The 288,358-nt window shown below is 46.7% G+C and overlaps 3 protein-coding genes across 11 annotated transcripts in view; 1 reads left to right on the forward strand and 2 right to left on the reverse strand.

The window, feature by feature from the left end:
• The first annotated feature begins 75,377 nt into the window (after positions 1-75,377).
• On the forward strand, positions 75,378-198,668 carry sacs (sacsin molecular chaperone). Its single transcript, XM_041199255.1, has 9 exons — positions 75,378-75,825; positions 88,396-88,546; positions 106,546-106,636; positions 107,119-107,204; positions 109,629-109,740; positions 118,165-118,311; positions 123,708-125,190; positions 132,054-132,145; positions 183,855-198,668. Exons 1-9 carry the CDS (start codon positions 75,803-75,805, stop codon positions 195,419-195,421), a joined length of 13,752 nt encoding a protein of 4,583 aa, XP_041055189.1. The 5' UTR covers positions 75,378-75,802; the 3' UTR covers positions 195,422-198,668.
• LOC121284121 (cytochrome c oxidase subunit 7C, mitochondrial-like) lies at positions 96,790-97,059 on the reverse strand. Its single transcript, XM_041199256.1, has one exon. The coding sequence runs from the start codon at positions 97,044-97,046 to the stop codon at positions 96,852-96,854; it is 195 nt and encodes a 64-aa protein (XP_041055190.1). The 5' UTR covers positions 97,047-97,059; the 3' UTR covers positions 96,790-96,851.
• Positions 198,669-235,573: 36,905 nt separating the features above from the next.
• Positions 235,574-288,358, reverse strand: part of sgcg (sarcoglycan, gamma) — a 1,081,295-nt gene continuing 1,028,510 nt past the window's right edge. For all 9 annotated transcript variants that reach the window (XM_041199459.1, XM_041199458.1, XM_041199454.1 and 6 more), the window contains one exon: positions 235,574-236,541. In XM_041199459.1, coding sequence (XP_041055393.1) covers positions 236,368-236,541 — 174 coding nt within the window. In that variant the 3' untranslated portion in view covers positions 235,574-236,367. The remainder of the gene's footprint in view (positions 236,542-288,358) is intronic.

The following is a 288,358-nucleotide window of genomic DNA, read 5'->3' on the forward strand; positions in this document are numbered from 1 at the left end:
TGTTGATAAGCATGACCCATATCAAGCTTCGTGTAGGTGGTTCCACCTGCCAGCTTAGCATACAGGTCTTCAATTTTTGGTATGGGGTATTCGTCTACTTAGTTACTTTATTAACTGTCAATTTGTAGTCTCCAGAAATTCGGACGCTTTGATCGGGTTTAAGTATGGGGACTATGTATGCTGCCCCTTCTGAGAACTACACAGGCTGTATAACACCCACTTTTTCTAGTCTGTCCAGTTCAGTATCAACCTTTTCTCGCGGTGTGTAAGTTACTGGTCTTGCCTTGATGAATTGGGGGGGGGTTGCATCTGGATCCACATGGGTTTTTGCCTGCAGCCCCTGAAACTTCCCAAGTTCATCCTTGAAGACTGTGGCGTACTTTCATAGTAGCTCTGGTAACCCACTTGCTCTTAACTGGAAAGTTTCAGCCCGTTCTAACTTCATCTCCTTTAGCCAGTTTCACCCCAGGAGGCTTGGCCTCTCACCTGCTAACACCATCAAGGGTAGCTTTACCGATTGGCTTCCATAATGGACAGTTATTCAACTTATGCCTTTGACTTGGATGTCTTCACCTATGTATGTTTTTAATTGGGCAGTTGTTTCTTCTAAATTTAATTGATGATCCCCATTATTCAGATATCTGTAATTACTGTAATGGAAATCCTGTGTCCACTTCCATTTTAACTGGTCTGCCATTCAGTTTTACTGTTACATAATTTGGTTCTGTTTTTCCAACCTTCAAATTTAAAAACAAATAAATACCTGAATTTTTTGCTTCAGGTTCTTCTACGTTGTAGATCTTACTGGGTTTTTCTCTTGTTTCAAAGTCTGCTTGACTCTTTCCTTGCACTGTCTCATTATGTGTCCACTTCTATGACAATAAAAACATTCTATTTTTTAAACTGCTAATCGTTTAAAGACTGCTTGCTTCCACCTCTATTGAAATTATTCCTTGTTTTCGCTGCTAAGTCATTTTTCCCCCATATTCCTGCTAACGGGGGCTGTTTCCCGCTTCTCAGCAGAGTCTTGTATTTTCGCGGCCTTTTTGGCTGGGGCTTCCCACCCGATGTGGAGAATGGCACCATTTGGTGCACCCCCTATGGCTTTTGAATCTCTTACTGTGCTTTCCATTGCCAGTGCAATCTTTCGCACCTTCTTGAAATTCAAATTTGTTTCGGATAACAATTGCTTCTGAATCGTGTCCTCATTCACACTGCACACTAAATGATCTCTAAGCGTGTCATTTAGGGAAGTACCAAACTCACAATGTTCCATTAATTGCTTCAAACTTGCCATATAGCATGCAACTGTCTCCCCCAGGGCTCTAATTCTTGAATTAAACATGAACCTTTGCATCATTACTCAGGGCTTTGGTTGATTAAGGCCCTTCATGAGGTCCACCAATTTTCAAAATTTTTCTGTGGCACTGGGTGCCATCAAACTTTGAGTTAAGCCATAGGTTTTATTCCCACATGTGCTTAACAGGATCACCCGCCTCTTCTTTTGCCTTATAATCTCGTTTGCTTGGAAAAAGAATGTGAGACATTGAATGTAGTGGGACCAATCGTCTGTCATTGGATCAAGAGGATCAATTCTTCGGAATTGCGGCATTCTGTGAGGGAATTGCTTCGATGATTTGAACAGAACTTCTACTTGCAGTTACTGTGCGAGGTATAGTGGCGAATTCATTTCCCTTGATTGCTTCTGTTTAACTTGTTTAATCCTCGTCACCAGTTTGTTGGATCCTGTGAATCCTCGTAGCATGCTTGTTGCGAGTGGTGGCCAAGTTGGTACTTTTGGTAGAGTTGATCAGCAGAAACTTCATAGGTGGAAACTCTTAGTTTATTTATAAAGGTACTCAGCAGCAACTAAACATGTGCTTACACTTCAAACTCTATGTCTACACTACTAACTACTGAGGTAGCCCATGCTACTCTTTTATTGGATATTAAGATCATGTGATCTTCCTTAATAACGTCCTTCTTAAAGGTATATTACACATCAGATAAACCATAATTACCACAGTTATTGAACTGGATTCAGGGCTATGCTGCAGCTAGGCTGTCACATCATGTGTTTACCATTACACGGCAGTCACCTGTATGTTTGCTTAAAGACAAAATTTTGATGTGCAAAATTGCTGATAAACAGATCTGTAATCTAGAAAATGCTTTCATTTACAAAATGCCACAGACAGGCTATATTAATGGTGCCTAACTCCTTTAAATGTAAGTAACGATTTCAGAATAGCCTTTTTCCATTGACATGATAGTGGTAATCTTCCCCACACGCTGCTTACGATACTCTGGGATAAACCCCATGAAGGCAATGTGGATGCCTCCATCTAGTGGATATATATAAATTTGTATTTAATGTTCATTTTATTTTTCAGAATACAGAAATAACTGCATAACTGAGTCATGTTCTTATTTTGTAGTTATTTTTAAAAAATGTGATTTTTCTCTTGTTCTCTTACTAACATTACCAGCTAGAGTCTCCAATTTGGAACTGAGGGTACAGTGCAGCTGGGCTGTAGCAACATGTCGAGCTCATCTTTTCATTGAAAGCTGTGATCCCTCCATCACAGCAGCTAACTTGAATAACTCCAGAGTTTTTCTTCCAGTACCATACCCAGGAGACCATTCCAGATATTGATGATTTCCTATGTGAAGAAGAACTTCTTGATATTAGTGGGCAACATGCCTTTGATTAGTTTGTAGTTTATCCAGCAGTTGTGGTCTAACATGAAGTAGTTCTCAGAATTAACCTTTCTTTTTCTACTTAGCATTTATAAACCTTCAAAATATACTTACTCATTCACTTCCTGTTGACATTGAAGTGTCAAATGTTTCTGATCTTACATCATAACTTTTAAGATCCTCACGGAGACCAAAATGCTAAAAGAAACGAACATACCAAACGACTGTAATGGTAGAAACTGATGGAGAATATTTCACTTTTTATAACTTTTACTTCACAATCAAATCAAAATCAACATAAATTAAACAAATTGTATTCCACAGAAACTGTAAATTACAATTTAAGTAGTCAGTACAACAACACTGGCACCACATTCAGCCACTAAGTCCTTCAAAACTCTGTTTTCCTCAGGTAGAGTTCCAGTTCCTATCTCCATGCAGCCAATCTCAACCAATCCAATCAACCCAACTAACCAAGTCCTGTGGGCATGGTCTTCACCAAAATAGCCAATTCTGGTTAATTGGTTCCTTCAAAATAACTGAGACAGTGATAGTAAATTTATTTTTCTTATCCCCACAGCTACATCCAGCCTTCAGTTTGCCTTCTTTTCAGCTGTCCCATACACATCCTCTCCTCAGCTACCCGTACGCTCTCCTGCTAAAATCTGATCTCTGAGGACTTTGTATTTTCCTTATGGTTTCAATCAGCTTCCATTTCCTTAACAACCTGAGGTCACATTCTGACTTCTCAGAAGTCTGGTGTCAAAGCCAGAAGCCAAAAGTCACAATGCTCTTTCCCAGAAACCTGAAATTTTAGATTCTCTTTCAGTTAGGGACTGTCTCAAAAAATGCAGGCGTTGAAACCAAAGTCAGTGCACTGACCAGAACATTCGACAAGGCAATTGTGTAGACTTGAATACACTTCTCCACTGGTCTTGTGTACAGCGGATTTCATCATAATCTCTGTCTTCTGACAATACAAAAAAATCAGAATGACTTTTGATAACACAACATTCTTATTTCTGTTATATATTAAATTCCATATTTACGGCACACATTTCCTTGATGAATCATTGCAAATATCTTTAGTATCTTACTCTGCATATGGTATCATGTTAGGCCTTTTCAATGTTAAAGGTACATAGAACTAGGAGTAGAATAGGCCATTCGGCCCTTCGAACCACCTACACCATTCAATTTGATCATGGCTGATCCTCTATCTCAATGCCATATTCCCGCTTTCTCTCCATACCCCTTCATGCCCCTAATATCCAAAAAAAATCAATTTCTTTCTTGAATATACTCAGTGACCCGGCCTCCACAGCCTTCTGAGGTAGAGAATTCCACAGGCTGACCACCCTCTGAATGAAGAAATCTTTCCTCGTCTCAGTGCTTAATGGCCTGCCCTGTATCCTGAGACTGTGGCCCCTGGTTCTAGACTTCCCAACCAGGGCAAACATCTTCTCTGCATCTAGTCTGTCTAGCCCTGTTAGAATTTTTTACATTTCAATCAGATCCCCTTTCATTCTTCTAAACTTTAGTGAATACAGGCCCAGTTGAACAAATCTCTCCTCATACGACAGCCCTACTATCCCTGGTATCAGCCTAGTGAAACTTTGCTGCAATCCCTCTATGGCAAGTATGCCCTTTGTTAGGGAGAGAGACCAAAACTGCACGCAATACTCCAGGTTTGTTCTCACCAAGGCATTGTATAACTGTAATAAGACATCCCTACTTATGAACTCAAATCCTCTTGCAATGAAGGCCAACATACTGTTTGCCTTTCTAAGTGCTTACTGCACCTGCCTGTTTAATTTCATTGACTGGTGTACAAGGACACCCAGATCCCTTTGTACATCCACATTTCCCAATATATCACCGTTTAAATAATACACTTCCTTTCTGTTTTTCACACCGAAGTGTATAACTGCGTAGTTATCCACATTATATTACACCTGCCATGTGTTTGCCCACACACTCAACTTGTCTAAATCGCCCTGAAGCCTCCTTGCATCCTCCTCATAAATCACAACCACACCTAGTTTTGTGTCATCAGCAAACTTGGAAATATTGCATTTGGTTTCCTCATCCAAGTTATTTATATATATCATGAATATATATATCATGAATAGCTGGGGCACAAGCACTGATCCCTGTGGTACACCACTAGAAAACCGCCATCTAGAAAAAGACCCATAAATTCCCACTCTCTTTCCGGTCTGTCAACCAATTCTCAATCCATGCCAGAATATTACCCCTGATCCCATGTGCTTTAATTTTGCCCACTAGCATCTTATGTGGGACTTTATCAAAAGCCTTCTTGAAATCCAAATACACAACATCCTCTGGTTCTCTCTTATCTATTCTACTAGTTACATCCTGAAAAAACTCCAGTAGATTAGTTAAGCATGATTTCCCTTTCATAAACCCATGCTGACTTTGTCTAATCCCGTAAATGCTTTCCAAATGTTCTGTTACCACTTCTTTTATAATAGACTCTAGCATTTTCCCCACTACTGATGTGAGGCTAACTGGTCTGTAATTCTCTGTTTTTTCTCTCCCTCCTTTTTCTAATTGTGGGGTTACATTTGCCACCCTCCAATCTGTAGGAACTGCTCCAGAGTCTATAGAACTTTGGAAGATGACCACCAGTGCATCCAATATTTCCAGGGCCACTCCCTTTAGTACTCTGGGATGTAGATTATCAGGCCCAGGGGATTTTTCAGCCTTTAACCCCAGTAATTTCTCTAGCACCATTTTTTTACTGGTACTGATTTTCTTCAATTCTTCCCTCTCACTGGACATTTGGTTCTCTAACATTTCTGGGAAGTTATTTGTGTCCCCTGTTGTGAAGACAGAACCAAAATGTTTAATTCTTTTGCCATCTCTTTATTCCCCATTATAATTTCCCCTGTTTCTGACTGTAAGGGACCAACATTTGTCTTTGCTAATCTTTTTTTCTCCACATGTTTATAGAAGATTTTACAGTCAGTTTTTATGTTCCTTGCAAGTTTACTCCATTTTCCCCTTCTTGATCAATCTTTTTGTCCACTTTTGCTGAATTCTAAACTGCTTCCAATCCTCAGGCTTGCTGCTTTTTCTGGGAATTTTAAATGTCTCCTCTTTGGATCTAATACTATACCTAATTTCTTTTGTAATCCATGGTTGAGCTACTTTTTCTTTTATTTTTGCGCCAGACCGGAATGAATAATTGTTGTAATTCATGCATACGTTCCTTAAATATTAGCCATTGCCTATCCATCACCAACTGTTTTAGTAAGATTCGGCAATCCATCATTAGCAACTTACGCCTCATACCCTTGTAGTTCCCTTTATTTAGATTCAACTTCTTCACTCTCCATCTGAGTGGACAACTGTATCATTTTATGGTTGCTCTTCCTCCAAGGGACCCCACACAACAAGATTGTTAATTAATTCTTTCTCATTGCACAATACCCAGTCTAGGGTAGCCTGCTCTCTATCTGGTTCCTCAAAGTATTTGTCTAAAAAACCATCACACACATACTCCAGGAAATCCTCCTCCACAGTATTATTGCTAGTTTGGTTTGTCCAATCTATATGTAGATGAAAGTCACCCATGATTACAGTTGTACTCTTATTGTATGTTTCTCTAAGTTCCTGTTTAATGCCTTCCCTTATATTTCCGCTACTGTTTGGGGGCCTATAGACAACCCACACCAATGTTTCCTGCTCTTTGGTGTTTCTTATCTCCACCCAAACAGATTGCACATCATGATTTTCTGAGCTAATATCCTTCTTCACTATTGCATTGATTTCCTCCTTTACTAACAGTGCTACCCTACCCCCTTTCCCTAAATATTGAATACCCCTTGACGTTCAGTTCCCATCCTTCGTCACCCTGCAGCCATGTCTCCGTAATTGCAACTATATCATAACTGTTTATATCTGTTTGCGCTGTTAATTCATCTACCTTATTGCGAATGCTTCATGCATTAAGATACAATGCCTTTAGACTTGTCTTTTTAACCTTGTTAGTCATCTTAGCTTTATTTTGCACTATGCCCCCATTTGTTTTTCATCCTTGTTTTTCTGCCTTCCACTTTTGCTTCTTACTTTTCTGTCTTTTGTTTCTACCCTTGTTTCCCCCTCCTCTGTCTCTCTACTCAGGCTCCTATCCCCCTCCCATTCTAGTTTAAACCCTTCCCAACAGCACTAGCAAACACCCTCCACTGGGGACATTGGTCCCGGTCCTGCCCAGATGCAACCCATCCTGTTTGTACTGGTCCCACTTTCCCCAGAACTGGTCCCAATGTCGCAGGAATCTGAATCCCTCCCCTCTACACCTTTTCTTTAGCCACATATTCATCCAATATACCCTGTTATTTCTACTCTTGCTAGCATATTGCACTGGTAGTAATCCTGAGATGACTACCTTTGAGGCCCTACTTTTTAATTTACATCCTAACTCCCTATATTCAGCTCGTAGGACCTCATCCCTTTTTTTACAAATGTCGTTGGTACCAATATGCACCACGACCATTGGCTATTTGCCCGCCCCCTTCAGAATGCTGGCAGCCTCTCAAAGACATCTTTGATTCTGGCACCAGGGAGGTAACATACCATCCTGGAGTCTCTTTTGCAGCCACAGAAATGCCTGTTTGTTCCTCTTACTATTGAATCCCCTATCACTATAGCCCTGTCACTCTTCTTCCTCCCCTCTTGTGCAGCAGAGCCACCTGTGGTGCCATGGACTTGGCTCCTGCTGCTTTCCCCTGAGAAGTCGTCTCCCCCAACAGTATCCAAAATGGTATATCTGTTAGAGAGGGGGATGGCCACAGGGCACTCCTGCACTACCTGCCTTCCTCTACTCTGCCTGGTGGTCACCCATCCCCTTTCTGCCTGTTCAGTCTTTACCTGCGGTGTGACCACCTCACTGAACGTGCTGTCCACGACAATCTCTGCACCACGGATGCTCCACAGTGAATCCACCCGCAGCTCCAGCTCCAAAATGCAGTTAGCCAGTAGCTGCAGTTGGACACACTTCCTGCACACATGGTCATCAGGGATACTGGAAGTGTCCATGACTTGCAACATAGCGCAGGAGGAGCATATCATGAGTGCAAGATCTGCTGCCATGAATTCCCTTCAGATTAAGCTCATTAGTTACTCCCTTTAAAGAATATTAACTACACTAGGAGCCTTTAGACACTCCAAACACTCCCACTACTGTCCAAAGTCCTCACCTTATTTTGCCTAAGCTAAGGGACTGCAGCAGTTTAATTAGTAGGAAAAGTAGAAGTAGAAGTACTCACTTGACCCTACTTACAATCAGCTGCCTCCCCTGCATCACATCACTTTTTGAATTGTGACATCACTTCAGACTCTACCGCCTGAAGGTCCTGCAAGCACACCTCTCCTCTCCGGTCTCGGCCTCTGTTTATCGTGCCCTTTTATGCCACTCTCGCTGGCCTCTCCTCTCCGGTCTAAAACTCACTTTCTTCCAACCCTAACAGCAACTTTTAGTTAATTGCTAAATTAAGGAAAGACTAGACTTTAGATAGAACACAGAGCATTTTATGGTAAGGTTGTATTCCCCATTAATTTCACAATCTGACCACCAGTTCTGGCTATTAATCTTCTTTTGATACTTTTAGATGTTTATTCAGATTGTGGAGGTCCCACTCACAACCACAACCATCTCCTTTCATGTGCTCTGTGCTTCAGCCTGTGATATGTGTGACTGAGACCATGGTAAATTATCCTTCATCGTCCTTCTCAACCTGTCTGCAGCCTTTGGTCAGGTTAACCACATGCCTCTCCTCTGTTGTTTAGCTAGGTGGGACTGCCCTAGATTGGTTCCATAACTATCCTGTCATAGCAGAGAATCAACTGCAATAGCTTCTTTTCCTGCTACTATACTGTCACCTCTGGAGACCCCAAGAGATATCATGGCCCCCTTCTATTTCCAATCTATAATCTGTCCCTCAGCAACATCATCCAAAAACGCAATGTCAGGTTCCACTTGTACGATACTCAGCTCTATCTCATTACTAACTGTCTCAACCCTTCACTTTCACTGATTTTTCACTTTGCCTGACTGACAACTACCAGCACTGGATGAGCAGCAAGTTCCTCCAACTAAATATTGAGAGGACCAAAACCATGGAGGGATTTGAAATCAAAGATGACAATTTTAAAATCAAGACATTGCCACACTGAAATCATTGTAGGCCAACAAACACAGGGGAAATGAATGGATGTGGTGTGGTGTGAATTAATGTATGGGCAATGGATTTTTGGATGACCTCAAGTTTTTTGAGGGGAATGGTGGGAGGCCATGAATAACAAAGGCGTTTCTCCCCCAACTCTGTAACCATCTCTAATTCTGTAACCCTCCACTATCTCTGTGCTCTTCCAATTCTGTCATTCCCAATTTTGATTACTTCAACATTCACAGCTATGCCTTCAGCTGACTAGGTCCTAAGCTTTGGAATTTTCACCATGAACCTCTCTTCCAATTTAGTTACCTTCCTCCTTTAAGATTTTCCTGAATACCTATATCACTTGCCTGTCCTAATGTCTCTACATATGGCTTGATGTCAAATTTTTTGTTAACCGCCACCCCCCCCCATGAAGCATGAAGCATGAAGTTTTAGTAAGTTAAAGTGACTATATAAATGGAAGTTGTTACTGTTGCTTGCTTCCTCCCTGTAAAAACCTCATTCCTCCTTTCTCTGGTATAAGCCGGCAGTAATTCCATAAAAGGCTCAGAGAAGTTAGATTTTTTGCCCTTGCCCTTGTCCGTCAATGGAATTATCTCCACCAGTCTGGATTGTGTTTTATCTTGTGCTCAAGGTCTAGATAGGGGTATTTAGGGTTTATCTGTTTCCCTAAGAAAGCTAACTTGACTGTAGTTCGTGAAAACCATTCTTGTTTATTTAGAGATCTATGTACATCTCAGTAATTGTATACGAGGTTGTACTTCTGCTTCCCTCAAGAACTGTTATTTAATCATGTGACATTACATCATTGTTACTTTTATATCTTGGATAAATGAATTTGTTGGCCAACCAAACTCTAACTGCGCGCCTTCTTACGTTCTCATCAATTGGTGCTTGCAATCAATAATGGGGAGAGACTGATGTAAGAATAATAGCCGAGGGTTTATCGATACATAGGGCAGAGCACCAGATCATAGGTGCTCACTCAGAAACCTCCAGAACTAGACTTACAATTCCCAGTTGCCCACACTGTACAGTGATTCATCAGTGCTGTCACATGATCTGTACACTTGGATTCTCTTAAAGGAACAGGTTACCTCTCTTTACCACATTCCTCCCCCTTTACTTATAAAGTACAGCTAACAAACTTAAAACACATTAACTATGTACACAATAACTGTTTATAGGTCAAGTCTCTCAGGAGGCCTTCTTTGATGGGTTGAGCATCGTAGCCCAACAACCTTGGCTGGTATTTCCGAGACCTTCCTTTCATGGGCAGTTGACAACTATGTCCCTTAGTGGATGATTTCACGATCTTCTGGGGTGCAGTCATGTTCACTCCTGGAGCCCTGCCCTCCAAGCTGAAACAGATAAAGGACAACAAGCACAAAGCAATACAGCGATGAGCTACATGATGTGTGAGGAGAAAGGGGTAAAGGAAAAAATGTTCTATTTGTTTTTCTTTCCGAGGACTATCAATAATTTCTCTTTTTTTTCCTGAGTGTCCTTTCTTGGTAGCACTGACCAATATCTCTGTTTTCTCTTTAATTTTGCTGTTGGCTGGACTATACTCAGGCGCGAGCTGAACACAAATAAGCTCAGTAGTTGGGTTTCTCGACAGCTCTTCTGAGAATTCTGGCTTTAAAACTTCAGGGGTTTTCTGCAGCTGCTGCATCAGCTCTTTCAGTTCTTTCCTATTCTCATTAATAGTTTCCTGGGGAATCGCATATCATTGCCGTTCTCAGCTAATTCATTCCTTAATTTGGGCAGAGACAGGATTAACTCTTCCTTTTCTTCTTCATATCTTTTTCATGGCACAAACTGGGAGCTGATTGAATGTTGTAGTGCACAAAAGTCCTTTAATACATTTTCCATTTCCTTTCGAAGGCTACTGACTTCAGCTTGAACTCTATCCCGGTGTAAAACTTCTAGGGCTTTTCCCGTTGGATCTTTGCATACTCATTTTTTCTTGCAACAACACTTATGGTTTTGAACTGGGGACTTAGCGAGCCCTCAAGATTTATCTCTCCCAGCCAGTTCCTTCCTAGGAGACTCGGTCCCCTGTCTGACATTACAAATAGGGGTAATTTTTCAGACTATTCCTCATACTGCGCCTTAACTTGATATACCACTTTAACATTTATTTCTTCACGCATGTATGTCCTCAGCTTTGTGTCTGAAACTTCTAACTTCAAAGGATGTGTTCCTTTACTCAGATATGTAAATGTATGCTCTCTAGTGATGGACATCGATGCTCCTATGTCAACTTCCATCTTAATGGGTTGTCTGTTAACTGTCATGACCACTTGGATTGGTTCAGTTCTACCCACTTTGAGGTTATATAATGAATGGATGCCTGTTATTTCTTCTGGCTCTTCCCTGAGGCATATTTCACGATTTTTCCTTCCACCTTTATAATGTTGTTTTAGCCTTTCTCTGCAGTGCCGGCTTATGTGGCCATACCAGTGGCAGAAAAAGCACTCAACTTGTTTGAGCTGTTGTTCGCTCACTGGAGGCCTGGATGTATTTCTCTCATTCTTTTTGTGGGTTTTCACTGCAGTACTGTTGTTTTTCAATGGTCTGGTGCTAGAGAGCATTTCCTGCCTTTCCATGGAGTCTGAAGCTTTCACGCCTTTTGCTGCCAGATTGTCCCGCTCGACCAGATGGATGGCGCCATTTTGTGTATCCTTTATAACTTCGTAATTTCTAACAGCGCTCTCCATCACGGTAGCGAATTCTAATGCCTTACTGAAGTCTAGACTAGGTTCAGCTAATAAACGCCTTTGGATAGTATGACCTCCAATCCCTCATATCAGCTGGTCTCTCAATATATCACTAGTAGACGTTCCGAATTCACAAAGGTCAGTTAATGCTTTTAAAATGGCCACATAGTCAGAGATTGTCTCCTCTGGAAGCCTGTTCTTTGAATTGAACTCGAAGCGCTGAATAGTAACTGAGGGCTTTGGTCTCAGGTGGCTCTGTATAGTTTTTATTAACTCATCAAAAGCCTTTGAATCTGGGGCGCTAGGTGACATAAGGCTGCGGATCAGCCTGTATGTTTTGCTCCCACATGAGGACAAAAGAATCACCCTCTTCTTCTCCTCCCCCATGATGTCATTAGCGGTAAAAAAGAACATTAGGTGTTCGACATAGTGAGACTAGTCATCTGCAACGGGGTCAAATGGATCGACATGTCCAAACTGCGGTATCGTGAACAACTGCAAGGGGACTGCACTTCCGATAGGTTTTCCATGTAATGATGAATTTAGGTGTTTGGATTTCCGTGGAGTTGCCCTCTCTCTGGGGTCTCTTTTAATTTTCTGCCCATAGCCATTTTTCATGTAATGAACCTTTTTAAATGTATTGCTGTTATAAGAGCAGTCACTTTTTTAAAACTCTGTCTCTGCAGTTGTCAGCTTTTCTCTGCTGGGTTTTGTGCTCTTTTTGGGTTTTAGCAGGATCCCTGCAATTGCAATTCTGCAGGGTTTTAAAAAAGTTTTAAACTGCAGCATTGTTTTCTGCCCCAATGCTGGCTCTCGCCTATTTGAAAAGGTGAGTACAGATGCTCGTTCCAATGCTTTGCTCACCCATCTTGAAATTTATATTCTTTTGTTCTTTATCCTCATCGCCACTTTTATGTCTTGGGCAAATGAATTCGTTGGCCAACCAAACTCCAGCTGCACACCCTCGTATGGTCTCATCAATTGCTGCTTCCAATCAATAATGGGGAGAGGCTGATGTAAGAATAAACAGTGAAGGTTTATTGAGACATAGGGCAGAGCACCAGATCAAACGTGCTCACTCAGAAACCTGCAGAAGTAGACTTACAGTTCCCAGTTGCCCACACTGTACAATGATTTGTCAATGCAGTCACATGATCAGTACACTTACATTCTCTTAGAGGGACAGGATACCTCACTTTACCATAGCTACATTAGCAGTTACTTCAGTATCAGGTGCTTCTGCCATTAATCCTTTACTCTACAGATAGAAGCAACTACAGCAATACTCAAGAAGCTCAACGCCATTTCAGAGCAGAGCAATTTGTTTAATTTGTGCTCCTGAATTCAATATTTACTCCCTTTATCATTGATACACTGTGGCTGCAGCATGATGATCTAAAGGATGCACTCTAGCTTTGGCAGTACCTCCCTCCCAGCAACCTCTACCACTAATAAGAACAAGAGAAGCAATGTTGTGGGAACACTATGACCTCCAAGTTCCTGACTTGGACATATACCATGATTTCTTCATCGTCACTACATCAAAGTTCTTAAACTTCCTACTTCACTGTATGGACAGCAGCAGAGCAAAAAGAAAGCGCAACACTATCTCCTTCTCAAGGACAACTGGAAACGGGCAATAAATGCCAGCCTTTCCAATAAATCCAATTATCCACTGAATCATCAACTTGAAGTGATTTGTGAAGCATTTCCTTTTGTTACAGCTGCATCAGCTAGAACACTTTATTATGTTGCCAAGCATGCGGTAACGTAATCAACATTTCTTAATATTTTCTGGGTTTAGCTTTAGTTTTCCCATTCTATTGAGGGAAAATTTGTCAACGATTAATACTCCTGGTCACCATACAGCACTCCATGTTGGAAATGCCTGTACAAGGATGTGTAAGAGGAGATTTCCCTAGTTAATGCTGAGGCACACCGGATTGCCTAGACACAACAACTGGAAGCAAATTAGAAGGGTCACCATGCACACATTGCTTGGGCTACTTAACACATTCAGCAGTTATTGTGTAATTGTATCAGCTCTCCATTCTCTAGTCCATCTCTGAAACAGTGTAGTCAAACAATACAACAGGAAACATTTTATCATTGGTTATGTTATTGTAAATTCTCTTTTTTAACATTGCTCTTTTCAGGTATAGTACTTCAGGGCCACAGAGAAACTTAATAAAATTTCTTTTTCATTTGATGAATTCTGATGTAACGTTCAGGGAATGTGTCTAAGTGACCCTATAGGATCCCATAGGATTACATCGCTCCATAAAAATGTAGAAGGAGCAGCTGCAGTGAAAGCATACACAACTGAATAGATTGGTACATAGCATTCACATGGGTATTTACAGATTATTCATTAATAACAACTGAGAGTTGCAGCATTATTCATATAAGTCTAAAATTAATGCTAGGTTTAACTATTAAATTTTCATTAAACTTGTATGCCACAGATAAGTTCAATGCTTTGCCTCTTTGTGGCCTATGCTAACACAGAGTTTGGTGTTTTATAGGTTATAGTATTTAGTGAAAAATGTTGATGAGAAACACAGTAATTCCAGAGGAACTGAAAAAAATCTTTATTCTTAAGCAGAATGATATTCTGTGCCAAATTGTCCATATGTATCAGTTCACAGGAAGTTGGACCATAGTTAGGGGAAGGAAGCTCCTGTTTGAAACAGGCAGGAGCTTCAACGTAATATGGAAATGACCAGACAACACCATTCTGATACCGCCTGTGTCTTTTTCTGCCTTGTTTGCTAGTTATACACAACTTTAACCTAATGTCCATTATGATTAGATGGTCAAGGTATTGAGGAATAAAGAAAGAAATTTTACAAAGCCATTTAGCTTGTGGAGCAGCTTTGAGTTCAGTCCTAATCTTTTTCCCATAATTCTTCTTGTTCTTCTCTTGAATAATTGTGCCTTTTTGTCTCCTGCATTCTTACAGCAACCTGTCGATGTTTTAAAAGGAATTAAGCCTCAATTGAAGTGCTGGCAAAAAGAAATGGCTGGCCAAAGGATGGCAGGTAGCTTTGGCTACAAGGGAAGTGCTCTGTGCCCTTCCACTGTCATCCACATGCTTACATTTCCAGAAACATATAATCAGATTTCACCTTGGCAGACAATTATTGCATGCAGAGGTTCCAACTCTAAAGGTAGGTTATGACAGTGAGCTTAATGATATAGAAGGATGGAAAGCTTGACTAACTGATTATTATTTCAGTACATCTTAATTTACAGAAAGAAGGTATGTCAAAATGCACATCAGCTAGAAAAGATTGATGGCCAAGATTCCACCAGCAATATTTGTAGGTATGGTTGTACTGGTGGAACACCTATAAAGTAGAGGAGTATCACAATAAAACTCATTTCTGAGCCAGAATAAGGTTACAGCACACTGTTTTTAGATTGAAAAGAAGAGTCAGGTTCCTGGACAGGTCAGGTTGCCCTTTGCAGTTAGGTCCTAACACACTCTCTAGAATAGTCATAGGCTGTTTTGTGGTTGACAGTATTGCATTGCAAAAAGGCTTGAAAAGAAATAACTCCAGGAGGATGAACAGGATAAGGCTGAAGCCAGGGAGGCAGAAGAGGTGAGACATGAGACTTCCAGCTCATTTAGTGCTTCCAACTTGGAGACATTTGCTATCAAACTACACGTCTTGGGATATTGAAATGAGACGTCAATGAATAACAAATTTAACTTTCTCTGGAGCAGCATCTCAGAAGACTTCGGGGAATATCAGGTACACTGTACCTCAGGAGTTTAGGATCCTCAGAAATTCCTTTAAATCTGTTCTCCTGCAAATCCTTGGTCATTGATTTCTTGACGCTGCTACCAATGGAATGGCAGGAAAGTTCTTGGAGGGTTTTCTCTCATTTATGAGAGCAGTGCAAAAGAACTATACCTCTTCAGGTACCTTAAGAAATGGCAGTAATTATCCAAGCACAAGACCAGGGATTCAATCCGCTACAGAGTCATCCCAGACTCAATGACCCTGATAAAATGGCCACCTTAGTCCAAAAAGGTCCATTGTAAAGGCAAATAAGTATCAATGACAAGTTGGCATCAAGGAAAATTACTTGAGTAAGCTGGCTCTCAACCTACAGCTGACTGTAATGATTTTCAAGCAGTGACTTGAGGTTTGCAATTTAAAGGACAGTATATCCTCCATTACACCCCTTACCATTATTCATGCTGTGGTTCACAGTTAATAGAAACTTGCCTTGGAGATATGCATCAAAAGGAAATTGGTTTCTGGGATGAGAGGGTTGGCCTATCAGAAGAGATTGAGTAAAATAAGCCTACATTCTCTAGTTTAGAAGAATGAGAAGTTGAAACATATAAAATCTGTAGACTTGACAGGCTGCTAGGCTGCTTCCCCTGGCTGGTAGTCCAGAACTAGGAGTTAGAATCTCAAGACCTGGATCAGCTGTTTATGTCTGAGATGAGGAGGAATTTCTTCACTCAGAGGGTTGTGTAACTTTGGAATTCTGTACCCCTGAGGTTGGTGGATGCTCAGTCTTCGAGTACTTTCAAGACTAAAATTGATAGATTTTTGGGCAGTAAGAGAATCAAGAGATATGGGAATAGAGTAGGAAAGTGGAGTTAAGATAGCAGATCCTCCGTGATCCTATTGAATGGCAGAGCAGGCTTGAGGAGTTGTATAGCCTGTTCCTGCTTCTATTTATTAATGTCACTGGGTTGATCAAAGGGCGAAAGCATCACAGCTGACCCCAGTCTTGTCCTCTCCTGGTCTGTCATTGCATACTTGCAGCAGACCTAGGTGAACAGTGGCTGACAGCAAGAATTGGGACTGTTATTTGTCTCCCTAGCCTAGATGAATCAAGCAAGTTGTGTCATGCCTGCCACTGTTTGAGCTGGAATCAGTTAACTCAGCACAGTCCAAGGATTGAATCTGTGACCTTACATAAATCTGTATGTTCAGCTGCTAACTCGAAAAAGTTGCGCTGAGTCATCAGGAGTTCCAATAAACTTTAATTGTTTAGCGATAATAACATTGGAAATATATGAAGAGAATTTAATGTCAATCATTCATTTTATGATGTATATGTTACTTGCCAATAAGTGGGCACAGTACAAACCACTTCTGGAACATATTTTATTGGTCGAGCTGCACATAGCTCTAACTGTACACTGATAGAATCAGAAAAGGCTTATTGAAAAGCTCTTCATCAATAAAATAACAATATTGAAACGTGGCAGGCAGGTTGCACATGACATTCATATTTCAGGCTCACTTTTCATTAAAAATGTATCATATGAATACAGATCACAATTGGAATTGTCTGCTGTTAAGCAGACAATTGTACTTGTTTTAGGGTGGCCACTGCAGGAGGCCAAGAATACCAGACGGCAGGCCCGGCCGCCCGGCAGCACTGCGGCAGGCCCGGCCGCCCGGCAGCACTGCGGCAGGCCCGGCCGCCCGGCAGCACTGCAGGACAAGGGGAAAGACACCATGGTACATGGAGATGACATCATCATGTATGGAGAAGATGCTGTCACGCACAGAGATAATATCGTTGTGTATGGAGATAACACCATCACGGGCTTTCCATTCCTAAACCCACAACTAAAAATGCACGTGAACCACCTGTTTTTGTGAGTATAATGGCTTATTTTCAAATGAGAAACATTGATGAGAACAGAAAACTGAATCACAGTGTATTTATGGCTACTCATTATCTTTTGGACTCATGTATTTTGCAAAATTACTTTAGGTGCATTCCTCTCTAAGTTATTCTTCCATTCTAATTCTTGTAGACTGGACATTTAAGCCCCAGTACCTGACAGTGGCCAGACTCTGGCTAAAAACCCGACTATCCGGGATAAAACCAAATGAATGGCCACCCTAACTTGTGTTTGACTGTCTAATATTGATGCGCTCAGCAGTTGTGGGGAAGCTGGAACCCTCCCTACATCCTCTACTGTATCTATCTAAAAAAATATTTGTGTACACAGTGTTGTTCTTTTGAATGATTACAGCATCAGTCTTGGGACCTGGAGGTTGCTACATGCCTTCTAAAAATCAAGAGATCAAATTGTATATCTTCCCTTGTATAATAACAACAACCAGAAGGAATGGAATCTTCTATGGATCGTTGCACTACTTTTTATATGTTGATACTTTGGATGGGTATCAAACACATCTGGAGGTATGACGAAAGAGACAGACCCAAGTCAAAGTTTTAACTGAAGGCCATAATAAAGGCAGATGATATTGCCGAATATCAGTATACAAAACGTGATGAATGCAACTGAAACCCCTCACTCCATTATTTTATTGCTAACATTAATCTAATAATATTAAATTGGTTAAAAATTCTGCTAGAATTTCAGATATTTCTAACAAACACGTTTTCATTGGTTTGCTAGTTTAGTTTTAGGGGCAAGGGATATCAGACAACCTCCAGAAGGTGAACTCACAGCAAATGGGTTAGGTGCAGTCTCACTTCAGGCCAGTGATAAGACAAATAATAGAAGTTGCAAATAATAAAAATTACCCAGTTAGCCTATTATATCATTGGGGAAGCTTTTAAAGTTATTCTTGACAATTTTAATGTTAGTTTGAAGCTGATGTATTTAGGGGCAGCATTTTCCCTCCCGTCAGGGGATGGTGTGGGAGCGGGCGTGTGCGGGCGGGTTCCCGATATGCGCTCCTGGTTGGCGGGCGGGCCAATTAAGGTCCGTCCGGCGTGACATGCGCCAGGAAGCGCTATGCGCTCCCTGTGCGGGCGGCGGAGAGGATTCCCTGAGCCAGGAGTGTGCTCTTTCATGCATACACGTGAAAGAGCATACAGATCTCCCTGAGGTATAGTGCTGCCTCTGGGGGAATCAGTGTTACTTTTAAGAAGATAATAAAGAATGAGAAAAATTTTATTGACATGCTGCTTCATGTGGCACTGTCACATGAGCAGGGACATGTCAATCACATTTATTAAAAATGTAACACAAATTTTACATCCCTCATGAAATCTCATCCCGCCTGTGGATGAGGTTTCATGTTTTTTCTGAAGGCCCCCTGGGGTCTTTGCGTGCCCGCCAACCTTAAGGTTGGACAGGCAGGTCCATTAATCATTTTAATTACTTTTTTAATGGTCTTAATAAGCCATTGACAGGTCAGAGCGCATGCAGCCGGGTTGGCTGCGTGCCCGCCAAACTGAGAATCTAAATGACGGGGGATGACACTGGGACACACACCCAACGTCACCCCACATCATTTTACGCGTCGGCGAGCAGGCCCCTCTCCATTCATAGGGGCTTGCAGTTTGTTACAGAAGCCCAGCAATCTGTCCTCCAATAGATAATTAGGATTGCTGAAGTGCCACTGAAGTGGCTTTATAGAACACAAACCTGCTGCCCACTCTCAATTGGCAGCATTTGCCCTCCCACCACTTGCTCTCTGCTAGTGCTCTTGCTGTTGCTTCTCAGCTAGCCAGGCGACACTGCTATCACCCATACCTAGATGGTGAAATCCAAAACTGGACCTTCTAGAATCAGAACTGCTAATGGTCAATTTCCAAGGCCATCTGCAGTTTCCCCACTGAAAGTCAGCAGCCTTCCGCCAGCCATGCTGCAGCCAATGGGGTAGCACTGTGTAGGAGCATTAGGCCAGGCAAATGCGCATGAAAAAAGGCGCTAAGGAAATGCACAATGTTGAATAGTTCAGTTTTGTATGTATTGTTTGAAAAAAGTAAAAACTCGCATTAATATAAGGCGGGATTTTCTGGTCTGACACCGGTAGGCACTGTCGCAGGAGAGCCGACTCTCCAAATTTTCCTGTCCCACCTGCTATGATGCCCGAAGGTGTCAGGATCGGAAAATCCTGCCCATAGTATCTTATGACCTCATGTCATCCCAAAGCACTTTACAGCCAATGAAGTACTTTTGAAGTGTAGTCACTGTTGCAATGTGGGAAAACACATCAGTGCCTAGCAAACTCCCACAAACAACAATGTGCTAATGACCAGATTATCTGTCTTTGTGATGTTGATTGAGGGATAAATGTTGGCCAAGATACTGGGGATAACTCCCTGCACTTCTTGAAAATAGTGCTACGGGATATTTTATGTGGGGAGACAGCATCTCATTTAATGGCTCATCCAAAAGGTGGCACCTCTGTCAGTGCAGTGCTCTCTCCACAATACACTGAAATGTCAACCTAGATTTTTGTGCTGAAGGAAGTGTTGTTGGATAAAGTTTTACAGAATGTTAATTGTTGGTGATTTTTATTTCAAGATTTTGGCCGACAAAGCTGTGATAATACATAGCAGGTGGAGTGAAAGGTGGAGAATTGTGGAGCAACAATAATCTGGGGTTGCCATCTCAAGGGAATTGGAGTCTGATTATCTGTTCACGGACAGTCCATCTGTAGAGTCCTGGATGCCTCCTCCCTTCCTCCTTCTCCCAAGGTGCCTTCTTAAGACACGGTGGCAAGGGCTGCATACTCATGATAGCAAGGTTGTGGAGTTCATAGCAGATCTCCATGAATTTGGAGACAGACTCCAATGGATACAGGAGGGCTCCTCTCAAGTGTGCCAGGCAGAGGACCCGTTATTTCAGAATGGCGATAGTTTATTCCACAACATGCCTGGTTGTTGTATGGCTCTCATAATAGGCCTGCTGTTCCCGCTTGGTCAGGTACTGGAGGGGAGTCACAAGACAGGTGTGGAGTCATATCTCTTATCACCCAGTAGCCAGCTTCTGGTTCCTTGTGATGGACCAAAAAAGGTGGGTATGACAGGACAGTGGACATTCACTAAGCGGAGCTTCTGGGAATGTAATGGTAGCCCTTGTGGCTCTGGTACATCTCCATGTCAACATGTGGGGCCTTCTTAGCCACGTGCATGCAGTCGATTATACCTTATACTACCCTATTAACCTGACAAATCCACATATTCTCTTCTCCTGTTTCTCTCTGGTCAGTGCAAAGATGATGACACCTCGTCTCCTTTTATACAAGACCTATCACCTCCTTGGTACAATGATGGACCTTGAACTGTGAAGTGTTGTTAATGTCGCCTCTCTGTTCACAAAGATTTACTAATGTAAAATTTAAGACCATGGTGACCTTGACGGTACTGGCAACACTGTCCTCATCGTGCTATATAGCTGCTGATTGGGTTGTAGGAGATGGCACAGTTCACCTGTCCAGAAGTGCCCCATAAATATTTTGTAGGTTTGGGTTCCATAGCACTGATACCAGAAAGACTATGAAGCTGAATTCATGGCCTTTAAATCTATATTGTTTGTGCATTTTCGCTCCTCTAATCTTCATTGTTTTCTCTGTTCTAGAGATTGTAGCAAACTTTATTAGCAGGGTTCAATTCATCTATTTCCTTAAAAACTTAAACACTTAACTAATATTTCCCCTGAGTTTTCTCTTTGCCAGAATTTGAAAAAAGTATTTTTTCTTAGGATATGGGAAACTCCAGCAAAGCTGTGTTTTGATTGCCCATTCCTAGAATCCATTCCTAGAAGCTTGTTGAACTGCTGCAGTCTTTGAGCCATGAAAATGTTCCAGGATACTGCCCCAGCAATATGAATGAATAATGATATACGTCCAATTCAGATTGATTTGTGATTTGAAGGGGAATTTGGAGATGATGATGTTCTCATGGAAATTCTTCTCTTATCTTTCTGGGTGATGGTTGTGGCAGTGCTGGGAAGTGCTGTTGAAGTAGACTTGGTGAGTTACGGTATGCATCCTATACCTAGTACATACTCCTCCACAGTGTATCAATGGTGTAGAAGATGAATACTGAGTCCAGCGTAAACTATCCCAAAGTCTTCAATCTCTCCTCAGCTTGGATGCCTTGTATAGTATGGCCGGAATCCTCTAGTCTAGGGCCTAAGTTCGATGGTGGGCATCGAAGTGGGAGTGATTTCCACTGGGGGGGAGGGTGGTGGGTCTGCTAACCATGCTCAGACTCGCACTGTTCAGCTCATTACATATGTATCCATGAGGAACTTACTGATTCTTATGGCAGGGCATGGGCAGGAATTCACTGTCCCTGCCATTATCTCATGAGGTCAAAACACCAGGCACCATATTTAAAGAACACTCAGACAGCCTGCACTTTCCCTTCTACCTTTGCCCAGCCACTGCTTAAATCCTCTCTGCCAACCTTGCACATCCTCCATGCAACTTGCACTGCCACCACCCGATCTCAAGCAGATGCTCCCCAAAGAGGACAATGCAACGGCAATTCACCGTTAATCATGGAAGAAGTCCACCTCGTCAGGTACATGTCACTTATGTGGAGTCGTAAAACTGAACATTGTAGTTTCTCGCTGGTGGAGAACTTAATATGGAGGGAGAAATTAATTCTGGTGAGGTGGCCTTTTAATGAGCATTCATGACTTGCTAATGTGTGCAGTAAGGCTTCCCAACATTGTTCATCGGGAAGCTCGACCTGCCCTTAACCTACCTTTTAAGTCTCAAGAACTTAGTTCCTAAACTTCATCCTGCCATCAGAAAACTGATTTTTGGCCTCATGCCAAATTAAGTTCCCCTGCCTGCCAAGCTTCTGGGTGCTGGTGGGACCAAAAGTTTCTACCCTACATGTCGGCAACTGTGGTGACCAGAACTGTACACAGTATTTCAAGTGTGGTTACATCAATGATTTATAATGCAACATGATTACCTCAGGATTTTGGCTCAAAATTGATATTGCAATACATCTCACAGTCTGATTTGCTGTACACATGGCCACTTAGCATTGTTGTGACAGTTTCAATTTATCTGAACCCCCAGATCTTTTGTTTTCTAAGCACATTATTTTCTTTCCATTTAAAGAATAGTCTTTCCTGGATTTTTTTGTTCTCCTCTGACGCACTTTGCAGTTCTCTTTACTGAATTTCAGTTGTCTTGCACCTACAACATCCACGAACATTGTATTATCTGCAGATTTAGCCACTACGTCTGTGACTCCTAGCTCCAGATCATTTATAATGAAGCAAAAGAGGTCCCAAAACAGACTCCCGTGGGACCCCACTGATAATATTTTCTGAGGCTGATGACAATCACACTACCCTCACTTTTCGGGTTCTAGCCATCAACCTATTGTGTAGCCATTGAAAAATATTATCGCTAATTCCTGCTTTATTTTCAGGAGCAACCTTTTCAGAGGAATTATAGCAAAGGCCTTAATTAAACTCAGGTATATTACATGCACTGTCTTATCCCTATCAAACTTCCTTTTGAAATTGCGAAAGACAATCAGTGACCTAGAGTGACAAATCCTCCCTTTCACTAGCCTATACTGACGGTCTGGGCAGAATTTTCCATTGGGGGAGGGAAGGGGGGAGAGCGGTCGCGGGCGCAGTTGGGCATGGACCTGATCGCTGCCTGTGATCAGATCCACTCTGCCATTTTATGCGGACAGGCCAATTAAGCATATTTGCCGACTCCCGTGGATAGCAGGAGTGTGCAGGCGGCGGCGGGCATGCACGGACTGGCGAGTCCAATGGCGACCCAGCAGTCTGTTTAAAGGAAAGCCTGGCAGCCTTTTGTAGGCTGCTGACAATGGCCAGTTCAAGGGCGCACCACAGGGGGTCAGCTGAGCAAGCCAGGCAGGAGGGAAGGGCAGAGGAGCAGGGCAGGCTGCAGGGTCTGCTACAGGAGCAGGGCAGGCTGCAGGGTAGGCCAGTAGGGGGCCAATGCGCCCCTCGTTTTTCAGGTGAATGCCTTGCTGCTCTCCTCGAGGAGGTGGCAGCACGGCGAGAGGTGTTGGTCACCCAGGATGGGAGGAGGAGGCCTCCCCCCACATGACGAAATGTGCTGGGAGGAGGTGGCAGAGGTGGTGAGCTCCTGCGAAGTGGTGCAGTGCACCTGGATCCAGTGCCGTAAGCGCTTCAATGATTTGTTGCGCTCTGAAAAGGTGAGTACCATGTTGGCATTGGGCATTTAACCCAGCAGGTATCCTTAGCCTTTGAGACTCCCCCACCAAGTGTTACTGTCGTGACTGCATTGAATTATGTAGGGCATTTTTCCTTTGCTGGGTGGGCAAGCAGATAGTGCCCATGCTTAAATCAGCCTGAGTGGGTCATGAGGAGATGAGTTCTCCCCGACACCATGTGTTGCTCTTAGTCGCACATGACTAAGTCTGAATTAGTCTGGGGGCAGACTGGTCTGGGGGCAGTCTGCAGGAGCTGAAGCTAGGCGCATACTCAGAACTCCAGCACATGTCCTATTCAGGGTGATGAGTTGGTGGGAGGGGAGCCTCAAGGTATCGTGGCAAGGAACCATCTGCAGCCCTCGACGCTGCATGTAGTTGTGCCTCCTTGCTAAGGGAGCAAAGACTGTGTGGTTCCTAAAGTGATGTACGCAGAATGTGTCAAGGTGGCAGCTGGGGAAGTTGGGAGCAGGCATACTATCTTTGTGTGAATGATCAGCAGTAGCGGGGAGAGGAGGCACTGGAGGCCTGATATGGCCCACTGTGGTTGGGGTGCGGTGTGCGTGTGCAGAGTCCATTTGCAATTTGCCGTAATGAATGGTGTTCTCTCTTTCTCAGGAGAAGAATGCTCATAATGCATCGGAGCGTGTGAGGACTGGAGGTGGCCAGGCTCAGCTCCTCATCTTCGCCGCTTCCAGCAGGAGGCCCTTGAGCTGGAGAGGCGGCATACACCCAGGTCTACTGGTGTTGGTGAGGCTGGGGTGGCATGGCCAGGTATTTGAAGCCAACAGTGAGATCCGCTATGTCTTCCCAACATCCATAGCACTGATGATTGTTAAATTTGTTATTGTTGCAACATTGCTCAATCATAGAGGTAGAGATGTGCAGCACAGAAAAAGGCCCTTCAGCCCATTGAGGATGCGCGGGTCAAATAAGTACCTAAGTACTCTAATCCCATTTCCAGCACTAGGTCCATAGCCTTGTATGCCATGGCATTGCAAGTACACATCCAAATACTTATTACATGTTATGAGGGTTTCTGCGTCTACCATCCTTTCAAGGCAGCAAGTTCCAGATTCCTACCACCCTCTGTGTGCAAAAATTGCTCTCACATCCCCTGTAAACCTCCTGCCCTTTACCTTAAATCTATGCCCCTGGTTATTGATCCCTCCACCAAGGGGATAAGTTCCTTTCTGTCTACCCTATCTTTGCCCCTCATAAGTTTATACACCTCACTCATGTCCCCTCTCAATTTCCTCTGCTCACAACTCTCCTCATAATCTCTCCTCACAACTGAAACACTCCAGGTCAGGCAACATCCTGGTAAACATCCTCTGCACTCTCTCCATTGCAATCACATCCCTCCCATAATGCGCATTTCAGAACTGCACGCAGAACTGTAGCTGTGGCCTAAACAGCGTTTTCTACAGTTTGAACATTACCTCCCCGCTCCTATATTCTATGCCTTGGCTAATAAAGGTAAGTATGCCATATGCCTTCTTAAACACTTTATGTACCTGTCCTGCTACCATAAGGGACTGGTGGACATGCACACCAAGGTTCCTCTGATCCTTGTTACTTCCCACGATCCTCCAATTCATCGTGTATTCCCGTGCCTTGTTTGTTCTGCCCAAGTGCATCACCTCACACTTATCCAATTAAATCCCATTTGGCACTCATCAGCCCATCTGACCAGCCCGTCTGTATCGTCCTGTAACGTAAGGCTATCCTCCTCACTATTTACCACCCCACCAATATTCGTGTCCATTGGTTCTGGAAGGTTGTGTGCATAATAAGCCGGGGGAAAGGGATGAAGTTTGTCACTGTGTGCACGCTAACTGATCCACTGTCCTTGTTGTTCATTTCAGCATCATCAGAGCACAGCCGGCAGGAGGAGCTGCAGATGCCCCCTCTCATACCTGAGGGCCCTCAAGTCTCACCAGCGTCACACTATTTCTGTGAGGCAGGCACCAGCACAGATACTAGTACCTTGGTGGGCATTGGAACATCAGCTAGTGTCCCGGGGCGCAGTGGAGAGGGCACTTCACATTCGCTGGAGGAGTTGGCAGAGACAGAGAGTGCCAATGGCGCCAGCAGTCAGAGGACTGCAGGAGACCAGGCACATACTCAATCGGTGCCTGATGATGTGCTCTGGAGTCATCCGTGACGTAGCAGCTGCAGGAAATGTGGCCTTGTGTGCGGGGACATCTGGTTGTGCTTCGCTTTGTGTCCGTGGTGGAGGAGTCCATGCGGAGCATCACTGATGCAATGAGGCTCATGGCTGAGTGTCATGCTTCCTCCATGGAGAGATTGGTGACTCTCATGGAGTGGCACCCCCAGGAGAACAATCAGGTCCTCCTAGGGTTGTGCCTGGACCTGCAAGCCCTCACAGCAGCATTGGCCACAGATGGTCAGTGCCAGTGTGGGAGATGGTCTGGGCATCAAGCTTCCCAGCTCGTTGCCCATCCATCCACAGTGAGCAGGGAGGTCTGAGGCAACTTCACATCAGCACAGCAGCTGCCTGTTGTATCTGCGGGCTCCTCTCACGGCACTCCGGATGAGGACACCAGCTCCTCCGCCCCTCTCCCAGTGACCGTATCATCTGGTGAGGCTGCGATGACTGAGGAGATGCCAGTTGTGGAACTGGCAGCTCCCTCCCAGGTGGGGCCAGTACAGGCTCCACGGGCCAGAGGACGACTGCCAAGGTCATCAAAGCCAACAGGACAGCAGAGTCAGCAGGCTGGCTTAGATGCCACTCCGAGCGGTGGGGCAGCACCAAGTCATGGCACCCACAAACGGAAACATAAGGCACATTAGGCACACCACGGGTTTCTCACTAGTGCTTTTGTGTTGGCCCGAGATTAGGCCCTTAGAATTTCTTTTTGCTTGCTTACAGTGTTGTTTTACAATTGGGAGAACACCTGATTTGAAAATTAAAATTCAGATGTGTGGCCATGGCTGAGGGTGGCTCGTTTGTTCTGCTTGTGCATGTTTAAGAAAACTGTCAACAGTGTTTGTTTGGACATTCAAATTTATGTACAAGGCCCTTAGTTCCTGATGATGACCTGGCAAATTTTGCACTTAGATGCCGAGTTTGGAAGCGCCAGGCAAGGTTGGTCCTGCGGATCCATTTGTGTTGTGCTAGCTGAAGGTTCATTGGATTAAAGCCTCCTGAGTGTCCCTGCCTTCTTGGTGTAGTCCTGGTCAGCGTTTACCCCCTCAGCATTTCCCTGTGTTTGCTCATCCTTAGAATCAGTGCTGGACTCATCGTGTGCAGCCGCAGTCACTGCATCAACGTTTTCATCGTCCACTGCGTCCCCCATTTCCAGTGCAAGATTGTGGAGAGCGCAGCATGTAACCACTATCACTGACACACAATCTGGGGGGTACTAGAGTGCACCCGCTGAGCGGTCCTTACATTGGAAGCGCATCTTGAGAAGACCGATGGCTCTCTCCACCATAGTCCTTGTGGAGGCGTGGCTCCTATTGTACCGCTGCTCAGCTTTTGTTCTTGGATGGCGGAGAGGCATCATGAGCCACCTTCTGAGGGGATAGCCCTTGTCACCCAGCAGCCATCCATCCAGCCGGGCTGGAGCACTGAAGAGCCCCGGCACCTGGGACTGTCTGAGGAGGTACGCTCGTGGGAGCTGCCTGGGTACCTTGCACAGACTTGTAGAATCAGCATCCTGTGATCACGCACTATCTGCACATTCATGGAGTGGAAGCCCTTCCTGTTGACGAAAGCACCGGGCTCACCTGCTGGCATCTTGATAGCCACATGTGTACAGTCTATTGCACCCTGGACTCGGGCTCGCTGTGTCTGGCTTGCCTGGTCCCAGTGGAAGCGGAGGAAGGAACAGAACGTCTGTGACCTGCTTGACTGAAGTGTGAACAGCTGATTGGGAGACACCTCAAAGATCAGCCACCGAGCCCTGGAAGGAGCCAAAGGCATAGCAGTTGAGGGCAGCTGTGACCTTCAAAGCCACTGGCATGGGGTGTCCACCCACACAGTTAGAGGAGATCTCAGAACCAATCATCTGACAGATATAGTTCACTGTCTCCCTTGACAGTCGGAGCCTCCTTTGGCTCTGTACCTCAGTCATATTGAGGTAACTGCTTCGCCGCCTGTATACCCTGGCAGTTGGATAGTGACGTCTTTTGCAGCCATTTCCACCTTGGACTACCTCTTGGCCCTGCACACTTTGTGTCTGCGCCTGTACTCCCAAAGGTGGTTCCCCTGGAGGCTGATTGTCCACTCCTGGCCTCCTCCTTCTAGCCCTCCCTTCCTCCTCAGAGGAGCTGCCTCCAGTGGACAAGTCAAATCCCATACCCAGGCTAAGGGGAGACTTCCTGAAAGGTACAGGCCCGGAAAAGATTCTTGACTGCAGAGTGCTGACCTGAAGGTTAAAAGTACACAGAAAGCTGCTGGAATTCGTTCTGAACTACTGTAGATCACACAGGCAAGTTTAAAATAATTTCTCCAATAAATACTCCACAAAGCAAATGGTCGACCCCACTGACCCCTCTTAGCCCGCCCATGGATGACATTCATAGAAAAGTCTCTTACCCACCTGCCCATGCGCCGACCCGGAGATCGCAAGGAAGCCTAAAATCACCATTGATTGAAGACTAAAGAGCTTTAACTGGCCCGTTAATTAATGGCGGGCGTGCATTGGACTTTGTTGCACGCCTGTCCAGCGAATTATCGTGATGGTGCGCGATGACGTTGGGACGCTCAACCGACATCATCGCGCGTCTATTTACACGCGGACATGTAGTGCCCCCCCCAACCCTGCATGTTAAACTGAAAATTATGTTATAATTTTATTTCTATCCAGATGTTCCATGTTTAATAAGGGTTTCTGTAACTTTACTCACAATAGAAATCAAACTGACTGGTCCTGTAGTTTCCTGGGTCACTTTTGCTATTTAAAACAAATGATAGCGATATCAGATTTCTCTAGTTTACAGGCAACCCTCCGTCTTTCTTTGATTTCTTCAAGATTTGGAGGAAACTTCCTATAGTTTCCTTCCTTATTTTCTTTAGAATTCTCGGATACATCATATCCAGCTCTGATGAATGCTCTTCTATTTAATTAACGTGGTAAGACATTTCGAGTTTTCTTCAAAGGCTGTGCAGATTAATTTGAAACAGATCTAATGGCCTGAATAATATGCTCTGAAAACGGGAGCGAAACATGCACGCGCCTGCGAATTACCGGGCATGAAGATGTCAGGTCACATTCCCAGTGTCATCACACCAGTCTGGGATAATACCAGGTGGCCCTGGAAATCAGGAGCCTGCTGGCGCTATGCAAATTGAAGGGAATAGGCTCGTTGCGCTAATTAAAAAGGCAACTGACTGCCATGGAACATGTAGAATGGAATAACACACTTCCAGAGTGGGAGTTACTCCACCCGTATTTCCTGTTTCTTTCATCAGGCAGGCTGCAGTGGTGGGCTGAGTGAGGGCAGAGTTAAATCTTGGCTGTTCAGTGTTCTTTGGCCATATGCTAGATGTATACTGACTTAAATTCATGATTTAAGAACCTGAGACCTCATGCAGAGAGGCTCATTTCTGCATTACGCTGCTAAAGAGGCCAGCGTGGCCCTTTAAATTGCGGGCTGTGACCTCGATCCAGGACATGGCCAACGAGCTCCAATGGCAGATATCCCGTCTCATTACAACAAAAACAGAAATTGCTGGAAAATCTCAGCAGGTCTAACAGCGTCTGCCGAGAGAAAAACAGAGTTAACGTTTCAAGTCCGTATGACTAAAAGAGGTGCTGATGGTGGCTTTAAGGTCAGAAAGCAGAATGTGGTAATAGCAGGACAAGGGTAAGTACTCTGGAAAGAACAACATAAGCAATGACAGATGGCCCTTGTGGGGGTGGGGTGGGAGGAGGGGACAGCGATAGGAAAAAAGATTGAAAATAGGATAAAAGGTGGGCATCAAACAATGAATAAAAATGAAAATAAGTAAAAATAAAAGTAAGTGGATAAAAAATAAAAATTAAAACGAATGTTGAAAAAAGGAGATAAAAAAGGGGTGAGGATGGAGGAGAGAGTTCATGGTCTGCAGTTGTTGAACTTAATGTTAAGCCTGGAAGGCTGCAAAGTGCTCAATCGGAAGATGAGGTGCTGTTCCTCCAGTGTGCGTTGAGCTTCACTGGAACATTGCAGCAGGCCAAGGACGGACATGTGGGTATGAGAGCAGGGTGGTGTGTTGAAATGGCAAGCGACAGGGAGGTCTGGTTCATGCTTGCGGACAGACCGAAGGTGTTCCACAAAGCGGTCACCCAATCTGCGTTTGGTCCCTCCAATGTATAGGAAACCGCATTGGGAGCAGTGAACGTGGTAGACCAAATTGAAGGAGGTGCAAGTGAAATACTGCTTCACCTGAAAGGAGTATTTGGGCCCTTGGATGGTGAGGAGGGAGGAGGTAAAGGGGCAGGTGTTACATCTTTTGCGATTGCATGGGAAGGTGCCGTGGGAGGGGGATGAGGTGCTGGGGGTGTTGGAGGAGTGGACCAGGGTGTCCCGGAGGGAACGGTCCCTACAGAATGCCGACAGGGTGAAGGGAAGATATGTTTGGTGGTGGCATCATGCTGGAGTTGGCAGAAATGGCGGAGGATGATCCTTTGAATGTGGAGGCTGCTGGGGTGAAAAGTGAGGACAAGAGGGTCCCTATCATGGTTCTGTGAGTGAGAGGAAGTTGTGAGGGCAGAGGCACGGGAGACGTCCTGCTATTATCGTACTCTGCTTTCTCAGCTTAATGCTACCATCAGCGTTCCCTTTAGCCACTACCACTACTATTAACATCCCTTTGTCCTTTTGTTTATGATATCTTTGGCAATCTCTCCTTTGCCTCCATCTATGGCTGGCCTTCTATCCAGCTTCACCTGCTCCACCACCGCCACATCCCCCCCCCCCACCCCCCACCCACCCCACCCCCATATGCAGTATAAATTTCATCACATTTTTACTTCTCTTTAGCTCTGAAGAAGAGTCAATTCAGATTCGAAACATTAACCCTATTTTTCTCTCCACAGATGCTGTTAGACCTGCTGAGTTTTTTCAGCATTTTCTGGTTTTGCTTCAGATTTCCAGCATTCGCAGTATTTTGCTTTTATTCCGTCCTACTGCTCTGATTGGGTGGGATACTCTCAGTTTGTGGCCCAGATCCCACACAGCACTCTTAATGGGCCTAATCGACGCTTCATCCTGTGTCTGTGGGCTCGGAAGTCTGAATGCCAGCTGCTTCCGGTGCGCCAAGCCAGCACGTTTTATTTAGCACAATATTGTTGTGAAGTTCCTAGTACTTGCAATAAAATATTTCTTTAAGAACTTTTCTGTAGGATATGAGAGTGAATTATAGCACTAAACCAATCAATTGGATGACATCATGAGTATTGACAACAGTGTTAAAGGGATTAGTCAATCTCGTCCAGACACCAAATCCTAAAATTGAATATCTATGTTAAATTTAATTAATTGTTTTATTTTACATAATATCAAACAAACTGAATTAAAAATTATATTTGATTCCTTACTATATCGTAGAGTTGGCCAGTCTTGTTCCTAGTAATGGAAGTTTTTCAATGTCCTTTAAAGCTGAAAATAGCATTTTAAATAGAACAGTAGATACTAGTCCTTTTATGAAACAGGTAATGGATTATGTGATAGGAGCTGTACTATAACCAAACTATTTTTACCAGTACATCAGTGAGATATTCAATCCTTTGCACCTGTCAGAAGAGGACGCTCAATTTAAAACTGTTGAATACAGAATTTTTTGTAATCATGAGAAGTCCCAGAGTGACTCATTTGGTGAATTCCACAGGCTGCATTGTTCGTCTTGTCTACAACAGAAGAGCATAATTTTTTCTTCTCCTGGTGGGTAAGTTTGACTTTTTGGGATAATGTAAAACAGATGATAATGAATTGGCAGCCCATTTTATACCAACACAGAATATTAACATTAGCCACCTTATCTCTCTAATCCTGAGAGTGTAATCATATGGCAAACAATTCCACAGATCGTGGCATCTCTCTTATAAGTTGTATTTGCTTTTTCAACTGAGGCCACAGGGTTCATCCTGCCCTATGTGATGTCTGTGATACTTTCCAAACAGGGGATATTAAACAGTGAGCAGTGGAATCTTGACTTTTTTTTATTCCCTACCCCCAACTCAAAATACAGAAAAAATTGCAGCAATCCTCACCATCCTAGCTGGTTTATTTTGCAACAAACAACAATTTATATTTATATAGCATCTTTAATGTAATCAAACATACCAAGGTGCTTCACAGGAACTTGGAAAACAAAATATGACACTGAACCATATTTATAGGAGAGATATTAGGTCAGATGACCAAAAGCTTGAATAAGGTGTGTTTTGAAGGAGGGAAGCATGGTAATGAGGCAGAGAGGTGTAGAGGGGGAATACCAGAGTTAAGGCCTGGGCAACTGAAGGCACGGAACAATGGTGCAGCAATTAAAATCGGGGATGCACGACAGGGCAGAATTAGTTGAGCGTAAATATCTTGGAAGATTCTGTAGTTGTAAGAGATTACAATGAGGCCATGGAGGGATTTGAAAACAAGGATGAGAATTTTAAGATTATGATGTGCTTGTCTAAGAGCCAGTGTAGGTCAGCAAGCACAGCTGGACCACATAAAGCACTGTCTGTACCTCTCTCCTCCACTAAAACTGTTCACTATTCCACAAGCATCCTGGAATGCAATAACACTGTTAAAGAAGGTCTTCTTAAATACCTCTCCCCTATCTCCTCTACCCTCACCTCTAATAATAAGTTTGAGGAATTTGTTGATTTCTTTCTCTCTAAGATAAAAACCATCCCATCAGCTGCCTCTCCTGCGTCCCTCCCTTCCACTTGCCTACGTGGCCAAACTTTCTCCAACAATCCCCTTGCCCTAGCCTGTACTCTCATCCTTTTCTCATTTCTCTCTTATTTTCCCTCATACCCTCTCTGAGCTCATCTTAGCCATGAGATCCACCTCCACCTGCTCAAACCTATTCCAACTAAACTGCTGACCACCCAGCATCTCGCCCATCCTGATCCCCATGTTAGCTGATATTGTTCATCGTTCTCTCTCTTCAGCTGCTGTCCTCTCTCCTTTCAATCTGCCGTGATCACTCCTCGCCTCAGAAAAATTCCTTGACCCCACCATCCTTGCACACTACCACCCAATTATGAATCTCTCTTTCCTCTCCAAGTTCCTTAAATGTGTTGTTGCCTCCAACTCTATGCCCATCTTTCAAGGAACTCCATGTTTGTATCCCTCCAATTGGGCTTCAGCCCCAGCCACAGTTTCAAAATGGTTCTTATCAAAGTCAAAAATTACATTCTATGTGACTATGCTGAAGGTAAACTATCTCCCCTCGTCCTTCTCAACCTCTCTGCAGTCTTTGACGTAGTTGACCACACCATCCTCTCAATGGGTCCAAATGGGTGGCACAGCTCTCGTCTGGTTCCATTCTTATCTATCTAATCATAGCTACCATTTGCACTAACTTCTCTTTCTGCTACCTCTGGTGCCCCTCAAAGATCATTCCTTGGCCCACTCATATTTTTTATCTGCTTGCTTCCCTTTGGTGACATCAGCCAAAAGTAGAGCATTAATTTTCACATGTGTGCTGACAACACCCAGCTAGGGTTGTTAATTGTGATTAAATGTAGTTCTGGAGGTTTGACTTGCCCTCATGCTCCAGCCATTAGTTTGCCATCCTTGTGACACACTGCCTTCCTATACCAACTGGAAAGCAAAAAGACTCATTACCCAATTGGACAATGGTTAATTGTCTGCCAAAACAGCCTTTTTGCCCATTTTCAATATTTTTATATCTGGTAAAGAGAAACGTTCACAGAGCATGATAAAAAAAACAAAAAACTTTTTAATGTCTTTATGATTTTTCCCTGCGTTGCACATAGCAGTGTCCTGGAGATTGATCTTCAATTCCTGGAGTCTCCAGGCCAGTCCTGGAGGGTTAGCAACCCTACGCCCAGCTCTACCACACCATCACCTCTCTTGACAGCTCCATTGTAGCTAAATTATTGAGCTGTTTAACAGACATCCAGTACTTGATGAGCAGACATTTCCACCAATTAAATATTGGGAAAGATGTGAAGGCTTTGAAGCTGGTATAGAAGAGATTTACTGGAAAATTTCCAGTGGTGAGGGATTATAGTTATGTCGATAGACTGGAAAATCTGAGTATTTTTTTCCTTAGAGTAGAGAAAGCTAAGAAGGATTTGATTAAGGTCTTTAGAATCATGAAGGATTTAGATAGAGTAAATAAAGAGAAACTGTTGATAATGAGAGCTCACAGATTTAAAGTGATTGGCAGAAGAACCAGAGGTGACATGAGGAAAAGCCTTTTTATTCAATGAGTGGTTAGGATTTGGTATATACAACTTGATAAAGTGGTGGAAATAGATTTAATAGCAGCTTTCAAAAGGGGAACTGGATAAATATTTGAAGGAGAAAGAAATTGCAGGGTTACGGGGAAAGAGCCAGGGAATGGAACTAAACAGATTTCTCTTTTAAAAAGCCATTGGTATTTGATGGGTTGAGTGGCCTCTTCCGTGCTGCACTATCCTATGGTTCAGAGGGAGTGACTTTCACTGCCAGGGTGGAACTGTCTTAAGTTGGGGAACTAACTTGAACGTCAGGGAGGAGGAAGAACAATTTCAAGATTACCTCCTTGCTGAAGTTGAAAGGTAAGGGCAAAGCTTCTGAAATGTGCTGAAATTACGATGGAGTCTTGAGGCCTGCCTCCTTGGGTAATAGTGGATCAGGTCAGGGTGCGTCTAATGCTGGCAAGTATGTCTCTGTGAATTTTTGTGGAACCCCCTTCAAAGGCCTGATTTTCCTAAGGGTATGAAGAATTTCTAGATGTTTGTTCATTCTACCAACATTGTGTGTTTGAACTTAGATTCAAACTTATTGCAATAGTAAGGGTTGAAAAATCAATAAGTACAACATTCAAAAAGTTTGTAACAATACCAAAAAAGCAAATATCTACCCAAATCCAAGTGTCATAAAGTTATAATATAATATTTTGGAAAAAAGTTTTCTTTTAAAATAGAGGCTTAGTCTGAGGGTGTGTCTTAATTAAATTAAAATCAGCTAGTCTGGGTGCTTTGATATGTACTAGTTTGAGATGTACACAGAGAGGTAGAGTGTATTTGCATTTTTTTGAATAGAACATTCAAGAAGTGGGGTGAAAACTTGATGCCTTTCTAGCAGCTACCAAGCCATATGTTTCTATTTCTAATAAAATTGGTACAATGAATGGGGTTTCATTGTTAAAAGGTAAAGTTCAGAGACTGGTGAGACAATGAGAATTTGAATTCAATCAGTGGTGGTAGGTATAACTTCAGTAGTTTTCGGGTGTGCAGAGTGGAGGTAATGTAAGATCAAAAGGCAGCTGCAAGCTGCTAGCACAACAGTGAAAAGAACATCATTTTGAGTTCGCTTGGTGTTTGGTTAAGTCTATGGGTTGCTGTTGCCTTAATGGAGATTAGTTTGCAAATTTGTAAAAAGTTATGATAGTAGTAATATGTAGCCATGTGTATATATTTTAACCTGTGTAAATTAATAAAATGTTTCAATTAGTTTAATGTAAAGCCTTGAGAACTGGTGGTCTGATTCCTGAATTTAGAGTCGCATCTCAAACATAACACTTAAAATTATAGGTTACATCAGTTGTTTAAAGTTTCTCCTCTAGCATTTTTAAATAACTCTGCTTTACCAACTGCAACCAACTAAACACAACTTTAAGAAACTGGCTGTAAAATAATAAAAATATTCTGAGACACTACAAATAAGTATATGCAACATGGATTCCAAATGACGCAGTGAGCAAAATCTTGGTGAGGACGTTTGTCGTCTCCCATATCAATGCTTGAACTTCATGTTTAAATCTCTCCAATAAAGTTTTTATTCCACCTCAGCACTGAAATAGCCTGAATCAAAATGACAAATGACATCCTCTGTGATTGTCACAATGGTGCGTTTTCCAACTTTGGCCACAAGCTCTGGAACCTTTCTAGTGATTCCATCCCCTCCTCAGCCACTGTGTCAGGTCAAACCTTAACATCCTTGTCAGCTCCAAACTGAGCTCCTAGTCCCACACCCTCTATGGCCTGTCTTCGCCCTGTCATTGCACATTTAACATAAGAACATAAGAAATTGGAGCAGGTGTAGACCAGACAGCCCCTTGAAACTGTTCCGTCATTCAATATGATCATTGTTGATCTCCTGCTTCAACTCCACTTTCCCACCTGCTCCCATTTCCCTTGAATCCCAAAGACTAAAAGATCTGCCTACCTCAGCCTTAAATATGCTCAACAATGGAGCCTCTAAGGTAGAGAATTCCAAAGATTCACAGCCTTTTGAGTGAAGAAATTTCCCCTTAGTCCTAAATTATTGACCCCTTATCCTGACACTGTGCCTCTTTGTTCTAGATTCCCCAACCAAGGGAAACAATTTCTCAGTGTCTACCCTGTCAAGCCCCTTCAGGATCAATGAGTTCACCTCTCACTCTTCTAAACTCCAGAGAATATAGGCTCAGTTTACTCAGCCTCTCATCATAGGACATCCCTCTCATCCCATGAACCAATCCTGTGAACCCTCACGTTAATGCCTCCATTGAAAGTATATTCTTCCTTAGATATGGAGACCAAAACTATACACAGTACTCGAGGAGTGGTCTCGTCAAAGCCCAATACAATTCTAGCAAGATTTTCTTACCGTTGTACTCCAATCTTCTTGCAACAAAGTTCAACATTGCATTTGCCTTCCTAATTTCTTGCTGTCTCCGTATGTTCACTTTCTGTGTTCCTTGTACGAGTAGACCCAAATCTCTATGAACATTATCATTTAGAAATTTCATTCCTTTTAAAAGTATTCTGCTTTCCTGTTCTTACCACTATAGTGAATAACCTCACACTTCTCCACATTGTACTCCACCTGCCATCTTGTCACCCATCCACTTAATGGCCAGAATTTTCCCGTCGGCGATTTGGGGGCGGGGCCCTCTTGCCGATGGGAAAATGACGCGGAATGACATCGGGAAGAACCCCTGACGTCATCCCAGTCCCTTTAAATTTTTAGGAAGGTGGGCGGACGGCAAAATCAGCTGTCCACCCGCCGACCTGGCAATGGCCAATTGAGGCCATTGACAGGCTAATTAAGATCATTAAAGACTTGCCCGTCCGACCTTAAGGTTGGCAGGCAGGCCAGGAGCCCCAGTGGGCTCCAGATAATACATGAAACCTCATCCACTGTTTTTAAAAAGTGTAGTAAAGTTTATGTCATTTTTATTAACATGTCCCATCTCGTGTGACATTGTTGCATGAGGGGGACATGTTAATAATATTTTTATTTTTCTATTTTTTAACTTTTGTGCACTGTCACTAATCTCCCTGAGATAGCACTTAGCCTCAGGGGGCAGTGCGCTCTTTCGCGAAAGAGTGCACTTTGACAGCTGGGGATTCTCTTCCCCCCACCGCACAGGAAGCGCATAGCCCCATTTCGGTGGCGGGGGTTGGCAAAATTCTGCCCAATGTGTCTATATTTCTTTGCAGCCTCTTTGTGTTCTCCTTACATTCCACCTAGCTTTGTATCATCAGTAAACTAAGATACATTATTTTTGGTCTCTTTGTCTAAGTCATTAATATAGATTGTAAATAGCTGAGGTCCCAGCAACACTTCTTGCAGCACTCCAATATTTACAGTCCGTTAACATGAAAATGCCCTATTTAAACCTGCCAAGCCTATGGCCATACATCCTAATATCTCTTTCTTTGGTTCTGTATTCAGTTTTGTCAGATTAATAAAGCGCTTTTGGATGTTTTACGACCGTGAAGGCTCCATGCAAAATGTGAGTTGCTTTTTAAAGGAAATTGAGGGGTTTGAAAGGGAATACCAGGAAGTAGGTCCCAAGCAACTTAAGACTGTTGCTAGTGGTAGGCCAAAAGGAGGGCTGAATGCACATGAAGCAGGTATCAGAGGAACAGAGAGCTTGGGGAGAGGAGACATGGGTTTGGAAGAGTAGTGACAGTAAGGATAAGACCAGGGTGGAATTTAAAGATGAAGATGAAGATTTCAAATCTGAAGCAGTGGAGGACTGGAAGCCAATAGAGCTGTGTGAGGACAGGGGGATAGGTGAGAGGGTGAGATTTATGAAAGGATGTAAACAGCAAGGTTTAGACAAGTTGGAATTTATAAAGGATGGAGGATGGGTGGCCAGTGATGAAAAATTGTAGCAGTTAAGTCTGAAGTTGGCAAAGAAAGTTATTAGTATTCCAGTGGCAGAGGGGTTGAGGTAGAGGCAGAGGCAAGTGAGACACAGTGGAGCCTGATGTGGTCAAGCTACATTGGACTAAACAAATTGTGCAGCAGATACATTGAAGCTTGAGCGAGTGAAGATGGGGATTGTACTGGTAGAATGATGGGAATTGCAGAGATTTTAGGGTGTTTTGTTGAGAATGAAGATAGTGAGAGAATGGTTAAGCAAGTCAGCAGATATGTGATGCTATGAGTTAGGGAATGAGTAATAGGTCAGCAGTCAGGCTGCAACTGGGAGAATTGGCATATTCTAAAAACCCTTCTAGAACCAGGGAACATGGTCTCAGAATAAGAGGTAGGCCATTTAGGACAGAAATGAGGAGGAATTTTTTCATTCAGAGGATGATGAATCTTTGAAATTCTCTACCCCGAGGGCTGTGGAAGATCAGTCATTGAATATATTCAAGACAGATATCAATAGATTTCTATATATTAAAGATATCAGGGGATATGGGGATCATGTGGGAAAATGGCATTGAGGTAGAAGGTCAGCCTTGAACTATCTGAATGGTGGAGCAGGCTCAAGGGGCCAAATGGCCTAACCCTGCTTTTATGTTCCTATGTTCCTTCAATGATGATGTATATTTCTGGAGTAGAGAAAACAAACCACAGGGTAGATGTATTGAGTTCAATGATTGCAGTGCTTTCTCACTGTTGGTCTTTATTGGACTATGTAAAATGGCAGCTTACAGAGCGAATGCCTCATGGCAGAGGTTACACGTCTACAGCCAGATAGGACATGTAGTACTGTTGCATTTCAAAACCCAAACATCCTTCTTTTCATAATGAACAAAAGACACATACATCCCCCTTTTTCATGTGTAATTGTGAGTTACCTAAGTTACCCACTATACAGCCACTGTTCTCATGCATTAACAACTATTGGTTCTACCAGTCAATCTCTGCACCTACATTGCATACATAGTCTTTAAATTGTTCAGGTCTCTTAATAATATGTGTGCCATTGGCTGTTTGTCTGGATGATGTTTCGTCTCTGGAGAGTGTCATTCCTGTGGCACTTGTTGCCACAGTCACTGTTGTTCCATTTCCATTGCTGGGGACATGTGGACCTCTGGGATTGATGGTAGTTCTGTACTCGGTGCAACTGGTGAGATCCCTTTACCCTGATTGGCCAATTGCTGTGAAGGAACAGCTGTGCCAGTTATGCCTATATGCCTGCAGTTGAGCTGGTATATTTTGTCATTTACCGCCACCATGTACAATCAAGGTAACAACTTCCCAAGTTTCAATGTGGGCTGACTCCTGTTGAGAGCCCTGACTGGCTCTCCAATGCTCTGCTCTAACAATGGTTTGGCAGCCTTGTCACAATGAAATTTGGCTTTCTGCCATTTCACCTCAATTTTTTCATTCATGCCTGTTACTGCTTCTGGTTTCAGTAGCATTTTTGCTATTGTAAGAGTAGTTTGGGTGCAACATGACATTAGCCTTTGGACTGGACTACTTTCCATGCCTTCAGTCGGTGTGTTTCTCCACTTGAGGATTGCCTTGTATGCATCTGTGTTAGATTTCTTGATGATTTGGTGATTTTCACTGCCACCTCAGTCTTTACATTTGACTGGGGATAGTATGGAGGTGATGTACAGTGTTGAATTTCCCAATCTTTTGTGAAGCGGCTGAATTATTCACTCGTGAACTGAGGGCCCTTGTCACTCATCACAATGTCTGGAATGCCGTAACGACTGAAATGTGTTTTCAGGTATTCTACTATTTTTCCTGTCATCGTTGAAGACCTGTCTCGCTGGCACCATCATTGCAAGCTGGCTTCATCATTGATGTCATAGTACTTCAGCACTGGTGTTGTCATCACTAGTTGTTTGATTTTAGTTAATGATACTTCTTGTTCTGTTCCCCAGTAACCTTGGAAGTGAGCTTGTGCAATGGTTCACACTTTGATGACAAATTAGGCAAAAACTTTGCTAAACAGTTTACAAATCCAACAAAACGTTGCACTACTTTCATATCTATTGGTTGCTGCATCGTTACAAGGAGCATCTCACCTTGTCAGGATCCAGATGAAGACCTTTTGCTGTCATGACCTATGTACTTGGCTTCAGGCATCTTTAATTGTAATTTGTTCTTGTTCAGCTTCAGCTTCACCTGGTGAGCTCTCTCTAGCAGTCATATTAAATTCTGATCATGGTCAGATGTGGCTTCTTCCATTGTGTCTCCACAGCCATAGATTAATAGACCATCCACTATGGCTTCCACCCCAGGAAGATCACTGACTATCCCATGCTGTCTACGTTGATACTCTTCTGGAGCAGTGGAAATGCCAAACGGCATGTGCAACCATCTCAAGAACAGTCTCCAGAATGTAGTTAGAAAGCTGTTGCTTTCATCCAGCTTCATTTGCCAGTAACCATCCTCTGCATCTAGGGGAATACAAATCTTTGCCTTGACAAGTTGCGGCAAAATTCTTCAATGGTTGGCATAGGATCATGAGATTTCTTCAACACTTTAGTTAGAACCTTTGGGCCCAAGCATGCTCACAGCTTTCCAGGTTGTTTCACTGCTACCATGCAGCTAACCCAGTCTGTAGCAGTTGTCACTTTCTTGATTACTCCTCTCTTTTCCAGCTCTTCAATATTGCCTTTTAAGCTTGACTTGAGGGCAACTAGGACTCTTCTTGGCCGATGCTGAATTGGTCTTACACTCTCATCTACTTCTAGATGATATTCTCCTGGTAGACTTCCTAACCCTGTAAAGACATCTTTATACTCCTCTAGGATCTATTCAGCAGTCAATGGTTTTGTGTGCTGTGACACATAAACCTTTGTTGGCATATTCAAGGTTATAAGTCCAAGCTTTAGACTTGCTTCAGCTGAGATGAGTGGCTGTTGCATACCATCTATGATCTGGAACTCCAGATCTTCATTCTTGCTATTGCATTGGGATCTCAGACTAATGTGTCCTCTCGGTATGAGTATTGCACCATCATATATCCTCAGCCTTACTTTTGAGGGCTTCATTTTTGGATCACCGTGTTGAGCCACTTCATACAGGTCTGTGATGGTCATAACATTGCATGATGCCACTGTGTCTATCTGACATTTCTCGGTCGCTTGATACTCTCCTGCTGTGGTCATCATTGTAACAGTCACAAACTACCACCCAGAGACTTGATGGAACCAACCTGTTATATGGTGTATGATGCTTCATCAGACTCTTCTGCTGATATCTCTCCAGTGGCCATCTGTATAGGCTTGTTTTGATTCTTTCTAACCAAACATTTGTGTGCAAAATGATTTGGCTTCTTGCAGTTAAAACACTGCTTTCCCCATGCTGGGCAATCCTTCTTTTCCTTTAACAAAAGCAAAAATAGCTGGAAAAACTCAGCAGGTCTGACAGCATCTGCAGAGAGGAACACGGTTAACATTTCGAGTCTGTTAATGCTTCTTTTCCTTTGTATGATGTTGCCCACAGTATTTGTATTCTATCCTTCATCCACGATTGTTCTGCTCTTTCGGCCTGGAATGTCTCTCAGCACGCAGTTTTTTGTTTTTATAATATATCCCAGGTCTGCTCTGTCATAATTGACCTCTAACTGGCATTTTACAAGCTCTGCATTTCTACACACGTCAATTGCTTCCCTGAGTGTAAGTTTCTCATCTTTCAATAGACTTGTACAATGAGCAATGAACAATTGTAATTTTAATTCACCATTATGGCCCACAGGTAGTGTGCACAGCTGTTAGATTGAAGCAGGTTGGAAGGGTCCAGTCATGAAATGACAGTCAACATGAATGTGGGGCAGTCTTGATGGACCAGGTGGTTTTATGCTTCCTGTCATTTTCAAATGTTGGTTAAAAGTCGTTGGCCTCAATTATCAGAGTCAATCGATTTCATTCTCCAGAAACTTCTGCGATGTTTTTGACAATCTTCACTGTAGAAGACACAAAGGTCACTGATCCTTTAAATCAGCTAGACGCCTGCGCAGTGCAGTATCCTGTATCAGTGACAGTACCGTATTGTTTGATGCTGCATTGAACGCGCACCGATGGGGCTGGAGCTGCGGCTGCGGCACTCTCGGCGGGCCTCACATCTACTGATTTCAGTTTTAAAAATCGCACCATGTCGTCCAGAACCGCCACAGCATCGTGTTTCCCCCCTCCAAACCTTAAGCTGTGCAGATCTGCACTGAAGCAGCACTCCATAATTACAGATTAGAGGAAGATATTTGCCGATATCACAGGGAGAGGCTGGGTAGTGTAAGTACTGTCTTTAAACGTAGCATTACTGAATTGATATTTGTTTTAGACGATGAGAGTTTGCCCTGGCACAATTTGTAAAATGAATCAGCACTAAGGTGCAAAAATGAATTTGGCAAGCCCGGTGCACCGCCGGCAAGTCCACAGAGACAGCAGCCCCAGTGAGGAAGCCTTCATTGTCTCCTTTTCCTGGGCTGCAGTCCCCGTGGCTCCATCGGCATGGTTACAAACTGGGTTATAGCTCATGAGCCTGCAGGCGGTATCTCAGCGGGGGCTTTCTCACCCTCCGATGACAGTTCTTGTTGCGTTAATGCGCAGCAGCAAACTGCAGTCATCTCGATCAAAGCCATGACATCAATGTGGTGCAATATGGTGTGGCATGGAAGTAAACACTATCTGTTGGACGGTGGACCAATTTAGACCATTTAGTTAGGAAATCCTGGTTATAAAGGTAACAGGTTCACATTCGCTTTTCGAATCGTAGTTCATTATTTTGTTTCCATTATTATAAAGAAACAATAAATAAAGCACGCCAACTTATCGTGAAGAGAGGGTTCGGTGTTGTCTGATGACTAAGTGTGAAACTCAAATTATTAAACTAATTAATTAAGCTACCCTTTACCAAGGACAAGTATTTTATTTAATAATTTAAACTGACAAAAAGCTAGACACAGTTTCCTTGTGGTAAACAATCTGAATGTTGTTAGTGTTTCTATTAAGTAGAATGAAGAAATTACAGTTGAAGACTAAAACTCCCTCCTGACTTTCCGAATGACTATTTATAATACACCTTTAAGGTACGGGAAATTGTTTACTATCACTGGCAATTAAAGTATCTTCGGAACAATGTTAACTGTAGCAAACATAAAACTGTAATGCTATCCACATAAATAATATAATGCTCAGCAAAATGAAATCCTGTGTTATTTAACAGCTGTTAGATTACTCTAAAGGGTTAACATTAAAGCCCCTTCCTGGACTAATTTTCCAGTCCGGAATTACAATACCTGGCAGTTGCTTCAAATACCAGGGGATTTGAATGTTGTTTGCTTGTAAACCTGAGCTCAAAATCTAATTAAAAGAAGCCACAAACACCCACTGTGTAGATCCTCTGGTGCAGGAAAATGATTCTGTGTACAGTTGGTCAGTAACTTTGAAAAAGAGCAGCAGGTAAATTATTCCATTTTCACATTTTGGGTTTAATAGTTATGATTTTGAGTAATTTTGGATTTCCAAAATATTTTATTAGAATGACTGTATGGAATATAGTTCAATGCTTTGCTTTGCATGCTCCTAGTTCCTGACTGAACAGCATAACAAGACCTGCTGCTGAGGTATAAATTGTAAGTTCCCCCAGTCAATTTTACAAAGCAAATAGGAACTGAAGAATGGAGGGGATTTTTCCAAGTGCATTTTCCCCTGAGGTGTTAACTTTCTGAAAACGCAGGTATTGGTAAATGTTAGCAAACCATGCCAATAGGGAAGCAATAGTTGGCTTGTTATCCAGTATTGCGCCTGGTTTGTGCCTTGGGGTAAACTCTTACAGAAATATTACTTATTAACTATGCTATTTGCACAGATGACATTAGAAATGAAAATTGAATTCAGAACTCACATCAAGGATTGAGAATAATCAAATGAAGGAAAGAGTGGATTTGGATGTATAGATACAGATAGTGCTTTGGGGGAATGCATCAACCTTCTCTTTATGAATTGACTTTCAACACCTGGAGACAACCTTGACATGCTTTCTGCTGGCAGCTCCCAATCTGACTTCTGCAGACCTAAAGTGCATCAGGTATGTAATTCCGGGACACCCTGGTCCACTTCTCCATCACCCCCTATTCCTCAACCCCCACCTATGGCACCTCCCCATGCCCACGCAAAAGATGCAACACCTGCCCCTTCACTTCCTCTCTCCTCACCGTCCAAGGGCCCAAACACTCCTTTCAAGTGAAGCAGCATTTCACTTGCATTTCCCCCAACTTATTCTATTGCATTTGTTGCTCCCAATGTGGTCTCCTCTACATTGGAGAGACCAAACGTAAACTGGGCGACCACTTTGCAGAACACCTGCGGTCTGTCCGCAAGAATGACCCAAACCTCCCTGTCGCTTGCCATTTTAACACTCCACCCTGCTCTTTTGCCCACATGTCTGTCCTTGGCTTGCTGCATTGTTCCAGTGAAGCCCAGCGCAAACTGGAGGAACAGCACCTCATTTTCCGACTAGGCACTTTACAGCCTTCCAGACTGAATATTGAATTCAACAACTTTAGATCTTGAACTCCCTCCTCTATCCCCATCCCCTTTCTGATTCTTCCCCCTTCCTTTTGTTTTTTCCAATAACTTATATAGATTTTTCTTTTCCCACCTATTTCCATTATTTTTAAATCTTTTATGCCCCACCAGTCTTTCCACCCCACCCCCACTAGAGCTGTACCTTGAGTGTCCTGCCATCCATTCTTAATTAGCACATTCGTTTAGATAATATCACTACCTTCAACACCTCTTTGTTCTTCCGTCTGTGACATTTTTTGATTATCTGCTCCTATCACTGCTTGCTTGTCCCTACAAACACACCACCCCCACCCCCCCACTTCTCTCCCACCCCCTCCCCCCACCACCTTAAACCAGCTTATATTTCACCCCTCTCCTTATATTCGCTCAGTTCTGTGGAAGGGTCACGAGGACTCAAAACATCAACTCTTTTCTTCTCCGCCGATGCTGGCAGACCTGCTGAGTTTTTCCAGGTAATTCTGTTTTTGTTACGTAATTACCTGTCTACTTCACATGTACAGGTGCCATTATACTTGCATAGTTGAACAAGTGAGGGGAATCTCTGCAATTACTCCAGCTTCAATTTGAATTTGTATACATAATTGCAGATAAATACTGTGCATTGATTGGAAACAGAAGTTCCTAGAAAATGTACAAAATTGTTGTTATGTCAAAACTGTTGTCAACTGGAATCAGAAGCAGCTGCATGAACAATTATTGTTAAGTCAGTGCCTATCATTGAGATGGCCATGCCTTGCACCTGGAGTGTAAATTTGTAAAGTATGTTAATCTTAATCTCTGCTGTCTTTGGTTCTCTCACAAGAAACTCTGTTCCCTAGCTACCAACTCCACCCTGAACCAAGCTGTTCACAACCTTGGTGTTGTATTTCACCCTGAGATAAGCTTCTGACCACATATCTGTGTTGTCACTAAGAATGCCTGACTCAGCTCTTCTGTAAATGAATCTCTCATTCATGCCTCTGTTATCTCTAGACTTGACCATTCCAATGCACTCCTGGCTGGTCTTCCATCTTTCACCCACCATCAGCTTGAGTTCATCAAAAAGTTTGCTACCCGTATCCTAACCCACACCAAGTCCTGTTCACTTATCACCACTGTCCTTGCTGGCCTACATTGGCTATCAGTCTGGTAACACCTTGATTTTAAAATCCTCATCCTTGTTTTCTTGGTGTGAGTATTCTTAGAAATCATTTAACAAACTTTTAAATGCCTCTTCGTTCTTGTCCTTCATCTCCTTTTCTGCTTGAAATGTGTTTCTATACATGACCTTCATTTCCACATGAAGACAGAACAATTTGTCATTCTCAAAAACTCATTCATTCATTTCCCACAAGATCACTCTAGATGAAAAAAAATCATTGGTCCATTTGATTCAATCCTTTCACAATATGAACCCGATTTTCCTTCTCTTACATCCAGCTGATTTCTAAATGGATCCAGAGTCCTGGATTGGGCACTCTTCTTAGCAACCTCTTCCAATAGCCTCTGTGCAAGAAACAGTTCCTTGTATCTGTTCACGTCTGTGTTTGTAAGATTTGCTGTGGCTCTGTTGATCACACTCCTTCCTCTGAGCTAGATGGTTGTGGGTTTAAGACCCACTCATGGGCTTCCACGCAAAAATCAAAGCTGCAGTGCTGTTCTGTTGGAAGTGACGTATTTTGGATGAGATGTTAAATACGCTAAGGTGGCTGCAAAAAAATTTCATAGCACAATTTCAAAGAAAAGAGGAGCTATCCCTGGTGTCCTGCTTAATATTTATCACTCAATCAACACCACACAAACAGATTATCTGATCATTATCACATTGCTTTTTGTGGATCAAATTTGCTGTTTTTCCCACATTACGCAATGACCAAACTTCAAAAGTAGTTCCTTGGCTGTAAATTGCTTTGGGCCATCTTGTGGTCATTGAAAGATGCTATACAAATGCAAGTTTTATTTTGTTTTTTTATATAATGCTTATGGCTTTGGTCTTGCTGTGTTGGTGTGTCCAAATGGCTCCTTAATATATGCCAACTGGGATCAAATTAATCAATTAAGACAAACAGACATCCTCAATTTTCACTGGTTGTTTAGTTTTCAGAGAAGTATGTGCTCTGTTTTAATTAATTAAGTACCATATTTGTCTGAACCCACACACATACCATGGGCACTAGAAGTGGAGTGCTGGCCATTTCTAGCAGTAGTTAAAGGAGTCTTTAGCTGCAGCAAAGAGAAAGCTGAAAGTAGGTCTGGTACTCACCTTTACTCTAATTGCTCATGTGTGTTGACCATTAAAACCTTTCAATATTTGATCTCTTTATTGCTGTAGGTGGTGCAGAAATTTTCACTGCCATTACAAACCTCTGCTCCCTTTAGATGCTGCTACTGCTCCCCTTTAAGGTGTTGCTGCCGGCAAATCAGGATCAGCTTCTTTGTTGAGCATCTGCCCTCCCAATCAGCAAGCTTCTAAGCAATACAATTAGAGCTGGCATCTCACCAATTCACCTCTAATGAGGCTTAACCACTAAAATTTACCCATTGCTTGAGGTGGCTTCATACCATTTAACTTTGTCCATTTACAGTCAGCAAGCATAGGCATTTTGGAACTTTTCTGAGAAAAATCATTTTAGGTGAAAACAATGAATGCGGTTTCCACAATGTTACCAAAGTCTCGGACCCCTGGCTCAGATATTCAAATTCCAGGTCTCGCCCCTCTTTTAATTCTATGAAGTCCCAGTACTTCCCCAATGCTGCTGAACCCCATGGCCCCTTGTCCCTTTCGCTCTTAAATGCCAGCTATCTATCTCTGGCCTTTACATCATGTGTACCTTTTTGCTGTGTATCATAGGCTTTATAAAAGATAAGAAATATGTTTAAAGGAGCATAAACCCAATAATAATACTCATAGTCACTGGTTTACAGTTTTAGCAGAAAAATTATCATGATTCCAGAGTTCAGTCTTAAAATACTAGCAAAAATATTAGAATAACACCATGAATCAGTGCCTCTGACAACATACTGTAGCTCCAAAAATATTATGTTTTTGCTGAATTTCTTGGATGCTATTTCAGCGCTGACATATTCAGTTATGAATTCTGCAGTGGTAGCCATTTCTGTCTGGAGCCAAAATCACAGAAGTTACATTCACAATGTATTAAGTTGGAATGATTTAATGGTGTATACTTGTTGCAGCATCTGCTGATACTGGTGGAATTGTCTTTCAATGGAGCCTGCAGCTTGGCAAAATATTCAAGAGAGATTGCTAGAATAACAAAAGAGCTTTTAAAGGATTTTTCATACCTTACACATAGATAGAGAAAGATTTGCCTCTGATGCGAAGGGACTATGAGACTACCATTAATGTTTCTGAGTACCTGCTTTTGGAATTGCATTGGAGGAGGAGCAGTACAGAATGAATGAAATGAAAGTGCAGCAGCATATTTTCTTAATCAGAGAGGAAATGTGGCTGTTGCTGACAAGGCTGGCTTTTATTGAACATTTCTTGTTGCCCTGGGAAGATGGTGATGGGACTAATTCTTGAACCACCACAGCACGTTTGGTTTGTAGCAGAATGATACAACTGAGTGACTTGCTAGGTCAGTTCAGTTGGGAGTTAAGAGTCAACCATGTTGGCGTGGGACTCCAAACCAGCTATTGACTGCAGTTTTCCTTCCCTGCAGGATATTAGTAAATCAGCTAGGTTCATACCACAATCCAACACTTCATGGTTACCTATGCTGATATTAGCTTTTTATTTGCAGATTTTTTTCACTGATTTCAAATTTTAAAACTGCCATGGTGTGATTTGAACTTGCATCTAGGTACATAGGAATAGGAACATAGAATGAATGAAGAAAAAATAAGTAACATCCTGATGTTCCTATTAGTTTTAACCTTTTAGTTTTTTTTAAACTTGCCTTAATAGTCAACAAATACAGGACAATTGCACATACAGCTCTGAAAACTAAACTGGCAGTGAAAATTGAGGAAGTCTGTTAGTGGCCATGGACACAGGCTGGGCAACACAGATGCATAGCAGCAATAAGGATAGGAGTGGATTTTAACTTAATGATGCCTACTGCTCAACTAGTTTATTGATTGGTTAATGTGCCTGATACTCTATGAACATATTAATTTACCGTTGCACACTTTGCTTAGTTTAATTTTGGCAATCATTCACTGGAATGGCCATAAATTGGGGCAGGGTCCAGATATACTACATGACAACCTGGCTGAGTTCCCAACTGTAGCGGTGGACCTTTGCTGCCCTGAAAAGGCATTGATGTAATCAAGGTGAGGATTCCCAAAGTTGGGCATTCCTGTACCCTGGATCTCTGCGGTATCCAATGTGGCATTGGCCTGATCTTGGCAGATGCCTTTTTCTGACAATTGGCAACAATTGTTTCATATTTTCAAGTGACTCCTTGGCACTAGTAACCCTTTCCTGGATGGGATGGGGTTTCACTTTTTCTCCCCCTCTCCATGCCAACAAACAATATTTCATTCCTCTTCAGTGTGCCCCAACCAGTCAACGGTCTACTTCTCATGGCCCTTTCGCTTGATCGTATGGTCTTGGGTTTAGGCATGTCCTGGCAATAATACTGCAACATACCCTCAGAGAATTTTATGTTTTGTATTTTCTATTAGTGCTAATTACTCAGGAACTGATTAATGTATTTGCATAAAATACATCCGGAACTTTTTTAATGCTATTGTTAACTTGATTATGTTAAAACAGTCAAAAATGCATTTGTGTTGCCCAGCCCATTAGCAGAAGAAATTAAACTGGTATTAAGCGGAGTTGGTGAATGTGAGCAATGGCAGGAGAAAGAGAAAGGGGGACAGAGAGAGTTGTTTTGTACAGACACTTGGATGTTCAAATGAAGGTATAAAATTCAAGGCCAAAATTTTTTTTAACCGTTATTTCCTTTGTTGTATTTATTTTCAGAGGCCGCTACACAGATTTTGGATCATATTATTTTTTCTATTTTAGCAATTGAGTGCGCTGTGGTATATTCTTTCATTCCATTATCAACAAGATTACTATGTTCTAATGGTGGAGGTTATTGACAGGATCTTTGAAGATTCATATACTCAATCCATGGCTATATTAGCAGTCAGAGCTGCACTTTAGCTGCATACATGTCTAATTAATTTATGTGTTTACCAATGACCTCAGGCAGAAGTGATGTATCAAATGCAGTGTATAGTGTAATTCTCCTGTAGGACTAGGCTACTCAGCATTACATCATTGCTACACACCACTGTCAACCATTTGCCATTTGTACCCTGAGTCTTTTTGCAAACATGAGCTTCTTCTTTTTCTCTGACATCTACAAAGTATAATTTTCTACATTTCAGTGGATTTAGCTCTTTTGAAAATAGGCTTTTACCTCAGGTCATGTGAGCTGTATTTTTGCTATTCAATATGGAACAGGAAGCGACAGGAAATTGATGGATTGCACTACAGAATGTATTCTGTTCATTCATGCATTTTCACAAAATGCAGCAGTTTGTTGTTTTACAATCCAGTTTCATTTTGCTAGAGTTTGTTAAGTCCACCTTCTGTCAAGACAGGAGAATGCATATTGCAGCACATAGAGTCTTTGGGTGGAATCCTCCCAGATTTGCACTGAATATGGTAGCAGGTGGGAAAGAGAACATTTTACCCGCTGGCCGCAATGGTAGCTTTTCATGCTGTATCGTCCCAATCCCATCTTATTATTCATGCATTCCCAGGAAACACGCCATTTAGATGGCAGGCGAGCTGTCATTCACCCGTTTGCCGTCATCTCACCACTTACTCATGCCGGGCTCCATATTTAAAGTGCAGCTGTGTGCACACCTCTCAGAGCTTCCAACCCAGGACTGCTGCACAGAAGACATGGCTCTGAAAGGCAAGAAGACTGCAGTCCCCCAATGCAGTGACACATCCCTTGAGTGCCTTTTGGATGTCGTGGAGTCCCATGTGATGTCCTCTATGTCCGTGAATCCTGCATGGGAGGTGGTGGTCAGCGCCAGTGCCTTGCTAAATAGGACAACCACTCATTGCCACAAGAGGATGAATGGTCTCATTTGTTCTGACAGGGTAAGTCACTCTTCTCATCACTCTCGACTCACATTCACAAACCCATCACACATCCCCAGGGAACTCACATCTCAAGGGACAACACCAATAACTCTCATACACACCCTCACACTCCATCAGGCTTATATTCTCTTGAGCTCGCGTCCTCATCCCATCTATGGCTCCACTCAGCACACAAACATTCATGCAGTGCCATGTGTCCTGCTCACACTTTCTCCAGCTGGCTCACAGCAGCAGGGAGAGGTCCCAGACTGGGGGTGGAGTGGTCCACATTAGGCCCTGCACTCACTTTGAGGAGTGTGCCATCGCACTTACAGATGAGGATGTGGACCGTGCTTGTGGCGTTGGTGAGGTCAGTGGCAAGCACCCTCGTGAGGATCCTGCACCACTAGATCCCTCTCTCAATGTTACTCTCTCTCTTGCTTTTGACTCTGCTGCCTTGCACTAATTATCTAGACTTGGGTTCACAGGGAGTTCTGTCAAGTGACCGATGCCCTCAGTCAGCCAGTCCCTCAGCTCCATCCACCTCCTCACCTCCAGCCAAGAGGATGCCTCCTCCATTGAGGAGCTGGAAATAAGCAGTGCTTACCCACACCTTCCACCAGCGCAGAGACACACACTTTGCTGGGACCTAGGTCTAGGCCAGGCTTGGGTTCACAATCTGCTGGTCACCGCACGTATCTGCAGCAGGAGGAGGCAGGTTCAGCTGAGCTCTCTGGCACATGGAAGACTGCTGGGGAAGAATCTGTGAGGTCCGAGTCAGATGATGAGCCCCTGGATTCAGTCTTCCAGCTCATCGTGGAGAGTCAGCAGAAGGAGTGGGAACTTCACGCAGAGCTGTTGGAAGACCTCAACAGAGTGGTACGCTGGTCAGAGGAGTAGTCCGCCTGCTCTCTGTTGAAGTGGTGCCCATATGTGTGCATATGGAGGTCTCCATGGGAAGAATGGCGAATGCCATGGGGATACTGGTCCAACAGAACACAGAGATGTGCGCAGACCTGCACTCCATCACGGTAGCCATGGGTGACATGCAGTGGAAACATGAGAGGGAAATGGGGCATGTCAATATGCCTCTAGATGCTCCTTCTCCTCAAGGAATCAAGCCGGGGCCCTTGGGCATCTGAAGGGAGGAGAAGCAGCTGGATACCGCTGGGTCATCCACTCAGGAATCTCAGAGGTGTCCTCCCCCTCCGAGTTCTCTTTGTCTGTGACCACCTCAACCTTGTCCTCTGTTGCCACAGAGGGAGCAGCTGGCCCACAGGAAGACAGCCAAAGCAAGCCGGGGTCCCCAAGACCTCAGCTCTCCGAGGACCCATGCCAAAGTCATCCAGAGGCAACAGGGACAACCACTGCACAGACTGTTGCCACCCCTGCTCACAGTTGTTGCATGGGTGAACAAATTTTGTCACTTTACAATCTGAAAATATATTCACTTTCACTGAATAATGTGTAATGGTATCTTTCAGCTTCATTTACAGGCTTCATAACCCTCCACCACTAGCAGTTCAGCTGCATGCAGCTAACCCACGAGTGATGCTGGAGGGAGAAATGTGTGTGGGACAGGACCTTTTGGAGCCTCATGCAAGCACTCTCCCAAGCGCACGATCCTTCCCCCATCACACTCACCTCAATGTCCTGAGCAGTTTCAATGCTGCCAGCTGGGTTTTGCTTTCAGTTGTCCATCTGAGCTGACCTGCATCTCCGCCCACCCACTGATCACACTCCCGTGCAGCATCTGTTCCTGCCCACGAGTCTACTTTCACTTTCGTATTTGCAAGCATGGCACGTTCTTCTTGAGATCCCCTGTCCTTCACCCTCCCCCAGTCACACATGTCCTTTCCCCCTTCACTGTCGACCCCCCTTCACCTTCTACCTCCCCACTGTCACCTACCAGCCACAATCCTTTTCTTCTGGGGATTTCCAGTTGAATGTACACGTTCCATACCTTCCCAAAAATCCCACACCCACTCACATTAGCCTCCCTGACCTCCTCCTTCCCACTCCCAGTCTCTGTGTCTGCCACTGTGTCCCCACCAACCACCCTTGCCTTCTCCTCTACCAATTCTGTCGCATCCTCACCCTCCCATCCCACCGACTCACTCTGCCCTCTGTCATCCTAGCCATTCCCTCCTACCACACCCACCCTCATTTCACTCCCCAGGAATCAGTCATCGACTTCACAGAGCCCTGCCCTGCATGTTCACCTGGACATCCCTCACTCTGGATGCCTTCCCCCTTGGGACTCCTCCCCCGCCCCTTACTCCTTCCTTCCTGACTCTTTCCTCCACCCTTACTTCTTTTGCCACCCTTACTCCTTCCCCTCTCCGGACTCCTTCCTTCCCTGGACTCCTTCCCCTCTTCGGTCTCCTACCTCCCCTCCAAACTCCTTCCCTTACACCTACCTCCCCAGTTGCTGTATACTCCCCCTTACCCCTTCACCTTCATACTCCCTACCCCCCTCCCAACCTCATCTCCATCCAGCAATTTTGTTCTGCCCCTCCCAAACTCACCCCCACTAACACCTTTGTTCCCCCCTCCCAACCTCACCCCACCTCAACCTTCATTCCCCTCACTCCCAGCCTCATCCTCCCGTTATCTCCCAGTCAAACCTAGACCTTACCCTCCCATCCCCCGATACATCTTCCTCTCCCACTCACAGCTGGACCTTCCTCTCTATCCCCTCGACGATCATCTATAACAGACCATGGCCAAGACACTGAAGTTCCAAAGCAGACCCTCAGCGGTGATTTTCCACCTTCCGTGACCTGCTTCATGGTGGACCCATCTCCATGAGAACCTGCCCAGCATGTGATGGATGTTCCTTCAGGGTCCTCTTGCTGTCGGGCTCCAGCATCTTCTGCTCTTCGGATGTCCACGATGTGAGCGAGGCCTTGCCAGTAAGTCCCAACTTTTGCACATCACACTTGTGAAGACATGTTCTGCACTGGCGTGTTTTCCCACCGACGTGGCTGGTAAATTTGATGTGGGAGGATGATTCCAGTGAGTTGGGATTATAATGATATTCAAACGTATTACAATGAAGTTCTGGACACCCGACAGCGGGAAATACGGCCCTCCACTGACAGGCGGAGCAGACTGTTGCAACCTGGTTTCGCGACATCATGAAACTAATTTTTGGCCCCCTGCCATATTGTCCACTCAGGGCTGCCATGACGCCTGACACCAATGGGCACTGAAAATTCCGCCCATAGAATCATTTATGGCACAGAAGGAGGCCATACGCCTCACTGGGTCCATGCCAGTAGGAGATTATGGTAGCCAGTATACACAATGAGGGGTAAATGATATGAATCCCTAATCTGATGTCGTCCAGCTAGATACTGGGCAATAAAGCTGCACTCCAGATCATAGGGTACACAACAGGAGTGAATGGTGTTGCAGAATTGTAGACAATGTCTAGTGTGTATAAAAGAACTGCCCTTGGCTTTGGTTATTATAACATTTTCTTCTTGATTATTTGATTACTCACAGCAACAGTATATGTTTTAATCGTCACTGGCAGTCTAGCTGCAGTCAGCTTACCTGTGTTCTTGCTGTTTTTCTGGTGCATTAAAACATGTAACCAGATCAGTAGACCATTTTTTATTTGAAATCAGTATTAAATATAATTCATTCCTTTTGTTTCCTATGATGAAGAGGAGCAGTGACTTGTGGAAATTGTATCAGGGTATCACATGCACATGCTGTCATTGTGATGAAAATGCTGAATTGGTCTTTTTTCTCGGTAAAGAACAAAGGGTTTACTAACCACGTTTTCAGGAAGACAATGCCACTTTCATAGCCTATTTTACTATTTAATATGGAACAAGGAAATTGTTGGATCATACTGTGAATTGTATTCTGTTCTTTCATGTGTTTTACACAAAATAAACCTGTTTGTCAGTTGACAGACCTGTCTTTTCTGATAGCTGAGAGGGTAAATTCATTGTTAATAATATTACCAAACCATACGTTTAGAATAATTCAGCTTCAATTCCACATCTGTGCTGAGTTAGCTGATTCTAAACTAAGATGGTATAAGGGGTACTTGAGCTGACCTCAGCGTCCCTGGTCAGAGAGAAGAAAGTTCAGCCAGATTTTCCATCCTTTATAACTATATGGTGACTGCTGTTGGAAAGTGGGCAAAAAGGACGGTAAATGCAGATCGCACTGAGATTGGTCTTGATGGCCTATGTTTGGATGTTGATTTTATTTTGCTGACGCTCACTCTACAGGATCATAAGTGAAGAGTTGTCACTCAAGTGAGGTACTAAAGGGCTGCAGGTGCCTGTGGAACCAGAAATCATGAAGAAACCATTACTGTAGGTGTCAGCTGTGGCTCAGTTGGTAGCACTTCTATCTGTAAGTCAGAAAGCTGTGGGTTCAAGTCCTACTCCAGTGATTTGAATGTGAAAAACGGCTGACGTTCCAATGCAGTAGTGAGGGAGTGCTTCATTGCTGGAGGTCCAGTCTGTTCTCTCAGATGGATGAAGAAAAATTGCATTATCTTGAAAAACAGCATAGGGGTTATCCTGGTGCCGAAGCCAATATTTATCCCTCAATCCATGCCAAAAATACAGATTATCTGGCCATAATCATGTTGCTTTTTGTGTGAGTTTGCTGTGTGCAAACCAGCTGCTGTGTTTCCAACAGCGCAACAGTGATTACACTTCAAAAAGTTGTTATAATAACCTTATAAACCTTATGATTGTATTTGGGCTGTAGCTTTTATTTTAGAATAAACGAGGGGGTTCATATGACTGGTTCTGGACTCTGCCTGAGAGTAAACCTGGGTGGTTTGATTCTTAGAGATCAAAGATAGGCTTAGATTGTTTTATTGCGAAGATGCAAGGTATTTATGCTTGGAGACAATGGCAGTAGTCTCTGAGTTTGCAATGAGTAAAGTCCCAGAAATAGGTTGAAGATATTGGGTTGTAAACATTCGCGCTGTAAATTATCCCTTTACTTCTAAGGTGAAAAGGAGTTGGGATCAAGAATAGCTAATTTGCATTCCTAGCTAGAAATAAGGTTAATGTATTTCATGCTGCCATGGGGAGAGAGCAAAGGAAGCCATTTTTGATAGCAGGGTACAGGCTTCTCTACAACTCAGTGAATATCACAGACAGCTGATCTATGTGGTCAGCATAGAGAAAAGGATGCTTTACTTTACGAGATGCCAGAGAGAGAAGGATGGTCTCTAGTTGAAGAGATGCATCCAGCAACCTTCTACAGATTCCAGGAGATTTGTTCCAGGGGGACAAAGAATCATAAAAATAGGCTTTATGCTGATGATGGATTTAAGAACCTCTCCAAAAATTAAGAAAGTGCATGGATGGAGACAGTCACTTGAAGTTGCTATTTGGTGAAACAGGGATACTGGAATCCATCAGAAGTTGGTAGCAATTGTGGATTGTTTGTTATAAGGACTATAATTTCATAGACAGTGTGATGTGTCATAAGTATTAAAGAGGAATGTTCCTCTATGTAGTTTAAAGTGTAAGTTGCCTGTAAAAAAGAAAAATGTTTAGCCAATAATACTTTCAGTTATTTGTTCCAGTAAAAGGTTCAAAACGTGAAATTTTGCAGTGTAATTCTTTCAGCTAGATACTGGAAGTTCAAATCTCTTTTTAAGTGTTATTGGTCTCTTTATTGGCTGTAAAGTGCTTTGGGATGTCCAATGGTTGTGAAAGGTACCATAGAATGCAATTTCTTTTTCTTTTAGGTGAGGGATATCATTACTGGAGCTAGAACTACTTCCACTTTTTGTGCTTCATGTCACCTAAGCACTTACAAGTCAGACAGAGCACATGTTAGCTAAAAAGTGAAGTTCACTTCACTCTGCTCACTCAACTCCAATCTCAATAGAATACCATACTAGTGTAATTATTGTCTTCCATTTCCAACTAAAGCTGAGCTCATAGCTGTTTGAACTAATAACTTATATTGAATAATGGGCATTTACATGGACTGATTGGTCTGATTGTTTCTGTGTTGTATATTCTATGCAAAACTTATGGTACCTCAGCACAGTGTTGAAACCACCCAAAATAATTTTCTTCCGGACTCTAACAGGGAGGAGAGTATTTCCACATTTAAATTTGAACCCCTTTTCCTTGGACAAAAGTCTACTATTCTAGCCCACTGCATCACTCACTTCACCAGTTCTAGCCAATGCAGACTTTAGGACTCCAGTGTTCAAAGGTTGGTTTTTCACGCATACGGTTATGCAGCAACCTCCGCATTATTTAACAATGATGTTCAGTGCCTTTGTTCAGATTTCTGAAGGAATGCCATTGTGCTTAACTTAAATTAACTGCAGAATAATGATGAGGTTGGCACATGACAATTACCACTGGGATTGTGTGAATAATAACCACAGTTGCATTATCTGTAGTTTATAGCCATGACATAACTTTGTTTTACAGAAAAAAAGTACACATGAGCCTGTTTTCAGGACTCATGTTTACTTATTCAAAAAAGAAATTGCAACATTATGTGGCTTTTCAAGTTGAGCTAACAAAATGTCAAATAGGAAATGTTGTGGGCCTGCCAGCTATATGAAATTAATCTTATATTGGAACACCCACATTCCCATCCCACTACAGTCTGACACAATTGATCTGTGCAATTTGGCTAAGTAACTAAGGTACCAAATGATATTCTAGAGGTGGAATTTCTTCAGACTTCTTCCCGCTCCACCATTGCAATTTCAGTGGAGGTGTGGCACAAACCCTGTTTGTTTGCATAAAAGGGGTTTCCACCATCCTTCTGGAGAAGTTACAGTGCAGGAGAAGCAGCGTCTCTGAGGAAACTCCCAACATCGATGGTGGTCCTTTTACCCTGATCTTCAGGTTCCACTCCAGCCAAGTCTGATGAGGTGGAAGTCTCAACTCTAAGCAAATCATGAAATATATTTAGGAAATCTCATTGATCTTAGTGGGGTGAAAATAGAACAAGTTCTAACAACAAACAAAGCAATGCTGGTCAGCCATATTACTGATTAGGCAGTGAAGTTGAAAATTACCCCATAGTCTTCTGATTTAGGGGCAAGTGTGCTGCCTATCACTGAGCCAATCTGCCACTTATTAGTAATTAAAAACTGTTATGTTTTTAGTATTTATTTTCAGGGAAGAAAAAAGTGAATGCACTTCCAATTATACAGCACCTATCGTCATCTCAGGAGACCCAAAGTGCTTCATGACTAATGAAGCACTTTTAAAATATGGTCACGGTTGAAAGTAGGGAAGCCTGGCAACCAGTTCTTACACAGCAAGTCCCCACAAATAGCAGTGAGTTCAGTGACTAGATAATCTTTTTTACTGATTTTTGGCTGAGGAATAAATGATGTCCAAGCTACTAGGAGAACTCTGGTCTTCTTTAAATTGTGCTGCGGGATCTGCCGATGAAGGCAGTTCTGTTGATTTAAAATCTCATCTGAATGTTCCAGCTTTCAAGATAGTGACATATTTATGAATATGGATAACAAATAAGTTCATCAAAAATAAACCTGAAGTTAGATATATATTGGGGTGTGAAAATGGTGTTATCTTAGAGGTTGTTTTGATACTAAGCAAATTCAGGTACTATAAAAATTATTGGCTTTGTGAAAATTCCTGTATACTCACATCAGATGGTCTATCTCCCTAATAGCACTGTGAGTATACCTACGTCACAAGGACTGCAGCAGTTTAAGAAGGTGGCTCGCCACCACCTTGTCAAGGGCAATTTGGATGGGCAATAAATGCTGGCGTTACCAGTGTTGCCCACATCCCTGGATGAATAAAAAAAAATCAGTGCATTGCAATTACTTAATAGCAATATATATGTTAAAGATATAACTTGATGTAAATCATGAAACTTGTGTTATTAATTCAATTTAATTAGAATTGATTGAAAATTTGGAATCAACATTCTGATTGCATCTGTCTGTACCTGTGGTTCCTATTTAAGCGCTGATCTAACCCTCTATTTTACATTGCTGCATTTTCTTAGCCTCCTAGAACACTGTTAATGAGAGCTAAGCAGAGGATGTTGGAAATATTTCATTTGTGCAGTAGATTTAAAATGTAGCCAATACAACAGCAAAATGCAAGAAACCTTCACTGTTTTTGGCACAATTCACAGCCAAGACTTTATACTTTGATTACAATGTCTGTAAACTCCAGATGAAATGAACATAACCAGCACATTTTTGTACCATTGTCCACTTAATTATTCATTCAATAAATCAATAAAAAATACAATACAAAACACCAAAGAAAAGATCTTTTATACTGGAGCAGCTAGATTTCTAAAGTGTGGTGATGTTTTTGGCAGCTGATAAATGTATTTGTGCGCTGGTTTTAAAAACAGAAAAGCAGGGATTATTTATCCCTAGGTCAGGATTATATATTTACATTTATGCATGACTGAGGAACACTGTACAATGGGATTGAATAGGAAGGCCCATTAATTCTGAGCTCCAGGGTGGCACATCTGTGTGGTGGGGGGGTGGGTGAGGGTGGCTGCGGTGGTGGTGGTTCCCCAAAATGTGCAGGAGCCACACCCCCACCCCCCATCCATCCCCGGCAGAAGTTCCCTGGTGAGGATTGCATGACAGTTGCCCAGGGTGTTCAAACTTCCTTTGGGCAATTGCCCTGTACTGGGAACCATCCAAAAATGAGATTTAAATTGCAAACTTCAGATGGTTCCGACTGTGTTACATCAACAGTTACCCAGAAAAAGCTAGAAGAATTAAAAACACTTCTATCTTCTGGGTAACTATTGTACTGACCCACCCTAACCCACCACGCAACTCCCCCCAGACCTTGACCCCCAATGGGCCTCTCCCCACCCCTCCAGTGCCAGCCCCCGACTAAAGCCCCCGAACCCCCACATGACACTTCCACCCCCTCTCACCTCCACCGGACTCCCCCACCCACCCTCTCTCCCCCCACTCCCAACCTCCACCCCAGGCCCGTCTCTCCAACCCCATTCCCCAGGCCCAACTCCTGACCTTCCCCCACCTGGGCCAAACTCTCGAACCCCCCACCCCTGGCCCAGTTCCAGAACCTCCCCCCTCCACAACGTCCCCACCCCCACCCTCCAACACCCACCCCCACCCGGGCCTTTCGGAAGATCGGGTGAGATAGGATTGCCTGGATTTCCAGGTAATTAATTTTGAGCTGAGTGGCAATCCAACTCATTTGTCACCCCATCCGAAGATACATCCCGAAATGTTTTCCTTAAGCCGTTGTGTGATTGCCTTGGGAAATGGTTCTATGTTAGAAACCACATATATATCTAAATTCTATCCTGATTATTTAAAAAAAATCATTGCTTTTGAAATATTTAACTTCTTTAAAATGTTAAGGTTTAAACGGATTTTTCATTTTCGTTGAATTTTCCATGTCTTTAATGTCTCTTTTTCTCTGCACTACTCTGACTAAGATGACAAGCAGTTGGCTAACTGTCCAGCCATTGCAGACCTGGTCAACTGCTTGTTGATTTTTCCTGCCTTCCAGTTGAAATTTTCAGAATTTTTATTCAGTACATCCCCTTACATTTCAGTTGAGACTAGAAAGTCATCCCAATCCTTGTACTACACAACACATTGAGCACCAGCTTTCAGCACAATCTTATTGCACATTTTCTGAATTTGGTAGTGCAACAAAATAGATCAAGTAGGTATGCTGTGTAAATTGTATTCAAGTAACTCATTTGATGTAATGTGGGAAAGTTCATAATTTTTTTACTGGATGAAGTTCAAGAGGTAAAATAATTTTAAATATTGATCACAGAAAATCAACAGAAAATAAAATGCAGTAAAAATTCAATTTACTGCCCCCTTAAGAGTATCCTCTTCTCTTCAACAGTTTCAAATGTTTTATACAAGTTTGCATGAATATTCAATGTACTGTAAATATAGCTGATTTCATGGTAAATATAATTTTGCAAATTTGCACTTTGTGAGTGCACAAGATATTGTTAGCATTAAAATTATTTGCTGGTTAGACAAATATATGCTTTGCACATCTTATGTTTTAATTTTAAAATTTCCACACAATGGAAGTACACTCTAGTGCCATAAAATAGAGAGCTGCAAGTTATAAATCATTTTGAAGTTTAATCGCAAGCTATTCTGCCAAGAGATCTCTTTGCAGTGTTTGTAGACGACCACCTTCTTAACTCACTTTCACAAGCCTCTCATTTCTCATCTCACAACATTTGTGAGGAACCTCATGGGACAGAATTTTCTGGCTGGCGGGAGGGCGGAGGGCGGAGCAGGAGCGGGCATGGGTGGGCATGGACCTGATCACTGCCCGTGATCGGGTCTGCGCCGCCATTTTACACGGGCGGGCAATTAAGGCCCGCCCAGTGTGAATTGTGGCTCCCAAGGACAGCGGGAGTGGGCGGGAGGCGGTGGGTCTGCAGTGACTGCTGGGCCCAATGGTGACGGGCGGCCTGTTTTAAAATAGTTGCTGCAGCCTTTCCAGGGCTGTGAATCATGGCCAGTGGAAGGACTTCCCAGAGCGCTGCTGGTGAGCAGGCCAGACAGGAGGGTGGGGCAGGGGGGCACTGTGCCCCATGTTTTTCTGATGATTGCCTTGCTGCCGTCTTCGAGGAGTTGGCAGCACGGCAGGAGGTCCTTGTTCCCCAGGATGGGAGGAGGAGGCCCCCCCCGACATGACCAAATGTGCCTGGGAGGAGGTGGTGGAGGTGGTGAGCTCCCGCAATGTGGTGCAGTGCACCTGGATCATGTCACAGGTGTTTCAATGACCTGTTGCGCTCAGGAAGGGTGAGCACCACATTGACATTGGTCACTTAACCCAGCAAGTAGGCTTTCCCCGCTGATGCGCCCCCCCCAACCTGTCAAGTCTGTGTGTAGTGACTGCATTGAATCATTGACAGCGTGTGTCCTTCGCTGGGTGGGCCAGCAGATGTTGCCCATACCGAGGTCACCCTAAGAGGGTGGTGAAGAGATGGGTTCTGCCACCCCAGCATGTGGTACATTGAGACCCACATTACTGTTTTGGGGACAACCTGGAGGAGCTGCACCTAGGCACAGTGCTGGAGCTCCAGGACATGTCCAAGTCAGGGTGATGACATGCTGGGAGGGGAGCTTCAAGGTGGTGTTGGCACCGATCGATCTGCTGCCCTCTACACTCCACATGCTTGCACCTCCTTGCTATGGAAGGATATACCGTGTGGTGCCCAGTGTGATGCAGGCAGCATTTGGCCAAGGGGGTAGGGTGGTGCAGGGGAGACAGGCTGAGCATCTTTGTGTGAGTGTTCGGCAGCAGCGAGATGAGGAGGCAATGGAGCCCTGCAATGCCCCACTCTGGTTGGCATGGGCCGTTCGCGAAGAGATCCAGGTACAATTAGCACTAATCAATGCTCTTCTCTCCTTTACAGGAGAAGAATGCATATAATTCCTCCGAGCGGGTGGGGACTGGCAGTGGGCCGGCACAGTTAGCAATTCTCAGCTGCTTCGAGCAGGAGGCCCTAGATTTGGAGAGGCGCCATGCACCCAGGTCCACTGGTGTCGGTGGGGCTGGGATGGCCACGGGCGGATATGTATGACCAGCAGTGAGGTTACCATTGTCCTCCCAACAGCCGTGGGAGTGCTGAATGCTCAGTGATTGAAGTTTGCAACATGGCTTGACCATTGCCTATGGAAGGAGGAGTGCATAATAATCCGGGGACAGGGATGCACATTGACATTGTCTCCATGTTAACTGATCCAATGCCCTTCTTCTTCCTTTCAGTGGAGCAGGGCCGGGAGGAGGAGCAGCAGAGGCCCTCTCTCACATCTGAGGGCCCTGAAGTCTCACCAGCATCACACCATCTCTGCCAGACAGGCACCAGCGCAAATACTAGCACCTCGGTGGGAATTAGAACATCGGCTAGTGTCCTGGGACACAGTAGAGAGGGCACTTCACGGTCGCTGGAGTTGCTGACAGAGACAGAGAATGCCCATGGTGCCAGCAGTCAGGTGACTGCAGGGGACCAGGCACATGCTCAGTCAGCTACTCAGCTACTAAAGATAATATCACCACCTTCAACACCTCTTTGTCCTTTTGTCTGTGACATCTTTTGCTTATCTCCACCTATCACTGGCCCTCTACCAAGCTCTAACCACCCCCCCCCCCCGCCCCCCACTTAAACCAGCTTATATTTCACCTAATTTCCATTTTTACTTAGTTCTGTTGAAGGGTCATTCGGACTCGAAACGTTAACTGTGCTCTTCTCCACAGATACTGCCAGACCTGCTGAGTTTTTCCAGGTAGTTTGGTTTTTGTTTTGGATTTCCAGCATCTGCAGTTTTTTGCTTTTATCTTAGTGCTCAGTCGGTGCCTGATGATGAGCCTCTGGAGTTGTCCGCGACGCAGCAAGCGCAGGAAATGCGGCCGGGTATGTGGGAGCATCCGGGGGAGAAACATGAGGCTATGCTTGGCTTAATGTCTGTGGTGGAGGAGTCCACGCGGAGTATCACTAAAGCAATAAGCCTCATGGCTGAGCACCGTGTCCTCCATGGAGAGAGTGGCAACTCTCGTGAAGAGGTTCCTCCAGGGGACCAATCAGGGCTTCCTGGAGATGCATTCGGAGCAGCATGCCTTCACATCAGCATTAACCTCAGCTGGTCAGTGCCAGTGTTGGAGATGGTCTGGGCACCAAGTTTCCCAGCTCAGTGCCATCCATACGTGGTGAGCAGGGGGATTCGAAGTGACCTTACGTCGGCACAGCAGCTGCCTGTCATCTCTGCGGGCTCCTCTAAGGGTGCTCCGGATGAGGGCGGCAGCTCCTCCGCCTCTCTGCCAGCAACCAGTGCATCCGGTGAGCCTGCGATGACTGGGGAGATGCCAGCTGTGGGACTGGCAGCTCCCTCCCAGGCGGGGCCAGCACAGGTTCCACAGGCCAGAGAACAACCGCCAAGGTCATCGAGGCCAACAGGACAGCAGTCAGCAGGCTGTCTCAGATTCCGCTTGCAGCAAGGGGTCAGCACCAAGACATAGCACCCGAAAACATAAACATAAGGCACCTTAGGCACACATTGTTTTATCACTGCTGCTTTTGTGTTGGCCCGCAATGAGGTCTTTATGAGTTGGTGTGATTTTTAACTTCTTTTTCATTTTTTTTCATTAAGTTTCTTTGGTCGCAGTATTAAATTCAGACATGTCACCATGGCTGAGGTTGCCTCTTTTGTTCTGCAAGTGGATGCTTTCCAATAATGTAATGAGTGTTTTGCTTTATTAACAAGGACCTTAGTTAACGTTCCTAACCAGGCAGATTTTGAACTTATATACAGCATACAGCCCAGGATTGTCCTGGAGGTCCATCTGTGGTGTGCTAGCTGAAGGTTTGTTGGATTAAAGCCTCCCGGGTATCCCTGCCTCCTTGGAGTATGCCCGGGTCAGCGTCTACCCCCTCAGAATTTCCCTGTGCGTGTTCATCCTCGAACTCACTGCTGGACTCATCGTGTGCAGCCGCAGCCGCTATGTCCACGTCTTCATCGTCCACAGCATCCCCCCTTTCCAACGCAAGATTGTGGAGAGCGCAGCATGCAACCACTATCAGCAACACATGATCTAGGGGATACTGGAGGGCGACCCCTGAGTGGTCCAGGCATCGGAAGCGCATCTTGAGAAGACCAATGGCTCTCTCCGCCACAGCCCTTGTGGAGGCGTGACTCCTATTGTACCGCTGCTCAGGTTCTGTTCTTGGATAGTGGAGAGACGTCATGAGCCACCTTCTGAGGGGATAGCCCTTGTTACCCAGCAGCTATCCATCCAGCCGGGCTGGAGCACTGAAGAGCGGGGCTGGGAGTGTCTGAGGATGTAGGCGTCATGGGAGCTGCCTGGGTACCTTGCACAGACTTGTAGAATCAGCATCCTGTGATCACACACTATCTGCACATTCATGGAGCGGAAGCCCTTCCTGTTGACAAAGGCATCGGGCTCACCTGCTGGTGCCTTGATGGCCACATGTGTGTAGTCTATTACACTCTGGATGTGGGGGAAGCCAGCAATGGCCGCGAAGCCTCTGGCTCGCTGTGTCTGGCTTGCCTGGTCCCAATGGAAGTGGATGAAGGTCAATGTATGACTGAACAGAGCATCTGTAACCTGCTTGACACAAGTGTGGACAGCTGATTGGGAGACACCTCAAAGATCACCCGCTGACCCCTGGATTGAGCCAGAGGCATAGAAGTTGAGGGCAGCGGTGACCTTTAGAGTCACTGTCATGGGATGTTCACCCACACAGTTAGGGGAAATCTCAGGCCCAATCATCTGACAGATATAGTTGACTGTCTCCCTTGAGAGATGGAGCCTCCTTTGATACTGCACCTCAGACATATTGAGGTAACTACTTTGTCACCTGTATACCCTGGCATCAGGGTAGTGGCATCTTCTGCGGCCCCTTCCACCTTGAACTACCTCTTGGTCCTGCACCCCTTGTGCCTGCGCCTGTCCTCCCAAAGGTGGCTCCCCTGGAGGCTGAATGTGCACTCCTGGCCTCCTCCCCCTTCTAACCCTCCCTTCCTCCTCTGAGAAGGTGCCTCCTGTGGAGAGTTCAGTTCACATTCCAGGCTAAGGGAAGGCTTCATGAAACCTGCAGGCCCAAAGAAGATTCCTCATTGCAGACTGTTGACCTGAAGGTTGTGAGTCCAGACCAAGCAGCTGGTATGCGTTTTGAAGTATTGCAGATCACACAGGCAAGTATCAGTAACTTTGAAACATCAATATTTGACAGAGCACAATCGCGACCCCACTGGGCCTTGTTATCCTGCCCGTGGTGAGGTTTATGCAAAGGTATCCTACCTGTCTGCCCATTGCGCCCGTGTGCCAACCTGACGATTGCACAGGGGCTGAAAAGTCGCAGTCGATTGGCGCCTCAAGGGCCTTAAGTTGCCCGTTGATTAATGGCGGGCATGCATCAGAGATCAACGCGCGTCCGCCCAATGAAATATCGCAATGACGTGCAGTGACATCGGGATGCTTGCAGGGCCCGCCCGCATTCAGCTGCCTCTGTTGCAAACATTCCCCTTCCCACGTCTGTTCTAGGGTGTTAAAAAACAGTTTGGTAGGTCTGAAGAAGTCTTCATAGTCATGCAGATGTTAACCGTAAGTCTTTATTGACTATTAGAACTATTTACAAATATATAGTAAAGGGTACAAGCTAGGAGCTGTTTCTGTGCTGTCTGGTACACAGGGCTCTGTCCAACACTAGACTGAACCCGTGAGGGGGGTCATGTGCTGTCTTAACATCACTGTGTGGGTGGTACTGTACTCAGTCCCACATTAACCCAATATGTGCCAGACCCTTATACAACACCCCTAAGTCTTTTTCCAATGCATTTTCAAGTGGTTATAGTTTACCTTTATATCTTACATTGTTTTGTCTATCGTACATTTACATTGTCATTACTATCACATCTACCCCCTTCAAGAATTCAAAGGCCCAGGCAGTCTGCAGGCTTTTTAACCCTTCAATATCTCGTTTGAACTACTGTCAGAGGAGCGGTAGGCTCTATTGCTGCTGGTTCTCTCAGTTGGTTTGGAGGTTGTTCTGGAATCTGGTTATGTATGAGAGGAGGTACTAGCTGATTTAGCGGTCTTAAAAGTGGGTGAATCTGCAGGCCCAGATGAGAAGTATCCCAGGATGTTGAGGAAGGCAATGGAAGAGATATTAGGGGCTCTGGCAATAATTTTCACATCCTCCCTGGCCACAGGTGAGATGCCAGAGCACTGGAGGACTGCTAACGTTGTCCCATTATTAAGAAAGGAAGGAAGGGGTAGGTCAGGAAATTTCAAGCCAGTCAGTCTAACTTCAGTGGTGGGGAAGTTATTAGATAGGATTCTGAGAGATAGAATATATCTGCACCTGGAGAGTCACGGATTAATCAGGGATAGTCAGCATGGATTTGTTAAGGGAAGGTCGTGTTTGACAAATTTGATTGAATTTTTTGAGGAGGGAACCAGGAGTGTAGATGAGGGTAATGCATTTGATGTTGATGATCTAGATGAAGGAACTGAGGCTAAGTTTGCAGATGATAAAAGATAGTTGGAGGGACAGGTAGTATTGAGGAGGCGGGGAGGCTGCAGAAGGATTTGGACAGGTTAGGAGAATGGGCAAAGAAGTGGCAGATGGAATACAATGTGGCGAAGTGTGAGGTCATGCACTTTGGTAGGAAGAATAGAGGCATGGACTATTTTCTAAATGGGGAGAGAATTCAGAAATCTGGAGTGCAAAGGGACTTGGGAGTCCTAGTCCAGGATTCTCTTAAGGTTAACTTGCAGGTTGAGTCGGTAGTTAGGAAGGCAAATGCAATGTTGGCATTTATTTTGAGAGGACTAGAATATAAAAGCAGGAATGTGCTGCTGAGGCTTTATAAGGCTCTGGTCAGACCACATTTAGAATATTGTGAGCAATTTTGGGCCCCGTATCTCAGGAAGGATGTGCTGGCCCTGGGAGAGGGTCCAGAGGAGGTTCACGAGAACGATCCCAGGAATGAAAGGCTTAACATATGAGGAACATTTGAGGACTCTGGGTCTATACTCGATGGAGTTTAGAAGGATGAGGGGGGATCTGATTGAAACTTACAGAATACTGAAAGGCCTGGATAGAGTGGACGTGGGGAAGATGTTTCCACTAGTAGGAGAGACTAGGACCCGAGGGCACAGCCTCAGAGTAAAGGGAAGACCTTATAGAACAGAGATGAGGAGAAACTTCTTTAGCCAGAGAGTGATGAATCTATGGAATTCATTGCCACAGAAGGCTGTGGAGGCCAGGTCATTGAGTGCATTTAAGACCGAGATAGATAGGTTCTTGATTGGTAAGGGGTTCAAAGGTTACGGGGAGAAGGCAGGAGAATGGGGTTGAGAAACTTATCAGCCATGATTGAATGGCAGAGCAGACTCGATGGGCCGAATGGCCTAATTTCTGCTCCTATGTCTTATGGTTTTATGGTCTACATGGACTTTAGCAAGGCTTCTGATTAGATCCCTCATGGCAGATTGGTCAAGAAAGTAAGAGCCCATGGGATCCAAGGCAAAGTGGCACATTGGATCCAAAATTGGCTGAGAGGCAGGAAGCAGAGGGTGATGGTAGAGGGATGTTTTTGTGACTGGAAGTCTGTTTCCAGTGGGGTTCCACAGGGCTCGATACTGGGCCCTTGCTGTTTGTGGTGTACATAAATGATGTGGACTTAAATGTAGGGATATGATTAAGAAGTCCGCTGATGACACGAAAATTTGTAGGGTAGTAAATAGTGAGGAGGATAGTTGTAACTGTAGGAGGATATCAATGGACTGGTCGGGTGGGCAGAGCAGCGGCAAATGGAATTCAACCCGGAAAAGTGTGAGGTAATGCACTTGGGGAGGGCTAACAAAGCAAGGGATTACACTATGAATGGTAGGATCCTGGAAAGTGCTGAAGATCAGAGGGACCTTGGTGTGCATATCCATAGATTCCTTAAAATAGCAGGGCAGGTAGATCAGTGGTTAAGAAGGCATATGGGATTCTTACCTTTATTAGCCAAGGCATAAAATACAAGAGCAGGGAGGTTATGCTGGAACTGTATAAAATACTGGTTAGGTCACACCTGGACTGCTGCGTGCGGTTCTGGTCACCACTTTATAGGAAGGATGTGATTGCACTGGAGAGGGTGCAGAGGAGATTTACCAGGATGCTGCTTGGGCTGTAAGGTCTGAGCTATGAGGAAAGATTGGATAGACTGGGGTTGTTTTCCGTGGAGCAATGAAGGTTGAGAGGTGACTTGATAGAGTGTATAAGATTATGAGGGGCATAGATAGGGTGGATAGGAAGGCACTTTTTCCATTAGTAGAGGGGTGAATAACCAGGGGGCATAGATTTAAGGGAAGAGGTAGAAGGCTAAGAGGGGAGTTGAGGAGAAATCTTTTCGCCCAGAGGATGGTGGGAGTCTGGAACTCACGTCCTGAAGGGGCGGTTGATTCAGAAACAATTATTTAGATATTTATTTGTGTTGCCATAACCTCCAGGGTTATGGGCTATCGCTGGAAAGTAGGATTAGTGTAATTAGATCTTTGTTTACCGGCCCAGACATTAAGGGCTGAATGGTCTCCTCCTGTGCTATAAACATCAATGAGTCTACTCTATGAGAGTTGAGAGTGATGAGAAGAGTGACTTACCCTGGGTGGCTGTCCTCTTTTGCAGGGCATTGACGCTGACCACCTCCCATGCTGGATTGGTGATCGTGCTGCCCCTCCTGCAGCCAGAGTGGAGGTTGAGGACATCACTGCGGACCTCCATGGCATCTAAAAGGCACTCAAGGGACGCATCACTAAACCATGGGACTGCAGTCTTTTTACCTTTTGGGGCCACCTTGTCATCTTTGCATCAGTCGTGGGCTGGAAGCACTAAGAGGTGTGCACGCGGCTGCACTTTAAATATGGTGCTTGGTGTGATAAGGCGGTGAAGTGATGGTGTGGTGGACGAATGAGAGCCCGCTTGCCATCGAAATGGCTTGTTTCCTGGGAATGCATGAATAGTGAGGCGGGATTGGGATGATACATCATGGGAAGCCGCTATTGTGGTGGGTAAAACACCATTTACCCCATCCACTACTGCACTTAGTGTAAATCTGGGATGATTCTGCCTGTGGTGTTCAATACCCTATCCCAATCAATCAGATAAGCGGTACTGATCTTCTGACACCATTTATCAGGTATCGAGGATTAACACCAATTCCGCTGACCTGAAAAAGTGGACCCCCTCCACAGTGAGTAGAACCCCCTCCATCTATCCCACCAAACAGATGCCTCACTTCCACTGAGGAATGCTGTTAGGATCCACTATTCCTCACCTCCAACATCTAGATGAAGAATGTGATGCCCAATTGTTGGAAATGAAGGTGTAGAAACTTGTTTGAACTAACATAAGATACTGCAGCACCTTTGGCAGGATGAGCAAATGGGAATGCTGCTGACCTCCTGAGCTTTTCCTGAATACCTGTCTGTCAACTCTACATTTTCAAAGAGCCCTGTACTGACTCGTATCTCCTCTTTGTACCCTGATGGATGATCACTCACTTCTCTTCCTCACTACGTTACCTCCATGCAGACTGATCACTTCTCAGAATGTATTTCCCAGGAACTTTTCAGCCTGTTGTATGTGATGGAATATTGCTAGCTGCATCTGAAACTCAGAAATGCAAATAGCTGAAGACAGATCTTGCTTGTGCAGGTATACTCGACACATGAAACAATCAGGACCTCTCACATTGTGCTGGTTGCAGGAATCATCCTAAACTAGACTGTTTTCAACAAGTTAGCAACTTAACTATGCTGACTCCTACTTTGGTTGAATTTCCCATTCAGTCTAAACACCATACTCATAATTTTCCTTGGTTTAAGTTTAAGTTTTCCACTAGTTACATCCCTTTAAAAAAGGGTGAGCTTCTGGGTCAGTTTTTTTCTACTCTGCAGCCCTGAAAATCAATGGTGGAACACTTCTCAGCATCCCATTATAGCGATGCCTCCATTGAGAACCTATTGCAAGCTCTTTTTGTGTACCAGTTATCTCCTATCTCTTACTTTGGCCTGGGTAGCAAGTTCTTCATTTGTATAGACAGATGCAAAGTACTCGTTCAACACCTCCACTTTTTCTCCAGCCTCCACATACAAGTCCCCTTTTTTGTTCCTAATCAGCTCTACTCTTTCTTCTACCACCCTTAAATTATTTATATGCTTAAAGAAGACCTTAGGATTCCCTTTTATGTTTGCTGCCAGCCTCTTTTCATGCTCTCTCCTTGCTTTTCTGGTTAGCTTCTTCACTTCCCCTCTGGTCCTTCTATATTCAGCCTGATTCTCCATTGTATTTTCTACCTGACATCTGTCGTAAGTGCACTTCTTCCTTTTCATCTTTACCTCCATCTCTCTTGTCATCCAGGGTGCTCTGGATTTATTTGTCCTATCTTTACCCTTCTTGGGAATATACCTTGACATTGCCTGAAATACTTTCTCTTTGAAAGTGACCCATTCAGCCATTGTCTTTTCTGCCAACATTTGATTCCAACTCACTTAACTCAGATGTATTCCCATCCCATCGGAGTTGGTTTTGCCCCAATTAATTATCCCTGCTCTGGATTGTTCTCTGTCCTTTTCCATGTTTAACCTAAACCTTACGATACAATGGTCACTGACCCCTAGAGGCGCTTTCACTGATATTTGATCCACTTGGGCCAACCCATTCCCCAGAACCAGGTCCAAAAGCACATGTCCTCTTGTTGGACCAGAAACATACTGCTGCAGAAAATGATCTTGAACACATTCCAAGAACTCTCACCCCTCTTGTCCTTTAGTACTCTCCTATCCCAGTCTATATTTGGATAATTGAAGTCCCCAATTATGATTACTCTATAATTCTTGCACCTCTCCGTAATTTCTTCGCAAATTTGATTCTCCATATCCCTTCCACTAGCTGGTGGTCTATATGCTACACCGATCAATGTTATTGCACCTTTCCCATTCCTTACCTCTAGCCAGAGAGATCCTAACCTTGACCCCTCTGGAAGTTCCTCTCTCTCCAGTCCTGTAATGCCATCTTTAACCAATATTGCCAACCCCCCCACCCTTTTCTTCCTTCTCTGTTTCTCCTAAACACCTTGTACCTAGAAATATTTAACGCCCTTTAAAGAATGACTCAAATTAAGATTCAAAAGACAGTGATAGTGTTCTGTCTCATTCTGTCACCCCTCAGGCTGTGGAGGGAGTGGGGGGGGGGGCGGTTTATGGAGTCCTCAGGGAGGGAAATGTGGCATATGGGGTGACTTAATTAGGCCGAGGCAGAGTTAGAATCAACAGCCTGTTTGTGGTGTGTTGTGCATTACTCCATTTACAACATTACATTTATTTGTTTCCATCTTGGTTCCTTAATCCAATGTTTATTTATTTGTTCATTTTGTAAAATATTTTATTTATTTGTTTTTTATCCTTTTTCCCCAATCCCCCCTCCCCTCCCAGGGCCATCTGTCACTTGTTTCTATACTGTGCTTTCACAGAGCATTGAACCTTGTTCTGCTATTAACACCTTCTGCTATTTCACCTTTATGCCACCTTCTTTACTCTTTACCACTACCATTAACATTCCCTTTGTCTTGTGTCTGTGATATTTTTGTCAATCTCTCTTTAGCTGTCACCTATCCCTGACCTTCTATCTTGCTCCGCCTGCTCCACTACCTCTTAAACAGTATAAAATCCATCATGTTCCTATTTCTCTAGCTCTGAAGAGGAGTCATATGTACTTGAAACGTTAACTCTGTTTCTCTCTCCACAGATGCTGCCAGACCTGCTGAGTTTTACCAGCATTTTCTGTTCTAATTTCAGATTTCCAGCATCCGCAGTTTTTTGCTTTTATCTTAGTGTTTGACCGGGAGGTTCTTTTATAACCCACCTGTACCTGCTGCATTGCCAGCTGATGGCTAGCTTCAGCAATGAAAAGCTTCCCCCACCACTGAATCGCATGTGTTTTCCATGCACACCCTGGGCACATAGAATTTTAATTATAACCATGTGAGAAATGGGAATAAGAGAGAGAATGTGAGTCGTGCACAGCTCTAGTTATGACCTCAGGGATGGCACGCTATTGACAAAATCATGGCCTCTGTTTCTCTATTTCTCCAACTTTGTTACACTGGTACGAATAATTATAACATTAGCACTTTCTATCGAGAAAACACAAGTTATAATTAGAGACTTTATGTTTATTTTCAAAATTCAAATTACTTGCTCTTTTTAACAAAATTAGAAGATACTGTGTATGGTATGTGTGTCAGTTAATATAGTTTCTGAAAATTTCAGTGTATTTATAAACCAAAAATCAACTAAAAAGGACTTTCCCTTTATGCAAAAGCAAAATACTGCAGATGCTGGAAATCCGAAACAAATACAAAAATAGCTGGAAAAACTCAGCAGGTCTGACAGCATCTGCGGAGAGAAACACATTCTGATGAAGAGTCATGCGGACTCGAAGCGTTAGCTGTGTTCCTCTCTGCAGATGCTATCTGACCTGCTGAGTTTTTCCAGCTATTTTTGTTTTTGTTTCCCTTTATGTAGTTCCTTAAACATCCTACTGGTAAGTCAGGAGCTTCACATACAATTCACTATTTTGAAACGCCACCATTGTTACATAACTTACATACGGCAGCCAATTTGTGCATAACAAAGTACCACAAAAACAATGACATTGATGACCAGTTAATTTATTTTTCTGGTATTTGTCAACAGATAAATATCGACTATAGCACCAAGAGACCTCCCCTACATCTTCGATGGTGCTGTCAGATCTTTTAAATCCTCCTGAAGAGATGAACAGGACTTTGGTTCAGGGTTTAATTCAAAATGAAATGATGTAGCACTCCCAACACTGCATTGCCAGCCTAGTGGGGCCTGAACCTGACTCTCTGAAATGTTTTGTAAGTCTAAAATATGGAACGCTTCACGAATTTGCGTGTCATGCTCTCTGACTCTAAGGCGAGAGAGCTATAATTTAATTGTATCAATTGAAGTTAAGTACATACAGATGAAGGGCATTGATTGGATGGTTACTTGAGCAGGCATAAAGAGACACTTAATGACACATGAGAAGAATGGAGTCAGGAGATACTTTTCCTTAAGTTTTTTGTCAATTAACTAGATCCTTTTAAAAGACTGAAAACATTCTGCTTTTAGTGGGCTTAAATCCTACTGCTGTAGCCTGAGAAACTGTGTACACTGCACATTTTCAAACTGTAGAATCAACCTTAAGCTAACAGGATTACCACTCTGGGCAAAAGTATTAATTTTAATGTCTGCTTTTGGAAGTGGCAGAGACCTACAAGTGAAAACTTTAATGGAGGTATTAAAATATACAAAACAATTGAACAGATAAATGTAGGTACAATATTATGAAATATATATTTGATTTCTAAATTCTGTTTAAAATCTTATTTTGGGCAGAAGAACTTTCAGTTCCTGAGGAAAAAGGTTTTTTCAAGCATTTTTGTTCATCAGCAAAATATGTTAAAGGCTTATGTAGATGAATAAAATATTGACATAGGCAATTTCAATGTTAAATTTTAATAAAAAATATATTGGGAACTGTGCCTCTATTAGGAAGAACTAGTTTCCTCACAGATGAGCAGCAGCTAAGCTTGACATTCAATAACCTGAAGACTTGATCAAATCACCTAGGTTGCCAAATCTCCAGGAGTTCCCAGCGTCTCCAGGAATTAAACTCCAGGACGTTGCTATGAGCAAACCAGAGAAAAAAAGTCATTGGGGCTTTAAAAAAAGTTCATTTAATTATTTTTTCTGCTTTAATGCCCTTGTTTACTAGTTATAAAAAATATTAGATATGGGGAGAAAAGACAATATCATAGCAAATTGCTGACAATACAAAGATAAATAGGAAAGCAAGTTGTGAGGAAGATACAAAGAGTCTGCAAAGGGATATCCCATAGGTTAAGTGAATGGGCAAAAATCTGGCAGATAGAGTATAATGTGGAAAGATGTGAGATTGTCCACTTTGGTAGGAAGAATAAAAAACAGAATATTATTTAAATGGAGAGAGACTACAGAATGCTGCTGTGCAGAGGGATCTGGGTGTCATTGTACATGAATCACAAAAGGTCAGCATGCAGGTACAGCAAGTAATTAGGAAGGCAAATAGAATGTTGGGCTTTATTGCAAGGGGATAGAGTATAAAAGTAAATAAGTCTTGCTACAATTGTACAGAACATTAGTGACAGCACACGCAGTTTAGTCACCTTACTTGAGGAGGGAGATACTTACGTTGGAAGCAGTTCAGAGAAGGCTCACTGGGCTGATTCCTGTAATGTATGGTTTGTGTTGTGAGGAAAGGTTGAGCAGGTTGGGCTTATACTCACTGGAGTTCAGAAGAATGAGAGGCAACCTTATTGAAACATATAAGATTCTGAGGGGGCTTGACAGGCTGGATGCTGAAAGGATGTTTCCTTTCATGGAGGAATCTAGAACTAGGGGACACAGTTTAAAAATAAGGCCTCTCCCACTTAAGATGGAGATGAGGAGGAACTTCTTATCTAAAAGGTCATTGGTGTTTTAAATTCTCTTTCTCAGCGAGCTGTGAAGGCTGGGTCATTGAATATATTCGACGCTAAGTTAGACAGATTTTTGATTGACAAGGGAGGTAAGAGTTATGGGGGTGGGTGTGTGGGGGAGTGGGGGATGCAGGTAGGAAAGTGTGTAGTTAAGACCACAGATCAGCCATGATCTTATTGAATGATGGATCAGGCTCAAGGGGCCGAATGCCCTACTCCTGCTCCTATTTCTTATATTCTGACTGTCAAGTATCCTTCAATTGGGTAATGAAGAGTCTATTCACTATTCAGCTGATGTGGGAAGGTGAGTAGTACAATGCTGGGATGGACATGTTGGGTGGCCAATGGCAGGAGTACGGCTGGAGGCAGGAGATCATGAGATGACCTCCTGGAATATGTCCAACAGGAGCTGGCAATCCTACAGGTGGCCCATGAACTTTCTCAGTTCTAGTGAAAAAAAAATCGTCTCAACTTCTCTTTCGATCATTCATTATCTTTCCACTTGTCAGCATTGAGGACAGTACTCCAAGAATTAATACAACGTTTCGCAGAAAATATTTCAATGTATATCACAACAATGGAATTTTGAATTATCACACAGTTAAAGATTCAGGGGAACTGTCAAACTGAAGAGGTGGGAGGAGGGAAATCGGGCCCATATTGCTTTTCAGACTACAGCTTCCAGCATGCAAAGTACAAGCTCTGAGTAATACTTTCCCCGGTGGAGTTGAATCGAAGCGATTTATAATTAGCAACACACTCAGATGAGATGTATCCATGACTGTAGCAGGAAGTGACTGACCCCTGACTCCTAATGATTTCATTTTTTATTTTCCTGTAGTGCGGGGCTTGAAGATTTCGGACGCAAAGAGACCCCACAGTAAAGTCCTTTTTTTAAAAAAAGAAAAATGAAGAACCCAGCAAGTTGAGTTGGAAGAGCGAAAGCAAACGGAGAAGTTCTTCTGATTTCACAAGAATTTGAAAAAGTGAAGCGCGGTCTGAAAGCGGAATGGTTCGCACGAACAACGTTTGGTTTGAACTGTGAAAAGGAAGGATCAGCGAAAAGTGCGGGACATAACGGTTCCTCTGGATGGCTGCAGAGACTGCCGGCTTTTTCCGGGCGGAGTTAGAGCGCATTGAATCCATGAGTCGCCTTGGCTCCTAGCAGCAGAGAGAGAGAGGAGAGGGCAGAGATGGAGAACCGGCTGGGAGTGAGGTAGGGACAAAGCACTGACACCCAGTGTGGCTCATGCAGGCAGCTCCTGGAGAACCCTCCTTTCAAACTGGAATTCTCATTCCAGTTTCAGAAAACAGAATCGTTTGCGTATGACCTCTGAATGAGGTTAGCGGGAATGTTAATCGAATGCCGCACTCATGGCATTTCCTTTTCTCCTGTCGGTCCAGATGGGCGACAGTGGAGCCTGATCCACCAGCCGCCCCTCTCCAGGTCTTGGAGGGGGTTGGCACATTGATTCTGCATATTAATCATGCCCAGACTTAATAGTGTGAATGCAAGCTAATGTCGCCAGCCTGTTTTTTTTTTTAAGAACTCATATCCATAGAGTAACTTGGCACTTACCTTATTTCAAATATAAAAATACAAAAATATTTTTGTTTTTAATGCTTTTTAAGGAGAGGAATATGATAACTGGTGAAATGAACTATTGAATGCTCCCTAGTCAGATATTGTGTTTTCCCCCAACCTCAACCTCAAGGAGAAGTTCCTCTTCTGCACTGGGGTGACATTAGCAATTCTCACCACAGCAACTTGTATTTATACCTCTAATGCAGTAAAACTTCCTAAGCTGCTACACAGAATTTGACATGAGGCCATGTAAGGCAATATTAGGACAGGCAGCCAAAAGTTTGATCAGAAAGATAGGTTTAAAAGGAGGAAAGAGGGAATTCCAGAGCTTGGGGCCGAGGTAGCTGACGGTATGGCCACCAGTGTTGGAGTAATTAAAATTAGGATGCTTATAAGAGGCCAGAATGAGATGAACGTAGATGCCCTGGAGGTTTGTTCTCTGCAGCCAAAAGCATCAGTCCTGAAGGCTGTATTGACTGCCTGGTGCTAGGGTTAGGAACATCTCAGGCTGGAGGGAAGGGATCCAGTTGTCATGGTCCAGGTGAGGGTGAATGGAATATAAAAATAGGGAAGTCTTGTAAAACTGTACAATGCACTAGTGAGACCACACCTAGAATACTGTGAACAATTCTGGTCCCCTTATTTAAGGAAAGATATACTGGCATTGGAGGCAGTCCAGAGAAGGTTCACTAGGTTGATCCAAGGTATGGAGGGATTTTCTTATTAGGAAAGGTTAAGTAGGTTGGACCTGTACTCATTAGAGTTTAGAAGAATGAGAGGTGACCTTATTGAAACATATAAGATTCTCAGGGTGCTTGACAGGGTAGATGCTGAGAGGTTGTTTCCCCTTGTGGGAGAGTCTAGGACCAGAGGGCATACTCTCAGAGTAAGGGGGCACCCATTTAAAACAGAGATGAAGAGGAATTTCTTCTTTCAGAGGGTAGTCAATCTGTGGAATTCTTTACCACTAAGTGCTGTAGAGGCTGGTTTGTTAAGTATATTCTAGGCTGAGATAGACAGATTTTAATCATTAAGGGAATCAAGGATTATGGGGAAAAGGCAGGAAAGTGGAATTGAAGAATTTCAGATCAGTCATGATGTCATTGAATGGAGCAGCAGACTCGATGGTCCGAATGGCCTACTTCTCCTACGTCTTATGGCCTTATGGTCTAAAGAGGCTCTGCTAAGGGAGTATGAGCAAATAGGGACTCAGTTAAAAAGCAGAATTACAAAGGTAAAAGCTCAAAGGTTGATGTAGGAGAAATGTGTTTCAATTCATTGGGCACTGGCAGCAGAACTGGGGAAAAAGGGAGCTGTACCACTGGAATGGCCCTCACCTGAACCATGCTGGGACCAGTGCACTAGGGAATCATATAACTAGGGCTGTACATAGGACTTTAAACTAAATAGTTGGAGGGTTCATGTTAGGGGAGATTTCAAAAGTTAAGGAGAAAGGACAAGACAATAATGTGGGGTAGCAAAGCAGGTAATGATAACCAAGGTGTGACTGGAAGGGACGGAGGATACAGACATAATTATGCACCAGCAAATAAGGTCAGAACAATGAATTGTGGCAAAAAGACAATTAAAGACTCTTTATCTGCACATGGCATTCATAACTAGATGGATGAATTGATAGCATTGAAATAAATGAGTATGATATGATAGACATTAAATTGATATGGTTGAAAAGTGACCACATCTGGGACCTGAATACTCAAGGGTATTTGACATTTCGGAAGGACAGGAAGAAAGGAAAAGGAGATGGGGTGGCTCAGTTAATAAAGGATAAGATCAGTTGAATAGTGAGGAATGATCTAGGTTTGGAGGATCAAAATGCAAATCAGTTTGGGTGGAGTTAAGAAGTAGAAGAGGAAAGAAGTCACTGGTGGGAGTAGTTTATGGGTCATCTGACAGTAACACTGTAGGATTGAATATAAATCAAGAAATAATGGGGGCTGGTAAGAAAGTTACTGCAATAAGCATGGGAGATTTTAATCTTCATATAGATTGGGCAAATCAAATTGAAAAAAACGTAGCCTGGAGGATGAGTTCATAGAGTGTACAGGTTACATCTGTACAGGAACAGGACCAACATCCTCACAGGGAGATTTGCTAATGTTGTTGGGGTGGATTTAAGCTAAATTGGCGGGATGCCAATTTAAATTGGGATCCCAAAAAGTAGTTCAGAGGGGAGAGAAAGTGAGATGGAATTAGAAGTTAAAACACTAATAAGTGAGTTGGAAGGCAGAGGAAACATAGGCTAGATAAGAAAGAAGTGAGTTTAGCAAGGTTAAATGGAATATGTTTTAATGCACGGAGCCTGACGAATAAGACGGACAAGCTGAGGGCACAGATAGATACATCAGAGTATGATATCATAGCTCTGAATGAAGCTTAGCTAAAAGAAGGACAGGAATGGCAGCTCAACATTCCTGGTTATAGGATATTCAGACAAAATAGAGAGAGGGATAGAAGAGGAGGGGGTATTGCAATATTGATCAAGGAATCAATTATAGCAGTGAGGAGGGATGATATCTTGGAAGGTTCATCAAATAAGGCCATATGGGTAGAAGCAAAATACACAAAAGGGGCAAACACACTGTTGTGTGTGTACTGTAGGCCCCCAAACAGTCAGGGAGAGGTGGAGGATCGAATATGTAATCAAATTTCAGAGAAATGTAAGGATATTAAGGCAGTAATAATAGGGGGATTTTAACTACCCAAATATTAACTGGGATAGTTTTAGTGTGCAAGGTAGGGAGGGAGCAAAATTCTTAAGTTGCATCCAGCAGAGCTTTTTTAGCCAGTACGTAGAAAGCCCAACAAGGGAGAGGGCAGTTCTGGACCTAATACTCAGAAATGAGCCCGGGTAGGTGGAAGGCGTTTCAGTAGGGGAGCATTTTGGAGATAGTGACCATAACTCAGATAGATTTAGGATAGTTATGGAAAAGGATAAGGTTGGGTCCAGAATAAAAATTCTAAACTGGGAAAGTCTAATTCTACGAAGATGAGATATGATTTGGCCCAAGTGGATCGGGAGCAGCTACTTGCAAATATAACTGTGTCAGATAAGTAGGAGGCATTCAAAAAGGAAATGGCGTGAGTACAGGGCAAATATGTTCCTGTAAAGACAAAGGGCGGGTGGGGGAAACCAAGCCCGGAGAACCCTGGATGTCAAGGGACATAAAGGTTACGATTAAGTAAAAATAGAGAAGCTTATGGCAGATACCAAGGGCTCAATACGGCAGAGTCCCAAGAGGAATATAAAAAGTGCAGAGGGGGACTTAAAAAGGAAATCAGGAAAGCTAAGAGAGTGCAGGAGAAAGCTCCGGTGCGTAGAATAAAGGAAAAGCCAAAGGATTTTTAAATATATATATATAGCAAGAGAATAACTAGGGAAAGAGTGGGGCCAATTAGGGACCTTAGAGGTAATGTGTGTGTGGACTTGGAAGACGAGGGTACAGCCCTCAATGAATACTTTTCATCGGTCTTCGCAATGGAAAAGAACGAGGCAGGTATAGACATCAGGGTGGAGGACTGTGAAATATTAGAGGAAATTAACATAGAAAGAGAGAGTAGGTACTAGTGGGTTTAACGGTCTTAAAAGTGGATAAATCCGCAGGCTCAGATGATATGTATCTCAGGCTGTTGAGGGAGGCAAGGGAAGAGATACCAGGGGCCCTAGCAGTAATTTTCAAATCCTTTCTGGCCACAGTTGAGGTACCAGAGGATGGAACGAGTGCTAACGTTGTCCCATTACTAAGAAAGGGAGGAAAGGATAGACCAGGAAATTACAGGTCAGTCAGTTTAACCTTGGTGGTGGGCAAGTTGCTAGAAAGAATTATGAGGGACAGAATATATTTGCATTTGGAGAGACACGGATTAATCAGGGACAGTCAGCATGGATTTGTTAAGAGAAGATTGTTTGACAAATTTGATTGAATTTTTTGAGGAGATAACCAGGAGGGTAATGCATTTGATGTGGTCTGCATGGACTTTAGTAAGGCTTTTGATAAGGTCCCTCTTGGCAGACAGGTTAAGAAGGTAAGAGCCCATGGGTTCCAAGGCAAAGTGGCACATTGGATCCAAAATTGGCTGAGAGTCAGGAAGCAGTGTGTGATGGTAGAGGGATGTTTTTGTGACTGGAAGTCTGTTTCCAATGTGGGTTCCGCAGGGCTCAGTGCTGGGACCCTTGCTGTTTGTGGTGTACAGAAATGATTTGGACTTAAATGTAGGGGGTATGATCAAGAGATTTGCGGATGACACGAAAATTGGTATGATGGTAAATAGTGAGGAGGATAGCCATAAACTGCAGGAGGATATCAATGGACTGGTCAGATGGGCAGAGCAGTGGCGAATGGAATTCAACCTGGAAAAGTGAGGTAATGCACTTGGGGAGGGCTAACAAGGCAAGGGATTACACGTGGTAGGATCCTGGAAAGTACTGAAGATCAGAGGGATCTTGGTGTGCATGTCCACAGATCCCTGAAGGTAGCAGATCAGGTAGATAAGGTGGTTAAGGAGGCATATGGGATACTTGCCTTTACTAGCTGAGGCATAGAATACAAGAGCAGGGAGGTTATGCTGGAACTGTATAAAATGCTGGTTAGGCCACAAGTGGAGTACGGTGTGCAGTTCTGGTCACGACATTATAAGAAGGATGTGATTGCACTGGAGAGGGTGCAGAGGAGATTTACCAGGCTGTTGCCTGGGTTGGAGGGTCTGAGCTATGAGGCAAGATTGGATAAGCTGGGGTTGTTTTCCTTGGAGCAGCGAAGGTTGCTGATAGAGGTGTATAAGATTATGAGGGGCATTGATCGGGTGGATAGGAAGGCATCTTTTCCACTAGCAGATGGGTCTATAACCAGGGGTCAGAGATTAAGGTAAGAGGTAGAAGGCTAAGAGGGGAGTTGAGGAGAATTTTTTTCACCCAGAGGATGGTGGTAGTTTGGAAATCACTGCCTGAAAGGGTGGTTGAGTCACAAACTCTCGTAACATTTAAGAAGTATTTAGATATTCATTTGTGTTGCCATAGCCTTCAGGGCTATGGGCCAAGCGCTGGAAAATGGGATTCATGTAGTCAGATCTTTGTTGAGCGGTGTGGACACGATGGGCCGAGTGGCCTCCTTCTGTACTGTAAACGTCTCTGAGTCTATGAGTGTGTTTGGGTCAGTTTCTTAGAGTAATACATTCTGGAACCAGCCATGGAACAGGCTATTTCCGACCTCGTAATGTGACAGGATTAATTAATAATCTCATTGTAAAGGATCCTCCAGGTAAGAGTGATTATAACATGATAGAATTTCACATTTAATTTGAGGGTGAGAAATTTGAGTCTTAAACTTAAATAAAGGCAAATACAAGGGCAGAAGATGGAGTTAGCTAAAGTGGGCTGGATAGATAGGTTAGAAGGTAAGACAGTAGGGAAGCAATGGCAGACATTTACAACTCTCAATGAAGAAAAATTCCATTGAGAGGGAATGACTATGAGAAGAATGCACCATCCGTGGTTTACTAAGGAAGTTAAGGAAGGTATCAAGTTGAAAGAAAAGGCAAACAATATTGCAAAGTTTGGTGGTAGGCCAGAATATTGGGAAAAATTTAGAAACCAGCAAAGGATGACTTAAAAATTATAAAGAGTGAGAAATTGAGAATGAGAGAATACCAGCAAGAAATATAAAAACACAGTAAAAGCTTCTGCAAGTATGTGAAAAGCAAGAAAATAGCTAAAGTAAGGGTTATTTCCTTGGAAGGTGAGACTGAGTTATAATTAAAAATGGGAAGCAAGGAAAGGGCAGAGACTTTGAACAAGTATTTTGTATCTGTTCTTCACAGTAGAAGGCACAGAAAGAATCCCAAGAATAGTTGAAAATCAAGAAGCAAAAGGGAGAGAGCAACTTAAAACAATTAGGATCACTAGAGAAAAAGTACAGGGAAAACTAATGGGACTAAAGGCTGACAAGTCCCCTGGATTTGATGGCCTGCATCCTAGGGTTTTAAAGTGGTTACAGAGATAGTGGATGCATTTGTTGTAATCTTCCAAAATTCCCTAGATTCTGAAAAGGTCCCAACGGATTCGAAAACTGCAAATATAACTCCACTATTCAAGCAAGGAGGGAGACAGAAAGAAGAAACTATAGGCCATTAGTCATTGAGAAAATGGTGACATCCATTATTGAGGAGGTGGTATCAGGACATCTAAAAAATCATAATACAATCAGGCAGAGTCAACATGGTTTTGTGAAAGGGAAATTGTGTTTTACAAATTTATTAGAGTTCTTTGTGGATGTAACAAGCAGGGTGGATAAAGAGGAACCAATAGATGTAGGATATTTGGATTTCCAAACGGGATTTTATCAGGTGCCATGTAAAAGGTTACTATGTAAGATAAGAGCTCATGGACTTGAGGGTGATAATCTAGCATGGAGAGAGGTTTGGCGAATAACAGGAAACAGAGTCGGGATTAATGGGTCATTTTCAGATTGGCAAACTGTAACTAGTGCAATGCTGCAGGGACCAGTGCTTGGGCCTCATCTATTTACGGTCGACTATTAACGACTTGGATGAAGAGACATACTGTATTGTAGCCAAATTTGGTAATGATTCAAAGATAGTTAAGAAAGCATGTTGTGAGGAGGATGCAAAGAGTCTGCAAAGGGATATAGTTAGGTTAAGTGCTTGGGCAAAAAATTGGCAGATGGATCATAATGTGGAAAAATGTGAGGTTGTACACTTTGGCAGGAAGAATGGAAAAGCAGAATATTATTTTAATGGAGAGAGATTGCAGAATGCTGCAGTGCAAAGGCATCTTGGTGTCCTTGTACATGAATGTAAGTCAGCAGGCAGGTACAGCAAGTAATTAAGAAGGCAAACGGAATGTTGGCCTTTACTGACCATCTGCAAATGATTATTGCAAATCTTGCTATAGCAGTTCAAGGCATTGTTGAAACTCCACCTGAAGTACCATGTACAGTTTTGGTCTCCTTACGTAAGGAGAGATGTACTTGCATTGGAAGCAATTCAGAGAAGGTTCACTAGGCTAATTCATGGGATTAGGGGTTTGTTTTATGAGGAACGGTTAAGCAGGTCGGACCTATATTCACTGGAATATAGAAGAATGAGAGGTGTTATTATTGAAACATATAAGATCTGAGGGAGTTTGATAGGGTTGTTTCCCCACATGGGGGAACGGGCGGGGCTTTAAATTTCTGCCGAGATTCAATTTCGTTTGGCTGCCTCTCCGAATCTTCCGTCCCACCCATGATGAATCCTGCTGCAGGTGGCACCGGAAAATCCTGACCTAGGACATGGGGGCACAGTTTAAAAATAAGAAGTCTCCCATTTAAGATGGAGGTGAGGAGGAATTTCTTCTATCAAAGGGTCATTAGACTTTGGAATTCTCTTCCAAAGGGAGCAGTGGGGTCTGGGTCATTGAAAATATTCAAGGCTGAGTTAGATTTTTGATTGACTGACAAGGGAGTTATGAGTTATGGGGGACAGGCAGGAAAGTGGAGTTAAGCCCACAATCAGATCAACTATGATCTTTCTGAATTGTGGAAAAGCCGCTCAAGCCGCTGAATGGCCTATTCTTGCTCCTATTTCTTATTTTCTTTTGACCTTGTGGGGCTGGTGGAGATTACATGGATGGGGACGAATGAGGCCATTTATGGTCTTGAAAACAAGGATGAAAATTTTAAAAATGAGGCGTTGCTCAACTGGAAGACAATGTTGGTCAGCGAGCACACGAATATTGGGTGAACAGGACAAGTCGTAAGTTAGGATGTGTGCAGCAGAGCTTTGGATGACGTCAGATTTGAACATGATAAAATGTAGGGAACCAGCCAGGAGTGTATTGGAATAGCCAACTCTGGAAGTAGCAAAGGCACGAATGAGGGTTTCAGCTGCAGATGAACTGAGGCAGGGACAGAATGAGGCAGTGTTTCAGAGATGGAAATAGGCGGTGTTAGTGATGGTGTCAGAAGTTCAACTCAGGGTCAGATATGACAGCAAAATTGCGAACTGTCTAGTTCAGTCTCAGGGAGACAGATGGAGTTGGTAGGTCCTTGTGACTCACTGAGGCTGACAATTTATTGGCTGAATTCTGAGTAAGTTTTTGATGAGTGAGAATTGAGTACTGAATTCTGGTAAGTTTTTGATGTGGACTGGAGTGTATTAGGAACTTAGCTCCATCTCTGTGCCATAATAAGCAAGTGGGATTGGGCTGGCAGTGAGGTTGGGCTGGCAGTGAGGTTAAAGTATTAAAATCTTGTATCCTGACCCAAAGACACCTCTAACTTGCCCATATCCAGTTTTAACAGAGACAGAAAGATGGGCAGGAGGCCAACCTGCTCCAATGAGGCGAACCGATACTTTAAATATTATAATGAGACTGTGAACCTCATTGTTATTCAAGATTTTAATACTTTAACCTCACTCCCAGCCCAAACCCATCTGGTTTTGAGGTTAAAATTCCCCTGATGTCTTTCCCCACAAGGATCTGCAAGGCTTTCCCTCGATACCACACCCAGATTTTAACATTGAGGAAGAGGAGTGATCACTTCTCCAATGCTTATTATGGTACAGGGATGGAGCTAAGTTTCTAATACACTCCAGTCCACGGGCCCTGACAGCGTCCCAGCTGTAGTGCTGTGGACCTGTGCTCCAGAATGAACCATGCCCCTGGCAATTCATCATGTATGTCACCCTGTCCACAAAAAGCAGGATAAATCCAATACTTCAGTTACCTCCCTATTAGCCTACCCCCAATAAAAAGCAAAGTGATCAACAATGCCATCAAGTAGCACTTAGTAATAACCCAGTTTGGGTTCCACCAGAAGAATTCAGCTCAACATCTCATTGCAGTCTTGTCAAACAGAAGTCAATTTCAAGGGATGAGGTGAATATTGTGATTGGCAATACTTGACTGAGTGTGGCACTAAGGAGCTCAAGTTAAACTGAAGTCAATGGGGATCAGGAGAAAAGCTCTCCAATGGTTGGAGTCATAGCTAGCACAAAAGAAGATGGTTGTGGTTGTTGGAGATCAATCATCTCAGCCCCAGAGTATTGCTGCGGGAGCTCCTCAGGGCAGTTTACCAGAGCCAACCACCTTCGGTTTCTTATCAGTGAGCTTTCTTCCATCATAAGGTCAGAAGTGGGGATGCTAATTCTTGATGACATATTGTGAAGCTCCATTTGCAATTTGTTAGGTAATGATGCACTCCATGCTCGCATGCAGCAAGACCTGGACAATGTCCAGGCTTCAGCTGATGGCAATTAACTTTTGTGTCACCCATGTACCAGGCAATGACCATCTTTAATGAGAGAGTGTAAACACTTCCCTTGATTATCCATGACGTTAGCATTACTGGGTTTCCTACCATCAATATCCTGGAGGTCACCATTGACCAGATACTGAGCTGGAACAGGCATATAAGTGTCCTGGATTTGAGAGCAGGTCACATGTTGGGTAGTTTGCAGCAGGTGGCTCACCTGGCTCCCCAAAGCCTCAGCATCACCTACAGGTGGGCTGCAAATTGTGAGTCACTTGCTCAAAAAAAGGAAACCAATTTTTAGTCCTTAGTATTTAAATAAAGAGCTGAGGATTTAATTGTCACTCATGTACTACCTTCCTTGATTATGCACATACTCATTCTATAAAGTCAGCTAGCAGCAGGCATAGACACAATTCCAAATCTAAAATGTTAATGATTTTGAGTTATTACACACCAAAGGGTTTGCAGCATTGATCTGAATTCTGTTGCTCTTCAGATGAGAGCTCTGCCCAGTGAAACTATTGTACTGCCAGTTACTGCTCAACATTCACAAATGATAAGCAGCAAGAGGAAATGATGCACCAGAACTGCTTAGCAAATTATCCAGTTTGATAACTCTAGCATAATGAATGGCTTATGAATTAAATATTTATGTTCAATTTCCATTATGGAATCAGTTTGTACTATTAAAGTGCTGAAAAGTATTAGTATTGTTCACATCTATTAAAAGAACATCTGTATGTGGTATCTGTATCCCCACACTCAGTGCCATGTGCCGCCATATGAACACACCACACTCATTATCTGTATGTGGTCTGCTGATCCATGGGATATGGTCATTTGCATGGTTGCTGTGGCACATTACTGGTTCAAGATGGTCTCAAGGTCTGTTGTATACAATGGACATTGATATAAAATCATTTAATGTTTTTGTTGTGCCAGCTTAGTGTGGTTGATAGCACTCATGCTGTCTGCTATTCTTCAAACTTGAAATGACTGAGCTAGATATTTCCAAATCCCCAAATGAATGCATCTGTTATACTATATTGCCTGTGCCATGTTGAGTGATAAACCAGAGCTTCAGATATTACTGCATATGCTTTTTTACCTGGTTTCAGTAAATGGTCACTGGATAGGTTAGGCATGTTCAGAATTCTGTAAATGCAGTGTAATATGCATGTGGCCAGCAGCTTGAGTAATGTGACAGTGTGTGACTCAGTTTTAAAAAAAGTAAATAGCCAGACCTGTGACTTAGTTTGAAGTGAAACTATGAGAAGTTCTGTAACTTGGCCTCCTTCAGTGCTGTAGCTATTCTATGATAAATGAAGGAATGAAGCAGGGGGAAAAAACTGGGTACAAAGCAAGAAAGTAAAACATGAGTAAATGAGAGACAAGAAAAGGGAGCAACTAAAAAGAATTTCCATGTATTTTTCAATAAATAGACAACAAATTATTTGGAAACTTGCTTTGCCTATTCAGCGATTTGAAAAAGAATCGCTTCCCTTTGATTCCAGATATTTCAAACTTCATGGGCTGGATTTTCGCCAAGTCAGGATGATTTGGGATCCCTTTAAGAAAGGCCAATGGATCCTGATTCCAGGATTTCTGACCCCATTCCTGGGCTTTCTGATTTTCAGGAGTGCCTTTAAAGGGTATGAGCTGGTTTGCGTCAAAAGCCCACACACGGCACTCCCGAACTGGCTGGCTCCATTGCGGAGATAAGCATGTCTTACACCTCCATAATTTTCATGGAATCTGGCAAGGCTTTTAAAGAGTCATTGTTCCTGGCACAACAGAGATGTTGTGAATCACAGTCTGCATGAGGGGACCCTTTGAAAGGTGAGTTCAAAAGGTCATCCTTACGCCTCCACATTCCCAGGTACGTCACCCCCACCCACTTGCTGCTATGGCCCCTCATGCCCCCTATGCCAAGTTATACCCCTCCACCCATCCTTCATATGCCAAACAATGCCCCTCCATCCAACCCTCCGTGCCAAGCTATGACACTTCCATGCTCATTGACCCACTATATGCTGTATAGAACCAATGAACCCAATAGTGACAATATGATGTGTAAAAAAAAAGTTATTCATTCATTACTTTCCACTATGTAAAACAAAACTTTTTTCTACAGCCCAATAAAAGTGTCAATCATCCAGATCCTTTAAAGTATTAATAAAAGAAACTGCAATCTCTTAAAACCTCTTAATCTTTTATAAATAAAGTTGTGAAGTTGACAGCTGAGATCAGACAGCTAGAGCAATCAATCAATGTTTTCGCCGGGACTCAGGTCTTTCAACGGAGTAATGGATTTCTGGACTCTCATCCATGTCTCAATATAGAAACACATATGCAAAAGCATTCATACAGTGTATAGTGGGTCAGTGGGCATGCAAGTGCCATAGCTTAGCATGGGGACATGAGGAGTCATATGGGGGTAGGTGGAGGGACATAGCTTGGGCATGTGGGACATGAGCTAGCATGGATGGGGCATAAGGAGTGTGTAGGGGGTGAGGAGGAAGGAGGGTTGGAGAGCCTTTCTGTTTTTGTTTTAACTGGGATGAGGTCCCACAGCACCAAGGTGGGCCTTTTAAATACCCAGCGCTTGGCATCCCCTGTGGCTGCCTCCAACCTCTTACTCGGGTCGGCTGGCCTGACCCCAGCACCCCCACCAGCAATGAAGATCCCGCCTTTGCAGGCATTTTCTTCCAAGGCAGCGGGCTGAGCCGGAAATTTTCCCATTCCCATTACCTGCCTCAATGACTAAAATCCAGGTCCATATGTGGGTAAAACATAAAAGAATGTCAATGTTTCATGTTTTCATGCCCCTAAACTTAACCTGTGATGCATCCAATTTGCAAAGCCACTTTTCTTTCACTGTATGTTGCATATACTGGAAGATTTTTTGTGTTTTTTTTGTTCAAAGGTTGTCAAAGGTAGCTGTTCTACATGAATACATTGGGAGAAGACTGTATGAGGTTATCCCTTCTACATCTGTTCAAGATATCAAGGAGTTAATCCATGTGGAAACAGATTTCCCTGTTTCGGAACAGCGGTTGCTGTACAATGGAAAAGAGGTAACATTGACTTTGAACTGGATGTGGTGGTTGTGACTTACTTTGTTCAATTATCTGTGAAGCCTTAAAGGAAAACTTAGCTCTTTCCTACACTGATTGGTAAAATGTGGCCATGCAGGGAGGAAATTTTCCACAAAAATATTTTGTTTTACAGTAAGGTCAATAGTAAAAGTATTCTCTGCTCATTTGATGAAACAGAGTGTGTCTGATATTTAGATTTTTTTTCACTGCCAGAGTGTTGTGCTATCTTTGCCTGTTCTGATTCACAATACGTTAAACATGATCAATCTCTTCTCCCTTTTTATGGCCCATCTTAGTGAACTGCCTTCACTTAGTAAAAACTCAGCAGGTCTGGCAGCACCGGTGGAGAAGAAAAGAGTTGACATTTCGAGTCCTCATGACCCTTCGACAGAACTTGAGTTCGAGTCCAAGAAAGAGTTGAAATATAAGCTGGTTTAAGGTGTGTGTGTGGGGGGCGGAGAGAGAGAGAGAGAGAGAGGTGGAGGGGGGGCGGGGTGTGGTTGTAGGGACAAACAAGCAGTGATAGAAACAGATCATCAAAAGATGTCAACGACAATAGTACAATAGAACACATAGGTGTTAAAGTTAAAGTTGGTGATATTATCTAAACGAATGTGCTAATTAAGAATGGATGGTAGGGCACTCAAGGTATAGCTCTAGTGGGGGTTTTTTTTTAATAATGGAAATAGGTGGGAAAAGGAAAATCTTTATAATTTATTGGAAAAAAAAGGAAGGGGGAAACAGAAAGGGGGTGGGGATGAGGGAGGGAGCTCACGACCTAAAGTTGTTGAATTCAATATTCAGTCCGGAAGGCTGTAAAGTCCCTAGTTGGAAGATGAGGTGTTGTTCCTCCAGTTTCCGTTGGGCTTCACTGGAACAATGCAGCAAGCCAAGGACAGACATGTGGGCAAGAGAGCAGGGTGGAGTGTTAAAATGGCAAGCGACAGGGAGGTTTGGGTCATTCTTGCGGACAGACTGCAGGTGTTCTGCAAAGCGGTCGCCCAGTTTACGTTTGGTCTCTCCAATGTAGAGGAGACCACATTGGGAGCAACGAATGCAGTAGACTAAGTTGGGGGAAATGCAAGTGAAATGCTGCTTCACTTGAAAGGAGTGTTTGGGCCCTTGGACAGTGAGGAGAGAGGAAGTGAAGGGGCAGGTGTTGCATCTTTTGCGTGGGCATGGGGTGGTGCCATAGGAGGGGGTTGAGGAGTAGGGGGTGATGGAGGAGTGGACCAGGGTGTCCCGGAGGGAGCGATCCCTACGGAATGCCGATAAGGGGGGGTGAAGGGAAGATGTGTTTGGTGGTGGCATCATGCTGGAGTTGGCGGAAATGGCGGAGGATGATCCTTTGAATGCGCAGGCTGGTGGGGTGATAAGTGAGGACAAGGGGGACCCTATCATGTTTCTGGGAGGGAGGAGAAGGCGTGAGGGCGGATGCGCGGGAGATGGGCCGGACACGGTTGAGGGCCCTGTCAAGGACCGTGGGTGGAAAACCTCGGTTAAGGAAGAAGGAGGACATGTCAGAGGAACTGTTTTTGAATGTAGCATCATCGGAACAGATGCGACGGAGGCGAAGGAACTGAGAGAATGGGATGGAGTCCTTACAGGAAGCGGGGTGTGAGGAGCTGTAGTCGAGAGAGCTGTGGGAGTCGGTGGGTTTGTAATGGATATTGGTGGACAGTCTATCACCAGAGATTGAGACAGAGAGGTCAAGGAAGGGAAGGGAAGTGTCAGAGATGGACCACGTGAAAATGATGGAGGGGTGGAGATTGGAAGCAAAATTAATAAATTTTTCCAAGTCCTGACGAGAGCATGAAGCGGCACCGAAGTAATCATCGATGTACCGGAGAAAGAGTTGTGGAAGGGGGCAGGAGTAGGACTGCAACAAGGAATGTTCCACATACCCCATAAAGAGACAGGCATAGCTGGGGCCCATGCGGGTACCCATAGCCACACCTTTTATTTGGAGGAAGTGAGAGGAGTTGAAGGAGAAATTGTTCAGCGTGAGAACGAGTTCAGCCAGACGGAGGAGAGTAGTGGTGGATGGGGATTGTTCGGGCCTCTGTTCGAGGAAGAAGCTAAGGGCCCTCAGACCATCCTGGTGGGGGATGGAGGTGTAGAGGGATTGGATGTCCATGGTGAAGAGGAAGCGGTTGGGGCCAGGGAACTGGAAATTGTTGATGTGACGTAAGGTGTCAGAGGAATCAGGGATGTAGGTGGGAAGGGACTGGACAAGGGGAGAGAGAAGGGAGTCAAGATAACGAGAAATGAGTTCTGTGGGGCAGGAGCAAGCTGAGACGATCGGTCTACCGGGGCAGTTCTGTTTGTGGATTTTGGGTAGGAGATAGAAGCGGGCCGTCCGAGGTTGGGCGACTATCAGGTTGGAAGCTGTGGGAGGGAGATCCCCAGAGGAGATGAGGTCAGTGACAGTCCTGGAAACAATGGCTTGATATTCAGTGGTGGGGTCATGGTCCAGGGAGAGGTAGGAGGAAGTGTCTGCGAGTTGACGCTCAGCTTCCGCGAGGTAGAGGTCAGTGCACCAGACAACAACAGCACCACCCTTGTCAGCGGATTTGATGACAATGTCAGGGTTGGACCTGAGAGAATGGAGTGCAGTAAGTTCAGAGAGAGACAGGTTAGAATGGGTGAGAGGAGCAGAGAAATTGAGACGACTAATGTCGCGCCGACAGTTCTCAATGAAAAGATCGAGAGAAGTTTCTTGTTGAGGTGTCGGATGAGCCGAAGGATAAAATGAAACTGGGGGCACGCGCAGCTTTCATTTTATCCTTCGGCTCATCCGACGCCTCAACAAGAAACTTTTTCTCTTTCTCTCAAGTGCTAAGGAACGCAAGCTCCAACAACTCATCGACACCAACACCCATCTAGGACCCTCCACCCCTGCCTGTCCCTCCGTCCCCACCCTTTCTTCCAATCCCAACCCCAGCCGTGTATTCACTATACCCCCTGACCTTCCCCTCTCCGATGCTGGACGTTCAGTGCTCAGCAAAGGAATTAGTTTCATACCCTTACGCCCTCACCTCAATGAATTTCGGGCTCGGCATGATACTGAACTCTTCTTCCGCCGTCTTCGTCTCCGGGCTCACTTCTTTGGGCAGGAGTCCTCTCCCAGTTCAACGGATCCTTTTACCCATCTCCAATATTCTCCCTCCACCTGGACCCCTCCCTCTGGATTCTTACCTTCTCTCGATCTTTTCATTGAGAACTGTCGGCGCGACATTAGTCGTCTCAATTTCTCTGCTCCTCTCACCCATTCTAACCTGTCTCTCTCTGAACTTACTGCACTCCATTCTCTCAGGTCCAACCCTGACATTGTCATCAAACCCGCTGACAAGGGTGGTGCTGTTGTTGTCTGGCGCACTGACCTCTACCTCGCGGAGGCTGAGCGTCAACTCGCAGACACTTCCTCCTACCTCTCCCTGGACCATGACCCCATCACTGAACATCAAGCCACTGTTTCCAGGACTGTCACTGACCTCATCTCCTCTGGGGTTCTCCCTCCCACAGCTTCCAACCTGATAGTCGCCCAACCTCGGACGGCCCGCTTCTATCTCCTACCCAAAATCCACAAACAGAACTGCCCCGGTAGACCGATCGTCTCAGCTTGCTCCTGCCCCACAGAACTCATTTCTCGTTATCTTGACTCCCTTCTCTCTCCCCTTGTCCAGTCCCTTCCCACCTACATCCGTGATTCCTCTGACACCTTACGTCACATCAACAATTTCCAGTTCCCTGGCCCCAACCGCTTCCTCTTCACCATGGACATCCAATCCCTCTACACCTCCATCCCCCACCAGGATGGTCTGAGGGCCCTTAGCTTCTTCCTCGAACAGAGGCCCGAACAATCCCCATCCACCACTACTCTCCTCCGTCTGGCTGAACTCGTTCTCACGCTGAACAATTTCTCCTTCAACTCCTCACACTTCCTCCAAATAAAAGGTGTGGCTATGGGTACCCGCATGGGCCCCAGCTATGCCTGTCTCTTTATGGGGTATGTGGAACATTCCTTGTTGCAGTCCTACTCCTGCCCCCTTCCACAACTCTTTCTCCGGTACATCGATGATTACTTCGGTGCCGCTTCATGCTCTCGTCAGGACTTGGAAAAATTTATTAATTTTGCTTCCAATCTCCACCCCTCCATCATTTTCACGTGGTCCATCTCTGACACTTCCCTTCCCTTCCTTGACCTCTCTGTCTCAATCTCTGGTGATAGACTGTCCACCAATATCCATTACAAACCCACCGACTCCCACAGCTCTCTCGACTACAGCTCCTCACACCCCGCTTCCTGTAAGGACTCCATCCCATTCTCTCAGTTCCTTCGCCTCCGTCGCATCTGTTCCGATGATGCTACATTCAAAAACAGTTCCTCTGACATGTCCTCCTTCTTCCTTAACCGAGGTTTTCCACCCACGGTCGTTGACAGGGCCCTCAACCGTGTCCGGCCCATCTCCCGCGCATCCGCCCTCACGCCTTCTCCTCCCTCCCAGAAACATGATAGGGTCCCCCTTGTCCTCACTTATCACCCCACCAGCCTGCGCATTCAAAGGATCATCCTCCGCCATTTCCGCCAACTCCAGCATGATGCCACCACCAAACACATCTTCCCTTCACCCCCCCTTATCGGCATTCCGTAGGGATCGCTCCCTCCGGGACACCCTGGTCCATTCCTCCATCACCCCCTACTCCTCAACCCCCTCCTATGGCACCACCCCATGCCCACGCAAAAGATGCAACACCTGCCCCTTCACTTCCTCTCTCCTCACTGTCCAAGGGCCCAAACACTCCTTTCAAGTGAAGCAGCATTTCACTTGCATTTCCCCCAACTTAGTCTACTGCATTCGTTGCTCCCAATGTGGTCTCCTCTACATTGGAGAGACCAAACGTAAACTGGGCGACCGCTTTGCAGAACACCTGCGGTCTGTCCTCAAGAATGACCCAAACCTCCCTGTCGCTTGCCATTTTAACACTCCACCCTGCTCTCTTGCCCACATGTCTGTCCTTGGCTTGCTGCATTGTTCCAGTGAAGCCCAACGGAAACTGGAGGAACAACACCTCATCTTCCGACTAGGGACTTTACAGCCTTCCGGACTGAATATTGAATTCAACAACTTTAGGTCGTGAGCTCCCTCCCCCATCCCCACCCCCTTTCTGTTTCCCCCTTCCTTTTTTTTCCAATAAATTATAAAGATTTTCCTTTTCCCACCTATTTCCATTATTAAAAAAAAACCCCACTAGAGCTATACCTTGAGTGCCCTACCATCCATTCTTAATTAGCACATTCGTTTAGATAATATCACCAACTTTAACTTTAACACCTATGTGTTCTATTGTACTATTGTCGTTGACATCTTTTGATGATCTGTTTCTATCACTGCTTGTTTGTCCCTACAACCACCCCCCTCCCCTCCACCTCTCTGTCTCTCTATCTCTCCGCCCCCCACACACACACCTTAAACCAGCTTATATTTCAACTCTTTCTTGGACTCGAACTCAAGTTCTGTCGAAGGGTCATGAGGACTCGAAACGTCAACTCTTTTCTTCTCCACCGATGCTGCCAGACCTGCTGAGTTTTTCCAGGTAATTCTGTTTTTGTTTTGGATTTCCAGCATCCGCAGTTTTTTTGTTTTTATGCCTTCACTTAGTTCCATTCCTGCCTGTCCAATGTCTTGAGCACACTTTTTCTAATCCTGCATGATCACCTTGGATGTTGATAAAAGTTTAATCTTTGGAAAGCTTCTGATCCTCAGTTAAAGGTTGTTCCTTGCTGACACCATCTGTAGGCATGAGGGCAGTTTTCATATGCTGCTGGCACCTCGCTCTCCCCTCCACATGAACTTTCTCCAACTCAACATTGGCAAGGCTAATCAATCTGTTTGGTTGCTGCGGGGAATTCTATAATGTGGTTTTGGATCCTATTCCCATCAGTAGTTGTTCATTCAGGTTGAACCTGATGGTGGGCAAACTTGGTGTTCTACTTAACTCTAAGCTGATTTTTTAGCAATATCCTATCCATCATCACACCTGTGTCTTTCTGCCTTGAAAACACTGTTTCCCACTGTTGCCTTACTACCTCTTGCTGCTGAAACCTAGTCTACACCTCCAGCCTCTCCAGGCTGAGATTCTGCAATGCTCTGCTTTGCAGTCTCATTGGACACCATTCCATGAAAGTCCAACTCCTCAAAACTCCACTGCCCACATCCTGTCTTACATTAAGGTTTGCTTCTCTTTCACTTTGTTCCGTGCAATTGTCTTTGCCTCCCCACCAATACTCTTGTTGTTGACAAATTCTCTATGCTGGAGACCCAGATCAGCCATAAACTAATACAATAGTAGAATAGGCTCAAGGCACTGTGTGGCCTTGTTCCTATGTATGACATATTTCTCCACATCTGTAGGAAAATAGTTAAGCATCCTTCAAAATAATAATTGGGAATGTCAATGCTTCAGAATCTGGATTAGTGCGTTCTGAAATCAGGAGCAGTAGTTTTCTCTGTTCTCATGGGCCAGCAACCACCTCCTTCCCCCATCACCCACCAACCTCACCAAAACATCTATTTGTATCCCACATTTATTGTTAGATATTTTAAAATGAGAAACCAAAATGAGGGCCGAGGCTCTTGGTGGGGGAGGCAGAAAGACTGAAAACAACAAGTAGATAAATAGAGGACTACTGCAGTGCTTCTCAAGGTGGTGGGGTGGCCTTCAGCTGCTGAGTAGTGGGTTGGTTGGTTAGAGGGGGACAGGGGTGGGTGGGTTGTGGCCTACACCTAATACCAGTGTATTATTTTTCTAACTGCAATGCAAGAATATGCTTTATATACAACACAGTCAAAATGTTTACTTTTGGAATTAAAGGATATATCTATCCTTTTTGCAATAATTTTTTTTGTAATTCTTGGCTGTAATTGGGAAGTCTAATCCAATATGCTTGATGCAATTGTTAGAACTCTGCAGTTATTTATTTGAAATCCAGCCTACCCACACAGATAGTTCTGAGTGAATCTTATCAACTGCACACTTTGTAAACCTAGTTTGACTGAAACACCTACCTTTTCACAGCTGTTTTTTGCAGCAGGAATAGGGCTGCAAAGGTCTGTCCGTTGCACAACACCCTCCAATAGAAAAAAGCGCGAGGTTTTAAAGGAACCTCACAGCTGTTAGCACTCTCTCCGAGCCCAAGGCAGCCATTGCTGCAATAATGAATGATCTGTTCCAGACTTGGAAGTTGAAGGTCTTCTAAATTTTTATGATGTCCAAATGAACAGACTACATGAAATGTTAATAATTTGTTCTTGGCAAATGTGTTTCACATAATTACTGAAAAGGTTAAGATAATAATTGAATGAAATTTTGCCAAATTCTGCCAATTTACAATGCTTATAATGGGATTTTGTCGTTTGCAGCATTACTTTTTCTTTTTAAGTTATGATATAAGTAAAGCACTGCAGCATTCAATTGAAGATTCATTTTACATATCTGCATGAGTTGTGGAACATAGAAGAGTAGCACATTGCAGCAGAGAAACAAGGCACTCAGTCCATCAGATCTGTGCCATTGTTTTTCTCTGGACGAACCACCTAATCTCTTTTTTTATTCATTCGGTAGATGTGTGTCATTGGCAAGGCCTTGGTGCCTTGTTTGTTGCCCATCCAAAATTGCCCTTGAGTAGTTGGCAGTGAGCCACTTTCTTGGACTACTGCGACCCGTGTGGTGTAGGTGCACCCACAGTGCAGTCAGTTAGGGCGTTCCAGGATTTGGATCCAGTAAGAATGAAGGAACAGCAATATATTTCCAATTCTGGATGCTGTGTGACTTGGAGGAGAAGTTGTAGGCCGTTATCTCCTTATTGGCCTGCTGCCCTTGTCTTTCTTTCTAGTTGTGATCACAGGTTGGGAAGGTGCTGTTGAAGAAGCTTTCACAGATTACTGTAGTGCACCTTGTACATGCTTCACACTGCAGATACGATGTGCAGCAGTGGAGGGAATGAATGTTTAAGATTGTGGGTGTTATGTCCCAGAAAGCCAGTTAGTGAAGGATAAAATTGGGACCAATATTTACGTACTTTTATAAGCATTTACTTATAGAGCCACACATTACAAGAATGTACCTCCTAACCCAATCCCCATAGTTTCAGTCTGTGTCTTTATACTTTTATTTACAAGAACATCTCACTGGAAATATTGACAGCAAAGACTCATGAGGATTTAAGCTGTTCAGGCGACATCACACTACAGTTGAGGTGGAGCTCCATTGAATAACAGTCTCATTTCTTGAGCATTTGATGCCAGACTAAAACAAATGGAGCAGAAAAGCCGGAGCCAAAGAATACTGCCATCATTGCCAATAGCTTCCACTTGTTCTCCACAGAAAATGGCAAGTTCTTTCCTGGGCCTTCCTCATAGTGTGATCTGCGGATCAGCGAGGTACTGAAGTTACGGACTGTGCGCGCCCACAACATGGCTCCCGATTACAGTGACTTGAACCTTTATATAGGGACTCAAGTCAATCCCCAGTTAATGCTCACCACTTGCATACAATTCACCACAATTAATATACAATTAACAATGGATGGGATGCCAATCAATCAGGTTATTTTGTCCTGAATTGTGTTGAGTTTTTTCAGTGTTCCTAAAACTGCACTCACCTGGGCAAGTGAGGAGTATTCATACTTTGGACTTGTGCCTTGTAAATGGTGGAGGGGCTTTGGGGAGTCAGCAGGCGAGTTACTCACTACCGAATACCCAACCTTTGACCTGCTCTTGTAGCTACAATATCTATGTGGCTGGTCCAGTTATCTTTCTGGTCAATTGTGATGTTCAGGTTGTTGATGGTGGGGAATTTGATGATGGCAATGCCACTGAATGTCAAGGGGAACTGGTGGGACTCTGTTATTGGTGGTGGTCATTGCCTGGCACTTGTGTGGTGCAAACATTACTTGACACTTAGCAGCTTCAAGTCTGAATACTGTCCAAGTCTTGCTGCATTTAGGCACAAGAGCTGAAGAGTTGTGAATGGAACTAAACGCTGTGCAATCATCAGTGAACAATACCACCCTGACCTTATAATGGAGGGAAGATTGTTGATACAGTAGCTGAAGATTATTTAGCCTAGGAAACTGCCCTGAGGAATTCCTGCAGTGATGTTCTGGGTCTAAAATGATTGACCTCCAACAACCACTACCATCTTCCTTCGTACTAAGTACAACTTCAGGGTGTGTAAAACTTCCTTCCTGACTCCCACTGATTTCAGTTTTAAGAGCTTCTTTATACCATACTCAGTCAAATGCTGCCTTGATATTAAGGGCAGTCACTCTCACCTCACCTCTGGAATTTGGCTCTTTTGCCAGTGTTTGGGATAAGGCTGTAATGAGGTTTGGAGTTGAATGATGCTGGTAGAACACAAAACCGAGCATCTTTGAGCAGATTATTGATGAGTATGTGCCACTTGAAAACATTGTCGATGACACCTTTCATCACTTTGCTGATGACTCAGGATAGATTGATGGGGTGATAATTGGGTGGAATGGATTTGCCCTGCTTTTTGTAGACAGGACATACCAGAGCATTTTCTACTTTGTTGGGTAGATGCCAGTGTTATACCTATACTGAAACAGTGGACATGGAATTTAATGGCCCCCAAGTGGCAAGTTTAAAGGTGGGGGGAGTGCATGATGGGAACCCGCTGCTTTCCTGTTCTCGACTGATTAAGTCCGGGATGGGAAAGCTTGTGGACGGCTCTTAAGTGGGCAATTAATCCCCCCCCGGTGGTATTTAACCAGTGGCGAGCGGGTGAATTGCCATGCGAAGGAATCAAAAAGCAAACCCTATCAGTGCCTGCGAGAGACTTGGCATTGGGAAGGGGGAGGGGGGTTGCGGTGGGCGCTGAAGGTCACTCCCCTTTCCTTTCTTCTGAACTCACTCCACCCCTAGCCTGTGACCACCCCCTAACCTGCAATCCCCATCTTCCCCTCACTCAATTGCGGTGTGTGCATTACTGGCAGCAGCCACCACTCCTAGTGGCGCTGATGGGCATTGACTGACCAGCAGCGCTCACCTGATAGCCACTTAATTCTGACAGGCCTCCCCCAACAAGGGCAATATGGGGCTTTTGCCAGTTCTCCAGCCGGAGAACTCTCCTGTTGCCAACATTAAATTTCACTCTCGGGGTGAAATTTTACGACAGCAGGATTTTACTTTCCTGCCGAAGCCAATGAGGTTTAGAATGTCTCACTGCATTTTACGGCCCCGTCCCCACTGAAACGGGACCGTAAAATTCTGCCCTAGGAGTCTGATCCTACTCTACTGTTAACTTGGCAAACATTTTCATTTACCTTTTTAAAGTAAATGCCTAATTATCCTACATTAATCCTGCATTACAATTTAGACTGCACTTCAAAAATACTTCATTGTATAAAACGCTTTGGGACTTCCTAAGGTTATTAAAGGTCATCCTTTTCTTTCTTTTAGTTTCCTTTGGAAATAATTTATAGATTCAGCTTCAAAAACATTTTGAGGGAGAGAATTCCACATTCTAACCACACTCTGTATAAAGGTTATTATTTTGCTTAAATCCTTTTGGGATTATTTTTAATTTGAGGCATCTTCTAGTCGACAAAAATGGTTTGTCTTTGTTTTACAAATTTTTGTTGATCTTGGAGACCTCTATTAAGTCAACATTTTATCTTCTCAGCTCCAGCGAAGAACTTCCCAAGTCTCTTTTCATAACTGCAATTTCTCATCCCTGGTACTACCCTGTTGAATCTACACTGCACCTATTTCACTGCTCTTCTAAACTTTATATAATAGATTGCGCCAAACTGAATGCAATACTCCCAACCATGACTAAATTAACATCAAATTCAATATTACCTCCTTGTTTTTGTACTATATGTCCCTAGGAACAAAACCATGAAGCTTTCATTTTCACATTTCTGGTCTTATGTAGTTTCCAGCACGTGCAAACACACCTTACTGTGAACCCGATTGACAACCCTAAATTGCTTGTCAGCGCAACTGAGGATTATTTAGCAAATGGATTGGACAACATTTGCTGAATAATCCTCAGTGGGCTAAGAATTATGCTGAAAACCAGTTTAGGATTGTAAACACATTGCACCTGTTTCAGCTAAACAAAATAAGCGACAGTCATTCACTGACTCATTCCTCAGGGCAATCAGGATCAAGCTACCTAGTTTAAATTTCAAACAATGCTTGGAAATTAACTGTCAGTCACTATCACTGGTGCATTCTCCATGGCAACACCTCTACCAATCAGACTTCACTTTACAACCAATCAGCACTCTCTTCTCATACACTATAAGTTGTTGTTTTCCCCTTATATAGATATTCTTGTGAAGTGTCCTGATGAGTACAAGACAAAAAGCTTTGACATGTCTCTGAGCGCTATACTTAGTTGTGCAAATTAGCTAGTCAAATGTGAGTTAAGGAAGGTAAGGTCAAATAGAGGGAAGGTAGGGTCAGAGCATCATGATTACTGAGCAGTGGGTGGTAGGGAGGCTGTTGGTTATTTGTGAGGAACACTAGTTTGCTCTTGATCTGCTGGGATCTATGGAAGTGGGAAGATATGAAGGAGTGAACCTACAACAATAAAGCTCATGTATTTTGATACTTCTTCAGCTCCAGGACATCCCATATATTATTTGGAATAGCAAATGCCCCACAGGTGTTTTGCATACACTTTTGGTGGGAGGAATTGGGTTGTGCCATAGGGCAGAATTTTCCGTCGGCGTGCCGGGGGCAGGACCCACACGCTGACGTGTAAAATGCGTGGTGACATTGGGCGTGCGTCCCAACATCCCCGCGCGCCATCGTGATATTTCGGTGGATGGGTGTGCGTTGCATGATGTCCGTAGCTCGATTGCCATTAATTTTTGGGCCACTTAAGGCCCTTGAGGCTCCAATTGACTTGGATTTTAAGGCGCTCGTGCGATCTTCGGCTCGTCGCATGGGTGCAATGGGCAGGCGGGCATCAGAAATTTGCATGAAGCTCATCCACAGGCGGGAGAAGAGGGCTCAGTGGGTTTGCGATTCCAGAGATTTAAAAGTTACGGCTCAGAAGTTAGTGAAACTTTCCTGTGTGAGGTGGAAAAGTTGCAAATGCATAGCAGCTGCTTGGCCTGCACTCATAACCTTCAGGTCAGCACTTTTCAGTGAGGATTTGTTTTGGGGCCTATAGATTTCAGGAAGCCTCCCTGAGTCTGGGAATTGGAGGTGATCTCTCCACAGGAGGCACCTCCTCTGAGGAGGAAGGGAGGGCTAGAAGCGGGAGGAGGCCAGGAATGCACATTCAGCCTGCAGGGGAGCCATCTTTGGGAGAACAGGTGCAGGCACAAGGGGTGCAGGGCCAAGAGGTAGCTCAAGGCGCAAGGGGCTGCAGAAAATGGCACTGCCCTGCTGCCAGGGTATACAGAGCGTGAAGCACCTACCTCAGTATGTCCGAGGTCCAGTGCCGAAGGAGGCTTCGTCTGTCCAGGGAGACAGTCAACTATATCTGTCAGATGACTGGTCCAGAGATCTCAGCTAACTGTGTGGGTGGACACCCCATGCCAGTGGCTCTAAAGGTCACAGCTGCTCTCAATTTCTATGCCTCTGGCTTTTTCCAAGGGTCTGTGGCTGATTTTTGCAGTGTCTCCCAATCGGCTATCCAGACCTCCATCAAGCAGGTTACAAATGCTCTGTTCAGGTGTGTCATGACCTTCATCCACTACCGCTGGGACGAGGCTAGCCAGACGGAGCGAGCCAGAGGTTTCGAGGCCATTGCTGGCTTCCCCTGCAGACTGCACACATGTGGCCATCAAGGCACCAGCAGGTGAGCCCGGTGCCTTTGTCAACAGGAAGGGCTTCCACTCCATTAACGTGCAGATAGTGTGTGATCACAGGATGCTGATTCTGCAAGTCTGTGCAAGGTACCCAGGCAGCTCCCACGATGCCTACATCCTCAGACACTCGCAGGTTCCAGGGCTCTTCAGTGCTCCAGCCCGGCTGGATGGATGGCTGCTGGGTGACAAGGGCTATTCCCTCAGAAGGTGGCTCATGACCCCTCTCTGCCATCCAAGAACAAAAGCTGAGCAGCGGTCTAATAGAAGTCACGCCTCCACAAGGGCTGTGGCAGAGAGAGCCATTGGCCTTCTCAAGATGTGCTTCAGATGCCTGGACCGTTCTGGGGGCGCACTCCAGTATCCCCCAGATCGAGTGTCATTGATAGTGGTTGCATGCTGCGCTCTCGACAATCTTGCACTGCAAAAGGCGGGGGAAGCTGTGATGAAGAAGATGTAGATAGAGTGGCTGCAGCTGAGCACAATGAGTCCAGCAGTGAGTCTGAGGATGAGCATGCACAGGGAAATGACGAGGGCGCACAGGCTGACCCGGGCATACTCCAGGGAGGCAGGGACACCCGGACGCTCTGATCCAAGGAATCTTTAACTAGCACAGCACATATGGATCTGCAACACAAGCCTGGCATGTATCCTCCATCCTCGAGACCTTAGTGCAAAATCTGCCTGGATAGGAGCATTGATGATGGGCCCAGTCAATAAATGTAAATGACACACAAATCACTCATCAAATCTTAGGAATCCATGTGCCTGTCCAAGAAAAAGAGGCACCCCCAGACATTTTAGACAACATAATTTAATGCTGTAGCAAAAGTCTCTTGACATAACAGAAATAAAACGGTGTTGCACTTCACACACAATCAGAAGGAACTCATAGGGGGACCAACTAAAAACCACCAGTGATGAACCCGGGGTGTGCCTAAGGTGCCTTCATTTTACGTTTGCGGGTGCTATGTCTTTCTGGTGCCCCCTCACTGGCACTGGCATCTGAGACAGCCTGCTCTCTCTGATGTCCTGTTGGCCTCGATGACCTTGGCGGACGTCCTCTGGCCCGTCCAGCCTGTGCTGGCCCCACCTTGGGAGGGAGCTGCCAGCTCCACAGCTGGCATCTCCCCAGTTGTTGCATCCTCATTGGGTGCCGCGGTCACTGGCAGAGGGGTGGAGGAGCTGCAGCCCTCATCCACAGCACCCTGAGAGGCGCCAGTAGAGAAGACAGGCAGCTGCTCTGCCGACGTGAGGTATGTTTGGCCCTCCCTGCTCACTGTAGATGGATGGGCACCGAGGCGAGATACCTGGTGCCCAAACCATTGCCCACTCGAGCACTGATCAGATGAAGTCAGTGCCCCTGTGAGGGATTACAGGTCCGAGTGCAGCCCCAGGAACCCCTGATCCTGACCCTGGAACTGCCTCTCCATGAGAGTCTCCACTCTCTCCGTGGAGGAAGCTTGGCGCTCAGCCATGAGGCTCAATGCATCGGCTATGGTCCGCACAGACTCCTCCACCACTGACACCAAGCCAAGCACAGCCTCATGTATCTCCACCAGATGGTCCCACACGCCCAGCCTCATCTCATCAGTTGGCTGCATCAGTGACAACTCCAGAGGCTCATCATCTGCCACAGACTGAGCATGTGCCTGGGCCCCTGCAGTCCTCCGAATGCTGGCGCCATTGGCACTCTCTGTCTCCGCCAGCTCCTCCAGCGACTGTGAAGTGCCCTCACCGCTGTGACCCGGGACACTAGCCGAAGATATGATGCCCACTGTGGTGCCAGTATCTGCGCTGCTGCCTGCCTGGCAGAGATGGTGTGAAGCTTCTAATGGTGCAACTTCATGCCCCTCAGGTGTCAGAGGGGGCCTTTGCTGCTCCTGCTCCCAGCTGTGCGCCAAAGCTGCCAAAAGGAAGAGTAAGGAAATTCGATCAGTTAGCCTGCGGGCAATGTCAATGTACATGCCTGTCCCCCGGATCATCATGCACTCATCATTCCAGATGCAATGGGCAAGCCATGTTGGTTATGTCACTCACTCAACAATTAGCACTGCCATGGATGTTGGGAGACCACTGGTGATGTGAGTGCTGGCCATATATACCAGCCCGTGGAAGCCCAGTCTCTCTGGCTCCTGTGGACCTGGGCACGTGGAGCCTCTCCAGCTCGAGGGCCTCCTGTTCAAAACAGCTAAGCAGCAAAATCAGGCCTGGCCCACCACCAGTCCTCAGCCATTTTGCATTGTTACGAGAATAATTCTTCTGGAAATGAAAAAATAGCATTGATAATTGATACTTGTACCGTCAATCGCCTGGCGGCTGACCCACCCCAAGCCCAGTTGCCCATTTCAGGGGTGCAGTGCATCCTTCCCCCGCTGCTGGCCACCAATCCCACAGATATGCCAGGTGTGTCCTTCCACCACCAACCCCCCCTTGGCTACATGCTGCCTTCATCACAGTTGGGAGCTGCTGTTGTGAGGAGGCACAGTGATGTGGAGCGCAGAGGGCAGCACATTCATCTGTGCCTCGCCACCTTGAACATCCCCTCCCATCATGTCATCACCCTGACTTTGACATTTCCTGGAGTTTGAGCAGTGCGCCTGGGTGCAGGTCCTCCAGGTTGCTCCCACCACAGTCATGTGGGTCTCAGTCCACCACATGCTGCGGGTGCAGAACCCATCTCATGACCACCCTCTCTGGCTGACCAATGCATAGGGAATATCTGCTGGGCCACCCAGCAAAGGGCATATGCCGTCAATGACTCATTGCGCTCAGACGTGTGTGGGGTGCCAACGGGGGAGAAGGTTACATGATAGGTGCAGTGAACGATACCAACATGCTACTCACCCTTCCCGTGCGCAGCAGGTCATTGAAGTGTTTGCGGCACAGGGTCCATGAGCGCCGCATCACGTCGTGGGAGCTCACGACCTCCGCAACCTCCTCCAGCGCACACTTCGTCAAGTGGGGCGGCCTCCTCCTCCTGTCCTCAGGGACAAGTACCTCCCACCGCGCTGCCACCTCCCCGAGGAGGGCAGCAAAGCACTTGTCTGAAAACCTGGGCGCACAGTGACCATCCGCCCTACCCTCCTGCATGGTTAGCCTTGATGTGCCTTGGCTCCGACCTCTGGCCATGTACAGTAGCCTTGGAGCGGTTGCAGCTTGGCCTTTAAACAGGCCGCCGGGTCGCCATTTGACCTGGTGGTGATTGCTGATCCGCCTCCCCCTGCCCACTCCCGCCATCCCCGGGAGTCGCCAAACGCACTGGGTGGGCCTTAGTTGGCCCGCCTGCGTAAAATGGCGGCGCAGCCCCGATCGCTGGCAGCGATCAGGTCTGCGACTGCTCCCGCACGGCCCGTCTGACTTGGGGAAAAGACTCTCCATAACAATGATGGGAATAGTGGTGGTTCCTTGTTAGATGGGAAACAAGCTTACAAGTAGCATAATGTCTGTCATAGTCTCACAGCTTTATTTTCTAAAAGTGTTGATCCTTGGTGTGACGCAAGCAAAGGGTATTGGCAACGCATTTTCCAAAGGGGCCATTGGCTTGTCTTCAGGGTTAGGAGTCCAGATGATTGATTTTCTCACTCTTTTCCCCACTTGAGCTATGGCACACTGAGTCCATTTACAGGACCATTTGACTGGTATCAGTTGTGTGAATGAAACATTTTGTATCAATAAACCGACAAAATCATAGCAGGACATAATATTTACTTTTTATTCCAGAGAATTTCTTGTGAATTATTTACTTAGCTGTTACCTAGTGTCAACTTTTATCACTGCGTCTGCACCAAACCTTCCAGATGAGCAATAGCATGATTACAATCTTATGCCTTAATCTCAACCTCAAAATAGCACACAATTGCATCAAGGTAATCATTTCTTCGCTCTACCTGTTCCAGAATCCGAGAAAATATATTTCAAATGCATGTTAATTTAAATTTAATTATATGCAGTTAAGGTTGAAATTATCCAAATATATTTCACATAAGGTTGTTGCATCTATCAGTCTGTAAAAAAAATTATGTGATAATAACCTACGTCACCTAATTCCCCCCAGTTAACAAACACTGAGATAATACTGATAATATCTGAAACCCTCTTGCAGCTCACCATAGGAGTTATAATACGAAGCTCATCATTTAGGGTTCTCTCATTTCCATGTCTTAGCCCATTTCTATGTGCTGCTAACTTTCTTCCTTCTCCATTTTACAACATATCCATTAGTTCTTCAAATTTTCCTCCCCCTTCTTGTATTCTCACCACTTTGATATCAAGAGCAATCTTACGATTTGCTAATCTGAGTACTAACTAGCTAGATTCTTTCCTGCTTCAACAGCAACAGCTTTCTTGGTTTCCTTCCCCCTTCAAGGTCATGATATTTGGCTCCTAAGCTTAGCATCACCTATACACTACTTTTTGACTTCCTTTACCCAATTTCTCTTTTCCACAATGATGGTGTCCCCCACTAAGGATTTTGGCAATTCATTTAGGTTTCTTAATTATTTTAAAGATGTACCAGACTGTAGCTTCTTCTAATGTGTAAAATAGCATCTAAATTTAGTGGGACAATAAGAATTCCTTAGCAGTCTTGAGCAGACTCAACTGCCAGCCTGGAGATTAGTTCAAATTCCAGATTTGGAGTAATTTAAGTACAGATTTTGAGTTCCATCTCATTGCTAACTTTTGTCTCTTTCATTCTCCAAGCCAAAGCTTTGCAACCACAAATCACCATCGATTTAGGTCCAGTCCTCTGGAAATTTGATTGCACTACTCACTTTTACATGGAAAGTCATTCTTTTTCAAATGCTTCCAAGTAGTGCTAGTTTAGTTAAAATCATTAAATTAAATAAGTAAATAAATAACATTAATAGTGATGCCCTTTAAGGGAAATCTAGTCTGCAATGTTTATATATCTTAATATAATGGACTTTCTATTTCTGCTTCAGTCTGTATTCATGTCAATTTGAATTGCTGCTGCAGTTGTATGCATCAGGAAATTTGATAGAATAATCATGATCAAGGTTCACACGAAAATTTAATTTGTCTGTACTTCTGCTTCTTAATTTTAATGTATTAATTCAAACATTGGATCACTGGCATTTTATCCTGTTCTCTCCATTAGTTGTATGACTCAGCGCAGATTGGGAGCTTGTTACAATCTGGAACCTCTGAGATTAACTTGACTCTGCAAGGAAGAGGACTTAAGGGAGGAGGTAATCAATTGATTTACAGTATGTGATTCTCATTAGTGTAAATAAGGCTGACTATGGTAATTTCATTTTAATGCAAGTATATCTGTTCTGTAACAGAATAACTGTGGTAAATTCACTGCTGCAGATCTGCGACAATTTTGAATCGATCTTGGGTGATCACAATGCAATGGCATTAAATCATCAAATCCTCTCACTATCCTGAAATGCCTGGATGGTTAAAACAAAAATTTTTATAGCAATTTTTGGCCTTGATATTTTTGGAATCAGTCCATGTTAACTGCTTTCCTATTCCTTTTCTGCTGATCAGGGAGAATTAAAATTCCACTCTTGTCACCACATGACTAACCATAACACTTTAAATATGCAGTAGTAAATCTTTTTTCAAAGTGAATGCATATATTTTAATACTGTGATAAGACCAAGCACTAACAAAATCTTGTTATGTAATTCAATGTGCTGAATCCTGCGTTTGCCTTTAACAGGCAAATTTGGACAAACAACACCACCACTTGTAGATTTCCTTAAGGATATTCTGAGGAGGTATCCAGAGGGAGGACAGATTCTTAAGGTGAGCATCTTTCTGACTTGTTCAGCCCAATTAAAATCGCAGTGTGATATTGCAAATGCTTTTGGATGCCATACTCAAATGAAACATTGGAAAGGGTTGAAAGAATAGCAACAAGAATGTAAGGAGCTTTGAGAGGTTGAGCTACCTGCTGTGCTGGTGAAGGGATGGGGAAGAGGACTGAGCAGAGAACTTAGATGCAATATTTATTTAAATCTTCAAATGGATTGGCAAATGGAGGACAATTTCTTTACTGCACCAGGAGAAAAGAATTAAAATCTGCTTTTAGGTGAATGTAATTTAAAGGGTAACTACTCTTTGGTTAGAAGGGTTTAAATAAATGAACTGGCGTCCGTTGGAGTGAATGCAGATGTTAAAAGTAGAGATTTACTGGAGAGTACAAGAATTTGGGTTAAAGAAAATAGTGATTAGAATGGGATGAATAGTGTTTACATTATTTCATTGCAGCATCCTCTGAATTGATTAGTGTACCAATGGGACATCTTGTGGAGTTGTTACAAAGTTGTGACAATTTCAAAGCCCACTGAGGTATCTTTGTTGGGTAACACACCCAAGATGCATTAAAATCTACTGTATTTAATATGTTCCTTCATAAGTAAGACATTGGGCTGGATTCTATGGCTTCACCATGGGGCGTGTTTCTCATGGGCGGGGCACGTAAAATATGACAGGTGGTTGCCAATCACCTTCCCACCCATCCCAACCCGTTGCCCATAAAATGATGGGTGAGCATGTGCTAAAATTGACAGCCTGCCTGCCGTTTGTAGAAAAATAGTTAACGGGCAATTGAGCTTGTTAAGCCAATTGACCTAAATATTACATTATCCGCGCCAAAGTAGGAGTGAGAAAGGGCGATTCAAATGGCGAGAATCAAGTGGACAGCCCGGAAATCTACTGGGGGGTAAAGCTCCCCGCAAACAGTTGGCCACCAAGGTGGCCCGCAAGAGCACCCCAGCCACCAGTGGCACTGCTATTGGCCTGGTACTGTGGCTCTGCAGGAGATCCGCCGCTACCAGAAAACCATTAAGCCGCTGATCCTCAAACTGCCCTTCCAGCGCCAGGTGCGGGAGATCGCTCAGGACTTCAAGACTGACCTGTGCTTCCAGAGCTTGGCAGTCATGGCCCTGCAGGAATCCAGTGAGGCTTACCTGGCGGGGCTCTTCGAGGACACCAACCTGTGCGCCACCCATGCCAAGCGGGTCACCATCATGGCCAAGGATATCCACCTGGCCTGGTGGATTGGGGGGGAGTTGGCCTGAGCTGAAAGCACCCAAAATACAGTTGGCATGGGCAGTCAGGTGGGGGTGCACAGGCTTTTTTCTAACCAAACTGTTTAAAAGGCAGGAAGGAAGGGAGGGGTACATCTTTCATGGGGTGCCCTTTATGCGTTTGCCCTAAGATGTTATATCCCCCTTGTCACTTTCCACCTGGCCACCAAAACACACCATTCTCCCTCAGGCACCCAACCCCTCCTCAACCATGAAACCTGGACTTACCTCTAAGTCTGGCTTGCAGTCCCTGTAGCGCCCACTACTGGATTCTGATGCTGCTGGGACTGCTGGAACTACCGGCCAATCTCGCGGGTGGGATTTTATCCCACTGAGGAAAAGAAGTCCCATTCTCACCTTTAAAGTCACCTATTTAATGGCATGTTATGGCAGCGAGGCAGCCTTGTTTAATATCAGTCTGTCTGGCACCAACATTTCTTCTGGAGCCATGAATGGTATGTCCCCGCCCTCTAAACCTGTAAAATTCAGTCCATTGATTCTTTGTTTTCACCAAATTCTGTGTCATGCTGGTTGTTGTCAGCATCTCTTTAGTTTTGATTTATAAAGTTACATGATATCAGCCTGAATCACAAGTTCTCATGTAGGTTCACACGAACTAGTTTCTTAATTTCACAGTCAATTTCTGAAAGGATTTGGAGCTGCCATTTGACCTGTATGCAGTCTTGAATTCAGTGAATGCCACATACCTAACCAGGTCCAATGGAATAAATTCAGAAAATACTGGAAATGCGTAGCACATTGCCATCTGAAAAGATATGCCAGTGTTTTGGTTGGAAACAGGGTTATGCAATAATATTTCTAACCTTTTTCCTCACTCTTTTGCTACACTTTTTCTTTTATATCTCTCTTTCTGCATGCTTGCAGTTTCTTTTGCCTTCTGCTCTTTTCTTTCCTCCCTCATCCTTCTCTTCTTTTTGCTCTTCATTCTTTACCTCCAACATTTTCCTCTGCTCTATCAGGCCTGATATAATGGGCAGTTTTGGTTCAGCAAAATGGCTGGTGATGTTAAAAATCCTATATTCTTTTAAGGTTCCCTAGAGCCATTACGGAGGTTTACAATAGCTTGGAAGTCCATTAAAATAACCAAGCACATTCTCACTTAATTCTGTGTTTGTAGGAATTGATACAAAATGCTGAAGATGCCGGAGCTACTGAGGTGAAGTTTTTATATGATGAGACAGAATATGGAACAAATTCACTTTGGTCAGAGATGCTGAAGGAATATCAAGGTAAGAGATCTCCATAACAACAGTGATGGCTCCAAATTACAATCAAGGCTTCTTGCTGTAGATCCTGTCTGTGATGACATTGGGAGAATTGTAGCCTTTATAGAACGGCAATCTCTTTAACGCTGTTTTAGGTTTTAATCAGTGTGTTTTGCATTTATCTTAGGTAGTCACTGCAGAAAGATTGAGGCCTGAATCACTAAACTATGTTGCTTGGATTGCTGCCAGGCGGGCACGATAAACACATTGTCCTCTCATACCAATTCTAACTGCTGAGTTCTGTGCTAACACTTCTAACTTAACGTACTTTACCACCTTTCAAAGTAAACAGTAGAATAACATTCTGCGAAATATTAACTTGAGGTTGCCATTCAAAGAAGTTACTCAAACTCAGATTACTGGAACCTGATTGTTTACACCCAAAGAATGCTGAAAAAAACAAGGGAAGAAATATTTCAGGAACATAGGAAAAGGAGATGGCCATTCAGTCCCTTGAGCCCGTTCTGCCATTCAATTAGATCATGGCCGATCTATACCTTAACTCCACTTACCATAGCTCCATGTCCATTGATACCCTTACTGAGGAAAAAATCTATCCATCTCAATCTTAGAAGTTCCAATTGTCTCAGCTGCCTTAGAGTTTCAGGGGAGATCATTCTAGATTCTTCTGTAATATTGTTTAACTTCCTGTGGAAAGAAAAATTACAGTGGGTTACAAATGTGATTTCCCTTTTCAAATAAAGACAGTATAGACTAGTTAGTCTCACTTCAATTGTTGTTGGAGGTTATCACATGGGAAGAAATGCATTTGGAAAACTCCTTAAATGACGAGACCAAAACTGTACACTGTACTCCAGGTGTCATTTTACCAATGCCTGTTACAATGCCTTGTAACAAGACTACTCTACTGTTACATCCTATCCCCCTTGCAATAAAGGCCAACATTCTGTTTGCCTTCCTAATTATTTACTGTACCTGCATACGAACTTTTTGTGATTCATGTATGAGGACACCTGTATAACAGCTACTCAAGGCCAATAAGCTTGGAGTTTTCGAGAGCTGGTCAAGAATGACCAATGTTAAAGAATTCCTTGACGAAATAACAGGATAGGTCAAGGAAATGCAATGGGGGTGGTTTACATGGATTTTTAATAATAATAATTTAATAATAATGTCGCAGAACACTTGTGATAAGGATAATTATACATATCATTAAGAGCAAGGTGACCACATCGATATAGAAATGGTTGGAGTATAGGAAAGCAAGTGTAGGAGTAAAAGGAGATTTCCTGGAACAGAAAATCTGAAACTTAGTGATTGAAGGAACAATATTGAAATGTGTCAGTGATACCAAATGGGAGTAATGGCAAATCGTGGCAATGATTGTGAAAGGAATTAAGAGCAGGAGTAGGTCATTCTGCCCCTTGAGCCTGTTCTGCCATTCAATAGGATCATGGCTGATCTGATTGTGGCATTAACTCCACTTTCCTGCCTGCCTTTACTCCCTTGTCGATCAAAAATCCATCTAACTCAGCCTTAAATATATTCAATGACCCAGCCTCCAGTGCTCTCTGGGTAGTGAATTCCAAACACTAACGACCCTTTGAGAGAAGGAATTCTTCCTCATCTCCATCTTACGTGGGATATCACATATTTTGAAACTGTGCCCCCTAGTTCTAGATCCCCCCACGAGAGAAATATCACCTTAACATCTACTGGTGCCCTGTCAAGTCCTCAAGAATTTTATTTGTTTCAATAAGACCACTTCTCATTCTTCTAAACTCCAATGAGTTTAAAGATAGGCCCAACCTGCTCATTTTTTCCCTTATAAGACAACACCTTCAATCTAGTGAGCTCCTCTGAACTGCCCCCAATGCAAGTATATTCCTCCTTAAATGTACTCCAGGTGTCAGCTTACCAATGCCTGTACAGTTGTAACAAGACTACTCTACTGTTACATTCTATCCCCCTTGCAATAAAGGCCAACATTCTGTTTGCCTTCCTAATTATTTACTGTACCTGCACTCAAACTTTTTGTGATATATGTATGAGAACACCTGCATAACAGCATTCTGCAGACTCTCTCCCTTTAACTAATATTCTACTTTTCTATCCTTATCGCCAAAAACATTTTCCCACATTATATGCGATCTGTCATTATTTTTGCCCACTCACTTAACCTATCTATATTCCTTTGCAGACAATTTATGTCCTCCTCACAACTTGCTTTCCTGCCTATCTTTGTATCATCAGCAAATTTGGCGACAATACAGTCTTTTTCTTCATACAAGTCACTAATATAGATTGTAAAATTTGTTGAGGCCACAGTGCTAATCCCTGTGGCACCCCACTAGTTATAGTTTGTTAACCTGAAAATAACCCATTTATCCCGACTCTCTGTTTCCTGTTAGTAAACCAATCCTCTATCCATGCTAATATATTACCCCCAATACCATGAGCTCTTATCTTATGTAGTAACCTTTTATGTGGAACCTTATTGAATGCCTTTTGGAAATCCAATTGCACTACATCTACTGGTTTTCCTTTATCCACCCTACTTGTTATATCCTCAAAGAAATCTAATAGATTTGTCAAATATGATATCCCTTTCATAAAACCATGTTGACTGTGCCTGATTGGATTTTTAAAAAAAATATTCATTCACGGCATGTAGGCTTCGCTGGTGGGGCCAGCATTTATTGGCCATCCCTAGTTACCCTTGAGAAGGTGATGGTGAGCTGCCTTCTTGAACCGCTGCAGTTCATGTGGTGTAGGCACACCCACAGTGCTGTTAGGAAGGAAGTTCCAGGATTTTGACCCAGCAAAAGTGAAGGAACGGTGATATATTTCCAAGTCAGGATGGTGAGTGATTTGGAGGGCAACTTCCAGGCGGTGATGTTCCCATCTATCTGCTGCCCTTGTCTTTCTAGATGGTAGTGGTCATGAGTTTGGAAGGTGCTGTTGAAGGAGCCTTGGTGAATTCCTGCAGTGCATCTTGTAGATGCTACACACTGCTGCTTCTGTGCGTCAGTGGTGGAGGGAATGAATGTTTGTAGATGTGGTGCCAATCAAGTGGGCTGCTTTGTCCTAGTTAGTGTCCAGCTTCATCAGCGTTGTGGGAACTGCACTCATCCAGGCAAGTGGAGGGTATTCCATCACACTCCTGATGTGCCTTGTAGATGGTGGACAGGCTTTGGGGAGTCAGGAGGTGAGTTATTGTCACATGATTCCTAGCCTCTTAGAACAATAGAAAAGTTACAGCACAGAAGGAGGCCATTCGGCCCATCTTGTTCATGCCAGCCCGAGGACACCCAGGTGCCCTTTCTAATCCCGCCTTCCTGCACCCAGCCCATAGCCCTGCAGCTTACAGCACTTAAGGTGCAGATCCAGGTACTTTTTAAAGGAATTTAGAGTTTCTGCCTCTACCACCAACTTGGGCAGTGAATTCCAGACACCTACTACCCTCTGCATAAAAAAAGTTCTTCCTCATGTCCCATCTACACCTTCTGCCACTTATCTTGAATCTTTGTCCCCTGGTTCTAGAATTCTCCAGAGAGGGAAACAATTTTATCCTGTCCACTCTATCTATTACCCTCATAATTTTGTACACTTCAATCAAGTCACCTCTCAGTCTTCTTTGTTTTAAGGAAAATAACTACAACCTATCCAATCTTTCCTCGTAGCTACACTTTTCTAACCCTGGCAACATTTTTGTTAACCTCCTCTGCACTCTCTGCAGAGCTATTACATCCTTTCTGTAATGTGGTGACCAGAACTGTACAAAATACTCCAGGTGTGGCCTCACCAGAGTTTTATACAATTCCAACATTATATCCTTACTTTTATATTCTATACCTCTGCCAATGAAGGAGAGCATTCCATATGCCTTCTTTACAATCTTGTCTACTTGAACTGCTGCCTTCAGGGACCTGTGTACTTGTACGCCAAGATCTCTCACTTCATCTACCCCTCTTAGCATATTCCCATTTACTGTGTACCCCTGTAACTGTTTGTCCTCCCTAAACTTATGACCTCACACTTCTCTATGTTAAAATCCATCTGCCACTTTACCGCCTACTCCACCAACCCATCTATATTGTTTTGGAGATTATGGCTATCCTCTAGACTATCCACTACTTGGCCAATCTTTGTGTCATCTGCAAATTTCCCAATTGTGTCCCCCACGTTCACGTCCAAATCGTTAATATATAACACAAACAGCAAGGGTCCCAACACCGAGCCCTGTGGAACACCACTTGAGACAACTTTCCATTCGCAAGGGCATCCATCGACCATTACCCTTTGTTTCCTGTTACAAATCCAACCATTTATCCAGTTTGCCACATTACCCTGAATCCCATGGGCTTTCACTTTCCTGACCAATCTGCCATGTAGCCACAGTATTCATATGGCTAGTCTAATTCAGTTTCTGGTCAATGGTAACCCCCAGGATGTTGATAGTGGGGGAATCAACGATGGTAATGCCATTGAACATCAAGGGGCGATGGTTGGGTTCTCTCTTGTAGGGAATGGTCATTGCCTGACACTTGTGAGGCGTGAATGTTACTTGCCACTTGTCAGCCCAAGCCTGGATATTGTCCAGGTCTTGCTGCATTTGGACGTGGACTGCTTCAGTGTCTGAGGAGTCGTGAATGGTGCTGAATATTGTGCAATCATCAGAGAACATCCCCACTTCTGACCTTATGATGGAAGGAAAGTCATTGATGAGGCAGCTGAAGTTGGTTGGGCTGCTACTTCTGTAACAATGGATTTCAGCAATTTCCCAGTGGCAGATGTTAGGCTAACTGGCCTTTGTTTCCTGCATTTTGTCTCTTTCATTTCTAGAACAAATTTGTTACATTTGTGGTTTTCCACTCTGCTGCAACCTTTCCAGAATCTAGGAAATTTTGGAAGATTACAACCAATGCATCCACTATCTCTGCAGCCACTTCTTTTTAGACCCTAGGGTGAAGGCCATCAGGCCCAGGGGACTTGTCAACCCTTATTCCCTAATACTTTTCCCCTAGTGATAATGATTGTTTTAAGTTCCTCCCTCTCTTTTGCCCCCTTTTTAAAAAATTCTTGGGATGCTTTTTCTGTCTTCTGCCATGAAGACCGATATAAAACACTTATTCAAAGTCTTTGCCATTTTCTTGTTTCCCATTACTAATTCCAGTTTCATCCTTTAAGGGATTAACTTTAACTACTCACTTTAACTACTCTATATCTTTTTTATACTTGTAAAAGCTCTTGCTGTTTGTTTTATATTTCTTCCTAATTTACTCTCATATTCTATTTTCTTCCTCATTTTGTTTCTGTCATCATTTGCTTGTTTCTAAAATTTTCCCAATCTTCTGGCCTACCATTAATCTTTGCAGTATTGTATGCCTTTTCTTTCAATTTGATACCACCCTTAACTTCCTTAGTTAGCTAAGGATGGAACATCCTTCTCGTGGAGTCTTTCTTTCTCAATGAAATATATTTTTGTTGGGAGTATGAAATACCTCCTTAAATGTCCGCCACTGCTTCTCTCTACCATCTTACCTTTTAACCTATTTTCCTGTTCTACTGTAGCCAACTCTGTCTCTATACCTTTGTAATTGCCTTTATTTAAGTTTAAGGCACTAATTTCTGACACGAGTTTCTCATCCTCGAACTGAATGTGAAATTCTATCATGTTATGATCACTCTTGCCTAAAAGATCCTTTACTATGAGATCATTAATGAATCCTGTGTCATTATACATTTTTCTTCTTGATTCTCTTCCTTACCTAGAGATATATGAGGCAGATGAAGCACATGCTTATGTCTGTTTCCAAAGCTAGATTTTCCTGGAATAGGTTGCCGTGGCCAGCAAGTCCTGGAATGAACTTGGAGCTTCTGTCTCAGAGGCAGGGGTGCTACCTACTGCACTACAAGACCTCTCTCATTACACATTACCCAGGTATAAAATAGCTTGTACCATGGTTGGTTCCAGATGTATTCTTCTAAGAAACTGTCCAGAATGCATTATGAACTCACCCTCAAGCCTACCTTTGCCAATTTGATTTGTCTAATATATTCTGAAGGTTAAAATCATGCATGATAGTTACAGTTTCTTTCTTTCAAACCCGCATTATTTCTCTGTCCTATAATGTAGCTACTGTTCGGTGGCCTGTAAACTACTTCCACAAGTGACTTCTTTCCTTTGCTATTTCTTATCTTTTTTGTCTTTTTAAATTCTTTATTCTTATGTTTCTTTCAAATTCCATTTTTCATTTCCCTCCCTCTCCCTTGCTGTCTGCTAAAGATTGCTGCACAGTAGTCCTCCTGTTACAAGAGCCAGCTTGCTGCCGTTTCCAACTCTCAGTGTCTTGGAGGATGCAACAGAATGGGCACATTAGTGACAGAGGCAGTTGAATGCATAAATGTGTGAAGTAATGTATTTTAGATGTAAGAATAAAGCAGGAAATACATCTTAAATGGTGAGTCTTTAAATAGAGTAAAGGAGAAGGTGAAGAAACATAACAAATGTATGGAAACACAGCACAATCTGCAGAAGAACTCTAGCGAAAATGAGTATTCATACCCTCAATACACAGAGTCCTCAATTTTTCAATTACTCTTGGGAGCAGCATTAGCAACTGAACATGGGTAGGAGTAGGACTGGATGGAGAATGGATGCCAATGGATGGGAACAATGGAGAAATGCACAGCAGTAAAAGGGGCAAACTGGTTGACAGTGGAAGGGGAGAAATAGATGACAATGAAATGTGAAATGGACAGTAACTGAAAGAGGGAAAATTATATTAATAGCCTGGATATTGCAGTAGTAATGATGGTGAAACTGCCAACATTCAATATCAATATTTTGTAAAACTGACAGCAACTTCTGACATCTGCACATGCACAGTTAATTGGGGAAATCTAGAGGTTGTTGTTGGTGATGCTCTATTCCTCCACTGATATGCTAATTAAGTCCTTATAGCCGCGTGTACCATGTACAAAATGCATTGCCATAACTTGCCAAGACTCCTTCAACACACCTTCTAAACCTGCAAATTCTATCACCTCAAAGGGCTAAGGACAGAAGATGCATGGGAACATTGTCGCCTGCAAGTTCTCCTCCAAGCCACACACCATCCTGACTTGTAAATATACCAATGTTCCTTCACTGTTGCTGGGTCAAAATCCTGGAATTCCCTCCTTTACAGCACTGTGGGTGTACCTACAGCACATGGACTGCAGCGGTTCAATAAGGCAGCTCACTACCATCTTCTCAAGGGCAATTAGGGACAGTCAGTAAATGTTAGCCTTGCCAATGATGCCCACTTCCCATGAATGAATGAAAAAAAATGATGAAATTCAATTAAAATCAATGATTTAACATGAACATCCAATTTTATGTCACTATTCCTGCTGTAAGAGCCCTTGAAATTTCAAGTTACGTTTTGTTGAACAATGTGTAGCTGGCTTTTTATTGATACATTGTGGCATTATTACTGCTGGACAATTTCTCTGACCCTGAAGGATTAATTTTATATTCATGGAATGTCAAATTTCTACATTCTGTGATAAAAATTTAATACATTTTTAAAATCATGGAACAAAGCTTGTTTGTGATGTTTTATCATCCACTGTGTCTCACATGTATATCTCAATCTTTATTTCGGTCTTTTAAAATTGTGAAAAGTGAATGATAAAAACTTTTTGTTTATTCCTGGTTTGCTGTCTGTGAAAATTCTTCTTGTGCCTGGCTGTTTACCCTACTTCATACCACTGTTCTTGAACACCAGAGATCCCCTATGGCTGGCACCAGAATGAAGTTAACATTGGGAAAGGAGAAATCCACACCACAGAGCTCACTACTCTTGGTGGGCAGCTTTCTTCAAGTCCAGCAGCGAGTGCCGTCACTTCATCACTGATCACAAAATCTTGTTTGGTAGCTTCCTTGAACTGAGTGTGAGTTTTATTTCAAATTGGATTTTTTTTTTGAAATTATAAATAGGACAGATACTTCCTCAACATATATTTTAAGTCAATGCTATATTCCTTTTAAAGTGCAAACCATTTTTTCTTGGAATGAAGGAACCAACCTTGCTGAGAAATTGTATTCTAAACACAATCTATTAGTTGATTTTTTAGTGGGTAGTTATCATGTGAAATGCAAGATCTGTTTTCTTGGATAATAGATCTATGATCACCAGGTACAAGACAGAAGGTGCCCAAGATAGGTGATTGATTAATCCTTGAAACAGGGAAACCACAAGTTGGTGTGTTTCATTACCAAAACAGTTTCAGTTCAATATATATTGAATTCAGTAATAGCAGGCAGAAATGTACCTTTTTGATGTATGTTGCATTCTGAGTATGCACAGTTTTCTCCTCCAAAGATACTGGAGTGTCTGGGTAAATTTTGATTAAATAAAACATTGATTATTTCTTCAGGACCAGCTTTGTACTCATACAACAATGCAGTATTCACCCCTGAGGATTGGCATGGAATTCAGGAAATAGCGAGAAGTAGGAAAAGAGATGATCCGCTGAAAGTTGGACGATTTGGTATTGGTTTCAATTCTGTCTATCATATAACAGGTAAGTGAATTGTCCTTGTGTTTTGCAGTGGACCTGCTCTGAATGGTGCTTTGTTTAGTTTCCAGCTCCTTGGTGCAAGGTTAAATTGGAATTTGTTCAGGATTTTCTTTTGTTTCATTTTTTGTGTGCAAGTTTTGCATCCAGCTTGTTGTCATTTTGAGCGTGTTAAAATAATTAACAAAGAGAAAAGAAGGCATTTATTTTATGATAATTTCTTTGGACCTGGAGCTGGAAATTTACAAGCATGTGCCAATCTGAGATCATTCCTCACCAACAGAAAGATTTGAGGTAATTGGCAAAAGAATGAAAGGTGACATGAGAAAAAACATCACTGCAGTAAAGTTTTATGATCTGGGATGCACTGTCTGAAAGTTTGGAAGAAGTAGTGTCAATATTTACTTCCAAAAGTGAATTGGATAAGCACTTGAAAAAGAAATTTGCAGGGCTATGGAGAAGGAGCAGGGAAGTAGTAAAAATTGCAAAGCTCTTCATATCCTGTCTGTTAACTTTTGCATTTATTAACCCATTCTTCAAAGGTTTTTCAATTTTTTTAACAGCAGTATTTGATATACTATTTTCACCATCTATCAGGCTGGCATAGCTTAGAATTCGTAGTTGGGCATTAATACAGATGCTTGTGTATGTGTATGATGCGTAACTAAAATTGGTTCTGAACTTGACATTTACAATTGACTTTCAAGTGGAGTTTTAGAAGGTTAGGAAACCCAGAATCCTTGAGTTCCATTGGCGTTCAATCTTGAACTGATTTCAAAGCTCTGAAAACTTAATTTGTGAAATTGCTTTTGTACTTTCAAACTCTTTAACCTGCTTTTACATTCATATAACGGGCTAAGACCTCAAGCAGATGAGTGAGATGATTTCTTTAGGCTTGCTTTACACAGCTAAATGTTTGCTTTTTCACATAAACAAAAATGCATTTTGGATAATCTTATTGAAGCTCAGCTGACATATGACCTTGACTCATTTCGGATGTTTTTGTTGCCTAACTACATACTCCTGAAGTAGGAATGTAGGAACAGAAGTAGGTCAATGAGCCCTTCTAGCCTGTTTCGCTATTCTGTTATATTATGGCAGATTTGCACCTCAGTTTCACTTACTTGACTTTTCTCCAAATGCTTTGATGGCCTCAACTAACAAAAAATCAATTCATCTCAGTCTTTCAGTTGACCCTACATCCACAGAGAAATTTCCTAAGCAGCATACCAATGTACCTGTCTGCATATCTAAACTATACAACTAAACTATACTATAACTAAACTAACTGCTAACTATAGCATTTCCCTACTTTTTACTTATAATTTTGATCTGACTGTAGGCTCTTGTCCCAGCTATCTTCACATGACCATGACATTCACCAGGTAGCCATCTTCTGGACTTCGCATTTTCATAATGTGCTTGTCTCATCCAGGTTTCCCTTTTTCCTAGTAAGTTTAAAGCCTACCGTCTCCAGCCCACTTTCCCTTTGTCTAATCATCTGCATCTCTCTGAGAATAATTCCCCTTCTTTTGTCACTTCCTTTTCAGCTTTGGCTCAAGCCATAAGCTATTCTTTACCAATACACCTTTCTTGTACAGGCATTCTACCAGGAAGATGGCAACAATACTGTCAGCTGCACAAAGCCTGTCTTATCTTAGTAGTTGACTGAAGCCATGGTTTTCAGTCCCTGCGCCAAACCCAGTTCTCTAGTTACTGACACCATCTCTCTCTCTCTGGCCACAGTCTGAGATTAAATCAGTCAGTTCATCTTTGACTCTGAGATGAGTCAATCTGACCACATATTCACACTATTATTAAGACAGCCTATTTCCACCTCAGTAACATTGCCTAAATTTGTCCCTGACTCAGCTCATCAGCTGCTGAAACCCTCATCCTTTTCTTTATTAGCTTTAGATTTGACTATTCCAGCACAATCTCGGCAGGTCTCTTATGTTCAATCCCCCATAAACTTGAGGCCATCCAAAATTCTGCTACCCATGTCTTAACTCACATCAAGTCTTATTCACCTATCACCCCTATGCTCGCTGACCCACACTGGCTTGCAGTCAAGCAACATCTTGATACTGAAACTCTCACCCTTGTTTACAAAAGCCTCATGGCCTTGCAGCTCCCTATCTCTGTAGCCTCCTTCAGCCCTACAACCCTCTAACATATCCGTACTCTGCTAATTCTGACCTCTTGAATATGCCTGATTTTATTTGCTCTAGCATTGGTGGCCGTGCTTTCGTTTGCTGAGGCCCCAAGCTCTGGAATTCCCTTCCTGAAGTTCTCAACCTCTCTGCCTCCTTTCAAACACTCCCTAAAACCTTCCTCTTTGACCAAGCTTTTGGTCATCTGACTTAATATCTTTTTATGTGGCTCAATGTCATATTTTGTTTTATAATGTTCCTGTGAAGTGCCTTGGGATGTTTCATCATGTTAAAGGCACTATATAAATATAAGTTGTTGTTGCCCTCAAAATGAGTCTCTAGATCTGGTTTTATATGACATCAGTTGTTTAGCTCATTTCTATCGTTATGTCAACTCAGTGAATTCTTGCAAAATTTCACTCAGTTTTAAAAATGCTCAGCGGCAAAATTCAAGTTTGGGTTCAGAAAAACTGACTGTGATTTCAAGACTCAGCTCTAATAAGACAAAAGCCTTCTCAATCCCTAGAGGCCCATTCACCTATTTAGCAGCCAACCATATCTCAAAACGTTGGCCTTCTGGTGGCACCCAGCTGCAGCATCAGGATGGAAATTAGGAAAACGAATCAAAGTATCCGTGGAAACATGATAATAAGAAGCAAATGGTCACATTTATAGTAAAATTATGTCTTAATTTGACTTGCTTGTATAAGCCCATGATATTTTGAGGTTTCAAAATATCTGGTAGAAATAAAATGTTATTCTTAGTGCTAGTGACTTTAGAGGCAAATGTTTATCCGTGGAATGATTGAAGTTGCCAAGAAAACTAGGGAGCTGTTGTGACAAAATGTTGCTAAGGGTGAGGCCTGGTGAAAACTGAAGGGGGCAGGATAGAAAAATTGGAGAGGGAGAGCTTAGCTACGTCCTTCCTACCATTCTAAATTCCAGCTGACAAGGACACCTGATCCAAGCTGATGCATCCCTCTTTAAATATGTAGCTTGGGTTCTGATGATGTGTGAGGGACTAAGACCTCACCCTATATATTTTTATAAACTGTATATAGGTTTCCTCATTAATATTTCTAAAATTTAAAAAAACGAACAAAGATCCTTAAAGTAGCTGAACCTATGGCTGTCTGTGACCTCTGAACAAAAGAAGCCATGTTGCAGTTTCAGGGAAACTCACACCTCATTATCTCTGAGGAACCACTAACGACTATCTGCGGACTGCACAGCCCAATTTCAAAGAGAGCTATACAAAGACCATCTGCATTTGATAGCCCTGGCTGACCAGAAGGAGACTGATGGTCTGTTAAGACAAAAGACCCGCAACCTTTCTTTCAATTCATAATGGCTGAGACATTTAGCAATCTGTGAAGCCCAGCCACATTCCAAACTATGGATACACATCCTTTGTTGGAGACCGGGTGGAGAGGTGGGGGTCGTGTGACATAGGCCCCTGGCTTGTTGAACATGTTAATATTGCCTAGCTGAGCTGAATAGCATAGTCTGCTGCTTTAACATCTGACTAGCAGGCCACACTGAGGGAGCTGTGGCCCAGGTTAGACATCTGACCCCATCTATCCTGATTCCGCTAGAAGATCTGTACCATCGCCTACAAAACTGATCCATCTCCGAGTGCCAGTTTCATTGTGTTAAGTCAACAGCACTGGCAAAGTGAATTATACTACATTGGTGTTCAGGCAGCTGACCTCCATGAAGGAATACATCATTGGACTTTGATTCTGGACTCTGAAACTCACGTGAACCAATGCTTATTTTCTCTATGGTCTCTGTACTGTAAAACCTCCTTTTCTCTATCCCTTTCTTTACTGTCTGAATGTGGAGGTGACGTTGCGACCCTCCTTTCACGTTTTGAATGTGTGCAATAAACTAACCCTTTAAGTTCTGTGATGAAAGTATGATAATTTTCATAATATTTTTCTGGTTTATTGTGAAGTAGGTTTATGGGGACAAGTTTGGTTGGGTCTGTCTGTGTGATTTAATTACATTTGGAGACTGCAAGCTTGAAATTATCAAAAGAAGCTAGGTGCTTGACATGCTAATGAGTAAATATGGGTGCTGGCTTAGCATGCAAGGTGTGAAGGGAATTTGCATTTTTAAATAAATAAAGGGATTGTTGGAGTTCAAAGGGATCTTAGTCTGTTGAAGAAGGCCATGTAAGATCTAACAGGAGTGTGTGAAATAGCCTTAATGAAGCCTCCAGCCATTTGTGCATAAGTCTGCTAAATTATGAAACTGAAGTTGGGAAAAAAGTCATTTATAATTCCACTATCAAGTGGGTATTGTGTTAACGTGCTGGTTCTGTCTTAAATCTAAAATCTATTTTGAACTGTTTCCTTAAAGGGGGTGCAACTGCAGGTCAGGTTAATTCGGAATGTTAGGAGTTATTATAGGAGTAAGTAATTGTAGTCTTATGTATGTACTTGAAATCTTTTATTTTGTTAATAAATATTTTAATTCTTAAAATATCTAAAGGTCTTGGTGGTCTTATTACTTCTGAATTCAATGCACACATCTCCAAATAAATACAAATTGCAAAACCATTGTGATAGTGTGGCCAAGTTTCCCTTGTGGATTTGGTCCACCTGGCACACATCATCTGCCACATCATAACAGTTCATCCTATCTTGAGTTTGCTGTGGAGTTATTAACAGAAAATCAGATCACACAAAAAAACCGAGGGGTTGGAGAAATACGCCGCTATTTATAAAGAGGGGAAAAATTAGTGCTGTTTAAGCTAACACTCCCTCCTGTCTGTAACACATGACTGTAGCTGATCTGCTTTCTTTACCTAAATCCTGAGCAGGACAGCAGATAGCACAGGTGGTTTCCCTGTCAAGCCAAGCCTGGCTGGGAGGTGGATTGAGGGCTTGAAGTGGCCTAGTAATGTAAGGCTTTTTTTCTCCTTCTCCATTGTAGTAGCAAGCAGAGATTCCTATGCTGCTCAGTAATATCCTTCATTGTGCATGAGGGTTGAAATGTGTTGCTGATCAGAGAAAATGCTGGAAATAACTCACGCAGTGTGGAGTAAGAAAGAGTGTTAATGTTTCAAGCCAGAACCTTATTTTTATCTGAGTTTAGATTTTCAGTTTATTTCAGATTTCCAGCTTCTATGATATTTTTATTTTATATGTGTACATTATTGGTTGACACTTATATACATAAATTTATTATTGTGTATAAATTTACTAAGATATCCTGAAGAGTATATTTTTTTTTTCCCCACAGATGCACCGTGCATATTTAGTGGGACTCAAATTGGAATATTAGATCCCCATCAATCACTCTTTGGATCCCATGAATCAGGTCAAAGTTGGAATCTAACAAGCGACCGCGAAGAGATTAGTGAGCACCCAGACCAATTTGCACCATATGTTGGCATCTTTGATAGCACCAAAGAAACCTTTAAAGATGGCTTTCTTCCTGGCACCATATTCAGGTTCCCTCTCCGTAAAAAACCATCCTACATAAGCAACAATCTGTATAATAAAGATAAAGTTCTTGAGTTGTTTGAGTCATTCAAAGCAGATGCGAGTTCTCTTTTACTTTTCCTGAAAAATGTGCAGAGTGTGACTTTGTACATCCGGGAATCCAATGGCACAGAGAGAATCCTCTTCAGAGTGACTGCCTCTGAGGGTAAAGAGCTGAAACATGAGAGGCCAAACTCCTTAAAGATCCTGAGGACTGCTGCAGATCGCTACTGCAATAATATTCCAAGCAACAATGTAACATGTGTGACTTACCATGTAAACATAGTGGCTGAAGATGTAACTTCAAAAGATATGGAAGAAATGTCTTGGCTCGTTTGCAACAGTGTGGGTGGCCGAGGGATGTGCAATGAACTGGACTGTTTGGCTGAAGACTTGAAGTACATTCCTAATATTGCCATTGCCATGCCTCTCCTGCGTAGCGAGGAGGTGAAAGGAGCTGTATCTGAGTTCGTAGGGCGAGCATTCTGCTTCCTTCCTTTACCTCCTGGTGAAGAAAGCAAGACTGGCCTGCCTGTGCACATCAGTGGTTTCTTTGGATTAACAGATAACAGAAGGAGTATTAAGTGGAGAGAAGTAGACCAGTGGAGAGACCCCGCTGCTCTATGGAATGAGCTCCTTATTAACAATGTAGTTCCGAAGACTTATGCCACACTGGTTCTAGAAGCTGTGAAACGAATGCAAGCTGAAAAAGATCAGGATTCTCCATTAACTCCTGAGGCCATTCACAAAGTATGGCCTGATGTAAGCAAGATCCGAGTGCACTGGAAACCAATTTTAGAGCCCCTCTTTAAGGAACTGATTCAGCATCCTGTAATCTATTCAATGAGTAACCGTTGGGTGAAAGTTGACTTGGTTTATTTCTGTGAAATGGACAATGGCAGAGACTGTACAGAAACAGTTCTCAACTTCCTCAATAAGACAGGAGTACAGATAGCTCGAGTGCCTGAAAATGTCTTTAATGCTGTACAGGCCTACAGCCCTGATGCAAAGAACCTAAAGAGAGTCAGTCCTGCACTGGTACGGCAGGTGATTAGAAAATTCAGGCATCGAGGCAGTCCAGAGGAAAAACTTCAGCTTCTGGAGTATGTGCTGACTGATCACAACTTTGGAGAATTGATTGGATTGGAACTGCTTCCACTACAGAATGGGAATTTCATATCTTTTGACTCCTCTGCAGCAGATAAGGATGCCATTTACATTACCACAGATGATCATCCCAGGTAACATTTCAGCTTCGTGTTGCTTGTTATAATGACATAAAGTGGCAGAATTGGGGATTATTGTTTACCAGCATCATTGAGATTAAGGTTTGTGGGGTGGGGGTGGGTGGGATACAGAATGGTCCGAGTTTTGTCAGTTTTGTCTTTATGTTGGGAGAGTTAACTATTTTACACACAGGTTGGAAGGGAACGGCTAAGAAAGTTTGACAAATGTTGCAGCAGGAATCTTTGATAATGTGCCAGAAGCACAGGATACTGAATTGTTAAAAGCCAGGTGGGGCTGCTGATAGGATAGAACTATCAATTTGTTGCAGATGAACAAATAATTGTGATGTTATTTAATAAGCACTGGAAAGACTGGCTATACCTAAGAGTGGATAAATTGCCTGGTCTGGCATTCCAGGTTGCTAAAGGAAGTGGAGGTGGAGATAATGGAAGGATTTGCCATAATCTTCCCATCTTCCCCAGATACAGGGAGGTGCCAGCAGATTGGAAGGTGGAAAGTTTTACACCTTTGTTCAAGAAAGGGGGTAAGGACATTCTTCGTAACTACAGTCCAGTCAATTCAACATCAGTGATGGGGAAAGTTTTAGAAAAAATAATCAGGGAAAACAAATTAACAGGTGTGTGGAAGGGTTTAAGTTTATTAAGAAGAGCCAGCATGGATTAATGAAAGCCAGATGGTAGTATAGTGGTTATGCCACTGACCTAGTAACCCTGTGCCTGGGCTAATGCTCTGGGGACACTGGTTCAAGTCCCACCATGGTAGCTCATGGAATTTAAATTCAATTAATAAATTAAATTAGTTAATGATTAAAAATTGAAAGCTAGTTTCAGTAATGGTGACCATGAAACTATCATTGAATGCTGTAAAATCCCATTTGGTTCACTAATGTCCTTTAGAGAAGGAAATTTGCTGTCCTTACCTGGTCTGGCCTACGTGTGACTCCAGACCCACATTGTGGTTGACTCTTAACTGCCCTCTGAAATGGCCAAGCAAGCCACACAGTTCAATTAGGGATAGGCAGCAAATGCTGGCCTTGTCAGTGATGTCTGCATCCCATGAAAGAATAAAATGTCATGTTTGCCTAATCTAATTAAATTTCCTGATCAAGTAATTGAGAAGGGAATGCAGTGGATGTTAAGAAAACATTTGACAAAGTAGCATATAAAAGGCCAGTTAACATAATTAAGTCTTGTGAATAAGGAGGACCAATGTCAGCTTGGATAAAAAATTAGCTTAAGGACAGAAAACCGATTGTTTTTCAGACTGTGGGGATGGTAGATAGTGGTACCATGAGTCAGTGCAAGGACCACTGCTTTTTTGACATTTATAAATGACATGAATATTAGAATATAGAGTAAAATATCAAAATTGCCAGTGATGCTCAACTTGGAAGTGTGGCAGTGAGGATGATACCAATTGGCTGTAACAGGGCACGGGCAGGCCAAGAGAACGGCAGACAAGTGGCAGATGGAATTTGATATCAAGATGTGTGAGTTGCTGCATTTTGGCAGAAGGGCTAAGGAAGGACAACATATACTTAATGATACAGTTCTAAAGAGTGTGCAAGGACATAGTGGCCTCGAGGTTCATGTGCATAGATCCTCGAAGTTGGTAGGTGTATTGAGAAGGTAGTTAGTAAACCATCTGAGATCCTGAGTTTCATAAATAGAGGTATTGTGTATAAAAGCAAGGAAGTTATGCTGAACCTTTATAAAGCTGTGGTTAGGTCACAGGTAGCTCAGTTCTGGTCACCACACTTCAGGAAGGCTGTGAGGGTACTTGAGAGGGTGTAGAGGAGATTTAGCAGAATGGTTCCAGGGTTGACGGAATTTAGCTACAAGACTAAGATGTAGAAGCTGGGGTTGTTCTTGGAGCAAAGCAAGTTATTTGGGAGATTCGATAGAGATGAACCAGATTAAGACAGGTTTAGATAAGGTAGAGAAACAAAAGGTGTCCCCTTAGCTGCTGGTACAAGATTTAAGGGTTTGGGCTAGAAATGCAGGACGATGTGAAGAAGAACTTTTTTACGCAGTGGCTGGTAATGACCTGGAGCTCGCTGCCTACAAGGGTGGTGGAAGTGGAGATGATCAATGATTTCAAAAGGAAATTGGATAGGCACTTGAGGGAAATAATCAGGGCAATGGGAATAGAGCAAGGGAACGGAACTAATTGGATTGCTGTACAGAGTGCTGGCATGGATGTGATGGGTCAAATGGCCTCCTTTTGTGCTATAATGACTCTGTGACTCTTGGTGCATTGCATTGTTCTTTAAAGGTGAATGCTGAAATGGTTGAGAGTGAGATACAATATAATAATGAATGAAGTATTTTTGTTAAATATGTCAGTTAGGCTAAAGGAAAGGTGTCAGGGCTGGATCACACACATCCTAGGATCCTAAGGTAGTAAATTATCTGGGCCCTAGTAATTATAATAGATTTCTATTGAATGTGGATATGAGCTAGAGGGTTGGTCTATGCAGTACCCATTTTTAGGTAACAAGGGCAACAGAGCTAATCTGGGTAATTAAAGGCCACTTAGCTTAATATCTGTGATAGGGAAAATTTTAGAATCTTTAAGCATGTCTAGATGAAGAGAAAACAGTTGGAAGTCTCCAGGGTTTATTTCAAAATGGATGATTGTACTTGAATTCTTTGGGAGAGTAACATACATGGTGGAATGATGAGGAGAATGCAGTGGATGTTGTTTACCTGGATTTAATAAACACCTTGATTCAGGGTTTTATTATTGAATAATAAGGGGTGTGGAATTAAGAGGAGGGTAGGGTAGAATACAGGATTAAAATCGGTTAGAAGTAAGAAAACAGAAAGTAGGACTTTTCAGTGTTGCTAGTAGTGGGCAGTCCCACAGGTTTTAGCTATGGGGCCACTTCAGTTCACTCTATATTATTAAATTAGATATAAGCCTAGAGGGAATGGTGTCAAAATACCAAATTATCCCAAAATAGGAGGAACAGTGGGCTGCATTTTAAGTGCCCCTGCTGGGTGTTTTATTCGGCTGGGGGGTGTGGGGGTGGTGGGTGGTGTTGGTTGTGGGCTGGTGGGTGTTTAAAATAGGGTGGATAGCCACCCCACCACCTTCTCGCTCACTCCCATAATATGGAGGTTGGATGGGCGCTGAAATTGACAGGCTGCCTGCCATATTTAAATAGATATATCAAGGTTCAATTGGACTTGTTAGCAAGCCAATTGACCCTGGTAATACGCGACCCATGCCATAAAACGATTGGCTTGGGCAGTTGGGCGGGAGTGGGCAGACTGATTTTTTAAAAAATTCAAGGGTGGGGAGGGCCTCTCCTTTGCAGATTGGAGATTGGGGGGCTGGTGTGGCCCCCCTAAAATAGAACTCTGACTTTCTTCCTTCTTGCTACCTGCCTGCTGCATTAAACACACCACCCCAAACCTCCCATCCCCTCCCTAACCTGCCCAAACCCTCCTTGCCCAAGACCCTGGGCTTACCTTGCTCCAAGCTTCATGGGTCTTCTTCCTGGTTGCAATCCTGGCAATTCCCACTAATGCGCTCTTGGCAATGTGGGACTGATGGAGCTGCCGGCCAATCCAGTTGGCTGGCAGTTCCTGAGGGTGGCACTTCCTCCCCAGTGAGGGAAGGGTGATTGGTTGGCAAGTGGACTCTGATTGGTAGCAGCTTTGCCATAGAGAATGCATCAGTTGATGGTGACTGACAGCTAAGAATGACGCTGATAACCAATTTAAGATTGTCGGTCAGGCTTGCAGTGTGGTGCATTTGTGTGTATTGGAACCTACAAATATTAATACACAGGGCCCTGTTCTTTTCAGACAGAAAGAACATGTACCTGCGTTGCGCCTGTTTCAGCTAAACAAAATAAGCTGGTTCATTCTCCAGGGTAATGTCTCAACTCGTACAAGCATATTTTTCTGTCAAAGCCTTCAGTGTCAAGCTGTCTGGTTTAAATTTTAAACAATGCTTGGTAGTTAACAGTCAGACACCATCAACTATATTCTGCACGGCAACACCTCTATCAATCACATTCTACTTGCCAACCAGTCAGCAGTCCCTTCTCATACAGTATAAATTTGTTGTTTCCCCTGAAATTGGTATTTTCTTGTGAATTGTCCTGATTCATCTTGTCCAAGGTGAAAAGCTGTGACAAAAACTGTCTTTTTTCAGCAATTCACAGGATATTAAAGGCAGTACTTCATAAGGCAGTGAAAAAACACAAATAGAGTTCTAGGTTTAAGCTTGAGTCATTGATAATAAAAGTCAAGAAATAATAATGAAGCTAAATGAAACTTCACAGGTCCTCAGTTAGAGGATTGGATGTGGCATTTGGGATCCATGATATAGGAAAGATGTTGAGGGTTTAGAGAGGGTTTAAAAAAAAGCTTCACTAGGATGTGGCCTAGTGTGAGGAATTATCAATATGAAGAAAGACTTGAACAATTGGGGTTATTATGGAGTGAAAAGATAAGTGTTTAAAATTATGAAAGGATAGGACAAAGTAAATAGAACAGACTGCTTCCAGCACTTGTAGAATCTAGAATGAGGGGCCATAGATACAAAATTAAATGCAAAAGATTTAGAAGAATGTGAAAGGGTAACTTCTTTAAGTGATGCCATGGAATACACTTCCAGGGTTAGTGGCTGGGGCAGAAACTATGTGAGTATTCAAGATTAGATTGGACTGGTGGATGATGAAGGTCATAATATGGATGAGACTTGGGTGTTAATATGTTTCAGATTGTTTGCTCGTATAAAGGGCAAATGTTGGCATGGACCGGTTGAGCCAGATAGTCTCTTACCATGTTGCAATTTCTGCATGTTTCTGTGTCTTTGTATGGAGGAACAGGATGATAGCATTCAGTGCTTTTGGTTCCCCCAACAAACTGTTTTTAGCATTTTTAATGGTAGATTTGCAGATATTACAAGGGCAAATAAATTTGGTTTGGAGTGATCAAGTTGCTGGATGCAATAAGCAGAAGAGCCATCAGAACTGGAGGTATGGTAGATCCAAGGTGGATCACCAAATCTGACAGAAAGGAAAGCATGAGGTGTGAAACCTTCGGTGCCAGCTTAGAGAGTAAAGCATTGTGGGTTACAGATGCATCACTCATAATAGCATCAATTTCAGCTGATGGGCATTTCACAAGAAGTGTATTGGTTGAATTGTCTTTTTTTTCTATTGATGCTGATAAGATAAATAATCCTAGTGACAACAGTGGTCCAGACAATAATAAAAGATAAAGGGCCAGATTTTCATCATGGAAGCATGAATTGGGAGTCGTGACTTTTCCCGATGTTGCAATCCTTCCTCCGTCACAGCAGTGCTGGCAGGTGGGATTTTCATCTCCTGGAGGGCGGGGTGGCCTGGAGTCACCTGGGCAGAGATGGAGGCAGACTGATGCCGAGGCAGCCAGATTAAAAGACCCATCTCTGTTCCCACAGTCATCAGCACCCCCTCACAACCACCTCACACTCTCAACCTCACTCCCACTACCATTCAACCCTTTTTACCCCTCTAACCCCCAAATCACTCACTCACTATTCAGAATTCATTAGGCCGATAATAACATTTTGAAGTAATTGAAAATCTCATAAATCTGTCAAGATAAAGAAACTCACATGCCCCAGGACAGCTATGTAAACAAACTGAATCAAACTACAGAATCCATTAGTGCCTTCTAATTCCCAACTCACCATAAAATCTGGTCCAAAATGTTCAAGGCTTGTTCTTGTGCAATAAATGAAAGACAGTGGCAAAGCTGATAGAAAAATGAATTTGTGTGATGCTAAGTTTACTGGCCTGGATTCTCAGGTTTGATCTTGTCCTGAGCTGATCTCCACAAAGGTATAAGTGGTGCTGAAGGTGGTCCAATTGGCTATGCATGAATTGTGCTCCTGCGCACTACCTAGCTGAAAATAAACCTGTATGGAGGTTAGCCAAACCTGTGATACCTTCTCCAAGGTTGAATGACCTGTAATCACTCTCATGCTCACATATCAAGAAGTACCACTCTATGAATATGGTATCAGGGGGGGCATTGGCACCATGGAGCTGTTTGTTTTTAAATCTGCTTAGATAAAGGTCTCTATTTTCCAAACACTCAAGATTAGAAATCTTATTTCTACCAGAGAAAGTTACGTTTTTCAGGGTAGGACCCACATAGATTGCTTGGGCTCTGTCCTAAACCTAAGTTAATCCTGTGGTACTGCACTTCTATTAGCTTTACACAATGACCACTAGGTTAACCAAGTCCTGTGAGTTGGTATTTTGTCCTATGTTTCTGTTTGGTCAGTATAGCCCTTCAAAGTACTTCACTTTGCTGGTGGAAAATTGTCACAAACAGAAGTTGTTGCTAAATTTTAGCAGAACCTAGACCTTTAAATGCAAATTTTATTCCAGCTGAGACCCATATCTATCACCTCTCTGAGTGTGTCTCTTTTTCTCTGTCCCTTCCCTCATTGAAATTATTTCTTCTGTTTGTACTGATACAAGAGTTTAGCCTTACTTCAGGTTCATCGAATGTGAGTAACAACATTCTGGCAAATGACAACAACACCAATGTTTTATGTTATGTTATTTCCTAAGAGCTGCTAGTGTTTCAGAACACCACTGGTAAGCAGAAATGAACCTTGAGGAATCCAGGTTATTGTTCAACCCCACAATAAAAGCTGGATTGTTTTCAGTCATTCTAACTTTATTTCTAACATTTGGGTGATCAAATAGTTCAGTGTTTCAATGAAATACATGGTCTGTTTAGCTGTGAAACAAGGACTTGATTATGGAGGTCAGTTGCTTATAAAGGGCAAGTGAGAAAAATTTGCTTAAAATGAATCTAAGCTTTGACTTTTCCAATAGGTCTCTTTTCCCAGGACTGGAGGGAAGATTTCTTGCTGAAAATCTGAAGCCAACTATCATGTCTGCCCTGAGGGAAGCTGCTGAAAGCCGAGGTAAAACACGTGATACATGACTCTAGGTTTTTGCAGTAATTATAAACAGGACTGCTTTGAAATCCATTCAATTGCTTGCAAGCATTCCATTTTGGGTTTCTTCAGCAGATTCTCCTATCAGGTTGTCATAATAATAGTCTGCATACCCCCAGGCAGGGAATTAATAAGATGACCTGGGACTCACTGCATTGCAAATGTGCAGTTCTGTCAAATGGAAATTTCTCCTTGCTTGGAATAAGCCTTACTTACAGGCTGAAGAGTTCATAAACTGTTTCTGTAAAGTCATCAGGTAGGGATGGATGCTGAAAATTCTCAGTCCTTTTGGGGAACTCCCACTCTAACTCTGGTGGGTGTAGACCAGAAGGGCTGGAATTTATGTCAGGACCAAATTATGTTTCCAGTCAAGCTATGTAAGGCAATTGGTATAAAAGTAGCCTGGGCTGGAGATAGTGCCAGTAGACATTCTCATGTTCTTGGTCGTTAGAGGGAAAAGAAGAGACCTTCCCCTATCCTTGCTAACTTTGGCAGTGTCAGCAGTAGATGCCCTGAGTGGGTGAATACTGGCACTTTTACCTGTCCTCCGTTGGCAGATTATTTGGCCTGGATACAATAGTTTATAAGCACTTCCTTCATAAAGTAATCCTGATATATTGTTACACAGATATTTTCTGTGTTTTACCACAGGCTCCGGGAACGCTGGGGTTTAGAATTCACTGAAATTTTAACTGCAGAACATTTTTTCATGACTGTATCTTTTTTTCTCTGTACAACTTGGTTGAAACATCTTTGTGTTGTGTCAGCCATCTAGGTTCACAGAGTGCGGGACAGGTACAGTGATAAATCTCTGCAGACACAACTGGCCTATCTTGGGGAGGGGACTGAAGCTCAGAGCTCAAGGTTTTTTTGTAGGGCCTGGAGGAGCAGTCCTGCTCTCCCTGGCCCACAAAAAGAATTTCAACCAATATATTTTACTTATTGGGTCTCTTTAGGTCTGGAGCTCTCTCATTTGGGTTTCCCTGAGCACGATCAGTGCTCTACATGAGTTGCACAGCCCAGGGTTAAACTGATGTCGGCTCTGCATGATGTCATCAGACCCTGACTTTTGAAAGTTAATAAGGTCTTTGCCTGTCTGTACTGAGGGCCTCCAAAGCTGCTCAGGACATGCTTGTTAAAATGGTATGGGGTGAAAGTCCACTGTGGATAAGGTGAATAGCATATCACCGATATTTTAACACCCCTCACAACCCTTTCTGGTCGGGTACTGAGGCCTAAAATCAGATCTTCTGTTTTATAACAAAAGCTAAAACTAAGATTGGGTAAAACCAAGATGTGAACCAGCTAGCCCAGCAACTTATGATTTTAAATGGGTTTCTTAGTAAATAAAATAAAAATAATTTGAATTATGTAAATGCCCACCTTCTGGGCTCCTGTGTGGAAAAGCTACCTGTGTACAGCAACACTTTATTTGTAACTCTGGCATCTAAATATGAAATTACCAATATCAGATTTGATCTCCAGTCCTTGTTGAGTTTGGTGATCTCAACTGGGACAACTACAATTGGCCTCAGTGCTCTGCAAAAGCCAGGGTTCCTAAATTCTAATTAGGATCCACTGATCTCTGCTGCATGTGTGTGTGTGTGTGTGTCTGTGCATGTGTGTGCATGTGAATGTGTATGCGTGCGCATGTACATGTGTGTGCTTATTTGGTGAATAAAGCTTTTGATTTGGCTGTGATCTTGCAAAAGTGAATAAACTGCTAGTGCTCATGCATGAGGCTTACACCGGAACAATGTGTTTTGGGCTGGTTAGTTCTAGCAGAAGTCAGTGGCCTAGAAAGTTGATGCTGTGTCTGTTTTACAGTTGTGAAATGGGTGGCAAAGGGTCTGAAGGTGGGTGGCTAGCATGTGCACATTCTGAGGTGGAACTGCATCAACCATCCAGCAAAAAAACATCCAAAGTCTGCATCTGAAACAGGCTTTACACCTTTTACATAGCCTCTTTCTCGATTGACCTCGCTAGTCTCCCTCCCTGAGTGAGAGAGTTGTCTGGGTGTGATTAGCAGGCCTAATGTGAATGAAGCCCAAGGCCTCCATCCTACCCATGTTTCAGTGCAGGGATTCTTCCTTGTGTTTAGCAGGAGAGAAAATATAAGCCTGGGGAACCAGCCACTCCCAATAGAGATTAATTAAATTTACAGGACAAGAAATCTGACTTTTGAAATATGCATCCTGGTAGTTGGTTGTGGATCCCCATTTATGGAGAAGTATGAGTAAGTTTCCAAGATCTGCAGGCATAGGAAGCCTTAGTAAAGTTAAAATCAGGACATAGAGAGGGAGGGAGGGGGATTAAAGGAAAATATACCCTCAGTAGATAGAATAAATTCTGCATTTCAGTAATGACTACACTTGAAAAGTATGTAATTGGTTGCAAACGACTTTTGGATAGGAGCATAGGAACAGGGGCCTGAATTTTTCATTTGTCAGGTGTGCACGATCGGTGGGCCCAGAAGTGGATGGGAAAAGGGCCTCTGGCTGCAAACAGCCTCCATCCGTGATTTCACGCTGGCTGGCCAATTAACGGCCAAGCAGCGTGAAATATGCACTGAGAAATGCTCAGTGCTGCTGGGGTGGGGGCGGGAAGAGGGTGGGTGCTGACCTAACTGAGGGTGCTAGTGAGTGCTTCTAGTGAGCTTCCTGAAGGCAGACAGCTGCCCCGGGGAGCTGCAGACCTCCACAGAATAATGGAAATGACAAATATGCTGCAAAATATGCCCATGCAGCACAATCAAGCACTGATAGCATACCTCATAAACAACCAGTCCCCAGATATCTCTTTTTATTTCATTCCCCCACGGAAATTTCATCCCGCCCTGCATTGAGGTTGGAGCAAAAATGAGAAGGCTGCCTGGGAGAACAGGCCATCCGCCAACTGTAAATGTGCACAGGAGACGTAAAATCACTGTTAATTGCATTGCTAATGGGATTAATTGCCGACGGGCTCGTTTCCGACTGCAGTGCATGGCCACCGAGCGGAATATCGTTCGAGTGTGCGATGACGTTGGGGCCCTCGCCAGATGTCATCTCACACTATTTCACGTCCATTCAGGTTGGGCATGCGCCTGCCGCGGGATGTAAAATTCTGGCCAGGGGTAGAGTATTCAGCCCCATGAGCCTATTGCACCATACAAGGAGATCACAGCCAATCTGCACCATAACTCCATCCACTTGCCATGGCTCTGCATCCCTTAATACTATTGGTGAGCAAAAATCTATTGATCTTTAAATTATTAATTGTTTTAGGATTTACTGCTTTCTGTAGGAGGGAGTTCCATTCATCTACCACCATTTTGCTTGAAGAAATGTTTCTTAACTTCTCTCCTGAATAGTCAGGCTCTGATTTTAAGGTTATCTTTCATTTCCCTAGGTTCCCCCATCAGCAGAAACAGTTTCTCTCTATTTACCCTATCAATTCCTTTCAAAATCCTAAAAGCCTCAATCAAATCATTCCTTAACTTTCTAAATTCCAGGAAATAGAAGCCTAGTTCATATAAACTCGCCTCATAATTAATCCTTGGATCCCTGATAATATCCTGATGAATCTGCATTGTACCCTTACCAAGGTCAATGTATCCTTACTAAGGGGCAATTCTGAGACTGTATGCAATATCCCAGATGTGATCTAAGCAGGCCTTTGTATAACTGTTTCAAAACATCCTCCCCTTTATATTCTACTGGTTAAAAAGGCTAATATTCCATTAATAAGAACAGAAAGTGCTGGAAAAACTCTGGGCCTGGCAGCAACTGTGGAGAGAGAAGCCGGGTTAATGCTTTGAGTCCAATATGTCTTCTTCGGAAGCAAAAACACTTTGGCTAGAATTTTCCAGCCCTGTTGGCGTTGGGCGTCATGGTGGGTGGGGGGGACGGGGACGGTATGGCGAGAAGGCCAAAAATCGGTTTCACACAGGCACGGAAACACAGTCGGATCATCCGATGGTGTCCACCATGGCGGAACGCGAATCCCACCGGAGGCCGGTGTGAACCCAATTTGCATCCCAGTAATGGAGCTCTGAAGCAGGGTCATACAGACTCGAAATGTTAACTCTGCTTCTCTCTCCACAGGTGCTGTCGGACCTGCTAAGTTTTTCCAGCATTTCCTGCTTTTAGGCCCTGCCCACTACTTTGGTTACTTCCTCGAAAAAAATCAGTTAATTTTGTCCGACGTGACCTACAAGTTCATTTTGGCTCTTTCTGAAAAGTCCTGAGATTGTGAAGGTTGTTATATAAATACCAGTCTTTCTTTCTTTTGGCTGAGGGCCATCAATTTGGCCTGTACCAATTTTGTTCTTTCAATTCTTAATTTTTATGGGCTTTCCTGTGTAAACATCCATTTACCCATATTAAGGAGTTTGCAGAAGAATTACGTCAGTCTGACCTTAGTAAACCCATTGGCCGGAATTTTATGTCACGGGTTTGGACGCTTGGCTGGCCCGAGTGAGAGCGAAATCACACGAGATAACGTTGGGTGGGCAACATGATCGCAACATCCTGCAATATTACGGTCGGCGGACGCGCGTGGCCGTTGGAGCTCCCCTCGCCGACAGTTAAAGTGGCAATAAAGCCAATTTAAAGACCAATTGATAGCAATTTTACATTGCCCATGTGATTTAGCGGTCAGCGCACGGGCAACACAGGCAGGCGGCCATCCCGTTTTTAATGATTTGTCATTCCAGGACGCGATAAAAGTGAACCAGAGGCTTGGTGGTGTGAATAGTTAGGAGGTTAGGTGAGAGTTTCTTGTTGGTTTTTCTGACAAATTTTCTTGGAGGCTTTTTGCCGAGTGCACCCTTCAGTGCACAAGACAGTGCCGTCTGCATTTCTGCAAATGGAGATTGTATACTCCACTGGTGGGACCTCCTCTGAAGAGGATGAGAGGGCCAGAGGGAGAGGAGGCCAGGTGTCTGCAGGCAGTGTTCCAGAGAATGACCTGTAGGAAGAGGGCCACAGGTGGTGCAGGGCCAGCAGGAAGTGCAAGGCGGAAGGATTTGCAGAATAGTACTATCCTGCATCCAGGCAGCGCTCCAGCTACCTCAACATGTCTGAGATCCAGTGCCAAAGGAGGCTTCGCCTCTCTAGGGAAACTGTTACCTCCATATGTCAGATGATTGGGCCGGAGATCACCTTGAACTGTGTGGGTGGGCACCCTATGCCAGTGGCTCTAAAGGTTACAGTAGCCCACAACTTCTTTGCCACTGATTCTTTGCAGGGGTCTGTGGAGGATCTATGTGGTGTGTCCTAATCTGCTACCCAGAGTTGCATCAAACTGATCACTGATGCTCTGTCCAAATGGGTCATGAACTTCATTCATTTCTGGACCAGTCAGGCTGAGCAAACCAGAGGCTTCGCAGCCATTGCTGGGTTCACTTGCATCCAGGGCGCCATAGACTGTACTCATGTGGCCAGTGGATGAGCCAGGTGCCTTTGTGAACAGAAAGGGGTTTCACTCCATGAACGTTCAGATAGTTTGCAATCATAAGGCACAGATTCTACAAGTCTGTGCAAGATACTTTGGTATCTCCCATGATGTTTACATCCTGTGACACTCCCAGGCGCCAAGGCTGTTTGTGGCTCCAGCTCGGTTGGATGGTTGGCTCCTGGGTGACAAAGGCTTTCCCTTGAAAAGTTGGCTCATGGCGCCACTCCGGCACCGAAGGACAGAAGCAGAGGAGAGGTACAATAGGAGTCATGCCTCCACAAGGGTGGTAATTGATCATTGGACTGCTGAAGATGAGATTCAGATGCCTGGACCGATCATGGGGAGCACTGCAATATCCTTCAGAGCACGTCGCTTATAGTTGTTGTCTGCTGCGCTCCACACAATCTGGCTCCGTCAAGGGGGGATCCATTGGAGTATGAAGAAGGGAGGCAGCTCCACAGATTACTCATGTGATGGTTCTGATGAGGAGCCGGGGGAGGGCCAGGGTGAGGATGTGGAGGCAGACTTGAGGAGCCTTCAGGGAGACAAGGAGACCAGGGAGGCCTTGATTCTCCGCACATTCAGCTAGGCATCCAAGGCATGGCTTGAAACTCAGGCCAAGGGTGGAGCCTCCTTACTAAACATTCCAGATCAGGCCATCCTCTGACCCCAGTGTCGAATCATAAACGCTGTAATAAAGTTAGCAGCCCTTCCTGTCTATCACAAGCCTCTGCTCTGCCCTGTACTTATGAAAACCATGAAGGACACTTAGGCCATGAAAACAAAATAAATATTTATCTCTTGTCAAGGGTTACACAAAAGGAACATAACTTTATCTCGTGTTAACAGTGACACAAAAATAACATCTTAAACTAATCTGATGAAATAATTTCACCTGTGGAAACCCCCTGTTGTGCTCACGGTGCCTTAAACTTACATTTGTGAATGCTGTGGCTGGGTACCCCCTCCTTGCAGGTAGTGGCATTAGAAGCAGCCTCCTTACTCCGCTACCCTGTCAGCCCTGATGACCATGGCGGTTATCCTCTGGCCAGAGGAGCCTGTGCAGATCTCACTTGGGAGGTTGCATACAAAGCCATGGCTGCCACTCCTCAGTTGTTGCGGCGTCACCACTTGCCATGGCAGAGAGGTGGAGGAGCTGCTTCAGTCATCTGGAGAACCCTGAGAGGAGGCTGCAGAGAAGAGAATCAGCTCGTCTGCCAGTGTGAGGTCAGTTTGAACCTCCCTGCTGACCACTGATGAGTTGGCCTGTCCATGACAGTCACCATTCTCTCATAGTAGGAGGATGTGCACTCGGAGCTCAGGGTCAACGCAGTGCTTACGCTCTGCATGGACTCATCCATGACAGAGACCATGGCATGTAGACCCTCAGGGATCTCCGCCAGATCTTTCTGTGCATCCCACTGGACATCCAGCATCTGTCGCCTGATTGACAACTCTAGAGGCTCATCATCTGCTTCAGACTCAGCATGGTACTGGTCTCCAGCAGTCCACGGAGTACTGGTGCCCTGGGCACTCTCTGCCTCCGCCAGAACCTCATGTAAGGGTGTAGTGCCTTCCCCAATGTGCACCACCATTGGAGCTAACGACCTAATGGCCACCGAGGTATATGTATCTGCACTGGTGCCTGGTTCTGAGAGAGGTTGTGATCATAGAATGGTTACAGCACAGATGGAGGCCATTTGGCCCATCATGTCTCTGCTCACTCTCTGAAGGAGCAGTTCACCTAATGCCACCAGCCCCCACCCCACAACCTTATCCCCATAACCCTGCACATTCCTTTTCAGATAATAATCCAATTCCCTCTTCAATGCCTTAATTGAATCTGTCTCTGTCACATTCTCAGGCAGTGTATTCCAGATCCTAACCACTCATTGTGTGTTAAAGCTTTTCCACATGTCGCCATTGCTTCTTTTGCCAATTAATTACCTTAAACTACTTATTTCCTTTTTAATTGCTGGTATGTTGAGGAGGTATCTTGTCCAATAATGTCAGATTTAAATATGCTGGCACTGGCGTTGGTACCTCTGGTTCTCGATTTTTCTCCCAATGGGAGCAGTTTCTCCTGATTTATTCTGTCTACACCCCTTATCATTTTAAATACCCTTGTCAAATCTCCTCTTAACCTTATTTTCTCTGATGGAGAACAGCCCCAGCTTCTCCAATCTATCTTTGTAACTGAAGTTCCTCATCCCTCGAACCATTTTCGTGAATCTTTTCTGCATTCTCTCTAATGCCTTCACAACCTTCCTAAAGTGTGGCTTCCAGAACTGGACACAATACTCCAGCTGAGGCTGAACCAGTGATTTATGCAAGTTTAATATAACATCCTTGTTTTTGTACTCTATGCCCCTATTAATAAAACTAGGGGACGGTATGCTTTATTAACTGCTCTCTCAACTTGTCCTGCCACCTTCAATGATTTATGCACGTATACACCCAGGTCCCTTTGCTCCTGCAACCCCTTTAGAATTGTGCCCCTTATTTTATATTGTCTCTCCATATTCTTCCTACCAAAATGAATTACTTCACTCTTCTCTTCAGTAAAATCCACCTGCCACTTGACCACCCATTCCACCAGCCTCTCTATGTTCTTTTGAAGTTCTACACTATCCTCCACACAATTCACAATGCTTCCAAAATGCTGTATCATCCGCAAATTTTGAAATTTTGTCCCATACACCAAAGTCCAGGTCATTAATATATATCAGGAAGAGCAAGTGTCCTAACACTGACCCCAGAAGAACTCCACTATAAACATTCCTCCAGTCCACAAAAAACCACTCCTCTCTGTTTCCTGTCAATCTGCCAATTTTGTATCCATGTTGCTATTATCCCTTTTATTCCATAAGCTCTAACTTTGCGCCCAAGTCTATTGTGCGGCCCTTTATCAAATGCCTCTTGGAAGTTCCAGGAATTGCACCTTTAAGTTCTTTAGTTGCAGCTATGGTAGCCCAAAAGACTTGAACATATGCTTAAATTATTGAGCCATTTCTTTCTCTAAAACAAATAATGTGGGGTTCCTCCATGTCAAAACAGCTACCTAACTCAGATCTGTCAAGTGTCACTAGATCAGACAATTGCTCACGTGGTTAATAACATGATGACAAATAAAAACATCTCTCCATATGTTAAGTTGCTTTGAAATCTGTGTTACTCCCATTTACCAGAAGTTTCATACCTAACCATGTTGACAGGCTGTTAACCATTCATATAGAACCTCTCTCTCTTTATAATTCAAGTATTTCATGAATCCTTGGATTAAACAATCATTGCAAAATTCTATGTTTTATCAAATATGAATTGAGGGTGGATCTGGCTGTGGGTCCTCCACTGGTGTTAAGGGGTCCTCGGGGTCCCTACAGCATCTTGAGGATGGCTCATCTGAGGGAGGAAAACAATATGTCATTCGTTTCAATCTCCACATAGTCAATGTGCATACAAAACGGGCTGTTGACACCGTAGACAAGTTCCTCACTCAGGCATTGTGATTGTAGAATCACTTGCTTACAACTTGTCATTGGAGATGAGACCACCCTATGATTTTTGCACTATCCACCAGTTGCGCACCTGTCCACTGGACTCTTACCATCCACCGAGACCCCGCCTCTCCATGACCAGTGGACCCAGCTCAATGCTGGCATTCCAGCTCCAGAGTGTCCTTTTCATACCTGGTCAGAATGAGGAGATTAGGAATCCCACCACCCGTTCATGACTGCTCACCGGCGTTATTGGTTCTCCTCTCCTGAAGGAGCAGAAGAGAATCCATTAGCCCATCCTCTACCTCCAGCCTGTCACACCCACCCCTGAGAACTGGATAGCAGTGCATGTCAGAGTATCACACTTCACCCTTCAGTGCACCCAGGGCAAGGGGGCAGACCTCGCAACCTTGGCTGGCAGTTTTCAGTGCCATTTAGCACATATACACTTGTACACCCCTGATTGCTACGATGAACAGCCAACCATTAACACTTTTCCATGCAGTTCCATGGCAACTCGGTACTCACCCTTGCTGAGTGCAGGGGATTGTTAAACCTTTTGTGGCACTGTACCCATGTGCGGTGAACCACGTCATGCCCATTCACCTGGGAGGCCATCTACGATCAGGCCTTCTTGGTGAGATGCAGTTGCCTCCTCCTGCCACCCCGTGGCATTAAAAACTGTCACCTGGCTCTGACTACCTGCAAAATAATGCCCAGGCATTCGTCAAAAAACCGCGGGGGGAGGGAGGGGAGGATGGCAGAGTGCCCACCGCCTTTGCCATCTCGTGTGGCATGGTGCAGATGCCATATTTTACTCTCAGGCTTCAAGTAACTTGCAGGACAGCTCCCCCCATTGACCCTGGCAGCCTTCAGGGAGCTGCCTCTGGCCCTTTTGAGTCCCCTGCCGGGTCCTCATTTGACCTGGTGCCCGACAAGCTCATACCCCTGCCTGGACCGAAGAGCCAACGGCAGGACTCATTTCATGCTGGGCAGGCCTTGATTGGCCAGCCAGCGTGAAATTGTGTTTCTGACCTGAAGTCGCCCAGAAGTAGGTTCCACATCCACTTACGGGCCCCCGCTGATTGCATGTGCCCGACAGGCACAAAATTCAGGCCATTCTTTCCAATGCACAAAAAAATTATCAACTGTGTGTGACTGATTTTTGTTTACAAATAGTAGCCACTAAATGGAAGGGACTTGAGGGGAGCTGAAAGAATCATATTGATGATAATAGGTGTCACACTTGTCTCAGTAGTAGAGTCAGAAGGCTGCCACTTCAGGCTGCATTGCAGAAACTTCAGCATATAATTTAGGGTGAAGAAGGAGCATGATTATTTCCACAATCCATGACTAAACCATGTTTTCATCTTGACTCCAGATTTAGCAAAATTGGGTATGATATTTGAGAAGTAAAAGCTGGGAAGGAAGAAGTAACTATAATCAGATGGGAGAAGAATAAAGATATGATTGTTGCAGGATTGTCAGTGTCATTTGCTTGCAAGTTTTCAGAGAACATCCTTGTAAAAATGCTTGAGTGTATCAGTACATGTTTGCTTTCAGTATTCAGTGGTACTTAGGAACAAGAGCTAAATTTTCACATGTAAATCTTGAAATGTATACCAACCACAAGTTAAGAAGCCAAAATTACAGCTGAATGTACAATGTGCTGTTATATCTAGGTATGGTCTCACCTTGCCCCAAATCCCAAGGTGGGAGTCATTTTCACGGGATAGATGCCTCTGTTATTTCTGGTGTTTCTGAACATCTGCCATGATGGATGTGAAAGGAATTTCAGCACAGCACTTTACTAATATAAACAGATATCAGGAGATTAAAAAAATAATTGGATAGATCTTTTTATGTAAGTCATTGGCATCACTTACAGAAAATTGACCTGCTACACAGTTGTGCCTGCTTCATTCATACAGGCTTACTTTGCATTGGATGCACTAGAAGCAGAACTGGCAGACTTTTTCTGTCATCCTGCTAGTTTTACACCTCTTGGTGATATTCAAAGTGGGATTGAGCGGGGGAAGGGGGAAGCACAAGAAAAATCTGTTCCCGTTTCTGGCAGAATTTGGCATCATGCAAAAAGAGGGACCAGATTCTAACTGCCTGTCCCTTTTATGGTGCAGCTGCCTTCTCTTCCTCCAGGCCCAGAAATTTCGAGCCCTGTCTGTTTTAGGCCAGGGTAGAAACTCTCAACGGACGATTGATTAATTTGGATGGGAGCACAGTTTAAAACCCGAGCTACTCAGTTCTTTGTAGTATAATGTCTGACAGCACATACTAGCCTTAGTGAGTTGGTGTTTTAACATGCATTTGGCAACACTTCTGGGAAAACATTAATCTCTGTGCTAATGCAATAAACATGCCAACGGGAATCCTGCATATTCACTTAATGATTTAAGTGCATTTGTTTTTGCTATGGATCCTGTGCTCAATGATATTCAAAACAGAAAATCATGTTCAAACAAAATCTAATTTTCACTGATACGAAACAGAGGTTGCTGGTGGTGCAGCGTTTACCAACAAAGTCATTATCTGGCTTTAGAGATGTATTTCTCCTGTATGGATTTTAAAGTCCATTTATCCATATGGGTTAAATTGCAGATCCATTCCAGTGACAGAATGGTCTCCCTCAGTCTAATTACTGTGAAACCTTAGCCTAATTATTTTGCTGGTATTGCGTCATATTTTTTGGTTTTTATGCTAACATTTTGAGGGGGCAAGATCCACTTTCTGGAGTCTTAGGGCGGAATTGTCCGGGCGGGGCAAATATGAGAAGATCGCAAAAATCGGTTTCACATTGTTGTAAAACCAGTTTGTGATCGTCTGCTCCACCCGCATTTCCTGCTGCCACATATCAGGAAACTAATTTCAATATGTTAGCATTTTGTTATAAGCCCTGCTCACTGGAATTACCCCCTAATGCTGGATCATCCGGGCATGTTGGCTTGAATGTACACCGACATGTTTCACAATTGTACATCAGCAACGTGCATCTGGTGAGCTGCACTTCGCTCGGGACTTTGAGGTTTGTTTGCCCACCTTGCTTCAGGCAGCACTCGTGGTCATCAGCGCCAGGCTTCACAGGCAGCACCACATCACTTTTAGTGGGGCTCACTGGCAGGTCTCTACCTGCCAGACCAGCCATAAGGTGGGGGTGGCTTTTCAATGGCTGCAGAGCTAGGGCTTGCTTGGGGAAGGGGGAGAAGTAGCCTCAGGCAAAGGAAGAGGCTGTAGGGAGAGGGCTGTACTGGGGAAGGAGGGTAACCCAAGATGTGTGTGGGGGCACAAATTGATCTGTTCAAGTGGCCTTAAGATGGCTGAGGAGGCAGTCTCCAGAGGAGATGAAGCCAGATGGAGATGTGAGGGTGTGTGTGAGAGAGTGGGTGGTGATGTCCCTTGAGCTGGCAGTGAGTGAGCTGCCAGTGAATGTGTGATGGACTTAAGTCTGTGAGTTTGGAGTGATGAGATGGTTGCCATACCCTGGCAGCATGGATGAGATCATTCATCCTCTATCTGCATTGGTTATCCAACCTCTTCTGTGCAGCATTGTCACTGATCACCACTGCCATCGCCTACCGAGCCGGAATGGTAATGTTGCTGTCCTTCCTGTGGCCAGAGTCGGGGGTAGAGGACATTACAGCGGCCTCCACGGTGTCCAAAAAGCGCTCAAAGGGCTGCAGTCTTCTTCCCTTTCGGGGCCATGTCTTCTTTGCTGCAGTCCTGGGCTGGTAGCACTGAGTGCAGCTGAACTTTAACTATGGCGCCCAGCGTGATGAAGCAGTGACAAGATGGCATGATGGGCGAATGAGAGCCCGCCCATCATGGAAACGGTGTATTTCCTGGGAATGCATAAGTAATGCGGCGGGTTTGGTACGATACGGTGTGAAAACCCGCCATCGGGGGCAGCAAGTAAAACATTGTTTTACTGGCCCACTATCGCACTTAATGTAAATCTGGGGTGATTCCACCCTCTGTTGCACTGACCAATTATGAGTTGTTTGCCGTTGTTTGTTTCTCTCTGCCAATGGAGTTATTGCTGTTAAAGCAGACATTGGACAAAGATGCAAAAGACATTAGCAGGTTTTTGAGGATAAAACATTTCTGTGATTGTTTTCCCTTTCAAAAGAAAATAAAGACTTTATTAAGCAGCATCATCTGTAGCAGAAATAATTCAAAAATTAATTGACTTCTGCAACCTGACATTTGCTTCAACAAATCATATGAATTCCACTCAGCTTACTAAAAGTCCTAGGGCTGCAATTTACATGCCCCGACTGGGTCATGTTTTTGTTGGGGGAGGGCACGTAAAATAGGGTGGGTGCCCACCCCACCACCTTCCTGCCCACCCTCAACCTCACCCTCATAATATGGGGGGGGGAGCGGTGGGTGGACACGGAAATCAGCAGCCCACCCACCATATTTAAATCGATAATCAAGGGTCAGTTGGACTTGTTACCAAGCCAGTTGACCCAGATAATATGCTGCCCATGCCGTAAAACAATTGGTATGGGTAGTTGGGCGGGTGAGGGCAGCCCAATTTAAAACAAAATAAATTTCAAAGGGCGGGAAGGAAAGCGGGTGGTGGGAATACTATCTTTGCGGGCTGCCCTTTGCAGATAGGGGTGCCCCCACTAAAATAGAACGTCGACCCCCTTTCCTCCTACCCGCCTGCAGCATTAAACTCACCAAACCCTCCCTGCTCAGCACTTCCCTGGCTCCGGGATCCATTGGGCCATCACCTTCTTCCTGGTTGCAGTCCTGGCAGTGCCCACGAATGCACTGTTGGTGCTGCCGGGACTGATGGAGTTGCCAGCCAAACCGATTGGCCGGCAGCTCCCGAGGGTGGGACTTCTGCCGCAGTGAAGGGTAGAAGTTCCAAACTGCCCTTGTTTAGCCCGCCCGCAGCTGCTGGCATGGAGCGGGTCAACCCCACACCGACTTTGCTTATGAAGGGGGCGGGGGGGGGGGCGGGGGGCGAGTGAGCTGTCTGCCTCCACACCTGCCCCTGCAATATTCTTGTAGCTAAAGCTTCTACCACAATATTATCCATCGATATGTTTGTCAAGATTTTACTCAGGCCTTAAAAATAAATGTTCATCATTTGTCAGTCTAGGCCAAGGGGATTTGGGGGAGTTTATCAATCAGATAATTGTTAAAACCCACATATGTAAATTTGCCTGATCATGGGGTTGGGGGTAGAGGGGGAAGCTGTAAGAAAAGTAATAAATGGTCACAATAAAGGGATGATTAAACTAGTTATAAAATCTTAGCTAGTTTAAAAATCCCATCAAACTGAATAATTATGTTCTCACAACAATAACAGTGCCTTTGAGGGTTAATTGGCATGTCGATTGGACCTGGCCTGTGACTTTTAACCATGAGCAGTCAGCAGATTGCTCCCATATATATTCCATCTCACATTTAGGCAGTGTAAGAACAAAAATATCCTTACTCATTTAGCAACTATGACTCTTTTTATTTAATTATTACCCATAACTAGCCTTTTTTCATTTGATAAAATATGCCAAATTTGCCAGTTTGTGGATTCCACATATAGTAAGTAATTTTGTAGCCAAAACTGAAATGAACAGTTTTCCTCAAGGAGTGTTACTGGTACTGCTGTGTGTTAATGGAGCCTTTAAAGTGATTTTTCGTCCATACATCTGCTTCATTCAACAGCTGGCACCAAATACTGGATTCAGACATCTTTCCTGTCTCACTTTTTCCAAATGCTGTCATAGGCATGTGCTGGAGATTAATGGATTTACTATTTTTTTGATATGTTGTATGCTTTGGAGTCAATCCAGGCAATTGTCCATCCAGCTGCCATTAACCTTCAAGTCTTCACACAAGCTGGTTTCTTAATTTGTACCTGATGATGTAATAGTTTGTTTTGGCACTGGTTTGAACAGTAATTTTCTTTTCTTATTTACTCTGATACTCCTCATTTCTCATGTAGAGTGAATTCTTTGCTGTGTTCCCAATGATTTAAAAGTCTTTTCCTTGCAACCTGTGAAGTGGAAACAAGAGGATAAGCCATGCAGCATGTTTGATGTTTTGAACATAAAACTTGAACATATAAAGATTTAAAGAGTGCTGAGGAGTTGCTTAACAGCACTGTGTGGGCTTCTATTTTTTTTATAAAACACCCTACTTATAGTTTTATTGACCTAGGAATAACAAGAGAACAATTTTACTCATTCAATATGTTGTTTGGCTTAATGGGGTTAGTTTTTTCTGTACCCATGGTTACAGATTTAACCTGGGCACAGATTTGAAAAGCTTACAGAAAAATTAAAACGATTACAGAAAATGTTTACAGATTTAACAGGCTGAGAAAAGAAAATAATAATACAAAACAGCAGCTGCCTTGTTACTTTACTCTTAGCAAAATCAACTCCTCAGTGATATCTAGCATCAGAATGCTCAGATATGCTGCTTTACTTCCAGCAGGTTAACACTTAATATCTAGCTCATTTATGCTATTAACTGTGGTCATACAATCACCAGAAGCATTTGGCTCCTGTGGTTGGCTCCCGATGATCAGTCAGGCTCTCTCCCATTCTCTGAAATCTCCTTCCGACAATTAGCGGGGTCTTCTTCCTTCGATTGCTGTATAGGTCTCCGATATGTTCAATCTTTTATACCCTTTTTCAGGAGATGAGTTTAGTTTAATACATTGAGAACCCATACTGACCTATGAAGCTTCTTTAAAAGCACAATTCCCATTTATGTTCTGCAGCCTTTGCTTAAAACATGATTTGCATCCACCTAGAAAGTTGCTTTCTTCTTTGGAAGAAGATTCACATAGGACTTGAAATGTTAACTCTGTTTCTTTCTCCACAAATGTTGCCAGACCTGCTGAGTTTTTCCAGCACTTTGTTTTTATTTCAGATCTCCAGCATCCGCAGTCTTATGCTTTTATTTTACTGTCAGTCGTTACCCTGAATTTGTTTAAAATAACTTTTTTTTGCCTACAGCACTATCTACAACAGAAGTTATTTGAAAGCTGATTGATTTGTGCTTCTGCAACCGGACATTTGCTTTAACTAATCATATGAATTCCCACTCAGTTCACTGAAAGTCCGAGCTAATGCAGTAACTGAAGCTTCTACCACAATATTATCCATCTATATAATATAATATTGTATATTTATTGAAGTACATTTAGAGTTGGGCATAAGCATTGGACTTTTAAAAGTGGAAGCAGTGGCTGTTGCTGTGCCTGTTAAGGATTAATTTGAGGCACGGATTAATGGAATTCACATTTGTTTGTCAGAGCGGGTTCTGCTATTCAAAGAGAGTTCCCGACTGCTTTTTGAGTTTTTCTGCAGACTGTCTTGCGAAGTCAAATTGATTTGATTAATTTTTTATACATCTGTGATTCCTTAGGACAATTGCATTGTATAACAAGCTAGATAACATAAAACTTGCCCAAGTGATAAATGTAGTTAATATTGATCACTATGCTGTCAATTGCTTTCAGTTCGTATGTTGCATTTGCATTATTCCTGGCCTTTGCAATGCTCAGTAAAAGCATGCTTTCAAACTCAGTTTCTGAAAATAATCAACCCTTTGTCTATATCAGCTGTCTAGTGGTGACTGACCGACTAATGAGTTTGCTCTTTATTTCTGGCAGTTTTGTTTTTTGGGGAGGTGTGAAACTAGTTTGTACTGGGTACTTGAGACAGTTGTGAGTCTATGAAATCTAACTTGATCCTTAGTTCTGTATTTTTCAGTTATTTTTCCTATTTGGTTCTTTGGGTTGAGTAGGATTTTTTAACTCATTACTGCAAGGTGGAATTCCATGGAGACTAAGATGTGTTTTAGACAAAATTATCAAAGGATGTGAAGAATCTCCAACAATTTGGCCAGGATTTCCTGGCCCCGCCGTGGTGGGATCTGCCGCGGGGGATGCAGCGGGCCAACCAAAAGTCCATTCACGTCGGCGGGACCAGACGATCCTGATAGTGGGCGGGGCCAGAAAACCCCACCCTTTGTCTCAAAGCAGTTGATATTTTTATCTACAGATTTATTTTTGCTTTTGTGGAAATTGATACCTTACAGTAAATTTAGTTTAGTAGCTTATACTTTTAGCCTGAGCTACATATTCTATCATTGTGTCTTTTTTCCAATTTTCCAGTGAGATTGAGAGTATACTATGGTATCCACCCTGTGGCAACTTATTCTATAAACATATATGTATAAAACCACAGTAAGAGTAAGCTTTCCGCCCTGTGGCATAACACTCTATAAATGTTATGCATGCGAAATTCATCTCCGTGCCACCACCTCCAGCAGTGCAATGGAGGCCAGCTGCTTTGCTGATGTGGCCTCTTCGAAATGGCATCCGGGAGGACATGGCCAGCATGTGCTGGAAGCCTGTGAAGCAGAGTTATTCTAATACCTCACAGCCTAATCACCTGACGCAACACTGGGATATCTAAATAAATCACTCTGCAAACAACAGGAACAGAGATGCATGATGAGCCCTGTACTAGTGTTCCTTTTAAAAAAAAAGGGGCCCAAATTATAGCTAGATTCATTTTTAAGAACTTATGATATTGCCATGGCCTGAATCTTCTGGTCAGCGTATGGAGGCGGGTCCCGCTCGCCAACGTGTAAAATGACGCGCTGTGACATTGGGCGTGCATCCTGATGTCATTGCGCGTCATTCAAATCTTCAGTTCAGCGGGCGGGCACTGGAGTCGCCTGAGTGCCCGCTGAACTGTCAAAGGCCTATTAAAGCCATTTAAATACCAATTTAAAAAGTTAACAGGGCTGCTCATCCAATCTTAAGGTTGGTGGGCAGGCGAAGAGCCCAGGCGGCCTTCACATTTTTCATGGAACCTCATCCCTAGGCGGGATGTGATTTCATGAAGGGTTTTCAAATGTAATAAAAATTTTTATTAAAATTCATTGACATGTCTCAGCTCATGAGGCACTGTCACATGAGGGGATATGTCTGAATTTTTTTTTTCTTTATTTTAATTTTTCATTACCAACTTAATCTCCCTGAGACAACTCCGTGCCTCAGGGAGATTTCTGTGCTCTTTCACACGCATGTGCAAACGAACGCAGGCCCCGAATCTCCCTCCTCCCCACACCCGCACAGGTAGCATTAAGTGTCCGAAAATGGAAAATCAGAAGGGGATGGTTAGGGTGAAGGAAAGGGAGAGGGGTGGGAATCAAGAGATCCATTGTGACACTATCTGCCTAGGTAGTCGAATAGGGATCTGCTGGAAGTTAATAAGGGACATACCATCATCCTGTATTCTCCGTGAGATCGGATGCCATGGTCATATCTCGCTGCCAGTTCCATAATGCTGAGAGCTGTTTGCTCCACAGGACTCAGGAGATGCAGGCATTCTCTGCCAGTTATGCTCTGCTCCCTTCCATTTTCTACGACCTTGTCCTTCAAGAGAGAGGGCAGAATGTCAGTGATTGTGTAGCACTGTGTTTGGGTGACATGTCTGCCTTAGCTGAATAGCTTGAGGTACATGGAGGCTGTGGAAGGTGCGAGGCTGGCAATATTGATGGGTATGTGAGGGTGAGGTGGAGTATCTGAATGTTAGTCATGAGTCCTGGGTGCCAGGTCATGCTGCTGGGTGAATGTTGCAGATCTGCTGCATTGAACAGCAAGAAACATTGGTGACGCAGAAGATATGAAATATCATGCAAAGATGGATTAATTGACCTTGACCACCAGCATGAGGTCACTGGAATTCTTGTGGTTCTGCTGCCATGTCCCTGGGATGAGACTGGGATTTGACCTCCTTGGCTAGCTGCTCCTGTTCCCCCCACCTCTCCCTGCAGAACCATGCTGCCTCTCCTCCTGCCTAGCTCCACCACTCATGTCTCCAGCATTGCATCTGTTACCCTGGAAATGCGTCTCTGCCTTGGTGTTCAATTTTCAATCATTAAAATTCCACCAATAGTATTCAGTGCAGCCTCCCTTTAAGCGGGACAGCCTGCCTTTCAGAAGAGCAGGCTGACAGCATCATGAAGTATCTGTAAAATGCTACTCCACTCCGTGCTGAACGCAGGGGCAGCCGGAATGTGAAGAAGAAGAAAACAGAGAAAGACCCACATGTAACAGTGATGCAGATGAGATGGGTGTGCCAGATTTGCATGGTGCCCCCATGCTCAGAGCCGGCATGGGCAAGTAACAAATTGAGACCTCCATGCCAAAGAAAACAGGGCACACAAATTTCTAGCCCCATACATATTGACACATTGTAAGAGTGTGTTACTCATCCTGTGGCACACTATTCTATAAACATCATGGGCAGAACTTTCTGATGTGTAAAATGACGCGCAGTGACTTGGGCCTGCGTCCCGATGTCAACACGCGTCATCCCGATCTGTCGTTCGGCTGGCGTGCACCGGGTTGGCTGTGCACCCGCCAAACTATCAAAGGCCAGTTAAGGTCATTAATCAACCAATTGAACAAATTGACAGAGCTGCCTGTCCAACCTTAAGGTTGGCGGGCAGGTGAAGAGCACAAGCGGCCTTCACATTTTTCATGAAACCTCATCCACGGGTGGGATGAGGTTTCATGAAGGGTTTATTAAATTAATAAATATTTTTTAGACATTTCATAAACATATCCCCGCTTACATGATGCTGTCACATGAATGGACATGTGTAACCTATCTTTTACTTTCTTTATTAAGAATTCTCATTCTGAAATTATTCTCCCTATTTCTGCACTCTTTTGTGCGCAAGCGTGAAAGAGCGCAGGTCCCAATTCTCCCTCCCCCCCCCCCCACCGGCCGCACAAGTAGCGCTGAGTGCTACTGGGCATGCGTCACACTGGGTGAGCCTTAATTGGCCCACCCATATAAAATGGCGACGTGCAGCCTATCGCGGGCGGTGATTGGTTCCACGCCCGCTCCCGACCAGCCCGTCCGACAGGGAGAAAATTCTCCATATGTATTAATGCAGCATAAGCGTATGCTATTCACCCTATGCCATGCTATTCTATGAATATATATTCTTTAGCTCCTCCGCCTCTTGTCCCTTAAAACTGATACCTGACTAATGCAAGACAGATGTGAAGTACTGCAGTTAGTAACTAACTCTTTTGTATCTGAAGATCAGCTTTCCAATATATTCTTTAATATGTAAGTATTTCAAAAATCCTTTATTACTTATGATGTCCTTAACAAATTTACATTTAGTGTTTCTCATTGCTTTCTTCACACACTTTTGCTTACCCTTATCATTTTTACAGTTCTTCAAAACTGTTCGATTTCTTGGAAATTCAGCTTGCCTCCATTCCAAACCTTTACATCTATATTTAATCATATTGTCCGTTAAGCTGTTTTGATTAGGTTGTAATGAATTTCAGTCATAGCATTTTTCTTTTTTTTAGAATTTTCTAATAAAAACCTGACTTTTTATTGCTAAGTATAAAAGCATAAGAAAAATATAAGAGAATAAACATCATGAAGTAATTGTTAAACAGCACAATCAGCTTCACAATGCAGTACCAACATTGCTTTAAGTAATCCACTTGTCATTTTCAATTTCCCAAACTTTAGTGTGTTCCAGGGAAACTTTTTATTTCAATTCATTTTGCTTTCTGATCATCCCTTATGAATTACAGATCCTAGATCTTTTTCATACTTGTAAACTGGCTTAGGAAGCAATCCTGCAGTGGCTGTAGAAATTTCTTATGGGTCTTCCGCTATAGTTTTCCTTCTACTCTTTTTTCCTGATCTATATTTGGGTAATTTGATTAATAGCAATTAAAATTTGGGCTTTTTAAACATCAGACTCGATAATTTCTAAAACAAGAATAAAAACCATGTTTGTGCCCCGCTATTCAGGAGGTCTGCACCAACAGCTGATTGTTGGATTGATTGACAAGGCCAGTCTAAATCATGTAGGTTCGACAACAGAAATAAATTTACTTTTTTAAAAAAATTTTCAACAGAAAGTTCAAGCAAACCTATATGTTTATATACTCTTTTAAGTAGGATGCCTACTGGGGACTGAGAGGTTTACTTAAGCAATTGGACAGCAGATCCCTCTACAGGGTGTTTCAAGTCCATATGTTAATATTTTTGTTTGATTTAAATTGCAGTTCAGCAGCATCTTTTGGGATGTCCAGGTAGGAAAGATTGAAGTGTGGTGTTGGGGTCTGATTTCTGTGCATGTTCATCTTGGAGAGTGCACTAAATTAAAATGCATGCTCCTTGCTGTGTGTTATGTCCTTCTGTGATTATGCTACACAACAAACTATTAAAGAAACCTGTTAAAGAAATCCAATTATATCTTTACTGGTGCTGTGACAAGAATTTGTGTGCTTTGTGAAGACAAGGAGCATCCTATAGAACTTTTAAGGCTAACGTTATAAATTCCTTGAGATTAATCCATTTTAAGTCATAATGTTGTAAATAAGGAAATCATTATTATGGACGGAAATCATTATTATGGACACTGGATGCTTTTCCAAAGTTGTACCACTCTGTTGATTGGGACAGTGTAGAAGGACAAAATCATTAGAATATCAAAATAACTTGTCAAAATTGAGATGTGTCTGGTACTAAATTGATCACTGAAATTGTAGGTTCTTTATTTATTAAAAGCAACTTTATTTAATGTGGTAATTTAGATGATTCTTGAAACATTGCAAGTTGCTCCCAGTAGAAGCCTACAGTGTCCAGATTTATGTACAATATGCTCCTTATTTACTTGGCAGCTAAGAGTGTGTTGACATTTGCTTCTTGGAATGACCAGAAAATATGCAATCAATGAAAATTAGCCGGCATAGTAGACACCTTTTTGTACATTATCGGGAAGAATCAATCTTGGCCTTTAAATGTAGGATCTTCAATGAAGGTGGAAGTTGCTTATTTTCCTGATATTGTATTAAAATTTCAACTATTTGGGGTTATATGTTTCATGTAGCCTAATGAAAGCAAACAAACTCAATGGGCTGAATTGCCTCCTTCTGCACTGTACAGATTCTCTGAAACAAACCACATACTTGGAATTTTGGGATTGCTTGCCTTCAATTAGATTGTTAGCTGGGATTCTTGGATAGTCTGGGTTATGAACCTTGACATAATGGCTGATAAAATTTTCATGTGATTATATAACATGACAAGAGTGTCTTTTGTTTCGCTTCTCTCTTTCTCCAATTTGAATACTATTTAAATTGAAAGCACTCCACGTGATGGCCCAAGTGACACTTGAGATCATTTTAGGATACAAATGGGCTTGAAACTGAGGATCAGTTTAAAAATACTGAACATACTAAATGCTAAATGATGGCTTTGTTACAATTACGAGGTTCATACGATTCTTATGTTTTGGAACTATGTCTTTAATTTAGGATAAAGGGAGTCATGTAATCTGTTAATAAGTCACCCTGACAGCAAGCCTTGGTGGTTTCATTATTAAAGATTAAAGGGGGCTCAAAGTGTTTTGCTGGGAGGAAGGTGCAAGATGTTTACGCTTGGAGACAATGGCAGCAGCCAGGGTGCTAACAGTGGATAGACTGAGCCTCCAACGCCCAAGAAAAGTGCTGAGAATGTCAGATTGTAAACAGTTGTGCTTTAAGCTATTCATTTAGTTCCAAGGTAAAAGAGAGTTGGACTCTTAAGGATAGCTAATCAGCAATTCTAACTGGATACAAGGCTCCTGTGATTCATGTTATGGAAATTGACCTTGAGAGGGGAACGATTTCTAACATATGCCTGAAAGTTCACACACAGTTAGTCTGATGGTCTGGGAGAGAGCGCAGCTAGAGGCCAAAAACCTCTATGATTCACCATACTGGAATGCAAGTGAAAACTCTTGCACGCTTTGAAAAGGCCAAATTTGTCAGGCATTAAAACAAGGCTAGAAGATTTGCCGAGCTTTATCTAGAGGGCGAAGTCTCCAGGAAAACTTGCACTGTGAAAGGCTGTTATGGAATTTAAAATTTCCAAGCTGGAAAAGATAAAGAACAGAAGTAAAACCTCAGGATCTAAGAATCATTTTGGATTGATTCTGGGAGAATTGAATGTCTACTTAAAGGACAGTTTAATGTATACCTGTGAAGTGTGTTTATACAGTAGTGCTAAAAATAAAAAGGTACTTCATTCTGCAGTTTAAAGTATAAGTTGCTTCCAAAAATAGCATTTAGTCATTAGTGCTTTTAATCTTTTGTTACAGTAAAAGGTGAAATCTTGTTGTGTCATTGTTTCAGCTATTAACTGGAAGTTTGAATTTCTTTTTAAAAGTTATCGGTTTCCAGCTTCCTGAAAATATTCACTGAGAAAGAGCATCTTGGTTATCCATGATATCAGCTGCTACAACTAACTGATAACTTACATAACATTTACATGGATGTCCCAGAGTAGCTTAAGAGTCCCAGAGCAATAAATCACTAGGCATGAATATTACATACTTTGGGTTGTTAAATGAGATTAATGTAATCTGTGAAGTACTGGTAGTTATTGTTGCATTATTGTGCTGTTTACTGCACCATACGTATTTTGTATTCTGAGTCCTTAAGATGTCTCAATGAGGAGGTCTTGAGACTTGTAAATTTAAACGTGAACCGTTTATTGTTAACTTTAACTATTCACAGATCCCAGGTTATAGTCATGCATGGTGCTGCTCCATGCAGGTAGGCTGCTTATTTAGAGTATTGTTTTTAGACAGTTCTGAGTCTATTACCATTGCCTCTATACATCATATCATGGGAGGTGTTATCTCCAGTCCCACATTAACCCTCGCTCTGCTGAGCACTTTTACATTACAGTGATTTGCAGGCATCACAATACCCCCCTGTCTCCTCCAAAGTTTCATTTAATTAGATCTTTAATGGCCTTAATTGGTCCACCAGCATGAAATCACGGTTGGGTCCCGATCGTGGGTGGCTTTCATGGAATATAGAACATTGCTGAGTCTTCTCTGCCAACTGGTTGTTCAGTTTGTTCAGAGTGACGTTAAATTAATTTTGCTTCTCTTCATAGTTTTCCAGAAGAATAATCTTTGACTAAGGGATTCTTCTAGCATCAGAAGGTCTTCCAACAGGTTTTCCTTTTTTTACGAGGCTCGTTTTCTTCATCTTGAGCTTTCCTGCAATTCAAAAGAGTCTCCTCGAGCTTCTTCTATTGTGCTTCTATTCTGCTGTTTATGACGGTATTCACTTCTTTGTGTTGCTGAATGGTCACGCATTACTTTTGCATTTGATCCTGAAGGGCAATCAACTATTTCTTCAACTTTTTATTTTCTTGTTGACCTCTTACCAATTCACTTTGGGCTTCAGTGCATTGCTCTGTTGCCGCTGATTGTTCCAACGTAGTTTTTTCTGAAGTAATATTCAAGTTCTCTTAGCTCATGTTTTTCCATGGCTATATTCTAATTCTCCAAGGAGTCTTTCAGGGTCGCAATGTCTTTGTGTGCCTTTTTTACCTGCTGTTTTTCCTGGCTGTACATCTGGTTGAGTTTTCCCAACTCCTGCTTTAATTTGCCAGCTGTGGTATTGAGGGTCATTATTTCCTCCTGACGCTTTTATGTCATCCCAGATTTGTTTGTTCAGATCTCAAACAGCTTGGTTCATTGAAGACTTCAGTTTATCGTGCATTTTCAGAGTATATACTCAGCTTGAATCTTATGCTTCAAATCTTCCAGTTCAGCTCCAATGTGAACATTTTCCTGTAGAACAGCTTCATCTACTTTTTGCGCATTTTGCCTCTTTGAGTTACCTCATGCTCTGGGGTCTTTTTTTGCCCTCCCTCTGGGGTCTTTTTTTGCCCTCCCTCTGGAGTCTTTTGTTACCCTCAGTGAAGTTGCCCTCTGGGGTCTCTTGTCCATCACTCTGAGGTCTCTTCTAATTTGCTGTCCATGGCTGTTTTCTTTTTTCTTGTATTTACCGCTTTAAATTTATTGCTGCTTTAAGGCAGTGACTGTTTGCTTCAAACTTCAGTCTGTCAGCAACTGCCAGTTATGTTTCTGGTTTTTCCTGCGGTTTTCGGGTTTTTGGCAGTAATTGTGGGCCTTCCCTTTTGGTAATTTTTCTAAACTTTAGAACTCCTAGAACGGCAGTAACTCTTTTTTTTGGGTGACTCTTTGTATTTTTTCTTTTACTCTGCAGGAACATTCCTCTTTTGTTTGAATCTCCCGCGCTTCAGGAGTTTCGGTGGGCGTACTTTCTTTTTAAACTTGCGGGCTGCCAACTCTGCAGCAATGCATTTTTTTAAACTCAATTTTTTTTCTTATTTCTCTTACTGTGCACTGCAGGTTTCTCTAGTTAACTCTGCCAACCCTTTTCACTTATTTTTTTTTACTGCTTCCAGCTTCTACAATCTGCTGAGCCTCTTGGGACCACCACCTATTCTAAAATGTAATTACAGCTACTATTTTGTATTTTTGCTCACCTTTCTTGTGGCCTGTCACTCAGGGGTCATGCACTTCTCTTCTAAGGTGCACTTCTCTCTAGTCCTGCTTCAGTTTTTCATACCTTGGGATACTGTTCTGGGTTCATGCATTTAGATGCCACTTTTCTTACTACCTTTGATCACTACCACCGATTACCATGGTATTATCGCCAATCCCACCACTGTACACCATGTTCTATTGTGGTGCTGCTTGCTGCCACCGTATATTGTATTATGGGTTCTTTAGATGTCTCGATTAGGAAATCTCAAGCCTTATGTATTTCAACATGAGCCGTTTATTGTTAACCGTTAACTATTCATAGATCCCAGGTTACAGTCATGCATGGTGCTGTTCCATGCAGGCAGGCTGCTTACTTAAAGTGTTGTTTCTTGACTGTTCTCTGAGTCTATTACCATGTGATTCTATACATTATACCGTGGGTGGTGTCATTCTCCAGTCCCACATTAACCTTTGCTCTGCTGAGCATCTCTATGTTACAATGGCACGCAGGCAACACAACAGTTATCATGAAGGAGTCAGTGTATTGGAAACAAATGAATATCGCTCAATTTCAAAGAAGGGGATTAAAAATATGAATTACTGCATATCCATTACTCTTTCATTAGTATCTGGTAAATTAATAGAATTTATCATTAGGAGCAAAGTTGAAGCTTATGTATGTGGAAAAAGCTTAGTCTTTGTCACTAAGATTGAGGACATTTGTTCAGATAACATCGTGGTTTATACCGTCCCCCTTGCCCACCAAGCAAACCTCTCCCTTCCTCTTTCCAAGAATCTTCCCTGCACTGTTCCTGATCCTGTGGCTTTCTCTGGTTTCTTTCCTAACTCCATTCTCCATTCTCTTTCCAAGCTTACCTTGTCAATGAGACCCACTCCCTATTTCCTTGGCCTCCATTCTCATGAAACTACTGACCAACAAGTGTTACTTCCTAGCCCACATGATAGCTGAAATTGAAAATGATTCTATAAACTGCACTTATGCAGAACTCTGCTGCTCGTGTCTTATTGCAGACCAAGTTCCACCTGCCCTTCACTCTGTCCTTGTTGACATACATAGTCTCTTATTGTTTCAAGACCTCTAATTCAAAATGATCATCATTGTTTTTAAATCCTTTGCTGGCTTTACCCCTCCTATTTCTGTAACTTGGTCAAGCCCCACACCCTCCCTGCTCTCCTCCCCCTCCCACCAACTTCTTGTTCTTCCAGTTCTTGTTCTTCCTCCTTTCGGCCCACTATTGGCAACTATGATTTCAGATGTCTAGCTGCATAGTCTGGAAGTATTTTCCACCCCCAATCCCAATACCTCCCTCTCCTCCTTAAAACCCACCTGAGAATCATAGAACATTTACAGCACAGCAGGAGTCCATTCAGCCCATCGTGTGTGTGCCAGTGGAAATATTATCCCATCTAATCCACTTTCCAGTTTCTCTGTTGCAGGAAGATTCCTAACTTTTGCAATCTCTCCCTATAATTGAATTCCTCATTCTTGGTAACATCCTGGTAAAACTCCTCTTTATCTTTTCTCAGCCTTTATGGCTTTCCTGAATAGTGGTGCGCAAAATTGTCTACAATACTCCAGCTGAGGCCTAATCAGTCACAAATAAAGTTCCAGCAGCATCTTTGCATTTATATTCTATTGCTCCATTGCTAAACATGATGAATCCATATTCTTTGCCTCTTGGTTACCATTCCTAATATCTCTGCCTTTGTCTGTGGATACATTTCTGTCTAATTATGACTTTGTGAAGAGCCTTGGGTTATTTTCCCATTTTAAAGGTGTTATATAAATGCATCTATTGTTGTTGTATATGGCACTGTTTCCAGGATTTCTATCCTTCTGAGCTGCCTCCATCCCTACAACTGATTGTAGCATATGGCATGTCAGGGTACCATGTAGCTTCAGCATAACAGCTTCAGACTTGTACTCTACTGTCCTAATATCCTGCTGTCTATGTTGATTACTCATTTGTAATGACTGGATGTAGCCAGTGTTGAATTTACAGGACAGCCAACCAGCGTGTTTCATCAGCTAGCTACGCAAAGTCCACTTGGGTGGTTGGGGTTGCGGGGGGTGTGAATCCATCCTATGGGCTTCCTTGTGTCTCTGTACAGAGGGTTCGAATTTAAACCATGTGATCTCTCAAAAGAGATAAAATATTGCTCATATACTTTATCCTTCTGAGAATGAAGATTAATGGATACCTTCACAGAATTGCAGTTTCTTTGTAAAAGTTCCTGCCCGTGATATCATTTTTTTTAACTGGCATATTGGGTATATTACATCGCAGCCTCAATTTGTGCATTAATCATGATTATTAATAGGAGCAATAAGTCGTGCTGAACTTCAGTCAACCAGGAATGTGAATGTAGTGTGTACCAACTAGGATAATAAGAAGGAACTGTGAAACCTATTTGTTAGTTGCACAGAGATAAATGTTGGTTGGATTTTATGCTGGGTGGGCTCCCTGCACCCCAGCATAAATGTTGGGGGCGAGCCAGCCTCCGTTTAGCTGGCTTGCCTTGCTTTAATTTTTTGGGCAATGGCCGTTTAGTTAACATGAGGTAGGACTTCTGTCCATCTCCAGGAGGATGCCCTGCATCATAGAGCTGCTGGCCAATTGGAGCCCAGCAACTTGGCACACAGACAGTTCTAAGCAGAGACAGTGGCTACTGCTGGTACTGCAGATAGGCCGAGGCATTAAGCGTTGGACCCGGACGTTCAGGGCCTTGAGATCTTGCTGGGGCCAGGCTGGCAATGGTGGGTGTGGGGAGGGTTGGGGCAGTGGGGTGTGGTGGGGTGGGCGGGGGAGTAGGGGGTGGGGATGGGAGGGTGTATTTGGGAGGCAGAACTGTGGGAGGGGGACCTCTGATTTATACAGAGGGCCCAGGAATGAGGCACCCCAATTTCACTGACAAGGCTGCATGTTGCTGCCTGTTGTACCTCTGCTGGGCTACATGTTGGCTGCCGCCCACTCCTGTTGTCTGTTTTATTAGAGTGGTGATGGGACGAAGCCTTTATTTGGATATTAATTGCCCACTTAAAGGCCTCAATTGATCGACAGGAGGGCGAGCCATTCAACACCTCTCTAGCTGCCCACAAAATCATGACCGGGGTTGGCGGTTGGATGGACCAGCGGTGGGCATACTGCTGATGGTATGGCATCCTAATTTATGAGTCCACCTGTCAGTTTTCCTGCCCGCGGGTGACTGCCAAGGTAACTAGCTCGACGGCTGTGGGGGAAAAGAGCAGCATTGATGTCTTATAATTGCTATAGAAAGACAAGCAAATCTGCCCAGCATTCTCTGCTGCATCAGTCACCATGCGAACACAAAGTGTCTTCCAGTGAGCAATTAGTAAATCCAATCAGAATTCAACCTTGTCGTTTACTGCCTTGACCACCAGAGGTGAGCTACATAACCTGTTCCGGTAACTTTTTTTCCCCACTTGTGACCAGGTGATTAACAAATAAAGATGGTGTCAACAGGTGTCAGCAGCAGAAATGTGAATTCTTTACATCAGCTTTAAACAAGCTTTAAAACAATTTACAAAATTACCAAGTGTATTCCTGAGCACGAGACACAAGATGCCACTGAGTGCTGCTAATGTGATTATTCCCATAAAAATTAAGTTTCCACAGTAGTGATAATGCTGAACATGCATCAAAGTTGGACAAAAACATGGCTGAAAAGAACAAAATGCTGACGTGTCAGAGGCTGAAACCTAAATGTATGAAGGAAAGGTTGTCACAGTATGAAGATTGGATCTAATATCCCACTTATTCTGGTAAGCACTGCATTGCTTCAGCAAATCCATGTTTTGTTATTTCAGTTTTTATATATAATGTCAAAACTTACCATCTCAAAATATTCCCCCAATAACGTATGTAAATTCTTTAATCTATAGGTACATTAGGAGGCTTTAGGGCGATTTAGACAAGCTGTGTGTGGGCAAACACATGGCAGATCCAATATAACGTGGATAAATGTGAAGTTGTACGCTTCAGTGTGAAAAACAGAAAGGCAAAGTATTATTTAAATGGTGATATATTGGGAAATGTGGATGTACAAAGGGATCTGGGAGTCCTTGTACACCAGTCAATGAAAGTAAACAGGCAGGTGCAGCAAGCAATTAGGAAGGCAAATGGTATGTTGGCCTTCATTGCAAGAGGATTTGAGTTCAGAAGTAAGGATGTGTTACTGCAGTTATACAGGGCCTTGGTGAGACCATACCCTGGAGCATTGCATGCAGTTTTGGTCTGCCTGCCTAAGAAAGGATATACTTGCCATAGAGGGAGTGCAGTGAAGGTTCACTAGGCTGATCCTGGGGATGGCAGGACTGTCGTATGAGGAGAGATTGGTTCAACTGGGCATGTATTCGCTAGAGTTTAGAACAATGAGAGGGGATTTGATTGAAATGTATAAAATTCTAACAGGGCTAGACAGACTGGATGCAAGGAGGATGTTTCCCCTGACTGGGGATTCTAGAACCAGGGGCCACAGTCTCAGGATATGAGGCAGGTCCTGTAGGACTGAGATGAGGAAATATTTCTTCACTCAGAGAGTGGTCAACCTGTGGAATTCCCTCCCACAGAAGGCTATGGAGGCCAGGTCACTGAGTATATTCAAGAGAGAAATTGATAAATGTTTGGATATTAGGGGCATCAAGGAAAATGGAGAGAAAGCAGGAATATGGCGTTGAGATAGAGGATCAGCCATGATCATATTGAATGGCCGAGCAAGCTCAAAGGGCCGAATGACCTACTCCTGCTCCTAGTTTCTATGTTTCTATTAACTGGTCCAAAATCTGTCGCTTAAACACTATTAGCTTGTCTAAAGTTCCTATAAGTACCTTACAGTTAAGGAAAAGTCCTGCCCTTTTATACCTTCTCAGATAATTCTACTACATCTGTATCTTTGGTGCCAGAGCATAATCAGAGGCAGTTTGAAGAGTCTAGCATAGCTGAGGAAGGCAGAGTCCACAGAGGCAGAGAAAAGCTCCTGTGTTACCCAGTTACATAACTGGAGCAAATCTCCCATGTGGAAATGTCCTTCAGGGACAATGTGTAAAAGGGCACACATCACTTAGAGTCAGCAGTTCATGTCCCTTTATCTTTTGCATCAAAATTCCAATATGTGCAAAGGGGGAAGTTAAATCCATATTTCACACATGATTGATTGAACACATATTGCACAATCAGGGCAAGTGTAGGAATTTTCTGGATGGAAGAGTTAATGTAGACTGAATGGCATTCATCACCTGTAGCAAGCTAATGATTGTGTCTCATATGATACATAGCAAAGATTATGCAAACTAGTATGAATATGCCATTTCCATACGGTCTCCTCTTTGTTATGCAGCCATTCAGACCCCATTAAAGCCGGCTGAATGCCATAACAAGGGGATTGTTGGTGCATTTTTAGTTGATACTGGGAATAATCTGTTGCATTACCTTGAGAGTAACCCTGTGAAGGTACCTCAACGGAGGATTCCCTCCGAACCTCCAACATCTTTCATTTCTAAATCCTATATAAAACTAAATGCAATGGTATTATAGCGAAAATCATATTTTTGTTCTAGGATTTTCCTTTCTTCAAGTTAATACCATATAGTTCAACTTTTCAATTATTTATTTTGGTCGTAACTTACTCTATTTGAATATTCTTTGTGTATTTTAAGGTTAACAATTACGTTAATTCATTTTCATTTAGTTTATAAGAAGTTTAATCTTTTTCCCGCTGTTAAATTTTTTCTTACTTTGGAATAAAAATGTTATGACAAACATTGTTTCTATGTCTTATTTTGGGCAGATCTTTTCTTTATGTTTTGTACCAACTGCACATGACCCAATGGGTCAATGTAACTTTGGTGAAGTGTTTCTCACATCATTTGTTTTGTGATTTGTATTGTGCTACCTCACCAATCCTTACAATTAAAGTTTATGCAACCATCGAGTCATAAAATGCATCATTCATATTGAGACATTTTGACCTTCCTTTTCACCCACATAGTCATATGTGGCTAAATGTGAAGGCACTTATAAATGCTGGGTAGTAACGCCTCAGGTGTCATTGCACTTATATTGATTGGCCCTTTGTAAGTATATTTTCTAAATTTATACAGCATGTGAAGTCTTGAAGCAATATCTTATCACTTGATATGGTGCAATTTGGATGTAAGAACATCAAAAATGACAGACTCTTAAGCAAACCTCTGAAGCCTTTTAGTTGCAAATAAAACAGTTGGTTTCTCTTAAGGAGTCTATTTCAGTGGGCCAAGTCCCAGGAATGTGTTGTGCCCACTTTAAATGGGTGAGGTGCAGAAACCTGAATGAATTGGGCTTGTTTCCAAGGCACCTTGGTGATTATGTTATGAGCTAATGTAAAAGCAGGTAGTATAGGTGGAACCATTCCTCAGTAAGGAGGTTAACTGTACTTGATCAGTATGTTGTATTACATAAAACAGGCTTCGCTTGATAATCTTATCTAAAACTGTTTGCAATAGACTGATAAGAAATTAGACTGAAAGCTGCCATACCGCTTTGTGATTGGCCCATTTGAGACAGTTGTGCCTTATGGGTGATAGAGAGACTTTCATGAGTCAGCAGGTGAGCCATTTGCTAAGAATACGCAGCCTCTGGTCTGCTCTAGTAGCCACAGCAAAAATCTGCATGAAATCAGAAAAGTGAATTTCAGACCTGTTTTAAATCATCAAAGTATTTCAATAATACTTTCACCTGACAGAAAATTGGATGGACTCCAAATCAATTTTAACAATCCACATCTGCTGCCAACAGGGCTCTGCAGAGCCTCAAAAAACTGGAGCCATTTAGAATAATGATAACAAAGAACCTATGAAACCGTCTTACTGCTGCACTAAAACAACTCCAATATATAGACGTTGGGCAGAATTTTTGGTCGGTGGGCCTGGGAGTGGCCGGGGAACAAACTGTCGAATGCAATCAGCCCCCAACCGGGTTTTCACGTGGGCTGGCCAGTTAACGGCCAGCCAGTGTGAAAGGTGTGCTGAAAGGCTCAGTGCTGCGGGGATGGGGACAGGAGGAGGGTGAGCACCAAAGTCAGCGCGGGTGTGGGGGAGTGTGGAAGGAAAGCTCCCTGAAGGCAGAGAGCTGCCTTAGGGAGCTGAAGAATTTAAAATCAATAAAAATGGATTTTAAAATCCGGAAAAATTTCCACGTATCGAAACATTTTAATCTATTTTTAAATTAATCACGGAAACCGCATCCTGCCCCTGGATGAGGTTTCCTCAAAAATGCAAAGGCAGCCTGACCAATTCGCTCTGTCGCCACCTGCAACATTGGACGGGCAGCGAAAAATCGTCATCAATTACTACTTTAATGGCCTTAATAGGCCTCTTAATTGTCGATGGGTGCGCTATCGACTCTCGCATGCACCCGCCAACCGAAATATTGCATGCATGCGCTATGACATTGTGATGCTCACCCGACCTCATCGCGCGCTCTTTCACGCTCGAGTGTGTCTGGCATGCGTCCAGATATGGCATGTGGTAAGAGTGGGAGAGATTGCTGGTCAGCCATGCTTGATGTGGAGTGGCACCCCTCAAGCTTCTAGCCTCTGTTAATGGACTAACTAGCTATGAAAACAGACGCAGAAAGAGAATCGCGGTCGAGAAGGTGAAATAAAAACAAATGATAATCAGTGCTTTTTGCGTCCTGGTTTGTTGTGTGTGAGAAAATTATAAGTGATTGACTGTCACCCTGCTTGATGATACCACAGTTGTTAGATGCCTGGTGATTCCCTTTGTAACAAATATGAAGTTTGTATGTTTTGGGGCTGTCTAATTTAGTGCAATTTGAAGGAATGAAGAAAGTCATATGACCTGTTCTGAATTCTGCCCGGCGACAAGTTTGGATGTCTTGGCTGTTAAAGGTTAAAGCGGGGTGGGAGGGGCGTCCAGGTTGTGTTCCTGGGAAGACGAGGTGAGATATTTACACTTGTGAGCAATGACCAGGGCAGTTGTGTTGACAGTAGCTAGATAGTCTCCAATCACAGGGAGATGTTAGGAATGTATGGTTTTGTAAATGGCTATACTTTAAACTGGCTATTTAATTCCAAGATAGAATGAAGTTGGGGGTCTAGAGGTTAACTATTAACATTTCTATCTGGATATAAGACCCATATTATTCACGTTGCCATGGAGACGGGCCTTGACAGGGGAAGAGCCTGTAGCAAGCCAATCTAGTATAGGGTTACAAGATTATTCTAAAGATATCCCTGAACCTCACAGGCAGGTCGGTCTGAGAGAGAGAGAGCAGAGAGATTGAGGCAGCCAGACCCAATTGTTCACCACGTAGAATGCGGGTAGGAGCTCATGCTCAGAATGAAGAGACCAAGTTTGTAAGGATTTGAGCAAGGCTGAAAGATTTACCCAGTGTTGGCTAGAGGGAGGGATCTGTAGTGTAAACCTTACCATGAAATTCAGTTTGAGGATTAGAAGTTACCTGGCTGGAAAAGGGAAAAGGAAGCAAGCCATTAGGAGCTGAGAATAGCTTTGGACTGGTTCCTGGAGAGTGAAGTGTTGAGTAATGTATAACCATGGAGGGTGATTTTTGGTCATTCTAAAAGTTAATTGGGTAAGCTTTTCTTTGGTTGAGAGTATGAGTTGCCTAGATGTTGCTTTTAGTTTGTTTATTGCAGGAAAATCCTAAAACTTGACATCTTGTCATATGATCCTTCCAGTCAGTCACTTTTTAAAAGTTATTGGTCTCTAAGGGGAACGTAACACCTTGACTTGGCACCAGATTCAAATTACCAAGCAGTAGTGAGAGGAAAATCATCCCACAATATTTTTTAAGGCTCATTTGAAAACAATGAAATTCTAATGATCAGCTATCCAGTTATAATACTGAAATGTATTTAAAAATCTATGTTTGTGTTGATTGGATATTGGTTGGGATTTTCCCCGCCCACTGGTGTCGGGCATGTTCGGTGGCATTAGCGGACAAGATGGCGCGATCAGTTTTGTGACGATGGGAAGTCAGTTTGTGATTGTTCACTCACCCTGCCGATGGCAGGCTGTGTTTCCTGCCATCGACCATCGGGAACTTCATTGTAATACATCATATCATAATAAGGCCAGCCCGCTGGACTCATCTTCCACCCCGCTGGATCATCCACCCACATTAGTGGGAAAACATGCCGACGCGTTTCACAAAAGCACATGTGACGTGCACCTGGCGGGTTGCACTTCACTTGGGACACAAGATTTGTTTGCCTGCCTTGTTTCAGTCAGCACTCGCAGTCATCAGCACCAGGCTTCACAGACAGCACCACATCACTTTTAGGTGGGGATCATGGATAGGTCTCTACCTACCAGATCAGGCATATGTGGGTGGCTTTTCAATGGCTGCTAGGCAAGGTCTTGCTTGGGGAAGAAGGAGAAGTGGCCTCAGGCAAAGGAAGAGGCTACAGGACAAGAGCTGTACTGGGGAGGGAGGGTACACCAGGTTGTGTGTGGGAGCACATGTTGATCTGTGCAAGTGGCCTCAAGATGGTGAGGGCTGAGGAGGAGATGAGGCCAGATGGATATGTGAGGGTGTGTGTGTGAGAATGGGTGGTGATATCCCTTGAGCTGGCAGTGAGTGAGATGCCAGTGAATGTGTGATGGGCTTGAGTGTGAGAGTCCAGAGTGATAAGATGATTGCCATACTCTGACTGCACAGATGAGATCATTTATCCTCTATATGCATTCGATGGCCAACCTCTTTTGTGCAGCATTGGCACTGACCACTGCTGCCATCGCTTGCCATGCTGGATTGGTGAAGTTGCTGCCCATCCTATGGCCAGAGCCAGGCTACAGGACATCATGGCAGGCCTCCACGGTGTCCAAATGGCATTCCAGTGACACTTCATTAAATTGGAGGCTGCAGTCTTTTTGTCTTTCGTGGACATCTTGCAGTAGTCATGGGCTGGAAGCAATGAGATGTGTGCGCCGAGTGGAAAATTCTGCCTTTGGAGTAGGTTCAGATGTAATTTGGGTATGCAAGCCATCTTTATGCTTTAACAGTTTCTCAAAGAACGACAAATACCAACAATTTGTTATTTTGCAAATGCCCCTTAATCTAAAAATACAGTATATTTAATTTTAGAATTTATATTTAGAATTAAGAGTGTATCTATAGTTATAAGTTTTGGTTAAAGTTCACAAAGCACCTTAGGCATATTTCCAGTGCTATATTTGTACTTGTTACACTAAATGGTTTGAAGTAATTCCCTTGTCTGTTGTACCAGATTTTTTTAAAGTTGATATTTAGCCAGCTCATTGCTTTCTTTCTGTCCTGTTTTTCCATCTTTGTAACTGAACTTGACCAGAAACTCAACTGGACCAGCCATATAAATGCTTTGGCTACTGGAGCAGATCAGAGGCTGGGTATTCTTGGCAAATGGCTCACAAAAGTCTCTCCACCTCTCCACAAGGCATGAGTCAGGGGTGTGATGGAATATTCTTCACTTGCCTGGATGAGTGCAACTCCAGCAACACTGAAGAAGCTCTGCACCCTCCAGGATGCTGCAGCCTGCTTGAACAGCCCCCCATCCACCACTTTAAGTATCCACTTCTGGCTGCAATGTATGCCACCTACAAGATTGAATGGCTGGAATGGCTGTGGCTTCTTGATAATGCAAATCAACAGCAACGACAACAATTTATATTTAAATAGCACCTTTAACATAATGATATGTTCCAAGGTACTTCACAGGGGCATTATAAAACAAAGTATGGTTCCAATCCTTTCCCCAGCCCAGTGGATTGTAAGGCTACTTGAGTTTCATATCTGCCACTTTGCTGAGGTCAAAAGGCAATATAATGGCAGATGACCAAAAGCTTGGTCAAAGGGGTAGGTTTTAAGGAGTATCTTAAAGGAGGAAAATGAAGTAGAGAGGTGGAGGGATGTAGAGCTTGGGGCCTAGGCAACTGAAGGCATGGTCACTGGTGTGGCAATGAGAATTGGGAATTCACAAGAGGACAGAATTCGAGGAGCACAGATATCTCAGGTTGTGGGGCTGGAGGAGATTACAGAGTTAAGGAGAGGGGGTGGGGTGGTGGGCGGCGGTGGGGGGTGGGGGGTGGGGGTTGGTGCGAGGCCATGGAGGGATTTGAAAATAAGGATTGGAATTTTAAGTCATGACGTTGATTGGGATCCAATGTAGTTAGGATACAATTTGTAATTTTAAGATAAAAATGCTTTAATGTGTTTGGCGAGTGTTTTGCTCATTTTTCCTGGCTTTGGGCAGTCTGAGCATCAGTCCCGAAAGGAATTGCTTCTGGCTCCTTTAAAAGCATCCAAAGGACTATTTCAACTTCATATTTTTGTGCAGCCAGAATGAGCTCTGCCCAGCCCCATGCAATCCCCACCCCCAGGACCTACTCGCAGGATGGCTAGAAGCAAGCTGCATTGGGACGTCACTTGGTTCCGCGGCCTGCTTGTTCCATTTAGTGAAGCCTAGGCCTTAAAAAGGCTGCATCCTCTTCACTTCCAGAACACCGATATTTTGGCCATTGTCATTTATGCACTCACCCAATTCAATGGCACAATACTGCCACACTGGATCCTGTTCTCCGATGCTGTCCACACATGTACATTTTCCAGCAGAGATTTTTAGACAAGTGATCAAGTGTGATTTGGGCTGATATTTCTCCTTAGCCCAGTTGATTCTAAGGCCACTAAGGATTCTAAGGGCAGAATTTTCCGGTCAGTGTGCGGGAGCAGGCCCGACATGTCGACGTGTAAAATGACGCGTGATGACGTCAGGTGTGCGTCCCGATGTTATCACACACAGTAGTGATGTTTCGTTTGGCAGGCGCGCGCCAGAGTCAGTTGCACGCCCGCCGATATGTAAATGGCTTATTAAGGCCATTAAGGATCTAGTTATTATAAACACTGCCCGTCCAACCTTAAGGTTGGAGGGCAGGCGAAAAGGCCATGAGCGGGATGAGGTTTCCTAAAGTGTTTATTAAATAAATAAGTTTTTATAAATTTAAAGACATGTCCTAACTTGTGACACAGTCACATGAGGGGACATGTTTAAATACATTTTTACACCTTTCATATAATAATTATTTTATCGATTCAATCTCCCTGAGGCAGCTCTGTTCCTCAGGGAGATTGAAGCGTTCTTTCATGCGCATGTGCAAAAGAGCACTGGCCCCGACTCTCCCTTCTCCCTGAGCGCTACTGGCTGCGTATTACGCTGGGCAGGCCTTAACTGGCCCGCCCGCGTAACTGGTGGTATGGAGCCGATTGTGGGTGGCGATCAGCTCCCTGCTCGCCCCCACCTGTCATATGAAAAATCCTGCCCTAAGGAATTTTCCATCCAGCTATAAAACGTGCTATTCTAAAAGTGGCAATGGTGATTTTTTATCTGCCATCATGGCTTTAGCGTTTTTTGAGTAAAAAACCATGTTCCCTATATTTCTTTCAGTAACATGATAGTTATGTTTCTATGAGAAACCATGCAATTATAATAATGACATTTTTATTGCTGGCTGTAAACTGTGATAGTTCCTGGTATTTGGCTAAACTTAAAACAGTGAGCTATCAGCCTGGTTAAACCTGTACTGCATTCCTATATTCAGCTCAGATTACTGCTGCATTGTTCTGAAAGATGCTGACTTCCTGACATTTGCTGGCACAATAAGTGCCACACAAAATGAGGCTTTTGGCTTCCATCATGTTGCCATTTCTTCTTGGAAAAGTCAACTCATGTTCCGAATAGAAACTTATTATAGGCATCCTATGTAGGTTTACAAAGGATACATAAGGTTTTCTGTCAGTTTACACAAAGTCTATTATTTTTTGTTTGTATCTGCTTGAAGTTCTGTAACCGTCTGATGTAAAATTAACCGTCCTCTCTTTTCAAAGGATTAATCAACAAATCTGTGAGGCCTCCTGTAGTTCATGCTGTAATACACTTACTAAAATGATAACAGAGCTCTGAAGAAGGGTTATATGGACTCAAAACGTTAATTCTGTTTCTTTCTCCACAGATGCTGTCAGACCTGCTGAGTTTTTCCAGCATTTTCTGTTTTTGATTCAGATTTCCAGCATCCGCAGTATTTTGCTTTTATATCAGTTCCCATGAATGTCAGGGACCCTCCAGTTCCTCACTGTTACTTGCTATTGAGTGCCATTGGCTGACTATTTAACAATGGAGGGCTCTAGACCTGAATCTGATCCTGCTGTCAATTGCCTTCTGACCTGCTGGCCTCCAATCGGGGTTGTTGGGTAGCAATTAGGGGCAGGAAGCCATGTTTTGTTTTCTTTTAACTTATGCCAAAGAGACGAATTGTTCAGCCTAGTCCCCTGGCGGAGAAAAAATAGGTTTTGAAATAGTTGGTTAGTAGGGGCAGATTGAATCCAATTCATTTACTCAGGCCAATAATTACTAATATAGGAAACTGATTAGGAATCTGCTTTCTAAGTATCGAGTGTACAAGCGATTTCTTTTCTGTCCCTTGAGCGATAAGCCATTTTCCGTTGACAGCATTACTGCCTGCAGTGCATTGCTAACATGGCATCACCCAGTGTTCAGAGACAGCTGAGTATGTTTGAGTGCCTAGCTAGGACAGCACCTGGCACCATGACAGATTTCACCAGCAATGCTTTTATTTGTTCCCCTGTGCATTTCTTCCAAACACTCGACAGCAGAAGATGTTCTTCTTTCTGAAGTGCTTACTGAAGTGTTCCCTAAAGCAAGAGCAAATTAAGTTGAGTCTTGCCACTGTCCATGGGAAATGAGTATTCAAAGCTGAGACGCACTTGAATTCATTTCGTACAGCTTCGTTACTCAACGTGTTTTCTTTAAAGGGGAGCTGTGACTTTATTCTGGATTGACTAAGTGCTGTTCAATTAACAAAAAATTGTGCTAGAAATAGAAAGCAGAATTCAATGCCTTCCCCCTTGGTGAGTTTGGTGGCAATTAATGCCCACTTCAGAGCTGCATCCTGCTACCACTGGTATTAACCCAATGGTGGGCAGGGGCTTGCTATGTGGGGAGCAAAGCTATGCCTGAGTGGCACTTAATATGGCAGGCTTTCCCTAAAAGAGACAACGTGGAGTTCTAGCTAGCTCTCCAGCCAGCAGGGGAGACCCCTGTCCCTTTCATTAAATACTGCCCTATGCATTGGGACTCTACCCATGATGTGCCCTAGGGGTCATAAATTGTGAATTCATGACAACAAATTACCGCACAAAGAATTCCTAACCTTACTTGAGAATGGACAGGACCAGTTGGATAGATAATGTAACAAACGACGAAGGGCTTGTGAAGAGGGAATAAACAAAGGAATTTGCTGAATGTAATTAGGAATGGAGTATTGGTAGGGTGCAAATTCTCCAAAATTCCCTAGATTCTGGAAAGGCTCCATCTCATTGGAAAATAGCGAATATAGCTCCTCTATTCAAAACAGGAGGGAGGCAGAAAGCAAGAAATTATCGGCCAGTTAGCTTAATATCTGTCATAAGGAAAATGTTGGAATCCATTACTAAGGCAGTTATAGTAGGGCAGTAAGAAAATTTTAATCCAATCAGACAGAGTCAACAGTATTTTGTGAAAGGGAAATAGTGTTTGACTAATTTATTAGAGTTATTTGAGGAAGTAACAAGCAATGTTAAAAACCAAAAGGCATTTGACAAACAGGAAACAGAGAATAAGCATAACTGGGTCATTTTCAGGTTGGCAAGATGTAACAAGTGGAGTGCCACAGGGATCTGTGCTGGGGCCTCAACTTTTTACAATCTACATCAAAGACATGGGTGATGGGTCTGAATGCATGGTTGCTAAATTTGCTGATGACACAAAGAAAGGTTAAGCAAGTGGGAAAAAATTGGCAGATGGAGCATACTGTAGAAAAATGTCAACTTGTCCACTTTGGCAGGAAGAGTAGAAATGCAGCATATTATTTAAATGGAGAGTGAATGCAGAACTCTGAGATACAGAGGGATCTGGGTGTCCTGGTACATGAATCACAAAAAGTTACTATGTACATACAATAAGTGATTAGGAAGGCAAATGAATTGTTTTTTATTGCAAGTGGAATGGAATATAAAAGTAGGGATATTTCGCTACAGTTGTACAGGCCATTGGTGAGACCACATCTGGAGTACTATGAACAGTCTTGGCCTCCTTATTTAAGGGCCACAATCACATCAGCCATGATCTTATCGAATGGTGGAGCAGGCTCAAGGGGCCAATGGCCGCCTACTGCTCCTGATTCATACGTTTATATCTTAAAAGGAAATGGACTTACAAGAGATGTTATGGAGGGAAGATGTCAAGGAAAAAAAGAAGAAAGGAGAGACTATCAATGCTGGACAGCTTGAAAATTGAACGAAGTTATTGGTGAGTGAAAAGACTGGCACAGGACAGTGAGATATGGAAAGACTATAATGAGCCAAGGACCTGCCTTCAGGCAGAGCACACATGATGTTGATGAGTGACTGAAATAACAAGGAAGGAATTTTATTAATGAAAGTGGAAAGCTGGTTATATTTGAAAAATAAATGTCATAACACTGATATGTTTAGCTATCCCCTGTAAGCCCTGGCTCTGAATTTAAAAGGCAAAGACTTTCAAAGGTGAATTACTCTGTTGCAAAACTAAATCTTCTAGACATAAAGCTAGTTTGTGATCACTAATTTCATTTCATGTTAAATGGTGCCTTTAACCCATAATTATATTTGGAATGTTTTTTCTAATGGTAAAAAGCAAAGTCATGTATTGTAAGACACCACCAATGTTGCAAAGAGTAGGGCAGAAGACAATGTACGTCAAGATGAAGATGATCAGAGCATGGGTTTTAAAAGCCTGACGATTACAGTAAGAAGGAAAAATTAAGTGAGGCATTCTGACAATAGGCCAACTTTTAAAATTGTCCAAAATGGCCAGAGGTATGTCTGCCCTTTCCACTCAAACCTTCAGCAGCAGACCACAGTTATTTTTCCTGCCAGAAATATTACAGACCATATTTGCAGCAGACTCCAGCAGCCCATTTAAAGATCACTAATTAGGCCACTTGCCACCTGGGACAAATGGTCAGAACATGTGGGTGTACCCGCTGCCTTATTCATATGCAAACAACATAGGATCCTGACCTGTGTTCCACCTGTTCAAGGTAGCCATGCTGGACGTACATTTATAACCACAGGGTGGGCCTTGGATGTCCAAGGGACGACTGCTGCTTTCCTGTCATTTTCGTCTGTGTATGGTGAAGACAACTTGGAGTGGGAAATGTGGCAGTGGGTTGAGTTAATCAGGTGGGAGGCGAAATGTTGAAATTCCGATAGCAGGTTAAGGTGCAGAGATTAAGTCAGTGGTGGGTTAGGCCTACACTGTCTCATGGTGGGTTCCTGCTTGTAATACCATGCATGCCATGAATACTCATTATAGTAACATTTTTTGAACTTGTGCCCTACCTTTAAGATTAAGTCGGTGGTGAAAGTGAAACTTGTGACACCTGGTTCATGTTCGTTTAAAGGTGGCATGCACCAGTTGGTTGTGTGCAGTTGGTATCTGAGGTGAGTGGTTATTGTCTTTGTTGAACTTTGCAGCACAAGAGAGGGGAGCAGGAGAATGGAAGCTTGCATGGAGGACCGGGACTGGCAGGGCAAGCCAGGGTGAGGGCAAGTGAGAGGGTTTGGGCAGGGGCATGGAGGAGTGGATGAGAGCGCTGAGCGAGGACACAGGTTGGGGTCGGGATGTACAAGTGCACAGTGGGAAAGGTCTGGCACATTGGGTGCGGTGGGGGTGTGGGTCCAGTCAGTGTAGTGAAAGAAAAGGAGGGGCCTAAAGGGCTGTGTCAGTACTGTTCACATGTGGATCCTTTGTGTAAAATTCAGAGTGCTGGCTGGTAGAGGGTATGTTTACTGTCACAGAGAGGAGGTTGATTTGCTAGGGGGGGTGGGTGGGCGGGCAAGTCCAATCTGAGGTGGGGATATATAAAAGGTCTCATAGGGCAGATCACAGGATCTAATGAAAAAACTTTAAGGATGATGCGGGGAGGGTGTAGGAACAGGGGAGAAATCTTGACGAAGTTGGGTAGGCTCAATGGGGAGAGATGGCATGACAACTTCCACGATGACAGGGTTCAGCATGGTTGCAGTGTGGGGGGAAGTGTGGTTCAAGGGTTACAGAGGGAAGCCGCGCAGTCATTTTGAGAGGGTCAAGGATGATGGGGCAAAGTTGAAGGTGACAGGGATGAAGTTGGAGGACCATGGGTTGCAAAGCCATGCTCTAACGCTAAAGGTCACCATTTTTGGAATCATAACCTGTAGCTGCCATGAGTGCAGATCCAACTGGGAGGATGCCAGTGTGGGCTGGGTGGAGTTTTGGGTGTGAACAATGGGAGGATTGGAAAATCTCACTGCTCAGCAGCTGTATGAATGGAATTCATGAACACATGTACTTATATCATGGTCCGCCTTTTTCACAAGGTTCACCTGGTGTAACACCTATGGGTCTCATACATCCAGTCTTCCTACAACCTCGGCAGCAGAAAGAGAGGACAGAAGAGGGCTTTTACCAGTGAACTGCTGAGGCTACGAGGCTAGCAGCTGACAGCACCAGACAGGGAGGATGGTCAGGAGGCAGCCATCCAGGGAAGGAATTGGAGAAGGTTACTGGCATGGCAGCACATCTTCAAGATGTGGATAAACTATCTCCAGATGTCTGAGAGGCAATGCTAGGGATGCCTGAGGATGTCCCAGGAAGCGATCGCCAAAATATGCAGGATCCTGCAGCGAGACCTGCAGCCACATGGAATTGGTGGTAACCCCACCTGTGGACCTCAAGGTGATTGCATTGCTCAACTTTTTCTCCACTGGCTGCTTCCAGGGCTCCATAGGTGAAGTGTGGCATTTCGCAGGCTGTCTCACACACACAGGGGCATGAAAGAGGTGACCAATGATCGACCTCTTCCATCGTGCCATTGAGTTCATCAGGCTCACCACAGATGATGACAGTCAGGGATCAAGCCAATGGCTTCGTGGCCATCATTCGTTTCCCTAGAGTGCAAGGGGTAATTGATTGTACTCATGCGCCATTACATTTCCCTTGGGACAGCCAGTGGCATATGTGCAAGGGATTTCACTTTCGAAACTAATTTGTGACCATAGGCCTGTGCTCATTTCCCAGGGAGTTGTCTTGACTCAATATGTCTTGCAGAGCTCAGAGCTTCCTGAGCTTTTCAAGGCCCCTGCCCAGATTGATGACTAGATCCTGGGTGACAAGGGCTATCCCCTCTGGACCTGGTTGATGACATAAATGAGGCATCCCCATAGCGCAGCAGAAGAGCGCTACGACACAGTCTACACCTGCACTGGAGTCATCATCGAACAGACCATTGGCATGTTGAAAAGGAGCTTCTACTGCTTTGGCAGGTCCGGAGGTGGGGGCTCTGCAGTACATACCACACAGGGTTTCACAGATAGTCATGGTACATTGTGCAGTGCACAATGTGGCCATGCAATGTTTGCATCAGGATGACAGGGAGGAGCAACATTCCTCCTCAGATGAGGACGAAGGGGTTGAGCCTCAGGACAAGGATATGAATGTGCGTGAGCCATGGAGAGATGTACCAGGGATACCGGGGACAATCTCATATATACAAGATTTGGCCAACATTGAGGAACCTGCATGACCATTGTCCCATCACCAGATAGGTTTGCCTGCTTGGCTCATCTACCAACCCCTGCCAGCCTCTCCCCACCACCCAAGGAGGAACCTCTGAACCTGCATCCTCTACCACCTAGAATAACAAGGGGAGTGGCACCTCTGTCACACACTCACAACAGAAGCCTGTTACCCAGCACAACTGATGTGCCATTGGGTGCACATCAAGCAGCTTATAATGACCACAATCTCAGAACCTGTTGCATCTTTACAGGTCACTGACTTCACATAAGGCGGTTCACTTGTGCCATGCAATATAATCTCAGCTAATCTCGTGGATACTGCAAATAAAAGAGTGTCTGCAGAGCCCACATTTTCTTCAATGTCTCACAGAGTCCACAGTTGCTCACCCCGTGATCTCTGTCCAGGCCACTTTTGTCAGATGGGATGCTCTCCAGTTACCATTACTCGGATGGGCACCTCCCATTGTTCCCTGATGGCCTGGAGGAGAATGTACAGGGAGGTGTCGCTGAACTGTGGAGCTGGTCTATGTCTTTGCTTTGACATGTTGTTGGCTTTGAGGTAATGGAGGGTGGGGTCCATGGACAGTGGGTTTTAACGAGGGAGGAGTGATGGGGGAGAAATTTGAAGCTGGCTGAGGGTTGTGAAGGGTTGGAAAGAAAATTGCAGTAACCTGCAAAACAAACTGACGTGCAACCTATGTCCTTGATGCAGAGCCTCCCTGCTTGTCCTGGCAGCTCTTTTATAGTCTGCCCCCACCTGCTGAACAGTAACCTGATGGCAGGCTCCTTGAATGGAAACCCACCCCACCACACATTTACACGTTTCACATGCCCGCTGCAGGCCCTTTAAATTTTCCTATGAGTCGATTGGGTGCTGGCTTCCGACATACAAGCCGAAGTGGCACCTTCTTCCAGTTCTGCTGTTGGGAACGGCACGCCACTGATTAAATTCTGTCCATAGGATAACTTTTCATACAGCCTTTTTCTATCTAGCAAGTATGACTCAAGGCAGATCATATACATTGGGCTGAATTTTAACTTTAAAAATAATTGCAGATCAAGATCATTTCTGTGTCCCAAACATGTGCTTACTGGCAGCGCTCCTGCTAGCGTGATCTTCTGCAAGGCGGTCTCTTAATTGGTCATCTGCTTGCTTAATGCCCAATTAAGGATGGTGAAGGGCTTGCAGCCCCACTGGCGAGGTAGATGCTGCTACTGTAGAAAGGAAGTCTGGAGGGTGCCCCTGTCTTGAGGTGCCCTCTGAAGGGAGACCGCTCCAAAGAATGGCCTGTGGCTGCAGCTGTAGCCCAATGGTTCCTGTGGCTCTGGTGTGGTTAAGTATAGACAGCTTCCATCCTGTCAACGGTAAGCTGCCTCCAGGCACCAGATGGGCTTTGGCCTCAGGAAGATCCAAGCAGCATCCCTAGTCTTCCCATAATTGGACACCTACATGTGCAAATTGGTTACCCGCTGCTGCCGGGTGAGTAGTCCTTGCTGCTTCCGTCCCACCTCTGACAATGTCGGCCAGAGGCAGGAACTCGTTGGCCCACCGACCTGACGGTCTCCTGTCCTACTATTCTCTCGGTCTTACCATCAATGTTGCCTTGGCGGGATCAAAAAATTCTGCCCAAAGGATTATCGGACTATTTGCCTCGGGGAGAAAACAAATATTCTTTTCCTCCAGCGTCTTGTTCTGATGTATTCCATGGTTTTCCTCAAAACCCTGTAGAATGAACTGTTTTATATAGTGTCCTTTCCAAAAAGAAACTCTTTAACAGTTTGCAGACCCTTAGTTCCTTATCTCTGTAATCATCTTCATTGTTTCTTCTTAACTACTTCAGGTGTAGGCCCAGATTTTGCAGTAATAATAATAGTGAAATTGTCACCGTTATCTTAAACTGACTATAGCTTCTGGAATCTGCACATGCACTGTTACAGGTGGATGTTCAGAACTTGCTGCCAGTGACTCTACGCTTCTCCCTGAAGACTGCAAGTCTGAAACCAAGTAGAGGTCATTGAACTGAAAAGGACTTGCTCTTTTACACTATTATTCTCATGTAAAAAAAAATTGAAAGAGTTTCAACTTGTTGAATTAGGTGTAACTAGGTTTTTAAGGGCATACTAAGTTCATGATTACTGCTGAAAAACCTCTCTGGCTCTGGAAAACGAACTTTATATTTTGTGGAATGCCAAATTTCTCCTTTATGATAATCTTATTTTTAAAGAAGTTCATCTATGTTATTTCAGCTTCAACCTTAATCCCTGATGTATGTCCCAATCATTTATTTCACTCACTGTAAGATTTAATTAGGATTTTGTGGCACAGTGGGTAGCGCCCCTGCCTCTGAGCCAGAAGCTGTGGGTTTGAGTCCCACTCCAGGACTTGATGGGCATGGAAGGTGCATTAACAGCGTGGCTGAAGAGATTGATTATCAACCTGCAAATCCTTCCAATACACACATGGCAGGTGGTAAGAGCGGAAGAGATTCCTGGTCAGCCATGCTTGATGTGGAGTGGCACCCCTCAAGCTTCTAGCCTCTGTTAACGGGCTAACTAGCTATGGAAACAGACAAAGGAAGGCACAGGAAGAGAATCAAGGTCAATAAGATTAATTAAAAGTGAATGATAATCAGTGCTTTTTGCATCTTGGTTTGTTACCTGTAAAAAAAAACAGCAAGTGATTGACTGTCACCCTGCTTGATGATATCACAGTTGTTTAATGCCTGGTGATTCCCTTTGTAACAATTATGAGGTTTGTATCTTTTGGGGCTAAGTATTTGATTTAGTGCAATGTGAAGGAATGAAGAAGTCATGTGACCTGTTTTGAATTCTGCCCGAAAACAAGCTTGGGTATCTTGGTTGTTAAAGGCTAAGGGGGGCGGTTCCAGGTTGTGTTACTGGGAAGACGAAGCAAGATATTCACACGTGTGAACAATGACCAGGGCAGTTGTGCTGACAGTAGCTAGTCTCCAATCACAGAGAGACACTAGGAATGTACTGTTTTGCAAATGACTATACTTTAAATTGGCTATTTAATTCCAAGATAGAATGAAGCTGGGGGTCTAGAGGATAACTAACTAGCATTTCCATCTGGATGTAAGGCCCATATGATTCACGTTGCCATGGAGATGGTCTTTGACAGGGGAAGAGCCCATAGTATAGGATTACAAGATTAAGCCAATCTAGTATAGGATCACAAGATTATTCTAAAGATATCTCTGAACCTCTCAGACAGGTCGGTCTGCAAGAATCTGAGAGAGAGAGAGCAGCGAGATTGAGGCAGCCAGACCCTATTGTTCACCACGTAGAATGTGGGTGGGAGCTCATGCTCAGAATGAAGAGACTAAATTTGTAAGGATTTGAGCAAGGCTGAAACATTTGCCTAGATTTGGCTAGAGGGAGGGTTCTCTAGAGTAAACCTTACTGCAAAAGTAAGTTCAGGGATTAGAAGTTATCAGGCTGAGGAAGGGAAAAGGAAGCAAGTCATCGGGAGCTGAGAATAGCTTTGGACTGGTTCCGGGAGAGTGAAGTGTTGAGTAAAGTATAACCATGGAGGGGGATTTTTGGTCATTCTAAAAGTTAAATGGGAAAGCTTTTCTATAGTTGAGAGTATGAGTTGCCTACTGAATGGTATTTAGATGTTGCTTTTAGTTTGTTTATTACAGAAAAATGCTAAAACTTGACATCTTGTCATGTCATCCTTCCAGTCCGTCATTTTTTTTAAAGTTATTGGTCTCTACAGGAATTGTAACACCTTGGTTTGGCGCCAGATTCAAATTACCAAGCAATGGTGAGAGGAAAATCATCCCACGATATTCCTTAAAGTTTATTTGAAAAAGATGAAATGTATTTAAGTATCTATATTTGTATTGATTGGATATTGGTGGGGATTTTCTGTATCTGCCAGTGTCGGGCGTGTCCGATGGCATGAGCGAACTCTATGGTGTGATCAGTTTCACGATAATGTGAAACCAGTTTGCGACTGTCTGCTGAGCCTGCTGATGGCGAGCTGCATATCCTGCCATCAGGAACTTCATTGTAATACATCAGCATATCATTATGAGGTCAGTCCGCTGGACTCATCTCCCCCCCCTCACTAGATTGTCCGCCCATGTCAACGTGAAAACACGCTGACATGTTTTGCAACAGCACATAAGTGATGTGCACCTGGTGGGCTGCACTTCGCTCAGGACTTCAAGGATTGTTTGCCCGCCTTGTTTCAGTCAGCACTCACAGTCATCAGCGCCAGGCTTCACAGACAGCAGCACATCACTTTTAGGGCAGCTCACGGGTAGGTCTCTACCTACCAGATCAGGCATATGTGGGTGGCTTTTCGATGGCTGCTGGGCTAGGGCTTGCTTGGGGAACGGGGAGAATTGGCCTCAGGCAAGGGAAGAAGCTGCAGGATGAGAGCTGTACTGGGGAAGGAGGGTATCCCATGGTGTGTGTGGGGGCGCATGTTGATCTGTGCAAGTGACCTCAAGATGGTGAGGGCTGAGGAGGCAGTCTCCTGAGGAGATGACACCAGATGGACTTGTGGGGGTATGTATCTGAAAATGAGCGGTGATATTCCTTGAGCTAGCAGTGAGTGAGATGCCAGTGAATGTGTGATGGGCTTGAGTGTGTGAGTCCAGAGTGATGTGATGGTTGCCATATCCTCCTCTATCTGCATTGGGTGGCCAACCTCTTCTGTGCAGCATTGGCACTGACCATCACTGCCAGCACCTGCCATGCTGGATTAGTGATGCCGCTGCCTGTCCTGCGGCCAAAACTGGGGTAGAGGACATCACGGCAGGCCTCCACGACATCCAAATGGCATTCCAGCGACATGTCATTAAACCATGAGGCTGTAGTCTTTTTGTTTTTCATGGACATCTTCCCGGCAGCAGTCATGGATTGGAAGGTCTGAGATGTGTGCGCACGGCTGGACCAAAGATAGCATGATGGAGCGGCGAGGTGATGGCATGGTAGGCAAATGAGAGCCTGCCCGCCATGGAAACGGCGTTTTACCCACTTGCTACCGCACTTAGTGCAAATCTGGTACAATGTGTTTAGAAAGCACAGCCTCAGTTGCTATAAGTTTTCTATTGATCCAAACCATTTTCCTTAGAACTTTCATTTTATGCATCAACCTGTAAGTGGCCCAAGTGCTCAGCACATGAAATTGTCAGCAATTATCAAATTTTCACAAAATGAATACATAGTTGCAGAAAAGCTGCATCTATTTTGTTAAATGCTGCAATAATTGGGGCATTTCTTTAGCTTAGAGCATAGGCAAATATTCCAGGCTACCTTGGGATAATTAAAACAATGGAAATCAATCCAGACTCCCTAAAATACATAACAAAAACAGAAACAGAAATACCTGGAAAAACTCAGCAGGTCTGGTAGCTTCGGTGGAGAAGAGCACAGTTGGCGTTTTGAATCCTCATGACCCTTCAACAGAACTAAGTAAAAATAGGAAAGGGGTAAAATATAAACTGATTTAAGGGTGGGGGGGGTGGGGGTGGAATGTTGGGACAAGCAGCCAGTAGTAGGTGGAGATAACCAAAAGATGTCACAAACAAAAGGACAAAGGTGTTGAAGGTGGTGATATTATCTAAAGGAATGTGCTAATTAAGAGTAGAAAGCAGGACAGACAAGATACAGATAGCTCTAGTTTTTCTAGGTATTTCTGTTTCTCCCCACCCCCACTAGAGCTATCTGTACCTTGTCTGTCCTGCTTTCTACTCTTAATTAGCACATTCCTTTAGATAATATTACCACCTTCAACACCTCTTTGTCCTTTTGTCTGTGACATCTTTGGTTATCTCCACCTACTACTGGCTGCTTGTCCCAACAAACGCCAGCCCCCCCCCCCCCCCAAAACCAGCTTATATTTCACCCCTTTCCTATTTTTACTTAGTTCTGTTGAAGGGTCATGAGGACTTGAAACGTCAACTGTGCTCTTCTCCGCCGATGCTGCCAGACCTGCTGAGTTTTTCCAGGTATTTCTGTTTCTGTTTTTGTTTTGGATTTCCAGCATCCACAGTTTTTTTTGCTTTTATCCCTAAGATACAAGTCTTGATAAACCTGATCTCCTCTGATCAACTTTGATTGAGGATGTTATTCATTTAATTTTTAATTAAGTTGGTTGGCTTCATGTTCACAGCTCTTTGTAGCTATTTATAATTCATCTATAATTAATAACTTACAAACTATATGTATGTTTCAGAAGCATAGTGCATATTTGGAAGCAGGCAGTGATGGTAAGAGGTGAATTGAGTCCATCAGTGTTTAGCAAAATACTTTGATTGCAGAGCCTCTTTCTCCACTGTGACAATGGGTTGGATTTTATGTTTTGCAAATCAGGTGCACCACCCATCTGTACAAATGTAAAATGTTGTGTCAGCAATACGTCATCACACCAATCTCTCGAATTATGGAAGATGAGCAGGCGTGAAAATCAGCAGCCTGTCTGCCATTTTGAAAGTGCTAATTAACAAGCTATTATGCTTGCTAATGACACAATCATCTTCAATTTTTTGTTGCCCGTTGCATTTCTCAGGTGTCAGACGTGAAAATTTTTGGGAGTGTTTATTGGTAGCTATGATGAGGTGGCACAAGGGTAGAAGACTGCCACTGAGACCGTGGTTGAATGTACCAGCAGAATCTGTTGGGGAAGGTGGCAGAATTTGTATGTTTTGACCCTTCAAAAAACAAATAATGACTTATTCTGAGAGTAGGGGCCTTAACAATTCTAGCCATGACCGACTTCCTGTTTGCAGCATTACCCATCTGCCACGTGGCATCCTGTCCTACAGTGATGATTCAGGGCGGACCCCCCCTTTGTTCCTCTAATTGGCCTCCTTCCTGTTGAACAGCCACCAATTGGCCATCCCACACATTGAATGAGTTGAGACGGCAGGGCTGGAGTAGAGTGGAGGGCAGGAGTGAACGGACCATTCAGTTTCTGTTTGGCCTCCCTCACCTTGTGGAGAAATGTAAATTCCTGCCCATAGACTGAAATTTTATGTTATTAACATGAATATCACAGTTTTTTCTTTCCTTTAGCAAAAAACGTTTGTTGGATTTTCACAGAATTATGACATTTTATTTTTGATGTTTGTTACAGGTAATCTGAAATCTCTAACTAACAACTAACTGCAGTTTGCTCTGAAAACTTTTTGAAATGTTGCCTAGAAGAACTTTAGGAATAGCATTGAATAATATTATACTTTCAAGCATCATAGAGCATATCACGATATAGCCTTATAATGTCAGAAGAGACATGAAACCTTCCAAAGAATAAATGAGTGAAGACTTGAGGAAAGGGAGGGAAAGAACATGCATAAATCTCTTGAACAATGTTATAGTTATGTCAGTGGTCTTAATAGTTTGTGCATAATTTTCTCCATGTTTGAGATTTTATTTGTAAGTGTATTTTACAGTTTGTGCCATAATTTAAAATATAATAATAGCTATTTATTTGTGTTGTTAATGTATCTCAGACACCTTTTCCTCTCCATTTTATACTGTAAAACTGGAATGTATTGTTCCCATTATTAATCCAGCACCAATTTCTAGACTTTATATGTTTAACATAAATGCTTTATTAGTTAATAATGAATTGCACATTTTAACTCTTTTGTTTTTACTGCTACTAACATACAGGTCGTCTCTGTACACAACTGCAATTAATGACTTCTGATCGTTCTGCGCGTCTTATTAAAGAATTGGTGAATGCTTGCTGGCCTGGCAGAGAGATGATGGTGCAGTGGTCACCAAGAAACTTACAGAAGAAGCATCCACCCATGTCATGGTTGACTACAGTATGGAGATATCTGTATCACAACTTCCCCGAAGACCTGTCTCTGTTTGAGGAATTGCCATTGATCCCTAAGATGCCTTTAGATGAAACCCAAACTACAGTCAATCTTTTACGTCTCCGAGCTCCATCCCCCATAATCATGGAATCTGACAATGACACCCAACTCCCTGAGTTCCTACCAGAGATTATTGAAAAGCTTGGTGGAGTTGTCATTAAAGAACTAGACCCATGTTTGCAGCACCCTCTTATGAAAAAATACATCCATTCTCCTCTGCCTAGCACCTTGTTGCAGATCCTGGATAAAGCAACACCACAAAAGATTTTCAGTCAGGTTATGTTACTACCTCCAACACACAAGGTTGCATTGAGATGTTTCTTAGCTAGTTTGCCAGAAGTGAATGAGCGAGACAAAAAAATTCTTCAGGAGCTGATGATCTTTAACAAAGTTGAACCAGTTTCTGAGAAAAGCAGCCGAAGTTTTATAGCATTAAAATGCAGTAAAGTCTTACATCACACTGCAAAGCTCCCATCAGACATTCGGCTATCTATTCCAGTAGTAAATTGCAGCGATGAAGCTTCTATTCGGCTAATTACCTTACTAAAAATTGAACAATTAAAAAGTACAGACTGCCTAAAGATTATATTACAAGATATTGAAAAAAGCTTTTATTCTACTAAGGATGTCACAGATATTGTGATTTGGATTCTCATCAATTTAGCTTTCCTCAAGGATGAAAATGCTTTGTTTGTTGAATGGCTGAAGTCCTTGAAATTTATTTCTACTTCTCAGGGAAGATTAATGTCAGCTAACGAGTTGTTTGATCCTGAAATAGAAACATTACAGAACTTGTTTTATGCTGATGAAAAAACATTTTTTCCACCAGATAGCTTTACCTCAACTCCAGATATCTTACATGCCCTGAGACAAATAGGCTTAAAAAATGAAGATCAATTAAGTGAAAAAGAAGTTGTACAAGTGGCCAAAAGAATTGAAGTGCTGCAGAGCAATAGTAAAGTCAAGCAAGATCTGGTTATCAAAAAAGCTAAAACATTACTTGCAATTCTGCACAGACAGAAGAGTTTATTAATTTCAACTGAAACCAAGACAATAATGCAAAAGTTAAAATGGGTTCCAGTTTGCAAGAAACGTCCTCTGAATTATCCTCAATCCTTGGCTTGGAAAGGAGACGTATTAAATTTTCACAAGGCATGTGAAATGCGAGATTTATCTGAAGCTGTATTGTTGGGCTCTGCAGTGCCCCTTGTGGAGGACATCTCTTTGGAAGTTCGAAAATTGTTGGGTTTTTCCACAGAACCCAGTTTGAGTAAGGTTTTAGGGCATTTGAAAAATGTTGTTGATTGGCACACTTCCAAGGATTTCAATGATGATGAATGGTACCAGTTTCAACATTTCTTGCTTGATATTTATGAATATATGCAGGGCCATCTGGACAAAGGTAAAGAAGGGTTCAACTCCTTGACATTTCCCTGGGTGTGGACAGGGAAAGTCTTTTCTGTCCCTGGACAAGTAGCTATAAAACCAATTCAAGATCTTGATCTCGAGCCTTACCTATATATTCTTCCAAAAACCATGGCAAAATATCACAAATTGTTTACATTCTTTGGAGCACTAGAAGAAATAAATGCTGAGCACATCTTCAGTATTGTCAGGAGTATCAAACAACAGTGTGTTGATGAAACCAATGAACAAGAAAGTAAACAAAACCTACTTCTGGTACTGAACATCTTAAGATGGTTATATAGTAATCAGATCACAGTTAATCTTGATACTCCAATACCTATTCATTATAGCAAAGATCCCAACAGATTGGTAATGGAACCCATTTACAATTGTAGCTACTGTGACATCAAAGTAGATGATCTTAATGACTTGCTTGATGATTCCTTAGAACCCATCTACCTGGTACATGAGGACATCCCTATGAAAATGGCTCAAGCACTACAAGTGCCATGCCTTAGCACCAGGCTTATTAACCCAGAGAACCTGGGCTTTGAGCAGTCTGGACAAAGAGAGCCACTCACAGTGCGCATCAGAAACATTCTTGAAGAATACCCATCAGTTGCAGATATCTTTAAGGAGCTGCTGCAAAATGCAGATGATGCTGAGGGAACTGAATGTAGCTTCCTGATTGACATGCGAAGAAATGCAGATATCCGAGAAAACCTTCTAGATCCAGGAATGGCAGTGTGCCATGGGCCTGCTCTATGGTCATTCAACAACTCTGATTTCACAGATTCTGACTTTGTAAACATAACCAGACTAGGTGGATCACTGAAGAGGAGTGAGGTTGACAAAGTTGGGAAATTTGGACTTGGTTTCAATTCTGTTTACCACATTACAGACATCCCTATAATTTTGAGCCGTGAGTTTATGATAATGTTTGATCCAAATATTAATCATTTGGCAAAGCATATTCGTGACAAAACAAATCCTGGGATAAAGATCAATTGGAACAAACACCAGAAGAGGTTAAGAAAGTTTCTCAATCAGTTCAGGCCATTTGTGAATGTTTTTGGTTGTGACTTACCACTGTCCATTGAAAAACCCTTCTGCTATTTGGGAACCCTTTTCAGACTTCCTTTCAGGGTCGAGGAGGAGGCATTAGTCAGTGAAATTAGCAGTGTTTCCTACAATACAGCAGATATCTATTCTCTGGTTGATGAGTTTAGCTTGTGTGGTCACAGACTAATTCTCTTCTCTCAGAATGTAAACACCATGTTCTTAAAATACCTAAAAGCAGATGAGCCTGACCCTGGCTTGGCACAAACTATCATTGCCATCAAGAAAATTGCTTGTTTGTCAAAAGCTGTGTCAACACCCATGAACATCTTAAAGGAGGCTGCAAAACTGATGAAAATACTTGCTAGTACAAGACAGCTTCCTTCTGAAGCACCTAGGTGTGCCTGCATAGTGCAAATTGTGGTCGATGAATTTTTTCATGTATTCAGAAGGATTGTAGATCTTCAGTCACCACTGTTCAGAGGTCCGGAAGATGAAGTTACACCTTTCTTTGAGGTTTCAGCTAAGTCAGCTCAGAGCAGAAAGGTAAATGAAGAGGTACCACAAAAAGTGACTGAATCCACTACTTGGCTTATATGTTCATGCATGGATACTGGAGAAGCACTGATATTTTCATTGCAAGAAAATGGGAGGAGATTAGGGCTTGTCCCTTGTGGGGCTGTTAGTGTTTTGCTATCAGAAACAGAAGACAACAAGTGGAGCATTAAAACAAATGGCAGTGCTTATGGAGAAGTGTTCTGTTATTTGCCTTTGAGAATCAAAACTGGATTGCCTGTGCATATCAATGGTTGCTTTGCAGTTTCCTCCAATCGAAAAGAAATCTGGAAAACAGATACAAAAGGGACATGGAACATGATATTTATGAGACAAGTGATTGTTCAGGCATATTTAGAAGCACTTGCTGTGCTACGAGACATGGCTATTAATGCAGAACTTGTTGATTACAATTATTACACCCTGTGGCCTGATATTGCCTTGGTTCATGATGACTTTGCTATGGTATGGCAAGGTCTTTATGAGGATATTGCCAAAGGAAGAGGAAACAAGCTGACAGAGGTGTTCTCAGATGGAACTTCCTGGGTTTCAATCAAAAACATAAGATTTTTGGATGATGCTTTGCTTCACAGACCAGTTGTTGGGCCTGTGGCTTTCAAGATCCTTTTGAAGTTCCTCAAGAAGGCTGAGCCTCAGCCATTGTGTGCTGTGGAGCTTCCATCTTGGGTTAGAGCTGGTTTTGAAGAGGCAGGATGCAAGAATATATTACTGGAAAACACATTTTCTGAGAAGCAGTTTTTTACAGAGGCATTTTTTCCATACATTGAAGAGATTGAGGCAGAACTACGAGATCCTTTGATGCTTTATGTTCTTGATGAAAAGGTATTGGAGCTTTCAGGGTTTCTACGTGTTACCCGTTGTATACCATCTTCAGGGGAGCACCAGCAGTTATCCGTTCCTTCAAGACTTATCCATCCAGAAGGCCGAGTTGCCAAGCTGTATGAGACAAGTGATGGGCGATTTCCTTATGGAACTACACAAGACTACTTGAACCCAGTCCGTTTAGTAAAGCTGGTGCAACTTGGCATGATTAAGGATGACATTTCATGGGAGGATTTACTAGAACGGGCAGAGTCGGTGGCAGTGCTGAATCAAAGTGATCATGCAGCAGCTTGCCAGCGTAGCAGCATCATACTGAGTTTAATTGAAGAGAAAGTAAAGTTTCGGGATCACAGAGCCAAAGACTTTGCTGAGAAATTTCAGTCTATACCTTTCCTTCCTTTTCTCAAAAAGCCTCCTGGTTTCTCATTGCATTGGAAAGGAAATGATTTTCAGCCAGAAACCATGTTTGCAGCGAAGGAGGTTTATACAGCTGAGTACCAGGATGTAGTTTGTCTTCTGCATCCTATTCTAAATGAAAATCCTCCCAGTAAAGGATGCGGTCCTCTTTCTTCCGGTGTTAAAGATACATTTGGGTTGCTAAAGAAGCCACCTATTCTTGTAGTGTTGGATCAGTTGAAGAAAGCAGCTATTTCCTTTGACGGTATTACTCTCTGCCAAGAGAGCATCACAAATGCTTGTTACAAATATCTTCATGAAGCCATGCTAAAGAATGAAACTGCAAAGTTACAAATCAATGAGGGGCTTCAGAATTTTAATTTTGTTCTGGTTGAAAACACCTATGTTGAGTCAGCGAAAGTTGCATTCCACCTCAATTTTGACGCAACCCCTTACCTGTACCAGCTCCCGAATAAGTACAGAAACAATTTCCGTGAGTTCTTTGAAAAGCTGGGAGTCCAATCCTCATTCACTGTGGAAGACTTTGCATCTGTCCTTCAAGTCTTAAAAACTGAATGTGCCCAGGAATCTCTAAATGAGTCTAATTTTCAGCTTTGCCGAAGAATCATTAGTGAAGGCGTCTGGGGTCTCATTAGGGAGAAAAATCGAGACTACTGCAAGAGAAAATATGGAACCCTTCTGTTACCAGATAGTGAGCGGTTCCTTGTTCCAGCTAAATCTCTGTGTTACAATGATTGTCCTTGGATAAGAGTGAGTGATAAAACTGTGAAATACTGCCATCCTGACATACCAAGAGAGGTAGCTGTTAAACTTGGAGCTCTACCAAAGCGCCACAAAGCTTTAGAACGTTATGCATCAAATATTTGTTTTACCACCCTTGGCAGTGAATTTGGACAGAAAGAGAAGCTAACCAGCAGAATTAAGAGCATTCTCAATGCTTATCCTTCTGAGAAAGAAATGCTGAAGGAGCTACTTCAAAATGCAGATGATGCTAAAGCCACTGAAATTTACTTTATCTTCGATCCTAGACAACATCCAGGAGATCGAATCTTTGATGAGAAGTGGGCACCCCTTCAAGGTCCTGCAATTTGTGTGTACAACAACCAACCATTCACAGAAGATGATATTCGAGGGATTCAGAACCTTGGAAGAGGAACAAAGGAAGGGAATCCAGGTAAGACTGGGCAATATGGAATAGGATTCAATTCCGTTTACCATATAACAGACTGCCCAGCATTTATTTCCGACAATGACGTACTCTGCATATTTGATCCCCATGCAAGGTATGCTCCTGGATCTACCAATGTTAGCCCTGGGCGCATGTTTAGAGATTTGGATTCAGACTTCAGAACCCAATTTACAGATGTACTGAACCCATTTCTAGGCAATCTTTTCAAACTTGAAAATGCTACCATGTTTAGGTTTCCAGTAAGAAATGCCGAGATGGCCAAAACATCTGAAATCTGTCAAGTTCCTGTATCAGATCAAATGGTTCAGAATCTTTTGGACAAACTGCGAAGTGATGGAGCTGAGCTTCTAATGTTTTTAAATCACATGGAGAAGATTTCCATTTGTGATATTGAGAAGACAACTGGGAACCTAAATGTTCTGTATTCTGTGAAAGCCAAAATTACAGATGGTGACAGGTTGAAACGGAAGCAGTTTCACGCATCTGTACTTGATAGTGTAAATAAAAGGAAACAACTTAGCCAGATACCAGTGCATCAAATTACTTACGCTATGGACATTGAAGATTCTGAAGGCAATCTTACAACCTGGTTAGTCTGTAACAGATCAGGTTTCTCAAACATTGAGAAAGTTTCAAAGACTGTTATATCAGCTCATAAAAATGAAGACATAACACTCTTCCCCCGAGGAGGAGTTGCTGCCTGCATCAGTCATAATTACAAAAAGCCTTACAGAGCTTTCTGCTTTCTGCCATTGTCATTGGAAACAGGATTACCTGTTCATGTAAATGGGCATTTTGCTTTGGATTCGGCCAGGAGAAATTTGTGGCGGGATGACAATGGTGTCGGAGTACGTAGTGATTGGAACAATAACCTTATGACGACGTTGATTGCTCCAGCTTATGTGGAGCTGCTGGTACAGATACGGAAGCGCTACTTTCTAGGTTCGGACCCAACAATAACAGTCTTGCAAAATACGCCCACTCATGTTTTGAAGGATTTAATGAAAAAATTTATGACCTTCTTCGCTGCTAACAAGCCTGACATACAGCCAGATTGGTACTGCCTTGTGAGATCTGTCTATTGTTGTCTTCATGACGATCTCAAGCGTCTTCTACCAGTTGTCCGGATACCAAATGCAGACAGTGGAGAACTGCAGCCTACAATTTTTATTAGCTGGGTAAATACATCCACAACAAACAGAACCAGAACGTTCTTTGACAATTTGCTCCAAGATGAACTACAGCACATGAAAAGCACCGAATACAATATTGCAGTACGGAAAACCATTGCTGAAAATGTTTACAGGCTCAAAAATCTGCTACTTGACATAGGATTTAACTTAGTCTACAGCTCTGATGAAACTTCCAACATTTACCACTGTTTTCAGGAATCAGGGATTCCAGTGGTGTATGTAACACCTGCTGATGTCCGGGAATTCTTGAACTCATTTACATCCCCTGATTCAAGCTGTCATCTTGGAAAGTTACCATGTCGATTACACCAAACTACCTTAAAGCTTTTTCACAACTTGAAACTTCTGGTTGACTACTGCTTCAAAGATTCAGAAGAGAATGAGATTCGAGTTGAAGGGCTCCCTCTTCTCATTACTTTAGATAATGTTCTACAAGTTTTTGATGCAAAACGTCCAAAGTTCCTGACAACTTACCATGAGTTGATTCCATCACGTAAAGAACTATTTATGAACACCCTTTACATGAAGTACAATAACATCCTGCTCAATTGTGGTGTTGCAAAAGCTTTTGACATAAGCAGCTTTGCTGAGCTGCTATCATTTGTGCTGCCTAGGGATTATAGAACAAAATCTGTTGTGAAATGGAAAGATAATTTTGGAAGTGAATCCTGGTTGAAGAACTGCTGGCATTTCATTAGTGATGCAATTTCGGTTAAGGAAGGTGAGGCAGAGATTAGGCCAACATTTGAAACTATCACTGAGGTGTTAAAAGACTGGGCTTTGTTGCCTGGTACAAAATTCACCGTTTCCAGCAACAGGATGCTAGTGCCAGAGAGTGATGTTCTAGTACCTCTCAGTTTGATGAATGTCTGCATCTATCCAAATGGTCAAAATGATAAAGTTTTCAATACACTGATGAAAGCAGGCTGCATTCAACTAGCTTTGAGTAAAATTTGCTCTAAAGAGAACATTTTAGTCTCACAGCTGGCTTTGCACATGGCAAATGTTGAGAGTCCTGAAAGCATTCTAAACTCTCTCGATTATATGATCCGAACATCAACACTAAGGACAGACCACTTGTCTGACAATGACTTTGAAGTGCTTCTGATGTACTTCAATAGCAACTTGAAACAACTGACAGCCCAAGATGACATAAGGATTCTGAAGTCTCTGCCTTGCTATAAGGCCATTAATGGCAACTACGTCAGCATTTTGAAATATGGGTCATGCTTTGTTCTAACAAAGAGCATTCCTCTAACTGGAATAGATAGATGGGCACTGTCCACTTCCTTTGCATTTCTTGCAGATAATCCCCATCTGAAGGATCTGTATGCTTTCCTTGATTGTATTCCTATAGATGACCTTGAAGTATATTTGAAGCACTTGCTGCCAAAGTTCGATAACCTATCCAGTTCAGCGAAGACTGAACATCTGGTACATCTGAAGAAGAAACTTTCCAACCTGGATGAAGGTACAGCAATTAGGGAGCAACTGTTTGAAAAACTTGAAGGTCTTGCAATTATTCCAGACTCGTTCTACCGCTTAAAGCCTGCAAATAACTTTTATGACAAAACAGAAAATGTTTTTCAAGTTATGCTGCCAGAACACGCTTTCATTTCTCAAGATTTTTTTCGGAAACTGGAGCAAGTTGAGAAACCTAAGAACCGTGCTGCATTCCTTACATCGTGGATAACATTCTTTCGAAACATTGGATTGAAGTACACAGTCTCCCAACAACAGCTGTTACAGTTTGCTAAGGAGGTTGGAGCTCGTGCTCAATCAGAGAATTGGTCCAAAGAAACAATACAGAACAAGGTTGATGTCCTGTTAAACCATATATTTCAAGAAAGGACAGACCTGTTCTCTGGAAATTTTCTTAAGGACCTTTCAATGATTCCATTCATCTATCCCGAACGGGCTCCAGCAGATCTCTTGAAACTTCATCCTCAATTTCAAGAATTGAATGGGACTCTCCCTCTAATACGGTTCAGTGGGTCTCAGGTCAACCCCAAATTCAAGCAAACTGATGTAATGCAATTGTTGTGGACATCATGCCCAATTCTTCCAGAAAAGGCAATACCTTCAAGTATTAGGGAACAAGAAGATAGCAAACTTGGTAACCAGGAACAAGTAGAGGAGGTCCTGGCAATGCTAAATGTCAGTCTGGACCCTCCACCTGACAAAGTCATTAGTAACTGCAAAAACGTCTGTAACATTGCATCCCCAGAAGATGATATGATAAAAACAAGAGTCAAAGTCTTACGCAGCACTTATGAATTTCTGAATGCAGAAAAAAAAGATTTCCGCTTCCATCTTCGAGGTGTTGCCTTTGTTATGGTTGAAGATGGCTGGAAACTACTTAAGCCTGAAGAGGTTGTAATAAATCTTGAGCATGAGTCTGATTTTAAACCATACCTCTACAAATTGCCTTTAGAACTTGGCACTTTCCACCAATTGTTTAAACTTTTGGGTACAGAAGATATTGTTTCAACAAGACAGTATGTTGAGGTTCTTGGACGTATATTTAAAATATCTGAAGGGAAACAGCTAGAGCCAAATGAAATGCGAACTGTCAAAAGGGTCGTTTCTGGATTATTTAAGAGCCTTCAGAATGACCCGATAAAGGTCAGACTTGATCTTGATAATATTCGAGAATTAGGCCTTTATCTTCCAAGTAATGATGGGAGATTGACAAAGTCAAATATACTGGTTTTTGATGATGCTCCACATTATAAAAGCCGAATGCAAGGTAATGTGGGTGTTCTAATGCTTGTAGATCTCAGCCAGTGTTATCTGGGCAAAGACCATGCCTTTCATACAAAGCTAATCATGTTACTTCCTTCAAAACTGAGACCAAGGTTACTTAGCGGAATCTTGGAAGAGATCCTGGATGAAGAAACACCAAATATATGTCAATTTGGAGCACTCTGTTCACTACAAGGTCGCCTGCAGTTGCTGCTCTCTTCTGAACAGTTCATCACAGGACTCATCCGGATAATGAAGCATGAAAATGACAACGCCTATCTAGCAAATGAGGAAAAAGCCAGTCGACTCTGCAAGGCCTTGCGTGAAGGTTTGAAAGTTTCTTGCTTTGAGAAACTGCAGACAAGCCTTCGAGTAAAAGGATGTAGTCCAATCCCTCACAGTAAGAGTGAAACATTGGCATTCCTGAAGAGATACGGAAATGCAGTGATCCACTTGTACATCCAGCATGCAGAGAGCAAGGATATTAATTTCCTTTTAGCCTTAGCGATGACCCTTAAAACTGCAACTGACAACTTGATTTTAGATACCTCCTACCTGATAGCCATGCTTGGCTGCAATGACATCTATAGAATCAATGAGAAACTTGACAATTTAGGTGTTAAGTATGATTCCTCTACTGAGCCTTCAAAACTTGAACTGCCTCTGCCAGGTACACCGATACCAGCTGAAATCCATTACTTACTCCTTATGGACCCTATGAATGTATTCTACCCAGGAGAATATGTTGGATATCTTGTTGATGCTGAAGGTGGTGATATATATGGATCATACCAGCCAACCTATACTTATGCCATTATTGTACAAGAAGTAGAAAGGGAAGGAGATGAGAATTCTAGCTTTCTGGGAAAGTATTTTCAAATTGATATTGGCTATAGCGAGTATAAAATTGTGAGTTCTCTTGATCTGTATAAATTTTCGAGGCCTGATGAAAGTTCCCAAGGAAGAGACAGTACTCCAACCACGCCCACAAGTCCCACAGAATGCCTTTCGCCAGGCCTCAGGCCAATTCCTCCCCATTTTCCTGGGAGGGAAAGCCACAGACTGCCAACATCAAGGCACCAGTCTCCAAAGAAGATTAAGCTACATGCTTTGCCTGAAATTCTTCGAGAGGTTACAGCTGTGTTAGAGCAAGCTTGGAGGCTGCCTGAACCAGAAAGGAAAAAGATTATCCGGCGGTTATATCTAAAATGGCATCCCGATAAAAATGCAGAGAATCTGGAGATTGCAACAGAAGTCTTTAAGCATCTGCAAAACGAAATCAACAGACTGGAAAAACAAGGTGTTGGAGGCTCTGATTTTAGCACAGATAGAGCATCAAGAAGAACATATCCCTCTTCATCTGCTCGGTTCCAGTCAGAAAAGTTTTCATTTCAGAGATTTTATACTTCATGGAATCAGGAAGCAACAAGCCATAAATCTGACAGACAGCATTTTAAAGGCAGGTTTGCTTCAGCACCAGGATCATCACACTCCTCACGATTTTTTGTACCTCCTACTTACAAAACTGTGGGCAATCCCATAGAGGCACGAAGATGGCTCAGACAAGCTCGGGCAAACTTCTCTGCAGCTAGGAATGACCTGCATAAAAATGCCAATGAGTGGGTGTGTTTCAAGTGCTACTTAGCAGCAAAACTTGCTTTGATAGCAGCTGAATATGCAGTTAAAGGAAAGTCTGACAAAGATGTCAAACCAACTGCACTTGCACAGAAAGTAGAGGAATACAGTCAAAGTCTGGTAGGACTTGCAATTGATGTAAATACTCTGGAAGCATATGGTGTTGACGGATTGAGGACCCGGTATCCAGATCTCCTCCCTTTTCCCCTGATTCCAAATGATAAATTCACATCTGAAGTTGCAATGAGAGTGATGGAGTGTACTGCTCGGATCATCATAAAACTGGAAAACTTCATTCAGCAAAAACTATAAGATCTCACTCAGTGAGAATAACAAATACATGAACACCAACCAGGGAAAATGCCCATTATAATCACATTTCCATCTGCTCCCAGCATTTAATGCAAGCAAAACCATTTTGTTAACTGGGGAAAAATGATTGACATGATCATTTACAGTTTATTCCTTCTTTAACCTTCACACCTACTAATGTTCATTTAGCATATTCAATTATTTTGTTTAATAAAATAAAACTGGTAATATTTAAAAGCTGAACTCAGATACAGATCTCCAGCCAGAAATATGTAATTTCCAGTAATATAAACGGACAGCTTAAGGTTGATTGTAGTATGAGTAAAGCAATTCACCGCATTTCTTCTACAGCACAGCACTCATTGCAGTGGTTCTGAGCCTAATGTGTTTTTGAAATGGAGAAAATACATTTTCTTTTATATATGCACCAAACAATAGCAGTTAGTCTACATTTTTCAAGCTGTACATATGAAACTGCTGTAAGAAAAGAAAATGCAACAATTTGCTTTTATCATGCAAAGTATCTTGAAAAGAATTAGATTATCTGATATGTCACCTAGATACAGAACAGCCCTTCATTGGTGCAGGAGATTGTTTTCCACAATTGGTTCAATGCTCCACATAATATATAAATGTAATTTCATAAAGGTCAGGATGTTCAATTATAAGCCATACACAAAGAAGATCCTAAATAAAGTCTGATTCAGTAAAAGAAAATATTTTATGGTACAGAGCTATATCATGTTCAGCTCAAATTAGTACTCTGATCATTTATCTGCCATTGCCATCTGCTCAGTCGAATGAAGTATTTCAGTGACTTAACCCCCAAATAAAACCTCCAAATGACCATCGTATTTTTCTCTGCACTATTGTATTTGAGTAACGCTTTTCTAGTTATTGTTATTTGCCTTGAGAGAGTTCTTCATTAAAGGTGATATTTCTACTTAAGTTTTCTTTTTAACAAAATAGTTCCATGTCCAAATGAAACTGGCAAAGCATGATTGAAACAGTTTTTTCATGCATCATCTGATTGTAACAGTGGTGAAACATTGTGATGTCTAATGTATTTCATCAGCTGGAGCACTGCAGTCCAGGGTAAAGTGGAAACATGTCCAGCTGCTGCAATTGAGCTACTGTTCCCAATATAAATACGGGCGAGCTTACTTTTCATTGTTTTAATGCCTTAAATTATTGCGACAGGTTATAGTAACTTGCACTAGAATATTTGAAGAATTTCTTGACCTACATGCTCCTTTGGGGGTTAGGGAGAAGGTTAAGATTTAATTTTCTGTAATGCTTGCAGTTGAACTCCAAGTGGCTGTTATTATGCAAACATGTTTTTGCCAAATATATACAATAGAAGTCTAGACACTACACGTATTACACATTCTAAGTATTCACAAAATGGCCTGGGTCCTAACATTGGACTATAACAATATGTTTCACACCATAGTTTTACAGAATTAATGAAATGTTAGCAATTTTTTTCAAGTTTAAAACTTGAAAATTCTATTTAATTGTATGATGAAAAAAAATTCATTTTATACATGCAGCATTGTGCAATATTTATGTTCTTCGAAGTGTTTGTGTACTTACTGACCCAAATTTTCCAAAAAACACTTTGCTCACTAATTCAATAGTGAGGCCTAATGGGCAGATATATTTTTGACTACTTTGCATGACATTTTCAGTCAGTTTCTGTCATTCATTATGCAGATGAGGTGTGTTTTAATGTATTTTCAGTTTTAATTTTATATTACTGTATTATATTAGTGAACAAATGGTAAAGGTGCTGGTCTGCATTTATATATTAATGTGTTTTGTGTATTTTGTTTACGATGTCCACATGTTTCTAGAAATTATCGAAGAGATGGGTTAACTTGGTTGCCATTATTGTTTGTAATGAATGTGATAACAGGATCTGCGTTTTATTTTTTTAGTTTTATATATGAATTAGCCACTTTATTTGGCATCCTAGTTAATTGACTTGAAATGTGTTTTCAGTACTGGAAACATTTAGAACTAATGTTTGGGTTTTTTCTGACTTTGAGTACTGTTCCAGCTTTTCTGCTGAAAGATGGTTAACAATTTTTCTGTTGAAAAGATAGCTTCTCCTGTACACCATACTGAACACATTTTCCAGCATTACATTATCCAGGAACAAACATAAGGGGAGATAGTGGCATAATGGTAATGTCACTGGATTAGTAATCCAAAGAATAAATCTGGAATTGAAAGCTAGCCTCAGTAATGATGGCCATGAAACTATCATTGATTGTTGTTAAAAACAATCAGGTTCACTCATGCCCCTTTAGGGAAGGAAATTTGGTGTCCTTATCTGGTCCAGCCTATATGTGACTCCAGATCCACAGTAATGTGGTTGTCTCTTAACTGCCCTCTGAAATGGCCTAGCAAGCCACACAGTTCAAGGGCAGTTAGGAATGGGCAACAAATGCTGGCCTTGCCAGTGATGCCCACATCCCATGAAAGAAATAGAAGATATAGGCCATTCATGTTAACTCCCACTCATTACCTTGTGGAATCTCATGCATAGTGTTTCATAGTGTCAACAGTCGTCCTTTACTGGTTTAATCCTATTGTTACATTCTCTCTGAGGAAAGAATTCTGTTTTTAAGCATATTTTTTTCCTCAACGAGAAACTGAGGCAGAGTTAGCCATAATCTCTGACTAAGCACAATGTTCTATAAAAGTGACACTTCACTGATTTCTAAGAACACATGTAATATCTGTGCTAGTTTTCTACTCAGCGACATTTGAAACACTCGGGTGCTTTATGTACACTGATTATTTGTTGTACTTCGCTCACTTTTATTCTCTGGGGTTAGGATTTCACAATTGCTGTCACAACTATGTTAGCGCATACGTCAGTGACTTTAAGCACAAATATGTGCTCAGTACTCGGGATATTAAAACACAGTCAGGACTGTGTAGCATGTTAACCATTATATTTTCTTGACATTCAATAGCAACTTCAGTACTATTTAGGTACATTGTACCATGATCACGTAAAACATACTGCCTGAGTCAATTTTGCTGTTGTGTATATTTGACAGAACTGTTACTGCAAGACTATGGTGTGATGTTTACTAGCAGCTGATAGATTGTGTACAGGCTGCTGTGATGAGAAATGCATTTTTGAAGAATGATTTTAGTACTGCTTCTGAATTTGGAGCTGTATAGCACTGTCAGCTGATGTACCAAGTACCAACTCCAATAAAATAACTTCAGTAAACAATTGTCTCTATTATTGTAAGTCCGAGAACAATAATATCAATATAACACATGCTGCTTTTAACTGTGTAATAATTACCTGCAAATCAGCTTCTCCCTAATACGCCATGACAGTTAACAAGGACTAGATTTACAAAATGCCCTTTAATGTTTCTTTCCCAGTGGTGAATAGTGATAAGCATCAATCTTAATGCAACACAGCTCAACACAATCGTAATGTGCTGTCCATCCGCATATATCTAAGCTGTGTTTCTATTGGAAATAGTTTTCATTACATTAAGTGGTGGAGGGATAGATTTCATCCTATAATCTTTTCAAAATTGGATAAAGTGGAAGATTCAATAAGCTGCCCCAAACAGAAAAACCACTGGGGATGAAATTGGTCTTGGGCTCTTCCTGGCCCCGCGAAATAATCCAAAATGTATCTGATCACTCTGCTGTATCTTGGGAAAACAGTCAATATGACAAGCAGGGTATGTCATAGGATCTCAACTGGCATATTAAAGGGCCTATTCTCTGAAGGGTTCAGTGCTCCAATACTCAATTGAAGACCATGTGTGAGGATCGCAGTGATTGGAACACAGATAAATGGGTAGAGTATGCCATTCTTGCACCCCCCCCCCCCCCCCCGGTGACCCGTGTGCATCAAGTGACAGAATAAATGTACTCAAGTTATAATCTACTCAAATTTACTCTTCATTTTAGGTGAGGCCACACTTTATTCCTCAGGAGGAAATATGCAACTATCTGCATCCCAACCATCTATCATTTACAGGTCACATCCCAGGAACAAATAAACAAATCTTGGATATACAATTCTCCATTCCTTCATTGGGGCCTCAGTACGGATCCCTAAGACCCACCTGTCAGATCCTGCGAATATTTACCTTTTACCCCCTCTAGACTGTATTTAACCAGTTGGATTGGTTTACGGGTGGGCGATCCGGAGGTGGCAGGGCATCGGCTACAGTCTTCCCGGAGGCGGCCAATCAGCAAGCCGTCACTGGAGCCGCATCCAATGAAGGGTGCCGGGTGGACCGGCTTAGTGGGAGGTCCAGTCGGAGGACTGACGGTGATGTCCGGCTGGCAGCTCCCACCATGACAACCAGGCAGGAAAACCGCGAGGGTGCCTGAAAACAGAGGCGCTGTTTGCAGCATTGGGGGAAAAAAAATCAAAACACTGCATGGACACACCTGTCACAACATCAGTGTGAAAGGAAACAGGCTGTACCCCGGTGGCTCTGTGCGGGGGTGAGTGTTAATGCCACCCTCCCCCCAACCTGTTGACAGGTGGCTGCCTCCATTGAAAGGCTGGACTCTGCGCCTGGCAGCACCATCAACGTTCGCCCAATGGTTCATTAATGATAAAAACAAAAAACTGCGGATGCTGGAAATTCGAAACAAAAATAAAAATACCTGGGAAAACTCAGCAGGTCTGGCAGCATCTGCAGAGAGGAACACAGTTAACGTTTCGAGTCTGTATGGCTCTTCAACAGAACGGGTTTCCTCTCCGCAGATGCTGCCAGACCTGCTGAGATTTTCCAGGTATTTTTATTTTTGTTTTGGTTCATTAATGAGCCTAATTGCCTATCCGCCGCAGCGAGGCACATTTACACTGTCGCGTTGACTCCGCAAGATCGGTCGGAGACGGGAGCTGACCCGCTATTTTACAACTTTGCCCCCAGACCCACCTCCTTAACCTGTCTCTTTGGGACCGGAAAAAAAATCAGCTTTCTGTCTCCTACCTCCCGACCAATGCATCCCAATGAAGTTACCTCCAATTCTTTGACCTTTCAGTTTGTGCAGAACCAAGTTGCTTCTGGAGGTCCACATAAATAACATCTGTGAATCAAAATATCCTTACCAGTGATATAATTTTAAACTAAAGTTCTTGGGAAGAAATTTAAAATATATGTATCTTCTATTAAAAATCTGAACAAACAATTAATTGCATCTTTAATGCTGCTTCTTATTCTACATTCAGATGAGTTTATCATTTTGTGCTTATCAGTTTGGTGGCAGCCTCCAGTGGTCAGTTAGTTTAACTTCTGTGCGGCTGGGAAAAGTGATACATGCCGTACATTTACCAACATTTACATTGCATGCTGTGCTCTGTTGCGATTCAGTTTGCCGAAGGAGTCTGAAACAGGTCTTTGGGCTCTAATTGGCATAGGCGATTTCATATGTTTAAATATAAATATATGAGACTGAATAGAAAAGGACGCCTCATGCATGATAATTCTGACATGGAAACCTGCCAGTTCTTAGTGACCTGAAAAGCTTCATTTTGAACAACAATATAGTAGAAAGGTAAAGGTGTCACAATTCAACTTGTACTTGAAACTAAAAACTTGTCTTACATTTTTACACATCGATGAAAAATCTGAGTTTGGCAGCAATTGTTCCACTTTGAACTGCCTGAAGGTGGCATCAGTACAACATCTATGACGATTCACACAGCAAAACAAAGGTGTGAGTTTTAGAAGGAGAAAATCAGTCCAGAAAAAAGTTTGTTTTAGGATAGTAATTCCCCCTTTTATAAACTGTTTATTTCATTAGCACAATCTCTTGGTCATTCTAGTTTTGAAGTCATATTAAACATGCTCCTGTGTATGTGCTTCCAAGTTTTGAATACCTCTGAATAAATTGTTTTTGGGCGAGAAAATTTGATAATCGGATGCTGCAGTGCTCAGCATGGCGTGCTCAGCCCACAGCAGAAGTGCGCCACATGACACATTGGTTAGTGTGCCCTGTAGCCATTTTATAATTATATAATTCTTTCTTTACCACAGGCAGTAACTGAAGCAGAGATCATTGCATCTTTTAAGACAAGAGCAGATGGACATTTGAAAAACCATAAAATATTGGGTTTTTGTACTGTAGGCCTGCCGCCTCTCACAATACTAGCCATCAGGTTGCTCTTTTGGAGAAGCATTAAAACAGGCAAACTGTGGCATGAGCAAGAGTAGGATGGCTTGTATTTACTTTTGAACTGAATATAACAAAGGAAAGTTTTCATTTATTTGGTGCTCAATTATTCAATCATTTGATTAAGAAGTTTGTTGTGATGTGCTGATATTATAGTGAATTGAAGGAATTGTCATTTACTTTTTGGTATATATTTTAAAATTTCTTTCTCCAAATAGTAGCTGATAATCTAGAGGGGGGAGAAAAAAGTTTCAAAACAAAAAAAAACAAAGTCAAAACGTAAGCTCTGAATTTCCACTGGGTTCTCCCAATTGCCAAGAAACCCTGGAGAAGCCTTGGCCTGAATTTCACACTTGGTGTGAGCACCAAGTTGGCAGATGCGGATGTGGAATCCGCTCCCAGCCGCAGTTGCATTGCAAACGTGATTTCATGCTGGCTGGCCAATTAAGGTCCATCCAGTGTGAAACGCATCTTCTGAATGGTTGGCTGGGGGTGGGGGTGGAGAGCTTGTCAGGTGCTGGGTCCAATGGTGAGCTGGCAGGTGCTTTAAACCCGGTAAAGGCAGCTCCCTGAAGGCTGCCAGGGGAGAATCTTTAGAGCCAGTCTGAGACTGGAACAATGACTTCACCAGTGGCAGGAAATGTCAGGTGGGAGGGCAAGTCGGGTGGGCACTTGGCCCTCCCCGTTTCTCGGACAAGTGGCTCGCAGTCCTCATGGAGGTCAGTGTCAGGTGGGACACTCTTGTATCCAGGGATGGCAGGAGGAGGCCACTGCACCTGACCAAAAACGCCTGGGAGGAGGTGGCGGCTGAGGTCAGCAGCCACAATGTTGTGTGGTGCACATGGATGTAGTGCCGCAAAAGGTTCAACAACCTGCTGTGCTCGACAAGTGTGAGTACCGCGTTGGCGTGGATCAATGTGAAGAAGTGTTAAGGGCTGGCCATCCCCCCATGGAGCTCAACGCCAACTGTCAATGATGCCGTAGCCTGCCAAGGGGGTGAGCCCTGGCTGCTTGGACTGAGTGCTTTGTGGGTCAAGGGTCACGACTCGGATGTGCCCAGCGAGCTGTTCCTCAGCTAGGGTTGGCCAGGCTGCAATGGTGCTGCAGATAGAGATTGGACTAATCAATGCTGCTCTCTCCTTTCAGGAGATGAGGATCTATAGCACTATCAAGAGATCAAAGACAGGCGGAGGCCCCCCAAACCTCCCAATCATGACGAGGTATGAAATGGATGCATTGGAGCTGGAGAGCCACCACCCACCTCGGTCAGCCAATCATGGAGAGGCAAGGATCTCTAATGAAGGCAGGAGTGCAGTGCACAGAGGTAAGAGTGTCAGATGGTGCAAACATTCTTATGTAGTCTCATCATTAATGGGATCCTTGAACCTGGAGTCCCCATTGACCATTGAATGACGATGGCACCATGATGCAGATCTCCATTGTCTCACCAGGGTGCCTGGCATGTACAGTGACAGTATGATGACTTAAGCTAATGACATTTCACTGTCTCTCTTAGATTTATCAGCTTGCACTCGAATGCAGGACCCCGAAGAGCCATTTTTGACGCCAGAGGATCACGGGGCTTTAGATGCACCTATGTCTCACCTGCTCTCTGAACCAGGCACCAGCACAGATACAAACACCTCAGTGGGCGTTAGATCAGCGACTAGAAGGTCGTGGACAGCGGTGAGGGCACTTCACACTTGTTTGAGGAGCAGGCGAAGGCAGAGAGTGCCCAGAGCGCCAGCAGTTGGGGGACTGCTGGGGTTCAGGATCATGCTGAACAGAAGGAAGATTATGAGTTTCTGGAGTTGTCCATTAGGCGGCAGATGCAGGATGTCCAGTGGGATGTGCAGGAGGATCTGGCGGAGATCCATGAGGGTATGCGTGCCATGGCCCCTGTTGTGGAGGAGTCCATGCGGAACATGATCACTGAGTTGGCTCTTAGCACCGAGCATACTGCATCCTCCATTGAGACAGTGCTGACTCTCATGGAGAGTAGCTCCAGGGAGAGAATTAGGGATTCCTGGGGTTGTGCACATACCTGCAAGCCCCCACACAGGCACTGACCTCAGGTGGTCAGTGCCAGTGTGAGAGGTGGATGAGGCACTCAGTATCACAGCTAGGTGCCCGTCCATCAATGGCTTTCAGCAAGGTCCAGAGCGACCTCACATTGGTGCACAACCTGCTTGCCATCTCTGCGGGCTTCTCTCAGGGCGCTCTGGATGACAGCAGCAGCTCCTCCACCCATTTGCCAGTGACTGTGGTATCTGATGAGGCTGCGACGACTGGTGGGATACCAGTCATGGCACTGTCTGCCACCTCCCAGGCGGTGCCAGCACAGGTTCCACTGGTCAGAGGACGATCGCCAAGGTAAACAAGGCCAACAGGACAGCAGAGTCAGCAGGCTGTCTCCAATGCCGCTTCCAGCGAGGGGTGGGTGGGTGGGGGTGGGCTACAAGATGCAGGACTCGCACATATAAACTTACTGCACCATGAGCACAAAGAGGGACTGTTCACGGGTAACCTTCTGTTCTGCCATGTTTTGTTAATGGGTTTATTGGTGTGGACATTAACACCAGATATAGTTCTGTTCACTTGATGTGAGTGACAAAATGATATAAATTTTGTTTTTGTCTTAACGGCCTGAGTATGCTTCACTAGTCTTGTAGGTGCAGGGTACACCAGTATCTAATGCTGGACGTGAGTGTCTCTAAACTTCATTGCACAGGCACTGATTGGATGTTGAGTTCAAAGGAAAGGATCATTTCAAACATCCAGGATGGAGGTGGCCACCTGGGCATGAGGTGGGAGCAGATCTTTGGCAGCCTAGCTAAAGGAGTGTTGGATCAAGGCATCCCTGGTGTCCCTGCCTCCCTGAAGGATCCAGAGGTCTGCCTCCATGTCCTCAGCGTTCTCCTCACCATGCTCCTCTTCTGTCTCACCACTGGATTCATCCTCTGTGGTCGGTGGAGCTGCCTCAACATCCTTTTCTTCCAGTGCGCCCCTCCTTACCAGTGCCAGATTGTGGAGAGCACAGCATGCAACCACTATCAATGACACTGGCTGTGGTGGAGGGTATTGTAGTGCTCCTGCTAAATGATCCAGGCATCGGAGGAGCACCTTCAGAAGACCTATAGTCCTCTCTATCATTGCCTTGTGGAAGCATGACCCCTATTATAACGCTGCTCTGCCTCTGTACTTGGGTGTTGGAGAGGCGCCGTAAGTCTCCTTTTCAACGGATAGCTCTGGTCACCCAGCAGCCAACCAACCAGTTGAGCTGGAGCACTGAGTAGCCTTGGCATCTGGGAATGTCTGAGGATGTAGGCATCATGGGAGCTGCCAGTGTACCTTGCACGATTTGCAGTATCTGGGTCTTATGGTCACAAACTATCTGGACGATCATCGAATGGAATCTCTTCCTCTTGACAAAGCCACCTGGCTGACCTGCTAGTGCCTCGATGGCCTGGATGAGGGGGAACCTTCATATTGATAGTAAGATTCTGGGCTGAACCAAACTGAGACCCCAAAATAAGTTGAATAGTGTACTTCCAGTTAAATAGAAGAACTTGGCTCAAATTGGACACTTCAAAACAAAAACATACCACTGGACATATGAAGGGGGAGGACACTTTGGATGGGATTTTCCAGCCCCGGCACAGGCGGACATCGTCGTGGGTGGGACAGGAAAATCTGGAGAGCCATTAGAAGTCAAGGACTCTCCAAATTTTCCCAACCCACCCGTGATAATGCCCGCCAATGGCGGGACCAGAAAATCCCAACCATTATCCTGCTGTTCATATGCCTCATCACCTTACTCATTTGGTCAAGTCTGCCGTAATTATCAAGGCAGTTTTAAACGTAAAGGGGAAAATTACAAGGGTGCGAAATTCAGATCTGGAGCAGCATTCAAGATGGCACTAAGAAAGCTGAACAGTTTCTTCCTGTGCACACTTCACATACAACCACTTCCTCTGTGGCCTGCACAGTGCCCCAGGTTGAGAAGAATACTGCTGCAGGCATCCTCTGCGTGCACCAGAAGTAGCTAAACTGATGCAGTCATCACATCACACAATGCTAACAGCTGATTTGACGCAATATTTTAAAATTTGAGCAAATTCAACTAATTCAACAAATTTGCATGTCACTCAGAAACGAACAAACATTCAGCTTCAAGAAAGGCCCAGCACTAGCATTACTTAAAGAACCAGGCACCCAACTTGCTGGCAAGGTGATTTTGAAGAACTTCTGTTATTGTAACGGTGAAGTTCCTAAGAAGAGACATTAAGATTTAATAAGAATCCAGAACTGCTGCAGGTGTTGTCAAAGCATGCGTTTCTTTATTTTCCCTCTGGACTCCTCTATTGGTAGTCTTCAGTGGACAAAATTCACAATACAATTTTCAATACTCCACATCCCTCCTTCTTAGTGAGTGAGAGGCAAGCCTGTTTCAATGGTCTGTTTCGAAAAGCATAAACAATAAACTTAAACTTAACCTGAACATTCAATTTCACCAGTAACACCAATACATACTCTAACTTCTTTGTAAAAACAAAAAACTGCGGATGCTGGAAATCCAAAACAAAAACAGAATTACCTGGAAAAACTCAGCAGGTCTGGCAGCATGGGGAGAGAAGAAAAGAGTTGACGTTTTGAGTCCTCATGACCCTTCAACAGAACTCAGTCAACTCTTTTCTTCTCCGCCGATGCTGCCAGACCTGCTGAGTTTTTCCAGGTAATTCTGTTTTTGTTCTCTAACTTCTTTGTTATGCATTCAGTCATGTATAATGAGATCAAAGGTTTGTTCACCAACCAAGGATCTTTCATTTAGTAACATAGGCCTGAATTTTACCCTTGGCGGGCACGTGTGATTGGCAGGCCCGGGAGTGGTCAGGAAACAGGCCCCCAACTGCGATTGCCCCACGACCCTGATTTCACTCTGGCTGGCTAATTAAGGCCCGCCTAGCTTGAAACGTGCCTTCCCAATGGTTGGGAAGAGCCGGGCGGGAATGGGGGCCTGTTGGGTGCCGGGTCCAATGGAAACACTGTGGGCAGTGGGCAGTTTAAAACGACAGAGACCACTCCCTGAAGACTGCCAGGGGAGAATCATACCCAGCGGCCTGGAGACTGGAACTATGGCCTCAACAGCAACTGGAGATGTCAGGCGGGAGGGCAGGTCAGGTTTTTGGATGAGTGCCTCACTATCCTTCTGGAGGAGGTGGATGTCAGGCAGGACACCCTTGCTCCCAGGGTTGGCAGGAGGAGGCCACCACACCAGACAAAAAAGCTTGGGAGGAGGTGGTAGCCGAGGCAGTAGCCACGACGTTGTGCGGCGCACATAGGAACAGGAGAAGGCCATTCAGCCCACTGAGCCTACTCCACCATTCAGTACGATCATGGTTTCAATGCCTTTTACCCAAACTGCCCCCATAACCCTTTTTGTTACTGTTAATCAAAAATCTATCAATTTCTACCTGAAGCATACTCAATGACTGAGCTTCCACAGCCCTCTGGGTAGAGAATTCTAAAGATTCACAACCTTCTGAGTAAAGAAATTCCTCCTCATCTCGGTCCTAAGTGGCTTCCCCCTTGTTTTGAAATTGTGTCCCTTGGTACTAGACTCACCAACCAGGGGAAACGTCTTACCTGCATCTATCCTGTTTATTCCTTTAAATATTTTGTAGTTTTCAATGAGATCACCTCTCATTCTTCAAAACTCTAGATAATACAGACCAAGTTTGCCCAATCTCTCTTCATAAGACAGTCCCTCCATTCCCGGAACAAGTCTGGTGAACCTTCTTTGCACTCCCTCTATGGCAATAATATCATTTCTGAGGTAAGGGGACCAAAACAGCACACAGTACTCCAGGTGCAGTCTAACCAAGCTTCTATACAATTGAAGCAAGGCTTCCCTACTCTTGTACTCAAATCCTCTTGCAATAAAGGCTAATATTCCATTAGCTTTCCTAATTGCCTGCTGCACCTGCAAGTTAGCCTTCAGTGACTTATGGACAAGGACACCCAAGCCCCTTTGTACATTTACACTTTCTAATCTCTTACCATTTAAGAAATACTCTGCACATTTGTTCCTTCTACCAAAGTGGATAATCTCAAATTTTTCCAAGTTGTTTCCACATTGGGCCATGTTCTTGCCCACTCACTAAGTCTCTCCAAATCCTCTTGTTGCCTCTTTACATCTTCCCCACAACACACATTCCCACTTAGCTTTGTATCATCCATGAACTTGGAAATATTACATTTGGTCCCCACATCCAAATCTTTGATATATATTGTGAACAGCTGGGGCCCAAGTTCAACAAGTTCATCAAACATGATTTCCCATTCGCAAATCCATGCTGACTCTGTCCAATCAGATCATGATTATCTATTATCCATTTATCACATCCTTTATAATAGATTTTAGCATTTTCCCTACTATTGATGTAAGACTAACAGGTCTGTAGTTCCCTGTTTTTTCTCTCTCTCCCTCCTTAAATAGTGGAGTGACATTTGCTACCTTCCAATCTTCAGGACCTTTTCTAGAATCTATAAAATTTTGAAAAATGATCATCAATGCATCCAATATCTCAATAGCAACCTTTCAACACTCTGGGATGCAGAATATCAGGTCCTGGGGACTTATTAACTTTCAGTCCCATTAATTTCTCCAATACAACCTTCTTACTTACACTAATTTCCTCCAACTCCTCGAAAAACTCAGCAGGTCTGGCAGCATCGGTGGAGAAGAAAAGAGTTGACGTTTCGAGTCCTCATGACCCTTCGACAGAACTTGAGTTCGAGTCCAGGAAAGAGCTGAAATATAAGCTGGTTTAAGGTGTGTGTGTGGGGGGCGGAGAGATAGAGAGACAGAGAGGTGGAGGGGGTTGGTGTGGTTGTAGCGACAAACAAGCAGTGATAGAAGCAGATCATCAAAAGATGTCAACAACAATACTACAATAGAACACATAGGTGTTAAAGTTAAAGTTGGTGATATTATCTAAACGAATGTGCTAATTAAGAATGGATGGTAGGGCACTCAAGGTATAGCTCTAGTGGGTTTTTTTTTTTATTTTTTTTTTTAAATTTTATATAATGGAAATAGGTGGGAAAAGGAAAATCTTTATAATTTATTGGGAAAAAAAAAAAGAAGGGGGAAACAGAAAGGGGGTGGGGATGGGGGAGGGGACTCACGACCTAAAGTTGTTGAATTCAATATTCAGTCCGGAAGGCTGTAAAGTCCCTAGTCGGAAGATGAGGTGTTGTTCCTCCAGTTTGCGTTGGGCTTCACTGGAACAATGCAGCAAGCCAAGGACAGACATGTGGGCAAGAGAGCAGGGTGGAGTGTTAAAATGGCAAGCGACAGGGAGGTTTGGGTCATTCTTGCGGACAGACCGCAGGTGTTCTGCAAAGCGGTCGCCCAGTTTACGTTTGGTCTCTCCAATGTAGAGGAGACCACATTGGGAGCAACGAATGCAGTAGACTAAGTTGGCGGAAATGCAAGTGAAATGCTGCTTCACTTGAAAGGAGTGTTTGGGTCCTTGGACGGTGAGGAGAGAGGAAGTGAAGGGGCAGGTGTTGCATCTTTTGCGTGGGCAAGGGGTTGTGCCATAGGAGGGGGTTGAGGAGTAGGGGGTGATGGAGGAGTGGACCAGGGTGTCCCGGAGGGAGCGATCCCTACGGAATGCCGATAAGGGGGGTGAAGGGAAGATGTGTTTGGTAGTGGCATCATGCTGGAGTTGGCGGAAATGGCGGAGGATGATCCTTTGAATGCGGAGGCTGGTGGGGTGATAAGTGAGGACAAGGGGGACCCTATCATGTTTCTGGGAGGGAGGAGAAGGAGTGAGGGCGGATGCGCGGGAGATGGGCCAGACACGGTTGAGGGCCCTGTCAACGACCGTGGGTGGAAAACCTCGGTTAAGGAAGAAGGAGGACATGTCAGAGGAACTGTTTTTGAATGTAGCATCATCGGAACAGATGCGACGGAGGCGAAGGAACTGAGAGAATGGGATGGAGCCCTTACAGGAAGTGGGGTGTGAGGAGCTGTAGTCGAGATAGCTGTGGGTGTCGGTGGGTTTGTAATGGATATTGGTGGACAGTCTATCACCAGAGATTGAGACAGAGAGGTCAAGGAAGGGAAGGGAAGTGTCAGAGATGGACCATGTGAAAATGATGGAGGGGTGGAGATTGGAAGCAAAATTAATAAATTTTTCCAAGTCCTGACGAGAGCATGAAGCAGCACCGAAATAATCATCGATGTACCGGAGAAAGAGTTGTGGAAGGGGGCCGGAGTAGGACTGCAACAAGGAATGTTCCACATACCCCATAAAGAGACAGGCATAGCTGGGGCCCATGCGGGTACCCATAGCCACACCTTTTATTTGGAGGAAGTGAGAGGAGTTGAAGGAGAAATTGTTCAGCGTGAGAACAAGTTCAGCCAGACGGAGGAGAGTAGTGGTGGATGGGGATTGTTCGGGCCTCTGTTCGAGGAAGAAGCTAAGGGCCCTCAGACCATCCTGGTGGGGGATGGAGGTGTAGAGGGATTGGACGTCCATGGTGAAGAGGAAGCGGTAGGGGCCAGGGAACTGGAAATTGTTGATGTGACGTAAGGTGTCAGAGGAATCACGGATGTAGGTGGGAAGGGACTGGACAAGGGGAGAGAGAAGGGAGTCAAGATAACGAGAAATGAGTTCTGTGGGGCAGGAGCAAGCTGAGACGATCGGTCTACCGGGGCAGTTCTGTTTGTGGATTTTGGGTAGGAGATAGAAGCGGGCCGTCCGAGGTTGGGCAACTATCAGGTTGGAAGCTGTGGGAGGGAGATCCCCAGAGGAGATGAGGTCAGTGACAGTCCTGGAAACAATGGCTTGATGTTCAGTGGTGGGGTCATGGTCCAGGGAGAGGTAGGAGGAAGTGTCTGCGAGTTGACGCTCAGCCTCCGCGTGGTAGAGGTCAGTGCGCCAGACAACAACAGCACCACCCTTGTCAGCGGGTTTGATGACAATGTCAGGGTTGGACCTGAGAGAATGGAGTGCAGTAAGTTCAGAGAGAGACAGGTTAGAATGGGTGAGAGGAGCAGAGAAATTGAGACGACTAATGTCGCGCCGACAGTTCTCAATGAAAAGATCGAGAGAAGGTAAGAATCCAGAGGGAGGGGTCCAGGTGGAGGGAGAATATTGAAGATGGGTAAAAGGATCCGTTGAACTGGGAGAGGACTCCTGCCCAAAGAAGTGAGCCCGGAGACGAAGACGGCGGAAGAAGAGTTCAGTATCATGCCGAGCCCGAAATTCATTGAGGTGAGGGCGTAAGGGTATGAAACTAAGTCCTTTGCTGAGCACTGAACGTTCAGCATCGGAGAGGGGAAGGTCAGGGGGTATAGTGAATACACGGCTGGGGTTGGGATTGGAAGATGGGGTGGGGACGGAGGGACAGGCAGGGGTGGAGGGTCCTAGATGGGTGTTGGTGTCGATGAGTTGTTGGAGCTTGCGTTCCTTAGCACTTGAGAGAAAGAGAAAAAGTTTCTTGTTGAGGCGTCGGATGAGCCGAAGGATAAAATGAAACTGGGGGCACGCGCAGCTTTGAAAAAGGGTACGGCGGTGCTGCTGGAGGGAGAGGTCGAGTGTGTTCATATGGCGGCGCATGGCACTGAGAGTGGATTTCAGAATGTGACGGGAACAGCAGTCCGAGAAACGTTTTATGTCCCGGAGATACCTGTAATCCTGGGTGGGTTCGAAACATGAGGGGTGGAATTTCAGTTGAAATCCATGTGGGGTAAGTCGGAGACGGAGACAGTCACTGAGAAAGGAGATATGGCTGTGAAAGCGGGTTTTAGTAAACACCTTGTCAAACACTAGGAGAGAAATGGAAAGCAATGAAGGTGAACAAGGCAACAGAGAAATCCGGAAATCTTGTCGCAGAGAGGAACAGAACTTCTTCAAGGAGGTAGGCATTTCTTGAAGAGCAGTGGCAGTCAATTAAACACAGAGATAAAAACAAAAAAACTGCGGATGCTGGAAATCCAAAACAAAAACAGAATTACCTGGAAAAACTCAGCAGGTCTGGCAGCATCGGTGGAGAAGAAAAGAGTTGACGTTTCGAGTCCTCATGACCCTTCGACAGAACTTGAGTTCGAGTCCAGGAAAGAGCTGAAATATAAGCTGGTTTAAGGTGTGTGTGTGGGGGGCGGAGAGATAGAGAGACAGAGAGGTGGAGGGGGTTGGTGTGGTTGTAGCGACAAACAAGCAGTGATAGAAGCAGATCATCAAAAGATGTCAACAACAATACTACAATAGAACACTTTATCTCTGTGTTTAATTGACTGCCACTGCTCTTCAAGAAATGCCTACCTCCTTGAAGAAGTTCTGTTCCTCTCTGCGACAAGATTTCCGGATTTCTCTGTTGCCTTGTTCACCTTCATTGCTTTCCATTTCTCTCCTAGTGTTTGACAAGGTGTTTACTAAAACCCGCTTTCACAGCCATATCTCCTTTCTCAGTGACTGTCTCCGTCTCCGACTTACCCCACATGGATTTCAACTGAAATTCCACCCCTCATGTTTCGAACCCACCCAGGATTACAGGTATCTCCGGGACATAAAACGTTTCTCGGACTGCTGTTCCCGTCACATTCTGAAATCCACTCTCAGTGCCATGCGCCGCCATATGAACACACTCGACCTCTCCCTCCAGCAGCACCGCCGTACCCTTTTTCAAAGCTGCGCGTGCCCCCAGTTTCATTTTATCCTTCGGCTCATCCGACGCCTCAACAAGAAACTTTTTCTCTTTCTCTCAAGTGCTAAGGAACGCAAGCTCCAACAACTCATCGACACCAACACCCATCTAGGACCCTCCACCCCTGCCTGTCCCTCCGTCCCCACCCCATCTTCCAATCCCAACCCCAGCCATGTATTCACTATACCCCCTGACCTTCCCCTCTCCGATGCTGAACGTTCAGTGCTCAGCAAAGGACTTAGTTTCATACCCTTACGCCCTCACCTCAATGAATTTCGGGCTCGGCATGATACTGAACTCTTCTTCCGCCGTCTTCGTCTCCGGGCTCACTTCTTTGGGCAGGAGTCCTCTCCCAGTTCAACGGATCCTTTTACCCATCTTCAATATTCTCCCTCCACCTGGACCCCTCCCTCTGGATTCTTACCTTCTCTCGATCTTTTCATTGAGAACTGTCGGCGCGACATTAGTCGTCTCAATTTCTCTGCTCCTCTCACCCATTCTAACCTGTCTCTCTCTGAACTTACTGCACTCCATTCTCTCAGGTCCAACCCTGACATTGTCATCAAACCCGCTGACAAGGGTGGTGCTGTTGTTGTCTGGCGCACTGACCTCTACCACGCGGAGGCTGAGCGTCAACTCGCAGACACTTCCTCCTACCTTTCCCTGGACCATGACCCCACCACTGAACATCAAGCCATTGTTTCCAGGACTGTCACTGACCTCATCTCCTCTGGGGATCTCCCTCCCACAGCTTCCAACCTGATAGTTGCCCAACCTCGGACGGCCCGCTTCTATCTCCTACCCAAAATCCACAAACAGAACTGCCCCGGTAGACCGATCGTCTCAGCTTGCTCCTGCCCCACAGAACTCATTTCTCGTTATCTTGACTCCCTTCTCTCTCCCCTTGTCCAGTCCCTTCCCACCTACATCCGTGATTCCTCTGACACCTTACGTCACATCAACAATTTCCAGTTCCCTGGCCCCTACCGCTTCCTCTTCACCATGGACGTCCAATCCCTCTACACCTCCATCCCCCACCAGGATGGTCTGAGGGCCCTTAGCTTCTTCCTCGAACAGAGGCCCGAACAATCCCCATCCACCACTACTCTCCTCCGTCTGGCTGAACTTGTTCTCACGCTGAACAATTTCTCCTTCAACTCCTCTCACTTCCTCCAAATAAAAGGTGTGGCTATGGGTACCCGCATGGGCCCCAGCTATGCCTGTCTCTTTATGGGGTATGTGGAACATTCCTTGTTGCAGTCCTACTCCGGCCCCCTTCCACAACTCTTTCTCCGGTACATCGATGATTATTTCGGTGCTGCTTCATGCTCTCGTCAGGACTTGGAAAAATTTATTAATTTTGCTTCCAATCTCCACCCCTCCATCATTTTCACGTGGTCCATCTCTGACACTTCCCTTCCCTTCCTTGACCTCTCTGTCTCAATCTCTGGTGATAGACTGTCCACCAATATCCATTACAAACCCACCGACACCCACAGCTATCTCGACTACAGCTCCTCACACCCCACTTCCTGTAAGGACTCCATCCCATTCTCTCAGTTCCTTCGCCTCCGTCGCATCTGTTCCGATGATGCTACATTCAAAAACAGTTCCTCTGACATGTCCTCCTTCTTCCTTAACCGAGGTTTTCCACCCACGGTCGTTGACAGGGCCCTCAACCGTGTCCGGCCCATCTCCCGCGCATCCGCCCTCACTCCTTCTCCTCCCTCCCAGAAACATGATAGGGTCCCCCTTGTCCTCACTTATCACCCCACCAGCCTCCGCATTCAAAGGATCATCCTCCGCCATTTCCGCCAACTCCAGCATGATGCCACTACCAAACACATCTTCCCTTCACCCCCCTTATCGGCATTCCGTAGGGATCGCTCCCTCCGGGACACCCTGGTCCACTCCTCCATCACCCCCTACTCCTCAACCCCCTCCTATGGCACAACCCCTTGCCCACGCAAAAGATGCAACACCTGCCCCTTCACTTCCTCTCTCCTCACCGTCCAAGGACCCAAACACTCCTTTCAAGTGAAGCAGCATTTCACTTGCATTTCCGCCAACTTAGTCTACTGCATTCGTTGCTCCCAATGTGGTCTCCTCTACATTGGAGAGACCAAACGTAAACTGGGCGACCGCTTTGCAGAACACCTGCGGTCTGTCCGCAAGAATGACCCAAACCTCCCTGTCGCTTGCCATTTTAACACTCCACCCTGCTCTCTTGCCCACATGTCTGTCCTTGGCTTGCTGCATTGTTCCAGTGAAGCCCAACGCAAACTGGAGGAACAACACCTCATCTTCCGACTAGGGACTTTACAGCCTTCCGGACTGAATATTGAATTCAACAACTTTAGGTCGTGAGTCCCCTCCCCCATCCCCACCCCCTTTCTGTTTCCCCCTTCTTTTTTTTTTTCCCAATAAATTATAAAGATTTTCCTTTTCCCACCTATTTCCATTATATAAAATTAAAAAAAAAAAAACCCACTAGAGCTATACCTTGAGTGCCCTACCATCCATTCTTAATTAGCACATTCGTTTAGATAATATCACCAACTTTAACTTTAACACCTATGTGTTCTATTGTAGTATTGTTGTTGACATCTTTTGATGATCTGCTTCTATCACTGCTTGTTTGTCGCTACAACCACACCAACCCCCTCCACCTCTCTGTCTCTCTATCTCTCCGCCCCCCACACACACACCTTAAACCAGCTTATATTTCAGCTCTTTCCTGGACTCGAACTCAAGTTCTGTCGAAGGGTCATGAGGACTCGAAACGTCAACTCTTTTCTTCTCCACCGATGCTGCCAGACCTGCTGAGTTTTTCCAGGTAATTCTGTTTTTGTTTTGGATTTCCAGCATCCGCAGTTTTTTTGTTTTTATCCTCCAACTCCTCGTTCTCCCTAGTCCATTGGATCTCTAAATCTGGGAGATTTCCCATATCTTCCTCAGTGAAAACAGACACAAAGTAATTATTTAGCTTCTCTGCCATTTCTCTATTCCCCATTATGAATTCTCCTGAACTCTGCCTGCAATGGACCCACATTTGTCTTAGCCAAACACTTCCTTTTTATATAACTATAGAAGGTTATAGTCTGTTTTAATGTCTTTTGCTAGATTGCATTCATATTTTATTCTTTGCCAGTTTCTTGGTCTCCCTTTGCTGTATTCTAAAATCCTCCAAATCCTCAAGTTTACTACTACTTCTGGCAACATCATAAGACTTTTCTTTTAATCTTATACAATCCTCAACTTCCTTTGTCAGCCACGGTTGACTGACTTTTTCTGGGTTTTTGCACCTTGAAGGAATGTATAGGTGCTTTAAACTATGCAATAATTCTTTGAAGACTATCCATTGCCTATGTACAATCATACTTTTTGATGTATTTTCCCAATCCGCCTCAGCCAATTTGTCCCTCATGCCTTCATAATTTCCTTTATTCAACTTTAACACCCTTGCTTCAGAGTGAATTACCTCACTTTCAAACATAACGTAAAGTTCTATCATATTGTGGTCACTCATCCCTAAAGGTTCTTTTACAATAAGATTATTAATTGGCCCTTTATCAGTACCTAATACTAGATCTAAAATAACCTGTTCTCTAGTCCTCTGTTCTCTTGGCTCCTCAACATACTGCTCTAGAAAACAATCCCTAACACACTCCAGAAACTTGGCTTCCACAGTATTAGTGCTCAGTTGGTTTACCCGGTCCATATGCAGATTGAAGTCACTCATGCTTACTGTTATGTCCATGCTACATGCTTCTGTCATCTCCTGACTGATGTCATGCCCCACTTTACCATTACTACATGGATGCAGTGCCACATAAGTTTCAACAAACTGCTGCGTTTGGCAAGGGTGAGTACCGTGTTGGAATGGATCAGTGTGGAGCTCAGGGGTGCCAACTGTCAATGATGCCGGAGCTGGCCAAGGGGGTGGGCCCTGGCTGCTTGGACTGAGTGCCTTGTGGCTCAAGGGCCACGACTCGGATGTGTCCTGTGAGGTGTTCCTTGGGTGGGTTTGGCCAGGCTGCAATGTTGCTGCAGGTAGATGGTATACTAATTAATGCTCCTCTGTCCCTTTAGGAGAAGATGAGCCATAACAATATAGAGAGTCAAGGACAGGCAAAGCCCCTCAAATCTCCTAATGTTGACGAGATTTGAACTAGAGACTTTGGGGCTGGAGCGCCACCACCCACCTCAGTCAGCCAGTCACGGAGAGGCAGAGGTCTCTGACGAAGGTAAGAATGCAATGCACAGAGGTGAGGGTGTTGGATGGTGCAAACATTCTTGCATATTCTCATCATTGATGAGAGCCTCAAAACTGGAGACTCCATTGATCATTGAAAGATGATGGCACCATGATGCAGATCTCCATGGTCTCACCAGGGTGACTGGCATACAATGACAGTATGATGACTTAAACTAATGACATGTCCTTGTTCTCCCTTGGATTCGCCTGCTCGCACTCATTTGTAAGAGCCCGAAGGACCACCCCTGACGCCAGAGGACCTCTGGGCTTCAGATGCACCTGTGTCACACCCACTCCCTGAACCAAGCACCAGCACAGATACCAGCACCTAAGTGGGTATTAGATCGGCAGCTAAAATGTTGGTACACAGCAGTAAGGGCACATCACACTTGCTTGAGGAATAGGCGGAGTCAGAGAGTGCCCAGGATGCCAGCAGTCGGAGGACTGCTGGAGACCAGGACCATGCTGAACCGAAGGAAGACCATGAGCCTCTGGAGTCATCCATTAGGCGGCAGATACTGGATGTCCAGCTGGATATGTGGGAGGATCTGGCGGACTTCCATGAGGGTATGTATGCCATGGTGCCTGCTGTGGATGAGCCCATGCGGAGCGTAAGCACTGCGTTGACCCTTGTAGCCGAGCACACCGTTTCCCTTTGAGAGAGTGGTAACTCTCATGGCGAGGCAGCTCCAGGGACAGAATCAGGGATTCCTGGGGTTGCGCTCAGACCTGCAAGCCCTCACACGGCAATGACCTCAGGTGGTCACTGCCAGTGTGGGAGACGGATGAGGTATCCAGTATCACAGCTAGGTTTCTGTCCATCAATGGTGAACAGGGAGGTCCAGAACAAACTCACCTTGGTGCACGAGTTGCTTGTTGTCTCTATGGGCTCCTCTCAGGGCACTCTGGATGATGGCAGCAGCTCCTCTGCCCCTCTGCCAGTGACCGTGGCATCTGATGAGGCTGCAATGCCTGGGGGGATGCCAGCCATGCCACTGGCCATTCCCTCCCAGGTGGGGCCAGCACAGGCTCCACTGGCCAAAGGACGACCGCCAAGGTCATCAAGGCCAACAAGACAGCAGAGTGAGCAGGCTGTCTCCAACGCTGCTGCCAGTGAGTGGGGAGAACCTAAATGTAGCACTTGCAAACGTGAGTTTAAGGCACCATGAGCACAAGAGGGACAGGTACAGGTGCTCTCCTGTTCTGTAATGTTTTGTTTATATGTTTACTGGTGTAGGCATGAACACCAGTGATGGTAATGTTAATATGTTTTCTGTATGAAAATTATATAAATTTTGCCTTTGCCATAGTGGCCTGGGCAAGCTACATCTTTTTTTTTGGTGCAGGGTACTCCTCTAACACCGGATGTGAATGGCTCTAAACTTACTTGCACTGAGTGGACTTTGGGTTGAAATGAAAGGGTCATTCCAGAGATCTAGGATGGAAGTGGCAGCTCTGGCATGAGGTGGAAGCAGGTCTTTGGCAATCTAGCTGAAGGAGCATTGGTCAAGGCGTCCCTGGTGTCCCTGAAGGATCCAGACGTCTGCCTCCATGTCCTCAGTGTTTTCCTCACCCCGGTCCTTTCTGACCCACTACTAGATTCATCCTCTGTGGCCTGTGGAGCTGCCTCAAGATCTTCTTCCTCCAGTGCATCCCCCGATGCCAGTGCCAGGTTGTGGAGAGCACAGCATACAACCACTGTCAGTGACACTCACTCTGGGGGGTATTGTAGTGTTCCCCCTGAATGGTCCAGGCATCGCAAGCGCATCTTCAGACGACCTATGATCCCTTCTATCACCGCGCTTGTGGAGGCATGACTCTGATTATTACACTGCTCTGCCTCTGTGGCAGAGAGGTATCATAAGCCACCTTTTTGATGGATAGCCCTTGTCAGCCAGCAGCCATCGATCCAGTCAGGCTGGAGCACTGAATAGCCTCGGCACCTGGGAGCGTCTCAGGACTTAAGCGTCATGAGAGCCCACACATTTTCAGAAACTGGGTCTTGTGGTCACAAACTATCTGGATGTTCCCTTCCTGTTGGAATCCCTTCCTGTTGATGAAAGCACCCAGTGCTTTGATGGCCACACGTGTGCAGTTGATTGCACACTGGATGAGGGGGAACCCATCAATTGCTGCAACCTCTGGCTTGCTCAGCTTGGCTGGTCTGGTCCGTAAGGAAATGAATAAATGTCATTACCCACCTGAACAGAGCTTATGCCACCAGCTGGACGCAACTGTGGACAACTGATTGGCAGACTCAGATCCGCCACTGACCTCTGGAAAGAGCCGAAGGCATAGATGACTGTGACCTTCAGAGTCTACATGCAGCTTGCATGTAATACTTTTCAGTTTGCCAATACCAGTGAAGTGGTCAGCATACAATCTGGCAATATTGTTGACATGTGTAGGAACTGTATATATGACTGCAATTGTGCAGATCCGTTGATGTGTGGAAACTGATAAGCGTGTCACATTTCCCAGATATGAGACAGAAGGCAGCATTCTTTCTAGTGTGCTGAATGAGACTGACATTTCAAAAGTCCCAAGAGCCTTCAGTGGTTTGTCACTGTTGGAAGGGAAAATCTTCGTAATCTCTGGTTTGCAGAGAAAGAGGAAACACTGAAGTTTGCTGAACATTTTATCTCCCATGACAATGACAGATGCTCCTGTATCTATGAGAGCTGGTTGCTGTTTCCAAAGAGAGCACAAAAGTGTAATCAGGGTCATCGACCTATGCATTGGCTACATTCTCTTGCCCTTTTGCTGTCGTAGGTTTTGCAGATGAACAACAAACATCAACAAAGTGATTAGGTTTGCGACAGTCTTTACATTGTTTACCAGTAGCAGGACATTCTTTCAGCTGTGGATAAGCACTACCACAGTGGAAACATTCTAATGTCAAGTCACAGCTCTATTTGTGGGGCTGCTGTTGTTGTTCTTGGCACATGAGCAATGAACAGTGTTCACTGGGGTTGAACTTGGAGTGTAGTGGTTACTATTTGCAGCCTCAACTTCAGTAGCTCTGGACTCTGGAAGTGATAGTGATCTTGCTAACTACAACAGCTCTGACAGCTTTCTGTCTTTCTCAAGTGCTTTTCGGCATAGCTGACTAGAGAGACAACCTTTGGTCATTTTTGTGTTTTGACTTCCCGCTCAACATGTTCAACTTCACCAAAGTCACATTTGGCTGCTAGTTGCCTCAATCATGTGCAGTTTTGATCAATTGTCTCGTTTGCTTTTTGCTTAGTATATTGGAAGATAATTGTTTCACATATTGTATTTTTCTTGGGAGTGAAATAGGTTGTTAGAGCATTTTTTGTTGAATTGTAGGCATTTTCATTTTGCGCAGGCCCTAGTGTCTCAAAAATATCTTCCAATTCTTCACTTCTATCATGGAGAAGTAAGGCCTTTTTCCTTTTGTCACCTGTGATTGCAAAACCTGCCATTTCACCTTCGAAACATTGCGGCAACTCTTGTCAACATGGGAATACAGATGATGGTTCCAAGTGCAGGAGGTGGGAGGTGAGCCCCTGGCAACTGAAAAACTCAGGCCATAAATTCTTTTAAGGCTCAATTTTCCCATGGGCGAGCGGGGACCTGGAACGCTCGCTGATGTGTAAAATGACATGCGGCGATGTTGGGCGTGTGTCCCGACGTCACCACGCATCATTTAGATTGTGAGCTCAGCGGATGTACAGCCATATCAGCTGTGCACCCGCTGAACTGTCAAAGGCTGATTAAAGCCATTATTAAATTATTTAAAGTTGTTTGGAATGCTGCCCGTCCAAGTTTAAGTTTGGCGGGCAAGTGAAGAGCCCTGGTGGCTTTTGCATTTTTCATGAAACCTCATCCACTGGCGGGGTGGGGGAGGGGGGGTGGGGGGGCGCAGAGGGGGGTGTGGGGGGGATGAGGTTTCATGAAGGGTTTGTTAATTAAATAAAATTTTTTGAAAAAATGAATGGACATGTCCCAGCTCATGTGACGGTTTCACAGGAAGGGACTTGCACTTAAATTTTTTTTCCACCTTTATTAAATTTTCCACAACTTAAACTAACCTCCCTGATGGCCCCCTCTGTGCCTCAGGGAGATTGCTGTACTCTCTCATGCGCATACACAAAAGAGTGCAGGCCCCGACTCAGGGAATCCCTCCCTGCCTGCACAGGGAGTGCACAACACTTCTGGGTGTGCGTCACGCTGGGCGGGCCAAGTAAAATGGTGGCGTGGCCCTGATCGGAGTGCCGATCAGAATCGCACTTGCCCCCACCTGCCCCCGCACAACCCCCCCAATGGGGTGGAGAAATTCTTCCCTTGGTCTCCTTCTAGACTCCCTCTGCTGGTACATGTGCAAGTAGTATTCAAAGTTACGAATTTAGAGCAGGAGAAGGCCATTCAGCCCCTCAAACCTACTGCACTGTACAATAATATAATTTCTGGTCTGATTGTGGCGTCAACACCACATTCTATAGTATTGTTTGGTAGACTTAAGTGAACAAAGCGCACAATGCAATTTTCGACTCACTACAGCAAAGCCTTTGAAAGTACTTTGAAGTGCTTCCAGAGGTGCCGTGGTGAGTTCCTGGATTTGTCAGGGAGTATTGCTGTACTCTCACATCTCACAGAATTTTTGGTGACTTGAGGTCACAGGTGCAGCATTGGTGGTACCTTTGGGCTTGCAGATCAACAGGAAATGGAACACAGGTTGCAGAGAGGATAAGCTCTCCACAATATCCCCTGCCAACTTTAGTCGGACCCCAACTTGAATCACAGAATGGTTATTGCATTGAAGGAGGCCATTTGGTCCATCCTGCCTGTGACTGCGCCTGCCAGAGCAGCTCAATTAGTCCCACTCCCTGTACATTCCCTGTAGCTCTGTAAATCTTTTCTCTTCGGCTGCTTATCCAATTACCTTTTGAAATCCGTCTCCACCACGCTCTCAGTCAGTGCACCCCTAATCCTAAGCTCTCGCTACCTAAAATTTTTTTTCTATGTCACTGTTGGCTCTTTTGCCAACCTTTGGTTCTCGACCCTTTCACCAATGGGAACAGTTTCTCTCTATCTACTTTGTCTAGACCCCTCATGATTTTGAACACCTCTATTAAATCTCCTCTCAACCCGCACTTCCCTCAGGAGAACAATCATGGCAACCTATCCATGTAACTGAGTATGGTGGAAGAAGGTGTAATGGGGGAGAATGTAGCACCTGAGGAGGTAGATGTAAGTGGGGAAGAAGATGTAAGGGAAGGAGTTCAGAGGGGGAAAGGAGTTCTGGCGGAGGAAGGAGTTCAGAGGGGGACAGGACTTTGGGGGGAGGAGGGAGTTTGGAGGGGAGAAGGAGTCCAGGGGGAGGGAGGAGCCCGGCGGGGGTAGGAGGCAGTAAGAGTGGAGGAGGGAGTAAAGGGGGATATGTCCAGATGAATGTGCAAGGGAGGGGGTCTGGGAGTCAGTGACTGCCTCCAGGGGTGCAAATGGAGGGTGGGCATGGTAGGAGGGAATGGTGAGTATGAGAGTATGGAAGGGGGCAGAGTAAGCCGGAAGAGTGGGAAGGTGAGGGTGCGATGGTAGCAGTAGAAGGGATGGTGAGGGTGATTGGCATGGACTCAGAGGTAGACCGGACACTAGAAGTGAGAAAGAGGAGGCCAGGGTGGTCACTGTGGATGGGTAGGATTCTCAGAAAGGTAGGGGATATGCACTTTCACCTGGGCATTCTGGAAAGACAAGGGTTCTTATTGGTAGGTTACAGTGGGGAGGTGGAAGGTAATGCCAGGGGGACCACAGTGCTGGGGGAGAGGACATGGGTGACTGAGGGAGGGGAAAGGATGGAGAGCGACCATATTTTTGAAATCAAAAGTGAGTGGAGCCTCGTGTTGGGCGGGCACAAGTGCTGTATGGGAGTGTGATCAGTGGGCACGCGGAGATGCAGGTCAGCTCAGATGGATAATTGAAAGAGAACCCCAGCAAGCAGCATTGAAAATTCTCAGCACATTGAGATGCATGTGATGGAGGAAGACTCCTCATGTGTGGGAGAGTGCTTACCCAAGGCTCCAAAAGGCCCTGCCGCACACTTTCTTCTCCTCCAGAATCAATTGTGATTCAGCTATGTGCAGCTGAACTGCTAGCCAAAGGGGTGGGGGGGAGGGGGGGGGCCTGGTGGTGATGCAAGGGGAGGACTCACGAAGCCTGTAAGTGAAGTTAAAGGACACCATTACACATTATTCAGTGAAAGTGGATATATTTTCAGATTATAAAGCAACAAAATGTGTTCACCCAGGCAACCTCTTGTGATCAGAAATGCTTAACTTTTCTAGGCCAACCACTTCTTCTAGGTGCTGCCCTGACATCCGCAGGAGGGGTGTAGACAGCCTGTGCAATGGTTGGTCGTGTTGCCTCTGATGACGCCGATGTGGGTCCTCTGGACACCCGAGGCCTTAAGGGCCCCGACTTTTGCTTTGGCTGACCTCCTGTGGGCCAGCTGCTCTCTCTGTGGTGACAGAGGACAAGGTTGAGGGGGTCACAGGCAAAGAGGACTCAGAGGGAGAGGATAGTCTCTGAGTGGATGACCCAAGGATGTCCAGCTGCTGCTCCTCCTTCCTTCAGACGTCCGAGGGCCCCGGCCTGACTCCTTGAGGGGAAGGAGCATCTGGAGGTGCCCCTCTTGCCTCTCACATTGCCACTACAGGAACTCACCAATGGCTACCGCGATGGAGAGCAGGTCTGTGTGCAGCTCTGCGTTCAGCTGGACCAGGGTCTCTATGGCGCCTGCCATCCTCCCCATGGAGACCTCAATGCGCGAATACGTGGGCACCACCTCATCAGAGAGCAGGCAGACATACTCCTCCAACATGCGTGCTACACTGTTGAGGTTCCCAATAGCTCTGCATGATTTAACCCTAACTTCAGCTGACTCTGCATGATGAGTTGGAAGGCTGAATCGAGAGGCTCATCATCTGACTCAGGCCTCACAGATGCCTCTCCCCACCAGTTGTCCAAGGGCCAGGAAGCTCAGCTGAACCTGCCTCCTCCTGCTGTGGACACATGCTCGCGCGGTGACCACCAGATTGTGAACCTGTTATGACTGATGCAGCTGGTAAAGCGGAGTTATTTAAAGATCCCAGAGGAAAACTTTAAACAACTATCATAACCTGTAATTTTAAGTGTTATGTTTGAGATGCGACTCTAAATTCAGGAATCAGACCACCAGTTCTTGAGGTTTTACATTAAACTAAAGCAAACACTTTATTAATTTACACAGGTTAAAAATATATATACATGCGGCTACAAATTACTATCATATCTTATAACAAATTCTCAAACTAATCTCCATTAAGACAACAGCAACCCATAGATTTAACCAATAACCAGGCAAAGCATTTTCACCTTACAAATTCAAAATGAGGTTCTTTTCACTTTGATTGCTGTGGATCCAGTTGGAGACTTACAGCTGCCTCTTGATCCTAAATTGCCTCTGCCCTGCACACCCAAAACTGTTGTCTTGTTATACCTACCACTGCCCATTGAATGTTAATTCTCATTGTATCAACAACCTCTGAACTAAACCTCTCTAATAAAACCCCTTTCATAATACCAATTTTATTAGTAATATAAACATATTGCTTGGTATCTGCTAGAGAGGTGTCAGTTTTCACCCCACTTCTTGAACCCAATCAAAAAATGCAAATGCATGCCATCTCTTTCACATAACAAAACTAGTACACATCAAAACACCCAGACTAGCCGGCTTTAATCCAATTAAGATACACCCACAGACTAAACCTCTATTTTCAAAGAAAAATATTTTCCAATAATAATATATACATTAATAGCTTCATGACAGAAACCGAGCCTGCTCTAGATCTAGGTCCCACTGAGGTGTGTGTCTCTGCGCTGGTGCAGAGTGTGGGTAAGTGTTATGACGGGTCTTCCAGGCTGCTTATTTCTAGCTCTTCATTATAGGAGGTGTCCCTCTAGCTGGAGGTGAGGATGTGGATGGAGCTGAGGGACTCGCTGGCTGAAGGTGCCGGTCGCTTGGCAGAGCTCCTTGTGAAACAAAGTAGAGATAATTAGTGCATGGTATCAGAGTCAAAAGCAGGAGAGAGAGCACCCACAGTTGCGTTCAGAGAGGGATGATGTGGTGCAGGATCCTCGTGTGTGTGTTTGCCACTGATCTCACCATTGCCGCAGGCATGGCCCACATCCTCACCAGTCAGCGCGATGGCACACTCCTCAAAGTGAGTGAGGTGTATAATGTGGGCCACTCCAGCCCCCCGGCCTGGGATCTCTCTCTCGTTTTGTGAGCCATCTTCCCCTGTCTGAAAACAGGTGGAGAGAGTGTGAGCAGGACACATGGCACTGAGTGGAATATTTGTGTGGTGAGCGGAGCATTGGGCATAATGAGAAAGTGAGCTTTAGAGGATATAAGCCTGATGGAGATGTGAGGGTGTATTTGAGAGTTAGTGGCGTTGTCCCTTAAGGTGTGAGATCCCTGTGGATGTGTGATGGGTTTGTGTGTGTGTGAGTTAAAAGTGATAAGAAGAGTGAGTTACCCTGGCGGAACAGATAAGAGCATTCATCCGCTTTCAGTGCTGGGTGGCTGTCCTCTTATGCAGGGCATTGGTGCTGACCACTGCGCCACTACCTTCCATGCTAGATTGGTGACGTTGCTTGCTGGTTTTCACCCAGGGCAGGGATACAGGACTTTGAGGTGGGCCTCCACTGCGTCCAGTAGGCGCTGGAGGAAGACTTTGCTAAATTTGGGGGCAGCATGTTTTCTCTCTTTGGCAGCCATCAGTTCCCAGCAGCTTCCTATCCCTTGAAGAGTGCTATCTCTGTGCAGGGGCAGCCTTTATACATGGCGCCCGGTTTACTGAAGGCTTTGGGTGACAGTGCGGCGGGCGAATCAGAGGCCACTCCACCAGCGCCCCGGCGTGTTTCCCGAGAATGCATATTTAATGAGATGGGACATGGGAATGGGTTGATATGGTGTGTAAAGCCTGTCACAAAGGAACATAAGAAATAGGAGCAGGAGTAGGCCATCTGTCCCTTCAAGCCTGCCCTGCCATTCAATAAGATCATGGCTGATCTGCCCCAGGCTTCAACTCCTTTTTTGTGTCAGCTCCTCGTAGCCTTCAACTCCCCAATATTTTAAGAATCTATCTACCTCCTTTTTAAAATATTTTCAGTGATCTAGCCTCCATAACTCTCTGCAGTATTGAATTCCAGGCATTCACTACCACCTGGGAGAAGAAATTCCTTCGCATCTTAGTTTTAAGTGAGTGTCCCTTAATTCTGTAACTATGTCCCCTAGTTCGAGATTCCCCCATTAGTGGAAACATCTTCTCAACATCTACCCTGTCAAGCCCCCTCAGAATCTTGTACATTTCAATAATTCTCATTCTTTTAAACTCTAAAGAATAAAGGCCTAACCTGTTTAGCCGTTCTTGATAAGTCAACCCCTTCATCCCAGGAACCAGTCTAGTGAATCTCTTTAGAAGTGCCAATGCCATTATATCCTTTCTTAAATACAGGGACCAAAGCTATACACAGTACTCCAGATGTGCTCTCACCAACACTCTGGGCAGGATTTTTCAGTCAGTGTGCAGGGGCAGACCTAACACACCGATGCATAAAAAGATGTGTGATGACACTGGGCGTGCTTCCTGACGTCATCGCGCTGTCTCGCAATGTTTCATTCAGTGCCGGAGTCGGCTGTGCGCCTGCCAATATTTAAACAGCCTATTAAGCCCATTAAAGAAGTAATTAATGTGATTGTTAATGCTGCCTGTCCAACCTTAAGGTTGGTGGGAGACGAAAAGGCCAAGCGGCTTTTGTGTTTTTAGGAAACCTCATCCATGAGAGGGATGAGAGTTCCTAAAGCTTTTATTAAATAAATTTTTAAAATTTGCCGAGATATAAAAACATGTCTCATCTCATGTGACACAGTCACATGAGGGGACATGTTTAATTAAATTTTTTCTCCATTTATTTAATTATTTCAATATCGATTCAATCTCCGAGGCAGCTCCGTGTGTGGGCAGCAATGTGTTTGCTGCTGACCCTTCAGATCACGGGATGTGAAACATCACCATCCTAAAAATCCTGGCCTATATCTCTCTGTTGCTGCACCCACTGTAACACATTATTTTGTATTGCCTCTCCTCACTCTTCCTCCCAAAATGTATCACTTCACACTCATACTTCTCAGCACTAAATTTCATCTGCCGCCTGTCCGCCCATGCTGCCAGCTTCTGTTTATCTTCTTGAACTCTATCACTATTCTCCTCACACTTCATGGCCAGAATCTTCGGGTTGGTGATCGAGGGCGGGGCCCACTCGCCAACGTGTAAAATGACGCGCGGTGATGTCAGGTGTGCGTCCCGACGTCACCGCACGGCATTCAGATCTTCAGTTTGGCAGGTACGCACCAGAGTTGGCTGCATGCCCACCAAACTGTCAAAGGCCTATTAAGGCCATTTAAATATCAATGAAACTAATTAACGGAGCTGCCCAACTTAAGGTTGGTGGGCAGGCAAAGAGCCCAGGTGGCCTTTGCATTTATCATGAAACTTCATCCACGGGCGGGATGAGGTTTCATGAAGTGCTTATAAATTGAATGAAAGTTTTTATTAAAGTTCATTGACATCTCCCAGCTCGTGTGACAATGTCACATGGGGGGACATGTCTTAAACCATTGTTTTTTCTTTATTAAAATTTAAAAAATCAAACTAATCTCCGTCAGTGCTTCTGGGTGTGGGCATGTAAAATGGCAACGCCCAGCTGATTGCGTTTGGCAATCAGCTGCGCACCCGCCCACGCCTGCTCCCATCCAGCCCCCACACCCCCTGACGGGGAGAAAGGTGTCCCCCATAATACTCCCAAGTTTTGTGTCATCAGCAAATTTTGAAATTGTGCCCTGTACAATCCAAGTCTAGTTCAATAATTGAGATGAAGAGACTAGTCCTGGGGCAGAATATTACACTGAGCCTGCGGGCGCGCATAAAATGATGCATGATTATATCAGGCGTGTGTCCTGCTGCTATCGCGTTCTCGCACAATATTTCATTCGGTGGGGTGCACGCTGGAGTCAGCTGAGTGCCCGCCGAAAATTGAAAGGCCTGTTAAGGCCATTAACAATCTAATTAAATTCAAATCTACGCTGCCCAACCAACCTAACTGTTGGCAGCCAGGCAAAAAGACCAAGTGGCCTTTACATTTTTTAGGAAACCTCATCCATGAATGGGATAAGGCTTCCATAAGCAAATAAACATTAAATAAAAACTTAATTTTGGAATTAAAAACATGTCCCATCACATGTGACAGAGTTAGATGATGGGACATGTTTTATTAAATTTTTACTGTCTTTATTAATTTTTTTAAAAAGCGCTTCAATCTTCCTGAGGCACGGAGCTGCCTCAGAGAGATTGAAGCACTCTTTTGCGCACATGTGCAAACTGTGCGCTAGGCCTGGCCTGCCCTCTTCCCCACTGCCGCTCGTGATCCACGCAGGGCAGGTGTTAATTGGCCTGCCTGTGTGAAATCGCGATTGCAGGCGGACGTTGGCGGTCGGCTTCCCGAACGCCTATGCCCACCCTCGCTGAGCACCCCCGCCAAGGGCAAAATTGTGCCCCTTGTATCGACCCCTTGGAAACACCATTTCTTTTCATTCAAGGGATGTGGGCTTCGCTGGCTAGGCCAGTATTTATTGCCCATCCCTAGCTGCTTTTGAGAAGTTGGCGGTGAGCTGTATTCTTGAACCGCTGCAGTCCATGTGGTGCAGGTACACCCACAGTGCTGTTAGGGAGGGAGTTCCAGGGTTTTGACCTAGCGACAGTGAAGGAACAGCGATATATTACCATTGTATACCTTCTCCTTTAAAAAAAAGTTCATCGTGACTCTCTGCTACCTGTCACTCATCCAACACATGAAGGTTTCCACTGTCTCTTTTATTCCATAGGCTTTAAATTTGCTGACAAGCAAATATGGTACCTTATCAAGTAGCTTTTGTAAGTCCATGACAACCACATCAACCGCAGTCCGTTTATCAACCCTCTCTGTTACCTCGAAAAAACTCAAGCAAGTTCGTGAAACATGATTTGCATTTAACAAATCCATTCTCTTAAATCATCTCTGCACCCACAATAGCTGCCTTTCCTTAACTGATCCACATGTGTCCAAATAACTGTTAATTTTGTGCTGGATTATTGTTCTGAAAAGCTTTCTTGCCACTGAGGTTAAACCTACTATCGGAAATTCATTCCGAATTTCAGCACTGTAGTGACTCCTCTGACAAGCTTGTTAAAGAAAGACAAGAATTTTTTTATTAGATGAAGGAGTGTCAAGATGCCTTTGATAGGTTGAAAGCGTACTGACCACCACATCAGTTTTAACAGCACCAAATTACGCTGAGCCATTTAAACTGGGTGCTGCCGCCAGTGTTGTAGGTATTGGTGAATTTTTATTACAGGAGCATGAGATGGGGATCGAAAGGCCAGTCAGTTACTTGTCTCGAAAGTTAAATTCTTGCCTGTGTAAATAGTCAACTGTGGAAAAAGAGACTTTGCATTTGGTGGTGGCTCTACAACATTTTGAATTGTACATATCCAACAACTCTGCAGAATATAATCATCTCGCCTTTTTAGCAAAGTTTCATATCAAGGGCAGAATTTCCTCCCCATCATGGGGGAAGTGCAGGACCGGGCGTGTGGAGGCGGACTTCCAATCGGCACCCCTGATCGGGATTGTGCTGTCATTTTACATGGGTGAGCCAATTGAGGCCCACCCAGCGTGATGACCACCAGGAAACGCTATGTGCTCCCTGTGCAGGTTGTGGGGTTGGGGGGGGGGGTGGTGGTTGGGGGAGATTCCCTGAGCCGAGAATGTGCTCTCTCGCGTGATGGGAGCCTTGGCGGGCATTGGAAAAAGCAAGAAACCTCATCCACGGGCGGGATGAGGTTGCATATAGGTTTTAAAAATTTAATAAATGTGTAACTAAAAGTGATGCACTGCTAAGTGCTGCCTCAGGGAGATCAGCTCCACAATAAAAAACAATAAAACAGAGAAAAAAAAAATGGCCTGACGTGTCCCCTCATGTGACACTGTCACATGAGCTGGGACATGCCCATCACTTTTTCCAATGCCTGCCAGGGCTCCCAGCCTGCCTGCCAACAATAAGGTTGGACAGGCAGGTCTACTAATTATCTTTATGAGTTTGTCAATGGCCTCAATTGGCCATTGACAGGTCGGCGGGGGCACAGCTGATTTGGCTGAGCCCCCGCCGACCTGAAAATTGAAATGAGGTGGGGTGACACAGGAGTTCTGCCCGATGTCATCCTGCGTCATTTTACCCGTCAGTGAGCTGGCCCCGCCCCCTGCTCGCCGACCAGGAAATCCTGGCCCAAGATTCTGATACTATTTTGTCAGAGTTTAATGCTACAACCATACAATTTGAATATCATTCATTAAGCAGGAAGAGGCAATATCATAACAGATGCTTTATCAAGAGCAAATATAATGGAACAATAATGTCGTGATGAAAATGGACTTGTGTAGAATTTAATTTTTATGGAAAAGTCCTTGTGTATTTGATGTAAATACATTGTTATTGCTCGAGCAAAATCTGTCTAAGTGAAACAGAGTTGGTTATAAGAGGATATTGTAAGGGAAAATGAAAATGTCTCTTAAAGATACCTTTTCATTTTTTCTGCAGGGCAATGTTAGGAACAATGTATAGCTTTAAGTTTAATTTACATTTGCATTTGTGTTTTAAGAAAGGTGAAACCTGGTTTTCATTTCATTTAGAGGTTTTTTGTGAGCTTGATGCCTGGAAGTCTAGGGCCCTGTTTGTATACATGCATTTTTAATGAGGCTTTACAACTCTTGAAGTGACGAGATTGGTAACAAAGGGGTTAGTAGTTTAGTGAAGTAAAAAAAAAATGAAGTAGTAAAACTGTTGCCCAGCAACAGGGGTCCAGAGACACAGGGGGCAGAATTTTGCCCTCGTCAGGCAGGCATGGCGGGCAGACCCAGGAGCAGACGTGAAGCCGATCATCACCTGCGATCGGGCCCCGTCATGGATTTCATGCTGGCTGGCCAACTAATGGCGTGTTCAGTGCTGCTGGGGTGGAGGAGGGAGGTTTGCGCATGCGAGTGGGTGTGCACAGTAACAGCTCCCTGAGGACAGAGCTGCTTCAGGGAGCTGAAGATTTTTAGCAGTGTAATTAAAGAATTTTAAAATAATGAAAAAGTGTCCCCTCATGTTACTTTGTCACATGAGTAGGGACATGTAAAATAGGAGTGCAAAAAGTTTTAATTTTTTTTTTTTAATCACTGGACAAAACCTCATCCTGCCCGTGGACGAGGTTTCGCCAAAAATGCAAAGGCCGCTTGGTATTTTCACCAACCTGCCAACCTAACAGTTGGATGGGCAGTGAAAAATTACAAACAATTAGATGATTAAGGACCTTATTAGGCTGCGTAATTGTTGGTGGGTGTGCTGCCGACTCCCTCACGTGCCCACCGACTGAAATATCGTGCAAGTGTGCAATGACGCAGGACTCTCGCCCAACATCATCACGCGTCATTTTATGCTTCTTCAGGTTGGGCGCATGCCCGTCTGACGGGCGCAATATTCTGCCCAGGGAAACACAGAAAGAATCAGTCAGTGTGTGTATACCGGAGAGTGAAGGCAGGAGGTCTGATCTCTCTAGTAAGAAATCCTGCAGGACTGCTAGGGAACTGAATTTAGGGAACTTCTGTTTGCTCTGAAGTGAAGTAATAGTGAATTTAGATTGTGGTTTTTGGGTATCTCCCAGAGATACCAGCTGAAGAAAATTATGTTGTGAATACTCAGAAGTCCGCCAGAAGAAAATCGTTTGAAACTGATTCTGCCCAAGCCTTCGTGTTGAGTTAGTGGTAAATCTTCATTGGAGTTTTGTGTATGCAAAGGAATTGCTTGGATAAAGGGAATAGTATGAGTCTGAATCATTTTTTGGCGCTTGTATTGAAATCTTTCCAACCTTTTTGTTTAGTGTAATATAGTTTGTTTTTCTTGTTTAATAAACATTTTATTCTTTGTGTTAAAATTACTCTGGCAGACTCTTGTGAATGTGTTCAGTAACTGACCTCCATGCTTTCTACAAAGAACAAAGTTAGAATCTACCAAGCCGGTTTCACTCTGGGATCTGACTTGTCCAGCATTAACATCAGCTGAGACCATAACACTGACATAAGTAATTTTCTTGCGAATTTGCTCTTCTATTTTTTCCCTGAGTTATATACCCAGTAGTGTAATGGTTTATTGATTCTTGGCTATAACCAAACAGATTCTGTCCCTGATCTCTCCAGGAGATCTTCTCTTGCCAGTATTGTAGCGTCCTTCTTTAGTAATACTTCCACCCGCCCTCCTTTCTTCCCTCCCCTATCTTTTCTTAGCACCTTGCATGCAGGAATGTTTAATAGCCAGTCTTTCCACTTTGAGCCTTAACAGTGACAGTCTAGTGGATCAGCCAATACATGCCAACATCTGGGTGTGCAAGCCCTTCAGAGCTCTCCTTTATGCCACCCCTCAAGGTCCTCATCAGAATTGAGTTCAGTCGAACTCATCAGCAACCATATGCTCTGGAGAACTGGCACACACACCATCCTTTACCCCTGCTGTGGCTTTGCCTAGTGACTCGCCATATGGAGGACCCAACTCAGTCTTAGCTGCTAAGTTACATGCAGTGCCAGTACCTGAGTTGGTAGCTCCAAGTGTCAGATCAAGTGATGGGGCCTTGTTATCAGTGTGGAGTTGTTTCTCTCACTCCTTCTTCTGCGCTGCTGTGGCTGAGCAGTGAGAGCTCTTGGGTGGCTGAAAGCAAAAAAATCAGAAGGGGGAGGTTGGTGTAGGGGAAAAGGGCAGCATGGAAAGTAAGCGGTCCATGATTACACCATTTGCAATTTGCTCATAAGGCCAGATAGCAGGAAAAGGGGGTGGGAGGGAGTTTGGGGGGGGTGGGGGGGGGGGGGGGGTTGTGGCGGTGGTGGGTGGGGGTGGGGGGGCAGGAGCTGGGAGTTGAGAAGGGGTATTAAGCAAGAACATACTGTCATCTTCAATGCTCTCAGCAATGCCAGATGTGGCAGGCTCTGTTGCAGATGGCCCTACATTGTTGAGAGTTATCTCCTCCATAAGAATCAGGATTTCCAAAAGTCTATTGTTGCCCATAGATTGTGCTCTGCTACCTTCTATTGTGTACCACCTTGTCCTGTAAGAGAGAGGGGAAAATGTCAGTGAATGTGTAGCACTGTATTTGGGCCTTGTGCCCACCATAGCTGAAAAGCTGGCGGTATGTGGAGACAGTGAAAGATGGGTGTAAGGCAGGCAGCTTTGATAGATGTCTGAGGGTGGGAAGGAGCATCTGGATGTTAGATATGAGTCCTGAATACCAGGGACTACTGATGGCTATGTGATGAGGGTGAGGTGCATTGGGGGTTGGTGATATGGTGAATATGCATTCACTGGCTTTGACCACCTGCAGGAGGTTTTTAGACTTCTTGTGGCACTGCTGCAAGGTCCTTGGAGCCAAACGCTGACACTTGACCTTCCTGGCAACCTCCTTCGAATCCCACTCTGAAGATGGTCTTGAGGGGCTCCTTCCCCCATCTTCGCTCGTCCAACTCCACTATTATTCACCCAGATCTGCAACCATAACCCTGGAACCTTCTCCCGGTCCTTGTGTTCCATTTTTCTTGTTCACAACTGCAGCAAAAGTATTTAGGAGCAACCTCCTGTAATTCAGTGCAGCTTCTCTTTTGGATAAAAAGATTGTCTTTAGGAACAGACAGCTGGCTGCGCTACATGCTATAGGGTAATGCTACTCCATCCCTACTAACCTTGGGGCAGCCAGCAGTGCAGATGGTGCTCAACCCTCTGATACAAACAAATAAATGAGGTGGTAACACTAAATTCCTGAGGTACCCATCTCCCACAGGCTCGGGCAGGCCATGAATTGCAACCCACATGTCCAAAAAATGGCATGGATAAATCCTTAGTCCTATTGCTCTTCTGGTCTATCACAATTCCAGTGGGAGTACTGAAGAAGCACTGCAAATAGGATGGAACATAGGAACTTAGCGACCTATAAGCAGGAGTAGGCCATTTAGCCCTTGGAGCCTGTTTCGGCTGGGATTTTGGTATGCTGGGTTGTGAGTTTCACACCAAATAATGGACAAAATGACATTTGAAGGAATGAAGTCTCTGCCAGCCTGTTAAAAGGCTAGTGACATGGAGGAGGTGGGTTAGGAGGGAGACCCCCTGGAGTAGGAATTGGTTATGACCCACAAACTAGGAGGCCGAATTTTTTGGTGAGGCTCAGTTCTCCTTCCTCTTTTAATAATTTGAGTGAGCTGTTGGCACCTGTCACACTTTCTGAGATTTCTCAACATTCTGGTAGTTTCACTATTACTGATACTTGCATTTTATTCCAGATTTATCTAATTTGTGGAATTTAAATTCTCCAGCTGCCATAGTGGGATTTTGATCTCACACCTGCTAGATCATTAATCTAGGCCTCTAGGTTATAGTAAGTGACATAACCACTATGTCACCATTACCTCTGTGAGTTGCTGGTACCCAAATGGATTCTGGTAGCACGGGTACTTCTCAGCATTACTTGAGCAGAACAACCTCCCGCTGACTTCACATACTTCATTCAACATGATGTAGTCTGCATTTTGTAGTGTAATGGAATGTTTTGTGGGATCGCTTATTTTATTTAATATTGTAAACAGCTGAAATTTTCAAAACTGGATTATAACCCTTAAATTCAAATAATCTAATAAAAGTTACCCATATATACATATATGAAAATTATCTTAAATATATCTTAAAATTAAAAGCCTAACTGGCCTTACACAGGGATTTGTGATTAATAGGCAGTATAGAAATTTTTCACTAAGATCCAGAATATATATTGCTGTGAAGCTTCTGTATATTCATTGATGTTATTGAGACATGCCACTATCTGAACAACTGGAACAGCCCATCTGACAACATGCCTGTGACTGTGCCTGTATAGCATTTAAGTGTAACACATCATATGAAAACAATTTAACAGATGGCAGAGGGGCTATAAAACTGTACTCCTTTGTTCAAAGAATGACCAATTTGAAATAATCTGAAAGCTAGCCACTCTCTGATTTATGTGAACATCTGATACAAGAGAGATGCATTAACATTGGATTAGAGCAAAACGAACTTGAATTCTGCTCCAAAGTAAAACTGGTACAATTGACAACCCTGACATTAACCAGGGTTTAAATGATATCTAACAATCTGAGAGCAACTTTAATGGTTCAGCCCAGAACGTGGGTAGATTACATTTAACACAGAGCTGCTGGTCCAATGGCTTGTATTGTTGCTGTGTTAACAGAGGCTTCAGTTGGACAGTGCGTCACACAGCCACACGATGGCATAGGAGTCTTTGTGGATTCATTTTCTGGTTGCAATGTGCTGTGCTAATGTGCGTGTTTAAAGTAACCAGGATGATTATCTGGGACAGCAGTACAGACCGGATATGTTATCTCATTTGTAGCTGGAGTAAATATACGACACATAGATTTTAAGTAGATTATAGAATCATGCAGTGTGGAAGGTGGCCATTTAGCCAGTCATTTCTGTACCGGTTCTTTAAAAAGTGGGGCAATTAGTCCCACTCTCCGTTCATTTCATGTAACCTGGCATGTGTTTCCCTTTAAAACTATATATCCAATTCTCTTTTGGTGCTACAATTATATCTGTTTTCACCACCTTTTCGGACAGTGAATTCCAGGTTATGATAACGTGCTGGACAACAAAAAAATCTCATTACGCACCCTCTTGTTCTTTTGTCAATCGTCTTAAATCTGTGTCCTCTAGTTACCAACCGTCCTGCTAAATAGCAGTCGATGCATCCATAGGTTAATACAATAAAACATAACTTCCTACTAAATAATAGGTTTAAAAATAATCACCCAAACAGAAGTAGGGATAGCATACTTTTATTTTATACATTTCAACATAGCTTTATAAAAAGACTAAGAAAGGGTACTGCAACTTTGAATACTGTGGTTTACATACAGATGGTAAAGCTTTGGATATTTTATTCCACATTGTAGTTTTGTACAAAAAGCACAGCTCTTGTGGTTCAAGTGTTATTGCAGGAAAAAAAATGTTTTTGCATAGAGATCAAGCGGACACTGGCCCAAATCAACCCAGACTCCGCTCTTAGTGTATCAAAATTTAATTAATACAATGTATCTTAATCATTAAAAAAATGAATCTCACATGTTGGCATAAGTAAGATTTGGAAGATGTAGAAGTTAGACTGATGCACTGATAGAAAATGTTGATTTATAATTCACAGTCCATATATCTTCCCTATAAAAATGTTCAATATGAGTAGAATCATCAGATATCTGTTGATAGTACATCTTGTTGCACTCTGTCACATGGGGCATTTATCAATGTTGTATGTGCAACAATGGAAATTAAGTCCAAGTTTGATGTTTGCTTCCACTATGTGAAATTAAAGTTTTGAATTGTGCTCTTTTTGTCCATTTGGAAATGGATTATTTTCTATTTTTCTGGGGCAAAAGGGTTTTCTGCTTAATGTCTCAGATTAGAAGGGATATTGGTTGAAGGAAATCTTTTACCACTTTCTTTATGATGCTATGGCACTGTTACTTGCAGCTGCATTTACTGAAAAAATTGAAATGTTTTCAAAAATGCTGGATGAAATGTCAAGTTCTCAGAAGGTTCGAGGAGACATCGAGATGCTCATTGGCACACCCGACTATATTCCTGGCAGGTGGATCCCACTCCTGCAACTGACAGGTATAGCTTTCCATCCGGACAGACGCAAACTTCATAAAGTCCCTGAGGATTTCCGGATCCACCCTGCCCCCCATGAGGCAACTTGGGTAGTTTCACAGTCTCAGCATCAAGCACTAGCTGTAAAAGAGGGAAAAAATCTATTTAATTAATGTTGCTGAGTTACACACAGCAAGTCCTGTTTTAAGTTGACCCATTTGAAATTGTTTCGCTTTAACCATCATGGAGTTAATGGGGCCAGTATTCGTGTTTAAGAGTTACCGAGCCTGATGTAAAGTTGCATGATTGTGATAAAGTTGCAGTGATTGTACTGGAGGGGGTGCAGAGGAGATTCACCAGTATGTTGCCTGGGATGAAACATTTAAGTTATGAAGAGAGGTTGGGTAGATTTGGGTTCTTTTCGTTGGACAGAGAAGACTGAGAGGCGACCTGATCGAGGTGTACAAGATTATGAGGGGCATGGACAGGGTGGATAGGGAGCAGCTGTTCCCCTTAGTTGAAGGGTCAGTCAGGAGGGAGCATAAGTTCAAGGTGAGGGGCAGGAGGTTTAGGGGGGATGTGAGGAAAAACTTTTTTACCCAGAGGGTGGTGACAGTCTGGAGTGTGCTGCCTGGGAGGGTGGTGAAGGCGAATTGCCTCACATCCTTTAAAAAATACCTGGATGAGTACTTGGTGCTTCATAACATTCAAGGATATGGGCCAAGTGCTGGTAAATGGGATTAGGTAGGTAGGTCAGGTGTTTCTCACATGTCGGTGCAGACTCAATGGGTTGTAGGGTCTCTTCTGCACTGTGATTCTGTGACTGATTGACATCATATTGGAGCAGTCCCTGCTCACTAAATCTCCCAGTCTGTGCCAAAGTTCCCTCTCGCTGACCCTCCCTTTCACCTGCCCTCCTGATCACCACCTCTCCAGCTTGAGTTCATTCCCACAATCCTACAACTCGAAGCTGCTCTCCCTCCGAAGCTGCTTTTTCTGCCTCTCGCTGTTCATCTCCCAAATCCTCTCTCACAGTGAGGTTTGGGAGAAAGAAGTGTTCAGGTGGGAGAGGTGGGGAATGGAAGGTTCAGTGAGAGGGAGGATCGGCAATAAGAGGGAGAGTCAGGGAGCAGGATGCGTGGTGAATGACAGGATCAGCGAGCATGATTGGCAGTGACCAGGAGGATTTGATGAGAGAGAGGGTTGGCGAGATGGAGGATCAACAGGAGAAAGGATCAGGGAGCAGGATGCATGGTGAGCAGGAGGAGTGGTAACCATGATAAATGGCAACTGAGTGGGAAAGACCATGAGCAGAGGGAGAGAGGCAGCAAGAAGGAAAGTCAGGGAGTAGGAGAGACAGCAAGCGGGAGAGACACTAAGTGGAAAAGTCAGGAGTGGGAGAGTCAGGGAGCGGGAGAGACAGTGAGTGGGAGAGACAGCGAGTGGGAGAGACAGGGAGTGGGAGAGACAGGGAGTGGGAGAGACAGGGAGCGGGAAAGACAGGGAGCAGGAGAGTCAGGGAACAAGAGAGACTGCGATCAAGAGAGACGCGGAGCGGGAGAGTCAGGGAGCAGGAGAGACAGCGAGCGGGAGAGACAGCGAGCGGGAGAGACAGCAAGAGGAGAGACAGCGAGTGGGAGAGACAGCGAGGGGAGAGACAGCGAGCAGGAGAGACAGCGAGCGGGAGAGACAGCGAGTGGGAGAGACAGGGAAGTGAGAGAAATGAGTGGCAGTGAGCGGAAGAGACAAAGGCTGGGAGGAACAGCAAGCGGGAGAGACAGTAAGTGGGAGAGTCAGGGAATGGGAGAGACAGGGAGCAAGAGAGACTATGAGCAGGAAAGTCAGTGAGCGGGAGAGACAGCGAGTGGGAGAGACAGGGAGTGGGAGAGTCAGCGAACGGGAGAGTCAGGGATTGGGAGAGTCAGGGAGGGAGGAACAGGGAGTGGGAGTGGGAGTTTCAATGAGCGGGAGAGACAGTGAGAGGGAGAGACAGCGAGTGGGAGAGACAGCAAGGGAGAGACAGTAAGCGGGAGAGTGGGGGAGCGGGTGAGACAGTGAGCTGGGGGTAGGGTGGGGGGAACAGGGAAGACAGCAAGTGGGAGAATGGGGGAGCGGGAGAGTAAGCAAATGGGAGAATGGGGGAGTGGGAGAGTAAGCGAGTGGGAGGGTGGGGGAGCGGGCGAGACAGCAAGCAGGAAAGTGGGAGTGGGAGAGATTGCAAGACGGGGTCAGGTGGGGAGTGGGGAAACAGGAAAGACAATGAGCGGGAGGGTGGGAGAGCAGAGGGACAGCGAGCGGGAAGGTGGGAGAGCAGAGAGACAGTGAGCGGGAGGGTGGGAGAGCAGAGGGACAGCGAGCGGGAAGGTGGGAGAGCAGAGAGACAGTGAGCGGGAGGGTGGGAGAGTGAGAGAGACAGCGAGTGGGAGAGACAGTGAATGAAAGAGTGAAGGAATGAAACAGACAGTGAGTGGAAGGGGCAGTGAGTTGGAGGTAAATATAAAGAGTTGGCTTTTAGCTAAGAGTTAGTATGTTAGAAATCATTTCATTCATATTTTAAAATTAATTATATTTTGAATATTATTTCATTAACCAATATAGGAATTTTTCAATGTAAATTATTTCAGTTTACAGGGTTTAATCTTTTAATGCTGTTTTCTGATGAGAAAGGTTCAACAGAACCAATGACAGCTTGTACATTAGTTTTAATGGGAAAATCTGATTCATTTAATGTTTCACTTAAAGCTGCACTTTTCAGGAATGGAACTGTAAAGTTAAGCAAGGCTTTACTGTATTCCAATCTACAGAGACACAAAAATGGCTGGCCACTGAAAGTAGCTGAGAGCATTGGGTGCACAATTGACCCACACCCGTTCCTTCTGATGTAGGTTGCATGCAAACTAAATGTTGCCTGTTTGTTACCATGACTGCAACATGCACTCAGCTCTAAAAGTGCTCTTGAGTGGCTCCACGCATCAACAGGCATCCCAAGCTAGTGTAAGGCTTGTACTACTTAAAGCTGGCCTGCATTACATAAAGTGGAGGTGCATTCTTCTGCAGTAGGTACTGGGGGAGAGCATCTAAGCAAGAAGAACACTGAATAATGCCACAGCAGGACAGAGAGCACGCTCCAAGGTTCTCAGATGCAGCAGAGACTGAAAAGGCAGTTAGAGCAGATAGCCACCATCATCAATGCTAGCAGTGTAGCCCCAAGGGCTTGGATTCAATGCCATACAAAGTTTAATGACCACATACAAGTGGTCAAGGCTAACAAATACACATCTTTAAATGCCATATCCTGCCATCTGAATCATTAACAGCAAACAATGATAAATATCCCACACCCTCCTTCACTTACCTCCCAATTATCTCTATGAACCACATTTCATACATCAGATTCATAGCTCACCTCACACTCCCAATTAGCACTGCTGCAAGTCTCACATCCACATCTCATAGCTTGCACACATTGCCAGTGATTCAATACTGACAGCTACATTTGATAAACACATTGCACCACACTCACTGTCATACTTCCCCTTCCTGTGTCTCAGTTCCTTACTCTCCCGCTCGCTGTCTCTCCTGCTCCCCCAACCGGCCGCTCGCTGTCTCTCCCACTCGCTGTCTTCTCCACTCTCCCGCTCGCTGTCTCTACTAGTCTCCCACCCTCCCGCTCGCTGTCTCTCCCGCTCTCGCACTCGCTGTCTCTCCCGCTCTCGCACTCGCTGTCTCTCCCGCTCTCGCACTCGCTGTCTCTCCCGCTCTCCCATTCGCTGTCTCTCCCGCTCTCCCACTCGCTTGCTCTCCCGCTCTCCCACTCGCTTGCTCTCCCGCTCTCCCACTCACTTGCTCTCCAGCTCTCCCACTCGCTTGCTCTCCCGCTCTCCAACTCGCTGTCTCTCACACTCTCCCACTCGCTGTCTCTTTCACTCTCCCACTTGCTGTCTCTCCCACTCTCCCACCCTCCCGCTTGTTGACTCTCCCGCTCTCCCACTCACTGTCTCTCCCACTCTCCCGCTCTCCCGCTCTCCTGCTCATTGTCTATCCTGTTCCCCCATTCTCCCGCTTGCTGTCTCACCCACTCTCCCGCTCACTGTCTCTCCCACTCGCTGTCTCTCCCACTCTCCCGCTCTCCCACTCTCCCACTCTCCTGCTCACTGTCTCTCCCACTCTCCCACTCGCTGTCTCTCCCAATCTCCCACCCTCCCACTCGCTGTCTTTCCCAATCTCCCACCCTCCCACTCGCTGTGTCTCCCACTCTCCCAACCTCCCACTCGCTGTCTCTCCAACTCTCCCACTATCCGTCTCTCTCACTCTCCCACTCACTGTCCCTCCCACTCTCCCACTCGCTGTATCTCCCACTCACCCACTCGCTGTCTCTCCCACTCACCCACTCGCTGTCTCTCCCGCCCTCCCACTCGCTGTCTCTCCCGCTCTCCCACTCGCTGTCTCTCCCGCCCTCCCACTCACTGTCTCTCCCGCCCTCCCACTCGCTGTCTCTCTCGCTATCCCACACGCTGTCTCTCTCGCTCTCCCACACGCTGTCTCTCTCATTCTCCCACTCTCTCACTCGCTGTCTCTCCCACTCTCCCACTCTCTCGCTCGCTGTCTCTCCCACTTTCCTACTCTCCCACCCTCCCACCCTCCCACTCGCTGTCCCTCCGACTCACCCACCCTCCCACTCGCTGTCTCTCCCACTCTCCCACTCTCGCACTCTTCCACCGTCCTGCTCGCTGTCTCTCCCACTCCCCCACCCTCCCACTTGCTGTCTCTCCCACACCCGGCCCTACCGCTCGCTGTCTCTCCCACTCTCCAACCCTCCCACTCGCTGTCTCTCCCACTCTCCCATTTGCTGTCTCTCCCACTATCCCACTCGCTGTCTCTCCCACTCTCCCACTCTCTGTCTCTCCCACTCTCCCACTCGCTGTCTCTCCCACACACCCACTATCTCACCCTCCCACTCGCTGTCTCTCCCGCTCTCCTACACGCTGTCTCTCCCGCTCTCCCACTCACTGTCTCTCCTGCTCCCCCACTCGCTGTCTCTCGCAATCTCCCACCTTTCCACTCGCTGTCTCTCCCAATCTCCCACCCTCCCACTCGCTGTGTCTCCCACTCTCCCAAACTCCCACTCGCTGTCTCTCCAACTCTCCCACTCGCTGTCTCTCCCACTCTCCCACTTGCTGTCTCTCCCGCCCTCCCACTCGCTGTCTCTCCCGCTCTCCCACTCGCTGTCTCTCACACTCACCCACTCGCTGTCTCTCCCACTCACCCACTCGCTGTCTCTCCCGCCCTCCCACTCGCTGTCTCTCCCGCTCTCCCACTCGCTGTCTCTCCCGCCCTCCCACTCGCTGTCTCTCCCGCTCTCCCACTCGCTGTCTCTCCAGCCCTCCCACTCGCTGTCTCTCCCGCCCTCCCACTCGCTGTCTCTCTCACTATCCCACACGCTGTCTCTCTCACTCTCTCACTCGCTGTCTCTCCCACTCTCCCACTCTCTCGCTCGCTGTCTCTCCCACTTACCTACTCTCCCACCCTCCCACCATCCCACTCGCTGTCCCTCCGACTCACCCACCCTCCCACTCGCTGTCTCTCCCACTCTCCCACTCCCCGACCCTACCGCTCGCTGTCTCTCCCACTCTCCAACCCTCCCACTCCCTGTCTCTCCCACTCTCCCATTCGCTGTCTCTCCCACTCTCCCACTCGCTGTCTCTCCCACGCTCCCACTCGCTGTCTCTCCCACTCTCCCACTCGCTGTCTCTCCCACTCACCCACTATCTCACCCTCCCACTCGCTGTCTCTCCCGCTCTCCTGCTCGCTGTCTCTCCCGCTCTCCTACACGCTGTCTCTCCCGCTCTCCCACTCGCTGTCTCTCCTGCTCCCCCACTCTCCCGTTCACTGTCTCTCCCACTCGCTGTCTCTCACATTCTCCCACTCGCTGTCTCTCCCACACTCCCACTCTCTCAACCTCCCACTCGCTGTCTCTCCCGCTCTCCTACTCGCTGTCTCTCCCGCTCTCCCACTCGCTGTCTCTCCTGCTCCCCCACTCTCCCGTTCACTGTCTCTCCCACTCGCTGTATCTCACACTCTCCAACTCGCTGTCTCTCACACTCTCCCACTCGCTGTCTCTTTCACTCTCCCACTTGCTGTCCCCCCACTCCCCCACTCTCCAACTCGCGGTCTCTCCCACTCTCCCACCCCCCGCTTGTTGACTCTCCCGCTCTCCCACTCACAGTCTCTCCCACTCTCCCGCTCTCCCGCTCTCCTGCTCATTGTCTATCCTGTTCCCCAATTCTCCCGCTCACTGTCTCATCCACTCTCCCGCTCGCTGTCTCTCCCACTCGCTGTCTCTCCCAATCTCCCGCTCTCTCACTCTCCCACTCTCCCACTCTCCCGCTCGCTGTCTCTCCCACTCTCCCACTCGCTGTCTCTCCCAATCTCCCACCCTCCCACATGCTGTCTCTCCCAATATCCCACCCTCCCACTCGCTGTGTCTCGCACTCACCCAAACTCCCACTCGCTGTCTCTCCAACTCTCCCACTCGCTGTCTCTCCCACTCTCCCACTCGCTGCCTCTCCCACTCTCTGTCTCTCCCACTCTCCCACTCGATGTCTCTCACACTCTCCCACTTGCTGTCTCTCCCGCTCTCCCACTCGCTGTCTCTCCCGCTCACCCACTCGCTGTCTCTCCCGCCCTCCCACTCGATGTCTCTCTCGCTCTCCCACATGCTGTCTCTCTCGCTCTCCCAAACGCTGTCTCTCTCCCTCTCCCACACGCTGTCTCTCTCACTCTCTCACTCTCTCACTCGCTGTCTCTCCCACTTTAGTACTGTCCCACCCTCCCACCCTCCCACTCGCTGTCTCTCCGACTCACCCACCCTCCCACTCGCTGTCTCTCCCACTCTCTCACTCTCCCAATCTGCCACCCTCCCATTCGCTGTCTCTCCCACTCCCCCACCCTCCCGGTTGCTGTCTCTCCCACTCCCCGACCCTCCCACTCGCTGTCTTTCCCACTCTCCCACTAGCTGTATCTCAAAATCTCCCACCCTCCCACTCGCTGTGTCTCGCACTCTCCCAACCTCCCGCTCGCTGTCTCTCCAACTCTCCCATTCGCTGTCTCTCCAACTCTCCCACTCGCTGTCTCTCCCACCCTCCCACTCGCTGTCTCTCCCAATCTCCCACCCTCCCACTCGCTGTGTCTCGCACTCTCCCAACCTCCCACTCGCTGTCTCTCCAACTCTCCCACTCACTGTCTCTCCCACTCTACCACTCGTTGTCTCTCTCGCTCTCCCACACGCTGTCCCTCTCCCTCTCCCACACGCTGTCTCTCTCACTCTCCCACTCTCTCACTCGCTGTCTCTCCCACTCTCTCACTCTCTCGCTCGCTGTCTCTCCCACTTTCCTACTGTTCCACCCTCCCACCCAACCACTCGCTGTCTCTCCGACTCACCCACCCTCCCAGTCGCTGTCTCTCCCACTCTCTCACTCTCCCCTCTCCCACCCAGCCGCTCGCTGTCTCTCACACTCCCCCACGCTCCCGCTCGCTGTCTCTCCCACTCCCCGACCATCCCACTCGTTGTCTCTCCCACTCACCCCCTCGCTGTCTCTCCCACTCTCCCACTCGCTGTCTCTCCCACTCTCCCACTCTCTCACCCTCCCACTCGCTGTCTTTCCCGCTCTCCTGCTCGCTGTCTCTCCCGCTCTCCTACATGCTGTCTCTCCCGCTCTCCCACTCGCTGTCGCTCCTGCTCTCCCACTCTCCCGTTCACTGTCTCTCCCACTCGATGTCTCTGACACTCTCCCACTCGCTGTCTCTCTCACTCTCCCACTCGCTGTCTCTCTCACTCTCCCACCCGCTGTCTCTCCCACTCTCCCACTCGCTGTCTCTCCCACTCTCCCACTCGCTGTCTCTCACACTCTCCCACTCGCTGTTTCTCACACTCTCCCACTCGCTGTCTCTCCCACTCTCCCACTCTCCCACTCCCCGACCCTACCGCTCGCTGTCTCTCCCACTCTCCAACCCTCCCACTCGCTGTCTCTCCCACTCTCCCATTCGCTGTCTCTCCCACTCTCCCACTCGCTGTCTCTCCCACTCTCCCACTCGCTGTCTCTCCCACTCTCCCACTCGCTGTCTCTCCCACTCACCCACTATCTCACCCTCCCACTCGCTGTCTCTCCCGCTCTCCTGCTCGCTGTCTCTCCCGCTCTCCTACACGCTGTCTCTCCCGCTCTCCCACTCGCTGTCTCTCCTGCTCCCCCACTCTCCCGTTCACTGTCTCTCCCACTCGCTGTCTCTCACATTCTCCCACTCGCTGTCTCTCCCACTCTCTCACCCTCCCACTCGCTGTCTCTCCCGCTCTCCTACTCGCTGTCTCTCCCGCTCTCCCACTCGCTGTCTCTCCTGCTCCCCCACTCTCCCGTTCACTGTCTCTCCCACTCGCTGTATCTCACACTCTCCCACTCGCTGTCTCTCACACTCTCCCACTGGCTGTCTCTTTCACTCTCCCACTTGCTGTCCCCCCACTCCCCCACTCTCCAACTCGCTGTCTCTCCCACTCTCCCACCCTCCCGCTTGTTGACTCTCCCGCTCTCCCACTCACAGTCTCTCCCACTCTCCCGCTCTCCCGCTCTCCTGCTCATTGTCTATCCTGTTCCCCCATTCTCCCGCTCACTGTCTCACCCACTCTCCCGCTCGCTGTCTCTCCCACTCGCTGTCTCTCCCAATCTCCCACACGCTGTCTCTCCCACTCTCCGTCTCTCCCACACTCCCACTCGATGTCTCTCCCACGCTCCCACTCGCTGTCTCTCCCGCTCTCCCACTCCCTGTCTCACCCGCTCACCCACTCGCTGTCTCTACCACTCTCCATCTCTCCCACTCTCCCACTCGATGTCTCTCCCACACTCCAACTCGCTGTCTCTCCCGCTCTCCCACTCGCTGTCTCTCACACTCTCCCACTCGCTGTCTCTCCCGCTCTCCCACTCGCTGTCTCTCCCGCTCACCCACTCGCTGTCTCTCCCGCCCTCCCACTCGCTGTCTTTCTCGCTCTCCCACATGCTGTCTCTCTCGCTCTCCCACACGTTGTCTCTCTCCCTCTCCCACACGCTGTCTCTCCGACTTTCCTACTGTCCCACCCTCCCACCCTCCCACTCGCTGTCTCACCGACTCACCCACCCTCCCACTCGCTGTCTCTCCCACTCTCTCACTCTCCCCCTATTCCACCCTCCCGCTCGCTGTCTATCCCACTCCCCCACCCTCCCGGTCGCTGTCTCTCCCACTCCCCGACACTCCCACTCGCTGTCTCTCCCAATCTCCCACCCTCCCACTCGATGTCTCTCCCAATCTCCCACCCTCCCATTCGCTGTGTCTCGCACTCTCCCAAACTCACACTCGCTGTCTCTCCAACTCTCCCACTCGCTGTCTCTCCCACTCTCCCACTCGCTGTCTCTCCCACTCTCCGTCTCTCCCACTCTCCCACTCGATGTCTCTCCCACGCTCCCACTCGCTGTCTCTCCCACTCTCCCACTCGCTGTCTCTCTCCCTCTCCCACACGCTGTCTCTCTCACTCTCCCACTCTCTCACTCGCTGTCTCTCCGACTCTCTCATTCTCTCGCTCGCTGTCTCTCCGACTTTCCTACTGTCCCACCATCCCACCCTCCCACTCACTGTCTCCCCGACTCACCCACCCTCCCACTCACTGTCTCTCCCACTCTCCCATTCTCCCACTCGATGTCTCTCCCACTCACCCACCCTTCCACTCACTGTCTCTCCCACTCTCCCACTCGCTGTCTCTCCCACTCTCCCACTCGCTGTCTCTCCCACCCTCCCAATCGCTGTCTCTCCCACTCTCCCACTCGTTGTCTCTCCCACTCCCCCATCCTCCCGCTCGCTGTCTCTCCCACACACCCACCCTCCCGCTCGTTGACTCTCCCACTTACTGTCACTCCCACTCTCCCACTCTCCCACTCGATGTCTCTCCCACTCACCCACCCTCCCACTTGCTGTCTCTCCCACTCTCCCGCTCTCTCACTCTCTCACTGTCCCACCATCTCTCTCGCTGTCTCTCCCACTCTCCTACTCTCCCGCTCGCTGTCTCTCCCACTCTCCCGCTCGCTGTCTCTCCCACTCTACCACTCGCTGTCTCTCCCAATCTCCCACTCTCCCACTCGCTGTCTTTCTCATTCTCCTACTCGCTATCTCTCCCAAACTCCCGCTCGCTGTCTCTCCCACTCCCAACCCTCCCGCTCGCTGTCTCTCCCACTCTCCGAACCTCCCGCTCGCTGTCTCTCCCACTCTCCCACCCTCCCGCTCACTGTCTCTCCCACTCGCTGTCTCTCCCACTCTCCCACTCACTCTCACACTCGCTGTCTGTCCCACTCTCCCACTCACTGTCTCTCCTGCTTCCCCAATCTCCCGTTCAATGTCTCTCCCACTCGCTGTCTCTCCCAATCTCCCACCCTCCCACTCGCTGTCTCTCCCAATCTTCCACCTACCCACTCGCTGTGTCTTCCACTTGCCCAACCTCCCACTCGCTGTCTCTCCAACTCTCCAACTCGCTGTCTCACCCACTCTCCCACTCGCTGTCTCTCCCACTCTGCGTCTCTCCCACTCTCCCACTCGATGTCTCTCCCACGCTCCCACTCGCTGTCTCTCCCGCTCTCCCACTCGCTGTCTCTCCCGCTCACCCACTCGCTGTCTCTCCCTCCCTCCCACTCGCTGTCTCTCTCGCTCTCCCACACGCTGTCTCTCTCGCTCTCCCACAAGCTGTCTCTCTCCCTCTCCCACACGCTGTCTCTCTCACTCTCCCACTCTCTCACTCGCTGTCTCTCCCACTCTCTCACTCTCTCGCTTGCTGTCTCTCCCACTTTCCTACTGTCCCACTCGCTGTCTCTCCGACTCACCCACCCTCCCACTCGCTGTCTCTCCCACTCTCTCACTCTCCCCCTCTCCCAACCACCCGCTCGCTGTCTCTCCCACTCCTCCACCCTCCCGCTCGCTGTCTCACCCACTCCCTGACCCTCCCATTCGCTGTCTCTCCCTCTCTCCCACTTGCTGTCTCTCCCACTCTCCCACTCGTTGTCTCTCCCACTCTCCCACTCGTTGTCTCTCCCACTCTCCCACTCGCTGTCTCTCCTGCTCCCCCACTCTCCCGTTCACTGTCTCTCCCACTCGCTGTCTCTGACACTCTCCCACTCGCTGTCTCTCCCACTCTCCCACTCTCTCACCCTCCCACTCGCTCTCTCTCCCGCTCTCCTGCTCGCTGTCTCTCCCGCGCTCCTACATGCTGTCTCTCCCACTCTCCCACTCGCTGTTGCTCCTGCTGCCCCCGTCTTCCGTTCACTGTCTCTCCCACTCGCTGTCTCTCACACCCTCCCCCTGGCTGTCTCTCTCACTTTCCCACTGGCTGTCTCTCACACTCTCCCACTCGCTGTCTCTCACACTCTCACACTCGCTGTCTCTCACACTCTCCCACTCGCTGTCTCTCACACTCTCCCACTCGCTGTCTCTCACACTCTCCCACTCGCTGTCTCTCACACTCTCCCACTCTCTCACCCTCCCACTCGCTGTCTCTCCCGCTCTCCTTTTCCCTGTCTCTCTCGCTCTCCTACACGCTGTCTCTCCCGCTCTCCCACTCGCTGTCTCTCCTGCTGCCCCACTCTCCTGTTCACTGTCTCTCCCACTCATTGTCTCTCACACTCTCCCACTCGCTGTTTCTCCCATTCTCCCACTCACTGTCTCACCCACTCTCCCGCTCGCTGTCTCTCCCACTCGCTGTCTCTCCCACTCTCCCGCTCTCTCACTTTCCCACTCTCCCACTCTACCACTCTCCCGCTCGCTGTCTCTCCCACTCTCCCACTTGCTGTCTCTCCCAATCTCCCACCCTCCCATTCGCTGTCTCTCCCAATCTCCCACCCTCCCACTCGCTGTGTCTCCCACTCTCCCAACCTCCCACTCGCTGTCTCTCCAACTCTCCCTCTCGCTGCCCCTCCCACTCTCCGTCTCTCCCACTCTCCCACTCGATGTCTCTCCCACTCTCCCACTCGCTGTCTCTCCTGCTCTCCCACTCGCTGTCTCTCCCGCTCACCCACTCGCTGTCTCTCCTGCCCTCCCACTCGCTGTCTCTCTCGCTCTCCCACACGCTGTCTCTCTCGCTCTCCCGCACGCTGTCTCTCTCCCTCTCCCACACGCTGTCTCTCTCACTCTCCCACTCTCTCACTCGCTGTCTCTCCCGCTTTTCTACTGTCCCATCTTCCCACCCTCCCACTCGCTGTCTCTCCCACTCTCTCACTCTCCTCCTCTCCCACCCTCCCGCTCGCTGTCTCTCCCACTCCGACACCCTCCCGCTCGCTGTCTCTCCAACTCCCCGACCCTCCCACTCGCTGTCTCTCCCACTCTCCCACTCGCTGTCTCTCCCACTCTCCCACTCGCTGTCTCTCCCAATCTCCCACCCTCCCACTCGCTGTCTCTCCCACTCTCCCACTCGCTATCTCTCCCAATCTCCCACCAACCCACTCGCTGTCTCTCCCAATCTCCCACCATCCCACTCGCTGTGTCTCCCACTCTCCCAACCTCCCACTTGCTGTCTCTCCAACTCTCCCACTCGCTGTCTCTCCCACGCTCCCACTCGCTGTCTCTCCCACTCGCTGTCTCTCACACTCTCCCACTCGCTGTCTCTCACACTCTCCCGCTCTCCCGCTCTCCCGCTCTCCTGCTCATTGTCTATCCTGTACCCCCATTCTCCCGCTCACTGTCTCACCCAGTCTCCCGCTCGCTGTCTCTCCCAGTCGCTGTCTCTCCCACTCTCCCTCTCTCTCACTCTCCCACTCTCCCACTCTCCCACTCGCTGTCTCTCCCACTCTCCCACTCGCTGTCTCTCCCTATCTCCCACCCTCCCACTCGCTGTCTCTCCCAATCTTCCACCCTCCCACTCGTTGTGTCTCCCACTCTCCCAACCTCCCACTCGCTGTCTCTCCAGCTCTCCAACTCGCTGTCTCACCCACTTTCCCACTCGCTGTCTCTTCCACTCTCCCGCTCGCTGTCTCTCCCACTCTACCACTCGCTGTCTCTCCCAATCTCCCACTCTCCCACTCGCTGTCTTTCTCATTCTCCTACTCGCTATCTCTCCCAAACTCCTGCTCGCTGTCTCTCCCACTCCCAACCCTCCCGCTCGCTGTCTCTCCCACTCTCCGAACCTCCCGCTCGCTGTCTCTCCCACTCTCCCACCCTCCCGCTCACTGTCTCTCCCACTCGCTGTCTCTCCCACTCTCCCACTCACTCTCACACTCGCTGTCTGTCCCACTCTCCCACTCACTGTCTCTCCTGCTTCCCCAATCTCCCGTTCAATGTCTCTCCCACTCGCTGTCTCTCCCAATCTCCCACCCTCCCACTCGCTGTCTCTCCCAATCTTCCACCTACCCACTCGCTGTGTCTTCCACTCGCCCAACCTCCCACTCGCTGTCTCTCCAACTCTCCAACTCGCTGTCTCACCCACTCTCCCACTCGCTGTCTCTCCCACTCTGCGTCTCTCCCACGCTCCCACTCGCTGTCTCTCCCTCCCTCCCACTCGCTGTCTCTCTCGCTCTCCCACACGCTGTCTCTCTCGCTCTCCCACAAGCTGTCTCTCTCCCTCTCCCACACGCTGTCTCTCTCACTCTCCCACTCTCTCACTCGCTGTCTCTCCCACTCTCTCACTCTCTCGCTCGCTGTCTCTCCCACTTTCCTACTGTCCCACTCGCTGTCTCTCCGACTCACCCACCCTCCCACTCGCTGTCTCTCCCACTCTCTCACTCTCCCCCTCTCCCAACCACCCGCTCGCTGTCTCTCCCACTCCTCCACGCTCCCGCTCGCTGTCTCACCCACTCCCTGACCCTCCCATTCGCTGTCTCTCCCTCTCTCCCACTTGCTGTCTCTCCCACTCTCCCACTCGTTGTCTCTCCCACTCTCCCACTCGTTGTCTCTCCCACTCTCCCACTCGCTGTCTCTCCTGCTCCCCCACTCTCCCGTTCACTGTCTCTCCCACTCGCTGTCTCTGACACTCTCCCACTCGCTGTCTCTCTCACTCTCCCACTCGCTGTCTCTCCCACTCTCCCACTCTCTCACCCTTCCACTCGCTCTCTCTCCCGCTCTCCTGCTCGCTGTCTCTCCCGCGCTCCTACATGCTGTCTCTCCCACTCTCCCACTCGCTGTTGCTCCTGCTGCCCCCGTCTTCCGTTCACTGTCTTTCCCACTCGCTGTCTCTCACACCCTCCCCCTGGCTGTCTCTCTCACTTTCCCACTCGCTGTCTCTCACACTCTCCCACTCGCTGTCTCTCACACTCTCACACTCACTGTCTCTCTCACTCTCCCACTCGCTGTCTCTCACACTCTCCCACTCGCTGTCTCTCACACTCTCCCACTCGCTGTCTCTCCCACTCTCCCACTCTCTCACCCTCCCACTCGCTGTCTCTCCCGATCTCCTATTCCCTGTCTCTCTCGCTCTCCTACACGCTGTCTCTCCCGCTCTCCCACTCGCTGTCTCTCCTGCTGCCCCACTCTCCTGTTCACTGTCTCTCCCACTCATTGTCTCTCACACTCTCCCACTCGCTGTTTCTCCCATTCTCCCACTCACTGTCTCACCCACTCTCCCGCTCGCTGTCTCTCCCACTCGCTGTCTCTCCCACTCTCCCGCTCTCTCACTTTCCCACTCTCCCACTCTACCACTCTCCCGCTCGCTGTCTCTCCCACTCTCCCACTTGCTGTCTCTCCCAATCTCCCACCCTCCCACTCGCTGTCTCTCCCAATCTCCCACCCTCCCACTCGCTGTCTCTCCCACTCTCCCAACCTCCCACTCGCTGTCTCTCCAACTCTCCCTCTCGCTGCCCCTCCCACTCTCCGTCTCTCCCACTCTCCCACTCGATGTCTCTCCCACTCTCCCACTCGCTGTCTCTCCTGCTCTCCCACTCGCTGTCTCTCCCGCTCACCCACTCGCTGTCTCTCCTGCCCTCCCACTCGCTGTCTCTCTCGCTCTCCCACACGCTGTCTCTCTCGCTCTCCCGCACGCTGTCTCTCTCCCTCTCCCACACGCTGTCTCTCTCACTCTCCCACTCTCTCACTCGCTGTCTCTCCCGCTTTTCTACTGTCCCATCTTCCCACCCTCCCACTCGCTGTCTCTCCCACTCTCTCACTCTCCTCCTCTCCCACCCTCCCGCTCGCTGTCTCTCCCACTCCGACACCCTCCCGCTCGCTGTCTCTCCAACTCCCCGACCCTCCCACTCGCTGTCTCTCCCACTCTCCCACTCGCTGTCTCTCCCACTCTCCCACTCGCTGTCTCTCCCAATCTCCCACCCTCCCACTCGCTGTCTCTCCCACTCTCCCACTCGCTATCTCTCCCAATCTCCCACCAACCCACTCGCTGTCTCTCCCAATCTCCCACCATCCCACTCGCTGTGTCTCCCACTCTCCCAACCTCCCACTTGCTGTCTCTCCAACTCTCCCACTCGCTGTCTCTCCCACGCTCCCACTCGCTGTCTCTCCCACTCGCTGTCTCTCACACTCTCCCACTCGCTGTCTCTCACACTCACCCGCTCTCCCGCTCTCCCGCTCTCCTGCTCATTGTCTATCCTGTACCCCCATTCTCCCGCTCACTGTCTCACCCAGTCTCCCGCTTGCTGTCTCTCCCAGTCGCTGTCTCTCCCACTCTCCCGCTCTCTCACTCTCCCACTCTCCCACTCTCCCACTCGCTGTCTCTCCCACTCTCCCACTCGCTGTCTCTCCCTATCTCCCACCCTCCCACTCGCTGTCTCTCCCAATCTTCCACCCTCCCACTCGCTGTGTCTCCCACTCTCCCAACCTCCCACTCGCTGTCTCTCCAGCTCTCCAACTCGCTGTCTCACCCACTGTCCCACTCGCTGTCTCTCCCACTCTCCATCTCTCCCACTCTCCCACTCGATGTCTCTCTCGCTCTCCCACACGCTGTCTCTCTCCCTCTCCCACACGCTGTCTCTCTCACTCTCCCACTCTCTCACTCGCTGTCTCTCCGACTCTCTCACTCTCTCGCTCGCTGTCTCTCCGACTTTCCTACTGTCCCACCATCCCACCCTCCCACTCGCTGTCTCCCCGACTCACCCACCCTCCCACTCGCTGTCTCTCCCACTCTCTCACTCTCCCCCTATCCCACCCTCCCGCTCGCTGTCTCTCCCACTCCCCCACCCTCCCGGTCGCTGTCTCTCCCACTCCCCGACCCTCCCACTCGCTGTCTCTCCCACTCTCCCACTCGCTGTCTCTCCCAATCTCCCACCCTCCCACTCGCTGTCTATCCCAATCTCCCACCCTCCCACTCGCTGTGTCTCGCACTCTCCCACTCGCTGTCTCTCCCACTCTCCGTCTCTCCCACTCTCCCACTCGATGTCTCTCCCACTCTCCCACTCGATGTCTCTCCCACGCTCCCACTCGCTGTCTCTCTCGCTCTCCCACACGCTGTCTCTCTCCCTCTACCACACGCTGTCTCTCTCACTCTCCCACTCTCTCACTCGATGTCTCTCCCACTCTCTCACTCTCTTGCTCGCTGTCTCTCCCACTTTCCTACTGTCCCGCCCTCCCACCCTCCCACTCGCTGTCTCTCCGATTCACCCACCCTCCCACTCGCTGTCTCTCCCACTCTCTCACTCTCCCCCTCTCCCACCCACCCGCTCGCTGTGTCTCCCACTCCCCCACCCTCCCGCTCGCTGACTCTCCCACTCTCCCACTCGATGTCTCTCCCACTCACCCACCCTCCCACTTGCTGTCTCTCCCACTCTCCCGCTCTCTCACTCTCTCACTGTCCCACCAACTCGCTCGCTGTCTCTCCCACTCTCCTACTCTCCCGCTTGCTGTCTCTCCCACTCTCCCGCTCGCTGTCTCTCCCACTCTCCCACTCGCTGTCTCTCCCAATCTCCCACCCTCCCACTCGCTGTCTTTCCCAATCTCCTACTTGCTATCTCTCCCAAACTCCCGCTCGCTCTCTCTCCCACTCCCAACCCTCCCGCTCGCTGTCTCTCCCACTCTCCCACCCTCCCGCTCGCTGTCTCTCCCACTCTCCCACTCACTCTCGCACTCGCTATCTGTCCCACTCTCATACTCGCTGTCTCTCCTGCTTCCCCAATCTCCCGTTCACTGTCTCTCCCACTCGCTGTCTCTCCTACTCGCTGTCTCTCCCACTCTCCCACCCTCCCACTCACTGTCTCTCCCACTCTCCCGCTCGCTGTCTCTCCTACTCACCCACTAACTGTCTCTCCCACTCGCTGTCTCTCCCACTCACTGTCTCTCACACTCTCCAATTCGCTGCCTCTCACACTCTCCCACTCGCTGTCTCTCACGCTCTACCACTCGCTGTCTCTCCCGCTCACCCAGTCGCTGTCTCTCCCGCTCTCCCACTTGCTGTCTCTCCTGCTCCCCCACTCTCCCGTTCACTGTCTCTCCCACCCGCTGTCTCACACACTCCCCCACTCGCTATCTCTCCCGCTCTCCTACTCGCTGTCTCTCCCACTCTCCCACTCGCTGTCTCTCCCACTCTCCCACTCGGTGTTGCTCCTGCTGCCCCCGTCTTCCGTTCACTGTCTCTCCCACTCGCTGTCTCTCACACCCTCCCCCTGGCTGTCTCTCTCACTTTCCCACTGGCTGTCTCTCACACTCTCCCACTCGCTGTCTCTCACACTCTCATACTCACTGTCTCTCTCACTCTCCCACTCGCTGTCTCTCACACTCTCCCACTCGCTGTCTCTCACAATCTCCCACTCGCTGTCTCTCCCACTCTCCCACTCTCTCACCCTCCCACTCGCTGTCTCTCCCGCTCTCCTATTCCCTGTCTCTCTCGCTCTCCTACACGCTGTCTCTCCCGCTCTCCCACTCGCTGTCTCTCCTGCTGCCCCACTCTCCTGTTCACTGTCTCTCCCACTCATTGTCTCTCACACTCTCCCACTCGCTGTTTCTCCCATTCTCCCACTCACTGTCTCAACCACTCTCCCGCTCGCTGTCTCTCCCACTCGCTGTCTCTCCCACTCTCCCGCTCTCTCACTTTCCCACTCTCCCACTCTACCACTCTCCCGCTCGCTGTCTCTCCCACTCTCCCACTTGCTGTCTCTCCCAATCTCCCACCCTCCCACTCGCTGTCTCTCCCAATCTCCCACCCTCCCACTCGCTGTGTCTCCCACTCTCCCAACCTCCCACTCGCTGTCTCTCCAACTCTCCCTCTCGCTGCCCCTCCCACTCTCCGTCTCTCCCACTCTCCCACTCGATGTCTCTCCCACTCTCCCACTCGCTGTCTCTCCTGCTCTCCCACTCGCTGTCTCTCCCGCTCACCCACTCGCTGTCTCTCCTGCCCTCCCACTCGCTGTCTCTCTCGCTCTCCCACACGCTGTCTCTCTCGCTCTCCCGCACGCTGTCTCTCTCCCTCTCCCACACGCTGTCTCTCTCACTCTCCCACTCTCTCACTCGCTGTCTCTCCCGCTTTTCTACTGTCCCATCTTCCCACCCTCCCACTCGCTGTCTCTCCCACTCTCTCACTCTCCTCCTCTCCCACCCTCCCGCTCGCTGTCTCTCCCACTCCGACACCCTCCCGCTCGCTGTCTCTCCAACTCCCCGACCCTCCCACTCGCTGTCTCTCCCACTCTCCCACTCGCTGTCTCTCCCACTCTCCCACTCGCTGTCTCTCCCAATCTCCCACCCTCCCACTCGCTGTCTCTCCCACTCTCCCACTCGCTATCTCTCCCAATCTCCCACCAACCCACTCGCTGTCTCTCCCAATCTCCCACCATCCCACTCGCTGTGTCTCCCACACTCCCAACCTCCCACTTGCTGTCTCTCCAACTCTCCCACTCGCTGTCTCTCCCACGCTCCCACTCGCTGTCTCTCCCACTCACCCACCATCCCACTTGCTGTCTCTCCCACTCTCCCGCTCTCTCACTCTCTCACTGTCCCACCAACTCGCTTGCTGTCTCTCCCACTCTCCCGCTCGCTGTCTCTCCCACTCTCCCACTCGCTGTCTCTCCCAATCTCCCACCCTCCCACTCGCTGTCTTTCCCAATCTCCTACTCGCTATCTCTCCCAAACTCCCGCTCGCTCTCTCTCCCACTCCCAACCCTCCCGCTCGCTGTCTCTCCCACTCTCCCACCCTCCCGCTCGCTGTCTCTCCCACTCTCCCACTCACTCTCGCACTCGCTATCTGTCCCACTCTCATACTCGCTGTCTCTCCTGCTTCCCCAATCTCCCGTTCACTGTCTCTCCCACTCGCTGTCTCTCCTACTCGCTGTCTCTCCCACTCTCCCACCCTCCCACTCACTGTCTCTCCCACTCTCCCGCTCGCTGTCTCTCCTACTCACCCACTAACTGTCTCTCCCACTCGCTGTCTCTCCCACTCACTGTCTCTCACACTCTCCCATTCGCTGCCTCTCACACTCTCCCACTCGCTGTCTCTCCCGCTCTCCCACTCGCTGTCTCTCCCGCTCACCCAGTCGCTGTCTCTCCCGCTCTCCCACTTGCTGTCTCTCCTGCTCCCCCACTCTCCCGTTCACTGTCTCTCCCACCCGCTGTCTCACACACTCCCCCACTCGCTATCTCTCCCGCTCTCCTACTCGCTGTCTCTCCCACTCTCCCACTCGCTGTCTCTCCCACTCTCCCACTCTCTGTCTCTCACACTCTCCCACTGGCTGTCTCTCACACTCTCCCACGCGCTTTCTCTCTCACTCTCCCACTCGCTGTCTCTCACAATCTCCCACTCGCTGTCTCTCCCACTCTCCCACTCGCTGTCTCTCCCACTCTCCCACTCTCTCACCCTCCCACTCGCTGTCTCTCCCGCTCTCCCACTCGCTGTCTCTCCTGCTCCCCCACTCTCCCGTTCACTGTCTCTCCAACTCGCTGTCTCTGACACTCTCCCACTCGCTGTCTATCTCACTCTCCCACTCGCTGTCTCTCTCACTCTCCCACTCGCTGTCTCTCCCACTCTCCAACTCGCTGTCTCTCCCACTCTCCCACTCGCTGTTTCTCACACTCTCCCACTCGCTGTCTCTCACACTCTCCCACTCTCTCACCCTCCCACTCGTTGTCTCTCCCGCTCTCCCACTCGCTGTCTATCCTGCTGCCCCACTCTCCCGTTCACTGTCTCTCCCACTCGCTGTCTCTCACACCCTCCCACTGGCTGTCTCTCTCACTCTCCCACTCGCTGTCTCTCACACTCTCCCACTCGCTGTCTCTCCCACTCTCACACTCGCTGTCTCTCTCACTCTCCCACTCGCTGTCTCTCCCACTCTCACACTCGCTGTCTCTCTCACTCTCCCACTCGCTGTCTATCTCACTCTCCCACTCGCTGTCTCTCCCGCTCTCCCACTCGCTGTCTCTCTTGCTGCCCCACTCTCCTGTTCACTGTCTCTCCCACTCGCTGTCTCTCACACCCTCCCACTGGCTGTCTCTCTCACTCTCCCACTCACTGTCTCTCCCACTCTCCCACTCGCTGTCTCTCACACTCTCCCACTCACTCACTCTCCCACTCGCTGTCTCTCCCACTCTCTCACTCACTGTCTCTCCGGCTCTCCTACTCGCTGTCTCTCCCGCTCTCCTACTCGCTGTCTCTCCCGCTCTCCCACTCGCTGTCTCTCACACTCTCCCACTCGCTGTCTCTCACACTCTCCCACTCGCTGTCTCTCTCACTCGCCCACTCGCTGTCTCTCCCACTCTCCCACTCTCTCACCCTCCCACTCGCTGTCTCTCCCGCTCTCCTACTCGCTGTCTCTCCCGCTCTCTTACACGCTGTCTCTCCCGCTCTCCCACTCGCTGTCTCTCCCACTCTCCCACTCGCTGTCTTTCACACTCTCCCACTCGTTGTCTCTCACACTCTACCACTCACTCACTCTCCCTCTCGCTGTCTCTCCCACTCTCCCACTCGCTGTCTCTCCGGCTTTCCTACTCGCTGTCTCTCTCACTCTCCCACTCGCTGTCTCTCACACTCTCCCACTCGCTGTATCTAACAATCTCCCACTCGCTGTCTCTCACACTCTCCCACTTGCTGTCTCTCACACTCTCCCACTCGCTGTCTCTCTCACTCTCCCACTCACTTTCTCTCTCATTCTCCCACTCGCTGTCTCTCTCACTCTCCCACACGATGTCTCTCTCTCTCTCTCACACACGCTGTCTCTCTCACTCTTCCACTCTCCCACTCGCCCACCCTCCCACTCGCTGTCTCTCACTCTCCCACTCACTGTCACTCTCTCTCTCCCACTCACTGTCTCTCTTACTCTCCCACTCGCTGTCCCTCTCACTCTCCCACTCGCTGTCTCTCCCTCCCTCCCACTCGCTGTCTCTCTCGCTCTCCCACACGCTGTCTCTCTCGCTCTCCCACACGCTGTCTCTCTCCCTCTCCCACACGCTGTCTCTCTCACTCTCCCACTCTCTCACTCGCTGTCTCTCCCACTCTCTCACTCTCTCGCTCGCTGTCTCTCCCACTTTCCTACTGTCCCACTCGCTGTCTCTCCGACTCACCCACCCTCCCACTCGCTGTCTCTCCCACTCTCTCACACTCCCCCTCTCCCACCCACCTGCTCGCTGTCTCTCCCACTCCTCCACCCTCCCGCTCGCTGTCTCTCCCACTCCCTGACCCTCCCATTCGCTGTCTCTCCCTCTCTCCCACTTGCTGTCTCTCCCACTCTCCCACTCGTTGTCTCTCCCACTCTCCCACTCGTTGTCTCTCCCACTCTCCCACTCGCTGTCTCTCACACTCTCCCACTCGCTGTATCTAACAATCTCCCACTCGCTGTCTCTCACACTCTCCCACTTGCTGTCTCTCACACTCTCCCACTCGCTGTCTCTCTCACTCTCCCACTCACTTTCTCTCTCATTCTCCCACTCGCTGTCTCTCTCACTCTCCCACACGATGTCTCTCTCTCTCTCTCACACACGCTGTCTCTCTCACTCTTCCACTCTCCCACTCGCCCACCCTCCCACTCGCTGTCTCTCACTCTCCCACTCACTGTCACTCTCACTCTCCCACTCACTGTCTCTCTTACTCTCCCACTCGCTGTCCCTCTCACTCTCCCACTCGCTGTCTCTCCCTCCCTCCCACTCGCTGTCTCTCTCGCTCTCCCACACGCTGTCTCTCTCGCTCTCCCACACGCTGTCTCTCTCCCTCTCCCACACGCTGTCTCTCTCACTCTCCCACTCTCTCACTCGCTGTCTCTCCCACTCTCTCACTCTCTCGCTCGCTGTCTCTCCCACTTTCCTACTGTCCCACTCGCTGTCTCTCCGACTCACCCACCCTCCCACTCGCTGTCTCTCCCACTCTCTCACACTCCCCCTCTCCCACCCACCTGCTCGCTGTCTCTCCCACTCCTCCACCCTCCCGCTCGCTGTCTCTCCCACTCCCTGACCCTCCCATTCGCTGTCACTCCCTCTCTCCCACTTGCTGTCTCTCCCACTCTCCCACTCGTTGTCTCTCCCACTCTCCCACTCGTTGTCTCTCCCACTCTCCCACTCGCTGTCTCTCCTGCTCCCCCACTCTCCCGTTCACTGTCTCTCCCACTCGCTGTCTCTGACACTCTCCCACTCACTGTCTCTCTCACTCTCCCACTCGCTGTCTCTCCCACTCTCCCACTCTCTCACCCTCCCACTCGCTCTCTCTCCCGCTCTCCTGCTCGCTGTCACTCCCGCGCTCCTACATGCTGTCTCTCCCACTCTCCAACTCGCTGTCTCTCCTGCTGCCCCCCTCTTCCGTTCACTGTCTCTCCGACTCGCTGTCTCTCACACCCTCCCACTGGCTGTCTCTTTCACTCTCCCACTGGCTGTCTCTCACACACTCCCACTCGCTGTCTCTCACACTCTCACACTCGCTGTCTCTCTTACTCTCCCACTCGCTGTCTCTCACACTCTCCCACTCGCTGTCTCTCCCACTCTCTCACCCTCCCACTCGCTGTCTCTCCCGCTCTCCTATTCCCTGTCTCTCTCGCTCTCCTACACGCTGTCTCTCCCGCTTTCCCACTCGCTGTCTCTCCTGCTGCCCCACTCTCCTGTTCACTGTCTCTCCCACTTATTGTCTCTCACACCCTCCCACTGGCTGTCTCTCTCACTCTACCACTCGCTGTCTCTCCCACTCTCCCACTCGCTCTCTCTCACACTCTCCCACTCGCTGTCTCTCACACTCTCCCACTCGCTGTCTCTCACACTCTCACACTCGCTGTCTCTCTCACTCTCCCACTCGCTGTGTCTCTCACTCATCCACTCGCTGTCTCTCACACTCTCCCACTCGCTGTCTCTCACACTCTCCTACTCTCTCACCCTCCCACTCGCTGTCTCTCACACTCTCCTACTCTGTCACCCTCCCACTCGCTGTCTCTCTCACTCTCCCACACGATGTCTCTCTCTCTCTCGCACACACGCTGTCTCTCTCACTCTTCCACTCTCCCACTCGCCCACCCTCCCACTCGCTTTCTCTCACTCTCCCAGTCGCTGTCCCTCTCAATCTCCCAGTCGCCGTCCCTCTCACTCTCCCACTCGCTGTCCCCCTCACTCTCCCACTCACTGTCACTCTCACTCTCCCACTCACTGTCTCTCTTACTCTCCCACTCGCTGTCCCTCTCACTCTCCCACTCGCTGTCTCTCCCACTCTCACGCTCGCTGTCTCTGCCACTCCCCCACCCACCCGCTCGCTGACTCTCCTACTCTCTCACTCGCTGTCTCTCCCACTCCCCCACCCTCCCGCTCGCTGACTCTCCCACTCTCCCACTCAATGTCTCTCCCATTCTCCCATTCTCTCACTCGATGTCTCTACTACTCACCAACTCTTCCACTCACTGTCTCTCCCACTCTCCCACTCGCTGTCTCTCCCACTCTCCCACTCGCTGTCTCTCCCACCCTCCCAATCGCTGTCTCTCCCACTCTCCCACTCGCTGTCTCTCCCACTCCCCCATCCTCCAGCTCGCTGTCTCTCCCACACACCCACCCTCCCGCTCGCTGACTCTCCCACTTGCTATCTCTCCCACTCTCCCACTCCCCCACTCGATGTCTCTCCCACTCACCCACCCTCCCACTTGCTGTCTCTCCCACTCTCCCGCTCTCTCAGTCTCTCACTGTCCCACCATCTCGCTTGCTGTCTCTCCCACTCTCCTACTCTCCCGCTCGCTGTCTCTCCCACTCTCCCGCTCGCTGTCTCTCCCACTCTCCCGCTCGCTGTCTCTCCCACTCTACCACTCGCTGTCTCTCCCAATCTCCCACCCTCCCACTCGCTGTCTTTCCCACTCTCCTACTCGCTATCTCTCCCAAACTCCCGCTCGCTGTCTCTCCCACTCCCAACCCTCCCGCTCGCTGTCTCTCCCACTCTCCGTCCCTCCCACTCGCTGTCTCTCCCACTCTCCCACCCTCCCGCTCACTGTCTCTCCCACTCGCTGTCTCTCCCACTCTCCCAATCACTCTCACACTCGCTGTCTGTCCCACTCTCCCACTCGCTGTCTCTCCTGCTTCCCCAATCTCCCGTTCACTGTCTCTCCCACTCGCTGTCTCTCCCACTCACTGTCTCTCGCACTCTCCCACTCGCTATCTCTCCCAATCTCCCACCAACCCACTCGCTGTCTCTCCCAATCTCCCACCATCCCACTCGCTGTGTCTCCCACTCTCCCAACCTCCCACTTGCTGTCTCTCCAACTCTCCCACTCGCTGTCTCTCCCACGCTCCCACTCGCTGTCTCTCCCACTCGCTGTCTCTCACACTCTCCCACTCGCTGTCTCTCACACTCTCCCGCTCTCCCGCTCTCCCGCTCTCCTGCTCATTGTCTATCCTGTACCCCCATTCTCCCGGTCACTGTCTCACCCAGTCTCCCGCTCGCTGTCTCTCCCAGTCGCTGTCTCTCCCACTCTCCCGCTCTCTCACTCTCCCACTCTCCCACTCTCCCACTCGCTGTCTCTCCCACTCTCCCACTCGCTGTCTCTCCCTATCTCCCACCCTCCCACTCGCTGTCTCTCCCAATCTTCCACCCTCCCACTCGCTGTGGCTCCCACTCTCCCAACCTCCCACTCGCTGTCTCTCCAAATCTCCCACTCGATGTCTCTCCCACGCTCCCACTCGCTGTCTCTCCCACGCTCCCACTCGCTGTCTCTCCCGCTCTCCCAATTGCTGTCTCTCCCGCTCACCCACTCGCTGTCTCTCCCGCCCTCCCACGCGCTGTCTCTCTCGCTCTCCCACACGCTGTCTCTCTCACTCTCCCACTCTCTCACTCGCAGTCTCTCCCACTCTCTCACTCTCTCACTCGCTGTCTCTCCCACTTTCCTACTGTCCCACTCGCTGGCTGTCCGAATCACCCACCTCCCACTCGCTGTCTCTCCCACTCTCTCACTCTCCCCCTCTCCCACCCACCCGCTCGCTGTCTCTCCCACTCCCCCACCCTCCCGCTCGCTGTCTCTCCCACTCCCTGACCCTCCCATTCGCTGTCTCTCCCAGTCTCCCACTCGCTGTCTCTCCCACTCTCCCACTCGTTGTCTCTCCCACTCTCCCACTCGCTGTCTCTCCCACTCTCCCACTCTCTCACCCTCCCACTCGCTGTCTCTCCCGCTCTCATGCTCGCTGTCTCTCCCGCTCTCCTGCACGCTGTCTCTCCCACTCTCCCACTCGCTCTCTCTCCTGCTCCCCCACTCTCCCGTTCACTGTCTCTCCCACTCGCTGTCTCTGACACTCTCCCACTCGCTGTCTCTCTCACTCTCCCACTCGCTGTCTCTCCCACTCTCCCACACTCTTACCCTCGACTCGCTCTCTCTCCCGCTCTCCTGCTCGCTGTCTCTCCCACGCTCCTACATGCTGTCTCTCGCGCTCTCCCACTCGCTGTCTCTCCTGCTGCCCCACTCTTCCGTTCACTGTCTCTCCCACTCGCTGTCTCTCACACCCTCCCACTGGCTGTCTCTCTCACTCTCCCACTCGCTGTCTCTCACACTCTCCCACTCGCTGTCTCTCACACTCTCCCACTCGCTGTCTCTCCCACTCTCGCACTCTCTCACCCTTCCACTCGCTGTCTCTCCCGCTCTCCTATTCCCTGTCTCTCTCGCTCTCCTACACGCTGTCTCTCCCGCTCTCCCACTCGCTGTCTCTCCTGCTGCCCGACTCTCCTGTTCACTGTCTCTCCCACTCATTGACTCTCACACCCTCCCACTGGCTGTCTCTCTCACTCTCCCACTCTCTCACCCTCCCACTTGCTGTCTGTCCCGCTCTCCTGCTCGCTGTCTCTCCCGCTCTCCTACATGCTGTCTCTCCCGCTCTCCCACTCCCTGTCTCTCCTGCTGCCCCACTCTCCTGTTCACTGTCTCTCCCACTCACTGTCTCTCACACCCTCCCACTCGCTGTCTCTCCCACTCTCCCACTCGCTGTCTCTCACACTCTCCCACTCGCTGTCTCTCACACTCTCCCACTCGCTGTCTCTCACACTCTCACACTCGCTGTCTCTCTCACTCTCCCACTCGCTGTCTCTCTCACTCTTCCACTCGCTGTCTCTCACACTCTCCCACTCGCTGTCTCTCACACTCTCCTACTCTCTCACCCTCCCACTCGCTGTCTCTCAAACTCTCCTACTCTCTCACTCTCCCACTCGCTGTCTCTCTCACTCTCCCACACGATGTCTCTCTCTCTCTCTCACACACGCTGTCTCACTCACTCTTCCACTCGCTGTCCCTCTCAATCTCCCACTCACCGTCCCTCTCACTCTCCAACTCGCTGTCCCCCTCACTCTCCCACTCACTGTCACTCTCACTCTCCCACTCGCTGTCTCTCTTACTTTCTCACTCGCTGTCCCTCTCACTCTCCCACTCGCTGTCTCTCCCACTCTCTCGCTCGCTGTCTCTGCCACTCCCCCACCCACCCGCTCGCTGACTCTCCCACTCTCTCACTCGCTGTCTCTCCCAATCCCCCACCCTCCCGCTCGCTGACTCTCACACTCTCCCACTCACTGTCTCTCCCACTCTCCCATTCTCCCACTCGATGTCTCTCCCACTCACCCACCCTTCCACTCACTGTCTCTCCCACTCTCCCACTCGCTGTCTCTCACACTCTCACACTCGCTGTCTCTCTCACTCTCCCACTCGCTTTCTCTCCCTCCCTCCCACTCGCTGTCTCTCTCGCTCTCCCACACGCTGTCTCTCTCGCTCTCCCACACGCTGTCTCTCTCCCTCTCCCACACGCTGTCTCTCTCACTCTCCCACTCTCTCACTCGCTGTCTCTCCCACTCTCTCACTCTCTCGCTCGCTGTCTCTCCCACTTTCCTACTGTCCCACTCGCTGTCTCTCCGACTCACCCACCCTCCCACTCGCTGTCTCTCCCACTCTCTCACACTCCCCCTCTCCCACCCACCCGCTCGCTGTCTCTCCCACTCCTCCACCCTCCCGCTCGCTGTCTCTCCCACTCTCTGACCCTCCCATTCGCTGTCTCACCCTCTCTCCCACTTGCTGTCTCTCCCACTCTCCCACTCGTTGTCTCTCCCACTCTCCCACTCGTTGTCTCTCCCACTCTCCCACTCGCTGTCTCTCCTGCTCCCCCACTCTCCCGTTCACTGTCTCTCCCACTCGCTGTCTCTGACACTCTCCCACTCGCTGTCTCTCTCACTCTCCCACTCGCTGTCTCTCCCACTCTCCCACTCTCTCACCCTCCCACTCGCTCTCTCTCCCGCTCTCCTGCTCGCTGTCACTCCCGCGCTCCTACATGCTGTCTCTCCCACTCTCCCACTCGCTGTCTCTCCTGCTGCCCCCCTCTTCCGTTCACTGTCTCTCCCACTCGCTGTCTCTCACACCCTCCCACTGGCTGTCTCTTTCACTCTCCCACTGGCTGTCTCTCACACTCTCCCACTCGCTGTCTCTCACACTCTCACACTCGCTGTCTCTCTTACTCTCCCACTCGCTGTCTCTCACACTGTCCCACTCGCTGTCTCTCACCCACTCCCACTCGCTGTCTCTCCCACTCTCTCACCCTCCCACTCGCTGTCTCTCCCGCTCTCCTATTCCCTGTCTCTCTCGCTCTCCTACACGCTGTCTCTCCCGCTCTCCCACTCGCTGTCTCTCCTGCTGCCCCACTCTCCTGTTCACTGTCTCTCCCACTCATTGTCTCTCACACCCTCCCACTGGCTGTCTCTCTCACTCTACCACTCGCTGTCTCTCCCACTCTCCCACTCGCTGTCTCTCACACTCTCCCACTCGCTGTCTCTCACACTCTCCCACTCGCTGTCTCTCACACTCTCACACTCGCTGTCTCTCTCACTCTCCCACTCGCTGTGTCTCTCACTCATCCACTCGCTGTCTCTCACACTCTCCCACTCGCTGTCTCTCACACTCTCCTACTCTCTCACCCTCCCACTTGCTGTCTCTCACACTCTCCTACTCTGTCACCCTCCCACTCGCTGACTCTCTCACTCTCCCACACGATGTCTCTCTCTCTCTCGCACACACGCTGTCTCTCTCACTCTTCCACTCTCCCACTCGCCCACCCTCCCACTCGCTGCCTCTCACTCTCCCAGTCGCTGTCCCTATCAATCTCCTACTCGCCGTCCCTCTCACTCTCCCACTCGCTGTCCCCCTCACTCTCCCACTCACTGTCACTCTCACTCTCCCACTCACTGTCTCTCTTACTCTCCCACTCGCTGTCCCTCTCACTCTCCCACTCAATGTCTCTCCCACTCTCCCATTCTCTCACTCGATGTCTCTACTACTCACCCACTCTTCCACTCACTGTCTCTCCCACTCTCCCACTCGCTGTCTCTCCCACTCTCCCACTCGCTGTCTCTCCCACCCTCCCAATCACTGTCTCTCCCACTCTCCCACTCGCTGTCTCTCCCACTCCCCCATCCTCCCGCTCGCTGTCTCTCCCACACACCCACCCTCCCGCTCGCTGACTCTCCCACTTGCTATCTCTCCCACTTTCCCACTCCCCCACTCGATGTCTCTCCCACTCACCCACCCTCCCACTTGCTGTCTCTCCCACTCTCTCGCTCTCTCACTCTCTCACTGTCCCACCATCTCGCTTGCTGTCTCTCCCACTCTCCTACTCTCCCGCTCGCTGTCTCTCCCACTCTCCCGCTCGCTGTCTCTCCCACTCTCCCGCTCGCTGTCTCTCCCACTCTCCCACTCGCTGTCTCTCCCAATCTCCCACCCTCCCACTCGCTGTCTTTCCCACTCTCCTACTCGCTATCTCTCCCAAACTCCCGCTCTCTGTCTCTCCCACTCCCAACCCTCCCGCTCGCTGTCTCTCCCACTCTCCGACCCTCCCGCTCACTTTCTCTCCCACTCACTGTCTCTCCCACTCTCCCAATCACTCTCACACTCGCTGTCTGTCCCACTCTCCCACTCGCTATCTCTCCTGCTTCCCCAATCTCCCGTTCACTGTCTCTCCCACTCGCTGTCTCTCCCACTCACTGTCTCTCACACTCTCCCACTTGCTGTCTCTCACACTCTCCCACTCGCCATCTCTCCCGCTCTCCCACTCGCTGTCCCTCCCACTCTCCCGCTCGCTGTCTCTCCCACTCTCCCACTCACTGTCTCTCCCACTCGCTGTCTCTCACACTCACTGTCTCTCCCACTCACTGTCTCTCACACTCACTGTCTCTCACACTCTCCCACTCGCTGTCTCTCCCACTCTCCCGCTCTCTCACTTTCCCACTCTCCCTCTTTCCCACTCTCCCGCTCGCTGTCTCTCCCACTCTCCCACTTGCTGTCTCTCCCAATCTCCCACCCTCCCACTCGCTGTCTCTCCCAATCTCCCACCCTCCCACTCGCTGTGCCTCCCACTCTCCCAACCTCCCACTCGCTGTCTCTCCAACTCTTCCTCTCGCTGCCCCTACCACTCTCCGTCTCTCCCACTCTCCCACTCGATGTCTCTCCCACTCTCCCACTCGCTGTCTCTCCCGCTCTCCCACTCGCTGTCTCTCCCGCTCACCCACTCGCTGTCTCTCCTGCCCTCCCACTCGCTGTCTCTCTCGCTCTCCCACACGCTGTCTCTCCCGCCCTCCCACTCGCTGTCTCTCTCGCTCTCCCACACGCCGTCTCTCTCGCTCTCCCACACGCTGTCTCTCTCACTCTCCCACTCTCTCACTCGCTGTCTCTCCCACTCTCTCACTCTCTCGCTCGCTTTCTCTCCCACTTTCCTGTCCCACTCGCTGGCTCTCCGACTCACCCACCTCACACTCGCTGTCTCTCCCACTCTCTCACTCTCCCCCTCTCCCACCCACCCGCTCGCTGTCTCTCCCACTCCCCAACCCTCCCGCTCGCTGTCTCTCCCACTCCCTGACCCTCCCATTCGCTGTCTCTCCCACTCTCCCACTCGCTGTCTCTCCCACTCTCCCACTCGTTGTCTCTCCCACTCTCCCACTCGCTGTCTCTCCCACTCTCCCATTCTCTCACCCTCCCACTCGCTGTCTCCCCCACTCTCCCGTTCACTGTCTCTCCCACTCGCTGTCTCTGACACTATCCCACTCGCTGTCTCTCTCACTCTCCCACTCGCTGTCTCTCCCACTCTCCCACACTCTTACCCTCGACTCGCTCTCTCTCCCGCTCTGCTGCTCGCTGTCTCTCCCACGCTCCTACATGCTGTCTCTCGCGCTCTCCCACTCGCTGTCTCTCCTGCTGCCCCACTCTTCCGTTCACTGTCTCTCCCACTCGCTGTCTCTCACACCCTCCCACTGGCTGTCTCTCTCACTCTCCCACTCACTGTCTCTCACACTCTCCCACTCGCTGTCTCTCACACTCTCCCACTCGCTGTCTCTCACACTCTCCCACTCGCTGTCTCTCACACTCTCCTACTCTCTCACCCTCCCACTCGCTGTCTCTCTCACTCTCCCACACGATGTCTCTCTCTCTCTCTCACAAACGCTGTCTCTCTCACTCTTCCACTCTCCCACTCGCCCGCCCTGCCACTCGCTGTCTCTCACTCTCCCACTCGCTGTCCCTCTCAATCTCCCACTCGCCGTCCCTCTCACTCTCCCACTTGCTGTCCCCCTCACTCTCCCACTCACTGTCACTCTCACTCTCCCACTCGCTGTCTCTCTTACTCACCCACTCGCTGTCCCTCTCACTCTCCCACTCGCTGTCTCTCCCACTCTCTCGCTCGCTTTCTCTGCCACGCCCCCACCCACCCGCTCGCTGACTCTCCCACTCTCTCACTCGCTGTCTCTCCCAATCCCCCACCCTCCCGCTCGCTGACTCTCCCACTCTCCCACTCACTGTCTCTCCCACTCTCCCATTCTCCCACTCGATGTCTCTCCCATTCACCCACCCTTCCACTCACTGTCTCACCCACTCTCCCACTCGCTGTCTCTCCCACTCTCCCACTTGCTGTGTCTCCCACACTCCCAATTGCTGTCTCTCCCACTCTCCCACTCGCTGTCTCTCCCACTCCCCCATCCTCCCGCTCGCTGTCTCTCCCACACACCCATCCTCCTGCTCGCTGACTCTCCCACTTACTGTCTCTCCCACTCTCCCACTCTCCCACTCGATGTCTCTCCCACTCACCCACCCTCCCACTTGCTGTCTCTCCCACTCTCTCGCTCTCTCACTCTCTCACTGTCCCACCATCTCGCTTGCTGTCTCTCCCACTCTCCTACTCTCCCGCTCGCTGTCTCTCCCACTCTCCCGCTCGCTGTCTCTCCCACTCTCCCGCTCGCTGTCTCTCCCACTCTCCCACTCGCTGTCTCTCCCAATCTCCCACCCTCCCACTCGCTGTCTTTCCCACTCTCCTACTCGCTATCTCTCCCAAACTCCCGCTCTCTGTCTCTCCCACTCCCAACCCTCCCGCTCGCTGTCTCTCCCACTCTCCGACCCTCCCGCTCGCTGTCTCTCCCACTCTCCCACCCTCCCGCTCACTTTCTCTCCCACTCACTGTCTTTCCCACTCTCCCAATCACTCTCACACTCGCTGTCTGTCCCACTCTCCCACTCGCTATCTCTCCTGCTTCCCCAATCTCCCGTTCACTGTCTCTCCCACTCGCTGTCTCTCCCACTCACTGTCTCTCACACTCTCCCACTTGCTGTCTCTCACACTCTCCCACTCGCCATCTCTCCCGCTCTCCCACTCGCTGTCCCTCCCACTCTCCCGCTCGCTGTCTCTCCCACTCTCCCACTCACTGTCTCTCCCACTCGCTGTCTCTCACACTCACTGTCTCTCCCACTCACTGTCTCTCACACTCACTGTCTCTCACACTCTCCCACTCGCTGTCTCTCCCACTCTCCCGCTCTCTCACTTTCCCACTCTCCCACTTTCCCACTCTCCCGCTCGCTGTCTCTCCCACTCTCCCACTTGCTGTCTCTCCCAATCTCCCACCCTCCCACTCGCTGTCTCTCCCAATCTCCCACCCTCCCACTCGCTGTGCCTCCCACTCTCCCAACCTCCCACTCGCTGTCTCTCCAACTCTTCCTCTCGCTGCCCCTACCACTCTCCGTCTCTCCCACTCTCCCACTCGATGTCTCTCCCACTCTCCCACTCGCTGTCTCTCCCGCTCTCCCACTCGCTGTCTCTCCCGCTCACCCACTCGCTGTCTCTCCTGCCCTCCCACTCGCTGTCTCTCTCGCTCTCCCACACGCTGTCTCTCCCGCCCTCCCACTCGCTGTCTCTCTCGCTCTCCCACACGCCGTCTCTCTCGCTCTCCCACACGCTGTCTCTCTCACTCTCCCACTCTCTCACTCGCTGTCTCTCCCACTCTCTCACTCTCTCGCTCGCTTTCTCTCCCACTTTCCTGTCCCACTCGCTGGCTCTCCGACTCACCCACCTCACACTCGCTGTCTCTCCCACTCTCTCACTCTCCCCCTCTCCCACCCACCCGCTCGCTGTCTCTCCCACTCCCCAACCCTCCCGCTCGCTGTCTCTCCCACTCCCTGACCCTCCCATTCGCTGTCTCTCCCACTCTCCCACTCGCTGTCTCTCCCACTCTCCCACTCGTTGTCTCTCCCACTCTCCCACTCGCTGTCTCTCCCACTCTCCCATTCTCTCACCCTCCCACTCGCTGTCTCCCCCACTCTCCCGTTCACTGTCTCTCCCACTCGCTGTCTCTGACACTATCCCACTCGCTGTCTCTCTCACTCTCCCACTCGCTGTCTCTCCCACTCTCCCACACTCTTACCCTCGACTCGCTCTCTCTCCCGCTCTGCTGCTCGCTGTCTCTCCCACGCTCCTACATGCTGTCTCTCGCGCTCTCCCACTCGCTGTCTCTCCTGCTGCCCCACTCTTCCGTTCACTGTCTCTCCCACTCGCTGTCTCTCACACCCTCCCACTGGCTGTCTCTCTCACTCTCCCACTCACTGTCTCTCACACTCTCCCACTCGCTGTCTCTCACACTCTCCCACTCGCTGTCTCTCACACTCTCCCACTCGCTGTCTCTCACACTCTCCTACTCTCTCACCCTCCCACTCGCTGTCTCTCTCACTCTCCCACACGATGTCTCTCTCTCTCTCTCACAAACGCTGTCTCTCTCACTCTTCCACTCTCCCACTCGCCCGCCCTGCCACTCGCTGTCTCTCACTCTCCCACTCGCTGTCCCTCTCAATCTCCCACTCGCCGTCCCTCTCACTCTCCCACTTGCTGTCCCCCTCACTCTCCCACTCACTGTCACTCTCACTCTCCCACTCGCTGTCTCTCTTACTCACCCACTCGCTGTCCCTCTCACTCTCCCACTCGCTGTCTCTCCCACTCTCTCGCTCGCTTTCTCTGCCACGCCCCCACCCACCCGCTCGCTGACTCTCCCACTCTCTCACTCGCTGTCTCTCCCAATCCCCCACCCTCCCGCTCGCTGACTCTCCCACTCTCCCACTCACTGTCTCTCCCACTCTCCCATTCTCCCACTCGATGTCTCTCCCATTCACCCACCCTTCCACTCACTGTCTCACCCACTCTCCCACTCGCTGTCTCTCCCACTCTCCCACTTGCTGTGTCTCCCACACTCCCAATTGCTGTCTCTCCCACTCTCCCACTCGCTGTCTCTCCCACTCCCCCATCCTCCCGCTCGCTGTCTCTCCCACACACCCATCCTCCTGCTCGCTGACTCTCCCACTTACTGTCTCTCCCACTCTCCCACTCTCCCACTCGATGTCTCTCCCACTCACCCACCCTCCCACTTGCTGTCTCTCCCACTCTCCCGCTATCTCACTCTCTCACTGTCCCACCATCTCGCTCGCTGTCTCTCCCACTCTCCTACTCTCCCGCTCGCAGTCTCTCCCACTCTCCCGCTCGCTGTCTCTCCCACTCTCCCGCTCGCTGTCTCTCCCACTCTACCACTCGCTGTCTCTCCCAATCTCCCACCCTCCAAATCGCTGTCTTTCCCACTCTCCTACTCGCTATCTCTCCCAAACTCCCGCTCGCTGTCTCTCCCACTCCCAACCCTCCCGCTTGCTGTCTCTCCCACTCTCCAACCCTCCCGCTCGCTGTCTCTCCCACTCTCCCACCCTCCCGCTCACTGTCTCTCGCATCGCTGTCTCTCCCACTCTCCCACTCACTCTCACACTCGCTGTATGTCCCACTCTCCCACTCGCTATCTCTCCTGCTTCCCCAATCTCCCGTTCACTGTCTCTCCCACTCACTGTCTCACCCACTCTCCCGCTCGCTGTCTCTCCCAATCGCTGTCTCTCCCACTCTCCAACTCTCTCACCTTCCCACTCTCCCACTCTCCCACTCTCCCGCTCGCTGTCTCTCCCACTCTCCCACTTGCTGTCTCTCCCAATCTCCCACCCTCCCACTCGCTGTCTCTCCCAATCTCCCACCCTCCCACTCGCTGTGTCTCCCACTCTCCCAACCTCCCACTCGCTGTCTCTCCCACTCTCCGTCTCTCCCACTCTCCCACTCTCCCACTCGCTGTCTCTCCCACTCTCCCGCTCGCTGTCTCTCCCACTCTACCACTCGCTGTCTCTCCCAATCTCCCACCCTCCAAATCGCTGTCTTTCCCACTCTCCTACTCGCTATCTCTCCCAAACTCCCGCTCGCTGTCTCTCCCACTCCCAACCCTCCCGCTTGCTGTCTCTCCCACTCTCCAACCCTCCCGCTCGCTGTCTCTCCCACTCTCCCACCCTCCCGCTCACTGTCTCTCGCATCGCTGTCTCTCCCACTCTCCCACTCACTCTCACACTCGCTGTATGTCCCACTCTCCCACTCGCTATCTCTCCTGCTTCCCCAATCTCCCGTTCACTGTCTCTCCCACTCACTGTCTCACCCACTCTCCCGCTCGCTGTCTCTCCCAATCGCTGTCTCTCCCACTCTCCAACTCTCTCACCTTCCCACTCTCCCACTCTCCCACTCTCCCGCTCGCTGTCTCTCCCACTCTCCCACTTGCTGTCTCTCCCAATCTCCCACCCTCCCACTCGCTGTCTCTCCCAATCTCCCACCCTCCCACTCGCTGTGTCTCCCACTCTCCCAACCTCCCACTCGCTGTCTCTCCCACTCTCCGTCTCTCCCACTCTCCCACTCTCCCACTCGATGTCTCTCCCACTCTCCCTCTCGCTGTCTCTCCCGCTCTCCCACTCGCTGTCTCTCCCGCTCACCCACTCGCTGTCTATCCCGCCCTCCCACTCGCTGTCTCTCTCGCTCTCCCACACGCTGTCTCTCTCGCTCTCCCACACGCTGTCTCTCTCCCTCTCCCACACGCTGTCTCTCTCACTCTCCCACTCTCTCACTCACTGTCTCTCCCGCTTTCCTACTGTCCCATCCTCCCACTCTCCCAGTCGTTGTCTCTCCGACTCACCCACCCTCCCACTCGCTGTCTCACCCACTCTCTCACTCTCCTCCTCTCCCACCCTCCCGCTCGCTGTCTCTCCCACTCCCACACTCGCTGTCTCTCCCACTCTCCCACTCGCTGTCTCTCCCAATCTCCCACCCTCCCACTCCCTGTCTCTCCCACTCTCCCACTCGCTATCTCTCCCACTCTCCCACTCGCTATCTCTCCCAATCTCCCACCCTCCCACTCGCTGTGTCTCCCACTCTCCCAACCTCCCACTTGCTGTCTCTCGAACTCTCCCACTCGCTGTCTCTCCCACTCTCCCACTCGCTGTCTCTCCCACTCGCTGTCTCTCACACTCTCCCACTCGCTGTCTCTCCCACACTCCCGCTCTCCCGCTCTCCTGCTCATTGTCTATCCTGTACCCCCAGTCTCCCGCTCGCTGTCTCTCCCAGTCGCTGTCTCTCCCACTCTCCCGCTCTCTCACTCTCCCACTCTCCCACACTCCCACTCGCTGTCTCTCCCACTCTCCCACTCGCTGTCTCTCCCAATCTCCCACCCTCCCACTCGCTGTCTCTCCCAATCTTCCACCCTCCCACTTGCTGTGTCTCCCACTCTCCCAACCTCCCACTCGCTGTCTCTGAAACTCTCCAACTCGCTGTCTCACCCACTCTCCCACTCGCTGTCTCTCCCACTCTCCGTCTCTCCCACTCTCCCACTCGATGTCTCTCCCACGCTCCCACTCGCTGTCTCTCCCGCTATCCCACTCGCTGTCTCTCCCGCTCACCCACTCGCTGTCTCTCCCGCCCTCCCACTCGCTGTCTCTCTCGCTCTCCCACACGCTGTCTCTCTCCCTCTCCCACACGCTGTCTCTCTCACTCTCCCACTCTCTCACTCGCTGTCTCTCCCACTCTCTCACTCTCTCGCTCGCTTTCTCTCCCACTTTCCTACTGTCCCACTCGCTGGCTCTCCGACTCACCCACCCTCCCACTCGCTGTCTCTCCCACTCTCTCACTCTCCCCCTCTCCCACCCACCCGCTCGCTGTCTCTCCCACTCCCCCACCCTCCCGCTCGCTGTCTCTCCCACTCCCCGACCCTCCCATTCGCTGTCTCTCCCACTCTCCCACTCGTTGTCTCTCCCACTCTCCCACTCGTTGTCTCTCCCAATCTCCCACTCGCTGTCTCTCCCACTCTGCCACTCTCTCACGCTCCCACTCTCTGTCTCTCCCGCTCTCCTGCTCGCTGTCTCTCCCGCTCTCCTACATGCTGTCTCTCCCGCTCTCCCACTCGCTGTCTCTCCTGCTCCCCCACTCTCCCGTTCACTGTCTCTCCCACTCGCTGTCTCTGACACTCTCCCACTCGCTGTCTCTCTCACTCTCCTACTCGCTGTCTCTCCCACTCTCCCACTCGCTGTCTCTCCCACTCTCCCACTCTCTGTCTCTCACACTCTCCCACTGGCTGTCTCTCACACTCTCCCACGCGCTTTCTCTCTCACTCTCCCACTCGCTGTCTCTCACAATCTCCCACTCGCTGTCTCTCCCACTCTCCCACTCGCTGTCTCTCCCACTCTCCCACTCTCTCACCCTCCCACTCGCTGTCTCTCCCGCTCTCCCACTCGCTGTCTCTCCTGCTCCCCCACTCTCCCGTTCACTGTCTCTCCAACTCGCTGTCTCTGACACTCTCCCACTCGCTGTCTATCTCACTCTCCCACTCGCTGTCTCTCTCACTCTCCCACTCGCTGTCTCTCCCACTCTCCAACTCGCTGTCTCTCCCACTCTCCCACTCGCTGTTTCTCACACTCTCCCACTCGCTGTCTCTCACACTCTCCCACTCTCTCACCCTCCCACTCGTTGTCTCTCCCGCTCTCCCACTCGCTGTCTATCCTGCTGCCCCACTCTCCCGTTCACTGTCTCTCCCACTCGCTGTCTCTCACACCCTCCCACTGGCTGTCTCTCTCACTCTCCCACTCGCTGTCTCTCACACTCTCCCACTCGCTGTCTCTCCCACTCTCACACTCGCTGTCTCTCTCACTCTCCCACTCGCTGTCTCTCCCACTCTCACACTCGCTGTCTCTCTCACTCTCCCACTCGCTGTCTATCTCACTCTCCCACTCGCTGTCTCTCCCGCTCTCCCACTCGCTGTCTCTCTTGCTGCCCCACTCTCCTGTTCACTGTCTCTCCCACTCGCTGTCTCTCACACCCTCCCACTGGCTGTCTCTCTCACTCTCCCACTCACTGTCTCTCCCACTCTCCCACTCGCTGTCTCTCACACTCTCCCACTCACTCACTCTCCCACTCGCTGTCTCTCCCACTCTCTCACTCACTGTCTCTCCGGCTCTCCTACTCGCTGTCTCTCCCGCTCTCCTACTCGCTGTCTCTCCCGCTCTCCCACTCGCTGTCTCTCACACTCTCCCACTCGCTGTCTCTCACACTCTCCCACTCGCTGTCTCTCTCACTCGCCCACTCGCTGTCTCTCCCACTCTCCCACTCTCTCACCCTCCCACTCGCTGTCTCTCCCGCTCTCCTACTCGCTGTCTCTCCCGCTCTCTTACACGCTGTCTCTCCCGCTCTCCCACTCGCTGTCTCTCCCACTCTCCCACTCGCTGTCTTTCACACTCTCCCACTCGTTGTCTCTCACACTCTACCACTCACTCACTCTCCCTCTCGCTGTCTCTCCCACTCTCCCACTCGCTGTCTCTCCGGCTTTCCTACTCGCTGTCTCTCTCACTCTCCCACTCGCTGTCTCTCACACTCTCCCACTCGCTGTATCTAACAATCTCCCACTCGCTGTCTCTCACACTCTCCCACTTGCTGTCTCTCACACTCTCCCACTCGCTGTCTCTCTCACTCTCCCACTCACTTTCTCTCTCATTCTCCCACTCGCTGTCTCTCTCACTCTCCCACACGATGTCTCTCTCTCTCTCTCACACACGCTGTCTCTCTCACTCTTCCACTCTCCCACTCGCCCACCCTCCCACTCGCTGTCTCTCACTCTCCCACTCACTGTCACTCTCTCTCTCCCACTCACTGTCTCTCTTACTCTCCCACTCGCTGTCCCTCTCACTCTCCCACTCGCTGTCTCTCCCTCCCTCCCACTCGCTGTCTCTCTCGCTCTCCCACACGCTGTCTCTCTCGCTCTCCCACACGCTGTCTCTCTCCCTCTCCCACACGCTGTCTCTCTCACTCTCCCACTCTCTCACTCGCTGTCTCTCCCACTCTCTCACTCTCTCGCTCGCTGTCTCTCCCACTTTCCTACTGTCCCACTCGCTGTCTCTCCGACTCACCCACCCTCCCACTCGCTGTCTCTCCCACTCTCTCACACTCCCCCTCTCCCACCCACCTGCTCGCTGTCTCTCCCACTCCTCCACCCTCCCGCTCGCTGTCTCTCCCACTCCCTGACCCTCCCATTCGCTGTCTCTCCCTCTCTCCCACTTGCTGTCTCTCCCACTCTCCCACTCGTTGTCTCTCCCACTCTCCCACTCGTTGTCTCTCCCACTCTCCCACTCGCTGTCTCTCACACTCTCCCACTCGCTGTATCTAACAATCTCCCACTCGCTGTCTCTCACACTCTCCCACTTGCTGTCTCTCACACTCTCCCACTCGCTGTCTCTCTCACTCTCCCACTCACTTTCTCTCTCATTCTCCCACTCGCTGTCTCTCTCACTCTCCCACACGATGTCTCTCTCTCTCTCTCACACACGCTGTCTCTCTCACTCTTCCACTCTCCCACTCGCCCACCCTCCCACTCGCTGTCTCTCACTCTCCCACTCACTGTCACTCTCACTCTCCCACTCACTGTCTCTCTTACTCTCCCACTCGCTGTCCCTCTCACTCTCCCACTCGCTGTCTCTCCCTCCCTCCCACTCGCTGTCTCTCTCGCTCTCCCACACGCTGTCTCTCTCGCTCTCCCACACGCTGTCTCTCTCCCTCTCCCACACGCTGTCTCTCTCACTCTCCCACTCTCTCACTCGCTGTCTCTCCCACTCTCTCACTCTCTCGCTCGCTGTCTCTCCCACTTTCCTACTGTCCCACTCGCTGTCTCTCCGACTCACCCACCCTCCCACTCGCTGTCTCTCCCACTCTCTCACACTCCCCCTCTCCCACCCACCTGCTCGCTGTCTCTCCCACTCCTCCACCCTCCCGCTCGCTGTCTCTCCCACTCCCTGACCCTCCCATTCGCTGTCACTCCCTCTCTCCCACTTGCTGTCTCTCCCACTCTCCCACTCGTTGTCTCTCCCACTCTCCCACTCGTTGTCTCTCCCACTCTCCCACTCGCTGTCTCTCCTGCTCCCCCACTCTCCCGTTCACTGTCTCTCCCACTCGCTGTCTCTGACACTCTCCCACTCACTGTCTCTCTCACTCTCCCACTCGCTGTCTCTCCCACTCTCCCACTCTCTCACCCTCCCACTCGCTCTCTCTCCCGCTCTCCTGCTCGCTGTCACTCCCGCGCTCCTACATGCTGTCTCTCCCACTCTCCAACTCGCTGTCTCTCCTGCTGCCCCCCTCTTCCGTTCACTGTCTCTCCGACTCGCTGTCTCTCACACCCTCCCACTGGCTGTCTCTTTCACTCTCCCACTGGCTGTCTCTCACACACTCCCACTCGCTGTCTCTCACACTCTCACACTCGCTGTCTCTCTTACTCTCCCACTCGCTGTCTCTCACACTCTCCCACTCGCTGTCTCTCCCACTCTCTCACCCTCCCACTCGCTGTCTCTCCCGCTCTCCTATTCCCTGTCTCTCTCGCTCTCCTACACGCTGTCTCTCCCGCTTTCCCACTCGCTGTCTCTCCTGCTGCCCCACTCTCCTGTTCACTGTCTCTCCCACTTATTGTCTCTCACACCCTCCCACTGGCTGTCTCTCTCACTCTACCACTCGCTGTCTCTCCCACTCTCCCACTCGCTCTCTCTCACACTCTCCCACTCGCTGTCTCTCACACTCTCCCACTCGCTGTCTCTCACACTCTCACACTCGCTGTCTCTCTCACTCTCCCACTCGCTGTGTCTCTCACTCATCCACTCGCTGTCTCTCACACTCTCCCACTCGCTGTCTCTCACACTCTCCTACTCTCTCACCCTCCCACTCGCTGTCTCTCACACTCTCCTACTCTGTCACCCTCCCACTCGCTGTCTCTCTCACTCTCCCACACGATGTCTCTCTCTCTCTCGCACACACGCTGTCTCTCTCACTCTTCCACTCTCCCACTCGCCCACCCTCCCACTCGCTTTCTCTCACTCTCCCAGTCGCTGTCCCTCTCAATCTCCCAGTCGCCGTCCCTCTCACTCTCCCACTCGCTGTCCCCCTCACTCTCCCACTCACTGTCACTCTCACTCTCCCACTCACTGTCTCTCTTACTCTCCCACTCGCTGTCCCTCTCACTCTCCCACTCGCTGTCTCTCCCACTCTCACGCTCGCTGTCTCTGCCACTCCCCCACCCACCCGCTCGCTGACTCTCCTACTCTCTCACTCGCTGTCTCTCCCACTCCCCCACCCTCCCGCTCGCTGACTCTCCCACTCTCCCACTCAATGTCTCTCCCATTCTCCCATTCTCTCACTCGATGTCTCTACTACTCACCAACTCTTCCACTCACTGTCTCTCCCACTCTCCCACTCGCTGTCTCTCCCACTCTCCCACTCGCTGTCTCTCCCACCCTCCCAATCGCTGTCTCTCCCACTCTCCCACTCGCTGTCTCTCCCACTCCCCCATCCTCCAGCTCGCTGTCTCTCCCACACACCCACCCTCCCGCTCGCTGACTCTCCCACTTGCTATCTCTCCCACTCTCCCACTCCCCCACTCGATGTCTCTCCCACTCACCCACCCTCCCACTTGCTGTCTCTCCCACTCTCCCGCTCTCTCAGTCTCTCACTGTCCCACCATCTCGCTTGCTGTCTCTCCCACTCTCCTACTCTCCCGCTCGCTGTCTCTCCCACTCTCCCGCTCGCTGTCTCTCCCACTCTCCCGCTCGCTGTCTCTCCCACTCTACCACTCGCTGTCTCTCCCAATCTCCCACCCTCCCACTCGCTGTCTTTCCCACTCTCCTACTCGCTATCTCTCCCAAACTCCCGCTCGCTGTCTCTCCCACTCCCAACCCTCCCGCTCGCTGTCTCTCCCACTCTCCGTCCCTCCCACTCGCTGTCTCTCCCACTCTCCCACCCTCCCGCTCACTGTCTCTCCCACTCGCTGTCTCTCCCACTCTCCCAATCACTCTCACACTCGCTGTCTGTCCCACTCTCCCACTCGCTGTCTCTCCTGCTTCCCCAATCTCCCGTTCACTGTCTCTCCCACTCGCTGTCTCTCCCACTCACTGTCTCTCGCACTCTCCCACTCGCTATCTCTCCCAATCTCCCACCAACCCACTCGCTGTCTCTCCCAATCTCCCACCATCCCACTCGCTGTGTCTCCCACTCTCCCAACCTCCCACTTGCTGTCTCTCCAACTCTCCCACTCGCTGTCTCTCCCACGCTCCCACTCGCTGTCTCTCCCACTCGCTGTCTCTCACACTCTCCCACTCGCTGTCTCTCACACTCTCCCGCTCTCCCGCTCTCCCGCTCTCCTGCTCATTGTCTATCCTGTACCCCCATTCTCCCGGTCACTGTCTCACCCAGTCTCCCGCTCGCTGTCTCTCCCAGTCGCTGTCTCTCCCACTCTCCCGCTCTCTCACTCTCCCACTCTCCCACTCTCCCACTCGCTGTCTCTCCCACTCTCCCACTCGCTGTCTCTCCCTATCTCCCACCCTCCCACTCGCTGTCTCTCCCAATCTTCCACCCTCCCACTCGCTGTGGCTCCCACTCTCCCAACCTCCCACTCGCTGTCTCTCCAAATCTCCCACTCGATGTCTCTCCCACGCTCCCACTCGCTGTCTCTCCCACGCTCCCACTCGCTGTCTCTCCCGCTCTCCCAATTGCTGTCTCTCCCGCTCACCCACTCGCTGTCTCTCCCGCCCTCCCACGCGCTGTCTCTCTCGCTCTCCCACACGCTGTCTCTCTCACTCTCCCACTCTCTCACTCGCAGTCTCTCCCACTCTCTCACTCTCTCACTCGCTGTCTCTCCCACTTTCCTACTGTCCCACTCGCTGGCTGTCCGAATCACCCACCTCCCACTCGCTGTCTCTCCCACTCTCTCACTCTCCCCCTCTCCCACCCACCCGCTCGCTGTCTCTCCCACTCCCCCACCCTCCCGCTCGCTGTCTCTCCCACTCCCTGACCCTCCCATTCGCTGTCTCTCCCAGTCTCCCACTCGCTGTCTCTCCCACTCTCCCACTCGTTGTCTCTCCCACTCTCCCACTCGCTGTCTCTCCCACTCTCCCACTCTCTCACCCTCCCACTCGCTGTCTCTCCCGCTCTCATGCTCGCTGTCTCTCCCGCTCTCCTGCACGCTGTCTCTCCCACTCTCCCACTCGCTCTCTCTCCTGCTCCCCCACTCTCCCGTTCACTGTCTCTCCCACTCGCTGTCTCTGACACTCTCCCACTCGCTGTCTCTCTCACTCTCCCACTCGCTGTCTCTCCCACTCTCCCACACTCTTACCCTCGACTCGCTCTCTCTCCCGCTCTCCTGCTCGCTGTCTCTCCCACGCTCCTACATGCTGTCTCTCGCGCTCTCCCACTCGCTGTCTCTCCTGCTGCCCCACTCTTCCGTTCACTGTCTCTCCCACTCGCTGTCTCTCACACCCTCCCACTGGCTGTCTCTCTCACTCTCCCACTCGCTGTCTCTCACACTCTCCCACTCGCTGTCTCTCACACTCTCCCACTCGCTGTCTCTCCCACTCTCGCACTCTCTCACCCTTCCACTCGCTGTCTCTCCCGCTCTCCTATTCCCTGTCTCTCTCGCTCTCCTACACGCTGTCTCTCCCGCTCTCCCACTCGCTGTCTCTCCTGCTGCCCGACTCTCCTGTTCACTGTCTCTCCCACTCATTGACTCTCACACCCTCCCACTGGCTGTCTCTCTCACTCTCCCACTCTCTCACCCTCCCACTTGCTGTCTGTCCCGCTCTCCTGCTCGCTGTCTCTCCCGCTCTCCTACATGCTGTCTCTCCCGCTCTCCCACTCCCTGTCTCTCCTGCTGCCCCACTCTCCTGTTCACTGTCTCTCCCACTCACTGTCTCTCACACCCTCCCACTCGCTGTCTCTCCCACTCTCCCACTCGCTGTCTCTCACACTCTCCCACTCGCTGTCTCTCACACTCTCCCACTCGCTGTCTCTCACACTCTCACACTCGCTGTCTCTCTCACTCTCCCACTCGCTGTCTCTCTCACTCTTCCACTCGCTGTCTCTCACACTCTCCCACTCGCTGTCTCTCACACTCTCCTACTCTCTCACCCTCCCACTCGCTGTCTCTCAAACTCTCCTACTCTCTCACTCTCCCACTCGCTGTCTCTCTCACTCTCCCACACGATGTCTCTCTCTCTCTCTCACACACGCTGTCTCACTCACTCTTCCACTCGCTGTCCCTCTCAATCTCCCACTCACCGTCCCTCTCACTCTCCAACTCGCTGTCCCCCTCACTCTCCCACTCACTGTCACTCTCACTCTCCCACTCGCTGTCTCTCTTACTTTCTCACTCGCTGTCCCTCTCACTCTCCCACTCGCTGTCTCTCCCACTCTCTCGCTCGCTGTCTCTGCCACTCCCCCACCCACCCGCTCGCTGACTCTCCCACTCTCTCACTCGCTGTCTCTCCCAATCCCCCACCCTCCCGCTCGCTGACTCTCACACTCTCCCACTCACTGTCTCTCCCACTCTCCCATTCTCCCACTCGATGTCTCTCCCACTCACCCACCCTTCCACTCACTGTCTCTCCCACTCTCCCACTCGCTGTCTCTCACACTCTCACACTCGCTGTCTCTCTCACTCTCCCACTCGCTTTCTCTCCCTCCCTCCCACTCGCTGTCTCTCTCGCTCTCCCACACGCTGTCTCTCTCGCTCTCCCACACGCTGTCTCTCTCCCTCTCCCACACGCTGTCTCTCTCACTCTCCCACTCTCTCACTCGCTGTCTCTCCCACTCTCTCACTCTCTCGCTCGCTGTCTCTCCCACTTTCCTACTGTCCCACTCGCTGTCTCTCCGACTCACCCACCCTCCCACTCGCTGTCTCTCCCACTCTCTCACACTCCCCCTCTCCCACCCACCCGCTCGCTGTCTCTCCCACTCCTCCACCCTCCCGCTCGCTGTCTCTCCCACTCTCTGACCCTCCCATTCGCTGTCTCACCCTCTCTCCCACTTGCTGTCTCTCCCACTCTCCCACTCGTTGTCTCTCCCACTCTCCCACTCGTTGTCTCTCCCACTCTCCCACTCGCTGTCTCTCCTGCTCCCCCACTCTCCCGTTCACTGTCTCTCCCACTCGCTGTCTCTGACACTCTCCCACTCGCTGTCTCTCTCACTCTCCCACTCGCTGTCTCTCCCACTCTCCCACTCTCTCACCCTCCCACTCGCTCTCTCTCCCGCTCTCCTGCTCGCTGTCACTCCCGCGCTCCTACATGCTGTCTCTCCCACTCTCCCACTCGCTGTCTCTCCTGCTGCCCCCCTCTTCCGTTCACTGTCTCTCCCACTCGCTGTCTCTCACACCCTCCCACTGGCTGTCTCTTTCACTCTCCCACTGGCTGTCTCTCACACTCTCCCACTCGCTGTCTCTCACACTCTCACACTCGCTGTCTCTCTTACTCTCCCACTCGCTGTCTCTCACACTGTCCCACTCGCTGTCTCTCACCCACTCCCACTCGCTGTCTCTCCCACTCTCTCACCCTCCCACTCGCTGTCTCTCCCGCTCTCCTATTCCCTGTCTCTCTCGCTCTCCTACACGCTGTCTCTCCCGCTCTCCCACTCGCTGTCTCTCCTGCTGCCCCACTCTCCTGTTCACTGTCTCTCCCACTCATTGTCTCTCACACCCTCCCACTGGCTGTCTCTCTCACTCTACCACTCGCTGTCTCTCCCACTCTCCCACTCGCTGTCTCTCACACTCTCCCACTCGCTGTCTCTCACACTCTCCCACTCGCTGTCTCTCACACTCTCACACTCGCTGTCTCTCTCACTCTCCCACTCGCTGTGTCTCTCACTCATCCACTCGCTGTCTCTCACACTCTCCCACTCGCTGTCTCTCACACTCTCCTACTCTCTCACCCTCCCACTTGCTGTCTCTCACACTCTCCTACTCTGTCACCCTCCCACTCGCTGACTCTCTCACTCTCCCACACGATGTCTCTCTCTCTCTCGCACACACGCTGTCTCTCTCACTCTTCCACTCTCCCACTCGCCCACCCTCCCACTCGCTGCCTCTCACTCTCCCAGTCGCTGTCCCTATCAATCTCCTACTCGCCGTCCCTCTCACTCTCCCACTCGCTGTCCCCCTCACTCTCCCACTCACTGTCACTCTCACTCTCCCACTCACTGTCTCTCTTACTCTCCCACTCGCTGTCCCTCTCACTCTCCCACTCAATGTCTCTCCCACTCTCCCATTCTCTCACTCGATGTCTCTACTACTCACCCACTCTTCCACTCACTGTCTCTCCCACTCTCCCACTCGCTGTCTCTCCCACTCTCCCACTCGCTGTCTCTCCCACCCTCCCAATCACTGTCTCTCCCACTCTCCCACTCGCTGTCTCTCCCACTCCCCCATCCTCCCGCTCGCTGTCTCTCCCACACACCCACCCTCCCGCTCGCTGACTCTCCCACTTGCTATCTCTCCCACTTTCCCACTCCCCCACTCGATGTCTCTCCCACTCACCCACCCTCCCACTTGCTGTCTCTCCCACTCTCTCGCTCTCTCACTCTCTCACTGTCCCACCATCTCGCTTGCTGTCTCTCCCACTCTCCTACTCTCCCGCTCGCTGTCTCTCCCACTCTCCCGCTCGCTGTCTCTCCCACTCTCCCGCTCGCTGTCTCTCCCACTCTCCCACTCGCTGTCTCTCCCAATCTCCCACCCTCCCACTCGCTGTCTTTCCCACTCTCCTACTCGCTATCTCTCCCAAACTCCCGCTCTCTGTCTCTCCCACTCCCAACCCTCCCGCTCGCTGTCTCTCCCACTCTCCGACCCTCCCGCTCGCTGTCTCTCCCACTCTCCCACCCTCCCGCTCACTTTCTCTCCCACTCACTGTCTCTCCCACTCTCCCAATCACTCTCACACTCGCTGTCTGTCCCACTCTCCCACTCGCTATCTCTCCTGCTTCCCCAATCTCCCGTTCACTGTCTCTCCCACTCGCTGTCTCTCCCACTCACTGTCTCTCACACTCTCCCACTTGCTGTCTCTCACACTCTCCCACTCGCCATCTCTCCCGCTCTCCCACTCGCTGTCCCTCCCACTCTCCCGCTCGCTGTCTCTCCCACTCTCCCACTCACTGTCTCTCCCACTCGCTGTCTCTCACACTCACTGTCTCTCCCACTCACTGTCTCTCACACTCACTGTCTCTCACACTCTCCCACTCGCTGTCTCTCCCACTCTCCCGCTCTCTCACTTTCCCACTCTCCCACTTTCCCACTCTCCCGCTCGCTGTCTCTCCCACTCTCCCACTTGCTGTCTCTCCCAATCTCCCACCCTCCCACTCGCTGTCTCTCCCAATCTCCCACCCTCCCACTCGCTGTGCCTCCCACTCTCCCAACCTCCCACTCGCTGTCTCTCCAACTCTTCCTCTCGCTGCCCCTACCACTCTCCGTCTCTCCCACTCTCCCACTCGATGTCTCTCCCACTCTCCCACTCGCTGTCTCTCCCGCTCTCCCACTCGCTGTCTCTCCCGCTCACCCACTCGCTGTCTCTCCTGCCCTCCCACTCGCTGTCTCTCTCGCTCTCCCACACGCTGTCTCTCCCGCCCTCCCACTCGCTGTCTCTCTCGCTCTCCCACACGCCGTCTCTCTCGCTCTCCCACACGCTGTCTCTCTCACTCTCCCACTCTCTCACTCGCTGTCTCTCCCACTCTCTCACTCTCTCGCTCGCTTTCTCTCCCACTTTCCTGTCCCACTCGCTGGCTCTCCGACTCACCCACCTCACACTCGCTGTCTCTCCCACTCTCTCACTCTCCCCCTCTCCCACCCACCCGCTCGCTGTCTCTCCCACTCCCCAACCCTCCCGCTCGCTGTCTCTCCCACTCCCTGACCCTCCCATTCGCTGTCTCTCCCACTCTCCCACTCGCTGTCTCTCCCACTCTCCCACTCGTTGTCTCTCCCACTCTCCCACTCGCTGTCTCTCCCACTCTCCCATTCTCTCACCCTCCCACTCGCTGTCTCCCCCACTCTCCCGTTCACTGTCTCTCCCACTCGCTGTCTCTGACACTATCCCACTCGCTGTCTCTCTCACTCTCCCACTCGCTGTCTCTCCCACTCTCCCACACTCTTACCCTCGACTCGCTCTCTCTCCCGCTCTGCTGCTCGCTGTCTCTCCCACGCTCCTACATGCTGTCTCTCGCGCTCTCCCACTCGCTGTCTCTCCTGCTGCCCCACTCTTCCGTTCACTGTCTCTCCCACTCGCTGTCTCTCACACCCTCCCACTGGCTGTCTCTCTCACTCTCCCACTCACTGTCTCTCACACTCTCCCACTCGCTGTCTCTCACACTCTCCCACTCGCTGTCTCTCACACTCTCCCACTCGCTGTCTCTCACACTCTCCTACTCTCTCACCCTCCCACTCGCTGTCTCTCTCACTCTCCCACACGATGTCTCTCTCTCTCTCTCACAAACGCTGTCTCTCTCACTCTTCCACTCTCCCACTCGCCCGCCCTGCCACTCGCTGTCTCTCACTCTCCCACTCGCTGTCCCTCTCAATCTCCCACTCGCCGTCCCTCTCACTCTCCCACTTGCTGTCCCCCTCACTCTCCCACTCACTGTCACTCTCACTCTCCCACTCGCTGTCTCTCTTACTCACCCACTCGCTGTCCCTCTCACCCGCCCACTCGCTGTCTCTCCCACTCTCTCGCTCGCTTTCTCTGCCACGCCCCCACCCACCCGCTCGCTGACTCTCCCACTCTCTCACTCGCTGTCTCTCCCAATCCCCCACCCTCCCGCTCGCTGACTCTCCCACTCTCCCACTCACTGTCTCTCCCACTCTCCCATTCTCCCACTCGATGTCTCTCCCATTCACCCACCCTTCCACTCACTGTCTCACCCACTCTCCCACTCGCTGTCTCTCCCACTCTCCCACTTGCTGTGTCTCCCACACTCCCAATTGCTGTCTCTCCCACTCTCCCACTCGCTGTCTCTCCCACTCCCCCATCCTCCCGCTCGCTGTCTCTCCCACACACCCATCCTCCTGCTCGCTGACTCTCCCACTTACTGTCTCTCCCACTCTCCCACTCTCCCACTCGATGTCTCTCCCACTCACCCACCCTCCCACTTGCTGTCTCTCCCACTCTCCCGCTATCTCACTCTCTCACTGTCCCACCATCTCGCTCGCTGTCTCTCCCACTCTCCTACTCTCCCGCTCGCAGTCTCTCCCACTCTCCCGCTCGCTGTCTCTCCCACTCTCCCGCTCGCTGTCTCTCCCACTCTACCACTCGCTGTCTCTCCCAATCTCCCACCCTCCAAATCGCTGTCTTTCCCACTCTCCTACTCGCTATCTCTCCCAAACTCCCGCTCGCTGTCTCTCCCACTCCCAACCCTCCCGCTTGCTGTCTCTCCCACTCTCCAACCCTCCCGCTCGCTGTCTCTCCCACTCTCCCACCCTCCCGCTCACTGTCTCTCGCATCGCTGTCTCTCCCACTCTCCCACTCACTCTCACACTCGCTGTATGTCCCACTCTCCCACTCGCTATCTCTCCTGCTTCCCCAATCTCCCGTTCACTGTCTCTCCCACTCACTGTCTCACCCACTCTCCCGCTCGCTGTCTCTCCCAATCGCTGTCTCTCCCACTCTCCAACTCTCTCACCTTCCCACTCTCCCACTCTCCCACTCTCCCGCTCGCTGTCTCTCCCACTCTCCCACTTGCTGTCTCTCCCAATCTCCCACCCTCCCACTCGCTGTCTCTCCCAATCTCCCACCCTCCCACTCGCTGTGTCTCCCACTCTCCCAACCTCCCACTCGCTGTCTCTCCCACTCTCCGTCTCTCCCACTCTCCCGCTCTCCCACTCGCTGTCTCTCCCACTCTCCCGCTCGCTGTCTCTCCCACTCTACCACTCGCTGTCTCTCCCAATCTCCCACCCTCCAAATCGCTGTCTTTCCCACTCTCCTACTCGCTATCTCTCCCAAACTCCCGCTCGCTGTCTCTCCCACTCCCAACCCTCCCGCTTGCTGTCTCTCCCACTCTCCAACCCTCCCGCTCGCTGTCTCTCCCACTCTCCCCACCCTCCCGCTCACTGTCTCTCGCATCGCTGTCTCTCCCACTCTCCCACTCACTCTCACACTCGCTGTATGTCCCACTCTCCCACTCGCTATCTCTCCTGCTTCCCCAATCTCCCGTTCACTGTCTCTCCCACTCACTGTCTCACCCACTCTCCCGCTCGCTGTCTCTCCCAATCGCTGTCTCTCCCACTCTCCAACTCTCTCACCTTCCCACTCTCCCACTCTCCCACTCTCCCGCTCGCTGTCTCTCCCACTCTCCCACTTGCTGTCTCTCCCAATCTCCCACCCTCCCACTCGCTGTCTCTCCCAATCTCCCACCCTCCCACTCGCTGTGTCTCCCACTCTCCCAACCTCCCACTCGCTGTCTCTCCCACTCTCCGTCTCTCCCACTCTCCCACTCTCCCACTCGATGTCTCTCCCACTCTCCCTCTCGCTGTCTCTCCCGCTCTCCCACTCGCTGTCTCTCCCGCTCACCCACTCGCTGTCTATCCCGCCCTCCCACTCGCTGTCTCTCTCGCTCTCCCACACGCTGTCTCTCTCGCTCTCCCACACGCTGTCTCTCTCCCTCTCCCACACGCTGTCTCTCTCACTCTCCCACTCTCTCACTCACTGTCTCTCCCGCTTTCCTACTGTCCCATCCTCCCACTCTCCCAGTCGTTGTCTCTCCGACTCACCCACCCTCCCACTCGCTGTCTCACCCACTCTCTCACTCTCCTCCTCTCCCACCCTCCCGCTCGCTGTCTCTCCCACTCCCACACTCGCTGTCTCTCCCACTCTCCCACTCGCTGTCTCTCCCAATCTCCCACCCTCCCACTCCCTGTCTCTCCCACTCTCCCACTCGCTATCTCTCCCAATCTCCCACCATCCCACTCGCTGTCTCTCCCAATCTCCCACCCTCCCACTCGCTGTGTCTCCCACTCTCCCAACCTCCCACTTGCTGTCTCTCGAACTCTCCCACTCGCTGTCTCTCCCACTCTCCCACTCGCTGTCTCTCCCACTCGCTGTCTCTCACACTCTCCCACTCGCTGTCTCTCCCACACTCCCGCTCTCCCGCTCTCCTGCTCATTGTCTATCCTGTACCCCCAGTCTCCCGCTCGCTGTCTCTCCCAGTCGCTGTCTCTCCCACTCTCCCGCTCTCTCACTCTCCCACTCTCCCACACTCCCACTCGCTGTCTCTCCCACTCTCCCACTCGCTGTCTCTCCCAATCTCCCACCCTCCCACTCGCTGTCTCTCCCAATCTTCCACCCTCCCACTTGCTGTGTCTCCCACTCTCCCAACCTCCCACTCGCTGTCTCTGAAACTCTCCAACTCGCTGTCTCACCCACTCTCCCACTCGCTGTCTCTCCCACTCTCCGTCTCTCCCACTCTCCCACTCGATGTCTCTCCCACGCTCCCACTCGCTGTCTCTCCCGCTATCCCACTCGCTGTCTCTCCCGCTCACCCACTCGCTGTCTCTCCCGCCCTCCCACTCGCTGTCTCTCTCGCTCTCCCACACGCTGTCTCTCTCCCTCTCCCACACGCTGTCTCTCTCACTCTCCCACTCTCTCACTCGCTGTCTCTCCCACTCTCTCACTCTCTCGCTCGCTTTCTCTCCCACTTTCCTACTGTCCCACTCGCTGGCTCTCCGACTCACCCACCCTCCCACTCGCTGTCTCTCCCACTCTCTCACTCTCCCCCTCTCCCACCCACCCGCTCGCTGTCTCTCCCACTCCCCCACCCTCCCGCTCGCTGTCTCTCCCACTCCCCGACCCTCCCATTCGCTGTCTCTCCCACTCTCCCACTCGTTGTCTCTCCCACTCTCCCACTCGTTGTCTCTCCCAATCTCCCACTCGCTGTCTCTCCCACTCTGCCACTCTCTCACGCTCCCACTCTCTGTCTCTCCCGCTCTCCTGCTCGCTGTCTCTCCCGCTCTCCTACATGCTGTCTCTCCCGCTCTCCCACTCGCTGTCTCTCCTGCTCCCCCACTCTCCCGTTCACTGTCTCTCCCACTCGCTGTCTCTGACACTCTCCCACTCGCTGTCTCTCTCACTCTCCTACTCGCTGTCTCTCCCACTCTCCCACTCGCTGTCTCTCCCA

The sequence above is a fragment of the Carcharodon carcharias genome, chromosome 11, assembly GCF_017639515.1.
Source record: "Carcharodon carcharias isolate sCarCar2 chromosome 11, sCarCar2.pri, whole genome shotgun sequence".
Lineage (NCBI taxonomy): Eukaryota > Metazoa > Chordata > Chondrichthyes > Lamniformes > Lamnidae > Carcharodon > Carcharodon carcharias.

Bases quoted from the DNA above. Each gene is read 5' to 3' on its own strand.
- sacs (XM_041199255.1), top strand. From the start codon at position 75,803: ATGGAGAACCGGCTGGGAGTGAG. The intron at 75,826-88,395 runs GTAGGGACAAAG...TTTTGTTCAAAG, and splicing joins GAGAACCGGCTGGGAGTGAG to GTTGTCAAAGGTAGCTGTTC. The intron at 109,741-118,164 runs GTAAGAGATCTC...TTATTTCTTCAG, and splicing joins GATGCTGAAGGAATATCAAG to GACCAGCTTTGTACTCATAC.
- LOC121284121 (XM_041199256.1), bottom strand. From the start codon at position 97,046: ATGTTGTGGGCGCGCACAGTCCGTAACTTCAGTACCTCGCTGATCCGC.